The sequence below is a fragment of the Leucoraja erinacea genome, chromosome 46 (genome assembly GCF_028641065.1).
Source record: "Leucoraja erinacea ecotype New England chromosome 46, Leri_hhj_1, whole genome shotgun sequence".
Lineage (NCBI taxonomy): Eukaryota > Metazoa > Chordata > Chondrichthyes > Rajiformes > Rajidae > Leucoraja > Leucoraja erinaceus.
Window position 1 is genome coordinate 43,866 of NC_073422.1, and position 248,635 is coordinate 292,500.

The window sequence follows — 248,635 nt, forward strand, 5'->3', positions numbered from 1 at the left end:
AGACAGCACCCATAATCAGGATTGAACCCAGCTCTCTAGTTCTGTTTAGTTTAGAGACAGGCCCTTCGGCCCACTGAGTGCGTGCCGACCAACGATCCCTGCACATCAACACTAACCTACTAGGGACAATTTTTACATTTACCAAATCAAGTAACCTATAAACATCTACGGATTTATAATAATAATAATACATTTTATTTATGGGCGCCTTTCAAGAGTCTCAAGGACACCTTACAAAAATTTAGCAGGTAGAGGAAAAACATGGAAGGGGAATGCAAATAAATAGTAGAGACATGACTAGTACACAAATTAAAGACAGAATTCAATACAAAACACAATATGAGGCAATTCATGCACAGATGAAAAGGGAGGGGGACGTGGGGCTAAGGATAGGCAGATGTGAAGAGATGGGTCTTGAGGCGGGACTGGAAGATGGTGAGGGACATGGAATTGCGGATCAGTTGGGGGAGGGAGTTCCAGAGCCTGGGAGCTGCCCTGGAGAAGGCTCTGTCCCCAAAACTGCGGAGGTTGGACGTGTGGATGGAGAGGAGACCGGCTGATGTGGATCTGAGGGACCGTGAGGGTTGGTAGGGGGAGAGGAGGTCAGTGAGATATGGGGGGGGGGGGGGGGATGGTGGAGGGCTTTGTAGGCGAGGATCAGGATTTTGTAGGTGATCCGGTGGGAGATGGGAAGCCAGTGAAGTTGTTTGAGGACTGGAGTGATGTGATGCCAGGATTTGGTGTGGGTGATGAGTCGGGCGGCTGCGTTCTGGACCAGTTGGAGTCGGTTGATGTAGGTGGAGCTGATGCCAAGGAGAAGTGAGTTGCAATAGTCCAGTCGGGAGGAGATGAAGGCATGGATGAGTCTTTCAGCAGCGGGGGGTGTGAGAGAGGGTCTGAGTTTGGCGATGTTGCGGAGATGAAAGAAGGAGGTTTTAATGACATGGCGGATTTGAGGCTCAAGGGAGAGGGTGGAATCAAAGATCACGCCAAGGTTGCGGGCCTGGGGAGATGGGGAGACAGTGGTGCCGTCGATGGTGAGAGTGGGATTATTGATTTTGCTGAGTGTGGCTTTGGAGCCTATGAGGATGAATTCTGTCTTATCGCTGTTGAGTTTGAGGAAGTTATGTTGCATCCAGGTTTTTATAGCTGAGAAACAGGAGTTGATATGGGAGAGGGGGGGGGTGGTGGGGGGGATTTGGTGCCGAGGTAGATCTGGGTGTCATCGGCGTAACAGTGGAAGTCCAGGTTGACGTGGCGGAGTATCTGACCAATGGGGAGGATGTAGATGATGAAGATGAGGGGGCCGAGTACGGAGCCTTGGGGAACGTCTTGAGTGACTGTGGCTATAGCAGAGGTGCGGTTATGGAGAGAGATGAAGTGGGATCTGTTGGAAAGGTAGGAACGGAGCCAGCTGAGTGCAGAGCCTTCAATGCCGAGGTCTTTGAGTCCGGTGAGCAGGATGTTATGGTTCAATGTATCGAAGGCTGCGCTCAGGTCGAGGAGGATGAGGATGTTGAGGGAACCAGTGTCAGCAGAGGTGAGGAGGTCGTTGAGGACTTTGAGGAGAGCAGTTTCTGTGCTATGGTGGGGGCGAAAGCCAGATTGGAGGGGTTCAAGTAGGTTCTACGCAAGGAGGTGGGAATGAAGTTGCGACGCAACGATACGCTCCAGGATTTTTGAAAGAAAGGGTTTGTGTAAATATGCTCTTCTCAAGCTTACCCCCCTAGTCTAGTTCAGTAAAAAACACTGACTCAAGCACTGGACCAACTAAACTTTATTTTTAGAATGAACAACAAATTCCCCTATTCGATACCTAAACCACCACGGGTTTGATCCTTGTCTCTACCTGCCCAAGCCACATGCAAGCAGACACACTCCACAAGGTCACGCAGTCCCAAGCATCCCGACAGAAGATCGACACCGATCTAGGATGGGGCTACATTTCATAGGTCCATGAACCTTGAGGGGCCGAACTACATAGGGGTGGTCTCTGTACAGTCCAATCAAGCATATTTATTACATTTATACATTATTGACAGTTCCCGCCAACCAATTACAGAGTCTCCCATACAATGTTTCTTGCAGAAGCTTCGGGAAGGAAGCTAACCATATGAATTACCCTGGAACTCAAAACATTTAATACTCTGGACAATCAACAAACAGCAGGGTAACTGTCTTGCAATATTATTTACATTATTTACAATTCTTTTGCTGCAACCCAATCAAACTCATGCTTTTACAATACTTTGGAGGTTCTCTGCAAGAATCTCATTCATACTAATATAACCATATAACCATATAACAATTACAGCACAGAAACAGGCCATCTCGGCCCTACAAGTCCGTGCCGAACAATTTTTTTTTCCCCTTAGTCCCACTTGCCTGCACTCATACCATAACCCTCCATTCCCTTCTCATCCATATGCCTATCCAATTTATTTTTAAATGATACCAATGAACCTGCCTCCACCACTTCCACTGGAAGCTCATTCCACACCGTTACCACTCTCTGAGTAAAGAAGTTCCCCCTCATATTACCCCTAAACTTCTGTCCCTTAATTCTGAAGTAATGTCCTCTTGTTTGAATCTTCCCTATTCTCAAAGTACTTTGATTGAAAATACTGACAATTGAAGAGATACCTATACATTTCTTATCTGAAACACTGATCTGGGACCTAGACTTCCTGGCACCAGCCAGTAGCTTGTAGCTTTTTCTGCAGAATTGACCATCAGGTCATGTGAATGCATGGATTCTGTGCTTTATTTTGGCCCTCTTTTGGCTCTATTTTGTCCAGGATTAACATTTGGAGTGTGGGAGGAAACCGAAGATCTTGGCGAAAACCCATGCAGGTCACATGGAGAACGTACAAACTCTGTACAGACAGCACCTGTAGTCGGGATGGAACCCGGGTGTCTGGCGCTGCATTCGCTGTAAGGCAGCAACTCTATCACTGTGCCACCACTGTGCCACAGTAACTCTCCCACTGAGCCACTGTGCCATCTCTCGAGACCTCATAAAATCCTTGTGAATCTTTTTTGCATCCTTTTCAGTTTAATGATAGGTCAGACATCATTTATGGAGACAAAAAAGTATTCAAATTTCACATCACTGTTCTTTCCTACTCTGCCTCCATAGGTACTACCTGACCTGCTGGGTATTTCTAGCATTTTGCGATTTTCAGCAACTGTTTCGCTTAGCTTTTTAAAGTGGGCAGATTGTGCTCTTGGCTGTCAATTGGAAATGCTGTCGTTGAGCATTTGCATTTCTCTATCAGGAGAATATTTGGGCTCGACGATTAATCTGCAATTTTGTCATCAATGCCAAAGAATAATTTTCATAAGCAGAACATCTGTGGTTCAAAGTGAGTTACTGCTTCAAATATTTCAAAAGTCTGTGGTCTCTTTCTCTTTGATTGAGAGTTTGGTAGTTCTTATTAACCCATAGAGCTCCTTAGTTCTGCTGATCATAAAGAGTGTAAAAATTAACACATACTTGCCGCATTTGTAAGAAAGCTAATACCATCCAAATAACTAGTACTTTTTGGTCGATACAAAGGTGTTGGTACAACTTCAATAGGGATATGTGTCAAGTGTCTGTGAAACAAATTCATGACATTTAGCTTGAGAGAAGTGTTTCTGTTCTTCCTATCAATACATTTTCTAACATGACCTTCCACTTTTCATTTTTTTGCTCACTTGCCTAAACCTGTCTATAGTCAGTTGTAATTCTGTGTCCTCTTGATTTACTTTCTTACCTATCTTTGTAGCATCATTAAACCTCGCATCCTCAGTCCCTTCATTTAAAACTTAATTCCACCTCATTATCCCTTTAGAACATGTTTTTATTTCAAGTATATACTTAGCTTGTCTTTTCTTGTCATAATGAGGTGTGAACAGAAATTTAGGAGAGATTTGTTAAGCAACCAAGAGATTCAACAGAGACAGGCACAAACAGCTGGACAGACAGCATCTGTGGAAAGTCTAACTAATCTGAAGAAAGGTCTCGACCTAAAACATCACCTATTCCTTCTCTCCAGAGATTCTGTCTGATCTGTTGAGTTACTCAAGCTTTTTGTGTCTATCTTTGGTTTAAACCAGCATCTGCAATTCCTTCCTAAATATAAGAGATTCAACAGAGTGGATATGAAAATGTAGACTCTCCGTGAAAAGTGTATAAAAATGGGTTGGCTACTAACTGATCAAATAAAAAATGTAATACTGAATTCCCCCTATAGAGTGGTGAGAGCATTTAGCTCTGCCACGTGGAATATTTGAGATGGATAAACCGATTTAAGGAGAGGCTAAATTTGCACATTAAGGAGAATATTGGGAGCTGAGAGTGTGGTGGAGGCTGATGTGGAACATAAACACTGCCGCTGGCCAACTGGATCTGAAGGCTGTTTCTGAGCTATGGATTCAATTTATTCTATACACACAGCAAGAATGCTACAGTTCTGACATCCCTGCCAGATTTTTTTTTGAAGAAGGATGTCTTCTGTTCATAACTTAAAGTTGTTGAGGATTATTTGTTGTTTCTTATTGATTTAAAATCAATGTTAGTTTTGTTTTTTTTCATACCTAGATATTCTGTGTGATGGAAAATATCAGCCTAGAAATTGCTATCTTTTTCATGTCATAACTATACCTTGCAATGAAAATAACAGCCAGCGTCATTGGGACTGGAAATCCCATTACAAACGGAATCAATTGCAATGGGTCAAATCCAAGTTCAATTTCCCAGCTAGAATGACAATACATTGAGTTTCTAATATCACTGCAGACGCAACAGGGACGAGATGCCCACTTTCCCCTGCTGTTTCTTGGACTATGCTACACACTCGTCAGGAACCCACCAGACTTATGAATTGGCATCTGTAAATTTTTGAAGCCTTTTTGGCATAAATGAATTAAAGCAGCACGGTGGAGCAGCAGTAAAGTTTCTGCTTTACAACGCTTACTGCGCAGGAGTCCCGGGTTCGATCCCAACTACGGGTGCTGTCTGTACGGAGTTTGTACATTCTCCCTGTGACCTCATGGGTTTTAGAATACAATACAATACAATACAATACAAATTTATTGTCATTTGAGCCCCAGTGAGACTCAAACGAAATTTTGTTTCCACAGCCATACAAACAAAGACAATGTCCTACAGACATACACACAATTAAATTCACACAAACATCCATCACAGTGAACCCAGTGTGATGGAAGGCAAAGTCTTTTCTCTCCCCTGCTCTCAATTTCTCTCCCGATGTCCAAGTCCCAGGCGGGTGATGATAAGTCCCACGGCCATTTTAGGCCGCGCGGGGCGATTTACGGCCCCGCTCCCGGTCTGAAAGTACAAGGTTGGAACCCCCACGGGCGATGGTGAGTCCCACGGCCATGAAGCCGCGCCAGGTGATGTACGGTCCCGGTCCGGGTTGTTCCAACCCCGCGACACGGGCTGGAGAAGTCGCGTTGCGGGAGCTCCGGGAAGCGGTCTCTCTCTCCCCCCGGACCCGCGAGCTCCCGATGTCACAGTTTACCGGACCTGTGGCTGCGTTGCTGGAGCCTCCGAGCCCCAGGAGTAGCGTTGCAGCAGCGAGTCACCACTGCTCCCCACGCTCCGAGGCCGGCCAGCCCCACGATGGTGAGTAGTCCGCAGCTCCGCAGCTCCGCAGTCTCCCGAGCCCCCGGGTCATTCAGGTTGGAGGCTGCTCCACGGTGCTAGGCCCCAACGACAACGGAGACCGACAGGGAAAAGGTCGGGTCTCCCGGACAGGGAAGAGATTTAAACAGTTTCCCCCTCCCCCCCCCGCCCCCCACATGTACACATTTAAAAACACTATTAAAAAACACCAAACACTACATTTAACTAGACAAAAAATAAAAAAAGACAGACAGGCTGTAGGGGCCGCTGCAACGGGTGAGTCGCGCCACCAACGATAGAAACATAGAAACATAGAAAATAGGTGCAGGTGGAGGCCATTGGCCCCTTTGAGCCAGCACCGCCATTCATTGTGATCATGGCTGATCGTCCCCAATCAATAACCCGTGCCTGTCTTTGTCGAGATCTTCAGTTTCCTCCTACACTCCAAAGATGTACAGGTTTGTAAGTTACTGTAATTAGCTTGGTATAAATGTAAATTGCCCCTAGTGTGTGTAGGATAGTGCTAATGTGCGGGCATCGCTGGTTAGTGCGGACTCCGTGGTCCGAAGGGCCTGTTTCTGCGCTGTATATCTGAAGAAAATTCTGGAGTAACTCAGTGGGACAGGCAGCATCTCTGGAGAGACTGAAGAAGGTTCTCGACCTGAAACGTCACCCATTCCTTCTCACCAGAGATGCTACTGTACCTGGCTCGCTGAGTTACTACAGCATTTTGTGTTTATCTTTGGTTTAAATCATCATCCACAGTTTCTCCCTAAACTAAATCTTCAATATCAATACTTACCTTAGGCATTTCTTGTTTTCCTCGTGTGTGGACGGTGTGCTTGAAACATATTTCTGTGCATACTGTATTTTTATCATTGGTTCGCTAACAACACAATCACTCTTGTTAACCTACACTGCAAGTGACTTGCAAATCAATACAACGCTATCTGGTTCATCACGGACAGGATGTGCTGTGGGACATCTGATACAAGAATCATTTAATACAAGGATGTCCTCAGTGTGATCAGATCTCAGGCCTCTTGTTCCTCTGTGGTCACTGCCAGGAAAGCACTTGCTTACATTACAACTCATAACTGACAACATCATTGCTCAGACATCACTGAGGCAAAACGCAACTTTCATCAAGTAATATTTCAACTGAAATGCGATACCTTGATCAGTTATAAAGCTCCCAAATTGATGGATAAATGAGAGAGTTAGTTAAAAAATTATGTTGACAACTTGATTTATAACTCCAGTGAAGATCGCTTCCTTGTCTTTTACTGCTTTGTTTTACTTCCTGTAGAAACAAAGAACTGCCAAATGCTGGATTATACCAAAGATAGACACAAAGTGCTGGAGCAACTGCTAGAGTCAGCAGGTTGAGCAGCATCTCTGGAGAAAAAAGACGGGTGATGTTACTGGTTGGGGAACTTCTTCAGACTGAAAGTAGGGAGTGATGTTGGGGGGGGGGGGGGGGGGGGGGGGGGGGGGGAGAACTAGGGGTGGGAAAAGACCAGGACAAAAACAGGGCAGGGTGGTTCCCTGGCTGACTAATTGTTGGCAAGTGAAGGTGTGATCCCCAAAGGGGATACAATGTGGTGAACTGTGGAACTAGTTAAACAACTAGGGTGGAGGAAGGAACATAGGGGGAGGGGAGTGTTAGTAGAAGTTACTTAAAATGAGAGAATTCAATATTCATACCGCTGGGTTGTACGCTATCCAAACAAAATGTTAGGTGATGTTCCTACAATTTGTATGTGTCCTCACTCTGGCAATGGAGGAGGCCCAGGACAGAAAGATCTGTGTGGGATTAGGAAAGGGAGGTGAAATGGTTAGCAGCTGGTGATCACTTAGGCCTTGACCAACACAGTGTCAGTGTTCAGTGAAGCCAAAGGCCGATGTACAGGAGGCCACATCGGGAATAGCGGATGCAGTAGATGATGTTTTAGGGGGTACATGTGAAGCTCTGTCTCACCTGAAAGGACAGTCGGGGTCTCTGGACAAAGTCGAGGGGGAGGTATCGGGACAGGTGTTGCAGCACCTGGGTTGCAGAGGAAGGTACCTGGGGAGGGGGTTGTTTTGGAGCGAAAGGATGAGGGAACCAAGAGTTGCAGAGGCTAGACACAAAATGCTGGAGTAACTCAGCAGGTGAAGCAGCATCTGTGGAGAAAAGGAATGGGTGATGTTTTGGTCAAGACCCTTCTTCAGACTGATGTCAGATGCAGGACAAAGAAGAGACAGTAAGCGGAGACAGTAAGGCTAGTGGGAGAACTGGGAAGAGGGAGGGGATGGAGATAGAATGCAAGGGCTACCTGAAGTTAGAGAAGTCAATGTTCATACCGCGGAGGTGTAAACTAACCAAGCGAAATATGAGGTGCTGTTCCCCCAATTTGTGCTGGGACTCACTCTGACAATGGAGGAGGCCCAGGACAGAAAGGTCAGATTGGGAATGGGAGGGGGAGTTGAAGTGTTGGGCCACCGGGAGATCAGGTTGGTTAAGACGGACTGAGCGGAGGTGTTCAGCGAAAAGATCAGAGAGCCTGCGCTTGGTCTTGCCGATGTAGAGAAGTTGACACCAGGAACAGCGGATACAGTAGATGAGGTTGGAGGAGGTGCAAGTGAACTTCTGCCTCACCTGGAAAGACTTTGGGTCCTTGGATGGAGTCGAGGGGGGAGGTCAAAGGACAGGTGTTGCATCTCCTGCGTTCCAGAGAGAACATATAACCATATAATAATTACAGCACGGAAACAGGCCATCTCGGCCCTACAAGTCCGTGCCGAACAACTTTTTTCCCTTAGTCCCACCTGCCTGCACTCATGCCATAACCCTCCATTCCCTTCTCATCCATATGACTATCCAATTTATTTTTAAATGATACCAACGAACCTGCCGACACCACTTCCACTGGAAGCTCATTCCACACCACTACCACTCTCTGAGTAAAGAAGTTCCCCCTCATGTTACCCCTAAACCATCTTGCACCATCTTGCACACCTCTCTTCCCTTTCTTGATCTCTCTGTCTCCATTGCAGGAGACAGATTATCTACTGATGTCTATTATAAACCTACCGACTCCCACAGTCATCTGGACCACATTTCGTCCCACCCTGCCTCTTGCAAAGATGCATTCCATGCTCTCAATTCCTTCATCTCCGCTGCTTCTGCTCCCAAGATGAGATGTTCCAGACTAGGATATCCAAGATGTCCTCATTTTTCAGGGAAAGTGGGGTTCCCCCTTCTGTCATAGATGAGACCCTCACTCGAGTGTCCTGTGCTCTCGCTCCCCCTCCCCCAAGACGCAACAAGGACAGAGTTCCCCTGGTCCTCACCTTTCACTCCACCAATGTCTGCATTCCATATAACCATATAACAATTACAGCACGGAAACAGGCCATCTCAGCCCTACAAGTCCGTGCCGAACAACTTATTTCCCTTAGTCCCACCTGCCTGCACTCATACCATAACCCTCCATTCCCTTCTCATCGAATGGTATGTTAGCTTTCATTGCAAAAGGATTTGAGTATAGGAGCAGGGAGGTTCTACTGCAGTTGTACAGGGTCTTGGTGAGACCACACCTGGAGTATTGCGTACAGTTTTGGTCTCCAAATCTGAGGAAGGACATTATTGCCATAGAGGGAGTGCAGAGACGGTTCACCAGACTGATTCCTGGGATGTCAGGACTGTCTTATGAAGAAAGACTGGATAGACTTGGTTTATACTCTCTAGAATTTAGGAGATTGAGAGGGGATCTTATAGAAACTTACAAAATTCTTAAGGGGTTGGACAGGCTAGATACAGGAAGATTGTTCCCGATGTTAGGGAAGTCCAGGACAAGGGGTCACAGCTTAAGGATAAAGGGGAAATCCTTTAAAACCGAGACGAGGAGAACTTTTTTCACACAGAGAGTGGTGAATCTCTGGAACTCTCTGCCACAGAGGGTAGTTGAGGCCAGTTCATTGGCTATATTTAAGAGGGAGTTAGATGTGGCCCTTGTGGCTAAGGGGATCAGGGGGTATGGAGAGAAGGCAGGTACGGGATACTGAGTTGGATGATCAGCCATGATCATATTGAATGGCGGTGCAGGCTCGAAGGGCCGAATGGCCTACTCCTGCACCTAATTTCTATGTTTCTATGTTTCTAACCCTCCATTCCCTTCTCATCCATATGCCTATCCAATTTATTTTTAAATGATACCAATGAACCTGCCAACACCACTTCCACTGGAAGCTCATTCCACACCGCTACCACTCTCTGAGTAAAGAAGTTCCCCCTCATGTTACCCCTAAACCTCTGTCCCTTAATTCTGAAGTCATGTCCTCTTGTTTGAATCTTCCCTATTCTCAAAGGGAAAAGCTTGTCCACATCAACTGTGTCTATCCCTCTCATCATTTTAAAGACCTCTATCAAGTCCCCCCTTAACCTTCTGCGCTCCAGAGAATAAAGACCTAACTTATTCAACCTATCTCTGGAACTTAGTTGTTGAAACCCAGGCAACATTCTAATAACATTCTCCAACCTCTCTGTCCTGGGTCTCCTCCATGGCCACAGTGAGCAGCACCGGAAATTGGAGGAACAGCACCTCATATTCCATTTGGGGAGTCTGCATCCCGGGGGCATGAACATCGAATTCTCCCAATTTTGTTAGTCCTTGCTGTCTCCTCCCCTTCCTCAGCCCCCCTGCTGTCTCCTCCCATCCCCCAGCCTTCGGGCTCCTCCGCCTTTTCCCTTTCTTGTCCCCGTCCACCCCCACCCCCGATCAGTCTGAAGAAGGGTTTCGGCCCGAAACGTTGCCTATTTCCTTCGCTCCATAGATGCTGCTGCACCCGCTGAGTTTCTCCAGCTTTTTTGTGTAACCTTCGATTCTCCAGCATCTGCAGTTCCCTCTTAAACATTCTAATAAATCTCCTCTGTACTCTCTCTATTTTGTTGACATCCTTCCTATAATTGGGCGACCAAAATTGTACACCATACTCCAGATTTGGTCTCACCAATGCCTTGTACAATAGAATAGAACAGTCTCTGCAGCCGACAGAAAGGGGTGGAGATGGGACACTGAGGAAGCTGGGAAATATATCTATCCCTTGACTTTGTCCCCACAGATGAGCAGCAGGAATTATCTCCCAGACTGTTTCTGATATCATCACCTCTGGCGATCTGCCCTCCACAGCCTCCAACTGCATTGATCCCCTGCCCCGCATAGCCCACATCTACCTCCTCCCCAAAATCCACAAGCACGATGGCCCAGGCAAGAACATTATTTCTGCTTGCTCTGGCCCCACTGAACTCATCTCCACATACCTCAATTTTACCCTATTCCCCCTGGTCCAATCCCTTCCCACTTACATCAACGAGACTAACACGCCCTTGAATTCTTTACTAACTTTCCGTTTCCAGACCCTCTCCCGTTCTATCATCTTCTCCATGGCCATTCACTCCCTCTATACCTCCATCCCACCACTAGAAAGGCCTTTAGGCCCTCCATTTCTTCCTCAAACAGACCCAACCAATTTGCCTCTACTAACACTCTCCTCCACACTAGCAGAACTTGTCCTCACCCCACACAACTCTTTTGTAGCCATGGGCACTCACATGGGCTCCAGCCATGCCTGCCTCTTTGTTGGTTATGTCCAACATACCTTACTCCAAGCCTACTGGCCCTATCCTCCAACTCTTTTTCCGCTACATCAACAGCTGCATCGGGGCTACCTCCTGCACCCGTGCAGAACTCATGAACCTCATTAACTTCACCATTAGCTTCCACCCTACTGATAAATTCACCTGCACCATCTTGCACACCTCTCTTCCCTTTCTTGATCTCTCTGTCTCCATTGCAGGAGACAGATTATCTACTGATGTCTATTATAAACCTACCGACTCCCACAGTCATCTGGACCACATTTCGTCCCACCCTGCCTCTTGCAAAGATGCATTCCATGCTCTCAATTCCTTCATCTCCGCTGCTTCTGCTCCCAAGATGAGATGTTCCAGACTAGGATATCCAAGATGTCCTCATTTTTCAGGGAAAGTGGGGTTCCCCCTTCTGTCATAGATGAGACCCTCACTCGAGTGTCCTGTGCTCTCGCTCCCCCTCCCCCAAGACGCAACAAGGACAGAGTTCCCCTGGTCCTCACCTTTCACTCCACCAATGTCTGCATTCCATATAACCATATAACAATTACAGCACGGAAACAGGCCATCTCAGCCCTACAAGTCCGTGCCGAACAACTTATTTCCCTTAGTCCCACCTGCCTGCACTCATACCATAACCCTCCATTCCCTTCTCATCGAATGGTATGTTAGCTTTCATTGCAAAAGGATTTGAGTATAGGAGCAGGGAGGTTCTACTGCAGTTGTACAGGGTCTTGGTGAGACCACACCTGGAGTATTGCGTACAGTTTTGGTCTCCAAATCTGAGGAAGGACATTATTGCCATAGAGGGAGTGCAGAGACGGTTCACCAGACTGATTCCTGGGATGTCAGGACTGTCTTATGAAGAAAGACTGGATAGACTTGGTTTATACTCTCTAGAACTTAGGAGATTGAGAGGGGATCTTATAGAAACTTACAAAATTCTTAAGGGGTTGGACAGGCTAGATACAGGAAGATTGTTCCCGATGTTAGGGAAGTCCAGGACAAGGGGTCACAGCTTAAGGATAAGGGGGAAATCCTTTAAAACCGAGATGAGAAGAACTTTTTTCACACAGAGAGTGGTGAATCTCTGGAACTCTCTGCCACAGAGGGTAGTTGAGGCCAGTTCATTGGCTATATTTAAGAGGGAGTTAGATGTGGCCCTTGTGGCTAAGGGGATCAGGGGGTATGGAGAGAAGGCAGGTACGGGATACTGAGTTGGATGATCAGCCATGATCATATTGAATGGCGGTGCAGGCTCGAAGGGCCGAATGGCCTACTCCTGCACCTAATTTCTATGTTTCTATGTTTTTAACCCCTCCATTCCCTATCCATATGCCTATCCAATTTATTTTTAAATGATACCAATGAACCTGCCAACACCACTTCCACTGGAAGCTCATTCCACACCGCTACCACTCTCTGAGTAAAGAAGTTCCCCCTCATGTTACCCCTAAACCTCTGCCCCTTAATTCTGAAGTCATGTCCTCTTGTTTGAATCTTCCCTATTCTCAAAGGGAAAAGCTTGTCCACATCAACTCTGTCTATCCCTCTCATCATTTTAAAGACCTCTATCAAGTCCCCCCTTAACCTTCTGCGCTCCAGAGAATAAAGAGCTAACTTATTCAACCTATCTCTGTAACTTAGTTGTTGAAACCCAGGCAACATTCTAGTAAATCTCCTCTGTACTCTCTCTATTTTGTTGACATCCTTCCTATAATTGGGCGACCAAAATTGTACACCATACTCCAGATTTGGTCTCACCAATGCCTTGTACAATTTTAACATTACATCCCAGCTTCTATACTCAATGCTCTGATTTATAAAGGCTAGCATACCAAAAGCTTTCTTTACCACCCTATCTATATGAGATTCCACCTTCAAGGAACAATGCATGGTTATTCCCAGATCCCTCTGTTCAACTGTATTCTTCAATTCCCTACCATTTACCATGTACGTCCTATTTTGATTTGTCCTGCCAAGGTGTAGCACCTCACATTTATCAGCTTTAAACTCCATCTGCCATTCAACACATTGTCCTCTGACATTTCGTCAGCTGCTGCGAGATCCAACCACTAGCCCCATCACCCATCTCCACCTCTTTGCACCTTCCGCAGAGACTGCTCCCTCTGCAACTTCTTGGTTCGCTCATCCTTTCCCACCCAAACCAGGGTGAGACCAGCCGGGAGCACATTCCTTCGATGTCGGCCGCGGAGCAGCAGATGAAGGAGTGCGGAGATTGGCTGAGGAATTTAATTAGCAAATTGGTAAATTGGCGAATTAGGCAATATCAGCCAATATAAGCAAGGTTCGCTCTAGGGGAGCAGCCTGTCGAGGGAAATGCTTTGAGAGAAAAGTGCGAGTCTTTGGCTTGAGAGTCTACAGCGAGGAGGCTACACTTGTTGGAAATTTGTGATTTTTGTCCACTGAAGAAATGGCAGGCATGTTGGTGCAGTGTGTTTCCTGCAGGATGTGGGAAGTCAAGGACACGGCTGGTGCTTCTGGAGACCACACCTGCAGAAATTGTGTCCAGGTGCAGCTCCTGAATGAACGTGTTGGGGAACTGGAGAAGCAGTTGGATGACCTTAGGGCCATCCAGGAAAATGAGAGTTTCATGGATAGGACCGTCAGTGAGGTTGTCATGCCAAGGATACAGGAAGGGCAAAGGTGGGCGACTGGGAGAAACCATGGAGTGCAGGCCCCAGTGGCTGTACCAAATAAAACCAGGCACACCCTTTTGGGAGCTGTTGCGACAGACAACACTTCCAGCCCAAGCGGCAGACAGGTCAGTGGCTCCAATCCTAGCGATGAAACTCGACTGGCGAGACCGACGTCGGGCAGAGTTACGCGTTACTGATTGTGGATGATCAGCCATGATCGCTGTGAATGGCAGTGTTGGCTCGAAGGGCCAAATGGCCTACTCCTGCACCTATTGTCTATTGTCTCCATGTACCTTCTTCTGCAACCGCAGGAGGTGCAACATGTACCTCCTCTAATTTCATCTACTTCATCCTTTGCTCACAAAGTGGGCTCCTGTATATTGGCGAGGCCAAATGTAGACTCAGCAACACTTACGCTCAGTCAGCCAAGGCCAACGGGATCTCCCAGTTACAAATAATTTAAACTCTCCTTCCCATTTCCACACTGATCTTTCTATCCTGTGCCCCCTCTATTGCTAGAGTGAGGCCACACGCAACTTAGAGGAACACCATCTCGTATTTTGCATGGGTAGCTCTTGGGAGTTTTTTTCAGTGTTTCTTTTCAATAGCTGTTGGTTTAAAAACTGGGCGGAACCAGCCTAGAACACATACATTCAAGGTCGGAGGTGGGAGCAACTGTTGAACGAGTGCAGGGATTGGCTGATGAATTTAATTCGCAAAATGGTAGATTGGCGAATTAGCCAATATCAGCAAGGTTTACTCTAGGGGAGGGGCCTTGTCGAGGAGCAGCCTTATTGAGGGAAGTGCCTTGAGAGAAAAGTGCGAGTCTTTGGCTCAAGTCTTCAACGAGGAGGCTGAGGAGAGGAGACAGAAGTTGTAGAGGATGAGACATGGTGAAGAGATGATGGATAAGCTGATTCAGTGTGAGGCTTGCAGGATGTGGGAGGTCAGGGACACTGATAGTTACTCTGGCTGCTGCATGTGTCCAGGTTCACCTCCTGAAGGACCGTGTTGGGGAACTGGAGATGGATGACCTCAGAGCCATCTGGGAAACCAAAAGTTTCCTGGACAGGACCTACAGTGAGGTTCTCACGCCAAGTGTACAGGAAGAGTGATGGTGGGTGATGGGACAAAGGGGAGTAACCATGCAGTGCAGGAGACCCCAGTGGCTGTGCCAAATGAAAACAGATACACCTTTTTGGAAGCTGTCTGGGCAGACGACACTTCCAGTCCAAGCGTCGGACAGGTCGATGGCACCAATGCAAGTGACTCGACTGGTCAGACCGACGTCGGGCAGAGCTATAGTTGTGGGTGACTCCATTTCCCGGGTGCGGTCTGGAGATTGTGGCAGGTGAGACTCGAGGATGGTCTGTTGCCTCCCTGGAACCAGGGTTCAAGATACCACAAACTGACTTCAGAACATCCTCGGGAGGGAAGGTGAACAGCCGGCAGTAGTTGTGCACGTGGGCACAAACGGCGTTGGGTAGAAGAGGAAGGAGGTTCTGCAACATGAGTTTAGAGAGCTGGGAAGAAGACTGAAAAACAGGAATTCTAGGGTGGTTATCTCTGGATTGCTTCCAGTACCTCGTGCTGATGAAGGCAGGAACAGGGAGATAGGGGATCTGAATGTGTGGCTGGGGGGCTGGAGCAGGGAGCAAGGATTTAGATTTATAGACCAACTAGACCAAGTGCAGACCCTTGGGTCTGCTCCCCCAATGGTGTGATCCCCCAACCCAATATTCCACCATGCACCCGTCTCCTCCAATGGAACTGAAGCCGTTCCCAAAAGTAAGATTCCAGCATTGCCCTGCCTCCCTCAGCAGTGGATTAAAAAAAAAATCCAATGGCACCTTCCCTGCCTGCTGCAGCAGTGAAAAGTTCAGAATGTTCCTGTCTTGCAACTTTGTTTCGAAGTGTGTTGGAAGCTGGCATGTAAATGGAGAAGCCAGTTTATTTTTGAAATACTTGGGGGTGGGGGGGGGGGGGGGAAGGATTTGATTAAAAACGTGTACTTCAACACGACGAAATGAAATGAGGAGTGGATACTTAGAAAGAAAAGCGAAATCTCTACCGAAATGGAAAATATCTTGGAGATTGAGCGTCTGGATTGGGCGCGGCAATGAATCAAAGGAAGAAATGCAGCCGGCAGCCGTACATGCAAATTAATCCATTCCGATTGGACATCTGCGAGCATCGGCCATTCCGATTGGACATCTGCGAGTATCGGGCACGAATCGAAAGGCAGGAAGGGCGCCGGTCGGCCGTCAGTCGGATGGCCCCAGAGTTTTATAGATATAATAGATAGATGGGATCTCTTCCAGGGGCTTAAACGTGTGCTCGTGTTTCTAGTGGAATCAAGGGATATGGGGAGAAGGCAGGAACGGGTTATTGATTGGGGACGATCAGCTATGATCACAATGAATGGCGGTGCTGGCTCGAAGGGCCGAATGGCCTCCTCCACCTATTTTCTATGTTTCTATGAGGGGCAGTCCCTAATCTGCCAGTTTAGAAGAGTTTGCCCTAGACTCAAACTCGCAGCATGGTCGACACGTGGTCCTATGAGGTCACTGGAACTCTCCTTCATGCTATAGGGAAGTTCCAGAATACTCATGGCCTCAGCTAGGTCGCGAATAATTTTTCAGCATGTTGAAACATTTTCAGCGAGTACAATTTCGTCGTCATGGGTCTTTTTGACTCCTAATGCAGTGGAGTGGGGTCGCTATTTAGTTACAGGCAGTCAAGGGCAGCCGTAGGCAATCTCCTTTGCTGACCGGGCATTTTGATTGGCTCATTGGAGTTTTCATGACCAAGGAAAACCAACCGATAGGTAAAATGCCCGCTACACTTTATTATACTTCTTAAATGTGTCTCCACTCCTTCTCCCCCCAATCTCCCCCTCCCCTTTTCGCCACTTTTCTCCCCTTCTCTCCCCTTCTCTCCCCTTCTCTCTCCCTCTCTCCCTCTCTCCCCTTCACCTTGCACTAAACCTTATTTCCTTATCATGTACCTACACACTATACATCTCAATTGTAATCATGTATTATCTATCTGCTGACTGGTTAGCACGCAACAAAAGCTTTAAATTCCACCTCAGTACACATGACAATAAACTAAACTAAAGTGAAGAAGGGTCCCTACCTGAAACCTCACCTATTCTTTTTCTCCAGAGATGCTGCCTGACCTGTGAGTTAGTTACTCCAGCATTTTGAGTCTGTCTTCCTTTCATTTCCTTCTGCGTTTTCCAACATTTGTTGCTCTTGCTTTGTGAGTGCTAAAGTGTCAATGATATTTAACGGAAGCTGTCGGTTTAACAAAACCTGCAAAACCTTTTGTCTGGTAAAACATTTGTGCTCCATGGAATGCTCCATGGATTGTGGAATGAGCGACATTAAGCTCAAACCTTTGTAGTGATGGTAGTGCTTTACAAGTAACCATAGCAACTCCAGGACTCAGGACTAGGAGGAAACAACAAGCCTGGGTTCCTGAAATGACCTCTGCTAGATAAGCACTCAATGATGAATGGCCTGTGCTAGATCAGGCATGGCCACAGTGCACCTGGTATTGTTGCTTCCCAACATTTATGTCTGTGTTCAGATACAAAGCAGAACTACCTGAGTGAATGAGCAGAGATTGTAGCTCTGGTGCAGATTTATCATTTGGACGACTTCTTGTCAGGAGATAACGGGTATTCTTTAACAAAAGAACTTTGGCAATTCTAATCAGATCCAAGGTCAAAGTGAATGACTTTGGAACTGCAGTGCAAGACTGCCTATTTAAAGTTCAATCTGAAGTATGACCCGAGAAACATTATTTACTCTGTGGAGAGTCTGTGCATTTATAGAATGTTCTGTTTTTATGTTTTAAATTCCTTTCCACAAGTTTGTTTTGCCAGACCAAGGATGTTAGCTTAGTTTTCTGATGTAAAATTGCTTGCATTAGAAAACGGGAACTTTGGATCTGCAAAGTGTGTTTCTCGAGTGTACTGAGAGGCAACTGAACAATCTGTTGTCTGTAGCCCCTCATGGTAGATTAAAGTAAACTCTTTTAAAATATTTCTGGTTTCTCCCTGCAGGACAAGAGCTGAATCACTGGCATCCTGAAATATTCCCGTGTGTCAAAGAAATCCTGTTGGGTATGCAGATAGTTTATTCATCACTGCAGAGCAATTCCAGAGATCAGGCACCCGACCCCCTCCTACAGCGTTCACTAGCCTCCTTTGTAGCATTAGCCATTCTTGGTTTGTCCATTCATTTAACTTAGTTTTAATGCAATTTGCTGGTGATTTCTTAGTCCTAAATATATTTCGTGTTAGTTTTAAGATGAATTCCCTCATAAATATTTTCTGTTTTGAACGATGCTCTAGCAGGCACTTAGTATTGATCAGTGAACTGTCTAACTGGCCTCTGGGTGCTTGTTTCTCGTTTTGACTCCTTCACTGATATAAGACTTAGATCGAAATGTTGATCAGACTAATGTTACACTTTAGGACACCTTCTCAGGAACATAAGCATTGAGCACAATTGTATTACTAATAGTAAACATGTTCCAACAAAATAAGCACTATTGTGCACATAACAATCAAATAACACATTATTACAAACTGTTCCTAGGCATCTGAAGTATCTGGGAAAATCAGCCATATGTTATAAAATATGTTACTTTCATATTATAAAATATATTAAGTATATTTATATAATGTTATATTATATTATCTTTATGCATTATTTTTACTGGGATGGAGCTTGCTGTTTGTCTGAAGGGTCTCGACCCAAAACGTCACCTATTCCTTCTCTCCAGAGATGCTGTTTGACTCGCTGAGTTACTCAAGCATTTTATGCTTATCTTAATTATAGTAACCCAATTGTCCTCAATTTGGGAATCCGACCCTCCTGAAAGAAACATGTTGAATCTCTGTCACAATTCAGTTATGTTGGTTATTCTGTAACTGCTTTGAATCTACTCATTTTAAAGTTATACAGTTCACGACTGGAGATTGGTACATTTCAATCTTCATTTATATTAAACATATTAATTCCTTTATTCCAGCAGAGTGATTACCTTACTTAATGTATTTGATTAGCTGACCACATCAATAGATACATGCTCCACAGCAGTCCATGGGAATCCATTTCGAACAGCAATAACGGGCAATTAGAAACATAGAAACATAGAAAATAGGTGCAGGAGTAGGCCATTCGGCCCTTCGAGCCTGCACCGCCATTCAATATGATCATGGCTGATCATCCAACTCAGTATCCTGTACCTGCCTTCTCTCCATACCCCCTGATCCCTTTAGCCACAAGGGCCACATCTAACTCCCTCTTAAATATAACCAACAAACTGGCCTCAACTACCTTATGTGGCAGAGAATTCCAGAGATTCACCACTCTCTATGTGAAAAATGTTTTCCTCATCTCGGTCCTAAAAGATTTCTCCCTTATCCTTAAACTGTGACCCCTTGTTCTGGACTTCCCCAACATCGGAAACAATCTTCCTGCATCTAGCCTGTCCAACCCCTTAAGAATTTTTGACGATTGCTTTGGGGTCACCTCCTGCACCCACACACAACTGACTGACTTCATCCACTTCACCACCAACTTCCATCCGGCACTCCAATAGACACCTGGACCATTTCCGACACTTCCCTACCATTCCTTGACCTCACCATCTCCATCGCAGGGGACAGACTTCTGACCGACATACACTACAAACCAACTGACTCACATGGATATCTGGACTACATGTCTTCCCACCCTGCCCCCTGTAAAGACTCCATCCCCTACTCCCAATTCCTCCGCCTACGCCGCATCTGTTCCCAGGATGAGACGTTCCTCACCAGGGCATCGGAAATGTCCTCGTTCTTCAGGGAACAGGGATTCCCCTCCGCCACCATAGATGAGGCTTGCACCAGGGTCTCATCCATACCCCGCAACACTGCTCTCTCTCCCCATCCCCGCCCTCGCAACAAGGGCAGAGTCCCCCTAGTCCTCACCTTTCACCCCACCAGCCGTCACATACAACACATAATCCTCCGCCATTTCCACCACCTCCAATGTGACCCCACCACTCGCCACATCTTCCCATCTCCCCCTATGTCTGCCTTCCGCAAAGACCACTCCCTCCGCAACTCCCTTGTCAATTCTTCCCTTCCCTCCCGTACCACCCCCTTCCCGGGTACTTTCCGTTGCAACCGCAAGAAATGCAACACCTGTCCCTTCACCTCCCCCCTTGACTCCATTCAAGGACCCAAGCAGTCGTTCCAGGTGTGACAAAGGTTCACCTGTATCTCCTCCAACCTCATCTACTGCATCCTCTGCTCTAGGTGTCAGCTGATTTACATCGGGGAGACTTAGCGGAGGTTGGGCGATCGTTTCGCCGAACACCTCCGCTCAGTCCGCAATAACCTACCTGAACTCCCGGTGGCTCAGCACTTCAACTCCCCCTCCCATTCCCAATCCGACCTCGCTGTCCTGGGTCTCCTCCATGGCCAGAGTGAGCAACAGCGGAAATTGGAGGAACAGCACCTCATATTCCGCCTGGGTTGCTTGCGTCCGGATGGCATTACCATTGAATTCTCCCAATTTTGCTAGCCCTTACTGTCTCCTCCCCTTCCTTAACTCTCGAGCTGTCTTCTCCCATCCCCCCGCCCTCGGGCTCCTCCTCCTCCCTTTTTCCTTCCTTCTCCCCCCCACCCCCCATCAGTCTGAAGAAGGGTTTAGGCCCGAAACGTCGCCTATTTCCTTCGCTCCATAGATGCTGCTGCACCCGCTGAGTTTCTCCAGCATTTTTGTGTGCCTTCGATCTTCCAGCATCTGCAGTTCCTTCTTGAACCCTTAAGAATTTTGTAAGTTTCTATAAGATCCGCCCTCAATCTTATAAATTCTAGCGAGTACAAACCGAGTCTATCCAGTCTTTCTTCATATGAAAGTCCTGACATCCCAGGAATTAGTCTGGTGAACCTTCTCTGTACTCCCTCTGTGGCAAGAATGTATTTCCTCAGATTAGGAGATCAAAACTGTACGCAATACTCCAGTTGTGGTCTCACCAAGACCCTGTACAATTGCAGTTGAACCTCCCTGCTCTTATACTCAAATCCGTTTGCAATTGTACATCTCCTCTTAAAACAACCCAAGGCATTTTATATTTGCATTGCAAAATAAAGGTTAACACCAAGCCCCAGAAGGGCAGGCACCCAATAGGTATGTCAGAGATGACCGTTTTATGGAGCTACTGAAAGGAGCCATGTGGAATGAAGAGGTGAAGAAATTCAGAAAGAGAATTTGAAGACTTTGGGGGTTGAGTAATTGAGATTGTGAGCGGTGATCTTATGGAGATGTACAACCGCATGAGAGGAATATATTGAATAAATGGACAGAGTCTTTTACACAGTGCATGTGAATCGAGGATCAGGGGACAAAATGTAGGTTAAGGTGATCTGGGGAAAGATTTAATTGGAGCCCGAGGGATAACTTTTTACCACGAAGATCGGTGGGAGTACAGAACGAGTTGCCAGAGGAGGTAGTTGAGGCAGATACTATCGCAATGTTTATGATACGATACAATAAAACTTGGTCTGCCGACAGTCACGACACACAAGGTACACAAAAAATTGAAATTAAAGGTGAAAACAAAAGGAAAAAGACTAGTGACTGTTGGCTGGCTGCCATGTGTACAATGCCTTCACAGACATCCCCTGGGCAGAAGATTCTAAACTAGATTATTATCTAAATGGGGTTAGGTTAGGTAAGAGGGAGGTGCAGCGAGACCTGGATGTCCTTGTACACCAGTCACTGAAAGTTGACATGCAGGTACGGCAGGCAGTGAAGAAAGCTAATGGAATGCTGGCCTTATACAAGATTGATCCCTGGGATGGCGGGACTGTCATATGAGGAAAGATTGAAAAGTCTAGGCTTGTATTCTCTGGAGTTTAGAAGGATGAGGGGGATCTAATAGAAACATATAAAATAGTAAGATTAAACGAGAACTTGCCAGTTTGAAGTTTGATCTGTATTTTATGAGGAGTTACGATGAGGGATTACGTGAAGAACCCGCCTCAGGACGCATGTGCGGCATACTTCAAAGCAGCGGTGTGGAATCACAGATAGACACACGTATTTGAAGTAACATAGTAAAGAAATAGAGACATCAATTTATCAGTTTGATCCATATAATGAGGGTGGGAGCGGAGGGCACGTAATCCCTCATCGTAACTCCTCATAAAATACAGATCAAATTTCAAACTGGCAAGTTCTCGTTTAATCTTACTATTTTACTTCGGAGTCACGTGAGTGACTACGTGAAGATTTCAAAGCTCTGTGATTTCAAACCGTATAACAGCTATTACTACACCACTGCCGAAGTCTTTGAGGGAGGAAGTGTGTTATCGTAATCAACCAATGAATCTGTTTATAGAAAAACACAATGGTATTTTTACAATAACAATGAAGACATTTAAATGTTCCCCTGGGCTAATTTAAATATTTGCAGACTGGAATCTTTCCTGCAAATAAAAAACAGGTTTCGTCAACAGTTTATAATAAATTTTTTCTCTGAACGTTTTACCCCCACCATTCTGCTGTAGCCAGGATGTGGTTTATAGGCACGTCCATTCTTTTGCCGTTGATGTGGAAGCTTGTCCTGTGGAATGAAACTTTGTACATGTTAGTTTTATCCCAGCAGCTTTAGTACCTGCTTGAGCCATCCCAAAATGGCTCGTTACCCGACCACAAGGTTTTTTGTGACTGACCCACAAGGCTTTTCATCTCCCTCGAATATTTAGGTTGTGTCTATGTAGGGTAGTAGGGTCATGGCACATTACCGTGTTTTCTGGCGGGTAAGCCCGGATTCTATGACTGGATAAGGTGTTCCTGGTCTGGTTTGACCATTCCCTGGACAATGATAGAGATCTGGTCTGAAGCTATGAGCATGGTGTCCAGTTGCAATAGTAGTAGTGACCGGACCCTCTGTGCTGCTCCGAGTGCCCTCAACATATGTGTTTAGAGCATAGAAGGTTCAAGTTGAGGGATCTGGCTGGTGGGCATCCCCTGAGGTATGGTTGTACCACTGTGACATCCCATATATGGGTGTACCTGGTCTAGGGGTTTAGAGTTGTAATACCCTTCATAGATTTACCACCAGCCAGTGTGACCCCATGGCTTGTTTTCCTGTAGCTGTTTTGAAAAGACAGGCAGGGCAATTCTAGCTGTGTTGATGGTACTGTAGCCGAATCCTTCATCATGGTGAAGGTTCACCAGGAATTCCAGTTCGTAGTAACTGTATCGGTTGAGTAGGTTATCCCTGTATCCTTGCAGTACTTCTCTTGATGCTGGACAAGTGCTGTAGTCCAGTGGATGTTCAGAGGGATGCTGACATGGTGTCGACGGTTCGGTATAACAATCCCAGTCCCAGATGTGGCTTGTGCAGAATCTGCAACCCAGGAGCTTGAATTTCCCATGGCACAGTTGACTTGTGCCCGGCTCCAAATGTTAATAATTCTGGGTCACTGGGGAATACCATCGAAGTTTCAACAACCATGTCATGGCGTATTGGGAACCATGGCTGCGTAAGTCCATCAGGTACTATCAAAATACCTGAAGCAGAGTCCTTTTGGACTGTGCGTAGTCCCCGACTGATGAGGCAGAAGGGAAGAAATACATAGAAATAATTTCACCAATCCAGCGCGAACGCATTTGCTGCCCCAGGGTCTGGTTCCCACGCGACATACATAGGACATCCCCAAACACCTGGTGATTTAGCGTTGATGCAGATAATCGATATCTGGCGTGTCATATAGCTTGATAGTTTTATTAAAACTTTTTAATAAAAACATCTAATCGATGTTGTCATTAAATTTATGTGACCTGGTGTCTGTCACTGTGTTTAGCTTACCTGGCAGGTAAGTTGCTGATAGTCAAATACATCTTTGGACACACCATTGCCAAATTGTGTTGACCAACTTGTCGCATGATACCGACTTTATGCCGCCCATATGGTTAATGTAGGCTACCACCGTAGTATAGTCTATTTATAACCGTACATGCAAGTGCTTTAATCCATAAAATTCACCCAAACATTTTTAGATAATTAATGCCCAGTATAAGTGGTAACCCCACCACTGTCTTTCTGATATTACTTCAGTGGGTAACTTCATGAGACGCTCAATGACAACCTATATGTCGTTTTTGATACTAAGGTCCCAATTATGTAGACAGAAATGCCACCATTTTTCCAATTACTCTGTTACTTGTCGAGTAGTTGGTAGTTTGTTGACCATTAATTTGTTGCATGTTTGTGCCAATTCAACTATGTTGTCTCTTATAGTCACGTAGACTGAATTAATATGAAACCCAAGATAGTCCAGGAAAGAGCTCTATATGTTGGTAGGAACCAGACCCACCTACCTCCATGGTTATTGGCGGTTTTGTCTTTTCTGTTTTCTGAGTGCTTTGTTCTGACGACGTGCTGGCGATGTTGGGGGGAGGCGCATTTTCCAGGGGGTCCGCGGCGGGCCCTGATCTAAAAGATCTTTGGGGATAATGCGGCCCCAAGCGTTCACCAGTCCCATATTCTAGACGTCGACTGGTGGATGCCGTGGGGTGCTGCCGCTTGAGTATCGGAGGTCGTGGTTTGCTCATCCCGGGGCCTGCCTTCATGATGCCGAAGATTTTTGATGCCTCTTCCATCTCCTTCAGCTTTTTGTTCAGATCTCTCCCAAATAGCAGTGAGTCTGCCTCCGCAGCTGGGGCTTTACTCAAGCCTGCAAATTTGGAATTGAGGGCAGGTCTTATATTTCCCTCCGGAGATTGTTTAGTTCGAATTGTGTGGTACACCTTAATGCCAGCACATCCTGCTGGTATGTATTCATCTCCGTTGTCTCCACAGAACGAGCATAGGCTGTGATAGCTGACGTCAGGAGCCTTAGGATCCGCTGTAGCTTGAGTTTTTGTGCCCGCATAAGGGCCCCCACATTTTCCCAGATTTTGCTGTTGAGGCTTTTTTCCCTTAAGTTCTCTGGTGCTGTATATTCTTGCAGCACCTCGGCGAGCACCTTCTTCAGTAGAGGTTTGTTGGATAGGTGATTAATACTGGCTGCCATTTTTTGGCTCCAGCGGTGCTCCAGCCCGTGGGGTTGCTACGAAGCGGTCCACCACACCTAACAGCTGTTCCTGTTCCTGCACCCCATGCATACTCCCGATTTCGTCCGCCTGCCCCATTTCCCGACCAGCCCTGCCCTGGTCACCAATGCTAGCCTCCTGCTCCAACCCGTGGTATGAGGTAGCAAAGGGCAGTGCCTGACACGACACTATGGAGGAGGTACCTGTCCTGTCTCGCCGGGAGCGCTGCTGTTCCCGGTGGACCTTCTCCTCCAGGAGCTGCTAAATGCAGCTCAGGCGGCTGTCTCTCTTCTGCTTTGGTGGAGACATGTCCCCCTCCGACGAATCGGAGACGACCGGCCGTTTGGCTTCCTGGCCGCTTTCCAAATCCGCCGTGCAGGCTCTGGCGAGACTGGCTTGGCTCGGTCTCAGGGATAGCGAACCGCTCTGAGAGCAACGCTGCCGCCGGTTGCTGCCCCGCTGGTAGAGTTGGAGCGGGGCAGTTTCTCTTTGCGAGTTTTCTGCGTTGTGTTCCTGAAAGCCTGCAAAACACAACTGCAACTCACCTCTCCAATGCCCAAGAGCCGCTCCTGCAGCTTAGGCAGCTGTCTCTCCCCCTCCTGGGTGGAGAGACATCCTCGTCCGATGTCGGAACCACCGGCCGGTTTTGCATGCATCCAGCCCGCTGCTCAGGCGTTAGCGGGGCTGGGCTCGGTCGCGGTGTCGGGGTAGCGGACCGCCCGCTAAGCGGTCCTACCGCCTGTTGCTGTCCCCGCAATGAGACGCTCCTCCGTCGAGCGGGCAGGTGCAGCGTTCTTCCCAGCCCGCTGCTGAAGTGCTGACGGGATGGGCTTGGTGCAGTGTCGGGAGCGGGGCGCTGGTTAGCAGACCTGCCGCGGTGCGCTCTCTCTCTCTCCTGCACTCGGGCTGCAGCGCACTCCACGCCAACACTGCGTAGTGGGTCCCCCTTCATCGGCTCCGATGGTCGGAAGCCTCCGCCCGCCTGCCTGCCTTCACCTGGCCAGCTACTCGAGGGGGAGCGAGGACTGAGGGGAACCTCCAACGCGTGCAAACGCCGTCTTCTCCGTTGTCGCCCCTGTGTGGAGAGTTACCGGCACCGGCACAGCTCCCAGTCCGTGGTCCGCCGTGTGTGCGGTCCTGGTGGCGTCTTTCCCCCCTTCCGCGAATGGAACACTCCTTCCCCGGAGTCCAAGGGGGCCGCTTGCATGCCCTACGGGGAACAAGCAGACGCGAGGGGCTGTTAAAATAAAGGTAAGTACTTACCTAAAGCTTCGTTTTTCAGATTGTAGCGGGAGCCCTGTCTCCCGCCTGCCGCTGTTGCCTGCTGAAACGTAATGCCGCACATGCGTCCTGAGGCGGGTTCTTCACGTAGTCACTCACGTGACTCCGAAGTAAAATTATAAAAGGACTGGACAAGGTAGATGCAGGAAATTTTTGCCCATCTGTGTGGAGTTTTACGTTCCACCCGTCACTGCGTGGGTTTTCTCCGAGATCTTCGGTTTTCTTCCATGCTCCAAAGACAGACAATTGGCTGGGTGTATGTTTAAATTGTCCCTAGTGTTTGTAGGATAGTGTTAACGTGTGGGGATTGCTGGTCCATGCAGACTCGGTGGGCCAAAGGGCCTGTTTCCGTGCTGTATCTCTAAACTAAACTAAACTAAACAAAGCAAATAGTCCTCTGACATTTTGTCACCTCCAACTCCCACCACAAGTCACAACTTCCCATCTCCACCTCTTTCAGCCTTCCGCAGAGACCGTTCCCTCTGCAATTCCCTGGCTAACTCCACAACTCCCTGGTTAACCCATCCAATGTATCCGTTGTTCAAGGTGTGGACTCTTATACGTTGGAGAGACCAAACATCGACTTCACGATTGTTTGGCTGAACATCTCCACCCGGGCCTACATGATCTCCCAGTTGCCAAACACTTTAATTCCCCTTCCCATTCCCACACTAATCTTTCAGTCCTGGGCCTCCTCCATTATCAGAGTGAGGCAAATTTGGCAGTTTACAACCCAGTGGTATGAATATTGATTTCCCTAATCTACCCCTGCATATCCCTCTCTCTCCATCCCTCTACCCAAGTCGTAATATTATTTTCAAAGTCATCTTGTTTAGTCTCATTGTCTGTAACTCATTTTCATCTAGCCCACATCTAACAATGGCCTATTTCCTTTATCATAGTTACTGTTTAGCATTTTTCATTCATTTGTTATCTCTCTACATCACCGTCTATATCTCACATTTCCTTTTCACCAACTCTCAGTCTGACGAAGGGTCTCGACCAGAAACATCATCTATTCCTTTTCTTCATAGAAAAAGGATTTGAGTATAGGAGCAGGGAGGTTCTACTGCAGTTGTACAGGGTCTTGGTGAGACCACAGCTGGAGTATTGCGTACAGTTTTGGTCTCCTAATCTGAGGAAAGACATTCTTGCCATAGAGGGAGTATAGAGAAGGTTCACCAGACTGATTCCTGGGATGTCAGGACTTCCATATGAAGAAAGACTGGATAGACTCGGCTTGTACTCGTTAGAATTTAGAAGATTGAGGGGGGATCTTATAGAAACTTACAAAATTCTTAAGGGGTTGGACAGGCTAGATGCAGGAAGATTGTTCCCGATGTTGGGGAAGTCCAGAGCAAGGGGCCACAGTTTAAGGATAAGGGGGAAAATCTTTTAGGACCAAGATGAGAAAAACATTTTTCACACAGAGAGTGGTGAATCTGTGGAACACTCTGCCACAGAAGGTAGTTGAGGTCAGTTCATTGGCTATATTTAAGAGGGAGTTAGATGTGGCCCTTGTGGTTAAAGGGATCTGGGGGTATGAAGAGAAGGCAGGTACGGGATACTGAGTTGGATGATCAGCCATGATCATATTGAATGGCGGTGCAGGCTCGAAGGGCCGAATGGCCTACTCCTGCACCTAATTTCTATGTTTCTATACTGTCTGATCCGCTGAGTTACTTCAGCTTTTTGTGTCTATTTTCTGCAATTCCTTTCTACAGATTTGCAATCTAACAATCTATTTTGAAGCTTCAGAGATTTGGAAACACAATCATTCCTGTCTAAATAACTTTCATTCATTCTTCCTTGGACTTGTTCAGAATAATTAATGTTAAAAATAGCTGTACACTGCGCCGTTCTGGCATTTGCAAGCTCACATCACAGAAAAATGAGGGTAGCAGGCCAACAATAACACCTAAGGAGTCACATGAGACTGCAGTTGCTTGAATCTTGAGCAAAAAAAACAAGGGCTGGAGGAACTCAGCGGGTCAGGAATTCTGTGCAAGGAGTGGATTGATGACATGTCAGGTTGCGATTAGTTTTGTTTAGTTTCATTTAAAGATACAGCACAGAAACAGGCCCTTCAGCCCACCGAGTCCGCACTTGCCAGCGATCCCAGCACACAAGCACTATCCTACACACACTAAGGGCAATTTACAATTTACCAAGTCAATTAGCCTACAAACCTTTAGTTTAGGGGTAATATGAGGGGGAACTTCTTTACTCAGATAGTGGTAGCGGTGTGGAATGAGCTTCCAGTGGAAGTGATGGAGGCAGTTTCATTGGTATCATTTAAAAATAAATTGGATAGGGATATGGATGAGAAGGGATGGAGGGTTATGGTATGAGTGCAGGCAGGTGGGACTAAGGGGAAAAAAAAGTTGTTCGGCACGGACCTTTAGGGCCGAGATGGCCTGTTTCCGTGCTGTAATTGTTATATGGTTATATGGTTAAACCTGTACGTCTTTGGAGTGTTGGAATAAACTGGAGCACCTGGAGAAAACCCACGCCGGTCACGGGGAGAATGTACAAACTCCGTACAGACAGCACCTGTAGTTAGGATCAAACCTAGGTCTCTGGTGCTGTAAGGCAGCAACTCTATCGCTGCGCCACCGTGCCACATAACTTTCTTCTTCAAGAAGCTGCCTGACCCACGGAGTTCCTCCAACACTTTGTTTTTTGCTCAGAAACATCTAAGGTTTTAACTTGATGAACATCCTAATAGATTCATTGTGTAACCAGGCTGGGTTTTGTTTTCAAGAGGGAACTGCAGATGCTGGAAAATCGAAGGTACACAAAATTGCTGGAGAAACTCAGCGGGTGCAGCAGCATCTATGGAGCGAAGGAAATAGGCGACGTTTCGGGCCGAAACCCTTCAGGCTGGGTTTTGTTTTCTCCTGTTTCTGGAGTTAAGGAAAGGAAATTCATCCTTGGCTTACAGATGCTAAACACATGATACGTAAGCACACATGCCTTGCAATCTGAAATGGAGGCTCGTTGAATTCAGTGCAATGATATTTTTTATATTGTATGCTCCCAGTATAACTACCTGGTCTGACTCTTAAAATCTGTTAATTTTATTTGTGTGTTATACTCATCTGACCATTTCAAAATACATTGGAATATAACACAGAATGTGCTTTTCCACTTTATTAAAGTTTATGATATTTCAACTGCTACTTTAACCATCTCAACTTCAGTTTCTACTTTTACTTTCAGTCTCCCTAGCATCCATATAATGTTCAAAACATTAGTTCAAAAAGATGTTAGGTTTGCAATTTGTGAAAAAATTGTGAAAAACCTTCAATGCTTCAGTCAGCTTCATGACATTATGGTTACTGAGCTCATGGGATTCCTGTGTATTTCAGCCCAATAACATCCTGTAAAAGCTGCCGTTTCTCTGGATAGTGTCCTATCTCAGTCATGTTCAGCAAATTCATCAATGACCTACCTTCCATGGTCGGCAGCGGGGAACATCTCAGTAATTGAAGTGATCTACACTTGCATGCAGCAAGTCCAGCCAACATGATCAAGACGTGGCAAGTATTAAGTCCATCACAAAATGGCCAGTGAATGATAATTTCTATCATTCTGCGCTTGGTCTCATCGATAAAAAAGGAGTCCATACCTGGAACAGTAGATGAGGTTGGTGGAGGTGCAAGTAAACCTCTGCCTCACCTGAAAAGAATGTTAGGGTCCTTAGACAGAGTCGAGGGAGGAGGTAGAGGGACAGGTGTTGCATCTCCTGCATTTGCAGGTACCTGGGGAGGGGGTGGTTTGGGTGGGAAGGGATGAGTTAACCAGGGAGTTGTGGAGGGAACGGTCTGTGGAAAGCGGAAAGGGATGGAGATGGGAAGAAGTGGTGGGATCCCATTGGAGGTGGCCAAAATGTTGGAGGATTATGTGCTGTATGTGAAAGCTGATAGGGTGAAGAGGGCTAAGGGGACTCTGTCCCTCTTGTGATTGGGGGGAGGGGGAGCAAGGGCAGAGCTTCAGGGTCTCCTCGATATCCCGCAGCTCCGCTCTTGCTGATCATTTCTATCATGCAAAATCTAAACACCTACTCTTGATACTCAATGGCATTTCAATTGGCAAGTCACCCACCCTCAATATCCTGGGGGGTCACCACTGACAGAGCTCAAATGCACTTGCTGCCATGAAAAACTCAAGAAGCTTGACATCATCTGGAACAAAAACAATTTACTTGATTCCCATCGTCTCCAACAACGGGTTTATGTGTGGTTCCGCAAGAGATTGCCAAGATCAATAATGACAATTTCTCCTTTGCTTTTACCATGGAGAAAGATGTGAAGCCAGGAATCTTGGAACAGTTGATGGTGATGTCTTGAGGACAGTCTGTATTGACTCTAAGGATGTGCTGGAAATCCTAAGCCATATACAGTTAGATACATCTTCTGGGCTTAATCAGATATATATCCAAGGACACGGAGGGAAGCTGGGCTGACCAGACTCCTGAATCATCGTTAGATAAGGGTGAGGTGCTGGCAGACTGAAGACTATGGATGTTATACATTTACAGTATTTAATAAAGGCTGCAAAGAAAAACCTGGGAACAATTGACCATTAAGCCTAACACCTCCAGTAGGAAAGTTACTGGATTCTGAGGGAAAAGATAATATGCATTTGGAAAAACAAGGGTTGAAGAGGGATAGGCGACATAGTTTTCTGCACGGGAGATCACGGAAGAATTTAATTGAATTTATTTAAGAAGGTTTTGTGAGGCCAGGGCCATAGATGTTGTACTTATAGACTTCAGCAAGGTATTTGATAAGGTTCTGTATGGTGGGCTGCTATGGAAGGTTACACGGGATCACATGGAATTCAGGGAGAGCTAGATATCTGGATACAAAATTTGCTTCATGGCAGGAAGCAGTTTGGTGGAAGGGTGTTTTATGGATTGGAGACATGTGACTCATGGTGTGCCTTAGGGATCAGAGCTGGGCCCTTTGCTATTTGTCATCTCCAGGTAGGACCGCCAACCCGGCGCTCCGCCATCCCCGACGCCGAGCCCAGTTCCACTAGCGCCTGAGCAGCGGACTGGATGTCAACAATCCGGCTGGTGGTATCCGATTCGTTGGATGGGTGCGTCTCACCGCCCGCTTAGGGCAGAGACAGCCGCCTGAGCCACATGGAGCGGCTCGTGGAGCATAAGCTCCAGTGAGACTTGCTTATGGGGAGCAGTTTCGCAGAGGGAGTTCAGGCACTCCCTCCACAGTGCCTCATGCACTAGCCATTGCTTCTTCCTCATATAAGGACAGCCTTGGCGACCAAAGCTGGGCTGGTCAAGAAGAGGGGCACTGGCTGAACAACATCGGGAGTACGCATGAGGTACAGGAACAGGAAGAGCTGCTGGGTGTGGCCGCTATGTGGTTTCACCACGAGCGAAATGGCTTCAGTTTCAACTGATGGCCAGCCTACTACCTGTCTTTTCCAAAAAACCTCTCCAAGACAGGTAGCCATGAGGCGTTGGATTTATCACGCCACCCCTAAATTGCATTTACTCAAAGTGCCCGCCATTATTGGGGGATACATTGAGCAGCGCATTTAACCTAAATATTTTAAAAATGCATTTGATACCTGACGTCGGCTATCATGTCCACCTGCTCATTCCAGAAGGGCAGGGTAGTATGGCAAAACACCCGACCCAAATGTTCAACGGTATACCCCATAACGTCTCTAGTGAAGTCACAAACCTGCCCTCAATCTAAGAAATTAACAGGATTATGAAAATGCCGACCTCACAAGCACAGAACCTGCTACCTGGCATTTACCAAACCAGTCCTAAAAAACTGGACGAAGTGTTCAAACTATTCGGCACAAGAGGGCAGAGTCTGGAATGAGCACCACACAGAATACCAGACAGCAGTACCTCTCCGCGTCCACCAGCGGCGTCTACCCCAAGGTACTGGTGAAAGCTCGGGGCCTGCATGCCAAACCCGTAGGATTTTAGGCCACGGCCCAGAGCAGGCCCCAGGGAAAATGTGCCACCCCCCAACAAACATCAGCCCTACAAGAATAAGGAACCAGAAACCAAAAAAAACAGCAATAAAGACAGATAAGTATGGTTCCTACCACCACATAAAGGTGAAGGGTTGTACTAACAAGGGGTGGGTGAATCACACCTGGTTAGGAAGCTATCACTTTGGTAGTTATGTACAATATCTTGCCACCAATTTAGCAAGCACCCCAAGGGGTCTACCCTCCTGCGATGGTGAATGTCGCACCATCATTGATAAACCACTTGAGTATTCACCAGGTATACCCATTCATGGGATTTGTAACTACTACCATGGGACCAAGGAGACTTTATGGTAGACATCAACCTTGAAGATGCATACTATTCAGTACCTTCTCATATAAGTTTCGGATACCGCAATTACCTGGATGGAGTAACCATGATGAGCATTGCGGCATTTAAGTCAAAGCTATCCAGTATCAACCAGCCCTGACACTTAAGAAACATCCGTCATGGCATGTCTATATATTAACGACACACTATCCTGTGATACAGCATTAGCTGCATTAGATACTAACTTATTTAGCGGGCATTGCCATATATCCAGATATTGCGTGATCATCCACAACTTTGTCATCTGGTATTCATTAAGACTATCAGTTATGGTAACATTAACCACCAATCTACTACGTGGCAAAGTATTGGGATAGTAGCAGCATTACCAGCTACTGAACATTGTATCTTTCCTATGAGCTGAGATACTAGTGTTCAAAACTATATCCATACCTGTGATATGGGGGTAAATGGATTAATCTGGAGTGTTATCATGGTATTATCGGCAGGAAGGATTATGGTTGTACTCTTCCACCTGTTTTGAGTAACATCTTATGTGTCCTGATGTGTTACTGAGCTTGTTATACTTAGTGCCTATGCAAATTGACTTAAACGTGTTATATATTAACTTACTAATTGTAGTGAAGCATTTGCTCAGTAACCCACCAAATTTGCATGTTCATTTATAAGTTAACAACATCACAGTGGTGGCATATACCAAACCACTTGGGCAGGGAACATCGATATTAGGTGACAATTTATTAACAATTGGTAACCGTATGTCGTCAAACATATTTGACCATCGGTAACCTCACCTATCAGGTGAGCTAAATACTGTAAACATACATTTAAACAAAAAATATTTGCTGAAATTACTAAGCAATATGGACACCAGATATCGATTCCTTATATCCAATCAAATCACCACGTATTAACTTACGTCACATGAAACCAATTTCAAGGCAGCGGCAATGGAGACATTCCCACGTATTGAGGGGTGGGGGAAATCTAATCCCTAAATTCTCCTTTCCTTCTACCTCTTCAATAGGTACTACGGCTTCATCAGTCGGGTACTACGCAAATTACAGTGGACCAAGTCCACAGGCATGGTTCCCAGTGATCCTCGATATGGTCATTAAAAGAATTGCAAAATTGTGAAGACCACTGCTGTGTTTGGATCAGCAGCACTATCAACCTGATGACAGCATTCCTTCGCATATCCTAAGGAACATACCTGAGGGGCATCAAGAAATGGGACACTGTTTTTTCCAAAACAGGAATTACACATTCAACTACAACAAAACTGTACTGGAGCGCCTGGCAGGTCTTCACCACAATGAAGGAAATGTTCTGTCAGCCTACTCAACTTGGGTACCGCTCACTGGTGATCAGATACAGGAGAGGTATATTCAATCCATTCCCCAGAAATAGGTACACCCAAATTGGGATGTCAGTGAAACCCTGACGTACCTTAGGGGATGATCACCAGCCAGGTCACTCACCCTGGAACAGCCTACCCTGAAGATGGACATGCTGGTGGCCTTACATCAACACAAAGAGCCAGTTCTCCCATCTACTGCGATGGGACAACATGGTTATGACACCAGATAGTGTCACATTCCCATTCAAGGGTTGGTCAAACAGAACAGACCAGGAACATCAGGTCCAGTCATGAAATTCCGGGCATACCCACCTGAACCACGTTTTATGTGTCATGACCCACTCAGAGATCTACATCGACACAATAAGGAATACCGAGGGAGAGGAAAAAGCCTTATGGGTCAGCCACAATAAACCTCTTGGTCGGGTGACGAGCTGACGAGGGATTACGTGCCCTCCGCTCCCACCCTCATTATATAGATCAAACTAGCAAACTGATGTCTCCTTGTCTTTACTATGTTTACTTCAAATAACTGTGTCTATCTGTGATTCCACACCGCTGCTTTGAAGTATGCCGCGCATGCGTGCTGAGGCGGGTTCTTCACGTAATCCCTCATCGTAACTCCTCATAAAATACAGATCAAACTTCGAACTGGTAAGGTCCTGGTTTAATCTTACTATTAATTAGCGCAGTAGCAATCATGCACAAATGGCCTTGTGACCATGTGTGACCATTTGTGACCCTGTCATTTTCTAGTTCCATATCTTGCTCCACTCCTGTAACCCTTTGGGATTACTCCAGACTTTGCCCAGACCTGGCCACAAGTGGTGAACTAAGTCCCACCCTAAGACTCTTCATCTCTTGCCCCTTTACTGGGGTTGTTGAGTAGTTATTAGGATATTTGTAACATAGGTGTTTGAAGATTTTGTAACATGGTGGTGGGTATGTCATCACGGTTTTGGTTTTAATGGTTCTTAATTCGTGTTGAGATTAAATAAATTATTTTTTGATACAAAAAAAAGACTCTTCATCTCTCCTCCTTTAGGATGTTGCTTGAGATCCAATTCCTTGACCATTTGTTCTCACATTCCCTGAGGTTCCTGAGCGTGACATGGAAAGCATGGTACAACAACATGGTATTGCTGTTGGATGCAAGGACTGACGACCAAACCATTGTTGCCTTTGTCTGAAGAAGGGTTTTGGCCCAAAATGTTGCCTATTTCCTTTGCTCCATAGATGCTGCTGCACCCCCTGAGTTTCTCCAGCTTTTTTGTCTACCTTCCATTGTTGCCTTTAATGTATTTCTTCAATATTACACCCAGGAATAATTGGAAAGCTGAAGTCCAGAGAGGTCCCTCCATTGAGCAGAGTCTTGCTAATTATTATAACATTAGTGTTCAGTTTAGTTTAGTTTATTGTCATGTGTACCGAGGTACAATGAAAAGCTTTTGTTGAGTGCTATCCAGTCAGCAGGAAGGCAATGCATGATTACAATCAAGCCATTTACAGTGTATAGATACATGATAAAGGAATAACGTTTAGTACAAGGTAAAGTGAGCAATATCCAATCAGGGATAATCCGAGGGTCACCAAAAAGGTAGATAGTAGTTTAGCACTGCTCTCTGGTTGTGGTAGAGTGGTTCAGTAGCCTGATAACAACGGGGAGAAACTGTCCCTGAATCTGGAGGTGTGGCCCTTTGCTGATGTTTTCTGCATTCATTATTTCTGTGCTACTTAATTGGTAATTTTACTTAGGAGTCACGTGAGTGACTACGTGAAGACCCCACCAGCACGCATGCGCGTCATATCGTCTAACACATTGCGCAGCGACTGGCGGGGTGAAGCGTTCCCCCGCAGCGAGAAGATTTAAAAACGAGACCTACAGGTAAGTTTGCTAATCTGATAGGCCTTTTACATGGGGCGACTTGACGCAAGATTTAGCCAGAGTGAAGTGGTCGTGGTCTAGCACGATATCACATGATATAACGGGGGGGTAGATAAAGAGTTCCCATGGTACTCGGCATTTCTGTTATTTGTGCGAGTGACTTGTCCGTCTCCCGAGCTTTCCCGTTAAATCTTGAATGACATTGTAAATCATTGTCAAGTGTAATTAAATCATCATGTGGCACAAATTGGTTGAATTGGTATATACACACACAAAGCAGAGTTTTACTGTGTATGTGGGAGACACAGATGGAGTGAGCACAGTTACTGAGGCAGAGTCTCTCAGCCTGTGTGAGAGGGAGGGAAGGAGGGAGAGAGAGAGAGGCACACACAAGGTGGATGTGAAATCTCACCTGCCTGTTTCAGTGACAGACACCCGTGCCAGTAAATGAAGCCACCCCATCTGTCTCCCCCTCCTCTCCCTCGACTCTCCCACCTTTCCTTACCAACTCCAGTCCCGTCCCGACCCCCTGGGAAACTGAAGGGAGCAACAATTAACTGCTGCCTGCCCGCTGAGATAAAGAGTTCCCACGGTAAGACGATGTTAGTTGCGCCCAAGTTTAAATTTCCAACATGTGTTTCAGAGTAAATCAAAAACTGTCTGAATCAGCAAGTTAGACACAAAATGCTGGAGTAACTCAGCGGGCCAAGCAGCATCTCTGGAGAAAAGGAATAGATTCCATTTTTGGTCGGGACCCTTCTTCGGGATGATTGTAGGGGGGAAACTGGAAGCAAGAAAAGACCGGGATAAATCAGGGCCAACAACAGATGACCTCAGCAGGGTATTTTGAAGAAGGGTCCCAACCCGAAATGTCGCCCAACCCTTTCCTCCAGAGATGCTGCCTGACCCACTGAGTCACTCCAGCACTTTATGTCTATATTTGGTGTCCTGATAGGCCAATTGTTGGCTAGGGATAGTGTGATCCCAAGAGGGAACCAGCGTTGCAAACCTTGGACTGGTTAACCAACATTTACTGCATGGGGGGGGGGGGGTGGGCGGGGAAGAGAGAGAGAGAGTGTAAGTTACCTAAAATTAAATAATTCAATGTTCATAGTGAACACGGACACAAAATGTTGGTGTAACTCAGCAGGTAAGTCAGATCTGGGAAGAAAAACATAAAAAGCTGGAGTAAGTCAGCGTGTCAGGCAGCATCTCTGGAGAAAACGTATAGGTGGCGATTCGAATCAGAACCCTTCTTTAGACATCCTAATCGGAATTGAGTCTGAAGATGTGCCTCGTCCCGAAACATCACCTATTTTTCTCCAGAGATGCTGCTTGACTCGCTGAGTTACTCCAGCTTTTTGTGTCCGTCTTCGTTTTAAACCAGCATGTGCAGTTCACTCCTTTACACGGGTCTCTGGAGAACATTGATTGGTAGTGTTCCGGACCCTGCTTCGGAAAGGCATCGATCGCTGGTTGGCGAGGACTCCGAGCTGTATCTCTCAAAGAAGAACATGTGAAAAATTTCTCACGGACTATAAAAATGCGGGACCTTTCAGTAAAGCCCCTTTTAAAGATTATAGTTATTTTCTTGAATCTCTAACATAACTCATGAATAAGTTGATGTCCATATGCGGATACAAATCTTTATTTTTTAAATTCAATCCCACAGAAGACAATTTTTACTCACCTTCTGTCCCCTCTGTCCAGCTTCCGGGTTCACCGTTCGCAGGAGTTCCCACGGTACACGCAAGTGTCAGTACGGATATCGCACTGGCCACTACGTGCATATAATGTTGCAATGTTCAACCACAAGTGTACAAGTCACTCTTGGAGAAATTCAAGCTTGTTTGAATTTTCTCCCGAGTCACCAAGTTACACGAGTACCTGCTGTTAGCGCCACGGTGGTCCACGAATGCCGTACGGTTATCGCAAGAGGTTCCCACGATGTTCAACTCTGGTTAACTCTTGCGTCAAGTCGCTCCGTGAAAAAGGGGTTTGAGGTTATGTGTTGTGTTCTGTTCTCTGTGTTACAGAGGAGAGCTATGGACAAGGGAAAGAAATCCAAACGGGTCGTGTCTAGACTGGCTGCGGGGGACCGCGAAAGCACGGGCAGTCAGCAGCAACCGGCGGCACCTGGATCGTAATCTATGCGATCAACAGTCACCGACATGGCACCTGCACAGTCCGAACCAGCGCCGCGGATTGGGGGAAAAGCCAAGCAAAAGTTGGCCAGGCCGGTGACTCGGATGAGTTGGGCCAGGAAGACTCACTGCCCGCGAGCAGCGGAGGTTACCGCATATCCCGCATGGAGCAGTTGATGGAGCAGATGCTCCAACGTGAATATGAAATATTGTCACCATGGGGGTCCTGGGACACCCATGGCAGCACCTTACCAAGGGCTGCATAATGCATCTCCCTCGACAGAGGGGAGCATTACAGGCCAGGGCTGGGCTGGCCCCGATGACAGGGGATTGGCTGAAGACACCGGGTGTGTGCTAGGGGTGCAGGATCCACAAAAGCTGCTCGGGGTGGTCTCAAAGTTTGCGATGCCAGCGCAAACGAGACAGCTGTTACAGGCAAAGCTGGCAGCAAGCATAGATTACCATACATTCAACCAGCTGCAGGAACAAGTGTTGAATGAAACAACAGCTAAATATATGGCACCAGAGAACTGTGTCTCACTGAATGTTCCTGCAGTAAACAGTTCTAGCTGGGGGTAAATCAGTGCAGGCAAGAGGTGAAGATGCAGAAAATACTATAATTGTTGGCTTCGGGAATAACGGCGTTTGCTCGGTCGGTGGATGGAACAGAGATGACAGAGATACAACAGGATGCACTGGCACTTCTCTGTAACACGCAATTTGAAATTAATTGCCTAAGGAAAAACGCCATTCGACCTGCTTTGAACCCCAAATTTGCAGGATTGTGTAAAACTACCAGTACACAACCACCAATACTGCTATTTGGGGGCAACCTATCTAAGCAGGTTAAAGAGCTCGACGAGGAAGCTAAAGCCGTCGGGCTCATGAAGGCGTCAACTTCGAGCAAGACCTTACATCTCCGGCGGCAGCACCCCTACGCATCCACCAGCACGCAACGACACCAGGACGCTGGGGAACGCATGAAGGTCGCACAACCAACACCGAGGTCTTTTTAGGCCACGGCCCAGAGTGACCTTCGTGGAAGATGCACCAACCCCGCACTCCAGCGCCTCTTCCTCCGAACTAGCAGAAGCAGAAGCAATGAACACTCCACCGGTAACCATGGAGGTAGGTGGGTCAGGTTCCTTCCAGAACATAAGTTCTATACTAACTGGGGGTAGGTTACACCGGTTTTGGGAGGCATGGAGGTCTATAACTACTGACCCTTATATGCTACATAGTATTCAGGGATACGAAATTGAATTTATTCATAAAGACCTTCCCCCAGTTCAACATGCGCCTAGCCGAGTGTTTGTGCTTTCACAACAGGAAAAACTGGAAGGACATGCAGAGCTGGGGAGGCTATATGCCAAAGGAGTAATTGAGAGATCCCAACACGACTCTCTAGAATTTGTGTCCAACATTTTCACAAAAACTAAAAAAGATGGTGAATGCCGCATCATCATTGATTTGACTAAACTGAATACTTTTGTAAAGTGTATTCACTTCAAAATGGAAACCTTTGTTACTGCCAAACAATTGATTTCCGTAGGTTACTTCATGGCTTGCATCGATCTAAAAGATGCATACTATTCGGTACCTATACAGAAGGATCATTGCCGATATCTGTAGTTTAACTGGATGGGGCAGCTCTGACAGAATAAAGCATTGCCTAATGGATTAACATCAGCCCCCAGACTATTTACTAAGATATTAAAACCAGCCTTGACGTTTCTCCGAAAACAGAAACATATTGTCATGGCATATCTCGATGATATATTAATAGTGGGAAAAACCCTGGATTTAGCCAAATCAGCTGTATCAGCTACCAAACTATTGTTTGAAAAACTGGGGTTTATCATTCATCCAGATAAATATACGTTGACGCCTTCTACAACTATGGATTATCTGAGGTTCACTATTGACTCTATCCACATGTCTGTAACATTGCCAAAGAGCAAGGCAGCAGACTTAATGGAGGCCTGCAACAACCTTGTTGTAATCAGTCAACCATCTATTCGACAGCTAGCAAGGGTAATTGGAAAACTTGTAGCTGCATTTCCAGCCGCATAGTTTGGACCTTTGCATTACCAAAATTTACAAAGAGCAAAGGTGCAAGCACTAAAATATTATGCTGGTCATTTCGACCGACCAATGCAATTATCAGCTAAAGCAATTTTGGAGTTACAATGGTGGAGGCAAAACATACGGCATAGCTCCAGCCCCATCATTATCAGTAACCCTTCAGATGTATTACAAACTGATGCCGGCGCTCACGGTTGGGGTGCTACTAATACTATATCCAGTTGTGGTGGTAGATGGGATGCACATGAATCATCTTTATTACAAATCTCTAAATTATTTAGAGATGTTGGGTGCGTTCTATGGGCTAAAAGCATATTGCTCAAAAATGCACCATCTGCATGTCCGCCTACAAATTGATAATACCACAGTGGTGGCATACATTAATCATATGGGTGGAATCAAATCGATATCATGTGACAATCTGGCTAATACAATTTGGCAATGATGCATCAATAGAAATATTTGGATATCAGCTACTTACCTACCAGGTAAACTCAATACAGTGGCAGACACCAGGTCATGAAATTTTAATGACAACACCAAATGGATGTTGGACCACAAAGTATTTGCTGATATTGTAACACAATATGGAACACCAGATATCGATCTATTTGCATCTAGACTGAATCACCAGTTGCCAATATATGTCGCTTGGGAACCAGACCCTGGGGCAGCAGCGATGGACGCTTTCTCGCTGGACTGGGGAAAATTGTTTTTCTATGCTTTTCCCCCCTTCTGCCTCATCAGTCGGATCTTACGCAAAATACAACAAGACTCTGCGTCAGGTATTTTGGTGGTACCCGATTAGCCTACTGTGAGTCACCCATGCCATGACAGGATCAATCTGTTAATTTGCAGAATTTAAAAAGACCACTTCTGGACCTGGGGCTGACGGACAGAACAATGAATATGATCACGGAGGCATACCGAGAATCCACCAAGAAGCAATATCTCATACATCAGGAAATGGGAGATATATTGTACAAGGACTAATATTTCGTACAATACTGCTTCTGTAACCAATGTTCTGGAATTTCTGGCCAGCCTTCATTGTGATGAAGGTCTCAGCTACAGTGCCTTTAACTGTGCCAAGAGTGCCCTATCAGCATACTTATGACAGGGATTAGGACAGGACACTGTGGGATCTCACCCTCTAGTTTCCTAGCTTATGAGGGGGATCTACAACACGAACCCTCCAAGAGCGAGGTATTCCCAGATTTGGGATGTCAGCGTTGGTCTTACGGTGCTCCAGCAACGTCACTGTCCTTGGAGAAACTGACACTAAAAACAGTCATGCTGATGGCACTAGTCTCGGCACAACAGGTCCAGTTCCTACATAAATTAAGACTGGACACTATGGTTATTTCAACCAACAAGACACATTTTCACATCTTGGAATTGGTAAAACAAAACAGGCCAGGGTCATCAGGCCTTAAACTAGAATACCAAGCATACCCAACAGATACCCGCCTATGTATTGTGACACATCTGTTACAATATATAGAGACCACTAAAAACCTTAGAGGCAATGAAACGGGTTATTAATTAGCCATAAACAGCCTCATAATAGGGTATCGATGCAAACCATATCTAGGTGGCTCAGACAGGTTTTGGGAGCTGCAGGGGTGGATACTGACACTTTCAAATCTCATTCCACCAGGTCTGCTGCAACATCGGCAGCGAGGGAAATGGAAGTGCCAATGGACCACATCCTCGCTACAGCAGGATGGTCTAGGGAGAGGATCTTCCAGCAATTTTATAATAAGCCGATCACCAAACCTGCGGTATTTGCAGAATCAATTTTAAGTTCTGTATTATGATTTATCCCGAATGGAAGGGATCATTATTATTCTTCGTTAATAATAAATTCACTATTGTTTTGAATTTCTGATTCATGTTTGAATACGATAACATACTTCCTCCTTTGGTCAACTACGGCAGTGAGTGAAGGCATGACATCACAGATCTTTAAAATCTTCACGTAGTCACTCACGTGACTGAAGTAAAATAGTAGTTTGATCTTTATTTTATGAGGAGTTACGTCGAGGGATTACGTTCCCTCCACGCCCACCCTCTATCATAAAGGTCAACTGGTATCCTAGTGTCTCTTATCTTACTATGTTTATTTCATCTACTGTTGTCTGTGATTTCACACCGCTGCTTTGAAGAATGTCGCGCATGCGTGCTGGCTCACGTAATCCCTCAACGTAACTCCTCATAAAATAAAGATCAAACTTCAAACTGGTAAGTTCTCATTTAATCTTACTATTTAACTCCATTGCAATATTTGAATATTATCCATGCTTGGCTGGCTGAGTGACAAATGATATCAGCGTCAAATTAATTACCAGCAGATGACCTTCTTGAGCAAAAGAGAACCTGGCCATATCTCCTGATCTTCAATGCACACACTCCCTGAGCTGCCACAAATGAGTTACCTGCACATGGTAGCAAGTACAGCGTGGACAAATTAATGAACTCTTTGTGGTGTTATTATTCTTCTGGTATGTTATGACATCCCCCTTTTAAGAATACTGTGAGCATCTCCTCATTATTAGTTCTGATCATGCACAATTGGGCGTAGTGTTTGAAAGGCCACCCAGAATTTAGAGCTGTACAAGTTAAGAAGCATTTGTTTCATAAAGTGTGTGTGTAGGGGCGATCTGGTGGAATGATTTCCCCAAACTCAAATACATTCAGTTCTATATTTTGAGATAAAATGATGGCACGTGACAAATCATTGATAACCCATCAAATGGGACCATGACCGTTTTTGGTGAGTCTTTGTGGTCAAGTCACCGTCTGCAACTGTCCAAGGTTCTATATTTTTGGCCAAACCTCACAGAATGCCTCACGGTCATGTCATAATTGCTCTTGCCAAATGTTGATCAAATGTACATGTTGAGGAATCCCAATCATTATCTATATAAATGCAATGATCAATTTCTAGGCTTCTCATAGTCTTGGTGTGTTACAGTGCGCATACAGGCCCTTCGGCCCAACTTGCCTGTACTGGCCAACATGTCCCAGCTACACTAGTCCCACCTGCCTGCGTTTGGTCTATATTCCTCCAAACTTGTCCTATCCTACTTTCTCACTGTCTAACATGATGTGTGTTGTTCTAATGGGCAGCATCCTTCATGTACAAAGTTGCACTTTGTGATTTCAACATTTATCTGTATCACTACCTACAATAGAAATAGTTTGAAGGCTGGTTCTTGCTTACATGAACAGTTCCTACATTAATTATATGTCTGACAATGGATCTCTTTTTTCCTCACACTGGAACGACAATACGTGGGCTAACATGTTTGGCAGCAATGAATTTTGTCTAATAAATTATTATTATTAAATTAGCACACATTAAGGATTGATCATGTACATTTTACTGCAGTTCCCTTCAGTGCTCTCTCTCCACCATCCCGAGGGCTGGCACGATGGATCAGCGGTAGTGTTGCTGCTTTACAGTGCCAGAGACCCGGGTTTGATCATGACCACAAGTGCTGTCTTTATGGATTTTGTGCCTTCTCCCCGTAACCTGTGTGGGCTTTTTCTGGGACCTCCAGTTTCCACTCATATTACAAAGATGTTAATCGGCTTGAGTAAAAATAGTAAATTGGTCATGGTGTGTAGGATTGTGCTAGTTTAAGGGGATCGTTGCTGGGCACGGATTCAGTCGGCCAAAGGGCCTGTTTCCCCGCTGTATATCTAATCTCTAGTGTGAAGGTTTCAGCAAACATGTGTGTGGATGCTGTTGCAACAATATTCAATCAGCTCAACATCATGGGGAATGTAACGTTCACTTGATCAGCGCCCCACTGCTACATGTAATGTTGACCCAGTCCCATACTACAGCTTATGTACTGTCGAAAAAATGCCCTGCAGCAATTCATGAAACTCAGTTTGAAAGCTCCTGCACCCTCTGTGACATAGATCTTCCTTCATTGGAGCTAGTTGAATGGCTTGGAGTTCCCCAAGATGCTGTAACTATAAAATCAGCACCATAGCAGAATCTGTAGTTGTCAAAGCAGAATGCCAAACACTGGCAGCCTGGCATGTATAATAAATGTAACCTCTTCATCATCAACCACTCGTTGAGAGCAAGATAAAAACATGATTTATTCAAGAAACAGCCTGACAGTTTGTATCATCACCCTTTGTTGGCACAGTTTTATAAAATCAATGCCCAGACTTCACTCATCACCCACCACATCACCCCCATCCCCACCCCCATCCCCATCCCCACCCCCATCCCCACCCCCACCCCCACCCCATCATCCCCATCCCCACCCCCATCCCCATCCCCATCCCCATCCCCATCCCCACCCCCATCCCCATCCCCACCCCCATCCCCACCCCCCACCCCCACCCCCATCCCCATCCCCGATGCGCTCTGATCAAGAGGCTGCTTTGTTCTTGATGGTGTCGAGCTTCTTGAATGCTAATGGAAAAATTGACCATTCTGCAATCATCAGTGGACCATCCCAGGGCATATGACAGAAGAAAAACACATTTTCTCTTGGAATCATAGTATCATATAATGCAGAAACAGGTCTTCTGTCCCACCATGTCTGTGCCAACAATCACACACCTATTTATGCTATTCCCAATCATTGTCTCCGCACATATCCATCACTTTGTTCAGAATCTGCCTGTTGAAGCCGTTATGCTTCTCTGCCGGTGGAATAGCAGTAGTTGAGAGTGTTTGACCCCGTGCTGCTGCATGGGGCATGCTGATGGTATGGGGGTGCTTTGGATGTGTCTTCTTCAAGCTGACCTTGTTGAAGTTCCCGGCACTGATGGAGAGGCTGCCCGCTATGATATATGGTGTTATGATATATGATTTCCACAGTGTGTCGTTCCTAAAGTGCGAGGCAAATGTCGGCCTGGGTGGGATGTAGACTGGCGGTGGAATAGCTTGGGAGACTGAAGGGACAGTTGCTGGATGGTTCAGGTGGGGAGAGCAGGGATTGGACAAGTCCACCACGTTCGAATACCACAAAGAGTTTACCATGAGGCAGATGCTTCCATCTTGCCCAATGATGTTGTCCAGTGCATGCGATGGATTGAGAAACCTTTAGAATGTAGTGTCAAATCTGGAGAGCAGGAGATGGGCTACGTCTCTGTGAAGCAGACCACACAACACTCCCTTGTGTCTCTTTAGTGAAGCAATCTTTCCCTTGTCCTCAATCCTAGTTTCCAGGGACTGTGCATTGCCCAAGAGGGTGGTAGGGAGGGGATCCTAATCCAAGAATCCCTGGGCTGTTTGGCTGCCAGTTAGAGTTATAGTGATAGAGTCATTGAGTGATACAGAATGGAAACAGGCCCTTTGGCCCAACTTTCCCACACCGGCCAACAATACCAGCTACATGAGTCCCACTTGCCTGCACTTGGACCATATCCCGCCAAACCTATCCATCTACCTGTCTAACTGTCTATCAAACGATGGGATAATCCCAGCCTCAACTACCTCCTCTGGCCACTTGTTACATACACCCACGTATCACACTGTCACTGTCGGGTCATGGTCCTCTAGTCGTGGGGGTGCGGGATTGGGAGGTGGGGGGGGCCTCACAAGTGAAATAGCTTAGGGCCTCTCTTCATCTAAATCCGGCCCTGCATACAAGGTCCATAGAGAAGGCTGTAAAGCATACCTGCTTGTAGACTTTGAGTTTAGTTGAGAGCTTGATGTTGTGGTGGTTCAACACTCATGTCCGCAGCCGTCCAAATGCTTGACTGGATTTGCTGATTCTCGTAGAGGTTTCCTTGTCCAGGGAGCCATCAGATGATGTTACACTTCCCAAGTATTTGAGGGAGTCAACAGCTTTCAGCAGTGTGCTGTCAATGTGCACTGTTGGGGCGAATGGAAAGATCCAGCTTCACAAGCTTCGAGGCAATGATCATCAAAGCACAGCGATGGACTGGGCATGTCATCAGGATGGATGAAACTTGCATGCCTCGACAGCTCTTGTACAGCGTGCTCTCCCAGGGACAAAGGAACCGTGGGTAATCCCAGGAAGCGGTACAAAGATTGTGTCAAGGACCATCTCCACTATTGTGTTCTTACAACTGGAAGCCGTCGCCAGCGACAGAACAAGCTGGTGCGCAGCAGTTCGAACACCAGCCAGCAGCTTTTAGGAACGCTGCCTAGAGTGACTTACCAAAGCCAGGGAGGTGAGGAAGGCTGCTACCCAGAACCCGCCAGCGATGACCTTCATCTGCCCCCACTGCCCTCAAATGTGCGCTTCACGAATTGGACTCGTGAGCCATGTGAGAACTCACCAGAATTGAGACTGCACAACCCACCATCGACGTTACTGATGGGCCACCAGTAACACCAACCTTTCCTCATCGCTGACATTTGCTATCTCACCAGTTGGTCCAAATCATCACTTACAGTAGAATCAACTTTTATAATATTAACCTCATTTAAAGGGTCTGAAGCAAATCCCCTGCATTTCCAGGCAGGATGCCTGCCAGCTCTTTGCTAAAGTAGACTTCAATGAACCTGCCCCCAATCGGATTGGTTCCATCACTGCACCACTGATGGTTCCAGCCAGCCACAACTGCTAAAGCAATCCTGCAAATTATAAATGAGTAAAACGTAGAGAAACACAGCTGGCAGAAAAGATGCATTTTTCCATGTGATCCGTAGTTGCAGCAGAAACAAGATCTGTGCAGAATACCCCACTCTCATCTGTGACCCTAAACACCCCTGCTCTCAGGGTCAAAGTCAGGGTCACCTTGCCTGTGTCATACCTGTCCTCTGATTAGGTTCAGGCTCTCTCTGCAGGTAATGTTATGTATGGCACGTTGCTGTTCGCTGGTGCATTGTAGAAGTCAAAACAGCCCCTCTGGCAAAGTAAGGAAACCATGTTTTTTTGTCTTATTTGATTGTGGCATTCAGAGCTGGCAGAGCATTTAGTGTATTCCCCAGACCAGAGAGGGTATTACGACACTTACAGACACCCCACCTGCCCACGTCCTGGCACGAGTGCCTCTTGCAACAAGATGCCTTCAGTAGTCTGTGCAGGATTCTTGCTCTCCCTCAGAAGGACTCATTTCCCATTATTGGAGTTCAGGATATAACTCCAACTATAAACAGCTTCCTAAATGATTTGTGGCTCTTTGAGATGAGGAATGCTGAAGAAAAAGAGGAGCAGAAACGAGCCATATCTGAGTTTGGACAATGTTCAGAGTCATTGAAGCGCACTTAAACAGTGCAGCTTTCTGTGACATGTGGTAATCTCAATGAATTGAATACATAATGTTTTACAGATGTGATTTTTGACTTGAATAAGATAAATTAAATTCATATTTTTTAACTGCTTAGGTACTGACTGCGATTTTTGAACATTTGAAAAAATATTGCTTTTGAATAAAGTTAGGTAAATCTGGAACAAATGAAATTGGCATTACTATTTATAAAGGCAGAGTTAAAAACGGAGTTGCTGATAAAAAGTCCAGGTGCATTCATTTACTGCTTCAGGGTTCTTCAAAAGGTGTGCATGTTTATAGACATGGGAAATTATTTTCTTTCCCCCTCCTGGTGCAATAGCCAAAAGCTATCCAGAAACCCAGCGGAACTACTGAAGTACTTCAGGGATTCACATGGTCCACGATGTTCATTATTTCCGGGAACCAGTGGCAGGGTCTGGAAGGTCTAACCTCCAGCTGTTCCCTGCCAGGCACGTGTTGTTGGAGGTGGAGACACATAGAGGGATTCCATTTCCTGACCGTCCCACTCGACTGACACTGTGGGGACCGACCACGTCACTGGAAACTTGTGTTCGGCCAGTGAGATGAGGAATGCTGAGGGAAAAAGAGGAGCAGAAACGAGCCATCACTGAAATCCAGAAATAGGCAAGTGACCCAAGCCCCAATGATTCATTGTCCAGAAATTCAACCTTCCTTGTAAATCTTTAAACACAGAAAGGCAGCAATGAAATCAGTCTGTCAGCAAAGGTGGACGTGGTTTGCAGCAGGTTGGGACTAGAATAGAGTCCGCCATAGCGTACATGATCTTGCCCATGGTTTGGCTTTGTGGCTTCCAACTGTTGAAGGTGAAATGAGTTTTGAACACACATGCTGTGAAATGGATCCTCCTCGATAACCATCAGCTACAGAGTACCTCCATGCTGAGCTCAGTACAATGCTCTACTCACTCTAGACACATGGCTGTGTAGCCAGTCATACTTCCATTGCTATATTTAAATTTGTCAACAGTACAACCAGTGTTGCACAAATAACAGAGAATGATGCATCAAAGTAAAGGAGGAAGCTTGAATTCTGCCAAATCAACAACGTTTCTCTCGGCATCAGCAAGACTGAGGTGATTGTTGACTTTAGATGGGGTAAGATGAGGATCCACGAAGCTGTCTTCATCTACAGGTTGGCAATAGAGAGAGTCAACAACTTGAAGCTGCTGGCCATGCATATCTCTGTGCAGGACCCAGCACATTAATGCAATCATAAAGAAAGCTTATCAACGCCACCCATTCATTTGCTCCAGAGATGCTGCCTGTCCTTGCTCCAGCATGTTGTGTCTTTTCATTGCATGGTTATGTTGTGAAACTCAACAACATTTCTCCCCTCTTCATAGTTTTACATGTTTGCCTTTTGCAGAACATTGCCTCTAGGCACACGAATGCGAGTGCACATAGCATGAGTATTTACTGTTTGTGATGTTTCAGGTCGAGACCCTTCTTCAGACTGAGGGTAAGAGGAGAGTGCGACTAGATGTGAAAACAACAGATCAAAGCAGACACACAAAAAAGCTGGATAAACTCAGCGGGTGCAGCAGCATCTATGGAGCGAAGGAAATAGGCAACGTTTCAGCCCGAAACGTTGCCTATTTCCTTCGCTCCATAGATGCTGCTGCACCCGCTGAGTTTCTCCAGCTTTTTTGTGTACCTTCGATTCTCCAGCATCTGCAGTTCCTTCTTAAACACAGAGCAAAGCAGACAATGTTCAAGGAAATGTAGAATGGTTGATCAAGGAAATGCAGAGAAGACAGATTTGATGTGAGGTTGGGCTAAGCTGACTAGGCCTATACTCTTGAGCCAGCCCAGTATGTTCAACACTAGAGGGAGCAACAAATTCCAATACAACAAGGCTTTATTTTCACATAGTTCCGCAGGTTGCAGGTACGGGGTCTGGGGATGGTGGGCTATAGCAAACTTCCTAATGTAATCTATCAGCTCTTGAGCTCCTGTCTGCTCAAGTCTGAAGAAGGGTCTTCACCCAAAACTTCTCTGGGGAAAGATGAGGTCTGTCCAGCTGATTTACTCCAGCATTTTGTGTCTATCTTCGGTGTAAACCAGCATCTGCAGTTCCTTCCCACACAAAACAATTGGTTTCCATTAACCGAACAATCTGGTGTTGTCTGATCCTGCAGGAAAGGCACTGGAGGGGCAGGCAGATTTTGTCATAAGGGAGAGAACTGTGAACTGAACAAGATGAGTCCTTGCACCAGAACAGGAGGGCCAGACTCCAAATTAACAGCACTGCTGAGAGTGTCTTCACTTGACATTGCCTTGCGGCTGTGGGGAAAGAATGAATTATAGTTCATGTCTCTTACCAAGATGGCTGAAGGGATAGCTAGCTCCAAAAAGGCCACTGTTCCTCCCAGCTGAGTAGATTCCTGCAGCAAAGTGGTTTGGAAAACAATCACCCGAGTCTGTCCTAGCAGTGGATCCAATCTTGGCAATTTTTGAACTAATTAGGGTAGACTATGTACCCTGGTCTCTCAAGACCATTCAATCAGATCACGGTTGCTTCAATCATAACCTACAACTTTGCATTTCATCATTCTATTGTAACTTTTCATCGCACGTGACTTCAGTGACTTTATTGGAAGAGAATTCCAAAGGATTACAATCCTCTGAGAAAAAAGAATTGCTTCAGCTCTGACCTTCTTAACTAGCATCCCCTAGTTCAAGATTCTACCACAAGAAAAAAAAACATGCTTTCCCCATCTGTCCTCTCAAGCAAACGTATTTTGTCACTCAGTCCTGGGTGGTGTTCCTGACTTTGAGGACCTGTCTTCACATGCATCCTGACACTGTGAAGAATGTGGCAAAAAGGATGGTGCTTCTATAATAAGCCCTCATGTGTTCCTTTCACACCCGATAGGAGGAGAGATGAAAATCAGCCTGAGGTCACGCACGTTTGCCCTTTCAACATTGTTGCCTTATTCATGTAGAAAAATGAGTAGCAACTCTTTGAAAAGAGAGCAAAGGATAACATTAGGTGAGCTGAATCCTATGCATAAATTATTAAAATGATCATAAATAATATTTATACAGTATTATCATGTTTTCTTATGTGCCTAAAATGCTGACCTGCATTTTAGCAGTAACATGTAAATGAGCTTACTTAGGGATGAAGCAGGAAATGGCGTAAATATTCAGCAGATCAGGCAGCATTATGGAAAGAGCGACAGACACCGTTTCAAGGTCAAAGACTGAAGAGATAAACAAATTCTGAGGAACAGATAAATGGAAGAATGGGTTGGAGAGAACTAAAAGGAAGATGCAAGCGACAGCATATGTGGCATCTTATGCAAAAACACAAAGTGCTGGAGTAACTCAACAGATCAGATCAGACTGTTCCAGCCGCTACGGTCAGGCAAACGCCTCCGTTGCCATGCAGTGAGAACGGAGAGGTTGAGAAGGAGTTTCTTCCCAGAGGCAATTCAGACTGTAAACGCCTTTCTCACCAGGGACTAACTGTACAGAACGTTTTTTTTTTTTTTCCTTCTATTATTTATTATGTAAAATAATATGTGTGTTATGATTGTGTTTATAATTTGTTTGGTTGTTTTGTTGTTCCGCGAGCATTGCCACTTTCATTTCACTGCACATCTCGTATGTGTATGTGACAAATAAACTTGACTTGACTTGACTTGACTTGACACGGGTGAGAAGAGAATGGATGGGTGACATTTGTGGTCAGATCCTTCTACGGATTCACATGCGACCTTTCGGGTCAGAACACTTCTCGAGACTCACAGGTGACATTTCTGGTAGGCGCCCTTCTACAGACTCGGAGGTGATGTTTCAGGTTGGGACTCTTCTTTAGATAAAGTCTTTTTGTTAAGAAGGCCTGTAATAGGGTGCAGAGCAGGGAAGACCAAATGGCAAAAGATTTGATGGAGCAGATTGAGAGAGAATGGTAGCGGTATCTGAGAATAACAAAGGGGTGGTGTAAAGAGTTGAAGGTATATTAAATCCTCAGGGGTACATTATCACACCTTGTAGCTCCAGTGTAACATAGGCAAGAAGTACTTGGTTTGGAAAGAAGAGGGAAGAGAAAGAGTTTCCGTTAGTTCTGTCCCTTTAAGAACATTTTAAGCCTTGGCCTAGACTTAAAGAGTACTGGCAAACATTTTTGAGGAATACAGTTTAAATTTATGGTTGGCTTGAGGTGATAAAGTTTACGAAAATGTTGTGTTCTGATTACTACCCTAAATTTCACCCTACAAAGTCTCATAATTCATACAAAGATCTTCATACAAGCCTTCTTGTTGATCATTTCTGTGCAACACGTTGCATTGCATGGTTGCCAGGATGATTGATGAGTAAATTACATTTTCCAAAATGGAGAGACAAGAAACTCCAGATGCTGGAATCATGAGCCAAACACAAAACGCTGCAGCAACAGTGAGTCCCACAACATCTAGGGACGGATTGGACAGACGACATTTTGGGTCAGGGCTCTTCTGCAGCCTTAGATATTTAAACATTTCAATAGAATTACCTCGAGCTTTTAAGCTGTAGAAATTTGATGTTTTTAAAACCTGTGGAAGATCAGGACCACACAGTTGGAATTAAGGGACAAATGTACAACTGATGAGCATCATGAGTACAGATATGACAAATCAAAAGGAATGTGTGTATTATCTGAGAAATACATTGATGGGTGTCAGCAACTGTGATTGCTCTCACATATCTTCACGAGGTTAAACACTCCTAGTTAAACCACACTGACCTCCTCAAAGCCGAGAACAGATGGACATTAAACATCAGCCGAGTCACTGGTGGTGACATACTGGGTGCTGATAGCACGTGCACAAAGATGTCTTTGTGTGTTCAGCAAACGATTGGTTGCTGCAAATGCAGTGGAACAGAACCCCTGTGTGCGGTCACTTAAAGGGAAAGCCCCTTCTGCACACTTGGCTGGTAGGTTTGCACAACCACGGCTGACCACTGGTATGTTCACAAGCACGTCATTGAGGATACACCAGCACAACAGTGGTCTGGTCTGGACAGAAGGACATATCTGTTTTGCCAAACAGAGAAAGCTGCTGTATGAAAGCACATGATGCACAATAGAATCCAAACTATATTCCAAACTATTAAAATGAGACAAGGTATCTGGGCAGGTTGCTTTGCAGCCTGGAATGGCAATTCCAATGCAGAGGGTGGAGAGAGTGGTTGACACAGCTTAGGTCAGTCACCACAGGCACAGTCCTCCTCACCGGTCGGCTGTGGGAGGCGGCCCCCAGATGAACAAGGGCTGAAGAGGGCCAGGCGTATGGAGGGACATCAAATCACAGGACGACTGGAATGGCGGCAACGACTTTGTGACTAACTGCAGATGGGAAAGTAAAATGGCACCAAGTTCTTTAGTAACTTGTCAGTTTCTTTGTTGAACTAAATTAAGGCGCATGTTGCAATCAAAAGCGCTTGAACAATTGGTTGGGAAGAAAGTCAAACTGTAAGAAAGAGGACTGCGCAGATGGGAAAGTAAAATGGCACCTCACATATGGACTCAGCGAGCTGTTCTGTGCACACTGTACTGACTGGCGTGATTGTGCTTATGTACGGGGGTAGTCTTGCTGAGCTTTCTGCAAAACATGGATTTCACTGTACCTGGTACACGTAACAATAAAGAAACAATTGATCATCAAAAGCATCTACATGGACTGTATGATCAAGCAGCCCCACCATCGGACCATGCCCTCTTTTCTCAGTTATCATCAGGCAGGAGGTACACAAGCCTGAAGTCCGGCACACCAGATTCAGGAACAGCTATTTATCTATAACTTGTTTTTTTAACCAATTCATACAACCCTAATTGATCCTCAGCAATGGAACATTAATGACCTTCTATCATGGACTTGCTTTCTCATCTTGGATCATGGGTTCTAAGTCCAAAACTCACTGAAAGTAGCAGCAAAAAATTGATCAAGTGGAAAAGAAGGCACATGGTGTGTTTGCCTTCAATGATCATGGCATTGAGTAGGAGTCAGAAAGTCATGATGCTGCTTTATAGGATTTTGGTTAGGCCACATTTGGAATATTGCATGCAATTCTGGTCATCCCATTACAGGAAGGATGTGGAGGTTTTGGAAATGGTACAGAGGAAGTTTCCTTGAATGATGCCTGAATTAGGGGGCATTACCTACAAGGAAAGGTTGGATTGTTTTCCTTGAAGCACAGGAAGTTGAGGAAAGATCTGATTGAAGTATTATAAGATTATGTGAGGCAGCGATACTGTAGACAGTCAGAACCTTTTTCCCAGGATGGAATTATCAAATACTCTAGGGCATAGCTTTAAGGTGAGAGGGGCAAAGATGAAAGGAGACGTACGGGGTTAATGTTTTACACAGAGGGCAGAGTGTGCCTAGAATGTACTGCCAGGGGTCATGGAGGAAGCAGATATGATTGCGGCATTTAAGAATCTTTTGGATAGGCTCATGGATATGCAGGACATGTAGAGATATGGATTATGTGCAGGCAGATAAGAATTCATCTTGGCATGGTTTTTGGCATAGACCTTGTTGGCTAAAGGGCCTTTTCCTGTGCTGTATTGTTCTATGTTCTATTTCCCAATTTTGTATTTCTGCACTCATATCTTGTTTATTTGCAATGTATTTTCTTTACACTGTCCTAGTGTGTGAACTAAGCCGATGTGTCTGTAATGCTGCTGTCAGGCTTTCATTGAACCTCTACCTCATCGTACTTGTGCATGAGATAATAACCTGACCTGAATTGGCATGAGATGGTGATGTGTATGATGATCTATAAATTGGTGGAATCAATTGGTGGAATTGGTATAACCAGGGCCTAGAACAGTACGCTGCAGCAGAACTCTTCTATATCAGATGTTGTGTGGAATGTGTCACCATCAACAAATGCATCCGTGTCTTTCCGAACAGGAAACCATGGATGACTACGGAGGTCCAGCGTCTTCTGAAGGAGCGGGACTTGGCCCACAAATCTGGCAACAAAGAACTGTACAGCGCTGCCAGACACAACCTTAAGCGGGGCATTAAATCAGCTAAAATGTCCTACAAGGAGAAGATCGAGGACCATTTCACCTCCAGGGATACAGCACACATGTGGCAGGGAATACATCACCTAACAAACCTCAGGGGCAGCAGGGACCCACCGACAGCTGCAAATACATCGCTGGCAGAGGAGCTCAACCACTTTTTTGCCCATTTCGAGAGAGGTCCGAATGAAAGAACCTCTCTCCAACTGGACCCTGCTGACCAGCCACTTACCCTCCAGTTAGAGGAGGTAAAGCGGGCCTATAAAGCGGGCCTGTTAATGCTAGTAAGGCTGCTGGCCCGGATGAGATCCCAGGCAGGGTGCTCCGGGACTCTGCTCACCAGCTCGCTGGGCTATTTACAGACATTTTTAACCTTTCCCTAGCACACTCCTCCGTGCCAACGTGCCTGAAAACCACCACTATCATCCCGGTGCCCAAGCAGACAAACATCAACTCACTCAATGACTACAGGCCCGTTGCTCTTACATCTGTAGTCTCCAAGTGCTGTGAAAGGCTGGTCCTAGGTCACCTTAAATTATCTCTCCCCCCCCTCACTCGACCCACACCAGTATGCATATAGGGCTAATAGATCTACAGAGGATGCCATAAACACTGTCCTCCATGCTGCACTACAACACCTAGAGGAGAAGGGGTCATATGTCAGGATGCTTTTTGTTGATTACAGCTCAGCTTTTAATACAATCATACCCAGCAAGCTGATCACAAAAATGCTAGACCTTGGCCTCAGCAGTCAACTGTGTCGGTGGATATTGGACTTTCTCAGTGAACGCCCACAGACGGTGAGACTTGGACCCTACACCTCGACATCCCTGACCCTCAGCACAGGAGCACCGCAGGACTGTGTGCTCAGTCCGCTCCTCTACGCCCTATACACACATGACTGCTTGCCCCATCACCCCGCAAATAGGATCATAAAATTTGCAGACGATACAACCGTGGTGGGGCTAATCTCAAATGGGAACGAGGTCGCCTATAGAGAGGAGGTGCACAGACTTTCTGAGTGGTGTGCTCACAACAATCTCTCTCTCAACACTAAAAAGACAAAGAAGATCATCACTGATTTCAGGCGACTTAGAGCGGAGCTCAGGCCACTGGAGGTAGGGGGCGAGGAGGAGGAGAGGGTGCCTAGTTTTAAATTTCTGGGGATCAACATCAGTGAGGATCTTAAATGGTCTGTGAACTCTGCTATAGTTGTAAAAAAGGCGCAACAGAGACTTTACTCCTCAGAACACTGAGGAAGGCCCATCTGTCTGCTAAACTGCTGGAGTCTTTCTACTGCTGTTCGGTAGAAAGCATACTGACTTACTGCATAACTGCCTGGTTTAGGAACTGTTCAGCAGCTGACAGAGCAGGTCTCCAGAGGGTGATAAAAACTGCCCAGGGTATCATTGGACTCCCCCTGTCCCCTCTGGGGGATATTTACCACTCCAGATGCCGCAGCAGGACCTGTAATATCGTGAAAGACATCACACATCCTTGTCACCACCTTTTCACACTGCTGCCCTCAGGAAAAAGGTACAGGTCGCTAAAGTAACGCACTGCCAGACTCAGGAACAGCTTTTACCCATCAGCAATCTTGGAAATGAACTCTGTCTCGGGAGCGGGTTATGGGGAAGGAGAGGGGGTGTGAGAGAGTGTTAATTTATGTAAATGTGAATCCATGGGTGGGTTTGGGGAGGGAGGGAGTGTAAAAAGTATGAGTATATGAATGTTTGAAGTTTTTTTAAATGGAGAGACACAGTAATCTCGTTGTATGTGACACATGCAATGACAATAAAGCATTCTGATTCTGATTCTCAATCAACGTTGCCTCGAATTCTGTCTTTACGTGAACTGTGCAAGCACATTTTATTCTAAGTTATATATAAAATCAAAATTAAATAGAAGCTTCAATTAGTGACATGAGAAGATAATTATATGGATGGAGAGCAATAAGGTCGTAAGGTCAAAAGTGATAGGAGAAGAATTAGGCCATTCGACCCTTCAAGTCTACTCTGCCATTCAATCATGGCTGATCTAACTGTTTTCCTCATCCCCATTCTCCTGCCTTCTCCCCATTGCCCCTGACACCTGTACTAATCAAGAATCAATCTATCTCTGCCTGAAAAATATCCATTAACTTGGCATCCACAGCATTTTGTGGCAATGAATTCCACAGATTCACCCCCCTCTGACTAAAGAAATTCCTCCTCTTTCCTAAAGGAATGTCCTTTTATTCTGAGGCTATGACCTTTAGTCCTAGACTCTCCCACTAGTGGAAACATCCTCTCCACATAAACGCTATCCAAGCCTTTCACTATCCGGTGAGTTTCCATCAATAGCCTGATTTTCTGAGGCCTTCAGCAGCATCCTAAACCACGTGTGAACATTGACGGCACATAGTCCCAGCTCACCAGCATCTCTCCTGAATCACTCACTCTGGAAGTTTACACTTCTACTGTGACAACCGGCAAACTATTGACACAAATGTTGCCCACTAAACATTGCAAAAATTGAAGGCATTGTCTTTTGTTTCAGTCCCAGGCTTTACTCCCATGCCATCAACTCGATTCCTTTCCTCCCCTTCTGCATGTTGAACCCTGAGCAAGAAATGTCTTTGGCAATCTTGCAAGAAAATGTTCGACAGTCAGGGGCACGTTTAAGGGAAGGCATTTCATACTATGTAACACTATTGCATGTGTTATAAGAGAGCAATGATTAATTTGAAGTATGTAAAATAATAAGGTATCAAACTGCATTATACGACACATCAGGAATTAGGAAAAATCTGGTAATGTAATAATTTCATATATTTTTATTATTTTAAGAAGAGGTGAGGATTTAATTTTGTTTTTAATATGGAAGCATCCTAATAGTATATCTCGCAAATGCTTTGTGATTACGATTTATTTTCCAGCTTTACTTTGTGGCCCGTCTTCATGTCACAAATGATAATGTCTGTGGCTGTGACCATGTCCCTTCCCTGTCCTCCGAGGTATTTGCACCACTCAACACTCATTGCCTCAGTCCCACTCCCCGTCTCTGTGGGGTAGCTTTTACTGGCTTCTATCTTATACGTTCAACTTCTAGCAACTCCTCCTTCCTCCATTCAATACTCCATCATCCCCATGTTGGCGTCTGTCCTTCTGCAGGAGGTGCTGATGCGGCTTTGACATTGTCCTGCTTGGAGCGGGGACTGTTTCATCTGTGGTTGCATTTCCTGCTGTGGTTGACCAGACAGACCCTCCCACAGCATCCACAGGCGAGGTTGGCTCTGGCTGTTGGATTGGAGTGCGTTGCTGTTGCCATTGACCATTATGTAGTGTTGCCGCCTGCCCTCCAGGGTCTTGAACCTTATGCTGTCGAGGTGATTCATATCTGCCTGGAGGTCCTTTCTCCACCTTCCACCGGTGCAGGTGAAGAAAGGACCTCCCCGCACACATGAATAATCCTGCAACATCCAAAAACACATCCGGCCCCCTCCCCAACCCAAAACCACCCTGCTTCCTCACTCTTTGTAGGAAGGATGTGGAGACCTCCGAGCGATCGCAGGAAAGAATGTCGCCTGGACTGGAGGATAATAGCAAGGTGAGACCAACACCAACTTACATCGTTTTCTCTGAAGTGTTGGAGGCTGAGAGACAATCTAATAAAAGTAAATAGCATTTTAAGAGATATTGATAGGTTAGATGAGTCAGTTTCTATTTCCCAGGGTAAAAGTGCCAAATGCAGGAACAAAGAAGTCTAAGCTGAGGGTTAAAGTTAAAAGGAGATGTGTACTTAGAAGTTCATGATAAAATAGGCCAAAGTCAACATGGGTTTGTGAAGGGGAGGTCTTGCTTGACAAATTTGTTGGAATTCTTTGAAGAAGTAAATAGCAGGACAGACAAAGAAGAGTCAGTGTTTACTTAGTTTAGGATGTTGTTTACTTAGTTTTTCAGAAAGCCTTCGATAAGGTGCCACATTGAGGCTGCTAAGGAAGATGAGAGCCCACGGTATCAAAGGGCAGATGCTAGCATGGATAGCAGGTTGGTTGGATGGTAGAGTACAAAGAGTAACAATAAAGGGGGCTTTTTCTGGTTGGTTGCTAGTGACTAGTTCTGCATGAATTTCACAAGGGTTGGTGTTGGGGTCACTACTCTTCACGGTGTATATTAATGATTTGGGCGAGGGGATTGAAGGCTTTGTTGCCGTTTGTGGATAATACAGAAATAGGTGGAGGAGCAGGTAATGTAGAGAAAGCAGGGACTCTGCTGAAGGACTTGGATAGGTTTGGAGAGTGGGCAGAGAAGTGGCAGATGGCAGTGGAGCAAAGTGCATTATGGTCATAGGAATAAAGGTGTAGACCATTTTCTAAATGGGGCAAGAATCCAGGAATCGGAGGTGCAAAGGGACTTGGGAGTGCTGGTGCAGGATTCCCAAAAAGTTAATCTGCAAGTTGAATCAGTAGTGAAGAAAGCAAACTCAATGCTAGCATTTATTTCAAGAGGGCTTGTATACAAAAACAGCAGTGTAATGTTGAGGCTCTATAAGGTGCTGGTAAGGCCACATTTGGTATACTGTGAGCAATTTTGGGCACCATATCTGAGGAAGGATGTGTTGGCTCTGGAGAGGGTCCAGAGGAGGTTTACAGGAATGATCCCAGGAATGAGTGGGTTAACCTATGATGGGTATTTGTCGGCACTGGGCCTGTACTCACTGGAGTTTAGAAGAATGAGGGGGGACTTAATTGAGACTTACAGAGCAGTGAAAGGCTTGAATAGAGTGGATGTGGAGAGGATGTTTCCATTAGTGCGAGAGTCTAGAACTAGAGGTCATAGCCTCAGAATTAAAGGATGTTCTTTTAGGAAGGAGATGAGGAGACATGTATTTAGTCAGGGGGTGGTGAATCTATGGAATTCTTTGCCACAGAAGGCTGTGGAGGCAAGTCAGTGGATAATTTTAAGGCATAGATAGATAGTTTCTTGATTAGTATGGGAGTCAGGGGTTATGGGGCAAAGGCAGGAGAATGGGGTTTGGAGGGAGAGATGTCCACCACTTGATGGGCCACATGGCCTAATTCTACTCCTATCACTTTTGACCTTATGTGTGATACATTTCTGCACAGAGCTTTGATCCCAAGAACTCGGATCCTCCTGTGAGCTGGTAGAAGCAGCAAATATTTAAGTAGTTAAGTAGTTAAGCGAATGGTATGTTAGCTTTCATAGCAAAAGGATTTGAGTATAGGAGCAGGGAGGTTCTACTGCAGTTGTACAGGGTCTTGGTGAGACCACACCTGGAGTATTGCGGCAAGTTTTGGTCTCCAAATCTGAGGAAGGACATTATTGCCATAGAGGGAGTGCAGAGACGGTTCACCAGACTGATTCCTGGGATGTCAGGACTGCCTTATGAAGAAAGACTGGATAGACTTGGTTTATACTCTCTAGAATTTAGGAGATTGAGAGGGGATCTTATAGAAACTTACAAAATTCTTAAGGGGTTGGACAGGCTAGATGCAGGAAGATTGCTCCCGATGTTGGGGAAGTCCAGGACAAGGGGTCACAGCTTAAGGATAAGGGGGAAATCCTTTAAAACCGAGATGAGAAGAACTTTTTTCACACAGAGAGTGGTGAATCTCTGGAACTCTTTGCCACAGAGGGTAGTCGAGGCCAGTTCATTGGCTATATTTAAGAGGGAGTTAGATGTGGCCCTTGTGGCTAAAGGGATCAGAGGGTATGGAGAGAAGGCAGGTACGGGATACTGAGTTGGATGATCAGCCATGATCATATTGAATGGCGGTGCAGGCTCGAAGGGCCGAATGGCCTCTACTCCTGCACCTAATTTCTATGTTTCTATGTAAGTAATATTTAAGTATTATAGCAATATTTAAGTGGCTTTTGGACAGGCACATGAATCGCCAGGGAAGAGAGGAATTGGGATCTTGTGCAGGCAGATCAAAATAATTTGGAATAACATCATGGTTGACACAAGCAAGGTGGGCCGAAGGGATTATTTCTGTGCAGTACTACACTAGCAGTCTGAAGAAGAATCCCAGCTCGAAATGTTGCCTGTCAATTCCCTCCACAGAAGCTGCCGGACCTACTAAATTCCTTCAGCACATTGTGTTTTGCTCAAGATTCCAGCATCTGCAGGCTATTATGTCTGCAGTACCATCTGATGTTTTATGTTGTATGTAATCATCCAAGAAAATGAATTGAGTGTCGTTGTGTATCAATAACAACTATGCTCCATTCCCTCTCTCCATCCCACCATTGGGGATGACACAGTGGTGCAGCAGCAGAGTTGCTACTCAAATGCGTGAGACCCGGGTTTGAAGTTTTGAAAACAGAGTTTGTACGTTCTCCCTGTGACTGCGTGGGTTTTCTCCAGGAGCTCCGGTTTCCACACACTTCTAAAGATGTGCAGGTTTGTAGGTTATTTGGCTTCTGTAAATTGTCGCTATTGTGGGGATAGAACTAGTGTACGGGTGATTGTTTGTTGGTGTGGACCTGGTGGGCTAAAGTGCGTACTGTATCTCTAACACGGTGTACTGTCCAATAACTCCATAACGTTTTGTCTTGTCCCACGTGAAGAATTGCTCTCAGAAAACCACTGCCTAAAGTCTGTCGCAAATTTAGAATTAAAGGGCACTCTTTTAGAAAGGGTGTGAGGAGGAATTTATTTATCCAGAGGATAGTTAATCTGTGGAACTCATTGCCACAGAAGGCTGTGGAGGCCAAGTCAGTGAATATTTTTAAGGTAGAGATAGACAAATTATTGATTAGTACGGGTGCACGATTGAATGGCCTAATTCTACTCGTATAACTTGTGAACTTGTGAACAAATTCTGCTCCTCTTCTCTGTAGACCAACTGCGAGCTTGGCATCGAGGTTTGACTTCAAACTGAATCCAAGCTTACAGTATGATCCCACATTCCTTCCAACACAAAGAAAGCCTGTAGGAACTGTGGAGAATGAAGAACTGAGTGTACAGTGTGGTATGACTGTTGACACATTGTTGTAGCAACCTCTGCTGTTGACCACCCTTGATAACAGGCTCTCTGTTCACAACCATGCCTTTGCTTTTTGCCCCAGTAAGCAGCACCATTAAGGCAGTAAGCAGCCTGCAGGTACAATATTAGTCATCGGAATGGGAAGTGGGATGCTTGCGAGTGGAAGGACAGTGATCCAGTGTGAAGGGTGGGTTTTACAGGGTAGAAGCATCATCAAGGCAAGCAGTCAAGGAGACGATGTATCCTCAAACTCAAGATTCAAGATTCAAGAAACAGAAAACTCAAGAAACAAAAGTAGCCCCAGCCATTTATCCAGCAAGTGCAGATGTTACTGACAACAAAAGATGTTGTTAAGGTTCAGTGTGGAGGCACAGAACAGCAATGTGGGCTTGTGAAGGAGAGAAGAGTGATATGATTGCTGGTGTGGGAGCAGTGATACATGAGATATGCGAGAGTCTACTCATGACACAACCCACAGGTGAGGTCCTATACAAGAACACTCTTCAAGCTCTACATGGTCATTTTACTCCAGTACCTTCATAGACTGTTAACAAGTGCAACAGATCCGGTGAACTTGTAAATACACCAGCGAAGAGGTGCAACTTCCAAACTTTTCTAAATTGGTCGATGTGGGGCTGCTTAGCGTGTTGTGTGGTGGATCAGAATTCAGGCAACCCTATTTGCTGTCCTTTGTTGAATGTTCCCATGGGTGGGTGGGTGGTGCAGTGCCAGTCTGGACACAGTGCTTCATAAGGAGAGGCAGCTTTGCTCAGGACACAAACATGAGGGTCAGCCTGTGGACGGCTGTGGTCTTCTTCATGGCCGACGCACTTCAATGGGAAAATAGTAGGTTCCGTGAGTACTAAAGGAAGGAAGGTTTCACAAGTTCACAAGTTGTAGGAGTAGAATTAGGCCATTTGGCCCATCTAACCCATTCAGCCCACTCTACCATTCAATCATTGCTGATCTCTGCCTCCTAATCCCATTTTCCTGCCTTCTCCCCATAACCCTTGACACCCGGTCTAATCAAGAATCTGTCTATCTCTGCCTTAAATATATATCCACTGACTTGGCCTCCACAGACCTCTGTAGCAATGAGTTCCACAGAATAATTACCCTCTGACTAAAGAAGATCCTCCTAGAACCTTGAGATCAAACGGGTGTGAAAAGTTGGAGTCCTTACCATGGATATTACAGTATGAGATGAATCTTAAAATGATATATAAAGTGCACCAACCCTCATATTTAATACAATACCAAAAAGGGTGGCCCAGCGGCACAGCTGGTAGAGCTGCTGCCTTATAATGGTAGTGACAAAGGTTTGATCCCAACCTTGTATGCTGTCTGTCTGTGTGGACATTCGCCCTGTGACCGCATGGGTTTCCTCCGGGTTCCTCCCACATCCGAAAAAACGTTCAGGTTTGTAGGTTAATTGGCCCAATGAATTGCCTCTAGTGGGTGAGAGTGGGATAACATAGAACTAGTGTGAATGGATGATCGATGGTTGATGTGGTCTCGATGGGCTGAAGGGCCTATTTCCATGCTGTATCTCTAAAGCTAAAACTAAATTTCAGAACAGGCTTGAAGGGCTCAGGGGTCTACGCTGGCATTTAATGTATATGTTTATGTACATACAGTCGTTTTAAGGTTGCCTTGTAGATTGAGAGAAGCTATAAATCTAAATCCATGCAATGCCAAGTTGAAGAACATGCAATGTATGACATTTTATCAGGTCCTTCGGCCCACAATGTCTGTGTTGAATGGGATGCCAAGCTAAACTAATCTCATCTCTCCATGCATACCCCTCCATTCCATGTATATTGATCTGCCTATCGAAAAGCATCTTAAATGCCATTATCATTACCATAGCATTACAATATCTGCCTCCATCATTGGTGGAGCCTCCATCACTGGCAACATGTCCCAGGCTCCCACCAAACGCAGTGTAAAACAGCTTGCCTAGTACATCGCCTTTATGCTTTGCCACCTTCACATTAAAGACATGCCCTCTCATCTACCCTAACTATGTCTCTTCTAAGTTTATGAACCTCTATCAGTTCTCCCCTCAAGCTCTGGCATTCCAGAAAAAAACAATCCAAGTCTGTCCTACCCCTCCTCAAATTCATACCCATCTAAGTGAGTTTGTTGTAAGTCAGAATGCATCTCCAAAATACCTCATTAGTTTCCACTGAGGCAAAGCAAGTTGGGCAGATATGCGTTGGAAGAAACTGCAGATGCTGGTTTAAACTGAAGATAGACAGAAAAGGCTCAGTGGGACAGACAGCATCTCTGGAGAAAAGGAATAGGTGATGTTTCAGGTAGAGACCCTTCTTCAGACTCAGAGTCAGGGGAAAGGGAAACGAGAGATATATGTAGAGAGATATACAACGCATTAATGAATAGATGCAAAAAAGTAATGATGAGAAAGGAAACAGGCCATTGTTAACTGTGTGTTAAGTGAGAACGAGTTACAGACAATGAGATTCAACAAATGCTGGAGAAACTCAGCGGGTGAGGTAACATCTATGTAGAGAAGGAAATAGGCGACGTTTCAGTCTGAAGAAGGGTTTTGACCTAAAACGTCACCTATTCTTTCTCTCCATAGCTACTGCCTCACCCACTGAGTTTCTCCAGCAGTTTTTGTCTACCTTCAATTGTTCCAGCATCTGCAGTTCTTTTTTAAACATGAGATTTAACAAGATGACTTTGAGGCTGATACGTCTTGGGTGGGAGAGAGATGGAGAGGGAGAGACTGCAGGGGTTACTTGAAGTTAGAGAAATCAATATTCATCCCAATGGGATCTCAGTACAAACATTAATAACACTAGGCAATACCTCACCTATCCTCTTGACCCCACACCATCTCTGAAGAGAGTTCAATAATCGACAGTTAATGAGCAGAACTTTGCTCCATTTTCGCGCCCAGTCACTAACATCAATTGCATGCCGTCAACTCCCACCCATTTCCTTGCCATTTGAACATTCAATTTGCAGTAACACTGTCTCTGGCAACAGCACAAGAAAGTGCTGTACAGTCAGGGGTACGTTACAGGGAGGTTGCCTCATGCTGCCTAATACTATCAGTTAACGGCGATGATGAATTTGAAGTCTACAGTAATAAGATGCCAAGGTACATGAGCCACTTTAATATGTCATTCACTTGGTGATATGTAATCTTTAAGTTGCAATTGTTGTGCCATAAAGTAGATTAGTTTGAAATCTTTAAAAAAAATTCAAAAAAGCTAAATTTTGGATGATCGGCCATCAGCCTCAAAGGGCCAAATGGCCTACGCCAAATGGCCTATGTTTCTATGTTTTTTCTATGTTTCTACCCATCATCCCCAGTGGGTCCCACACCCCCTCTCAGTGAGACTGCTCTCGCTTGGTTCCGATCTTCTACATCCAACCATCTCAAGTCAAGTCAAGTTTATTTGTCACATACACATACGAGATGTGCAGTGAAATGAAAGTGGCAATGCTCGCGGACTTTTGTGCAAAAAGACAAACAAACAAACAACCAAACAAACTATAAACACAATCATAAACACACATATTCTTTTACATAATAAATAATGGAAGGAAAAACGTTCAGTAGAGTTAGTCCCTGGTGAGATAGGCGTTTACAGTCCGAATTGCCTCTGGGAAGAAACTCCTTCTCAACATCTCCGTTCTCACCGCATGGCAACGGAGGCGTTTGCCTGACCGTAGCAGCTGGAACAGTCCGTTGCAGGGGTGGAAGGGGTCTCTCATGATATTGTTGGCTCTGGAGTTGCACCTCCTGATGTATAGTTCCTGCAGGGGGGCAAGTGAAGTTCCCATAGTGCGTTCGGCCGAACGCACTACTCTCTGCAGAGCCTTCTTGTACTTGGCAGAGCAATTCCCAAACCAGATGGTAATGTTCCCGGACAAGATACTTTCCACCGCCACTGTGTAGAAGCACTGGAGGATCCTCGGAGACACTCTGAATTTCCTCAATTGCCTGAGGTGGTAAAGGCGCTGCCTTGCCTTACTCACGAGTGCTGAGGCGTGTGATGCCCATGTCATATCCTCGGAGATGTGGACTCCCAGATATTTAAAAGAGTTCACCCTATCCACAGGATCCCCATTTATCCTCAATGGAGTGTACGTCCTCGGATGATGTGCCCTCCTAAAGTCCATGATCAGCTCCTTCGTTTTTTTGATGTTCAAGAGGAGGCTGTTATCCTGGCACCAGAGTGCTAGATCAGCCACCTACTCCCGGTAGGCCTTCTCGTCGTTGTCTGAGATCAGGCCCACCACCACAGTGTCATCAGCAAACTTAATTATTGAGTTGGAGCTGAACCTAGCCACACAGTCATGTGTGTACAGGGAGTACAATAGGGGGCTGAGGACGCAACCCTGGGGCGATCCTGTGCTCAGGGTGAGGGACTTCGATGTATTCCCTCCCATCTTGACTACCTGGGGCCTGGCGATGAGAAAGTCCAGGACCCAGGCACACAGGGAGGTGTTGAGCCCCAATTCCAGTAGCTTCCCGGCCAGTCTGGTGGGGACTATCGTGTTGAAGGCTGAACTGTAATCTATGAACAGCATCCTCACGTAGCCCCCCTTCTGGCTGTCAAGATGAGAGAGAGCGGTGTGCAAGACCTGGGAGACGGCATCGTCCGTGGACCTGTTCGGACGATATGCAAACTGCAACGGGTCCATGTTCCAAGGGAGGAAGGCGCAGATGTCATTCTTCACCAGCCTCTCAAAGCATTTCATGACTACCGAGGTAAGGGCCACCGGACGGTAGTCATTCAGACAGGCTGGGGAGGCATTTTTTGGTACCGGTACAATGATGGATTTTTTGAAGCAGGCAGGGACCACGGACTTGTCCAGGGAGAGGTTGAATAATGTAGTGAGCACTGGACCTAGCTGCGTAGCACAGGACTTGAGTACTCGCCCCAAAATGCCATTGGGGCCTGCAGCTTTCCTCATGTCCACCCGTGTCAGTGCCCTCCTCACGTCGTGCTCGGACAGCGAGAATGTGTGCACATTCCTCCCTTCAGCGTCGGTAGCCAGCCCGCTGGCGGTATTGTCGATAGTCGGCAGACCTGGGGTGGTGTTGCCCCTCTAGAAACGAGCGTAAAAGAAGTTCAGGTCATCAGCTAGGGAGGTGCCGGCACTTGCGGATGAGGGAGGGGTGCTCCGGTAGTTGGTTACAATCCGTAGCCCCTGCCACAGGCTTCTGGTGTCCTGCTGCTCCATCTGTAACTCCATCTTGTCCCTGTACCTTCTCTTTGCGTCCTTCACCGCCCTTCGCAGTCGGTAGGACTCTGCCTTGTAGACGTCCATGTTTCCTGATGCCAAGCCCGAGTTGTAGGCAGCGGTGCGAGCATTCAGGGCCACACGAACAGACCTGTCTACCCAGGGTTTTTGGTTCGGGAAGGTGCTTACCCTTACCGTGGGGACGATGTTGTCGGTTACTGTTGCGATGAAGTCCGTGACTGCTTCCGCGAACTCACTGACATCACTGGAACTTTCTTCGAACATATTCCAGTCGACATCACTCAGTGCATCTTGCAGCATGGCCTCTGACTGGTCGGACCACCGCTTTACGTCCCTCGTCTCTACCGCTTCCCGAACTATCCTCTATTTATACTCCGGCAACAGGAAAATGGCAGCGTGGTCAGATTTTCTTAGGGGAGGGAGTGAAACGGCCTTGTAGCCTTTCCTGAACGGTGTGTAGCAGTGGTCCAAAGTTCTCTCCCCCCTGGTGGCACACGTGATGTGTTGGTAGAAGTTCGGCATGACCTTCTTGAGATTTGATTATTAAAATCTCCAGCCACCACCATAGCCGCATCCGGGTACTTGTTTTGATGTCGACATAGCACATCGTGTAGGGCCGATAGTGCCACGTCGGTGTCCGCCTGCGATGGAATGTAGACGGCTGTGACGATCACTGAGCCGAACTCCCGGGGAAGGTAGAATGGGCGGCATGAGATCGTCAGGTGCTCCAGGTCCGGTGAGCAGGAACGGGAAAGCATCTTGATATTTCCAGGGTTGCACCAGTTGTTATTGGTCATGAAGCAGACTCCTCCACCCTTGGATTTCCCAGATGCTTCCGTCTGTCAGCACGGTGGACAGTGAAGGACTCGGTTGGGCAGATTACCTGATCCAGATTACCTGATCTCCATCCTCCATCCAACAGCAGCACCATCCTCATGAACACTGATGTTCCTGCAGCCTCCCAAAAACACACTCATCCTCCACACTTTTGTCTTCATGGGGTTGAGAGGGAAAGATAGGACAGCCATGATTGAATGGCAGAGTAGACTTGATGGGTCGAATGGCCTCATTCTGCTCCTAGAAGTTATGAACTTGTGAACTTCATCCACGAAAATGTAATCAACTGAAATGCTGTTCCATTGTTTCACTTGCCACACCCTCATTCATCCCACCCCTGTCTCTGCACTGTTCCAATATCCTGACGGGTGAAGAGTAATTACCTCCAAATCTCTAGTTACAGTCAGCATAAAACTCTGATCCCCTTCTCTGGCCTCTGGTGTCGACTGTTTGCGATCTTGGCATCCTGGCCTGTCTCCAACTCACTGAGTTTGTGATCCCATGCTCCCTTCAGCATAAAGGCAGCCTGTATCCACTGCAGTGAATGCAATGGTTAGTGCATCTTTATGAAGTGGGGGCACTGAGTGGGCCATGACTTTTTTTACATTGTCAAACAACCACTGATGAATATCTTCAATACAGGATGCTTTCTAAAGAATCTACCATTTTAATTTGCTTTGAAAACAGCAGCACTCAAGATGCCATAGATTGTACAGAGGCTGTCAGAACATTGTCCGTCTTCATTCCTCCCGCTGCTGAAATTCTACATGTGGGCCGTTAATATTTGACAGATCAATTACTTAAATGACCATTCATCATTTCCCCACACAGACTTCAGTGCTCATTCAAAACTCTGCCCACCCTGTCTGCTCCAGCCCAGAACCCATATCTGTGCATATTGTCACTTCCTTGTTCAGACGTGGCTTCGAACTTGATGCACCACATCTCCAAGTGCCATCCGTCAATAGAACAGTCATTGGCAAACCCTGCTGCTACTGCTCAACACACTTGCAAGTGCAGTGGCACATGTGGTAGACCTGCAGCCTCACAACTTCAGTTACCCAGGTTCAACCAGTCCCCTGCTATCTGTCAGTTCTCCAAGTTACAATGTGGGCTCTCTCTACGTACCCCTGCTTCCCTCCTGTTTCTCGAAGACAAACAGGTCAAAGATTAAAGTTGAAGGGTCTCGACCCGAACGTCACCCATCCCTTCTCTCCAGAGATGCTGAGTTACTCCAGCAATTTGTGTTTATCTTCAGTGTAAGCCAGCATCTGCAGTTCCTTCCTGCACAATGGGTTGGCATGTTATTTGGCCAGTGTAGCTTGCCCCACTGTGTAGAGGAGTACTGGAAGCTGAGGGATATTGATGGGAATGTGTGGAGAATAGATTTTCAGGAAGAATTAAAGAATGGGATCAACTCTGTGAGCAGGAAATGACTTGGTGGACCGAAACGGCCTCCTTCCATGTCATAAGGAAAAAAGGAATGGTTGTAGAATTAGGCCATTCAGACCATCAAGTCTACTCCAGCATTCAATCATGGCTGACCTATCTCTCCCTCCTAACCCCATTCTCCTGCCTTCACCCCATAACCTCTGACACCTGTACTAATAAAGAATCCATCTACCTCTGCCTTAAAAATATCCACTGACCTGGCCTCTACAGCCTTCTGTGGCAAATAATTCCACAGATTCACCATTCTCTGACTAAATAAATATCACCTCATCTTCTTCCTGAAGAATGTCCTTTAATTCTAAGGTTATGACCTCGAGTTCTGGACCCTCCCACTAATGGAAACATCCTCTCCACATCCACTCTATCCAAGCCTTTCATTATTCTGTATGTTTCAATGAAGTCCCCCCTCATTCTTCCAAACTCCAGCGAGTAACCATATAACATATAACCATATAACAATTACAGCACGGAAACAGGCCATCTTGGCCCTACAAGTCCGTGCCGAACAACTTTTTTCCCTTAGTCCCACCTGCCTGCACTCATACCATAACCCTCCATTCCCTTCTCATCCATATGCCTATCCAATTTATTTTTAAATGATACCAACGAACCTGCCTCCACCACTTCCACTGGAAGCTCATTCCACACCGCTACCACTCTCTGAGTAAAGCGTACAGGCCCAGTGCCAACAAACGCTCATCAAAGGTTAACCCATTCATTCCTGGGATCATTCTTGTAAACCTCCTCTGAACCCTCTCCAGAGCCAACACATCCTTCCTCAGATATTGTGCCCAAAATTGCTCACAATATTCCAAATGTGGCCTTAAAAGCACCTTATAGAGTCTCAGCATTACATCCCTATTTTTGTATACAAGCATTCTTGAAATAAATGCTAGCATTGAGTTTGCTTTATTTACTACTGATTTGACTTGCAGATTAACTTTTTGGGAATCCTGCAACAGCACTCCCAAGTCCATTTACACTTCCGATTTCTGGATTCTCTCCCCATTTAGAAAATAGTCTATGCCTTTATTCCAGCTACCAAAATGCATGACTCCACACTTTGCTACACTATATTCCATCTGCCACTTCTCTGCTCACTCTCCCAACCTGTCCTAGTCCTTCTGCAGAGTCCCTGGTTTCTCTACAGTACCTGCCCCATCACCTATTTTCGTATCATCCTCAAGCTTGGTCATAAAGGTTTTAATCCCTTTGTCCAAATCATTAATATACAACATAGAAACATAGAAACATAGAAATTAGGTGCAGGACTAGGCCATTCGGCCCTTCGAGCCTGCACCGCCATTCAATATGATCATGGCTGATCATCCAACTCAGTATCCCGTACCTACCTTCTCTCCATACCCTCTGATCCCCTAAGCCACAAGGGCCACATCTAACTCCCTCTTAAATATAGCCAATGAACTGGCCTCAACTACCCTCTGTGGCAGAGAGTTCCAGAGATTCACCACTCTCTGTGTGAAAAAAGTTTTTCTCATCTCGGTTTTAAAGGATTTCCCCCTTATCCTTAAGCTGTGACCCCTTGTCCTGGACTTCCCCAACATCGGGAACAATCTTCCTGCATCTAGCCTGTCCAACCTCAACAATTACTATACCTATTTCAGTCTATACCGGTATATATACCAAAATATATATTTTTTTAAATTAGACTCTAACATTACAAATTATATTTGGGACTATAAATCACATAGAATCACAAAAAAAAAAACACTTATGTAAACCAACAGAGGTCGGGGGACTTTCACTTCCGAATTTTATGTATTATTACTGGGCAGTGCATATTAAGAATATGATTTATTGGTTGGATAGTTCTACCCAAAAAGACAGAATGGATAAAAAACCCAATGGAGAAGGAGGGTTTGCCATCCTTGTAATATAGGAACGATCCTCTTCTCCCCCAAAAAACTGAATCAGCCAATGTATAAGAAGAACCCAATTATATATGGTACAATACGAATTTGGAAAAACAAATAACAGTATCTTTAAAGTTACGAAATCTATCTATGTTAATGCCAATGTCGAATAACCATTTATTTCAACCATCTCTTATTGATAAGACATATAACCAATGGGAAAGTCTCGGAATTAGAAGGATCAGGGATATGTACGAAATGGGAAACCTACTATCATTCCAACAACTACAATTAAAATTTAAATTGAAAAACAACCAATATTTTAAATATCTTCAGTTTTGCGACTTTGTGAAAAAATACATACAAGGATATCAAAAAGTAACTCCTGACTTATTGGAAGAAGCAATGAATATTGAAGCTGACTCACAAAATTTAATATCCTATTTATATAATAGTATTCTAAATATAGACCTACCATCGACAGAGGTACTTAGAGAAGAGTGGGAACGGGAATTAATGATAAAAATTACAAAGGTTAAATGGGAAAAATACCTGATATATATTCACAAATGTTCAATTAATGTAAGACATAATCTAATTCAATTTAAAATTGTACATAGATTATATTATTCAAAAACAAGATTGAACAAATTTTATCCAAATATATCCGCCACTTGTGATAAATGTCTAGCCCAAAAGGCAACTATAACACACTCCTTAGTTTCCTGCATAAAACTTTATAGATTTTGGAATGATATTTTTGAAATACTTACAAAATTATTCAAGACAAGAATGGAACCTAATACTGAAATGATTATATTTGGTGTAATGGAAGATGGGAATAAATTGAACACATCTCAAAATCTATTCCTTAACTATGGTTTAATAATAGCAAAAAAAATAATACTTAAATTTTGGAAGGGTACATCAATACCAACGCTTAAAATGTGGATTGCAAGTATGTTGGACACCGCTCATCTTGAGGAAATGCGATTCCTCCTAATGGATAAATCAGACCAATTCATAACGAGTTGGTCTCCATTCGTCGTTTTTTTGGAATCATATGGTGCAACACAATTGTAAAAAATAACTGTTTCAGGACTGGACGAGGGTTGGTCAAGATTATAAATAATGATCTCCTTTTCTTTTCACTATTTTCTCTCTCAACTTTCTTCATTTACTCGTTTTCTTTCTTCACACACTATATATTTCACATCTTTCTATCCTTTACTATCTAACTTCTTTTTCTTATTCTCATCTTTTTTCAATGTAACAAAAAAAAAAGAAGTTGTACATAAAATGTATTATGAAAATATATATTAGGCATTTTGGTGCCATATGACTGTACTTACTTCTAATAAAATAAAATATAAAAAAACATTTAAAAAAAAGAATTTTGTAAGTTTCTATAAGATCCCCTCTCAATCTCCTAAATTCTAGAGAGTATAAACCAAGTCTATCCAATCTTTCTTTATAAGACAGTCCTGACATCCCAGGAATCAGTCTGGTGAACCTTCTCTGCACTCGCTCCATGGCAATAATGCCCTTGCTCAGATTTGGAGACCAAAACTGTACGCAATACTCCATGTGTGGTCTCACCAAGACCCTGTACTGCAGTAGAACCTCCCTGCTCCTATACTCAAATCCTTTTGCTATGAATGCTAACATACCATTCGCTTTCTTTACTGCCTGCTGCACCTGCATGCCTACTTTCAATGACTGGTGTACCGTGACACCCAGGTCTCGCTGCATCTCCCCTTTTCCTAATCGGCCACCATTGAGATAATAGTCTGCTTTCCTGTTTCCGCCACCAAAATGGATAACCTCACATTTATCCACATTATACTGCATCTGCCAAACATTTGCCCACTCACCCAGCCTATCCAAGTCATCTTGCAGTCTCCTAGCATCCTCCCCACAGCTAACACTGTCCCCCAGCTTAGTGTCATCCGCAAACTTGGAGATATTGCCTTCAATTCCCTCATCCAGATCATTAATATATATTGTAAATAGCTGGGGTCCCAGCACTGAGCCTTGCGGTACCCCACTAGTCACTGCCCGCCATTGTGAAAAGGACCCGTTTACTCGTACTCTTTGCTTCCTGTTTGCCAGCCAGTTCTCCATCCACATCAATACTGAACCCCCAATGCCGTGTGCCATATACAACATGGAGTTGCGACTTAAACACTGACCCATGCGGAACTCCGCTAATCACTGTCAGCCAACCATAAAAAGTCCCCTTTATTGCCACTCTTTGTCTTCTGCCGTCCAGCCAACCTTTTGTCCATGCTAGTAGCTTCCACCCCCTGAGCCTCTTGAATTTCAGGCACGTTGCTGGTGTCACAAGGAAGTACATGCTTACCTGTAGGAGGGACAAAGCTACATGGTTGAAATACAGCCCAGAGATTGTGTTCTTAGATTATATAGTTAAGCAGGAGGTCGTCTGCCAATACATTGCAGTCCCAGGACATGCAGTGTTGCTCACTGAGGGGCTATGCAAGCCTGATCCCCATTTCTATCTGTGGCCCTGGTGCCTCACACAGCTGGGCTGCAGGTCATGAACCCTGCCCAGAGACTCACACTGGTACTTGGAGATGCCCGTTAAATTGCCAGGCTTTCTAGGACTACTCTTCCCCATCCTACCTCACAGTAAAAGGATTGTGCACCAATATTTGGCACTGAGTGATCCAATTTCTAAGCAAGATGTTTCCCTAGTTCTGGTCCTTAGTACATCCCTACTTCCACTTGAGAACATTGAGCATAGAACAGGACAGCACAGGAACACGTCCTTCAGCCCACAATGTTTGTGCTGAACATGATGCCAAGTTGAACTGATCTCATCGCCCTGTACATGATCAATTTCCCTCTATTCCCTGCACTGCCATGTGCCTATCTAAAAACCTCTTAAACACCGTTATTTAGTTTGGTTTAGAGATACAGTACAGAAACAGGCCCTTTCGGCCCACCGAGTCTGCACCGACCAATGATTGCTGCACACTAACACTACCCTACACACAGTAGGGACAATTTACAAACTTACCAAGCCAATTAACCTACAAATCTATACGCCTTTGTGACACATGTGACAATGAAGCATTCAATTCAATCCAATCCAATATACGACATGGGGTGTGTCAATACAGTCCTTGGAGCGTGGGAGCAAACTAGAGCTCCTGTAGAAAATCCACGCCAGTCACGGTGAGAATATACTAACTCTGTACAGACAGCACCCATGGTCAGCATCCAACCTTGGTCCATGGCATAAAGCAGCAACTCTACTGTGCACCACCATGCTGCCCTATTGTATCTGCCACCTCCGTCACCCCTAGCGATGTGTTCCAGGCCCCCTCTACTCTTCCTGTGAAAGACTTGCTCCACAGATCTCCATTACACTTCCCCTCTCACATTATAGCTATTCCCTTCCAGTGTTGGACATTTCCATGCTGGGAAAAAGATTCTGACTGTCTACCCTCTCATATTTTTATATACTTCCATCAAGTGTCCCCTCAACATCCGACATTCCAGTGAAACTTTGTTCCATCAATGGCAGTTGAGTCTTGAGCTTGATGATGTCCAGCATTAGAATTGCTTTCTCTAAATCCCACCCATTCCTCACTCATCCTGAAATGTAGCTCCATGCGCTCTTTATGAAGACAAGATCTTTGTTCTTGTGAAGGTCCTTTTCCTGCATTGGCGAGGTAACAGCCTAATCCGATTTCTGAGGGCATCCATCACCAAAGTGGCATTTATTGATATTCACTCACTCTGAAAACCTACTTGAGTGAGATTTGAAGTGTCTTTAGAAACAAGGTCAGTTTTAATTTGAAAATAGAAAGAAAGACTTGTTTGTGTCTCATGCTTTTCATGACCTCAGGACAGCCCAAAGTGTTTTACAGCTGATGCAATGAAAATACTGCTGTTTTACAGCTGAAATGCAACGTCAGAAATGCAAGTAAAATTGCAAACAGCAAGATCCCACAAACAGTTATATATCAATGACCAGATAATCTGTTCCAGTGACCTTGGTTAAGAGATAAATATTGGCCGCAAGAACTCCCTGCTCTTCTTTGAAATCGTGGAGTGCAATCATTTACGGTCAGACTGGTGCTCAGTTTAATTATTAATCTCTTATCTGAAAGACAGGGCTTTTTACACAGCATGTCAGCCTGGATCATCAGGCCTCCAGAGCAGACATGGACCACTTAACCCTCCGACTCTGAGGTTGATCCACAGCCACTGAATCAGCTGACAGGTTTGTGATTCAACATAGAAAGTTACCTGCTTCAGCTTCAGGTTCTCGCAGGGCTGCCAACTCTCACGCATTGAGCATGAGAATCAAGCATTTCGCCAAATTCTCACGCTCTCACGCTGATCACAATTTTCTCACGCTCTGTCGTGAGAAATTCTGTGATCAACGAGAATTTCAAAACTCATATCAACTGCATGAGCCACGGGTGTTGGAGAGCCGGGGCTGAGGGAGGGATGGAAGCAGAAGCAGCGGTGGGGACAGATGGCGAGTGTTTTCTGGGCTGTCGAGTCGCTTGCTACAGCTCCGCCATGGAGCAGCTTCAGTGTAAGAGTCCCGGGCCATCGGAAACGTTGGAAGCGTTGCGCCACTGCCGTGAGAGTCTCGGTGGGGAATTCGCCCAGGTGACCAGCATGGATCAGCTGCAGCTCGGTGCACCCTGGAGGACAATCAGTGGGCGCTGGAAGTAAGTACCAAGCACTGGGTAGAAATAGTAGAAGAAAGTGGTTGGAGAAAGCTAGATTTTCACTTATTGTAAATGCAGGAAAAATGTTCCTGATGTTGGGGGAATTCAGAACCAGGGGTCACAGTTTAAGAATAAAGAGTAGGACAGTTAGACTGAGATGAGGACAAACTTTCTTCACGCAGAGAGTTGTGAATCTGTGGAATTCTCTGCCACAGAAGTCAGTTGAAGCTGGATGTTTTCAAGAGATAGTTACATTTAGCTCTTGGGTCTAGCAAAATCAAGGTATATGGGGGAAAACAGGAAAGAGGTACTGTTTTTCTTTGGTGAACAGCCATGATTATCTTGAATGGCAGTGCTGGCTCGAAGGGCCGAATGACCTATTCCTGCACCTATTTTCTATGTTTCTATGCTTGAGTATATGACAATAAAATTCAACCACTTGATTTTGAACCATTCATGCATGGTGGAGGAATAATGTAGTCATAGAGTGATAATTATAAATATGATTGTAATACATCAAATTTCAAAAAGACCCAACCGTGGGAGGGGGGTGTTCCAAACCTTGACAAAACCTTAATTTATTATTCCGGAATATCCAGGGGGATGGGATAAGTGTAATATTAAAATGACATGCAAGGTGTCACAACATACAGCCCCGATAACCCATTATTTCCTTCTGTTAAATATTGGAAAGGTAGCACTATGGTCATTTTCCACTCAACTATTATGTTTGTTTACCACACTGACTATTTCTAACCCCCCCCTCAAATTCCTTTGACAGGTTGAATAGAAATGTCCCCAATCTCGTTGTTTTATTAATTGAACACGTAGGTGAACATCCTCAAGGAGTGTAATCATATGAAAACTGATTCAGATGCAATGTTTAAGAGCTTGTTCAAAGAAGGGGCATACTTTAAAGGAGTGACAGAGATGCAGGGGAATGTGTAAGGAGGTTATTATTTGTCTTTAGTGTTAGCTTGAACCAGGAAATCTGAAGATTCAACGTTTAATATAGTAATTGTGCTGATACTGACTCCAACCAACCACTTAATGAATATCATCCATTCCGGAGGTTTTCTTTTTCTGATGCCATTTAAACTTCACTTGGATTTCAATCACTTCAATGTAAAAGTAATTGGGAATGGGGAGAATTGGAACAAAAATTTGCCCTCGGTACATATTAACTGTAATATAATAATGCATGCACGTTGATAGGCGCATTCAAAACAAAGATATTTTTATCATTGTTGTGTTAAGAATACCACAGAAAATATTCTGTACTCCCAAGGTCACATTTAATAAAATAATATGGATTAAATATATAGTTATTGGACTTTACATTTCGGAAAAGTCCCAGCTGAGAGGAAGACAGCAAAATATTGAAAATATTGGGGGTGAAAATGACTTCAGGACAGTTTGTTAGGAAAATGAAGGAAATGGGAACAGAATACCTATACAGCTGAGTGAGTATAAGTTTATGGATGAGAAATTGTGTTCAACCAATTGATGACTTCTTTGACAAAGTAACTGATTACTAGGGGCGCTGCATTGGCAGCAGCCTCTACCTACAGCCTGTCTGTTACTTCTATCTTTTTTTAATTTTTAATTAGTCTAAAGTCGTGTGTTGGGGGAAACTTTAACATTTCTATGTGGGGGAGGGGGGCAGGGTAAGGGGGAAACTGTTTCCCAGTCTCTTCCTGGCGGGGACGCGACTATTTCTCCGAGTCGCGTCCTCGTCCCCCACCTCGCGGCCTACCAGCTGGATCGGTGCGGCCTTTCCTGCCGGGAATCGGGAACTGGACCAGGGCTGCTACAGCGGCGGCGCAGCGCTGGAGTCACCGCGGAGCGGGCGATGCCTACCTGGGTCGCCGTTTGGAGCTCCGGAGCGTTGGGCCGCTGCTCCAACATCGTGGAGCTCTGGTGCGGAGAGCTTCCAACACGGGCGGCGCTGAACAACATCGTGGAGTCCTGGGGCGCCTTGCAGAGGGCCTACAGCAGCGGGTATCCACCCGGCGCGGCCTGTGGACTTTGGAAGCCACCGACTCCGGTAGGAGGGGGCCAACTCTGGTGTCCATGCCGCTGAGTCCCGCAGCCCCGACGTCCGACTTACAACACCCCGGCGAGCAGTCCTGAACATCGGGCTGCCCGTAGCGGCAACTGTGGTGGGCTTGGGGAGGCCCTGACCACGGGGAACAATGGAGGAAGAGACTGACTTTGGTGCCTTCCCACACAGTGGGAAACTTTGATTCTGCTGTGTGGGGATGTTTTATGTCAAACCCTATAGTGTGTTGTGTCCCTTTTTTTATTGTATGGCTGTATGGGAATTTCATTTCACTGTGCCATCTGGCACATGTGATGAATACATTTATCTTGTATCTTGTATCTTGTGTGTTAGATAACAAGGAAGCCAATGGATGTAGCAAATTTTGTTATCCAAAATTTGGTCTGTGAAGTGCCCCATAAAAGATTACCAACTGTGGACTTGAACGTAATAGGTTAAGTCCAGGGGGTCAGATATGGGGCTTTATGTGTTGGCCAGATATGTGGGCAGAGGGGCTAGGAGCAGGGGCAACTGTGCATCCAGAGTCAAGGTCTGGAATAGTACTGGGTGCGCAGTCAAAGCTGGGACAATGGGAGTGTTCAGTACTGGGAACCTAAGCAGGTAAGCAGCTATGATCGGGGTAGAATAGGGGGCCAGGTGTAAGGCTGGACTCAGGGTCAGGAATGAGAGAAGGTATGCAACTGGAGTCAGGGTCAGGAGTAGTACCAGGTGTGCCGTGAGACCCAGGTTGGTCAACATGGGCCAAGTGCTTGATTATAATCTGATTTCCATACATGAATATACTAAGATTATTCATGTGCTGCATCCGTTGATCAGAGCCTGCCTCTACTGTGGAATGTAATTAGGAATGAAATTTAGCCTAACCTTATTCATAGCTAATCCAATTTAAAGCGTAAATATTGCATTCAAGTGTAAGTTAAAAGACTCGCTACAGTATGCACCAGATTTCACAATTTCAAGCTGAAAAATGCAAAAGCTCCATACCAAGCTGGAAAGGATGCAGAGAAGATTTATGAGAATTTTGCCAGGACTACAGGGTCTGAGCGATGGGGAAAGGTTGAGTAGGCTGGGAGCGCAGGAGGATGAAGGTGATCTTATAGAGGTGTATAAAATCATGAGAGGACTAGATCGGGGAGATGCAGAGTCACTTGCCCAGACTAGGTGAATCGAGGACCGGAAGACATAGGTTTAAGGCAAAGGGGAAAAAATAGCTATCTGAGGGGTAGTGGAAATATAAACAAGCTGCAAGAGGAGGTAGTCGAGGCTAGGACAGTTAGACAGGTAGATAGATCGGATGGGTTTGGAGGGATATGGGCCAAACATGGGCAGGTGGGACTAGTGAAGTTGGGACATGTTGGCTGGTGTGGGCAAGTTGGGCTGAAGGGCCTGTTTCCACACTGTATCACTCTATGACTAATGTCGATGGGGCATGTTGGCTGGTGTGGGCAGGTTGGGCTGAAGGGCCTGTTTCCACACTGTATCACTCTATGACATACACAAAGTGCCAGGTTGGGTGCTGGATGCCTCTCCTCGCACCTACAATAAAATACACAATACAATTTATTTGTTATCATTTGAACCTCTTGAGGTTGAAACGAAATTTGGTTTCTGCAGTCATACACACAAGAAAAAGAACCAAGACACAACACAATTTACACAAACATCCATCACAGTGAATCTCCTCCTCGATGGTAAGTGGCCCGCGGCCATTAAAAACGCGCCGGGTGATGCACTATAACTACATTTAAACACGACCTGGAGAAGACACTGCATGTTTAATCAGAGGCACAACTCTGCGATGAAGCCAACAGCGCCTCGTGGGTTGTAACTGCCTGCAGCACAGTGGTGATGTCATCTACTTGCAAGTGTAGCCAGGAGAAACAGAAGAGCTTCTCAGCACGAGAAATGATCCATTATCTGCAGTTTGTTTTAGGTTCCCTCAACATCAGAAGTTGTCCCATTCTCAGAACGACTTACTGACCACTGGCTTCCCCATTTCCCCACATCTCAAGTCACCATTCCCCCTCAACCCCCTACCACCCCCTTCCCCCAACACCCGATCCTTGTCACTCTAGGCTCCCAGTTCTACACTTTGTTTGTTTGTTATTGTCTACAGCTACCTTGACTCCACCACTGACTGCTGATCCTAACCCTCATCCCCCATCACCACACTGATTGAGCACCTCAGAGCATGAGATTAAATAAAGCATAAATTAAAGACTTTTATTTCACCATGGAGAACGCTGTAAAATGGTGAAATTAAGTGAGCGCTGGATTTAATGGGCATCAGATTGGAATTTCCACTGGTGTCACCTGATGGGCAAATGGCAGAATTCCAGATTCACCTCAGTGCTTTCAGCTGCCCACAGTTTGTGTTGAATCTGCCTCTGCCTGTTACAGGGGACAACTTCTATCACCACCCATGATGACACACCCCGTGGCTGGGAGAGTGCACAGTGGTATTGCCTACATTTCAGTACACCATGGAGTCTATTGGTTCATCAGGTTGTACAGCACAGAAGCAGGCCCTTCGGCCCACCATGCCCTTCCACATTAGTTTTATCTACCCACATTAGGATTATATCTCTCTATGCCTTGAACGAATTAAGTCAATTGTGGACACATGAATGCCAAAAATTAAGTTGTTGCAACATTGACTGAAAGCAGAAGGCAGCTTCTCCCCCTCCTGGGAGCCCAAGATGGTAATGACGGGATTTGTTGTGGGCATGGCCTCTCAGCTGAAGGGGAGAACAAGCCAAACACTCTGGGTGTGTGGGATAGACACATCTATCTATATAACTAAAAGTCTCATCTTGACCACTTCCTGTCTGCGCTTTATATTGATTTTAGAGAACACGCCCCCATGTAGCGCTATGATTTTTTGTCATCTTACTCACAGTCCTCCTCCGCTGAGGCAGCCCTGAGGATTTTTCCGATCGATTAAAAAAATCTTGAGATCAGTTGATTGGTCCTCTTGCCTGTCAATCACCACGATGAAGGTAACACCCCTTCCTGGGGGGGCAGGACTGTAAAACCTCGGATGCCTGGACGTGAGTCAGTCACTCTGGAAGATCGAGAGGGAGAGTCCAAAATTGTGATTCTAAGCCAGTGGTTCTTAACCTTTTTGGCCCCATGACCTCATCAGACATTCTTGGTCAGCACCGTGACCCCCGAAACAAAAAATTTCAAAAAACAACCCAATTTATTAAAACATGTCTGCTAATGCTCAGTCAATGGGATGGCTGAAATTGCTTTGCAGCCATCAGGCGATCAAAACGAGGACAAATACTCGACAGGCCACACCTCACGTCAGCGTTGATCACAAACCTATTGCGCGCCTTTGTTTTCAGAGTTATCATGGTTGAGAATCCAGCCTAGGTTGAGGGGGACTGGACCAACAGGATCAGGGGCCTCTTCGAAAGAACAGGACAGGCCTTCACTTTCAGCCAAAACGTGGCGAGCTCTTGTTCCATGAAGTCACTCTTGAGCTGCTCATCTTCACGAATTCGGTAAAATTCAACCTTCGCAGTCACTTCAATATCGCTGATGGCACCGTCTTCAACAGAAAGGGTCGATGATCCACTTATCACGAGAGCGGTTGTCCAGTCCGGGGAAGTAACGTTCGATGGCTTCACTAATTGCCAGAAGGTGGGTTGTGATCTCCTTGTGGAAGTGGCATTCAGCATCTGGCGTAGCATCCAGGAGAGTCGTCAGCTCAAGGAAGATAGTCGTGTCACCGTCCTGGACTCTCCTCTGGTAAAGGTGAATCTTCCTCCTGAACGCTGCCACTTTGTCACGAGTCGTGTGTAGCATTGGGAGGTTTCCCTGAAGTGACAGGTTCAAGGAATTCGAATAAGTTAACTAAGTAAGCAACCTTCATCATCAACAGTTCATCCTGCATCTTTTCATGAAGCTGATTCTCCTTCTTGGTACACCCTCTCTCCAAGAACAGAGCTATTTCCTCTCGAAGTTGAATCACACGATTGAGAACTTCACCACGCAAAAGCCAGCGCACCTCTGTGTGGAATATCAGAACAGTAAAATCGGCACCCATTTCTTCATACATTGCTTTGAAGATTCTTGAGTCTGTTGCGCTCCCTCGGATGTGGTTGACAATCTTCACCACATCTGAAAGCACTTGTCGAAGACCAGGAGGGAGAGTCTTCATCGCTAAAGCATGGTGATGTATCATGCAGTGGGTGAAGGACACATGGGGAGCGACATCTTTCACGAAGGCTTTGAAGCTGGATCTGGATCAGACCATGGAAGGTGCCCCATCTGTACACACCCCCAAAGATCTTATAGCAGAGCAAGATGGGTTACTCTCACGCAAACGTGTAGTACGCTCATGGGCGGATTCATGGGTGATTATAGGACTCATTTTAGCAACCAGTCCCCGCCATCTTGTTCCGCCATCTTGCTTCCGGCCAAAGATCGGATCTTTGTTTCCGCAGTGGGGAGAAGGAGTGCGCGGCCCGGGGAGAGGGAGTGTGGGGCCCGGGGCAGCGGGAGAGGGGCATAGGAGGGGGGGAGACATTGTAGTGTGGGGGCAGGCGAGGGAGTGCCGGGGTGGGGGGGGGCGGGAGAGTTGAGGGGTGGAAAAGGCCTAATGTGTGTGTGAAGTTGCGGGGAGGTTTACAATGTTTCTTATTTAATGTCTCTTGTCTAGTCTGAAATAAAGTTCATCATTGGATCAGAAGAAATATAATTGTGTGTGTTATATGATAATATACATTTATATCACATTCATGTATGTGTGTTTATAAACATTTTATTCTTTAACAAGAATTAACAGAATTATGAACTAACAGAATTATGAATCTAACCCTATATCACACACAAAAACTGTTCCCCCGCAATGTCAATTACCCTGCGAGTCGGGTCGGTTCCAGTTACTACAAAATCAACTCAAACACTGCTTGTGAGCCATTTAAAAAGAAATGATTTAAAAAACATTAAAAAAGACAATTACCAGAGTCAAATTTTATTCTTGACAAGAAGTATGAACTGACAGAATTATGAATCTAACCCTATAATCACACACACAAACTGTTACCCCGCAACATTGATTACACTGCGAGTCGGGTCGGGTCAGGTTACTAAAATGGGCAGAGAAAAACGCCCAGGATTCCCTCCGTAGCGTACTACACGTCAGCCCATTGTATTTCGCAGGAGTAGCCTATCTTGCTCCGCTATAAGACTCGTCCAGTTGCAGTGAATACACTGGACTGCTCTTCACTGTGCTCACTACTTGTAGCAGAATATCATTACTCATATCCGAGATTCGACTTTTGACTGTGTCAATCGAAAGGGAAATCTGCCGAAATGAGCTGCCAGCCCAAGAATCCATTGTTTGACAGCTGTTCCCCCAGCACCAACTTCGCTGCTTCCAGAAGGCATGGCTTGATAAGCTCTTCACCGATGGTGTGAGGTTTCTTAGTCTATGCGATTCGATAAGCAATCCAGTATGAAACCTCCAGCGCTGCTTCATTTTAACGAGCACAGTGACCCATCGAATCAATGCAGGAACCCATGAGTGCAGCTTCTTTTCGTTTGAAATAGTCCACGCACTTCTCCACCAGGTCGCTGTGACAAAACTCCAAATGGATCTTCAGTTTGCTGGGCTTCATCCTCTCGTGGCTCAAAACCTTGGCACAGATAAGACATTGCGGCTTGTCCATGGATTTTTGAACAATGCTTGTTAAGCCAAACTTGAGAAATGCTTCACTATGCATGCGCTTCTTGGCAGACAGGGTTCACAACACACACAGTTCGTGTGTGTATACTTAATCACATATGTAAACAAAATACTGTGTGTGGTATGTACCTTTGTTAGGCCCCTAAAAATAGGCTCAACAAATTGATATGTTATTTATGACCCCTTCATGACCCCCTGGAAAAACCCCAAATGGAGGACATGGCACCCAGGTTAGGAACCACTAAGCTGTGAATCAACTGAACTGTGAGTCTGCAATGTACTTGCAATAAATGATTTGTTAGCCCTTAATGACAATGCAATGAGTTGTTTGGCAATTTGGTGGCCTCAACTCTGCCTGAAATCCTATGAGATTCAATTTGGTGTCCTGCACTCTGCCTGAAATGCTATGATTGAATTTGGTGGCCTGCACTCTGCCTAAAATGCTATGAGATTGACTTTGGTGACCTGCACTCTGCTTGAAATGGATGAGATTGAATTTGGTGGCCTGCACTTGCTTGAAGGAATAGCCGTGAGTGAACTGCCAGCCCACCAGCCCTGAGTGATTGAGCTGCCAGCCCACCAGCCCTGAGTGACTGAGCTGCCAGCCCACCAGCCCTGAGTGACTGAGCTGCCGGCCCAAGAATCCATTCGGCCCACAATGTCCATACTAACCCTCTGGACACCAGTCCCTTCGGCCCACAACACCCATACTAGCATTCTAGAAAGCCCCCATCCCCCACTGGCCACCAATATTGGAATTGGTGGAGAGGTGGAATATTGCATTGGGGAACCAGACCTCCCATGTGAACCAATGGGTCCAACAGAGTAGTAAGTGTTAAAGGTGTATTCCTGGAAACACATGCCAATTATATTAAGAGGTGCCCTCCCAGTCAGATCCTTCCTGCACCGTGGGAATCTTACTACCAGTGCACTGTGTCCTTGGGGAGGTTGCTATGGAGGAGACGGTTGCCACCTCTTCACAGAGTGCAAAGAGAGTTGGGGGAAGGATTCAACGGTCCCCATCCCGGTTTATCCCAAACAGCTCTGTAACAGTGGACTCCCTGATTTACGGACTGTTCCTAGGGACACATTCAGTGATGGACATCATCTCGGTGAAAGATGCTCTTTGGTCTGCCCGAACTTTGTTGACGTCCAAACAGAGTGAGATGTCCGTCAGGGTAAAATATGGCCAACTGGCCCATTCCAGATTGCAGGAGTATGTGCTGAGGGACACAATGAAGATCGGTGCAGCCAACACCAAGGCTCTGCGGGGGGAGGACCACAGTCTAAGCTCCTTCCGCTGCTGGACATTGGGGGGCAGGGTGTGATGGAGACACCCCCCAAACAAGGCAAGGGAGTCACATGAGTGGCAAGGGTAGAATGATATTTCTGTGAAAACTACCAAATACAACACTAATTAATGTATGTATAGCTGCTGAGAATGTCGGAAGCATTTTTGCACAGTTCTTTTTTATATAGATTTTTATTTTGAATAAAGTTTATTTTGATTTTTTTAAATTCCCTTCCATGGCATCCTCAAGTCAGCACCATGGCTGGAGGGTAAACATGATGCCACCATCATAATGGCCAGGATCAGTTTTTTGAGGAAAAACTCTCTATAGAATTTGATTAAATGTATTTTTCTCCTCAATATTTTTGCAAAGCATTGAGCTAAACCATATAACCATATAACAATTACAGCACGGAAACAGGCCATCTCGACCCTTCTAGTCCGTGCCGAACACGTATTCTCCCCTAGTCCCATATACCTGCGCTCAGACCATTCCTTTCTCGTCCATATAACTATCCAATTTATTTTTAAATGATAAAAACAAACCTGCCTCCACCACCTACACTGGAAGCTCATTCCATACAGCCACCACTCTCTGAGTAAAGAAGTTCCCCCTCATGTTACCCCTAAACTTCTGTCCCTTAATTCTCAAGTCATGTCCCCTTGTTTGAATCTTCCCTACTCTCAGTGGGAAAAGCTTATCCACGTCAACTCTGTCTATCCCTCTCATCATTTTAAAGACCTCTATCAAGTCCCCCCTTAACCTTCTGCGCTCCAAAGAATAAAGCCCTAACTTGTTCAACCTTTCTCTGTAACTTAGTTGCTGAAACCCAGGCAACATTCTAGTAAATCTCCTCTGTACTCTCTCTATAAAGGCCCCAGTTTATAATTTAATTTTTAATGCTCAGTGTCTTCCCACTACACTGTGCAGTTTTGCAGAACAGCATGCTGAAAATGCTAAGCGCTTTTAAACAGAATTTGTAATTGTGATTCTGAGTCTTCAGTGGCAATGGTTTATTTTTACATTTCCCTTCTTCTCTATGTGCTGCAGTGAATGGAAAGATTGAGCGAGACAGGAAGGACAATATTGGCTGAGCATAGGAAGGGCTGCATTTGGCAGGCAGCCGTGTGCTCTGTTTGCACACACTGATAAATGTAGAGAACTTCTTCCAAGAGGTCAGAGCCAGCACTGTCTCAACTATTTTGCCAGCTGAATTGAAGGCTTCATTCACTACAGCCTTTGGATATTTTAGGCTGTGCACCCTCAGCCTATCCAGTTCATCTTTACTATCTGCCACAACAGAACTACCAAAGACCTTTCCTCAAGGTAAAGTGAGCTTAATTATTGTCATGGAGCCACACTGCCTTTTTCTTTTACAAAATGTGTTTTCAATTGACTTATCCTTATAGTTCAGTTCAGAGAGTAATTGATTTAATTCTGTATCCTTTGGGATAAAATTGTTTTTCACCGATTGTGAATCTGGATTTGCTGAAAGATTTTGCATCTTGATTTTTGTGCACATTCTTTAATTGTGCTCTCTGTGGGAGGTTTGATTTCCTGCAGAGCTGACAGGCAGACCTTGCTTTAGCTTGCTGTGCTGTGTGGATCAGGCTGTAAGCTTAGAAGCAGGAGTTGCTCTGGCAGAGGCTTGTTCGGGGTAGCTGCGACAGGCAGCTTGCTGCAGACTGCAGACAGCTTTTGTTTTAAAGCTGCAGCATCATTTGGTTGTGGACAGTCATCGGATTCCAATGATTCTTCACCTCTGGTGCAGGCAGGCAGGCAGGGAGCTAAGACCCATCGCTCTGCTCGGCTGCTATTTGTCAGAATACTATGCTGTGCACGGTTAGGGAACAATAATAGAATCCTCTCAGTGCATAGTAAGAGGCAAGTGTGTAGGCTAAAGTCCTCTAACCATTTGCCAACTCCAGTCAAAATCCAGACTTCGGATTTACATATGAATGGATGCCTTCTCTTACTGCTACATTCTGTTTTTTATTAAATGTGCTTGGTTTGTGTATAAATACATTGAGATACAAGTTTTTCTCGACCTGCTGTGTTTGTTCTATTTACACAGCTGACAGTCATGGTCCAGACTGAGTCAAGTTGTTCTTCTTTCTCTTAACTTTTCTCTTGTGAACCAAATATTTGGAGCCACTCATTTACTTTACTGAAATTCAACCTCATGCATGAGTTTCTTTGAATCTTTATGATTCGTTCAACATGTAAAATATTGCATATGCTATTTTATGACCATTGTATATGTTTTGTTTTAAATCTTTTTCAAATCATACTGCATGTACAATTTGAAAATAATAGTATGTGTAAAGTGGATGAATTGCTGTTTGACACTACATATCACAATTCGATGTATTGTCAGATAGCAGGGAACAGGAAAGACATGGCGTAGAAAAGCAAATGGCAATTTATGTTAATAACTTCAAAATGATTTCAGATGCTGCATAAATGTTCGGACTGTTGGGTTATTTCCAGATATTCCATTATGTTACACACCAGCTTTTACTGGTCCAGATTACATTGATTTTTACGCCAGATTTTTAACACGGATTACATCTATAACAAAAATATGCAGCTTCATGAGCCAGTAATGTCATTAGTCTAATTCTACTTCAAAAAGAATGTCAAACAATTTTACTGAGATAACATAATATGTGTGTTTTTTTTTGTTTCCTCTGGCTTTGGATATGACATTGGAAACGTATCATTGCTTGCACTCTAATTACGGATTGACTCAAGATGGTAACTAGTAATGTGGTCAGGATGAGAATAGGGATGAACCACATACGCATATCCGAAGGACCTCAAGGATCCACAAACTGAAAAGTGGTCAACCAGTGAATGCCATTTGTGTAAACATGTGCTGTGCATGAAAGATAGAAAGGCTTGTGTTTAAAATTGCATCATTCACAGTGTCAGGACAGTGCATTGCCACTGAAGCACTTTTGAACTGCAGTCTTTGTTGTGCACTCATAGCAAGATCACACAAAGGATATCAATTAATATCTGCTTACAAGAAGATAGCTAACTCATGTGCTTTTACTTGAGAAATGTTTTATTTTCTTCATGCCAGGATGTTGGCACGCTAACGAACAGAGTTAGTACTTGCAGCTTCTCCCTGACTGCCCTTGAGAATACGCTGGTGACCTTAACTGCTCAAGTCTGTGGGATGAGAGTACTCCCAAAGAGCTTTGGGTTGAGATTTCCAAGATCTTTGCCCAACATTAATGAATGTGCAAGGCAGGAAGATGTGTGACTTGCAGGGAAATGGGCACCGTGGTGTTCCATGGTGATGTCCTTTTCGGTGGTAAGATGCCAAGGGGAATGTTAACGATGAAATTGTGTGTCCCTTGGCATCATTTAAGAGGGCAGATGGGACTTACGTGCGTGCGCCAGCTCAGCCTGTAGATGGCACCTCCAGAAGTATGACACTCCCTTACCCTAGTAGCACTGGAGTATCAGAGTACATTTTGCACTATGAGTAAACCTGCCATGGTTCTGTGCCTGTTACTTCCCATGTGTAGTCACTGAACTGTGATAATGTGTTAGGAGAGGTATTAGGTGAGGGAAGGAGGGAAAATGCAGTCACGTTGCCAGTGTCCCAACAGATGGTTATGTTGCTGCATCAGCAGAAGCCCCAAAGCAAAACATCTCTTTCACCACTGGGTGCAGTTAACAAAGTGAAGATTTAAGGATTAAGATGAGGCAAGACTGTGAAAAACAACCAAGTGGGAGGTGAAGCTTTCTCCATCCACTGCTTTTCCACTTGATGTGGCTCCTGCTCATTGATATCTTTGGTGGAATAGGGATGAATGTTTTTTGAGCTTTGTTGTTCTGAGCACATTGAAGTTTTCAAAATGGCCTCTGGCCCATGTGCATATACTTCTGAGCACATTGAGTTAAGGGCCTGTCCCACTTGGGTGTCATTTGCACGCCATTTACGCGACATCCTAAAAATTGGTTGGCGCATCATGATGCGCCCGTGACTCGCCTGGTGAGGCGTGGTGGTGTATGCAGTGACGCGCGGTAACGTGTGTCGCCCCCAGGATTTTGTAATGCTCAAAATCCTCGCGCCGCCACCTGCATGACGTATCCCTTGCGCACGCTGACGTACTGATGGCGTATGTTGACGTACTAACGGCGTACGTGTAGTACGTGGTGACGCATGGTTACGCACAGTGATGCACGAACGTTGCCTATGCTAATTTATTATATGTCACCGTGCAGCAACGTCCGTAAACGTGCGCCGCCCGTACGCCATCGGCGCGCCATTTGCGGGTCATTTGAGTGCCGCACCACGTGACCACACGGGTATAAAGCGCACGTAGGTTTGACATTTTTTCACTGGGGAAACCCTGGCCTCGGAGATCGGACTAAGTACGAACGACATCGCAAATGGCTCCCAAAAGAAGCAGGGCCCTCAAGAGCACTTTGCGTGCGGCTGTCGTACTGCTAGACGATTTTCGCGTGACAGTCATTACCGCCTGCCGCGTAAATGACGCGCAAATTATGTCCAAGTGGGACAGGCCCTTAAGTCCGTATGCGTTTAACATCTGCCAGCAAGTAGGTCGCAATATCAGTCCCTGCTGCTAATTGAAACTCTGTGCTCCAGTCAATGCCCTCTCCTAACCTTATACATGGTGCTGACAGTAAACCACATGATTCCCCACCCCCGCAGCTCAATCACCTGCCAGATCATCATTTACAGCCCGCTTTGTTGCTGGATTATTCAAGTTATTGTGCAAGTTAATAGTTCAAGTCGTTCAGAACAGCGAGCAGTGGTGAAAGTGGACATTTGTCTGACTTCAGGTCTTCTGCAGAAACCAATTGTCTCCCAGATGTAACCATATAACATATAACAATTGCAGCATGGAAACAGGCCATCTCGGCCCTACAAGTCCGTGCCGAACAACTTTTTTTTCCCTTAGTCCCACCTGCCTGCACTCATACCATAACCCTCCATTCCCTTCTCATCCATATGCCTATCCAATTTATTTTTAAATGATACTAACGAACCTGCCTCCACCACTTCTACTGGAAGCTCATTCCACACCGCTACCACTCTCTGAGTAAAGAAGTTCCCCCTCATGTTACCCCTAAACTTCTGTAAGTGCACTGGTTTGGAGTTTCTGACTGGAAGAACAAGCAGAAGCTTCACAGAGAAGGATGGGCTCCAGGCAAAGGAAGGGGGAAACAACATCTTTGAATGGACTTCTGCTTTAAGAAATAGAGGCTACTGTTAAGCAAAGTAATGATGTTGGACACTGTGTCTGCTGTTAATGAGCAACATGGTTGGTGAGGGGCTGCTTCCAGAACTGAGCAAGCAACATTAACTTGAGTCTGCGCATGAGGCAGTGGACCATCGAAGGGTTTCGACCTGAAACGTTGCCTATTTCCTTCGCTCCATAGATGCTGCCTCACCTGCTGAGTTTCTCCAGCTTTTTGTCTACCTTCGATTTTCCAGCATCTGCAGTTCCTTCTTAAACATTAACCTGAGTCCTATGTAGGAAGGAACAGCAGATGCTGGTTTAGAATGGAGTGACTGGGCTTATATTCAATGGAATTTAGAAGGATGAGAGGGTATCTTATAGAAACATATAAAGTTATTAAGGGATTGGACAGGCCAGATGCAGGAAAAATGTTCCCCATGTTGGGGAAGTCCAGAACCAGGGGTCACAGTTTAAGAATAAGGAGTAGGCCATTTAGGACTGAGATGAGGAAAAACTCTTTCACCCAGAACGTTGTGAATCTGTGGAATTCTCTGCAATAGTGAAGGCCAATTCACTGGATAAATTCAAGAGAGAGTTGGATATAGCTCTAAGGGCTAATAGAATCAAGGGATATGAGGAGAAAGCAAGAACCAGTCTGAAGAAGGGTCTTGACCCAAATCCTTCTCTCGAGAGATGCTGCCTGTCCCGCTGAGTTACTCTAGCATTTTGTGTCTAAGCAGGAACGGAGTACTGATTCTGGATGATCAGCCATGATCACATTGAATGGCGGCGCTGGCTCGAAGGGCCGAATGGCCTACCCCTGCACCTATTTTCTATGTTTCTATGTTTCTAAAATGAAGATGGACACAAAAGCTGTAGTGGCCAGCAGAACAGGCAGCATCACTGGAGGGAAGGAATCGGTGATGTTTCGGGTCAAGTCTGATGAAGGGTCTCAGCCCGAAACGTCACCCATAAACGAGTTCAGTCTGTATTATACTGAAGAGGAATCTGAGTCCTTCTTTCAAACAGACTCACCGAGGCACTGTGAGTGGACCGGATAGGAGCTGATGCCACAGGTCAGCAGCTCAATGGTGGAGGTCTTCTCAACCTTGATTTCAAAGTGTGCACATATCATCGTTTACCTATTTATTCATTGAATCATTTGGCTTTACTGTTGATCTTTGATCTTTTCTTATTTATGGAGGTGCGATAGCGTAGCAGGTAGTGCAGCTGCCTCACAGCTGTGATGATTCTGACTTCAGGTGCTGTAGGTGTGATGGTTTCCCCCTGTGACATGAGGGTTTCCCGAGAGTGCTCCAGTTTCTCCCACATCCCAACGATGGGTTAATTGGCGACGGTAAATTATTCCGTGGAGTAGTTCCGTGGCAACATTAATCAAAGGGAGTTGATGGATATGTGAGAGAGGGAGTGTGTAGGAAGGAACTGCAGATGCTGCTTTAAACCGAAGATAGACACAAAAAGCTGGAGTAACTCAGACAGCATCTATGGAGAAAAGGAATGGGTGACGTATTGGGTAGAAACCCTTCTTCAGACACTTTTTCAGTGAGAGAGTAAGTGGTAGGGCTGGAACGAAGTACAGAATGGAATTGCTCTGCTGAGAGCTGGCATGAATGCAATGGGCTGAGCGGTCTCCATCTGTGTTGTAATAAGTAACTACATGAGTAAAATTCATGTATTTTACAAGCTGAAACGTATTTGCTTTTGCACTGGGAATGCTCAAGGTGAGATTATATCTATCCCCTGAGTCACAGATTGATGAATCCCTGGAATGTTTGCATAAGGACTTGCATAAGGACTTCCGCAAGGACCTGTTGGAATGCCCTAGCTCTCAACGGAAATTACATTTAATCGCTTCTAACCCTCGACCCCATGAAAGTGATCACAAATAGATTCTGCATACCTTTTAGTTCAAATGTTCACCTACTTTTCAGTTCCGGAGGGTTTTATTATTAGTTCTTGTAACTATTTTCAACATTAATTACAGCTTTACTGAGGGTTTTCATTCTTGGGATTAATTTTGTGAGGCACTTTTTATCTACACTTTAAAGCCAGTTTTGTTTTCCATGTCCTGAGAAAAGCCCTTGCTGTGTGCAACGCCACTAGTTCACAAATCAATGATGGGACTCCACCAGAATTGGAACCAGATGACAAGAGAGAGGATTGAAAAGACACCCGTGTATATTGAGGTTTTTATAGGCGCCTGAGTCTTCAATGTCTAGTGGTCTACTGAGAAGGGGTTTGTTTTAAATTTCAAAAATAAGCTTCATTCATAATAAAGCATATATATATATATATATATATACTTGAGTATGAAAGGAAAAAAAGAGTTTAGGGCTCTGTAAATTCACTGTGATTATACAGTATCATCGGGTGTTCATATTAGTACACATCTGTAGTGTTATACATCACCATTGCTGCTCGTGTGACCCACTAAGGCAATATAACATTTGATTGTTTGAAGGGCTTCCATTCAGGATCCAGAGCAGGGGTCAAAAACTCTCGACTTGCAGTCCTTCCCTGCAGAGCCTTTATTTTGGTTGCACCAGGATCAGTTCCCCCGTCAGTACATACTCCTGCAGTCTGGAATGTGCTAGTCACTAACCTTATAGACATCTGGAAGAGCAAAGAGTTTCAAGCAGACCAAAGAGCTTTGTTGATGATCTTCACTTTGTGCATTCCTGGGAACAATCCCTAGATCAGAGAGTCCTCGCAGTCTGCAAACAGGTGAACAACTGTCTCATCCTAAGGTGTGCGGTGGGAGCAAGATTCAGAAGGTATAATCTACTCGCACTACCAGCCAAGTAAGGACTTAGTGCTTATTGGTGACTTCTGGCAATGATGCCAGATGATCTGGACATTCTGCTTAGCAATCACCTCAGATTCAGATTCAGATTCAGATTCAATTTTAATTGTCACCTCGCAGTATCCATCGTGGTTAAACTGTGTCCACAGGATTCCGGTTTACATCTCTGCCTGATAAACTATTTCAACATCAGTAGAACTAAGTTAGAGAACTTTCCCAACCTGCTGTAAGAACCCCTGAAACATAGACATCACAGTGGCATGTGAGAGGGTTATTCTTCACACCCTTGCCTTGGACCTAAGGAAGGATTCACCTTAAATTAATGAGACGATCTTGGAAGTGCAGGTTTGCTCAGTGGACAATGCCTGACGTCGTTATGCTGGCACTCTGACAGGAATTATATTTGTTTTTGTTTCTCCAATTGATTTGTTTGTGTGTGATCAGAATGCTATCTTTACCGAAGTAACAACATATCATTACATGGAATTACACCCCAATGGTGATAACTGGCCTCTATGGGTTAAATTGTGAGGAGACATTATACAATACTGGATGCATTCCCTGGAATATAAAAGATTAAGATGCAAATGTATTGGTTTTCGAGACTTTAAGGGGAATTGATGCAGTTAAGAGAGACAAAATTGTCATCCAGTGCTAAGGGGCCAAGTCTAAAAATTAGAGCCAGGCTTTTCATGGGATCATTGCATTTATAGTTATTCATACAGAGGGTAACCAATTATCCCCAAAAATGAGTGGTGAGAGGGCAAATGCTGGCACTTTCTCCATAGCCGTCCATCATATTTAACACCCATCTTGTCGACAGTCAGAACTCAGGATATTGTGACCCCCAGTAGCTGCATGCAACACTCTTGTCATTCAATGGGCTATCTGTCTTTCCTCAATAAAAGTCACTGTCTTGGTGAGATACTGCATGTTATACGTGCAGTCTGCAGAATTCCCTTGGTAACTTTAACTAATGCAGGATGTGAACTCATAAAAGGCACAGTGTGATTTTTTCCATTTTTAGTCTCTGGAACTACGAATGACGTTGTAATGATTAGCCATTTGAGAGTTTCAGACAAGGGTTTTGTTATATATTCAAAATAGCTCAAATTTAAATTTTAAATTTTAAATTTAAATTGAGTGTTTTTAGCCATTTGCATCAGTGGGAATATGCATTCTATGGCTTTGCCAAACAGAGGTAGTTTTAGTGTGTATCCAATCCAATCCAATCCAACTTTATTTGTTAAGCACTTTAAAACAGCCAACGTTGACCAAAGTGCTGTACAGAAGAATAAACAAGACATCATAAACAGACACCATAACAGCTCACATGAGGCGCAAAAATTACATGTGAAATACAACAATAAATTAAAAGACATAAAACATGAGTAAAAATAATAGCCACGGAATAAAAGCAATCAAAAAAAAAGAAATTAAATCAAGTAAATAAATAAAGACGACATCTTACTGGGTATCAAAGGCCACGGAGAAGAGATGGGTTTTAAGAAGTGATTTAAAAACAGACAGAGAAGAGGCCTGTTTAATGTGGCGAGGCAGATCGTTCCATAATGTGTATGGAGGAACTTCAGATGCTAAAACCGAAGACAGACACAAAATGCTGGAGTAGCTCAGCGGGTCAGACAACATCTCTGGAGAAACGGAATAGGTGACCTTTGGGGTCGAGACCCTTCCTCAGGTAGTTTTAGAATGGGGTCGTTTTCTATTATACTACCATTTGATAAAATTCTGAAATAATGTGTAATAATAATCCAGACATGGCAGAGGGACAATTTCTGTGTCTGGTTCAGAAAGAGCCAGTGTTTGCATTGTCGAAAATAAGTCAAAATGTTGCCCTGCCCCAAAGGAATATGGCACAATCTCTTTCAAAGGATCTAGACTCGAATATAGTAACTTTCTGCAGATAGTGTTGGCTGACTGGAAAATCTAAGACAAAACAGATGTTGCTGTGGAAAGACCACCTCAGGATAACTTGGGAATAAAGAGCTTCCTCCAGCAGATTTCATTAATGAATTTATGCCAGTGCTTTAGCTGAAACATCATGCAGAGATCAGCAGGTAGGCTTTCTCTCGAGAATCGGATCTGTGGGGAATATACGTTGGCTGGCATACACCCACTAGGAAGTGGTCAGCAGTTTTGACGATAATGGCCGACGCTGACTCATTAGTGTCAGAGACTGGAGGAAGGCTGCAACCCTAAACCTCACCCCACTGAGGCCTTCATGTAACCCCACTGCTCCCGCGTGTGTGGCTCACACATCGGACTCATGAGCCACACTCGATCCTACAAGACATGAGACTGTGAAACCATGCTATCGTCATCTACAAGGCCACCACCAAATTAAGAGAAATAGATGAATGATCAAAGACCATGCATGGGACAAATACACTTCAAGTACGCAGGAGACCTTCATATAGATCAAGTCGTATATCGGTCTGAATACAGATTGTACTTCAGCTATTTATATACCTGTACTACACTAAATGGGACCCATTGGGTCCCATGATCACAAGGGAGGGCTGGCCCCCAACGCAATATTCCACCCCTCCACCAATTCCAATATTGGTGGCCAGTTGGGGGGGGGGGGGGGTCTTTCTGGAGCGCTAGTATGGGTGTTGTGGGCTGAAGGGACTGGTTTCCAGAGGGCTGGTATGGACATTGTGGGCCGAATGGATTCTTGGGCTGGCAGTGCAGTCACACAAGCCTGGTGTGCTGGCAGCTCACTCACTCATTGCTGGTGGGCTGGCAGTTGACTCACTGCTATTCCTTGAAATTCCATTTCAAGCAGGGTGCAAGGCCACCAAATTCAAGTGCAGTTTCAAGCCATTTCAAGCAGGGTGCAAGGTCACCAAATTCAAGTGCAATTTCATATCATTTCAAGCAGGGTGCAAGGCCACCAAATTCAAGTGCAGTTTCATACCATTTCATGCAGGGTGCAAGGCCACCATATTCAAATGCAGTGTCATACCATTTCAAGCAGGGTGAACACCATAAAACCATCATAAAACCTCATAAAGCACCACAAAACCCCACAAAACCCCACAAAACCACATAAAAACCACACTCATCAAAACCGACGCTAGGGTCGGGTGAGCGGGCATAGGGAAGAGTAGTGGGATATATCTCCGCTTTTTACACTTCTTTGTTAGTTCAGGGGTTTTTCTTTTTTCTCTTTCATGCCTTATTCGAAATTCATTCTTTTCTTTTTCTTTTCCTCTTCCTTTCCCTTCTTCCCTTTTTTCCGATTTAGTCATTAATTGTTATGTCGATTACTTTCTCCTTGTACAATTGCTTCTCGAATGGTATGTTAGCTTTCATGCGAATGGTATGTTAGCTTTCATTGCAAAAGGATTTGAGTATAGGAGCAGGGAGGTTCTACTGCAGTTGTACAGGGTCTTGGTGAGACCACACCTGGAGTATTGCGTACAGATTTGGTCTCCAAATCTGAGGAAGGACATTATTGCCATAGAGGGAGTCCAGGGACGGTTCACCAGACTGATTCCTGGGATGTCAGGACTGTCTTATGAAGAAAGACTGGATAGACTTGGTTTATACTCTCTAGAATATAGGAGATTGTGAGGGGATCTTATAGAAACTTACAAAATTCTTAAGGGGTTGGACAGGCTAGATGCAGGAACATTGTTCCCGATGTTAGTGAAGTCCAGGACAAGGGGTCACAGCTTAAGGATAAGGGGGAAATCCTTTAAAACCGAGATGAGAAGAACTTTTTTCACACAGAGCGTGGTGAATCTCTGGAACTCTCTGCCACAGAGGGTAGTTGAGGCCAGTTCATTGGCTATATTTAAGAGGAAGTTAGATGTGGCCCTTGTGTCTAAGGGGATCAGGGGGTATGGAGAGAAGGCAGGTACGGGATACTGAGTTGGATGATCAGCCATGATCATATTGAATGGCGGTGCAGGCTCGAAGGGCCGAATGGCCTACTCCTGCACCTAATTTCTATGTTTCTATGTTTCTATAAAATAAATATTTAAAAAAAACACACTCACAGTTCAGTAGCCATTCAGTGTGTTCAGTTGATTCACAGCTCAGACACTGAGTTGTGTCCTCTCCCTCCCCATCTTGCAGAGACTGAGCCACGCCCACACTTCCGGGTTTTGTGGCCCTTCCCCCTCCCACTTGAAGGGGCGTGGCCTACATGGTGTGATTGACAGGAGAGAGAATCTCAAACTTTTTAAACACTAATAACTTTTATTTTTCATCGATGGGTAAAGTCCTCTGCACCTGATGAGTGGATGGGGACTGTGAGTAAGTTGGCCAAAAATAGCAGCTGTAAGAGGTAGCGTTTTTTTCTAAAATCAATGTACAGTGCAAACAGGAAGTGGTCAAGTTTAGACTTTTAATTATATAGATAGATATTTTTAATGTTTATTACTTTTCTGGCAAACAACTTATGAAAATTGTTCCAGTTATTTTAAAAATGAACTTGGCCTGAATTAATGAACAATAAACAGTAAACCTTGGCCTGAATTAATGAACAATAAACAATTTCAATGCATCGTAATTTATTGTTATATCTGGATTCTGAGCATAACCATGAATTCTTTATGAATATAATTTTCTTTCAATTTTGGTAGTAACTCTTCCCCCATTAACTCACTGAAAATGAATAGCATAATATTGACCGTAAATGGTATAGTCAAGAGCCAAAGTGTTTTATTGTCATATGGCCTAGATATGACATTCTTACCTGCTGCAGCACAACAGTAAACATAGTACACTGTAAACAATATAATAAATTAGAAAAAAAAGTTCTGTGAGTATTTATACACATACTCACATATACACATACAGATCATATATATATATATACATACACACACACACGCACATGGACACATAAAAATAACGGCGGCGGGCGCAGCGTGGACTCTCGGCGTGGAGCGGGCCAGCCCTCGCTGGGGCTCGTTGGAGGGGAGCGCTCTGGAGTATGAAGTTCCCGCATACTCGCGGCCTCAGTTTGGTCGAGGAAAATTTTCAGCATGTTGAAAAATTTTCCGTGAGTAAAAATTGGTCGGCATGGTTCTTTTGAACTCGTAGTGCAGTGGAGTGGGATCGCTAGGCAGTTCAGGTAGCCGTAGACAATCTCCTTTGCTGACCGGGCATTTTTATTGGCTCATTGGAGTTTTCAGAACCAAGGAAAACCGACCAGTAATGTTAAATACCCGCTAAACTTTATTAAAAGTTGGCTGGCTTCTTAAAAATGTCTCCACTCCTTCTCCCCCCCTTCTCCCCCTTCTCTCCCACTCACACCCACCCCCCTCTCCGTGCTCTCTAAAGGACTTACCGTACAATCTGCAGCCATCTTTTACCTTCCTGTCCAGCGCGGGTGTGAAATTCAGACAGCGCTCCCCCGCTTTCCCTGGCCCCCATCATTGCGATGTGTGTGTGTGTGTGTGTGTGTGTGTCTGTGTGTCTGTGTGTGTGTGTGTGTGTGTGTGTGTGTGTGTGTGTGTGTGTGTGTGTGTGTGTGTGTGTGTGTGTGTGTGTGTGTGTGTGTGTGTGTGTGTGTGTGTGTGTGTGTGTGTGTGTGTGTGTGTGTGTGTGTGTGTGTGGGTGTGTGTGTGTGTGTGTGTGTGTGTGTGTGTGTGTGTGTGTGTGCGGGTGTGTGTGTGTGTGGGGTGTGTGTGTGGGTGTGTGGGTGGGTGGGTGTGCGGGGGTGTGCGTGCGGTGTGTGTGTGTGTGTGTTGTGTGTGTGTGTGTGTGTGTGTGTGTGTGTGTGTGTGTGTGTGTGTGTGTGTGTGTGTGTGTGCGTGTGTGTGTGTGTGTGTGTGTGTGTGTGTGTCTGTGTGTGTGTGCGTGTGCGTGTGTGTGTGCGGTCGGTCGATCCAGCTCGCGGTTTCATCGCTGACGGTCGATCCAGCTGGAGGGTTTTCAGGCGAGTGCCCTCAAGCTTGAAGGTCGAAGACAGTCGCTGAAAAATCGAGTTAGTGGGACAGGCCCTTTAGGCATTTACATAAAGCTATTTAAGTAGAAAAATTTAGAGACAGAATGGAAAATCATTGTTTTTTTCTGGCAAAAGTAGAAAACATTGAATTGGTATAATTGGAAGCATTCAAACTGCAGTGGGAAAAAAAGTCTCATATGTGGAGGAAGGAACTGCAGATGCTCGTTTACACCAAAGATAGACACAAAAATCTGGAGTAACTCAGCAGGAAAGAAATAGTTGATGTTTCGGGTCGAGAACCTTCTTCAGTCTGGGTGTCAGGGAAAGGGAAACGAAATGTAGAAGGTAGAAGGTACATAGAACAAACGAATAACGCCAGAGGCAGGAAACATGTTCCTGATGCTGGGTGAGTCCAGAACCAGGGGCCACAGTTTAAGAATTGAGTAAGCCATTTCGAACGGAGATGATGAAACACTTTTTCACACAGAGAGTTGGGAGTCTGTGGAATTCTCTGCCTGTGGGCGGTGGAGGCTAGAAAATGTACTGTGAACAGGAAAGTAGAGAGGGGCATATGTGACCAGACACCACACCGCTGCTCAAAGCCATAGCTATAGCTTCAACTACTGCCCCTCATTTCCCCTGCCACCCCAACCGGGCGCGTACATATTTCCCCATCATCTCCCACTACCCTCGGCAACCTGTTCCTTTCCCCTCCCTCACAAGCTCATCTTCCCAAGTCGCCTATTTCCCTTTTAACCCCCCTCTATCCCCTTCCCTTGTCTGCTCCCACTTATACTCCTCCCTTCGACTTTAAATTTCAACGCCCCTTTCTTTATCTGACAACATTTTGTCTCCTTTTCACCTCTAGCAATTGCCGTTCACTCCACGAAGCCCTCACTAGTATCCAGCAATTACTTGCCAGGCTTTGATCAGCTTCCATCCCACTGTCCCCAACTGCATCAGTCTGAAGAAGGGGTACCGACCCGAAATGTCATCGGTCCATTTCCTCCACAGATGCAGCCTGATCCATTGGGTTCCTCCAGCACTTTGTGTTACAATAAAGAATGTAAAGTTCATTGAGTTCTGGGCTAATCAGAAATAGCAAATGAACGGTGTGAAAGCTGCCAAAAACGGTTGCGGTCAAAGCATAAGAACAGGACAACCTGACCTGCCGTCACAATGCTCCGTTCCCATGTATAAATCATGAAAACTGCAAAGATACAGAATCATTTTGAATCTAAATTGAAATGAAAGTCCATATGCTCCTTGTTTCGATTTCCAAATCTTTAGCTGCAGTGTATTAAAGCATCGCAGAAGTTTGCTTTCACTTTTGATTTTTAATTCCACGTCACTGCTGGCAAGATCTTAAATTGTATCTTTATGATTAAGAAATCATGAATAGGATTAGTGTAGGAAGGGACTGCAGATGCTGGTTTATACTGAAAATAGACACAAAAAGCTGGAGCAACTCAGCATCTGGAGAGAAGGAATGGGTCTTCATTAACCTGCCTCAAATATATGATGTTTTTAATCTCTAGAGTCTGTAGCAAATTAATAGTATTCAAAGCTAACCTAAAAAGAAACCCCCCTACAAAGGTCCATGTCAGTGGTGAGAACAACCCCTTTCTGATATTAAATTCAAATGTCAGTGCAGCCATTGAAGATAGCGGAGTCAGGGGACATGTGGAGAAGGCAGGAACGGGGGACTGATTGTGGATGATCAACCATAATCACATTGAATGGTGGTGCTGGCTTGAAGGGCCGAATGGCCTACTCCTGCAGCTACTGTCTATTGTCCATTGTCTACATTATAAAAGTATATACAATGGAAAATAAAAATGGAGGAGGGTTTTTGTTTAATTAAATTACTGTTGAAGTATTAAATTACCATGAAATATTCATGTGAGCAATACCATTAGTGGCAGCATGGTGGTGCAGTGGTAGAGTTGCTGCCTTACAGCCCCATGGACCTGGGTTCGATCCCGACTACGGGTGCTGTCTATATGGAGTTGGTTCGTGCTTCCCGTGTCCTGCATGGGTTCGCTCCGAGATCTTCGGTTTCCTCCTGCACTCCAAAGAAGTACTGGATTGTAGGTTCATTGGTTTAGTATAAATGTAAAATAGTCCCTAGAGTGTGCAAGGTAATGTGTGTGGATCGCTGGGTGGTTTGGGCTCAGTTTTCCGAAGGGCCTGTTTCTGCACTGTATCTCTAAACTAAAATAAACTAAACTAAACTAAATTCAGATCCCCAAAACTGGTTCTTAAATAGAGCTGATGGGGACTATACTATAACAAATTCACTTGATCTCTATGTGTTAGATGCTAAAATTCACAGAATATTTTACAATGAGGCTATTGAAAAAAAGCTTAAACTCATGACTGTTGAAGCAATTTCGCCTGGAGCAGAGCCTATAGTGATTGGGGAGAATCGCAACACAACTACCAGCTTTGGTGACTAATGGCCATGAACATTGGTCCTTTTGCCTTCATTGTTCCAGTACACCATTTGTAGATTTATTGACATATCTATACTATTACTAAAAGTCTCACCTTGACCACTTCCTGTCTACGTTGCAAATAAATTTTAGAAAAAAACGCTACCCTATATCCCGATTTTTTTCGACATCTTACTCACCGTCCTCCTCTCCCCCAAGGTTTTTTCCAATTGGTGAAATAATAAAAAAGTTATGAATGTTTAAAAAATTGCGAGATCAGCAGATTGGTCTTCTCGACTGTCAGTCACCATGATGAAGGTAACGCCCCTTCCGGGGGGCCAGGAGAATAAAGCCCCGGAGGCCGAACATGTGTCAGTCACCCCGGAAGACCATGAGTGAGAGTTGAATCCAGAACTGTGAGTCGACGCTGTGAGTGAACTGAACTGCGAGTCTGCACTGTGCTGCTTGAACTGAATTGAATTGTTGGTCTGCAAACTGTGCTGCTTGAACTGAATGTCACGCTCATTTCGGAAGTCCCGCTCACTGCGGAAGTCCCGCTCAGGGGAGAGGACGCGTTCATCCACTTGAGTAGATTCAAGAAAGTTTTACTGTCATGTATATGTTGTGAGTGAAGGTGTGACTGTGTGTGTGTGAGTGATGGTGTGTGTGTGGGATGGTGTGTGTGTGTGAGATGAAGTGTGTGTGTGTGTGTGAGATGGAGTGAGTGGTCTGTGAGATGGAGTGTGTGTGTGTGATGGAGTGTGTTTGTGTGTGATGGAGGGTGTGTGCGTGTGAGCCCACCAGCCGTGAGTGAGTCGCTGTCAGCCCACCTGCCGTGAGTCGGCTGCCAGCCCACCTGCCGTGAGTGAGTCGGCTGCCAGCCCACCGGCCATGAGTGAGTCGCTGCCAGCCCACCAGCCTTGAGTGACTAAGCTGCCAGCCCACCAGGCCTGAGTGATTGAGCTGCCAGCCCAAGAATCCAGTCATCCCACAATAACCATATAACCATATAACAATTACAGCACGGAAACAGGCCATCTCGACCCTTCTAGTCCGTGCCGAACACATAACCTCCCCTAGTCCCATATACCTGCACTCAGACCATAACCCTCCATTCCCTTCCCATCAATATAACTATCCAATTTATTTTTAAATGATGAAAACGAACCTGCCTCCACCACCTTCACTGGAAGCTCATTCCACACAGCTACCACTCTCTCTGAGTAAAGAAGTTCCCCCTCATGTTACCCCTAAACTTCAGTCCCTTAATTCTCAAGTCATGTCCCCTTGTTTGAATCTTCCCTACTCTCAGTGGGAAAAGCTTTTCCACGTCAACTCTGTCTATCCCTCTCATCATTTTAAAAACCTCTATCAAGTCCCCCCTTAACCTTCTGCGCTCCAAAGAATAAAGCCCTAACTTGTTCAACCTTTCTCTGTAACTTAGTTGCTGAAACCCAGGCAACATTCTAGTAAATCTCCTCTGTACTCTCTCTAGCCCTCTGGAAACCAGTCCCTTCGGCCCGCAACACCCATACTAGCGCTCCCAAAACCCCGCACACTGACCACCAATATTGGAATTGGTGGAGAGGAGGACTATTGCGTTGGGGGACCAGCCCTCCCATGTGAACATGGAACCCAACGGGTCCCACTTAGTCTAGTTACATTTAAAACCATTTAAAATTTTAACCAGAACATATCTTGTTTGCAGATGTAAAGGTCCTCGGAATGGAAAGGAGCAATCTCACCTTAGTCAGGTTGTCCTGTACGTCTAGTTTGACCAAAACTTTGCTGGCAGCTTTTTACACAACTTCTGGTATTTCTGCTCAGCCCAGCCCTCAATAAACTTTATGATTCTTCCGATCAGTTATGTGTTCTCAAACTTGAATGATCTTCACTGACTGAGAATTAAGATAGTTCAAATGGATCATGTGTGGGCAGATGAGATTAGTTTGTCTTGGCACCATTGTGGGCCGAAGGGCCTGTTCCTGTTCCTGTTCCTGTTCCGTACTGTTCTATGTTCTATATGCAAATGGCTTCCTTAATGCTATAATTAAAAAGTAAAAGGGTGCAAATTTCAGTCATTTGGAATGAAGTCTTTAACTATACAACCCAATTCAAGATCTCTGTTGGTAAATTATTACCTCGTGAAGTTACTATGTTGCCACGTTTATTGGTACAGTTAGTAACCTTATCTGAACAGTAATACTGAAGCAGGTGCAAATGGCAAGTAGTAATAAACTCGACCAAGTGGGACCCATTGTGTGTCCCGTCCCCTCAACGCCCGGTAGTGGGGGGGGGGGGGGGGGGGGGGGGACTGCGGCGTCACGCACAAATACTAACCACCCCCACACACACACTACCCTCCCCCCTTGATATTAATATTATTATTTTGCTCTTTTTCCCACATCCCCCGCCCATCCTACTCACGCATAGCCCCCAACTACGCAGGCGCTGTTAGAGAGGGAGAGTCAGGGGGTAGAGGTGGAGGGGGTAGAGAGGGAAAGTGTCAGGGGGGTAGAGAGAGAGGTAGGGAGAGGGAGGGAGGTAGATATTGAGGGGTAGGGGAGCGTGGCATCACAGGGGAGGGCTGGTCCCCGAACGCAATACTCCACCACTCACCCATAGGTCCCAATATTCACCATTCCAGCACAGAGGGAGGGGGTGTAGAGAGGAAGAGGGGGGGGCAGAGAGGGAGGGGGGGGGGGGGCAGAGAGGGAGAGGGAAGAGAGGGGGGATAGAGAGGGAAGGGGTAGAGAGGGAGGGATAGAGAGGGACGGGGGTACATAGGGAGGGGTAGAGAGGGAGCAGGTATGAGAGGAGAGGGAGCCAGAGAGGGAGGGGGCAGAGAGGGAGGGGTAGAGAGGGAGGGGGGAGTATAGAGAGGGAGGGGTAGAGAGGGAGGGGGTAGAGAGGGATGAGGGAGGGATAGAGAGGGTGGGGGTAGAGAGATGGTGGGGGGGGGGTAGAGAGGGAGGGGGGTTAGAGAGGGAGGGGGGGTAGAGAGGGAGGGGGGTAGAGAGGGAGGGGGTAGAGAGGGAGGGAGTAGAGATGGTGGGGGTAGAGAGGGGAGGGGGTTGTGGGGAGAGGGGAGGGGGGTAGAGAGAGAGGGAGGGAGTAGAGATGGAGGGGAGTAGAGAGGGAGGGGGTTGGTAGAGAGGGAGGGAGTAGAGATGGAGGGGAGTAGAGAGGGAGGGGATAGAGAGGGAGAGGGGGGGTGAGGAATGGGGGTAGAGAGGGAGGGGGTAGAGAGGGAGGGGATAGAGAGGGAGGGGGTAGAGAGGAATGGGGGTTGGATGAGAGGGAGGGGGTAGAGAGGGAGCGGGAAGAGAGGGAGGGGGTAGAGAGGGAGGGGGTAGAGGTAGAGGGAGGGGGATAGAGAGGGAGGGGTGTAGGGAGGGGAGGGGGATAGAGAGGGAGGGGGGTAGAGAGGGAGGGGGGTGTAGAGAGGAATGGGGTAGAGAGGGAGGGGGGTAGAGAGGAGTCTCTGTGCCTCTGTGTCCCTCTCTGTGCCTCTCTCTGTGTCCCCTCTCTGTGCCCCTCTCTGTGCCTCTGTGTCCCTCTCTATTCCTCTGCATCCCTCTCTCTCTACCCCCTCCCTCCGTAGCCGTGCTTGCAAGTTGGGGGCTATGCGTGAGTGGATAGGGCAGGGGATGGGGTAAAAGGAGTGAATGAATAATATTAATATAATATCAATGGGGTTGGTTAGTGTGTGTGGGGGGGGGTTGGGTTAGTGTGTGTGTGGGGGGGTTTGTTAGGGGTGTTAGTGGGTGTGTGGGGGCGGGGTGGGGGTTTGGTGTGGGTGTGTGGGGGGGTTGGGTTAGTGTGTGTGGGGGGGGGGGGGGGTTTTGTGTGTGTGGGGGGGTCGGGGGTGGGGTGTGGGGTGGGGGGGTGTGTGTGTGTGGGGGGTGGTGGTTAGTGTGTGTGGGGTGGTTGGGGGTTGGGGGGTTTTGGGTGTAGTGGGTGTGGGGGTGTTGGTTGTTGGTGTGTGGGGGGGGGTGGGTTAGGTGTGTGGGGGGGGTGTTGGGGGTTGGTGTGTGTGTAGGGGGGGGTTGGTTGGTGTGGTAGTGTGGTGTGGGTAGGGTGGTAGGGGGGTGTAGGTGGGGGGTGTGGGGGGGTTTGTGTGTGTGGGGGGGTGGTTAGTGGTGTGTGGGGGGGGTTTGGTTAGTGTGTGTGGGGGGGGTTTGGTTAGTGTGTGTGGGGGGGGGTTTGGGTTAGTGTGTTGTTGGGGGGGTTTTGGTTGGTGTGTGTGTGGTGGGGGTTGGTGGTGGGTGTGTGGGGGGGGTTTGGTTGTGGTGTGTGGGGGGGTGTGTTGGGGGTGGTTTGGGTGGTTTGGTGTGTGTGTGGGTGTCAGGGGTGGTTTGGTTAGTGTGTGTGTGGGTGGGGTTGTTAGGTGTGTGTAGGGGGGTTGGTTAGTGTGTGGGTGGTGGGGGGGGGTGTTGTTAGTGTGTGTGTGGGGGGGGGTTGTGTAGTGTGTGTGTGGGGGGGGGGGTTGAAAGATGGCAGATGGAGTTTAATGCTGATAAGTGGGAGGTGCTACATCTGGGTAGGACAAATCAAAATAGGAGGTACATGGTAAATGGTAGCGCATTGAAGAATGTAGGTGAATAGAGGGATCTGGGAATAACTGTGCACAGTTCCCTGAAAGTGGAATCTCATGTAGATAGGGTGGTAAAGAAAGCTTTTGGTGTGCTGGCCTTTATAAATCAGAGAATTGAGTATAGAAGTTGGGATGTAATGTTAAAATTGTACAATGCATTGGTGAGGCCAATTCTGGAGTATGGTGTACAATTTTGGTCGCCTAATTATAGGAAGGATGTCAACAAAAATAGAGAGAGTACAGAGGAGATTTACTAGAATGTTGCCTGGGTTTCAGCAACTAAGTTACAGAGAAAGGTTTAACAAGTTAGGGCTTTATTCTTTGGAGCGCAGAAGGTTAAGGGGGGACTTGATAGAGGTTTTTAAAATGATGAGAGGGATAGACAGAGTTGACGTGGAAAAGCTTTTCCCACTGAGAGTAGGGAAGATTCAAACAAGGAGACATGACATGAGAATTAAGGGACTGAAGTTTAGGGGTAACATGAGGGGAAACTTCTTTACTCAGAGAGTGGTGGCTGTGTGGAATGAGCTTCCAGTGAAGGTGGTGGAGGCAGGTTCGTTTTTATCATTTAAAAATAAATTGGATAGTTATATGGATGGGAAGGGAATGGAGGGTTATGGTCTGAGCGCAGGTATATGGGACTAAGGGAGATTATGTGTTCGGCACGGACTAGAAGGGTCGAGATGGCCTGTTTCCGTGCTGTAATTGTTATATGGTTATATGGTTATATATGGTTTGGTTAGTGTGTGTGTGTGGGGGTGGTGGTGTTGGGGTTGGTTTAGTGTGTGTGTGGGGGGGTGTTGGGGTTAGTGTGTGTGGGGGGGTTGGGTTAGTGTGTGTGGGGGGGTTGGGTTAGTGTGGGGGGGGTTGGGTTCGTGTGTTGTGGGGGGGGGGGTTGGTTAGTGTGTGTGGGGGGGGGGTTGGGTGTGTGTGTGCGTGGGGGGGGGTTGGGGTTAGTGTGTGGGTGTGGGGGGGGTTGGTTTAGTGTGTGTGGGGGGGGGTGTTGGTTAGTGTGTGTGAGGGGGAGGGGGGTTTGGGTGGGTGTGTGTGTGGGGGGGGTTGGGTTAGTTGTGTGTGTGGGGGGGTTGGGTTAGTGTGTGTGTGGGGGTGTTGGTCAGTGTGTGTGGGGGGGGGGGGGGGGTTGGTTAGTGTGTGTGGGGGGGGTGTGGTTAGTGTGTGTGGGGGGGTTGGTAGTGTGTGTGGGGGGGGTGGTTGGTTAGTGTGTGGGGGGGGGTGGGTAGTGTGTGTGTGGGGGGGTTGGTTAGTGTGTGTGGGGGGGGGTTGGGTTAGTGTGGTGTGGGGGGGTGGTTAGGTGTGTGTGGGGGGGGGGGTTGGGTTAGTGTGTGGGGGGGGTTGGTTAGTGTGTGTGTGGGGGGTGTTGGTTAGTGTGTGGGGGGGAGTTGGTTAGTGGTGTGGGGGGGGTGGTTAGTGTGTGTGTGGGGGGGGGGGTAGTGTGTGTGTGGGGGGTTTGGGTTAGTGTGTGTGTGGGGGGGGGGGGTTGGTTAGTGTGTGTGGGGGGGTTTGGTGTGTGTGTGTGTGGGGGGGGGGTTTGGTTAGTGTGTGTGGGGGGGGTGGGTTTGGTTAGTGTGTGTGTGGGGGGGGTTAGTGTGTGTGGGGGGGCTGGTTAGTGTGTGTGGGGGGGGGGGGTTGGTTAGTGTGTGTGTGTGTGTGGAGGGTTTGGTTAGTGTGTGTGTGGGGGGGGGGGTTTGGTTAGTGTGTGGAGGGGGGGGCTGAAAGATGGCAGATGGAGTTTAATGCTGATAAGTGTGAGGTGCTACATCTTGGCAGGACAAATCAAAATAGGACGTACATGGTAAATGGTAGGGAATTGAAGAATGTAGGTGAACAGAGGGATCTGGGAATAACTGTGCACAGTTCCCTGAAAGTGGAATCTCATGTAGATAGGGAGGTAAAGAAAGCTTTTGGTGTGCTGGCCTTTATAAATCAGAGAATTGAGTATAGAAGTTGGGATGTAATGTTAAAATTGTACAAGGCATTGGTGAGGCCAATTCTGGAGTATGGGGTACAATTTTGGTCGCCTAATTATAGGAAGGATGTCAACAAAATAGAGAGAGTACAGAGGAGATTTACTAGAATGTTGCCTGGGTTTCAGCAACTAAGTTACAGAGAAAGGTTGAACAAGTTAGGGCTTTATTCTTTGGAGCGCAGAAGGTTAAGGGGGGACTCGATAAAGGTTTTTAAAATGATGAGAGGGATAGACAGAGTTGACGTGGAAAAGCTTTTCCCACTGAGAGTAGGGAAGATTCAAACAAGGGGACATGACATGAGAATTAAGGGACTGAAGTTTAGGGGTAACATGAGGGGGAACTTCTTTACTCAGAGAGTGGTAGCTGTGTGGAATGAGCTTCCAGTGAAGGTGGTGGAGGCAGGTTTGTTTTTATCATTTAAAAATAAATTGGATAGTTATATGGATGGGAAGGGAATGGAGGGTTATGGTCTGAGCGTAGGTATATGGGACTAAGGGAGATTATGTGTTCGGCACGGACTAGAAGGGTCGAGATGGCCTGTTTCCGTGCTGTAATTGTTATAATTGTTATATGGTTATATATGGTTTGGTTAGTGTGTGTGTGGGGGGGTTCGGTTAGTGTGTATGTGGGGGGGGTTGGTTAGTGTGTGTGGGGGGGGGGGGGGTTGGGTTAGTGTGTGTGTGTGGGGGGGGGGTTGGGTTAGTGTGTGTGGGGGGGGGGGGGGGGGGTTGGTTAGTGTGACGTCACAGGCCGCCCCCTCCCCCCGCAACAGTGCGTTGAGGGAACTGGACGCAACGGGCCCCCCTTGGTCTAGTATAGACTAAAAAAACCTACAACAACAAGTCACATAGTCTGAAGATGGGTCTCGACCCAAAATGTCACCCATTCCATCTCTTCAGAGATGGTGTCTGACCCTCTGAGTTTTTTGTGTCTATCTTCGGTTTAAACCAGCATCTGCAGTTCCTTCCTACCAATTTCTCTTTGTGTTATCTTTAGAGTAAATAATGAGAATTGTTGCGTTCAACAGTTTAAAGGCCATTCATTTTTACTCTACTTGTTACTCATTTGTGTTTTAAAATGAATTACCTCTGGAGTATTAGAATGAACAGACATAAAATCAGACATGAAACATGATCTATATTGAAAAATATGTATATTTAGGCAAATGGACTAATCTAATTAGCTCTGTCGCTACTATCTATTTCATTGATGAGATTTATTACGTATTGGTATTTATATTTGAAAGATCAAATCATTGAGTTTGAATTCATCATTTCAAACTCTTAGCATATTCTGAATGACAAAACAAGCAAATTTAATTTAGTTTATTTAGTTTAGTGATACAGCGTGGACACAGGCCCTTTGGCCCAACGAGTCCGCATCGACCAGCGATCTCCGCACATTAACACCATCCTACACATATTAAGGACAATTTACATTTTTATCAAGCCAATTAACCTATAAACCTGTACATCTTTGGAGTGTGGGTGGAAACCAAAGATCTCAGAGAAAACCTACGCGGGGAGAAGGTACAAATTCCGTTCGCACAGCTCCCATAGTCAGGATTGAACCCGGGTGTCGGGCACTGCAAGTGCTGTAAGGCAGCAACTCTACCACTGCGCCACTGGGTCACGTAATTTGCTGCTAGTTTTCATGGCATCTTTTTGTGTCGCCTAAGAGTAAAAAATATGCGCTAAGAGTAAAAAATATGTACCAGATTCAGATTAGTTTATTGTCATGTACACGAGGGAACAATGGAGTCCCTGTTCACTTGAAACTCACAGTATACATACTGTAATGATAAATACCACAATGAACACACCAATGAGAGCAAAACTGGCCAATGGTGCAAAAATTGTAGTGCAATCTGAGGTAGTACTAAAATACACATAAATGCAATAACGGAATAACTGAATGAGGTAGTGTAAATATGGTGGGCTTCCCACTATTCCAGTTCTCATAAAGTGGCTTTGATCAGGAATGCTGATTCTAGTTCTCCTTAACAATGCTGCTTGCACAGTGCTTCCATCATTTTCTGATTCTGATCTGGATTAGGAGACTATTGTCTCCAAACTACTTATTACAACTCAAGTCAAGTCAAATCAAGTTTATTCGTCACATACACATACGAGATGTGCAGTGAAATGAAAAGTGGCAATGCTCGCGGACTTTGTGCAAAAAGACAAACAAACAAACAACCAAACAAACTATAAACACAATCATAAACACACACATATTCTTTTACATATTAAATATTGGAAGGAAAAACGTTCAGTAAAGTTAGTCCCTGGTGAGATTTACAGTCCGAATGGCCTCTAGGCATAAACTCCTACTCAACCTCTCCGTTCTCACAGCATGGCAACGGAGGCGTTTGCCTGACCGTAACTCAGAATATTGCCTGTGGAAAAAGTCAAAAATGCTCCCATTGCAAAAATGCATCTTCACCCTTGCTGCAACGGTGTGGTACTCTTACGGGCCAGTCCCACTTTGGCGAATTTTCAGGCGACTGCCGGCGACTGTCAAGTGTAGAACACAAACACACATTACTTCCTTCATCAGCCCGTTATGCAGGCGGGGGACAGGGCAAGTGGGGGGAAATTCACACGGTGCAAAGCCAATGTGATACAGACACAGCGCAATGAACAGGAAGGTTGGCGCTGTAATTAAGACGGTGAAAGCACAGTGTACGGGAAGGGTCACGCAAGTCCTTTAAAAGATGGGGGGAGGAGAAGGAGGGAGAGGGGGGAGAAGGGGGGAGACGGGGTGGGGAGAAGGAGTGGAGACAACTTTTACTACTTTCACTACTCTCCATGGCGGATTCATTCTGGTCGCCGCTAATTTTTCAACATGTTGAAAAATTCCCAGCGACCATAATGAGACTGCGAATAGTTCCCAGAATGCGGGAAGTCCTCACGACCATGAAGGCGACTCCCCGACAACCAGCCACGAACATGTGGTGACCATGTAGCGACTGCAGAATCTCCCGCAGTCGCCTAAAAAGTCACCTAAGTGGGACAGGCTCATTATGCACTCCAGTCTTGATGAAGCTTGTTTATAGATGCAATGAACATATTGACAACAGTCAGTTGGCAGTAAATGCAGAGAATACTTATAATGATGACACTCAATATAGCACAACATTCCAGCCAAATCTGGTGAAGGAACAAATGATGCAGAAAAGGAGAGACCATGTTAAAATACGTTCACCAAAAAAACATTACATTAGTGCTGGTTTTAAAGGTTGGCAAAGACAGCGATTTTCTGGCAGTAACACAAATGTGCTTTTTTAAAATTCAGTCGTTGCCTTAAATGAAAATGGTGTTTCCCTAATGAAAACATCCAATGGAATTTTGCACAGCCACTGACACTTAGCCATGCATCTGTGACTCAAGAACCACAGACAACATTCCCACAATTTGGCAAATTGACCAAAAAATGTCCGCGTGGAGGAAGCGAGTTCCTGATTCAATACGGTCAAGATCCAAAAATTGTCATGGAGGAAATCTACTCGAGGTCGTAGTTCCTTCATGCCAGCACAGCAGGCAGTGGTCAGGAGCAACATCCAGGTGTAGCTGGCAGATGACAGAGGATTCTGATGACAGCAGTTGTACAGGGCCCTGGTGAGATCACACCTGGTGTATTGTGTGCAGTTTTGTTCTCCTAATTTGAGGAAGGACATTCTTGCTATTGAGGGAGTGCAGCGTAGGTTCACAAGGTCAATTTCCGGGATGGCGGGACTGTCATATGACGAAAGAATGGAGTGACTGGGCTTGTATTCACTGGAATTTAGAAGGATGAGAGGATATCTTATAGAAACATATACAATTATTAAGGGATTGGACACGCTAGATGCAGGAAACATGTCCCCGATTTTGGGGAAGTCCAGAACCAGGGGCCACAGTTTAAGAATTAGGGGTAGGCCATTTAGAACTGAGATGAGGAAAATAATTTTTCACCCAGAGAATTGTGAATTTGGGGAATTCTCTGCCACAGAAGGCAGTGGAGGCCGATTCACTGGATGCATTTAAAAGAGAGTTAGATAGAGCTCTTTGGGCTAGCGGAATCAAGGCATATGGGGAGAAGGCAGGAACGGGATACTGATTGTGGATGATCAGCCATGATCACAATGAATGGCCATGCTGGCTCGGGGCCTAATGGCCTCTTCCTGCACCTATTATCTATGTATCTATGTATCTCCAGAATGATAGAGCAAGTAGAGGGAGGTTGCACCATATAACCATATAACAATTACAGCACGGAAACAGGCCATCTCAGCCCTTCTAGTCCGTCCCATCTACCTGAACTCAGACCATAACCCTCCATTCCTTTCCCATCCATATACCTATCCAATTTATTTTTAAATGATAAAATCGAGCCAGCCTCCACCACTTCCACTGGAAGGTCATTCCACACAGCTACCACTCTCTGAGTAAAGAAGTTCCCCCTCATGTTACCCCTAAACTTCTGTCCCTTAATTCTTAAATCATGTCCTCTTGTTTGAATCTTTCATCCTCTCAATGGGAAAAGCTTATCCACGTCAATTCTGTCTATCCCTCTCATCATTTTAAAGACCCCTATCAAGTCCCCCCCCCCCCCATTACTTCCCAATGTACTTCCCATTCTGCCAAACTCTGCGCATGTGCAGAAGGAACTGCAGATACTGCTTTAAACTGAAGATAGACACAAAAAGCTGGAGTAACTCAACGGGTCAAGCAGCATCTCTGGAGAAAAGGAAACGGTGACGTTTCAGGTCGAGACCCTTCTTCAGACTGATGAAGTGGCCTTAAATGAATGGAAGATGTGCAAGGGAAAAGGTAAGGGGCCATTGTTAGATATGTGTTATGTGAAAACAAGTACAGCCGATGAGACTCAACAAGACAATAGACAATAGGTGCAGAAGTAGGCCATTCAGCCCTTCGAACCAGCACCGCCATTCAATATGATCATGGCTGATCATCCACAATCAGTACCCCGATCCTGCCTTCTCCCCATATCCCCTGACTCCGCTATTTTTAAGAGCGCCATCTAGCTCTCTCTTGAAAGCATTCAGAGAACCTGCCTCCACCGCCCTCTGAGGAAGAGAATTCCACAGACTCACAACTCTCTGTGAGAAAAAGTGTTTCCTCGTTTCTGATCTAAATGGCTTACTCCTTATTCTTAAACTGTGGCCCCTGGTTCTGGTCTCCCCCAACATTGGGAAAGCCGACTTTGAAGCTGGTGCAACTTGGGTGGGGAGGGATGGGGAGAGAGGGAATGCAAGGGTTACTTGAAGTTAGTGAAATTAATATTCATACTAGGTTGTAAACTGCCCAAGTGAAATATGAGATAATGTTCCTTCAATTTGCTTTTAGCCTCACTCTGACAATGGAGGAGGCCCAGGACAGAAAGGTCAGTGTGGGAATGGGAAGGGGAATTAAAGTGTTTGGCAACCGGGAGATCAGGTCGGTCCAGGCGGGCTGAGTGAAAGTGTTGAGTGAACCAATCCCCCAGTCTACGTTTGGTCTCGCCGATGTAGAGGATCTAAACTCTGAGCATGGACAGTCTGTCTATTCCCCACACTGACTGATAGATGGGTCATCATTCTCTTTCTCTGCACTCATCCACAGCAATGCAACTCCTTTCCCCCTTCCTTCTCCTGACAGCCGGACAGTGAGGCCGCTCACATCCTCCCTTGCTGGCACTCAGAGTGTGGCACGCACTTTAGAGTGAGGCATCCACTCATGGAGCCACCTCACAAACTTGTCTGTTTGTCATTCAGGCAAAGTATGCCTGCAACTATTGTATCACCCCTGTTTAGGGGAACCTTTCAACCTCCAGTACTGACAATTCTAGAGGAGAGCATCTTCCACATCCACCAGGCTTGACAGCACAGAGATCCACTAGTTCCACAGTCTTCGTAGTGTGAAGATATCTCCATCATTGCCTATTGCATGCTGCACTTTTACAAAAGGGCCATGCGTGCCATGTTACCCTAGTCTGGCCCTAACACTCCTTGTTTTGTTCTGAAGCACAGAGGGGTGGGGTGAATTCCGACAGAGCTATCATGATAGGGGGCTCTACATTTAGGGGGACAGACAGGAGATTCTGTGTGTAAATGGGACTTCAGGATGGTGTGCCAGGATCGAGGATGTCTCTGAGTAGAATATCTCTGAGCTGCAGAACATTATCAAGGGGGAGGGTGAGCAGCCAGAAGTCATTGTTCACATTGGTACCAATGACATGGATAAGCAAAGGGGTGAGGTCCTGTGGAGTGAACATAGACAGTTAGGAAACAGGTTAAAAAACAGGACATAGAGAGTGGAAAGCAGACTATTATCTGAATGGTGGCCGATTAGGAAAGGGAGAGATGCAACGAGACCTGAGTATCATGGTACAATAGTCATTAAAAGTAGGCATGCAGGTGCAGCAGGCAGTGAAGAAGGCGAATGGTATGTTGGCATTCATAGCAAAAGGATTTGAGTATAGGAGCAGGGAGGTTTTACTGCAGTAGTACAGGGTCTTGGTGAGACCACACCTGGAGTATTGCGTACAGTTTTGGTCTCCTAATCTGAGGAAAGACATTCTTGCCACAGAGGGAGTACAGAGAAGGTTCACTAGACTGATTCCTGGGATGTCAGGACTTTCCTGTGAAGAAAGACTGGATAGACTCGGTTTGTACTCGCTAGAGTTTCGAAGATTGAGGGGGGATCTTATAGAAACTTACAAAATTCTTAAGGGGTTGGACAGGCTAGATGCAGGAAGATTGTTCCCGATGTTGGGGAAGTCCAGAACAAGGGGTCACAGTTTAAGGATAAGGGGGAAATCTTTTAGGACCGAGATGAGGAAAACTTTTTTCACACAGATAGTTGTGAATCTCTGGAATTCTCTGCTGCAGAAGGTAGTTGAGGCCAGTTCATTGGCTATATTTAAGAGGGAGTTAGATGTGGCCCTTGTGGCTAAAGGGATCAGGGGTATAGAGAGAAGGCAGGTACAGGATACTGAGTTGGATGATCAGCCATGATCATATTGAATGGCGGTGCAGGCTCGAAGGGCCGAATGGCCTACTCCTCCTGCACCTAATTTCTATGTTTCTATTTTTCTAATCTCTGTCTTACTCCCAGTGCCACATGCTGGTGTTGACAGCAATAGAGGAATATGCAAGATGAATATGTGGCTAGTATGGTCATAAGGTCAGATAGTCATAAATGATAAGAGCAGAATTAGGCCATTCAGCCCATCAAGTCTACTCCGTCATTCCATCATGGATGATCTATCTCTCCCTCCTAACCCCATTCTCCTGACTTCTCCCCACAACCCCTGACATCCCGTACTAATCAAGAATCTCTCTGAGTGTAGGAAAGAACTGCAGATGTTGGTTTAAATCAAAGGTAGACACAAAATGCTGGAGTAACTCAGCGGGACAGGCAGCATCTCTCGAGGGAAGGGATGGGTGACATTTTGGGTCGAGACCCTTCTTCATACTGATGTCAGGGGAGTGGGCAGGACAGAGAGAGAATGTAGTCGTTGACAGTAAGGCTAGTGGGGGAACTGGGAAGGGGGAGGGGATGGAGAGGGAAAGCAAGGGCTATCTGAAGTTAGAGAAGTCAATGTTCATACCACTGGGGTGTAAACTACCCAAGAGGAATATGAGGTGCTTTTCCTCCAATTTGGGCTGGGCCTCACTCTGACAATGGAGGAGGCCCATGAGATAAAAGTCAGATTGGGAATGGGAGTTGAAGTTGAAGTTGATGCAGTTGAAGTGCTGAGCAACTGGGAGATCAGGTAGGTTAAGACGGACTGAGTGAAGGTGTTCAGCAAAACGACCGCTGAGCCTGCGCTTGGTCTCACTGAAGTTGACACCTGGAACAGCGGATATAGTAGATGGGGTTGGAGGAGGTACAAGTGAACCTCTGCCTCACCTGAAAACTGTTGGGGCCTTGGATCGTCGATGGGGGGGGGGGGGGGGGGGGTTAAAGGGAAGGTGTTTCAGAAAGCTGGCTGGGTGACCTTGAAACTACTTGGATGGGTACAGGTGATCATCGAGGGGGGGGTTAGAAGGGGGAGTAAAGGGAACAGGTTGTTTCATCTACTGCGGTTGCAGGGGAAAGTACCTGGGGAGGGGGTGGTTTGGGTGGGAAGGGATGAGTTGACCAAGGAGTTGCGGAGGGAACGGTTTCTGCGGAAAGCAGAAAGGAGTGGAGATGGGAAGATGTGGCCAGTAGTGGGATCCCGTTGGACGTGGCATAAGTGTGACGGCTGACGGGGTGGAAGGTGAGGACAAGGGGGATTCTGTCCATGTTGCGAATGGGGGGAGGGGGAGCAACAGCGGAGCCGTGGGATATCAAGTTCATGTTCGTTCAAGTTCACATTTATTGTCACATGCCCCAATTGGTACAGTGAGATTTGAGTTTCCATACAGCCATACAGTAAAAAGAGTCTGCATCATGGAGACTGTGGGCCTGCTACTGAATCTGGAACTCAAGTGGTGGGAGGTGGAGTGGCGAGGCTTGGCAGAGTCGCTGGTGGAGGCTTGCGGGGGACTGGCAAAGTCAGTCGGTCGAAGCGTCATTAAACCCGGTCTGCGGATGGCCGGGGAGGTGGCGAGGATTGGCGGCAGTAGTGGCAGCGGCAGCGGCCCCGGGGAGGCGGTGAAGGTCGACGATGGCGGACGCTTCAGTGGTCTGAGCCAGGGATTGGCCAGCAAGGCGGTGAATGTTGGTGCTGCTCCTCGTGGCAGCGATGGCGTTGCGGGACTGGGCCTCACGGTGTTCGGGCAGGCGGCTCGGCCCGCGGTGGAGCCCTGGGCCTGTGGTTAGTCGAGTCATGGAGTGTCGGTGGAGGGACCGGTCGGAAGGCGAGCAAGTTTGTGATCCTTTGTTGAGTCCAGGCAGGCAATGAAGCGTTTGTTGAGGGCGTGGATCTGGTGTTGAATGAAGTACAGTTGGGGTCCGTTACAGGTGTGGGTGAGTCAGAGCGAGGGCCTACTGGTGACGGTTCATCACGGCCAGTGTAGAACGCAAGGCACGGAATGAGAACTGCTGGGAAAAGTGGCAGATCCACTGTTGGTACCTGTAATCCGGGTTGTGTCCGAACTGGGATGTCTGGAACTGGAGCTGGATTCCACGAGGTACAAGATGGAGGCACAGGCAAGTACTGAGTAAACAAACATGGCTGTGGTAGCGAGTCTGGGTTAAAACATGGTCGTAGAGTTGGAGGGAAGGAGGAATCACAGAGGGGGAGCAGTGAGAGAGGATGTTGCTGAACTCTCGTTGGAGAGAGGAGAAGAACTTCTTCAAAGTTAACATGACATGAGAAGGTTTCCCAGTGGAGCGGACAATGTATGCAAGAAAGAACTGCATTTGCTGGTTTAAATCGAAGGTGGACACAAAATGATAGAGAAACTCAGCAGGACAGGCAGCACCTCTGGAGAATAGGAATGAATGACTTTTCGGATCGAGACCCTTCTTCAAAATATCCATTGACGGCCTCCACAGCCTTCTTTGGCAAATAATTCCACAGATTCACCACCCTCTGACTAAAGAAAATCCTCCTCATCTCCTTCCTAAAGGAATGTCCTTTAATTGTGAGGCTATGACCTTTAGTCCCAGACTCTCCCACTAGTGGAAACATCCTCTTCACATCTTTCACCATTTGGTAAGTTTCAATGAGGTGGGTGGGCAGGGAATCATATTTTTCAAAAATTGGGACCTCTACTGGTGCAAAGGTGACATCTACAAAACGGATGGGTTGCACTTGAACAGGAGGAGGTCCTACATCGATTTGCTGGTGCGCCTTGGCAGGGTTGAAAATAGATTTGGGGAGCAGAAAGGATGCAGATAAAATTCGGGGGAAAATATTGTAGTAAAAAAGAATAAAATTGGCAGAGGGGACAGCAGAGAGAGGGGTGACCGATGGTCCAAATTGCAATTATTTCTATACTAGAGGCTTAAACAGATAAGGCAGAGGATATCAGGGCATGGATTGGCTGGGGGGGATTGGGATATTATTAGTTTATATAGAAACATGGCTAAGAGAAGGGCAGCTCTGTGTTCCAAGGAACAGAGTGTTTTGTGTATTTAGTTTAGAGATACAGGCCCTTCGGCCCACTGGGTCCACATCGACCAGCGATCCCCACACATTAACACTATCCTACACACACTAGTGACAATTTACACTTATACCAAGCCAATTAACTTACAAACCTGTACCTCTTTGGAATGTGGGAGGAAACCGAAAATCTTGGAGAAAACCCACGCAAGTCACATGGAGAACGTACGGACTCCGTACAGACAGCAGCCGTAGTCTGGATGGAACCCAGGTCTCCGGCGCTGTAAGGCAGCAACTCTACCGCTGTGCCACTGTGCCGCCCATGCTGAGTGGTGTCATATCAGGGCAACAAAGCTCTGGATTCAGCAATGAAGGTGATGCTGAAATAGTCTATCCAAAGATGTTGCCGGACCCATTGAGATCCTCCTGCTGTTGGTTCATTTTATTCAGAGTTATGCTGGTCTGTGGCCAGCCCTACCACACAGGACGATCTGTAGGTCATTCATCTTGTTGTCTGTTCATGTCTTCTTGCAAAGCACGGGATTGTCTGCCAGAGCTCTCTGCACAACAGTAGTGTCTTCATTCCAGCAATATTTCACTGGCTGCTACTTCCTATGTACCAATGATAAGAACGTTTATAGATGCAAGTTGTTTTTTGATAATAGATCATATCTTTGTTTTAGGTAGACAAAAATGCTGGAGAAACTCAGCAGGTGACTCTTCAGAGTCTGAAGAAGGGTCTCGACCCGAAACGTCACCTATTTCCTTCGCTCCATAGATGCTGCCTCACCTGTTGAGTTTCTCCAGCATTTTTGTCTACCGTTGATTTTTCCAGCATCTGCAATTCTTTCTTAAACATATCTTTGTTTTATGTGTGTTTTATGGCCCAACCAAAATACAAGAGAATGTTTAAATTGCACCATATTTCAACAAGATTACATATTCTTATGATATGTATTAAATCATTCCAAAGCATAAATTGGATGAACAAAATAAATAAATGAAAAAGTGAAGAATTAAAGCTTTTGTCAGTTATACAATCTGCAATTTAAAGCAATTCTACTCTCTCAGATTTTCATCCTCAAAATTAAGGCTTTCATATTGTAATATTGAATTACCAAATTTTGTGCATGAATTAAGAAGACACCAAAGACTAAAACCTTTAATAAACAGTCCACGAGGCACTAATCCTTGATGGTTATTTTTCATCTTTTCTCCTTGATATCTGGAGCCGAACAGGCATTTCTCATCGACATTGTCCATTTCAATTCAATTCAATTCAACTTTAATGTCATCGCACAAATACAAGTATGAGTACAACGAAATGCAGTTTTGCGTCAGTCCGTAGTAGTTGTGCATAAAGAAATAAAAAAATAGAAAGAGAGAAGATACAGAATAATAAAAAAATACAGAATAATTAAACAATGGGGACGGAGGGACCGGAGAAATCTATCGGTGGGACTCCGAGTTCAGCAATGTGATTGTGTTATTGTAGAAGCTGTTCCTCATCCTACTAGTACGTGACCTGAGGCTCCTGTACCGCCTCCCTGATGGGAGGAGGGCAAACAGTCCATGGTTGGGGTGTGAGGGGTCTTTAATGATCTTCCCAGCCCGTCTCAGACACCGTTTTCGGTGGAGGGCATCCATGGCAGGGAGCGGGGCACAGATGATGTGCTGCGCAGTTTTCACCACCCGTTGTAGTGCCTTCCTGTCCGCAGCAGCACAGCTGCTGTACCATACCGTGAAGCAGGTGGTCAGGATACTCTCTATGGTACAGCAGTAAAAGTTGGTCAGGATCCGGGGGGACAGGTGGGCTTTCTTGAGCCTCCTCAGGAAGTAAAGGCGCTGCTGTGCCTTTTTGATCAGCTTGGAGGTGTTGAGGGACCAGGACATATCCTCCGAGATATGTACTCCAAGGAATTTGTAGCTGGACCTCAGTCCCGTTTATATGGATGGGGGTATGTCTGCCTCCTCTGGTCTGCCTGAAGTCAACAATAATCTCCTTCGTTTTCTTGGAGTTGAGTACGAGGTTATTGTTGGCACACCAGGCTGTCAGGTGCTGGATCTCCTCCCTGTAGGATCTCATCGTTGTCGCTGATCAGTCATACTACCATGGTATCGTCAGCAAACTTAATAATGGCGTTGGATCCGTACTTTGGGATGCAGTCGTGGGTGAAGAGGGAGTAGAGGAGAGGGCTGAGCACACAGCCCTGTGGCACTCTGGTGTTCAGTGTTATAGTGTAGGAGGTGAGGTTATTGACCCTAACAGACTGTGGTCTGTTCATTTGTCCAGTTATAGAAATAGTTTGATGAAATTAATAAAATACCATTACTGCTTCAATGCCATCTTAAATTTGATATAAACTCAAAACATTTTAGTTTTTCTGAATTTCCACTCATTTAAAGAAAAGATGGGTTTTTCCTGTACAAGTTTCTTCAATCAAATTCTTCAATCAATTTTCTTCAATGCTTTGTTTCTCCTAAAACTCTTATTAAACAGTGTTCTTGTTTAGTAAAGTTTAGAATTGCAGCATGGAAATGGACACTTTGGCCCACCAAGTTCACAGCGATCATTGATCACCTGTTCACACTAGTTCTATGTTACTCACTTTCCCACTCCCTACACATTCAGGGCAATTTTCAGAGCCAATGTGCATGTTTTTGGGACGTGAGAGGGAACTGGAGCTCCTGGAGAAAACCCATGGGAGAATGAGCATACTCCGCACAGCACCCGAGTCAGGACCAAACCTGGGTCTCTGACCCTGTGGGGCAGCAACTGCACCACTGTGCTGTCCACTGTTATTAGAAGCACAGACAATGGGCTACTGTGCACAGCACCATTGAAAGGCAGCTCTGGCTATTTCCAGTATCTTCAGTGTCTCTGCAATGCATTTCCAGGAACCTTAGAACAGTAATTTTGAATTAAGTTGATGTACTTGCTTTGCAGGCATCAACTGTAATTGATAACTATTGTCATCACTCTACAAGTCTTCCAATAGCACTAAATCCCTCGCATCAATATCATTGGAATTTACTGTTTGTACAAAATATCTGGTGGTAATCTCGGCTTTTATGCAACTGATTTCTAAAAGGGTTCATTGTAACAAACCTCCCTATGTCTATATAAACACCTTAAATGATGAAATGCACTGCTTTGTGCAATACATTTGAAAAGTGTTAAAACGACGAGGATTAGTTGGAATTTTCAAACCCAGTCAGCCTTCTAATTCCAATTCCAAAAACATTTGGAACATTTCCTAGAATGAAGCAGTAAATGGACTGAGATTAGAAATTTAGATGGAGATTCTTGGTTTTACAGTTCCAGACAGCAAGGGAATGTTTAAAGTGCCTCTAGCCACCCAGGCAGTGCCAAGGACCCTTTGGCTCATCGGGTAACAGGCTGAGTTCGACAAAGTTGAATGTAGACACAAAATGATGGGGTAACTCAGCAGGACTGGACAGGCAGCATCTCTGGAGTCTCTGGAGAAAAGGAATGGGTGATGTTTCGGGTCGAAACCCTTCTTCGGACTCAGACAAAATTGAAGTTGCTTTCAAGTCCAGGCATCCCTAGATCTGCAGGGAATACAGTCTGATGAACAAAATGGCATGGATTAGATTGGTACAGTTACTAAACCAAGGGCTAAAGCACCATCAACAATCTGCAGGTGGACAAAAAAGCTGGAGAAACTCAGCAGGTGAGGCAGCATCTATGGAGTGAAGGAATAGGCAACGTATCGGGTCGAGACCCTTCTTCAGACTGATGTCAGGGGGGGGAGACAGGAAAAATAAAGCAAGAGGCAGAGACAGTAGGCTGTGGGAGAGCTGGGACTGGGAGGGGAAGGAGGGAGAAAGGGACTACCTGAAATTGGAGAAGCCAATGTTCATACCGCTGGGGTGTAAACTACCCAGGCGAAATATGAGGTGCTGTTCCTCCAATTTACGGTGGGCCTCACTCTGGCCATGGAGGAGGCCCAGGACAGAAAGGTTGGATTGGGAATGGGAGGGGGAGTTGAAGTGCTGAGCCACCGGGAGATCAGGTTGGTTATTGCAAACTGAGTGGAGGTGTTGGGCGAAAGGATCGCCAAGCCTGTGCTTGGTCTCACCAATGTAGAGCAGTTGATACCTGGACCAGTGGATACAGTAGATGAGGTTGGAGGAGGTGCAGGTGAACCTCTGCCTCACCGGGAAAGACTGCTTGGGTCCTTGGATGGAGTCGAGGGGGGAGATAAAGCGACAAGTGTAGCATTTCCTGTGGTTGCAAGAGAATGTACCAGGGGAGGGGGTGGTTTGGGTGGGAAAGGGACAAATTGACCAGGGAGTTATGGAGGGATCGGTCTCTGCGGAAAGCTGAAAGGGGAGAAGATGGGAAGATGTGGCCAGTGGTGGGATCCCATTTGAGGTGAATAATCAACAATCTGCAAATACTTTTAAAATATTGATTTGTATTTGATAAATATCAATAGTTTTGGAAAACTGGATTTATTTGCTATGAGATTGCTGCCTCTTTGTATATGTCTTATCATGCTAATATTGTCCTATGCTCTTCAGGGTGACACAGTGGCACAGTTGGTGGAACTAATAATAATAATATATTTTATTGTCATTGCACATAAGTGCAACGAGATCTGGGTATGCAGCTTCCATCCGACATCATAACATAAGTAACTACTAAAATTTAGGTTTAGATACCCCGAGAAAATGGTTTGTACAAAGAACATTACAACAGTAAAACAGTTCAAACAGACTAAAGGTCAGATGTGTCTGTGCGACGTGACCATCCGAAGGAGACAGTCCAGGGGGGGTGGGGGGCACTCAGCAGGGCCGGTTCAGAGCCGCTATAGCTCTGGGAATGAAGCTGTTCCTGAGTCTGGAGGTTCGGGCGTAGAAGGCCTTGTAACGTCTGCCGGAGGGAAGTTGTTCGAACAGTCCATTACAAGGGTGTGAGGAGTCTTTATGGATGCTGACGACCTTCCTGAGGCACCGCGTGTGGTAGATGCCCTCCAAGTCTGGTAGCTTTGTCCCAATAATCCTCTGTGCTCTGTGGACGACGTGCTGAAGAGCTCTCCTCTCCGCCTCCGTGCAGCTGAGATACCACACAGAGATGCCATACGTTAATATGCTCTCTGTGGTGCAGCGGTAGAACGTTGTCAGCAGCTGTTGGGACAGACCAGTCTTTTTCAATGTTCTCAGGAAGAACAGTCATTGCTGTGCCTTCTTGACCAGCGCAGCGGTGTTGGTTGACCATGTGAGGTCCTCTGAAATGTGAGTGCACAGAAACTTAAAGCTGGACACTCTCTCCACACTGTCCCCGTAGATGGAGGTTGGGGCGTATTCCTCCTTCTGTGACCTCCTGAAGTTGATAATCAGCTCCTTATAATTAGTCTAGGAGGTGTTTAGTGACAAGTTGTTATGTGAGAACCAGTCTGCCAGGTTCTGCACCTCCGCCCTGTAGTTTGTTTCATCACCGTTGGTGATCAGCATGATCACCGTTGTGTCATCTACAAGCTACTGACTCACATCGGTAGAAACTCAGGTTCGACCCTGGCCTGGTCTGTGTGGAGTTTGCACGTTCTTACTGTGGTTGCATAGGTTTCCTCCGCGTGCTCCAGTTTCCTCCTACATACCTAAGACATTCAAGTTGATAGGTTAATTGACCTCCGTCAAATTGTAGAGATTGGATGAGAAAGTAGGCTGATGTAGAACTCGTGTGAACAGGTGATTAATGGCCAGCATGGACTCAGTGGGCTAAAGGGCTTGTTTCGTTGCTCTATCTCTGAACTAAATAAACTAAACCTTACTGTCAACCAGCCACATTTGAAGTGCAGTTACTGTTTTAACTGGAAATCCTGCATCCAATATATACACCATATAACCATATAACCATATAACAATTACAGCACGGAAACAGGCCATCTCGGCCCTACAAGTCCGTGCCGAACAATTATTTTCCCTTAGTCCCACCTGCCTGCACTCATACCATAACCCTCCATTCCCTTCTCATCCATATGCCTATCCAATTTATTTTTAAATGATACCATCGAACCTGCCTCCACCACTTCCACTGGAAGCTCATTCCACACCGCTACCACTCTCTGAGTAAATAAGTTCCCCCTCATATTACCCCTAAACTTCTGTCCCTTAATTAGGGGACTAAGGGGAAAAAAATTGTTCGGCATGGACTTGTAGGGCCGAGATGGCCTGTTTCCGTGCTGTAATTGTTATATGTTATATGTTATACGTTAATTCTGAAGTCATGTCCCCTTGTTTGAATCTTCCCTATTGTCAAAGGGAAAAGCTTGTCCACATCAACTCTGTCTATCCCTCTCATCATTTTAAAGACCTCTATCAGGTCCCCCCTTAACCTTCTGCGCTCCAGAGAATAAAGACCTAACTTATTCAACCTTTCTCTGTAACTTAGTTGTTGAAACCCAGGCAACATTCTAGTAAATCTCCTCTGTACTCTCTCTATTTTGTTGACATCCTTTCTATAATTGGGCGACCAAAATTGTACACCGCACTCCAGATGTGGTCTCACCAATGCCTTGTACAATTTTAACATTACATCCCAGCTTCTATACACAATGCTCTGATTTATAAAGGCTAGCATACCAAAAGATTTCTTTACCACCCTATCTATATGAGATTCCACCTTCAAGGAACTATGCACGGTTATTCCCAGATCCCTCTGTTCAACTGTATTCTTCAATTCCCTACCATTTACCATGTACGTCCTATTTTGATTTGTCCTGCCAAAGTGTAGCAACTCACATTTATCAACATTAAACGCCATCTGCCATCTTTCAGCCCATTCTTCCAAATGGCCTAAATCACTCTGTAGACTTTGGAAATCCTCTTCATTCTAATTCTAAAGACATTTGACAGTTTCTAATGACATTTGAAATATTTCTGTCATAGCCCCGGCTATTTCTACACAAACTTCCCTCAATGCCCTAGGGAATATCCTGTCAAACCTGGAGACTTATCCACTTTTATATTTTTCAAAAGTGTTAGTACTTCTTTTACTTTGAAACTCATAGTAACCATAGCTACTCTACTAGTTTCCCTTACCTCACATAATTCAGTATCCTTCTCCTTGGTGAATAGTGAAGAAAATAAATTGTTCAATATCTCCCCCATCTCTTTTGGCTCTGCATATAGCTGTCCACTCTGTCTCTCCAATGGACCAATTTTATCCCTCGTTATCCCTTTGCTATTAATATAGCTGTAGAAACCATTTGGATTTACTTTCACCTTACTTGCCAAAGCAACCTCATATCTTCTTTTAGCTTTTCTAATTTCTTTCTTAAGATTCTTTTTACATTCCTTATACTCCTCAAGCACCTCATTTACTTCATGCTGCCTATAATTATTGTAATCTCCCTCTTTTTCCGAACAAGTTGTCCAATTTCCCTTGAAAACCAGGCTCTTTCCAATTTTTACTGTCTCCTTTCAACCGAACAGGAACATAAAGATTCCGTACTCTTAAAATTTCCCCTTTAAATGTCCTCCATTTCTCTTCTACATCTTTCCCATAAAACAAAATGTCCCAGTTCACTCCTTTTAAATCATTTCGCATCTCATCAAAGTTAGCCTTTCTCCAATCAAAAATCTCAACCCTAGGTCCAGTTCTGACCCTCTCCATAATTATATTGAAACTAATGGTATTCTGATCACTGGACCCAAAGTGCTCCCCAACGCATACCTCCGCCACCTGTCCTGTCTCATTTCCTAACAGGAGGTCCAACACTGCCCCTCCTCTAGTAGGTACCTCTATGTATTGCTGCAAAAAACTATCCTGCACACATTTTACAAACTCCAAACCGTCCCGCCCATTTACAGAATGTGTTTCCCAGTCTATGTGTGGAAAGTTGAAATCTCCCACAATCACTACCTTGTGCTTACTACTAATATCTGCTATCTCCTTACATATTTGCTCTTCCAATTCTCGCTCCCCATTTGGCGGTCTATAATACACCCCTATAAGTGTTGCTACACCTTTCCCACTTCTCAGTTCCACCCAAATAGCCTCCCTAGATGAGCCCTCCAATCTATCCTGCCAAAGCACTGCTGTAATATCTTCCCTGACAAGCAATGCAACACCTCCATCTCTTGCCCCTCCAATTCTACACAATATGGAGCTGCAAATAGCAATAATCTCATCAATCAGATAATCGGTTTTGTTTCGGGAATCATGGATTCATGTTGTCTGGGAAGTCGACAGAATTCTCCTGCTTTCCTGCCTCCCCTTGCAGTGTCTATAATTTGCCTTTAAAAGTTTTGATCCCTGCTGCACAGTCTATTTCCTAGACGTTGGCTTCTAGATTCCCTTGACACATGACCAATCTGAAACAGATCTTTTGCAGCCTTGGAGATCTATTTGACCCAATTTGAGATTTGGATTGAAATTTCCTTCTCTGCCAATAAACGATATCTTTCCCAGCATAACCTAAATCTGTCCAAACTCAGCCCAACTCCCATGGGAGCCCTCTTCCATTACCCTGTTATTGCTCTACTTCATCCACCTGAATTATCTGTCAGCCATGAATAACCATAAGCATAAATGAGAATGGTAGCACCATATTGTCTGCTTTATTTTCCCCTCTTAATCATTCAACTGTTTTTTTTCCTTTCCAATCTGAACCCACAGTCTGGAATTTTGTTAGTTTTAGTCACTCTAAACAAATGGACTTTCCACACGTATACAACTCGGCAGCATGCAATGCCAATCCCCTTGCTCATAATACATCTAGTCCTTACTAAATTTTATTAGAGAATACTTTTACCAGGTACCCAGTTACTTTTATAGTAACATTTAACAGTAACAGCAGTAATTCAACTGTACATTTCCTCCACAGATGCTGTCTGACCCGCTGAGTTACTCTAGATTTTTGTATATATCAGCGGGTCAATTGTCCCATTGAGTTACTCCAACATTTTGTGTGTTTTTTTGTAAACCAACATCTGTAGTCCCGTGTTTCTTCAAAATGTTAACAGTACCAGCTTGCGTTCGGTTACTCACCTAACATCGCAAAAATAGTCAAAAGTGCATCAAATCAGAGGGCAATGTCATCAGGTAGTTGTTGAATAGATACTGATAGGAATATTGGTAGAGGGGGAGATTGTGTTGTCTGGGGATCCATCAAAGGGGGACATATTCAGGAGAGGGATGGAGAGTGGAAGGTTTTTGAGTGGGTGTTCCAGCATGGAGCAAGAAAGGAAGCAAATATAACTCAGGGCTTTGTGAATAGCGGAAGTAAGTGGGCATGAGCAGGGTTAGGGTGCAGTGCCCTGCGGATCAGAGCCAGAAGTGCAGGTATGGACCCGGATGTTGTCGAATTAAATTGGAGGCTGGCCATGGGAATTGGTGAAAAAGGCAAGGGCGTTCAGAGTTAGAGCAGCAAGAGTTCCTGAATCTTTCTTTCCCCTTTCCCCAATATCTATCCCAATCTGCTGGGACCAACAGTACTACTCCCACCTCTGATGTTTCACAGCCCTGTAACATTCCTGGTGTGTTCCTGGTGCATTCAGAAACTGAGCTAGCATTCAACTACCTGACGACATTGAACCAGAATGAGTTGGTGTAATGGACCTTCGTAGGGAATCTCCTGGTCTATAATCTGGGGTAAATGTGATTGCATATACATATACATTCCAAGATCTCCATACGCGGCTTTTGGTGACAGAGAGGGATATGAAAGGATTACACTGCTCCCTCAGTGTAACCAGTTCCCCCGTCATTAAGCTAATCCCTGCAGCTGAACACACAAGGTGATCTCAGAGCATCCTGCAGCTTCTCATTATGCAAACTGTGCCGTGAACTATGGAACTACTCTTACTAGTACACGGTGCTGCAGGCTTTATATACCTGCAGAAATCAATGCTGATCAATATAGGACAGTGGTTTTTAATATTTAAGAAAGAACTGCAGATGCTGGAAAAATCGAAGGTAGATAAAAATGCTTGAGAAACTCAGCGGGTGAGGCAGCATCTATGGAGCGAAGGTATAGGTGACGTTTCGGGTCGAGACCCTTCTTCAGACTGATTTCGGGGGGGGAGGGAGCGGGAAAAAGAAAGGAAGAGGCGGAGACAGTTGGCTGTGGAAGAGCTGGGAAGGGGAGGGGAAGGAGGGAGAAAGTAAGGACTACCTGAAATTGGAGAAGTCAATTTTCATACTGCTGGGGTGTAAACTACCCAAGTGAAATATGAGGTACTGTTCCTCCAATTTGTGGTGGGACTCACTCTGGCCATGGAGGAGGTCCAGGACAGAAAGGTCGGATTCAGAATGGGAGGGGGAGTTGAAGTGCTGGGCCACTGGGAGATCAGGTTGGTTATTGCGAACTGAGCGTTGGGCGAAGCGATCGCCAAGCCTGCACTTGGTCTCACCGATGTAGAGCAGCTTCATATTGTGGTTTTGAGATTGAGAATTGTGTGTATTCAGATATCACTCATTCAATGATGCTGAAGCAGATCTTCCTACAATCTAATTGGGATTGGGAGGAGCAGGGTGCAACTACACAAGTAGTGCTACATTACACATGAATTTTAATAATATCTCAATGTCACATGTATCTAGGTACAGTGAAGTACATTTTTTTCAGTAAAAATCTTAATATACATAGGCACAATCATACTTAAGTATAAGTGTAAGAATAGTAGGTGACATTGAGGCAAGGCACAAGAGTGGCTATGATTCCGTGACATCTTATAACCATATAACCATATAACAATTACAGCACGGAAACAGGCCATCTCGGCCCCACAAGTCCGTGCCGAACACATTTTTTTCCCCTTAGTCCCACCTGCCTGCACTCATACCATAACCCTCCATTCCCGTCTCATCCATATGCCTATCCAATTTATTTTTAAATGATACCAATGAACCTGCCTCCACCACTTCCACTGGAAGCTCATTCCACACCGCTACCACTCTCTGAGTAAAGAAGTTCCCCCTCATATTACCCCTAAACTTCTGTCCCTTAATTCTGAAGTCATGTCCTCTTGTTTGAATCTTCCCTATTCTCAAAGGGAAAAGCTTGTCCACATCAACTCTGTCTATCCCTCTCATCATTTTAAAGACCTCTATCAGGTCCCCCCTTAACCTTCTGCGCTCCAGAGAATAAAGACCTAACTTATTCAACCTATCTCTGTAACTTATTCTTCAGGTTTCAAAGCTCTTGAAAATGTAGTCTTAACTTGGCCATAAAGGCCCGTTGCCCTGGCGGTGGAAGTGGGTTGGAGTTCCTGGTGTCAGCCAGACCCGTCGATGTCCACCGCCGCCTCGTGTGCTGCAGGCCGCCTCCGATCAATGGGCTTTTGGGAGTGTGTCTTTCTAAAGCACATGTGATAATGCTGACATTTCCCCACTGACGGGCAGTTTCTCTCGGCAAGTCTTTGGAGCTGATGTGGAAAACTAGCAACTTGTTGCCTTAGTGTAGTTGGAAGTTATGGCAATGGGTAGGGAGAGACTGAGTCTAGATTAACATCATATACACTGGTCCTTGGAGGATGAAATGCTAATATTAAGGGTCCAGTTTGTGCAGGTCTGAGAAACAGGCACTAAAATCACAATGCTTGATTAGCCATCAACATTTTGACAGCAAAAGTATTGTATTCAATCTTGAAGTCAACACATACTATCACTTCCTTCCATGAAGCATTCAACATAAAATGCAAGATTCTGTGAGATCTGGGAAATGGTTGATCTGTAAGTTACTTCAGCCAGTAATCAATCAACCAATCAGCAGAAACATTGTTCTCTTTAAATAACTCGACTGTATTACGATGGAGATGGGCAAAGTGGTTTTCCCTGCTGTTAAATGCTTATTCCTGCACTAAGTTGGACAAATGGCACTAGCTGCATTATTGAGGCCTGAATATGACAGCATGACCTTGCACACTCATGGGCAATACGGTTTTCCTTTTCCAAACCCATAAGAATGTTTCACTGCCTTTCCTAAAATGGCAGAGGGTGGAAACCATAGCTTCACGCATTGCATCGGCAGAAAGTGCTGGAGTAACTCAGCGGGTCAGGCAGCATCTCTGGAGAAAATGGAGAGGTGATGTTTGGGTCGTCATCCATCCATGTGGTGAAACGTCACCTATCCGTGTTCTCCAGAAATGCCTGACCTGCTGAGTTACTCCAACACTTTGTGTCATTTTGTGTAAAACAGCATCTGCAGTTCCGTGTTTCTCCATGTGTTGTGCGGAAGATTGGAGACAGATTGTTGTTCATTGCACTTAAATAATGGTGAAGACAGAAGCAAATTCCACAGTCTACTTTTCCAAATGACAGTAAATCTCATTTTTGGTCATTATGCCTAATGTTTCAACGCACTCACAGGTAAACGTATAAATAGAAAAACTAGGTTAGGCAGGAAATGTGAATGTTGCAGGCCAATGACTCTTTGATGCAATTCATCTTTCTAAATAAAAATAATATTTTAGTATCTTCAAAATGTTTTAGTTTAGTTTAGAGATACAACGTGGAAACAGGCCCTTCAGGCCACCGTGTCCATGCCGACCAGTGATTCCCGCAAATTAACACTATCCTACACCCACTTGGGACAATTATTTTTTACACTTACCTACCGAATTAACCTACAAACCTGTGCGTCTTTGGAGTGAGTGAGGAAGCCGAAGATCTCGGAGAAAACCCATGCAGGTCACGGGGAGAACGTACAAACTCCGTTCAGACAGCACCTGTAGTCAGATCGAACCAGGGTCTCAGGCGCTGCATTCACTGTAAGACAGCACCTCCACCGCTGCACCACCGTGAACGCATCTTTTATGTTTAACTTAGTGGGGCTAAGAGGAATAGAGAAGTGAATTATTGCAGTGGATCTTACATGTTTGCCTTCTTCTGTCATTTGTCATTGTAATTAATTTATTAATTTATTGTAATTATCATTTAAATTAATTTATGAGCCAAGTATATGAAAACATACATAGAATACTTTAGAGAACAGGCATTTTACAGAGTTGTTGAATATAATTACCGGTAACTTTCCTGCGCGGGTTCTTTGTGGGATAGGAAAGGATAACATTAGATTCATGTTATTAAATGTCAGTAAGCTTGCTGGCTCAAAGTGGGGGGCAGCAGCCCCCACACTGCGCATTTCAGCACTAGCCCTTGCATTTTCTTCAGCCGAATATTGTGCCCCTGTTTGGTCCAGGTCATCCCACACAAAGGATGCTCCAAAAGACCAAAAACTCCCCTCACCTGCCAATTCACATGGACATCTTCAACCCACCCACTGCTCGACTTCCATCTAGATGACCAATTTGGAAGAACCCACCACCAGCTGATTTCACCATCCAATCAGCTTGGAAAAAGGAATGGGAGTCCAAGGACGACCCAGATGTTTATTTGGGTCGTCCTTGGACTCCCATTCCATTTTCCAGACCTCACCCTACCGGTCCCTGGCACCAATCTCCCAAGGAAGCAGTGGACGACGCTGAATAGATTCAGGACTGGACATGGCCCCTGCTTGGCCAGCCTTCACAAATGGGGCAGCAGTCCAACCCCACGGTGTGCTTGTGGAGAGCAGCAAACAATGCAACACATCATTGAAGCATGCCCTCAACAAAGACTCAAAGGAGGACTTGTCACCCTTCATACAGCAGATCAAGAGGCAACTGCTTGGCTAAAGGACTTTGCATTCGCTAAATAAAATTAAATGCAATTAGGCTATTAAACATAATAACGTCAAATAAGCTCTGAACTACATAGACGATTATTGTTATTATTGCACTATTATTGTTTGTTTTTTATGTGTACATATGTATACATATATATATATACACATACATATACATACATATATGTATATGTATATATATGTGTATATGTATATATATATGTGTGTGTGTATATGTATATATATATATATATGTATATATATATATGTGTATATGTATGTATATGTATATGTATATGTATACGTATATATATGAAGGTAGACACAAAATGTTGGAGTACCTCAGCGAAACAGGCAGCATCTCTGGAGAAAAGGAATGGATGATGTTTTGGGTCGAGACCCTTCTTCAGGGCAGTGGGCGGGACAAAGATCTGTATGTGTATATGTGAGTATGTGTGTACCTACACACACCAGTCTGAAGAAGAGTCGCGACCCAAAATGTCATCCACCCCTTCTCTCCAGAGATGCTGTCTGACTCGCTGAGTTACGCCAGCATTTTGTGTCTATCTTCGGTTTAAACTAGCATTGCAGTTCTTTCCTATACACACACACTGAACTTATTTTCTAGTTTATTATATTGTTTACAGTGCACCATGTTTACATAGTATGTTGTGCTGCTGCAAGCAAGAATCTCATTGTTCTATCTGAAACATATGACAATAAAAAACTATTGACTACCAGTCGGATTTAGGGTAGAATCCAGAAAGAACATTTCAAGCCAATTACTCTATAATAAAACTTAAAATACCAGAGTCAATTCAGTTATTTTACCTAAAGGGCTGAGTAGCCTTGGTGATGATGCTAGGTTTATGTGTTCCACACTGTGGTTCTCAGGAAAATCTTGCTTTGAGAGATTACATTTAATATGAAGATTCTGGCAAGATATAAATCCAGATGCATCCATTGAAATAAAGGTCCAGGCATTGCCTCTCATTGCATGGGCTAGGTTTTGTGAGCTATTAAAGGTTGCTAACATTCAATGTGAAAAGTAGATTTAGCACCATGGAACACGGAAACAAAAAGATACTTAAAATGTAAAAAGGAGAAAAATAATGGGTCATTTGTGCAATTGTCATGAAATGTATTTAATCTACTATTGTTTTCCATTAAACATATATGTATGTGATTCCTAAACTGGTGATATTATTGCTAACACTAATGTAATATTTGTTGATTTAATACTAGTGACATTATTGCTACCATCATGTATCATCTTACCTTGAACAGTAATTTCTTCCAATTGATATTCCACTATCATGAAAGCAATTGTAATTAATAAAGATACTCACATAGAAATATAGAAAAACAGGAAGCTATGGAGAACATTGCTGGGACAAGGGCAATATGACACCAAAGTGGGTGGTATTGTAGATAATGAAGATGGTTGTCAAAAATTGCAGCAGGATCTTGATCAATTGGGCAGGTGGGCTGAGGAATGGTTGATGAAATTTAATACTGAGAAAAATGTGAGGTGTTACATTTTGGACCATTTCTAACAAGGGCAGGACCAACACAGTGAATGGTTGGGGTCTGGGGAGTGTTGTGGAGCAGAGGGATCTAGGAGTGCAGGTACATAGTTCCTTGAAAGTGGTGTCACAGGTAGATAAGGTGGTCATAAAGACTTTTGGCACATTGGCCTTCATCAGTTTGAGTATTGAGTGTAGAAGTTGGGAGGTCATGTTGCAGTTGTATAATACATTAGTGAGGCCACATTTAGAGTGTTGGGTTCAGCTTTTTTCACCGTGTTATCGGAAAGATGTTGTCAAGCTGGAAAGGATGCAAAGATGATTTACTTGGATGTTGCCAGGACACGAGGGCCTGAGATAGATGGAGAGTTTGAGCAGGCTAGGACTTGAGGATGAGGGGTGATCTTATAGATGTTTACGAAATCATGTGAGGAATAGATTGGTTAAATGTATAGAGTCACTTGCCCAGAGTAAGGGAACCATAGGTTTAAGGTGAGGTGGGGAAGATTTAATAGGATCCTGAAGGATAACTTTTTTACACAAAGGGTGGCGGCTGTTCGGAACAAACTGTTGGAGGAGGTAGTTGAGGCAGGTACTATTGCAACGTTTAAGAAATGCTTAGGTACATGGATGGATAGGATAGGTTTAGAGGGATATGGGCCAAATGCAGGCAAGTGGGACTAGTGTAGATGGAACGTTGATCAGTGTGGGAAGTTGCCCTGAAGGGCCTTCTTTCTATCCATGCTGTATGACTGTGACTATGACTTTATATTATCTGTTGCTACTGTGTGAAGAATATCTAACAATAATGCGAGGATAATGTCAATTATCCCAGAACTGCTCAGTGCATTGATATGTTTTTTTTTTTATAGTTGAGTTCCTGCTTTTGCTTTCAAGATTCTTCAGCTGGCCAAGGTTTCAGTCCAATGTAAAGGCTGGAGAAACTTTAATCATGTCATGTAAAGATTTATTGTTAATCAATTAAGTCTTAGCAGCTTTCATGTTAATCTGTGTCAGGTATATTGTATTCTGGGGAGCACAGTGACTCATAGTTATGAGTACAGGAATCAATGCATTTTGTAAATTCAGTCAGATTCTTGACATTTTGTTGAAGCCACAGTTACTACAAAGGAACCACAATAATGAAAGGCATGGAAAGCATATATGATCTGCATTTTGCACTGAAAATGGATCTCTGCAGAAAATTCACGTTATTTAAAAAAACAAGGTTAATTCAAATGAGCAACACATTATATTCCACAGTAGGGTCACGAGCAAAACCATCATCTGTCCATGTTCTCCTGAAATACTGCCTGACCCACTGAGTTGCTCCATCACTTTGTGCCTTTTTTTGGTAAACCAGCATCTGTCGTTTCTTGTTCCTGCATTTATCCTCTTGTAATTTCACAAATAAAGGTTACACATAGAAACACAGAAACATAGAAAATAGGCGCAGGAGGAGGCTATTTGGCCCTTCGAGCCAGCACCGCCATTCATTGTGATCATGGCTGATCATCCCCAATCAATAACCTGTGCCTGCCTTCTCCACATAACCCTTGACATAATAAACGGTTAACAGACACCTTCGGAACTATCTACAGGCCATGTGAAGGAGCAAATGAAATTTGTAATCTTGATTACAGATTAAGTATATTTGAGGAATACAGAAGTAAAAATACAGATTAAGTATGTTTGAGAAAGTGCAGTCAAATGTTTGATATGGCAAAAATAAGCATTCTATGTCTATTCATTTAAAAAGATAAATTCTAGAACTGAAAGACTACATACAAATATCTATTTTTATTCTTCTCCACATGCAAAGTTTCTTGTGATTGTAAGCATTTGCTTTTACTTCGCCTTAAGTGGATGGTACCTTTAACAAGTCGTTCACTGGTAATGAGATGGAGGTGGACCATAATCCCTATGCAAATGCCAGTAATGGTGCCTTCCCTCAGTTCCTCAGAGTTTGTGTGGGTCTTCCTCATGTTATGGAACCATGGCAGATCTGTGGCACCAACCCAACCAGAATATGCAATGGAAGACAAAAATGCTGGAGAAACTCAGCGGGTGCGGCATCATCTATGGAGCGAAGGAAATAGGCAACGTTTCGTGTTGAAACCCTTCTTCACACTGATGCAGGGTGGGGGTGTGGGAAGAAGAAAGGGAGAGGAGGAGCCAGAGGGGTGAGGGAGAGCTGAGAAGGGGGGGGGGGGGGGGGGGGGGAGACAGCAAGGTCTACCGGAAATTGGAGAAGTCGATGTTCATGCCGCTAGGGTGCAGACTGCCCAAGCGGAATACGAGGTGCTGCTCCTCCAATTTCTGGTGGTACTCACTCTGTCCATGGAGGAGACCCAGGACAGAGAGATTAGATATGGAATGGGAGGTGGAGCTGAAGTGATGAGCAACCGGGAGATCAGGTTGGTTAATGCGGACCGAGCGGAGGTGTTCGGCGAAACAATCGGCAAGCCAACGCTTGGTCTCACCGATGCAGATCAGATGACATCTAGAGCAGCGGATGCAATAGATGAGGTTGGAGGAGCTGCAGGTGAACCTCTGTCGCACCTGGAACGACTGCTTGGGTCCTTGAATGGAGTCGAGGGGGAAGGTGAAGCGACATGTGTAGCATCTCTTGCGGTTGCAAGGGAAAGTGCCCGGGGAGGGGGTGGTGCAGGTGGGAAGGGAAGGATTGACCAGGGAGTTATGGAGGGAACGGTCTTTGTGGAAAGCAGACAGGGGGAGATGGGAAGATGTGGCGAGTGGTGGGGATCACGTGGCAAAAATGACGGAGGGCTGTTTGTTGTAAGTGACGGCTAGTGGGGTGAAAGGTGAGGACTAGGGGGACTCTGCCCTTGTTCCGAGTGGGGGGGGATGGGGAGAGAGAGCAGTGTTGCGGGGTATTGTTGCCTGGGTTTCAGCAACTAAGTTACAGAGAAAGGTTGAACAAGTTAGGACTTTATTCTTTGGAGCGCAGAAGGTTAAGGGGGGACTTGATAGAGGTTTTTAAAATGATGAGAGGGATAGACAGAGTTGACGTGGAAAAGCTTTTCACACTGAGAGTAGGGAAGATTCAAACAAGGGGACATGACTTGAGAATTAAGGGACTGAAGTTTAGGGGTGACATGAGGGGGAACTTCTTTACTCAGAGAGTGGTGGCTGTGTGGAATGAGCTTCCAGTGAAGGTGGTGGAGGCAGGTTCGTTTTTATCATTTAAAAATAAATTGGATAGTTATATGGACGGGAAGGGAATGGAAGGTTATGGTCTGAGCGCAGGTATATGGGACTAGGGGAGAATATGTGTTTGGCACGGACTAGAAGTGTTGAGATGGCCTGTTTCCGTGCTGTAATTGTTATATGGTTTATATGGTTATATGGTATTGGTGAGGGTTCCCTGAAGAATGAGGACAATACAATATGCAATGATTTGGTGTGCCTCACCTTCCTTCACGTGCTGGCTTCTGATCGAATACTGGATCACTTCTGAACCAGGGTGGGGAACTCCCAGTCATGAAGTCCCTTATCTCAGTCAGTCTGTCCCTGTGGGTTCCTCCTCAGTGTTGCTTGCTGAGAGCTTACTATAACCTTTATCATAAATTTGCTTCTTTCTGGATTTGTAAATTGCTCATTCCAAGCTTCCCCCCCAGTCTAGTTTCAGCCATAAATCACTGAATCAAGCACTTGAACAACTAATCCCACCGCGGGTTTGATCATCGTATCTGCCTGATCAAGCCCTCTTGGCCTCGCTCAAACAGAGACACTCCAGAAGGCCATGCAATCCTAAGCGCTCCCCCAGAAGGGAGCGCTTAGGACTGGAGTCCGCTGGACCTCGTGGTAGCGGACTTTTATAGGTCCCAGGGCCTCGAGGGGCAGAAACACATGGCTGTGGCCTCTGAACAATCCAATCACAGATATCGATTAACCCGATACATAACAGACAATTTCCTAACCCAATAATGCAGCAGACAATTGACAATAGACAATAGACAATAGGTGCAGGAGTGGGCCATTTGGCCCCGAGCCAGCACCGCCATTCAATGTGATCATGGCTGATCATCCCCAACAAGGAAGCCAACTTAGAAGCATTTACCCTGATCGGCAAGAAACCCAGACAAGGCTCAATACCTCATCCAATCAACACTCATCCAAAGTAGAACTCTGCAACATTATTTACAATTATATACAAGGTGTATGTCTGGTTTGCAGTCATCCAATCCATCCTATGCATTTTGCACCTAATTGACAGGGTCTGCAGATGTTCATATTCTTTTCTTGCAACTTGTATCTAGGCTCTAGACAAACTGGCACATCTCCGCCGCTTGTCCCAGTTCAGCAGAGAGCATTTCCAACTTGACCAAATCTCCCAGCAGCCCTGAAGCTTTTACCCAATTTTAAAGTCCTAGCCTCTCCAATTTGGCCAGGATTAACAGCTTTATTGGCTCTTTCATTATTATTAGCGAACAAAATACCTTTCCATTGAAGCGACTGGATAAGATAATGTGCGGTGTGTGGAGACTGGAGAAGGGGTTGTACGCAGTGAGGTGGTGCCTATCTGCTGCTGGCTGTGCTCTGCTCCCTGCTGATGTTACTCCTCGTTACTCTCCTGTGTTATCTGCTGAAAGAAACACAGAGGAATCCATTACATGAATATGGTGGCCAAAAGCCCTTCCACTAGAAACACCACACCGTACTTGATCACACTGTCGAGGGAAGCAGCCACCGATTCCGGTCCTGTTTCTGAAGACTTGAGGAGCCACGTGCGGCAACAGACACTGGGCTGTGGGGTAGTTGCTGAACACCAACAGCCAGCTGGCCATGGAAGCTGGAGTGTGTCTGAGGCTCGTCTCCTGCTCGCTTCCAAAACCCGGTTCCAAAGTCAGTGACACCGACAAACGTGGGATCTACCCCTCGCACCTTTCCAGCCAGATGTGGCAGGTACGAAGGCTGAAGACCCAGAGAGGACTGAAGGACGGCTCGCTGCTGATCTGAATGAGGTGACAGCTGTAATGGCCCTCTGTGGCCAGCTGCAACATGGACCGTGTAAAATGGCACCAACATCTGGCACCAACACCAACAACTCAGTGGGCTGTCTCCATGCATGGGGTACATAATTGGCAATTGTCTTTATGTGTGGCAATAATCTGATCTATGTGCAAAAAATGTATTTCACTGGTACACGTGACAATAAAAGAACCATAATTGAACCAACATAAAATCAAGGCAAATAAGGTCCTTTTGGCAAAGCAATGGGCAAAAACCATTCATGGTTATTTTGGGTCAAAGATTGGGTCACCACAATAGACAGAAGCATTGGACGGGTAGTAAGGAACCAAAACACAAAATGGCAACGTCTCGTCAGTTTCTTATCAGCAGATAGGCACCACATCTGTTTCCCACCCAATGTGACGTAGAACACGCAGGTATTACTGTGCAGGCGCAGCTGACAGGCACAGCAAGTGGAAAAGGGATTTATTAAAACTTAAAATGTGAATAACAAAATATAATACAATTTAAACGTTAAAGATGAGATTTTATTCAGTCCATTATTTCTTGTTGTGTGTCTTGTTGCATGCTGCAGTGGGGGAGGGGCACGGTTTCAGGCGGGGGATTTTGGTGGCCGTTGGGGGAGGGAGAAGTGTCCTGCAACCGGGGAGGGGTCCTGTGGGGAGCATCATGCAGCTGGGGATGGGACGGCTTCAGCCGGGGCCGGGCATGGGGGAGAAAGCTTCCTACAGCCAGGGGAGGGGGACAGCTTCAGGTGGGGCAGGTGGGGGGGGGGGGGGGGGGGGGGAGGGTGGACAGTCCTACAGCTAGGGGAGTGGGACCCCTTCAGGCTGGAACTGGTGGTGGGGGGGGGGGTGGGGGGGAGCGTCCAGCAGCTGGGGATAGAACTGCTTCAGGCAGGGGCTTTCGAGGGCCAAAAGAGGGGGGGGGACATGTCCTGCAACCGGGGAGGGGGATGGCTTCAGGTGGGGGCTGTCAGGTGCCGATTTGGGTCAAAGATTGGGGGGGGGGGGGCGTCCTGCAGCTGGGGGAGGGGGACAGTTTCAAGTGGGGGCTGGAGGGCTAGGAGGACATTGTAGGCCGACTGGACTTTTCTTGGGCAAGTATGGGTGTTGTGGGCCGAATGGACTGCAGCTGGGGGAAGGGGAAGGCTTTAGGCGCGGGATGTGGCAGGAGTGTTCTGTAGCCAGGGGACTGGGACGGCTTCGGGCGGAGACCATTCTGTATTCGGGGAGGGGGGGGGGGCTTTAGGCGGGGGCTGGCGGGGGCTGGCGGGAGCTGGCGGGGGAACCGGGGAGGGGGACTGGCGGGTGCGGAGCATCCTGCCGGGGGGACATGGATGACTTCAGCCGGGGCAGGGAGCGTGCTGTAGCCAGGAGAGGGGGACGGCTTCAGGTGGGGCTGTCGAGGGCCGGTGGGTGGGAGGGGTGTGTGGGCAGCAGGCATGTGGTGGGGGAAGGGTGAGTGGGGGTGGGGTTGTTTGTGGGAGGGGAAGGGGAGTGTGTGTGTGGCTTCAGGGGGAGGGGCTGTATGTGGGGAGGGGGAGGGGGTTGTTTGGGAGGGGAGGGTGTGGGAGGGGTTTGTGAGAGGGGGGAGGAGGGAGGAGGGGGAGGGAGTGGGAGGGGGAGAGGTGTGTGCGGGAGGGCGGTGAGATGTGTGTGTGGGAGGGGGAGGGGGTGTGTGTGGGAGGGGGGAGGGGTATGTGGGAGGGGGGGAGGGGGATGTGTGGGGAGGGGGAGGGGTTTGTGCGGGAGGGGGGAGAGGGGGAGGGGGGGAGGGGGAGGGGGAGAGGGAGGGGGTGTGTGGGGAGGGGAGGGCGGGTGGGGAGATTTGTGTGTGGGAGGGGAGGGGTGTCCATTGTGGGGGTGTATGGCCTCACTCAGTGGCTCCGGCGTCACTCATGGCTCCCGGCCCCGGGCCACAATCATTCATCCGCTCCTGGCCGCACTCACTCACTCACTCAGCGGCTGCTGTCAGTCGCATTCACTCAGCGGCTCCTGGCTCGTCGTGATGGCCGATGCCGCTCACTCTCCACACTCTGCTCACTCCGCTCCTTCAGCTTTATTATCCTCGCTGCCTGTGATTGACAGCGTTTGTGGGAAGGAGTGGTTTTAATGATATTTAAGCCTTCATAACTTTTGTAATATTCCACCGATCGGAACATAACTTGCTGCACTTGCAGCACAGCAGAATGGCAAGTAAGGTGGCGAAAAATTGTAGCGCATACTGTTTTTGCACAAATTTAAAAACAAAGCAAACTGGAAGAGGACAAGATGAGAGTTTTAGTTGAGATAGAGATAGAGATAGATTCTAGGTTTTTCATGATGTTTAATGAAATTGTGTGAGCAGCAAATGTTGTGAGTGGCTTTGGTATGTGCTCGAAGATGATTACTTGGACATTGTGGGGTGATTGTAACAGAGGCTATAATGACAAACTCTGCAGTGGTAGCACTTGGACTTTTCCACAAACAGTGGGTACAAACAGCTTGGAAAATAAAGTCAATGAAACAACACTGTCTAAATTGCCAAGGAAAAATTGACCATTAATGCTATGTAATGTTATATCACCTTAATGACATTCCTTAATAATCTTACAAATTAACAGACTATGAATAATTGTTATTGTATTTAGTTTTTTGCACTATTTGAATTGCACCACAATCTTGAATGATTCCACTGGTTTGCAGGCGCATTGTATTTATTCTGATTCTATGTACACTGTTTACTCCAGAACTTCACGTGAACAAGGAATTTCATTGTCCCCTGGTGTATATGATGATAAACTAATCTGATCTCTCATGTCATCTGTGGTAGTTGGTACAGTTATTTTTTAATCATTAATATTGGTAAGCTAAAGACTGATCATGTTCAGGAATGATTACACTTATCAGGTAAAGTGAAGTGGCATTCAGGCAAATACAATTAATAACATGGTTCCGGGAACTTACAAGGTCAGTTAATTAAGCAAAAAAATTAGAATATTGATCTTTTTTTCTTTGTTTTTTTCCCTCCAGGTCTGATGAGATAGTATTTGATGTCAGATCATCACCAAGGCAGCAATGTCTGAAGCCAATATTCAGGAGAAAGTCAAGGAAAAGGTGAGGGCTCCAGACAAATACTCTGGGTTGAATCACGAGTGGATTTATTTTAAAGGATCACATTACCCTAATGCCGTAAGCAAGGGAGGAAATGTACATTTCAAATCCAACATTTTGATGTTACAAGAGGAAGCCAAAAACTGCAGAAGTTTGTAATCCAAGATAAACTCAGCCAATGTTCAGCAGTGGGGAGAGAAAATGAGTCAACGTCAAAGACACTTCACCAGAATGAGAAAGTGAGAAGAAGAGAGTATGCAGTGAGAGAGGGAAGGGGGAAAGGACCAGAGGGATATTTTGTGATTGGCTGCAGATCAAAGTTAGCAAAGTAACAACTACTTTGAAAACAACAGCAGTTGAATACAGAAAGGAAAAATTGAAGCAAATTAAAACTGAAATTTACAGTCACATCTGCAGAACAAGAAGAGAAGAGCGGGAGAGAAAGTGAAAGATAGAAAGATCTGAAACAGTTAAATATTAAGCCGCAAGGACTTTAACAATGGACAAGCTACTGTACATCCAGCTTATATTGGGCAATATTGGAGCAGCACAGGGAATTAAAGTGAGAAGAGACTAGAAGTTCAGGGCTGTCCTTGCGAACTGAACAGAGTTGACCCACAGCCAATCTATCATTGGTTTCTCCAATAACTTCCACCATTTGCAATGAGATTGCACCATCAGCCACACCTTCCCCTGGCCTCCCCTTTCACATTCTGAAGGGATTGTTGCCTCTGTGATTCCGATAAGTTGCATGCACATATAATGAGATCATAGTGTTGGATGGCACTGTTTCCATATTATGCACAAATCCATCACTGCTTTGAAACTAAGTCCCTGTACACCTGCCACCATTACACAGCCACTATTGATTCACTGTATTACTGTTGACAATTCAAAACCTATTTCACAGAATGGCTATTAATGTCCATTTGGACCGTTGTCCAGACTGAAGAAGGGACTCGACGTGAAACGTCACCCATTCCTTCTCCCCAGAGATGTTGCCTGTCCCGCTGAGTTACTCCAGCATTTAATGTCTCTCTTCTGTTGTCCAGACTGGTCCATATTATCAGAGTTCTCTTGGAGATCCCCCTTGGGACTGTACCTTTTTGAGTTATCTGATCAATTGCTGCAGTGGAGGCCAGAAAGACACAACTCAAGCCTGTTGTGCTGGCAGCTCACTCACTCGCGGCTGGTGGGCTGGCAGTTGACTCACGGCTATTCCTTGAACTTCAATTTCAAGCGGGGTGCAAGGCCACCAAATTCAAGTGCCGTTTTTTACCACTTCAAGCAGGGTGCAAGGCGTCCAAATTCAAGTGCAGTTTCATACCATTTCAAGCAGTGTGCAAGGCCACTAAAGACAGCTAGTCATGACCTCCCCCCTGCTCCATCTTGCAGAGATTGATCCACGCACACACTTCTGTGTTTTATAGTCCCTCCCCCCTCATGAAGGGGTGTGGCCTTCATGGCATGATTGATAGGAGAGAAAATCTCAACATCTTTTAAACACTAATAACTCTTTTATTTTTCATTGATGGGAAAAATCCTCAGCGTCTGATGAGCGGAGGGGGACTCTGAGTAAGACGGCCAAAAATCACAGCCATACGTGTAGCATTTTTTCTATAATCAATATAAAGCACAAACAGGAAGTGGTCAAGATTATACTTTTAATTATATAGAAGGCAAGGCAACTTTAATTGGGCAAGGCAACTTTAATTAACAACTAAGTTACAGAGATAGGTTGAATAAGTTAGGTCTTTATTCTCTGGAGCGCAGAAGGTTAAGGGGGGACCTGATAGAGGTCTTTAAAATGATGAGAGGGATAGACAGAGTTGATGTAGACAAGCTTTTCCCTTTGAGAATAGGGAAGATTCAAACAAGAGGACATGACTTCAGAATTAAGGGACAGACGTTTAGGGGTAATATGAGGGGGAACTTCTTTACGCAGAGAGTGGTGGCTGTGTGGAATGAGCTCCCAGTGGAAGTGGTGGAGGCAGGTTCGTTGGTATCATTTAAAAATAAATTGGATAGGCATATGGGGGAAGGGACACAGGGTTTATGGTACAGTTCCAAACCAAGGGGAGGGCATGGACTTGTAGGGCCGAGATGGCCTGTTTCCGTGCTGTAAATATGTTATATGTTATAAATTGGGTAAGGCAACATTAATTAGGCAAGGCAACTTTAAATAGGCAAGGCAACGTTAATTAGGCAACGGAACTTTAATTAGGCAACGGAACTTTAATTAGGCAACACAGCTTTAGCATTTCCAAACCAAGGGCAACACAGCTCTAGCATTTCCAAACCAAAGGCAACACAGCTTTAGCATTTCCAAACCATAGGCAACGCAGCTTTAGCATTTCCAAACCAAAGGCAACACAGCTTTAGCATTTCCAAACTATATTTTCAAACCACATTAAGCGCACTGACAGGTCAGTAAAAACCAGTCACCATTTAGTAGACATGTGTTCAGTGTTATTTACAGCTCAGACTGAGAGACGTGACCCTCTCGCTCCCCCATCTTGCAGAGACTGATTGAGGCACTCAACACTTTCAGGTTTTATATTTCCTCCGGAAGGGGCGTGGCCTTCAGGAGAGAGAATGTCAACATTTTTAAACACTAATAACTCTTTTATTTTTCATCGATGGGAAAAATCCTCTTGTCCTGCTAAGCGGAGGGGGATTCCGAGTAAGGTGGCCAATAATGACAGCTGTAAGTGGCAGCAATATACAGAACAGCAGGAAGTGGTCAAGATCAGACTTTTAGCAATATAGATATGATATGATATGATTATATGATGATGTAGCTAAATCAACGATTCATATAGTGTGCAGGGATGTTAGTTGAGTTTCCAGTGGGTTATCCTTTGTCATTTTCAATGCTCAACAGTAAGACGTTCCTTACGTGTATTTCTGTCAATAAAAGAAAGTGGTCTGAAGAAAGAGAGCATTTCTCACCAATAAAGTAGAGAGTTATTCTATTTATTGAAGTTTTTGTTCTCTATTCCAGATCACTGCTGTTCGAACTGTGGTTCCAAACAGAAGTAACACTGAAATTGTCCTGGTGCTCCAACACTTTGACAACAAAGTAGACAAAGCAGTGCAGGCCTTTGTGGATGGTAAGAAAAGTATAATTGCCCACGAATAGAAGGACTCGCTGACTTCAAAGCAATTGCATTGCTGTGAGTCTAGCAGGACATATGGGTCAGTTAAGATATGGATGATTGGTTTTCTTTTACGAGTTTTTTTTTTGGGCAAACTGAAACAGATTTAGTTAAATAAAGTAAAGAAATTCCGGGCCTCAGCCTGAAATATTGACAGTTATATCCCTTGCCCTCCCCCCCTCCCCTCCCCCCTCCCCCATCCACCCCCATAAATCCTACTCAACCTGCTGTGTTCTTCCTGCAGTTTGTTCTTTGTTCCAGGTTTCAGCATCTGCAATGTCTTGTGTATCTTTTTATTTTCTTAACTAATTGTTAATCCCCCTGCTGCCTTGGTGGGATATAATCTTAGGCCACTGACGCATTAAATCAGATGTACACGTTTCACATGGGTATGAAAGTAAGTATGCCTATGAAAGAATACTTATATGTACAAGTGTAGGTATAGGTTTATCTAAACAAACCACACTGCTTGCTGACACTCATACTGAATATATTAAATACGTTGGTCTGCTAACAAGATGTTGTAGGTTATTTCTCAGCTGCCCAATGCTACAAAGTGGGAAACATGAGAATGGTTTGTTCCGTCTGCAGTTAAATGCCAGAATGTTTTAAATATCAGCAATTTTTGCCATTTTACTGTCATTCAAATCTTTAAACATTCTATTTTTGGACCACTTTGGTCCCATTATGAGTGAATGATGGAAATTGAAAGGCGTAAAGGGTTTTACTCATAAAGTTTGCAATAGTAACAATAGATAAATCACCGGGTGGTGCCGTTAGCGATGGCAGCCTCGCCAACGGTCTGTCTGTCTTTTCGTCTTTTTGTTATTTTTAGTGGTTATTTTAAGTTTGTGTTAATGTTCTCTGGTTTGTTTTATGTGGGGTGTGGTGGGGGGGGGGTGTGGTGGGGACATTTTATTTCAATATCTTACCTTGCCGGAGGTGCGATTGTTTTCCGGATCGTATCTCTGATCGCTCTGCAGCCTAACATCATGGAGCTGGAGGCCTTGTTCGAGACTGACTTTGTGCCCCATCACGGGGCCGTGGACTTACCTTCGGAGCATGCGACCTCTTGCCTGGGATCGACGCTCCAACTACGGCTTGCCGATTTCAACATCAAGGAGCTCGCAGTCTCTGTCGGGAGACTGATGTCGGGAAGCTCCAAAGTCACAGGAGGTTCGACTAACCTCGACCCGGGCTTCGATTGCCCAGTGCAAGGAGCTGAGTTTCCCCCCCCCGATGCACGAGCTTAATCGCCCCGACGGGGAGGGCCTGACCGCCAGCTATGGGATCCAAGATCGTCCCGACAACGGGAGGCTTGAGAACAAAGAAGGGAAGAGATTGAACTTTTTTATCGCCTTCCATCACAGTGAGGAATGTGGAGGAGTCACTGTGGTGGATGTTTATATTAAAATGTATTTTGTGTGTCTTGTTGCTTTTTATTGGTGTGACTATGGCAAATCAAATCCCTCGTATGTTGCAAAACATACTTGGCTAATAAATATGATTATGATTATGATGATTCCATAAGCATGGCTTTGGTTTCAAATGTACATCGGAAGCCCCATTCCCATTCAAAATGGTTGCAATGCCTGTTGACCATGTGTATGGAGCACATGATGTGGATTACGACAAACGTCATCAAAACTTCCAGGAAGTCATCCTCTACCTCATGCCACTGTTGGGAATCTTCCATGCAGCTGTAGATTTTAGGTCAAATGCAGATAGGAAAAGTTTAGAGGAAAACACAAGAAAACCCAATTACTGGAATCTTGAGCAATAAACAAACTGGTGGAGGAACTCAGCGGGTCAAGCAGCATCTGTGGAAGGAAATGGACAGACGACATTTTGGGACAGGATCCGTCTTCAGGCTGTTGTTTAGAGGGATGTGGGTCAAATGTGGGAGTTAACATCAAATAAAAAAAAATACATTGTGTACCTGGCAATCATTGTCAACAAAGTAGTGGCTTATTTACAAAGGCTGAGCACTCAGATGTTGTGTATATGGAGCTTGCTCTGGTTCTTCACATCCAGCCGCAATGCAGGGACATCATACGAGGGACATCATACGTCTATTCGACAGCCTAAGGCCACACGTGGAGTAGACAATATATACCATTGCTAACTGTACCTAAACATTGGCTTACAAAGTTTCATTTACTTCTACCTCATGTTCCTGTAACAATCATCCAAGCCACTTCTCCATTTAACCTCGGCGTTGGCTTTCCAAGTCCACAAATGCAAACTCTTCTAAAATGCCAGGGCCTATATCCTTCGTCAATGAAAATGGCCTTTTATCCATTCCCACTGATTCCCTTATTCCTCGATATATGAATATGAAAATTCACAATGACGTCTGCAAATCTAGCCATGCTCCTGCACCTCTCTACATCTGCACCCAGCTGCAGCATCACTCCACTGTTCGCCTGCTCACCTACAACTGCAGCTCAAATGCAGCTTGACAACATCAGTGATAGGATCTTCCATCATCTTTTCCCCCAAACCTGGACACTCATAACTACCAGACTTTGAAAGGTTTCCTCATTATCGATTTATTGGTTACCTCTGCTATCCCTTCTATTCATGGGTTAGCCCTTCTATTCCTGCTGAGCTCTGCAATCAAACTGAGAAATACCTTGGCATCTTTCACTTTGTCAAATATACTCTCTCTATTCATGTTCCTCTGCTATATACTAATATTTAAATCACTGAGAATTGTCTTGCAAACATCCTGCTAAAGCATTTGGTTGCAGTAGCTGATTATTATGGTTGATACTCAGGAGAAAGGAAATATGCTTATTTTTGTGTAGGAAGGAACTGCAGATGCTGGTTCAACCAAAGATAGACACAAAAAGCTGGAGTAACTCCGCGAGACAGGCAGCATCTCTGCAGAGAAGGAATGGGTGATGATTTGAGTCGAGACCCTTCTTCAGACTGAAGGGTCTTGACTCGAAACGTCACCCATTCCTTCTCTCCAGGGATGCTGCCTGGCTCGCGGAGTTACTCCAGCTTTTTGTGTCTATCTTGCTTCTTTTTGCAATGGTTTTGGAACAGCTAAATCAGAGTTATGTGCAAATCATTTAATCAGAATAGCCCTCAGAGATCTAATAATGTGAGGAACATCTTTGTGAAAGGATGTGAGCCATATGGAGGAAACCTGGTCTGGGACAAATGCTTGACTCCATTTGTTAAGCTCCTGATGAAACACAAAATAAATGCTTTGGAGTTTCCTCAGAGCCACTCCTGTTCCAATGCTATGGCAATGAACTGAGATGAACCTTGGTTGACGTGTAAATTAGATTTCAACTGTAATTCCAGCAACATGCATGATAGACCATCTCCAAGGAAATTCTCTGCCATTAGACTGGAATAAATAAAAAACGAGATAAGGATTCAGCAAAATAAATGTAATTTCATTCATACTCTGTTCCATAAACAGAACATTAGTAATTTTGATTCAGTGTTCCTGATAGGTATATTTTTAATGATGTTGTATAGTTAAATTGAAGATTCACATACTGTGTCCAAAGATTCAAATTGAGATTAATTTATTTTCATATGCACCACATGCAATGTTCACATGAGGATCATGAGCATTAAACATGATAATGATAAATAGAACAATAAAATCATCGGTGAGTGTAAAGCAGTAGAGTGGTGTTGAAGAATGAAGATTGAAGTTGTGCAAAAATAGCAGAATAACCAAATTAGGTTGAGCAAAGAATAAGAGCACTTGGCAACACTTGTGGGAAGGTGTGTAGAAGTGATGTTTGGTTCATGAGTAATACACAATGTGCTGGAGGTACCCAGTATCCCAGGCAGCATCTGTGGAGGGAACTGGACAGCCAATGTTTTGGACCTTCTTTAGACTTGACCCAAAACATTGTCTGTCCATTCTCTCCACAGAAGCTGCCTGACCCACTGAGTTCCTTCTGCAGATTGATTGTTACCCAAGTGGCACAGTGTCACAGCGGTAAAGTCGCTGCCTTACAGTGCCAGAGACCTGCGTTCGATCCTGATTATGTGTTGTCTGCACAGAGTTTGTACGTTCTCCCTGTGAGCACATGGGATTTCCCCCGGTGCCCTGGTTTCATGCTACATACAAAAGATGTGTAGGAAGGAACTGCAGATGTTGGTTTAAACTGAAGATAGACACAAAATGCTGGAGTGACTCAGTGGGACAGGCAGAATCTCCAGAGAAGGAATTGTGATGTTTCGGGTTGAGAAATCTTCAAAGATGTACAAGTTTGTAGGTTAATTTGCTTCTGTAAATTGTCCCTAGTGTTCCTAGCATGTAGGTAGAGCAGGCAGTGAAGAAAGCCATTTCTTTCTCCCGTCGCCGGGTGGGAGTGGCTGAATCTGAACCCAGCAGCTGTAACCCCAACACCAGACGCCGCTGCCTCCCCCCGCCGCCGGGGCCCAAGCCATCTTCCGCCCACGCCACCCTCGCTGACCCCCGCTGGGCCCACGCCACCCCCGCTGGGCCCACGCCACCCCCGCTGGGCCCACGCCACCCCCGCTGGGCCCACGCCACCCCCGCTGGGCCTACACCACCCCGGCTGGGCCCACGCCACCCCAGCTGGGCCCACCCCACTCCTGCTGGGCCCACACGACTCCCACTGGGCCCACACCACCCCCGCTGGGCCCACGCCACCCCCGCTGGGCCCACCACGCCCACCCCCGCTGGGCCCACGCCACCCCCACTGGGCCCACGCCACACCCCGCTGGGCCCACACCACGCCCCGCTGGGCCTACCACACCACCCCCGCTGGGCCCACGCCACCCCCCTGACTCACCCCCCGCTGGGCCCAGGCCACCCCGGCTGGGCCGACGCCACCCCCGCTGATCCCCGCTGGGCCCAGGCCGCCCCCTCCCCGCTGGGCCCACGTCCCCTCCGCTGGGCCCATTCCACCCCCGCTGACCGCCACTGTGCCCACACCACCCTCGCTGACCTCACGCCACCTTCATTGCCCCCCCGCCCGCTGGGCCCGCGCCACCTTCATCTTCGCCCCCTGCCCAACCAGAAAGGGGGGGATATGAGAGGGGGGAGGGGGAGAGAGAAAGGGGAAGGGAAGGGAGAGAGAGAGATGAGGAGGGGAGAGGGAAAGTGGGATTATCTTTAGTGAGATTGCAAAATTAAGTTAGGTTTTAGAGCTATTATATATTCTCCTCCATATGAATAATATTAAACAATATCAAATAATATCAAACAATTGGAACTGCATTCTTTTCCTTGATAACAATACTGAAAATATGAATTCCATAGTTTGTGACATAAATATACATTTTAATGGGATCATTATATACAGATGGAACATTTCCATTTCGAGAACGGGAGGGTGGGGGCAAATATGCGTCAAGCCGATAGCCTAATCGTTAAAGAGTTAAAAGATAGCCTAATCGATAAAGAGCTGAGAAGAGGAATCAGAGCTGCCAAGGAAAGATACTCTGAGAAGTTGAGGAGCAAGTTCTCAGCTAGTGACTCTTCTTCAGTTTGGAAGGGCATGCAAGAAATCACCAGCTATAAGAGGAAACTCCCCCCGCTCTTTGGACAATCGTCAGCTGACAAACGACCTGAATGAGTTTTACTGCAGGTTTGAAAATCAGAAACGTAACCCTGGTACCCCTTCCCCAACAAACACAGCCAGACCCCAGTCTGCAAAGAATGGACACTGCACCCTCTCCTTCCCATTCACCACTTCACACCTACTTAAGGCAAGACTCCAGTATGAAAAGAGTGGACCCTTTCCCACCCCAACCAACATTTCACACCCACCCACAGCCTGACCTCAGTCTGCAAAGATGGGGCCCTTCTACACCCATCCCACCCTAATCACCACTTCACACCCAATTACTCATTTTTAACCAGTCTCTGCAAAGATGTACTGGCCCTGCCTGCTTCAAAGTCTCCACTATTGTCCCTGTACCCAAAAAGGTAAGGATTACTGGTCCTAACGACTACAGGCTTGTTGCATTGACCTCTGTAGTCATGAAGACCGTTGAAAGGCTTGTGCTGGCCAAGCTGAAAAATATCACAATCCCTCTGCTGGACCCTGTGCATTTTGCATATTGGGCCAATAGATCTGTGGATGACGCAGTCAATCTGGGCCTGCACTTCATTCTCCAGCACCTAGACCGCCAGGGGACCTATGCGAGGATTTTGTTTGTTGATTTTAGCTCTGCATTCAACACCATTGTGCCAGAGCTACTACACTCCAAACTTTCTGAGTTGACTGTGCCTGAACCCCTCTGTCGGTGGATCATCATCTTTCTGACAGACAGGAAGGAAGGAAGCAGCATGTGAGACATGAAAGCACACCTCGGACCCGCAAACGCTCAGCATAGAGCACCGCAAGATGCGTACTCTCCCTTCTCCACTACTCTCCCCACACCAATGACTGCACCTCCACTGACTCCTCTGTCAAGCTTCTCAAGTTTGCGGACGACACAACCCTGATTGGACTGATCCAGGATGGGGATCTCTGTACTCTTTTCAGTTTGACATCTTTCCTATAACATGGTGCCCAGAACTGAACACAATATTCTAAATGCGGTCTCACCAACGTCTTATACAACTGCTACATGACCTCCCAACTTCTATACTCAATACTCTGACTGATGAAGGCCAAAGTGCCGAAATACGTTTTGACCACCTGATATACCTGCGACACGACCTTCAAGGAACCATGCAACTATCAACCATTCCTCTGCCCACCTGGCTAATTGATCCAGTTCCTGCTGCAATCTTTCACAACCATCTTCACTATATGCAAAACCACTCACTCTGTATCATCAGCAAACTTGCTAATCTTGCCCTGTTCTGTGACGTCTCACAGAGTGCTGGAGTAACTCAGCGGGTCAGGCTAAGTATAGAAGTTGGGAGGCCATGTTGCAGTTGCATAAGAAGGTGGTGAGGCCGCATTCAGAGTATTGTATTCAGTTCTGGGCACCATGTTATAGGAAAGATGTCATCAAACTGGAAAGGGTACAGTGAAGATTTACGAGGATGTTGCCAGGACTAGAGGGCCAGAGCTATAGGGAGAGGTTGAGTAGGCTGGGACTCTATTTCATGGAGCACAGGAGGATGAGGGATGATCTAATAGAGGTGTATAAAATCATGATTTGAATAGATATGGTTGAGTCTTTTGCCCAGAGTAAGTGAATCGAGGAGCAGAGGACATAAGTTTAAGGTGAAGGGCAAAAGATTTAATAGGAATCTGTGGGGTATGTTTTTCACACAAAGGGTGGTAGGTGTATGGAACAAGCTGCCAGAGGAGGTAGTTGAGGCAGGGACTATCGCAACATTTTAAGAAACAGTTAGACAGGTACATGGATAGGACAGGTTCGGAGGGATATGGATCAAACGTGGGCAGGTGGGACTAGTGCAGATGGGACATGCTGGGCCGAAGGGCCTGTTTCCACACTGTATCACTCTATGACTCTATCTATCTTTCCCTCTCAAACCCATTCTCCTGCCTTCTCCCCATTACCTCTGACACCCGTATCAATCAAGAATCTATCAATCTCCTCCTGAAAAATGTCCATTGACTTGGCCTCCACAGCTGTCTGTGGCAATGAATTCCACAGTTCACCACCCTCTGACTTAAGAAACTCCTGCTCATCTCCTTCCTAAAGGAATGTCTTTTAATTCTGAGGCTGTGGCCACTGGTCCTAGACTCTCCCACTAGTGGAAACATCCTCTCCAAATCCACTCCATCAGGTTTTTTACCAGGCTGGGACAGACGGCAACAGCTTCACACCGTGTCCCAAAGCTTGTGTCCTGTCCTGCATCACCCAAGGCAGCAGAGATTTTATAGGATAGGGCAAGCACCGTAACAAATTAGCTCACGATGGTTTGGGTAACATTCAGGAATGTCTATACATGTCATATCATGAATATTACTGAAGAACGGTCTTGACCCGAAATATAATCTATACCTTTTCTCCAGAGATGCTGCCTGGCTCACTGACTTACTCCAGCACTCTGTGACATGTCACCTATCCATGTTCCCCAGAGATGCTGCCTGATCCACTGAGTTACTGCAGCACTCTGTGAAATGTTGCCTATTCATATTCTCCACAGATGCTGCCTGACCCGCTGAGTTACTCCAGCACTTTGTGACTATTTTCCCTTCACCCATCTACCCAAGCCCACTCTCCCCCCTCCTTTCCTATGTTCCTTTCCACCCATAAACCTCTCTCTGCCTTTACATTTCACTCCTCTTTCAAATCTGCTCTACTTATCTACATGCATTTTTCTTCTTCACTTTTCAGTCATAGAATAATGCAGTGTGGAAACAGGCCCTTCAGCCCAACTTGCCCACACCGATCAAAATGTCCCATCTACACTAGTCCCACTCACACGCGTTTGGCCCATATCCATCTAAACCTATCCTATCCATGTACGTGTCCAAATGTCTCTTAAACATTAGGATAGTCCCAGCCTTAACTACCTCCTCTGGCAGCTCGTTACATACATACATTCAGCACCCTTTGTGTGAAAAAGCTACCTCAGATTCCTGTTAATTTCTGAAATAATGGTCATAAATTTGGTGCAAAAATGCTCCAAAATAAGACACAGAATGCATCAGAGAGCATCTAAAACCCCTGAGCATCCAGGGCCCGCTTAAGGGCCCTGGACCCTGGCATCGAGGCACTTCACGCTTTGCGCTCGTGATGTGCGCAGTGCGCACATTTTTTCACTTTAAGTTTTTTGTAATCCTGTCATGCCACCCCCCTTTTTGAAAAGCTCCGCACGGGCCTGTGTCATATGTTAAAAGAATGGAGCGACTGGGCTTGTTTGCAATGGAATTTAGAAGGATGAGAGGGAATCTTATTGAAACATATAAGATTATTAAGGGTTTGGACATGTTTGAGGCAGGAAATATGTTCCCGATGTTGGGGGAGTCCAGAACCAGGGGCCACTGTTTAAGAATAAGGGGTAAGCCATTTAGAACAGAGATGAGGAAACACTTTTTCACCCAGAGAGTTGTGAATCTGTGGAATTCTCTGTCTCAGAAGGCAATGGAAGCCAATTCTCTGGATGCTTTCAAGAAAGTTAGATAGGGCTCTTAAAGATAGCGGGGTCAAGGGATATGAGGAGAAGGCAGGAACGGGGTACTGATTGTAAATGATCAGCCATGATCACAGTGAATGGCGGTGCTGGCTCGAAGAAACAAATGGCCTACTCGTGCACCTATTGTCTATTGTCTATTATACTGGTGATTGTTGGTTGGTGCAGACTCGATGGGCTGAAGGGCCTGTTTCAAGTGCGATGAAGTAGCCTTGAACATGTTCCAGTCTAAAGAATCAAGGCCATCGTTATTTAGACCCTCAGCCTTCAAGATTGAGGGTTACATTGGTGCCTTATGCTTGAATCTCTGTGTGTAAGCTGGCAGGAACAGCACCTGTATTGGTATAGGAAGTTATAACTAGATATCGTAAGGCTGAAGTTCCCTTTTGTTTCTTTCTGTTTTTGGTCAGGCAGTGCACTGGAGGTATTGAAAGAATGGAACGTTCCAGGTAAAAAGAAGGTAAGACTGGGAATCCTTATTTTTTAATACATGTTTTTTAAATTGCATAATTTGGTACAACAATGGGGGAAAAAAAACCCAAATGATTATTTTACCCAGCACAATAAGAAAAGGAAAAGGAAACCAAAACAGGTAAATAGCCAAGTGAAGGATGAGAAGGAGATGCCCCAAAGACTGGGGGAGAACGCAGATCTCCCCCTATCGAAAGATGGACTGAATGGGTATCACGGCAACAGCTCTGCAAACGATGATTCCTCAGTGGACTCCCTCAGCGAGAAGATGGAAACTCTCCCCAGCAACGAGAAGGCAGCAACAAGCGCAGAGTTACATGTGTTGATGACTCAAGAGAAAACAGGTCAGCTCCTGACATTTACTCCCTCCATTACACCTAACATGGTCCAAATAAAAATAAAAATAGAAATGGACAAAACAGAAGAAAAGGTCGTTCATTTAGATGAGGGGGGATTTCTTTAGCTAGAGGGTGGATTTGGAGAGGATGTTTTTACTATTGGGAGAGTCTAGGATACAGAGGTCACAGCTTCAGAATTAAAGGATGTTGATTTAGGAAAGAGATGAGGAATTTCTTGAGTCAGAGGGTGGTGAATCTGTGGAATTCTTTGCCACAGAAGGCTGTGGAGGCCAAGTCAATGGATATATTTAAGGCAGAGAAAGAGATTCGCGATTAGTACGGGTGTCAGAGGTTATGGGGAGGAGCAGAATGGGGTTTGGTGGGAGAGATAGATCAGCCATGATTGAATGGCGGAGTAGACTTGATGGGCCAAATGGCCTAATTCAGCTCCTAGCACATATGAAGAATTTATGAAAATGTAAGATAACATTCTGAATAAAAGACTTGGCAACATTTCAGGCAGGAGTGTCCCAATCAAAAGACATTCGGACAACTACTTAGATAGGGAAGGCCGAGAGGGACATGAGCCAAATGCTAGCAGATGGGATGAGCATAGGTGTGGAATCTTGGTCGGTATGGTCAAGTTGGGCCATGTTTCTGTGCTGTCTGCCTCTCTGATATTATGAATGTTGGTCTATTTCCTTACTGTTTACATATTATTCTGAACGGAAAACTGGGATGAATTTAGCTGTGCAGCAGAATAGTGTGGGCTCGTTTTAGTCTTGCCTTTTTCAATTCCGTCCAGGTCAATTTACTGTTCCATTCACTCACAATACAGCTTTCCAAAAGTATTCACACTCACGTCACTCTGCATTGCTTGTGTTCTCTAGCTTCTCCATGGCACCAATCACAGATTTGATTGACTCTTCCCTCTAATTGCCCAGTTCATTAACCACATCTACATGCCCTCAACTCTGAATGCTCTGCTTCTGAGCTTTACCTCTGAAGCTTTGAAACAGTGCTGTGTGCAAAAGCTAAATGGGATGTGTAATTATAAAAATAAACTATTTATTCACAATTGATGCATTGAGTGGAGAAATAATAAGGACATAATGTCATGTGATAGGAGCATAATTACACAATTCAGCCCATCAGGTCTACTCTGCCATTCATTCATGGCTGATCTATCTCTCCCTCCTAACCTCATTCTCCTGCCTTCTCCCCATAATCCCTGCCACCCCACTAATCAAGAATCTGCCTTAAAAATATCAACTGATTTGGCCTCTTCAGCTTTCTGTGGCAGAATTCCACAGATTCACCACCCTCTGACTAAAGACATTCTTCCTCATCTCCTTCCTAAAGGAACATCCTTTAATTCTGAGGCTAGTCCTAGACTCTCCCACGAGTCCTACACACTTCCAAATCTCCCATAACGTGGAAGCAGAGTGCTGGCAGGTGGAGTTGTCAAATATAAGACTAAAACAAGGGGACAAGAATCTCCCAGGGGTAATATGGGGGGAACTACTTCTTTACGCAGAGAGCTGGCGGTGTGGAATGAGCTCCCAGGGAAGTGGTGGAGGCAGGTCATTGGTATCATTTAAAAATAAATTGGATAGGCATAATGAGAAGGGAAGTGGGACTAAGGGGGAAAAAATTTGTTCGGCATGGACTTGTAGGGCCGAGATGGCCTGTTTCCGTGCTGTAATTGTTATATGGTTATATGGTTATATGGTGGGATACTGCAAAATGGCTTGGGCACTTATTTTTACCAGACCACAGGCCCAGTGTGTCGGTGTACATGCCAGAGTTGTACTGTAAGGGATTTGGATCTTTGTAAACAAGGATTAAAGTATTGTTTTTACTATAAATATTCATGTAGAATACATATGCATAAATTGCCAATGTTTGGGTGCATAATGTACACGGATGCTAATATCTAGAGCTGAATACATGTGAATCTACCCTGGTTTTGGGAATCAGTATTGATGTTGTTAACTTGCAACCCTCGTTCAGTTGTCCTCACTCAGAAAAAGGAGAAGGTGCCATTGCAGCCAATACCTCAGCCAGTGCAGGATGCACAAAGAAGTCAGCCCAACAGACCTGCAGCGAACAAGGCAAAGCCAAAAGCATTGGCTGGTTCCCATCCCACTGTTCCTGGGTCTTCATCACTGCCAGGAGACCTGGGGTCAAATAAGAAAAGAGGTAAGCGAGTAAAATCTTTCTAACCAGAAACACTGTGAACAGCTTTAAAATGCCAATTGCAAGCCCCAACCAACCCCCATTCCACCCACCATCACGTCCTCTTTTAACACCGAGAAACATATTTGCCATCAGTTTACAACATACAGAGGTTAAAACGTCATCATCAGTTAATGAAAACCCTTTTCGTGCCAATACTGAAACTTATTGAATTTACTTAAGGGCCTGTCCCACCAGCATGCGATTACATGCATCTAGCGCGACCATACGTGGTGGCTTGAGGTGTACGGCCTCGCGGGGCCGGTCCCACCTCCAACCACGGAGCCGTATGGAGTTGTGCGGGGCTAGTCCCGACATCATACTCACCAATCAGCTGGGCAGGAAGCGGGCCGACTGAATTTGGACGTCGCACGGCGTTGGGCAGTTACGTCATCACGCAACGGCATGCCGGGCGGTGACGTCATCGTGCAACGCCACCCGCTGCGTACGGCGTCGAGACGGTGCGTATGCCCATCGAGGCGCTGCGTACGGCCTCAATGCGGCTGCGGGCCAACGCGGAATTTTTGGACAGTGTCAATTTTTCGGAGCCCCACGCGATATCGGGACCAGCTCCGCACAACCCCATACGCCTCCAGTGGGACCAGACCCACGAGGCCGTATGGCTCAAGCGACCACGTTAGGTCGTGCTAGCCGCATACAGTCGCACACTGGTGGGTCAGGTCCTTTAGGGAGTCACTTTTGCACTACCTGATGTAGTTATGTATGGTATAATTTGCCGGAATAGCAATATGAATAGCAATAATCTCGGCACATGTAAAAATGATAAACCCTCCAATAACAACAGATCACCTCTTTCCACTTACTTCCACTTCAGTTAAACAGCTGTTTCCATGTTTTATTCTCTATCAATTTCTACCTAATTGAAATCCAGAGCCCTCATGTGATAAAATACATATTGTTGTGTACATATCTTTATCCCATACAGATTGACATATTTTCGAATATTTTCTCTTTTCAAAATCGCAATTTTGCAGAGAGCTGTGAATGTAGCTCAGTTCATCACACAAACCAGCCTCCCAGCCCAACAGCTCCACATACACTTCACACTGCCTCGAGAAAACTGTCAACATAATCAAGGATCAATCAGATCCTGCTCATTCCCTTGTCTTCCCTCGTCCGTCAGGCAGAAGGTACAAAAACTTACCACTGATTCAAGAACAGCTTCTTCCCTCTCGTATTAGACTATTGACTCTCAAATGCCAGCGATGAATTCCCAATCTTCCAATCTTCCCCATTGCAGACATTGCACTTGTTCCATCTGCACTTTCTTCTGCACTTTTTAACACTATATTCTGAACTCTTTTTATTTTCACTTTTGCGGTACCTGGTGTACTTATGTAAGGTATGATTTGCCTGAAGAGCATGCAGAACAATGTTTTTCACTGTAATGTATGAAAATGATAAACCCTCATCAATATCAACAGATCACTTATTTCCATATTGAATGCGGAGAGCAGCTGTCCATGTTGCTATTGGTTGTTCCAACACTACATCGAGCACATGGATCTCAGAAACCAAAGTCCTGTTAACACATTGTGCATATATGCCACGTTGCAAGTTGCAGGAATTTCAGGACAGAATGAATAGGTGACGTTAGTGCTGAGATCCTTCTTCAGACTGAGCCTCCATCCGAAGAAGGATATCGACCCGAAACGTCACCCTTTCCTTCTCTCCAGAGATGCTGCCCGACTCACAGAGCTACCCCAGCATGTTGTGTCTATATTTGTTCAAAATTACTTTACACTGAGGGGATCATCACTTATATGTGGAACACCTATGGGTGGCACTATGGCACAGCGGAAGAATTGCTGCTTCACAGCGCCAGAGACCTGGGTTCAATCCTGACTATGGGTGCTGTCTGTATGGAGTTTGGTCCTTCTCCCTGTGACCGTGTGAGTTTTCTCCTGGTGCTCCAGTTTCCTCCCACATTCCAAACATGTACAGGATTGTAGGTTAATTGGCTTCGGTAAAATTGTAAAATTGTCCCTAGTGTGTGTAGGATAGTGTTAGTGTTTGGGGTGAATGCTGGTCGGTGCAGACCTGTTGGGCCAAGGGGCTTGTTTCCACTCTGAATCTCCAAACTAAACTAAACGAAACTTGTTGAACTCACCTATAATGTAATCAAATGCCACATAATGAGTATAAGGAATGCCTCCATCCTGAGTTGCAAGCAGGAGGGAACTAATGAGGAGCATAAACCCCATCATGGGATGGTCGGGTCAAATGACCAGTTTCAGCGCAGTTCATTCTGCATAAAATGGTTGCACGGTGCAGAAGAGGAAAAAAATTGAGCTGACAAGTGGAATAAAAGTTGAGTTTGTGGGAAATACTGGTGTCGTCCCATCTATGAGGCCTGGTCTGTCCCTATCACTGACTGCAGGAAAGTGAACCGAATGACCTGGATGCAGCTTGTGCTGTAAAACTTTGTTGACTACTTCCAGATGTGACCACACAACCATCAGTTTCAGTGGGCTCTTTGAGCAAAGCTACTCAGAAGGCCCGCAAAGAAATAGTTGTTGCTAAATTATGCCAAAACCCGGAGAACAGCTGCAATTTATGGAGCCAAGAATTTTATGAAACACTGAGGGGAAAACAAAACTAAGAGATTAGCTGCTAACTTTCTATCTCAGCGTGCAGCCAAGATAACATACTTGTGAGCCATTTACAAGTTTTATTCCTGTTCTTGTCCTGACAAATGTCTAAGCTTACAAGTTGGACGTCTATTCAGAGAGAGACACAACCTGTACAGTTCTGACGAGTCATTCACATCATCTTGACTTGGCACGTACATGGAGGATCATAAACCTGCAATAGACACAATAAGCTAGAGTCACTCAGCGGGTCAGACAGCATCTCTGGGAAAAAGGAACAGGTGATGCTTTGGGTCGAGACCCTTCTTCAGACTGAGAGTCAGGGCAAAAGCAAAAGAGAGATATGGGCGGTGATGTTGAGGTACCGTATGGAACAAATGAATGAGATATGCAAAAAAGAACAAGGTATGCAAAAAAGTAACGATGATAAAGGCCATTGTTAGCTGTGTGTAAGGTGAGAACATGTTATAGACAATGAGACCCAACAAGGTGGCTTTCAATAATTAAGTTTGCTGATGACATTGTGGTGGTGAGCCTGATCTCAGACAATGACGAGAAGGTGGCTGATTTAGCACTCTGGTGCCAGTAATCCACTAGCCTCCTCTTGAACATCAAAAAAAAAGAAAGAATAGAAAGGGGAGTGATCATGGACTTTAGGAGGGAACATCGTCCGAGGACGTACAAAAAAAAATCCATTGAGGAGAAAGAGGAAAGTAAAATAGGGTTCCTGTGGATAGGGTGAACTATCCGCGTCATGAAAAATATCTGGGAGTCCATCACATCTTCCGAGGTCGATGATGACATGGCAATCACACGCCTCAGCAGTCTCATGAGTTCAAGGCAAGGCAGCGCCTTTCCAACGGAGAGGTTGAGAAGGAGTTTCTTCCCAGAGGCAATTCGGACTGTAAACGCCTATCTGACCAGGGACTAACTCTACTGAACGTTTTTCCTTCCATTATTTATTATGTAAAAGAATATGTGTGTTATGATTGTGTTTATAATTTGTTTGGTTGTTTTGTTGTTTGTCTTTTGCACAAAAGTCCGCGAGCATTGCCACTTTCATTTCACTGCACATCTCGTATGTGTATGTGACAAATAAACTTGACTTGACTTGACTTGAAGCTGATACGACGTGGGTGGGGGAGGGATGGAGAGAGAGGGAATGCAGGGGTTACTTGAAGTCAGAGAAGTCAATATTCATCCACTGGGCTGTAAGTTGCCCAAGCAAAATATGCGATGCTGTTCCTCCGATTTGTGTTTGGCCTCTCTCTGACAATGGAGGAGTCCGAGGACAGAAAGGTCAGTGTGGGAATGGGGAGATCAGGTAGGTCCAGGCGGACTGAGTGAAGGTGTTCAACGAAACGATCGTCCAGTCTGCGTTTGGTCTCGCCGATATATGAGTCCACATCTTGAACAATGGATACAGTTGATAAGGTTGGAGGAGGTGAAAGGGAACCTCTACCCAACATGAAAGGACTGTCAGGGGGTCACTTGACAGAGTCGAAGGAGGAGGTATAGCGACAGGTGTTGCATCTTCTGCCATACCTGGGGAGGGGGTGGTTTAGGTGGGAAGGGATGTGTTAACCAGGTAGTTGTGGAGGGAACGGTCTCTGTGGAAAGCACAAAGGGGTGGTTAGGGGAAGATGTGGCGAGTAGTGGGATCCCATTGGAGGTGGCGAAAATGTCAGAAGATTATGTGTTGTATGCGACGGCTGATGGGGTGAAAGGTGAGGACTAGGGGGACTCTAGTCTCTGTTACGACTAGAGGGAGGGGAGCAAGAGCGGAGCTGCGGGGTACTGAGGAGACACACGTGTGGATGCCCAGGTGTGGAACACCTCATCTTGGGCGCAGATAGGCATTGACAGAGGAATTGGGAATCGGGGATAGAGTCTTTGCAGGAAGCAGGGTGGGAAGAAGTGTAGACTAGATGGCTGTGGTAGTCAGTCACCTATACATAACTAAACCACGGATCTTGTTATCTTCCAGTTTGCGGGGCCTTTCTATTTGCGCAAAAATGATATGAGATAGCTGTACGATTTTTCGCCAGCGTACTCGCCCTTCTCCTCTGTTGCGAATGCACCGAGTTTTGTTCTGATCGAGGGTCTAATGTAAAAGTTAGGGATGTGTTAACCAGGTTTAAAAATCGGTCTCGTGTGGAAAGCAGATCGATCTCCTCTATGTGCCGACGTGGATTGGTCTTTTCAGAAGATCCTGTCACTCCGCGGGATGGTCCACCCCTTCCTGCACCATCTCTGCGACTCTTTACTGGAGCTGAGGGACACTCTGGGATGGCCAGTGGAGGTCTCTTGGGCGCAGACAAGACACAATGTTCAGAGGAACCGCAGGAACGGCCTGGCCTTACTCAATGGCGTGGTAGTCAGCCCTAGCCCAGCCCAGCCCTTGTTATCTTCCAGCCCGGGGCCCAATCCAACCCAGCCCAGCCCAGTACCAACCCAGCCCAACCCAGCCCGTTGCCAGCCCAGTTTTGTTCCGGGCCAATCCAACTCAGCCCGCAGATTCCCAGCCCAGCCACACCCAGGTCAATCCCACCCAGCCCAGTCCGCCCCCAGCCTGCACCCAGCCCAGCCCAACTCAGGGACCAGCCCGGCCCAATCACAAACAAGCCCAGACTTGCCCAATCCAAACCCATACCGGCCCAACCCATCCCGGCCCAGCCCTGCCCGACCCAGCCCAGCCCGGCCCAGCCCGGCCTAAGCCCGGGCCAATCCAACCCAGCCCATTCCCACCCAGCCCAGCCCAACCCAGCCCACACCAGCCCATACCCAACCCCTGCCCCAGCCCAGCCCAGCCCAACCCAGCCAAGCCCAGCCCAGCCCTGCTCAGCCCAGCCCGGCCCTGCCCTGCCAGCCCAGACCCAGCCCAACCCAGCCCATTCCCAGCCCATCCCAATTGCCCAACCCAGCCATTCCCAGCCCAGTCCAATCCAACCCAGCCCAGCCCAACCCAGCCCAGCCCAGCCCGGCCCAATCCAACCCAGCCCAATTCCCAGCCCAGCCCGGCCAACCCGGCCCAGCCCGGCCCAATCCCAGCCCACACCGCCCAGCCCAGCCCAGCCCAACCCAGCCCAGCCCAGCCCAGCCCGGCCCAGCCCAAACCAGCCCAGACTCCCAATTCAACCCAGCCCATTCCCAGCCCAGCCCCGCCCCTTCACAGCCCAGCCCAATTCAACCCAGCCCATTCCCAGCCCAACCCAGCCCAGCCCGGCCCAACCCAATTCAATCCCAGCCCACACCGGCCCAGCCCAGCCCAGCACAGCCCAGCCCAACCCAGCCCAACCCAGCCCAACCCAGCCCAGCCCAGCCCAGCACTGTGCAGAGTCAGAGATGCTGCCGATATCGCCAGATGGAAAACATAGAAACATAGAAATTAGGTGCAGGAGTAGGCCATTCTGCCCTTCGAGCCTGCACCGCCATTCAATATGATCATGGCTGATCATCCAACTCAGTATCAAATACCTGCCTTCTCTCCATACCCCCCTGATCCCTTTAGCCACAAGGGCCACATCTAACTCCCTCTTAAATATAGACAATGAACTGTGCCTCAACTACCTTCTGCGGCAGAGAATTCCAGAGATTCACCACTCTGTATGAAAAATGTTTTTCTCATCTCGGTCCTAATAGATTTCCCCCTTATCCTTAAACTGTGAACCCTTGTCCTGGACTTCCCCAACATCGGGACCAATCTTCCTGCATCTAGCCTGTCCAACCCCTTAAGAATTTTGTAAGTTTCTATAAGATCCTCCCTGCTCCTATACTCAAATCCTTTTGCGATGAATGCTAACATACCATTCACTTTCTTCACTGCCTGCTGCACCTGCATGCCTACTTTCAATGACTGGTGTACCATGGCACCCAGGTCTCGTTGCATCTCCCCCTTTCCTAATCGGCCACCATTCAGATAATAGTCTACTTTCCTGTTTTTGCCACCAAAGTGGATAACCTCACATTTATCCACATTATACTGCATCTGCCATGCATTTGCCCACTCACCCAGCCTATCCAAGTCACCTTGCAGCCTCCTAGCATCCTCCTCACAGCTAACACTGCCCCCCCAGCTTTGTGTCATCCGCAAACTTGGAGATGTTGCATTCAATTCCCTCGTCCAAATCATTAATATATATTGTAAATAGCTGGGGTCCCAGCACTGAGCCTTGCGGAACCCCACTAGTCACTGCCTGCCATTGTGAAAAGGACCCGTTTACTCCCACTCTTTGCTTCCTGTTTGCCAGCCAGTTCTCTATCCACATCAATACTGAACCCCCAATGCCATGTGCTTTATGTTTGTATACTAACCTCTTATGTGGGACCTTGTCAAAAGCCTCTGAAAGTCCAGATATAACACATCCACTGGTTCTCCCCTATCCACGCTACTAGTTACATCCTCGAAAAATTCTATAAGATTCGTCAGACATGACTTACCTTTCATAAATCCATGCTGACTTTGTCCAATGATTTCACCAATTTCCAAATGTGCTGCTATCCCATCTTTAATAACTGACCCTAGCAGTTTCCCCACTACCGATGTTAGACTAACTGGACTAAACGGTGACTCTGATCCTGGCCGAGGAGAACGTCCAGTTACCAGCGCCCGCTGTGAGTCCCCAGCCCCCGTCAGCTACAGCCCCTTCATCACTGGTCCCCTCGCTGGCTCCTGCCCTCCTTCCCCGTGATACCCTCCACGGCCCCGTCTTTTATCCAAATGCTCTCCCCCCCACCATGCCCACACACCCCTCCCTTATGCTCCCCCCTCTCTGGCTCAACAACGTCGCTGCTTCTCCCCCCCCCCCTCCACCTACCCCTCCACCTACACAACCCCCCTCCCCCCCACAACTCCCCCCCGCGCGCACACTCCCCCCCACCCACACCTCCACAACTCTGCTCCGCCCAACAACCCCGCACACACTCCCCTCCCACCCACACAGCTCCACAACTCTGCTCCGCCCACACCCCCCCCCCCGCCGCCCACAACCCCCCCCCCCCCCCCCCCACCCCCCCTCCCCCTCCCACATTCCTCCTCCCCCCCCTCCTGCCCACACACACCCTCCCCTCCACCTCACACACCTGCCCTACACAAGAAGAGAAGGGGTAGGGATTGCCTGGGGATGAGGGGAAATGAGCCACACCTGCATGGTTAGGGGATTTGGGTGAGTGGTGGAATATTGCATTGGGGAATGGGTTGCGTTGGGGGAACGGGTGAGTGGTGGAATATTGCGTTGGGGAATGGGTTGAGTTGGAGTCGAGGCCTCTCGTGTGACCCAGTTAGACTAGTCACTCATAAACCTGCAACAGACATGCATGGCTTTATTTGTCCTTCATCTTTAAATTTGATGAACAAACAATCTGTTGCAGATCAATTAAAAAAAATTGACATATTAACATTCTGAAAATGTATTCAAAAGAATTTATAAGAATAAGATGACTTTAATTTCACGGAGAGAAAGCTGGTTCCAAAGCAGAAATGTGCAGATGCCTGCTGTTTTAAGATGATGGAGCTGGTCCATTAAGTTGCTAGGATAGAGTAATGTGCTCGTTATCCCCTGGAATGTAACTTTGTTTTTCTTTGCAAGGCAACAAACTACTCTTACAAATTCTGTAATGCAATTTCAGCTTAATTGCCTGAGAGAAAAGTGTTTTTGCATTGCTATCCAGTTTCTGAGATAACTGCTTTTTAATTGTCCTGTTTTATGACATTAATTGAACTAAAGAGATGGCTTGTTACTGATTAGTAAATGCCCAACTAGTCAAGCATAGGATATGAATAGTCACATGGCTCAGTTAACAAAAACTTATGGGAAGCTCCAGGCTGGATTTACATTAAAGTAATTTCCCAAGTTATGAGCAGTATATTATGTTCATTGTGGAATCTTGAGATTTGGGTTATCAGTGCTCTGTGGTGGATATATGTCATGGTTTATGTAAGATGAAGTAGGGTGGTTCAAAGCCCAATGTAACCAGCTTTGGAAAGCAGGCTGGTGTCTGTGGAAATGCAAAGTATATAACAAGGCATTTCATTTTGATCTTCAACTTTCACTTCAGGAAAAATCGTCCAGAGGCGAAAAGTTCTTTATCCTTTGCCCTCCAGTAGTGTCACCTGACCCGCTGAATTCCTCCAGCAGTTTGACTTTTGCTTAACTTCAGGAGGCCCACCAGTGAGAATTCAAACAAATCCATTTGCAAAGGGTGGTGGAACATGGGGAAAAAAATCACCCTTCTAAATATATTCCTGCATTAGAATATTAGGCACTTGTTTGTAATATTTATACAATTGTGAAAATTATCTGGACCTTTGGTCAATGAAAATGGACTTTGTGGTAGTTGGAGGGCTTTCTTGGAAAGTCAAATGCTCTGATAATGAAATGGTCACAATGGCTGGTATTGGATATAATGTTCTTTGCAATTACCCTGCAATCAAGGCAACTCATGATGATACCAGAATTTGTTTGTCTCGAAGCAGGTACGAGCATTGAAAAATCTGTGAAGGACTTGCAACGATGCACAGTCTCATTGTCTAGATACCAACTCCTGATCAAAGAGGAAATGGATGTTTCAGTCAAGAAGATCAAAGCTACCTTTGCAGAGTTGCAGGCTTGGTAAGTGATTCCTATTCGAATTTGCACCTGGGAAAAGATATCATTAAAAAAAAAACAAATGATGGTCAAGAATTTGCTTCATAAAAGATGTTCAGTACCATATATGGAAACTTGGTGTTCATTTTTGTTGCTGCTTTCATTGTTGTTTCGGTTCCTAAATGACATTCCAGGAGTATATGATATGATAAGATATGATATGATATCACTTTATTTATCCCGCAGAGAAATTGGTGTGTCACCAGTCAAAAGATACCGTTACGAATCATTGTAAGCGTCATGTGCAGTACAATAATAAGGACATTTAAGTGACCAGTTATTGCACAGCACATGAAGTCCAGGATGAGTAATGTGCAAAGATGGGGGAGGGAGGGGAGTCAGCCTACCCCCACGACAGAAGGGAGAGGAGTTGTACAGTTTGATAGCCACAGGGAAAAAGGATCTCCTGTGGCATTCTGTGTTGCACCTTGGTGGGACTAGTCTGTTGCTGAAGGTGCTCCTGTTGTGGTTTCCAATACTCAAAATTTACTCAGGCAACGCAGAGAATTCTTCAAGAATTTTAAGCTTTTATTTGCAAATAAAAGTGGATCAATCCACGTGGAGCTCTCTGAGCCACAAACAAAGGATCATCTCTTTTTATAGCATGATCAACTCTGCATGCCCCACCCTGTTACATTTCCATATCCAATCATTTGCCGACATTCCCTCATCATCAGCCAATCATTTGCTCCCACTTATCTCCTCCTTCCCAGTACATTTCCATATTTGCAACTGATGTAGTCACATGACTCCCCTTTTATGGCCTCTGCCAGCCATATTCTTTTGTATTGTATTGTATTGTATATCTTTATTGTCATTTTCATGAGTACTCACATACCCAGAGGAACCAAAAAAATGTTGCTCAACCAGTGTCCATTCAGTGTGCAGTAAAAAATAAATAGAAATAAAAATACATATATCATGAACAAATTAACACTACTCTCTAGATTCAGATTCAGATTCAGATTCAATTTTAATTGTCATTGTCAGTGTACAGAACAGAGACAACAAAATGCATTTAGCATCTCCCTGGAAGAGCGACATAGCAAATGATTTGAATAAATAATAATAAGTGTCCGGGGGGGGGGGGTGGTGATTGGCAGTCACCGAGGTACGTTGTTGAGTAGAGTGACAGCCGCCGGGAAGAAGCTGTTCCTCGACCTGCTGGTTCGGCAACGGAGAGACCTGTAGAGCCTCCCGGATGGTAGGGTAAACAGTCCATGGTTGGGGTGAGAGCAGTCCTTGGCGATGCTGAGCGCCCCCCGCAGACAGCGCTTGCTTTGGACCTACTAAACATCAACAGGCGTTCCAATCGGCAGCGGCACGACAGTGGCTCTGCTGCAGTGTGTCCAGGTTGGTGCGCGATGCTTTGGCAGGGGGCAAAGTCCATTTATCAGCCTTATAGCCTGCGGGAAGAAGCTGAGGAGCATCCTGCTGGTTTTGCAGCTAATGCTCCTGTACCTCTTCCCAGATGGCAGGATGGAGAATATGTGATGCGATGGGTGGTAGGGGTCTTTGATGATGGAGATGGCTCTGCTGATACATCTCTTCCTGTATATGTCCAGCAGGAAAGGGAGTGGAGCACCAATAATCCTTGACTTCTTTGTTAAGAGTTGTTTCATTTTAACAAATTGAAATCAAAGAAAAGTGAACTCAAATCCCAGAACCCACTTCTCAAAATATAAGAGATACAGTGGTCACTCAATTTATATAAACAAAACACATTGTTCCCATTAAACTCTGCACATCTCGGGGAAGAATGTCACCTCTTAAACTAGAGATCTAAACACAGGGCTCTAATGTGTATAATCCTAACTAAAACACAACATATTTCACAGATGGTTTCACTACAAATTACATAGTTAGAATAACATTACCTATATATTATAAACATTAAAATAATGAATTCGCTTTATCTTTACTAAGTCAACAAAGATTTTTAAGCTGATTCCAATCTCACACACCCTATCTCCAAGCACACAGGGGTCGTATAAATGTCACACTTGATAAATGATAATTGCTTCTTGGCTATCTCACACACCCTCCCCCTCTCTTGTTATCTCTGGGGGTTGGAATTCCAAGCTCATCTTTGGGTCTCTTTACGACTCCTCACTAATAGCATTACAGATCAAATGAAATGTTACAGCTGCAGACACCATTCACTTATCTCAGGTCAAAACAAAGTTACTTTCTTAGATACATATATATAAAAATAAAAGATACAATCTGCACAAATGTATCATCTCTTATCTCAACATATGTGTAATTAAACATAGCAAAGTTAATACAGAATCCATTATTATTCCAGCCTTGTTGTCTTGGATGTATAAACAGTCATAAATCCTGAGCCATGTCATTACAACACTTCACAAGAATGTGACACAGAGAAAGAGCAAATGGCCTGTGGCCTCGAGAGGCCCACTGCCTAATCAGACTTTTTAAGATATAACTTATTTTCAATATAAGATTGTACAAGATACATTTAATATAAAACTAGACCCCATACCCCAGTGCAGACCCCAACATGTGGTTGTGGGGGGAGGTGGCATGCAGCGTCACACACACTAACTATCCCCCCGCACTAACGCTAATTACCCCCCTTGATATTATATTAATATTATTAATTTACTCCTTTTACCCCATAACCACCCTATCTACTGACGCATAGCCCCCAACTTGCGGACACACCTAGAGAAGGGGGGGGGGGGGGGGGTTGGCAGGGAGAGGGAGACAGACGGAGGGGAGAGTGAGAGACGGTGGGACAGAGAGAGAGAGCGAGTGGGAGACAGAGAGAGAGAGAGACAGAGAGAGGGGCAAGAGGAGAGGGGGGGGGAGAGGAGGAGAAAAAGGGAGGGTGGGTGAGGGGGGAAAGGTGGGGGAGGGGAGGAGAGAGAGAGAGGGGTGAGAGTGAGGGGGGAGAGAGAGGGGGTGCTGAGAGGGGGGTGAGCGGGAGAGGAGGGGAGTAGGGAGGGGGAGGGTGGAGGGAAGAAGGTAGGGGGTGTGGTGGGGAGGGGGTTGAGGGGGAAGGTGGGGGGGGGATGGAGGGGAGAGAGAGAGGGGGGAGAGAGGGGGAGAGGGGAGGAGAGAGGGGGAGGGGAGAGTGGGAGGGGCAGAGGGAAGCGGGTAGGGGTGTGTGGAGGGGAGGGGGGTTTAGGGGAGGGACGGTGGAGGGGATGGAGGGGAGGAGGGGGAGAAAAAGAAGGGAGAGAGAGAGAGAGAGGGGGGTAGGGGGGTGAGTAGAGGGGAGGGGGGAGAGGAGAGGGGTGGAGACGAGAGGGGTATAGGAGAGGGGGAGAGCAGAGGGGGGGGGGTGAGAGGGGGGGTGAATGAGGGGGGAGAGGAGAGGGGGGAGGAGAGAGAGGGGGGAGAGGAGAGGGTGGGAGACGAGGGGGGGGGGGTAGGGAGGAGAGGAGGAGAGGGGGAGAGGAGATGGGGGAGGTGGAGAGGGGGAGAGGAGAGGGGGGGGGGGGGAGAGACAACGAGGAGAGACACCCTGTGTGTGTGGAGTGTCTCGCGCCCCCCCCCCTCTCTCTCTCTCCCCCTCTCTCCCCCTCTCTCTCTCTCTCGGGGGGAGAGGAGAGAGGGCGGGAGGAGAGCCCCCCCCCTCTGTCTCTCTCTCTGTACAGAGAGAGAGAGAGAGAGAGAGAGAGAGTGCCTTTTTACTTCAACCCAAACCCCCCAAACAACCAATTTGCAGGCAGTGCTTTTTTACTTCAAACTAACCATATTTTCATTTTCAAACCACATTAAGGGTACTCACAGTTGTGTAGACATTTGTTCACTGTTATTCAAAGCTCAGAGAGACATGACCACCATCTTACAGAGAGTAAGTGAGTGAGTCCCTTCCCCTCCCTCCAGCAGGGGCAGCAGAGAGAATGGTGAATTTGTTTTAAACATTAATATCTCTCTGATTTATTATCGATGGGAAACATCCTCCACACCTGTAAGGTGGAGCGAGGCTCTGAGTGAGGTGGCCAAAAATGACAGCCGTAGGTGGCGGCGTTCTGTTGGAAATCGCAGCACAGTAGGCCAAAAGCGGTCAAGATCAGACTTTTAGTAATATAGATATACTGTACTCCTCAAGTTGACCAGTGTGTCATGGAGAGGATGAGCAGTATTGTCCCAGACCCTCCACAGTTTGAGGAGCATCCTCCCTTCCAAGACCGTCTCCAGTAACTCCCCATGATGGAGCCAGCGTTCCTGATGGGCTTGTTGATTCTGTAGGTGTCTACGGCCATAGCCCTGCTACCCCAGCACACGACAGCGGAGACAATGGCGTAGGCCACCACCGATTGATAAAACATCTGCAGCATCTTACTGCAGACATTGAAGGAGCGGAGCCTTCTCAGAATGTGCCCATTTGTAGGATGATTCACATCGGATGCCATTTTGGCCGGGTTGTTGGTGAGTGCATGGCCAACCACAACTATAACTGTAGAGCTGGCGGATGGTGACATCAGTCAGTGTGCAGTGATAACAACACCGGCACCACAACCATTAAAAGCCCAGCATTCCAATTAACACATACACTTAAGCACACAGTTAAACACACAAATAGCAGCATGGAACACATTTGAGAGAATCATCAGCTAGCTGCTTGTTTGCTAGTTATTCCTTCTTGCTAATGCTATGTTTCTGCACTGTCTGAAGCTTTCTAGGGTTGGGGCAAATGATAGATCTCCACATGGCAGTCTTGACTTCAAGGGTTTTGCAGTTGTTTCCAGACATGGTGCACAAATAAATATTCTCATTGGACAACGAGCAAAGAACAGCAAAACCAAATGCTGCAATGAGAAAGAGCAACATTTAAGAGTCACACCCATTTGCCTCCTCAACACATACATGTTTATACCACAGTGAGGATAATCCTTCCTAGTTACAGTGCACCGCTCCTTTACAAGATACAACCTGGTTTTAACTGCTGCAAGTTAGTTCTTAGTGTTGTTGGTGGTGAATCTTTGGAACTCTCTGCCACAGGGGGTAGTTGAGGCCAGTTCATTGGCTATATTTAAGAGGGAGTTAGATGTGGCCCTTGTGGCTAAGGGGATCAGGGGGTATGGAGAGAAGGCAGGTACGGGATACTGAGTTGGATGATCAGCTATGATCATATTGAATGGCGGTGCAGGCTCGAAGGGCCGAATGGCCTACTCCTGCACCTAATTTCTATGTTTCCTGTTGATATATTCAATGTGGTTAACATCGTATTTACAATGTTAGGCAGCATGAAGCCGGGGGCTTACCTAGATCAGAAACAATGGGTCCAGAATATTTAGTATGGTGGTGGGGGGTGGGGGGGGGGGGGGGGGGGGGGGGGGGGGGGAGTGGATATTTTAGATAGGAAATTTCACTGGACAATGAGCCATGATATGTGTTCCGATCAGAACAGAGCTGGTGTGTAGTCAAAGAGCAGAACGTTTTGCGATTGCCTGGTAACACCTTGCTTTTTTTTAAACCAAGAATATTTTTAATGTGTATCAAGTAGATTTTTTTTAGGATACAGAGTTTTTAAGTGCAGAATGACCAGGATTTGCCGAGTAATTTTTCCTACAATAAAGAAATAGCTTCATGAAAGAAGAGATAGCACATGATTTGAAAATGCTGTAACCTCTAATAATTTGCAATAGTTTTGTTCTGAAAATGGATGGAATTGCCGAAAATCACAAAAATTACAAAAGTCTCCAGTCAGCCCATTATCTTGAACGTACATTTTCTCTGTATCAGTACATGTATAAGATATCTTTGCACATGTAATGTTAAAGAACCAATAATCATCAGTGAAAATAGGGTGATTAGTTTCCCAACGATATAACGTGCTGGAGTAACTCAGCATCTCTGGAAGACATGGATATGTTACATTTTGAGTAGAGACCCTTCTACCAACCTGAATCATCACCTAACCATGTCCTCTAGAGATGCTGCCTGACCCATTAATTTACTCCTTCACTTTACGTTTTCTTTGTAAACCAGCATCTGTAATTCCTTGTGTCTCCCAAGATAATCAACATTGATTCATCTGCTATTTCTGATCATTTACTTGTATTGCATTGGCCCTTCAAATTTCTGGGGCCGAGCTCGGGTCAGGTTTGACCTAAGTGGCTGGATACAGTTTGCATTTGGCCCCTCAGTTTTACACCAGCCATGTCTAGACACATGTCTAGCTCAGTCCATTCCTTTAAATGGAGTCAATGACCTTCATCAAAAAGGCAAGGTTCAGTGCTTGTTTGGATCATTTTTCTCGCTATCATTGCATATTTATGTTTTCATTAAAAGCAATTTGAAGCCTTCTAAATTCATTACGTTAATTTTTATCAAATAAATGTTAAATTTATATCCATGAAGGGTTTACTATGGATTCTAAAAGCAGGAAAAAGTAAGAGTTTGCTGTATTAATAACGTGAGCAGTTGTTGAAGGCAGCTGAAAGTGAAAAATAAGAATAAGTCATCTTTTTGCATTTTGTTCATTCATTTGTTCTATATCTCTCTACATTACCATCTATATCTCTCATTTCCCTTTCCCCTGACTCTCAGTCTGAAGAAGGGTCTCGACCCAAAACGTCACCTATTCCTTTTCTCCAGACATGCTGCCTGACACGCTGAGTGTGTCCGAGCTGTGTGACCAGCTTTTTGTGTCTATCTTAAGAATAATAGCTTGTTGAATATGTAAGAAGGCGATGAAGCAAAGTGATGCTGTTCTGCTGCATTTATGTAAGTGAAGTACAAAAAATAATCAAAAAGCTGCATAAATCATGAACAATGTGAAGAGGGGCTGGAGCCCTGTTGCTACTCATGTGGCCGATTTGCCCTGTATTCAATCCAGTCCCTACTTCCCCTGACTCACTGAGAATCCAATATCAAGCCTCAATCTTGAATAACCATTGAGTTGGGAGGTCATGTTCAAGAGTCAAGAATGTTTTATTGTCATGTCCCAGATAATGACAGTCTTACTTGCTACAGCACAGCACAATATGTAACACTGTCAACAATATGATAAACGAGAAAAAAAAGTTCAGTATGTACACTTACTCCCAAATACACACACATATATAAACACACTCAAAAAACAAACAATAATAGTGCAATAATAATAATAATAATAATAATAATAATAATAATAATAACAATAATAGTTAGTCTATTGAAGTTCAGAGGTTATTTGTGGTTGTAGTGTTTAATAGCCTGATGGCTGTAGGGAAGAAGCTGTTCCTGAACCTGGATGTTACAGTTTTCAGGCTCCTGTACCTTCTTCCCGAGTGTGTGGCCAGGGTGATGTGGGTCTCTGATGATGCCGGCTGCCTTTTTGAGGCAGCGATTCCTGTAAATCTCTTCTATGGTGGGGAGGTCGGAACCGGTGATGGTCTGGGCAGTGTTCACAACATTTTACAGTCTTTTCCGCACCTGGGCATTCAAGTTGCCGAAACAGGCCACGATGCAACCAATCAATATGCGCTCTACTGTACACCTGTAGAAGTTCAAGAGAATCCTCTTTAACATTTTGAATCTCCGTAATCGTCTCAGAAGTAGAGGCGTTGATGTGATTTCTTTATAATTATGTCAGTGTGCTGGGACCAGGAAAGATCTTCAGAAATATGCACACTCAGGAATTTGAAGTTATTAACTCTTCCCACCCTTGTTCCATCGATATAAACAGGACTGTGGGCCCTCATCTTTCCTCTTCCAAAGTCTACAATCAGTTCATTGGTCTTAGTGATATTGAGAGCCAGGTTGTTGTGCTGGCACCATTTGGTCAATCGGTCGATCTCACTTCTATACTCTGACTCATCACCATCAGTAATCCGTCCAACAACGGTGGTGGCTTCGGCGAACTTGAAGATGGAGTTCACACTATGTCTGGCTACAGGCTTGAGGTAGGAGTTGATTTGCCCCATAACCAACCTCTCAAAGCACTTCATCACCACAGGCGTTAGTGCCACTGATCGATAGTCATTGAGGCACGCCACCTTACTCTTCTTGGGCACTGGTATAATTGATGCCCTTTTAAAGCAGGTGGGTACCTCAGTCCTCAGGTTGAAAATGTCCGTAAAAACTCCAGCGTGTTGGCCTGCACAGGTCTTGAGAACTCGACCGGGTATACCATCAGGCCCAGGCGCTTCCCAAGGGTTCACCCCCCTGAAGGACCTTCTGACGTTGACCTCTGTGACTGTGACTATAATACCATCAGGGCGAACGAGGGCTCGGGAAGGCACATCAGTGTTCTCCCTATCAAAGCGTGTGTTGAATGTATTGAGCTCGTCAGGGAGTGATGCTGCGCTGTCGTTTGAGCTGCCTCCTGATTTTGCCTTGTAAGAGGTGATGGCATTCAAACCCTGCCACAGATGCCGGACATCCGTTTCATCCTCCAACTTAGAGCAGAAGTCCCTTTTGGCCTTTTTGATGGCCTTGTTCTTATAGACCTCTGCATCACCAGACCTGAATGCCCGAGATCTGGTCTTCAGAAGAATGCGGATCTCATGGTTCATCCAAGACTTCTGGTTAGGAAACATTCGGAAGGTTTTTGGTGCAACGCATTCCTCCACACATTTCCTTATGAGGTCTGTAACGACTGTGGCAAATTCATTCAGGTCCATTGCCGAGTCCTTGAACATTGCCCAGTGTATGGCAGTCATGTAGTTGTTCCTCTGCCTCCCCCCAGACCAGCCCTGTACAGTCCTTACCTCTGGGGATGCGCTCTTCAGTTGCCAGGAAGAAGCAGCACCACTGAATGGTCAGGTTTCCCGAAGTGAGGGCGAGGGATAGAGCGATAGGCATCCTTGATGGTCGTGTAGCAGTGGTCAAGGGTGTTTCATTCTCTGGTGCAGCAGGAGACATGTTGGTGGTAGTTTGGGAGTGATTTTTGTACAAGATGTTGGCGAGGCCACATTAAAAGTATTGTAGGTACACAAAATTGCTGGAGAAACTCAGCGGGTGCAGCAGCATCTATGGAGCGAAGGAAATAGGCGACGTTTCGGGCCGAAACCCTTCTTCAGACTGATGGGGGGTGGGGGGGAAGAAGGAAGGAAAGGGGGAGGAGGAGGAGCCCGAGGGAAGACGGATGGGAGGGTGGGAGGAGACAGCTAGAGGGTTAAGGAAGGGGAGGAGACAGTAAGGGCTAGCAAAATTGGGAGAATTCAACGTTCATGCCATCCGGACGCAAGCAACCCAGGCGGAATATGAGGTGCTGTTCCTCCAATTTCCGCTGTTACTCACCCAGGACAGAGAGGTCGGATTGGGAATGGGAGGGGGAGTTGAAGTGCTGAGCCACCGGGAGGTCAGGTTGGTTATTGCGGACTGAGCGGAGGTGTTCGGCGAAACGATCACCCAACCTACGCTTAGTCTCCCCGATGTAAATCAGCTGACACCTAGAGCAACGGATGCAGTAGATGAGGTTGGAGGAGATGCAGATTAACCTTTGTCGCACCTGGAACGAATGCTTGGGTCCTTGAATGGAGTCGAGGGGGGAGGTAAAGGGACAGGTGCTGCATTTCTTGCGGTTGCAAAGGAAAGTGCCCGGGCAGGGGGTGGTGCAGGAGGGAAGGGAAGAATTGACAAGGGAGTTGCGGAGGGAGCGGTCTTTGCGGAAGGCAGACATAGGAGGAGATGGGAAGATGTGATGAGTGGTGGGGTCACGTTGGAGGTGGCGGAAATGGCGGAGGATTATGTGTTGTATTTGCCGGCTGGTGGGGTGAAAGGTGAGGACCAGAGGGACTCTGCCCTTGTTGCGAGTGCGGGGATGGGGAGAGAGAGAGCAGTGTTACGGGGTATGGATGAGATCCTGGTGAGAGCTTCATCTATGGTGGCGGAGGGGAATCCCCGTTCCCTGAAGAACGAGGACATTTCCGATGCCCTGGTATGGAATGTATTGTGTTCTGTTCCGGGCACTGTGTTTTAGAAAAGATATTGTCAAGCTGGAAAGGGTACAGAGAAGATTTACGAGGATGTACCTATTTACAAGGGTTTGACCTATAGGCAGAGGTTAAGTAGGCTGGGACTATATTCCTTGGAGCGCCGGAGGATGAGTAGTGATCTTATGGAGGTGTATAAGATCATGAGTGGAATACATCGGGTGGATGCACAGTCTCTTGCCCAGAGTAGAGGAATCGAGAACCAGAGGACATAGGTTCAAGGTGAAGGGGAAAAGATTTAATAGGATTCTGAGGGGTAACTTTTTCACACAAAGGGGTGATGGGTGTATGGAACAAGCTGCCAGAGGAGGTGGTTGAGGCTGGAACTACCCCAACATTAAAGAAACAGTTAGACAGGTACATGGATAGGACAGGTTTGGAGGGATATGGACCAAGCGCAGGCAGGTGGGACTAGTGTAGCTGGGACATGTTGGCCGGTGTGGGCAAGTTGGGCCGAAGTGCCTGTTTCCAAGCTGTATCACTCTATAACTCTATCACTCTATGACTCTAACCAAACAGCCATACTCTTCATTGCACAAAGAAACCCATAGATTTACAGCTTTCTGTGTAGTTGGAATAATGTGTGCACTTCTGACCACATAGGATGGATGCGATTATAGAAAACAGAAACATAGAAATTAGGTGCAGGAGTAGGCCATTCAGCCCTTCGAGCCTGCACCACCATTCAATATGATCATGGCTGATCATCCAACTCAGTATCCTGTACCTGCCTTCTCTCCATACCCCCTGATCCCTTTAGCCACAAGGGCCACATCTAACTCCCTCTTAAATATAGCCAATGAACTGGCCTCAACTACCTTCTGTGGCAGAGGATTCCACAGATTCAACACTGTGTGAATTTTTTTTTCTCATCTCGGTCCTAGAAGATTTTCCCCTTATCATTTAAAAATAAATTGGATAGTTATATGGATGGGAAGGGAATGGAGGGTTATGGTCTGAGCGCAGGTATATGGGACTAGGGGAGATTATCTGTTCGGCACGGTCTAGAAGGGTCGAGATGGCCTGTTTCCGTGCTGTAATTGTTATATGGTTATATGGTTATATGGTTATCCTTAAACTGTGACCCCTTGTTCTGGACTTCCCCAACATCGGGAACAATCTTCCTGCATCTAGCCTGTCCAACCCCTTAAGAATTTTATAAGTTTCTATAAGATCCCCCCTCAATCTTGAAGAGAGTACAGTAAAGATTAGCAGCAATGGTGCCTGGACCTGGGACTTTGAGTTGTAATAGAGAGTGGATAGGCCGGGACTGTTTCTCCTACAGTGAACGGGGCTGAGGGGTGACCATCTCGAGGTGTATAAAATCATGAGATGCATTGATAAGGGGATGGTTACATATTATCTTGCAAGGTAGTGGAGTCCTGGACTATAGGACGTAGGTTTAAGGTGACAGTGAAAAGATTAAAGAGGACTGGAGGGTCAACTTTTTCCCACAGAGGGTGGTGAGTATATGGAATAAGCTGCAGAGGAGTTAAACAGACATTTAGGAAGGTAAATGTATGGGAATGATTCAGAGGGATAAGAGCCAAATGCAGGCAATTGGGACTAGATCAGGTAGACACCTCGGTCGGCATGGACTAGTGGGAAGAAGGGCCTGTTTCCATAAGGTCTAACGCCATGACTCTCAATAAATTTCTTTTCACTTCAGTGCAAAATGACTGACCTTCTCAGTAATTTCCAGTCCGTACTTTTGCTTTGGGTCGGCAGGTCTGAGCAGACTTGCTTGGTGAAGCATCAAATCTCTGACCTCCTGCCCGGCTTAAAATCGGCCGGCGGGGGTTTCAACATTGGGAGCCTCGATCACCTCGATCACCTTGATCACCTCGATGCAGCAGTTTGATTTTAAGCCGCACCGGGTGATGAAAGGCCCCCTGAAAGGGCTGATTCCGCCCTTAGAAAGCGTCTGATACCCGCTTGAATCTTTCAAAAGCTACAATGTGATGAATAACACTTAAACAAATAAAACTGAATCAAATAAAGGCAAATAGAAGAACTAACCTTGGAGGGGGGAGAGAGAGAGAGAGAGAGAGAGAGAGAGAGACAGACTAAATAACATGAGTGTCCATGAATGAGAGACTTACCTGCAAGCCAGCCAGGAAACCCGTTCGACCGGAGCCCTTAACGACTTGAACGTTTGAATCCGATACCCGTTTATATCTTTCCCATCCACCAATACATCCAATTAGTTCAAAAGGTCAGACAGCTTTAAGAAATTCTCTCTGAATACCTTCAGTAATACTTGAAGGTCAAAACACAATTGGTGACATATCGTGTTAATACGATGTTAATAGATACATTTAACAAACTTTTAACAGTGACACCCCCACTGTCTCGCGGAAAACGGAGATTTAAATAGATTTTTTTCACTAAATTTCAAAATGCAGATTACAAAACATGGGGGGCGGGCGGATTATCCAGCACCTCTCACAACATGGGGGGATGTTTCCCACCCCCCCCCCCCAAACCCCTTCCCCAATGGGTTTTCCGCCCATGCTTCAAACCAACATCTCTCCAACTCACTGCAGTTGTTCAATAGCCTATCCATAGTCTATCAGCTCATCCCAATCTCTTCCTGATTTGCACTTTTGTAGATGAAGCCACTATCTTCCCCAAGCCCTCCGATTCCCTACAATGCCCTGTGTCGTGAGCCTGCCTTTTCTTGAAATTATTCCATCCCAGGCTGATCACAGCCAAGGTATATTCAGCAATGGCTTCTTTACCCACTTCTGCATTATTGCTTTCAGAGATTCCAGAGGTCCATCAAGTTGTTCTCTTCCTGCTCTAGGGGCAGTTAAAGCCAAAGGATTCAGAGACAAATAAATGACTCTCAGTTCTAACTGCTTAACTGTTTTCAAATGAGATCTTGAATCATCATCTAATCATCTCATTAAAAGGAGGTAAATGATGCGTTGGTGCTGTTTGGTGGAAAAACAAAGAAGTTACTCCAGGCACAGGACTAATATTGGCTTGGTTGAAATGTACCCAAAGTATAAAAATGTACTAAGTAGTCTCCAGTCATATTTTCATTGGCCTTCCTTGCAGATATTCCAGAAACCCGCACTAAATGTGTTCAGGTTCTGTACTTCTTGGCTGCAGTAATTATCTGTGATTCACCTCGTGAGAGTTTAAAAACTCATGTATAAATGTGTTGGTAGATGTATGAATTTAGCAAAGGATCTAGTTTGGTTTGGATTATGACATTGAATCTCTCAATACAGATTATCTGACCATCATCATGTTGCAATCTGTGGGAACTCATGAAGTGTGAATTAGCAGCTGTGTTTCCAACATAACAGCTGTAACTGTAACTTAGTTTAGTTTAAATAAGAGATACAGCTCGGAAACAGGCCCTTCGGCCCACCGAGTCCAGCGATCCCCGCGCCTCAACACCATCCCAAACATACTAGGGAAAATTTATCATTTTACCAAAGCCAATTAACTTAGAAACCCATACGTCGTTGGAGTGCGAAAGGAAATCAGAGCAGGTCACGGGGAGAACGTACAAACTCTGTACAGTTAGCTTCTGTAGTTGGGATCGAACCCAGGTCTGTGGTGCTGTAAGCACTGTAAGGTAGCAAATCTACTGCTGCGCCACTGTACCGCCAGTGTAAAAGGGGGAGAAAATGATCGTTGATGGTTTGTGGGAATTGAGTCAGGAGGATTGGCTGCCTGCAGCATTACCCTCCAACATTAGGCTCCGTGCATGCAGGGAAATTCTGTGCACTAACATTTACCATTGACATAATGCAGAGGTCAATTTAATGATGTTTTCAGGGGAAAGCGAAAAGGCATCTGGCAAGTATGGGCCTCCAAGATCAGTCTGAAGAAGGGACCTGACCTGAAATGTCACCTATCCTTTCCCTCCAGGGATGCTGCCAGACCTGCTGAGTTAATACAGCACTCAAGATAGACACAAAATGCTGGAGTAACTTAGCGGGACAGGCAGCATCTCTGGAGAGAAGGAATGGGTGAAGTTGCAGGTCCTTCTTCAGACCATCTCGACCCGAAACGTCACTTCTACCCAGAGATGCTGCCTGTCCCGCTGAGTTACTGCAGTATTTTGTGTCTATCTTCGTTGTAAACCAGATCCTTCCTACACATTAATGCAGCACTCCCTCATTTCATAAAACTGTCATTTACATTACAATGAATTTACCATTGCAAATATTTTCTATGATAAATTCATTGTAATGCAAATAACAGTTTTCTGACTGATGGCATATGATGTTACCGAGAAGATTGATGGGATCATTTAAGTAGGTTGCTTGAACATGCACCAAGATTCACTATGATTCCAACAAAAGCACTCACTGTTTCTCAAACAAAAACAACGAGCAAAGTATTCTAATGCACAGGTAGACAAAAATGCTGGAGAAACTCAGCGGGTGCGGCAGCATCTATGAAGCGAAGGAAATAGGCAACGTTTCAGTCCGAAACCCTTCTTCAGACGCATGTTTGTATTGGCCTTTATTGCAGACATTTCAGAGACAGACAACTGAATGTTTCAGATTCTATGCTTTTTGGCTGCTGTTATCATCTGTGATTCACCTGGCATGAGTAGCAAAGTGTTGGCAGGGACGTGTGTAGGAAGGGACTGCAGATGCTGTTTTAAAACCAGTTTAAAACTGGTGTATTAGATGAAACCACAAACCAGTCTGAAGAAGGGTCTTGACCCAAAACGTCACCCATTCCTTCTCTCCAGAGTGTCCCGCTGAGTCACTCCGGCATTTTGTGTCTATCTTTGGTAGAGACTTGCGTGAGTTTAACCAGGGATCAAGCTTTACTCTGCATGCGGTGTTGAGCATGAGTCAACATTCCTCTAAGACACTGACATTGTACAAGGATGGAATCGATAGACACCATGTGGGAAATATCTTAGAATAGGAGTGAGCTGTGCTGTTTGTGGCTGGGAAACAAATTACCAAAGCACAATCCTGTGGTAAATACTGCATAATTAATAATGAATAACTATGACCATCCACTGACCATCCTCAGCTACTCGACACCACACAAATTTTAGTGGTTTATAAAGTATGGAGTAAATCAGAGCTAAATTAATAATGGTGAGTTTATTTGAATAAAGCCTTAATGCCAAATTAATTAATTCGCATCCCCTTTGATGTCTCGTTCGCACACCTTACCCTTCATTAGCTCTTTAAGAACTCTATCAAGTTAGCTACTCCTCTCAAGGTCTTTTTATGAGGTTGGAAGCTGAAATTGCTTTGCTTTCATCCAATGCCTTGTTCATACAGCCTCAATAACACTGGATCAATGTGATTTGCCATTAATCTATCCATATTGTTCTACTCGTATCAATATAAATTTTCACCTGTGCCTGCTAATTCTGAGCTTCTTACAGGAAGCCAGTGAACCGATCCCCGACAGTAACCAAAGCCAGAGAGTGTAAGTCCACGGCACAGAGATCAGACCGCTTTCATCAACGTCAGTATGTTCCTTATGACCTCATGACCTTAAGATTGTGGTTTCTTGTTGACTAAAATATCCAAGTCGATGAGGAAGATAGCAAGCATAACTGCGAGCATCTCAGGCTCGAAAACACTCGGACATAGAAACAATGTTTTACAACATTTAGAGGCATAAGCAGCTGCAGATGCTGGAGTCTTGAGCAAAACACAAAGTATGTGTAGTAAACTCAGTGGGTCAGGCGACATTTCAGGTTGGGACCCTTCTTCAGATTGATCATAGTCAAGAATCAGTTTGAAGAACCAAAATCACATTACAACATTTAGTTTAGTTTAGTTTGGAGATACAGAGCGGAAACAGGGTTTTTGGCACACCAAGACCACGCTGACCAGTGATCACTTTGTACGCTAGCATTATCCTACACACTAGGTACAATTTACAATTTATAGACGCCACTTAACTTACACACCTGTACATCTTTGGAGTGTGGGAGGAAGCCGGAGCTCCCGGAGAAAACCCACATGGTCACGGGGAGAACGTACAAACTCTGTACAGACAGCACCCATAGTCAGGATCGAATTCGGGTCTCTGGTGCTATAAAGCAGCAACTCTTCCACTGCGCGACCATGCATCAGATGTTTGGCACCAAATTGTATGAAAATGAAGTGGTGTCATATCAGGACAATAAAGCTGTAGATTCAGCAATGAAGGTGATGCTGAAAGAAGAGAAACATAGACACATAGAAAATACGTGCAGGATGAGGCAATTCGGCCCTTTGAGCCAGCACCGCCATTCATTGTGATCATGGCTGATCGTCCCCTATCAATAACCCGTGCCTGCCTTCTCCCCATATCCCTTGACTCCACTAGCCCCTAGAGCTCTATCTAACTCTCTCTTAAATCCATCCAGTGACTTGCCCTCCTCTGCCCTCTGTGGCAGGGAATTCCATAAATTCACAACTGTTTGGGTGAAAAAGTTTTTTCTCACCTCAGTCTTAAATGACCACCCCTTTATTCTAAGACTGTGGCCCCTGGTTCTGGACTCGCCCAACATTGGGAACATTTTTCCTGCATCCAGTCCTTTTATAATTTTATATGTTTCTATAAGAATCCCTCTCATCCTTCTAAACTCCAGTGAATGAAAGCCTAGTCTTTTCAATCTTTCCTCATATGACAGTCCCACCATCCCAGGGATCAATCTCGTGAACCTACGCTGCACTGCCTCAATCACAAGGATGTCCTTCCTCAAACTAGGAGACCAATACTGTACACAATACAGAGGTGGATGACCTATTTCCCTTTGGGGAACGTCAACACAGGTGGCAGGCCTGTGAGGAGATAATGCTCACCTAGAGCGTGTCTCTCTGAATATAGAAAGGCTTTGTTAACCTGATAAAGTTCAACCATCACTAATATTATGGTTCACCAGCACATTGTATTCTGTATCCAAAATGCATTCTGACCTATATGACCATATTGTGCCGATTCAGGTCTCCTGACCTTTGTTGAGTTCTGAGGCTGTTATCACTACTGCATCACTTTGTATCAGAAACACACCCATATTGATGGATTAATGTAACCTTAAAATGTTTGGAATGAATAACTCACCATGTTAACATTCAAAACAAAAATGTGTAATCTTTAACGCAGTCATTTCTGTCAATCCACTTATTATTAAACAATCTGTATATTAGATTGATTATAGGCACAAAATGCTGCAAGCAGAACGTGCAGCATCTCTGGGTAGAAAGAATGGGTGCCGTTTCGGGTCGAGACCCTTCTTCAGACTGAGAGTCAGGAGAGAGGGAGACATAGAGATAAGGAAGGGTAAGCTAATGAAGGCCATCAATCCGGGAAACACTGTTGGTGCGAAATATATTAATTTACATAACTTATTTGATAAAGTGTCACATTATAGACAATAGACACAAGGCTTGGATAGAGTGGATGTGGAGAGGATGTTTCCACTGCTGGGAAAGTCTAGGACTGGAGGTCATAGCCTCCGAATTAAAGGACATTCCTTTAGGAAGGAGATGAGGAGGAATATGTTTATGGCAGAGATAGATTAATTCATGATTAGTACGGGCATCAGGGGTTATGGGGAGAAGACAGGAGAATGGGGTTGAGAGAGAAAGATGAATCAGTCATGATTGAATGGCGGACTAGACTTGATGGGCCGAATGGCCTAATCCTGCTCCTTTCACTTATGAACATGAATTTAACACTTGGAATGTGTTATTGCTAGTTATCAGAATTTATAAATTATCAGGATTATATAGATTATCGTTATCAGAATTTGTCCAGCTACCTCCAAAACTACAAATACATACCGGTTTGTAGGTTAATTGGCCCAATCAATTGTCTCCTAAGTTCTACTTATTCATATTGAACATATGCTCGTTTTGTGAAAGTTAAATTGAGAATAAAATTAGCATGCAGGTACAGCAGGCAGCGAAGAAAGCAAATGGCATGTTGGCTTTCATAACAAGAGGAGCAAAGAGGTCCTTCTGCAGTTGTACAGGGCCCTAGTGAGACCACACCTGGGGTATTATGTGCAGTATTGGTCTCCAGATTTGAGGAAGGACATTCTTGCTATTGAGGGAGTGCAGCTATTAAGGGAGTTCACAAAGTTTATTCTTGCTATTGAGGGAGTTTACAAGGTTAATTCCCGGGATTGCGGGACTGTCATACGCTGAGAAAATGGAGCGGCTGGGCTTGTGTACTCTGGAATTTAGAAGGTTGAGAGGGGATCTTATTGAAACATATAAGATTATTAAGGGTTTGGACACGCTAGAGGCCGGAAACATGTTCCCGATGTTGGGGGAGTCTAGAACCAGGGGCCACAGTTTAAGAATAAGGGGTAAACCATTTAGGACAGTGACGAGGATACACATTTTCACACATTATGTGAGTCTGTGGGATTCTCTGCCTCAGAGGGCGATGGAGGCCGGTTCTCTGGATACTTTTAAGATAGAGCTAGATAGGGCTCTTAAAGATAGCGGAGTCAGGGGATATGGGGAGAAGGCAGGAACCGGTTACTGATTGTGGATGATCAGCCATGATCACATTGAATGGCGGTGCTGGCACGAAGGGCCGAATGGCCTACTCCTGCACCTATTGTCTATTGTCTATTGTCTATATATCCTCAAGTTTAGTTTAGATCTTTATTCCTTCATTTTTATTATATTTATTAATATTCATTTTCTGAGATTTGGGTGTTGAGGGCAGGCGCTGTATTAATGGCCCATGTGAAGGGAATGGAGGACTACCACCTTGACCAGCTGAGGTTCTTCTGATGAAGGCATTCTCACATCCAGGATTTAGACCCAGCAATGGGGTGTGATTGCAAAGAGAACCTGGCAATGATGTTCTTCCCATGTGCCTCCTGCCTTTCTTGATGGTAGATTCTGTGGTTTTGAAAGGTGCTGTTGGAATCTGTACCCCAGGCAGGAACTGCAGTATATTTAGTACTAGTAGATCCAGCGGCCTCAGTGTGTGCCTGTGATGCAGGATACAGATGATAGACACAATGTGCTGGAGTAACTCAGCAGTTCATGCAGTTTCTCTGGAGCAAAATGCTAGGTGACGTTTCAGAACGGGAGCCTTCTTCAGACTGAAAGTAATGGGTGGATGGGGTGTGAAGTGCTGGAGGCGAGAAAAAACCAGGACCAAATTGGGCTGCTCCTGTTCTTGTCCCACCTCCTGCTCTTTACACACCCCGCAACCTTAGTTTCAGTCTACAGAAGGGCCCCGATCCAAACATAACCTACCCTTTTTCTCCAGAGATGCTGCATGACCCGCTGAGTTACTCCAGCACTTTGTGTCCATCTTTGGTATAAACTGGCATCTACAGTTTTTTGTTTTCTACATGGAGGAAAACGAAGTCTGAGGAAGGGTCTTGACCCCAAACGTCACCAATTCCTTCTCTCCAGAGATGCTGCCTGTCCCGCAGACTCTGCACTCATTGAAATGCAGGGCATTCATGGAGTTTTCAACTCCCATAAAAGGCCTGTCTAACTTGGTGATTTTTTTCGGTGACTGCCAGCATCAGTGGCTGATGTATCAGGTCACCGAAACATTTGTGGGGTGATGCGGCGTGACACGGCGTGATGACGTATTGACGTGTGGTGTTTTTTCAAGTGTCGCAACATTTTTTTTGTTGCCGCTGGATTTTGAAATGTTCAAAATCGTTCGGCGACACCGAAAAATTCGCCAAGTGCAACAGGCTCTTAACCCGTTCCATTGTTCACTACTATTCAAACTTCACCTTGTCAGGCCAGTCAGCATCTCTAATTAGCAGTGGGTGGAATTGACATCATCAGTTCATTCCCTCCACAGGCTAATTAGATTAGATTTAGATTAACCAGATAACAATTACAGCACAGAAACAGGCCATCTCAGCCCTACAAGACCGTGTCGAACAACTTTTTCCCTTAGTCCCACCTGCCTGCACTCATACCATAACCCTCCATTCCCTTCTCATCCATATGCCTATCCAATTTATTTTTAAATGATACCAACGAACCTGCCGCCACCACTTCCACTGGAAGCTCATTCCACACCGCTACCACTCTCTCAGTAAAGAAGTTCCCCCTCATGTTACCCCTAAACGTCTGTCCCTTAATTCTGAAGTCATGTCCTCTTGTTTGAATCTTCCCTATTCTCAAAGGGAAAAGCTTGTCCACATCAACTCTGTCTATTCCTCTCATCATTTTAAAGACCTCTATCAAGTCCCCCCTTAACCTTCTGCGCTCCAGAGAATAAAGACCTAACTTATTCAACCTATCTCTGTAACTTAGTTGTTGAAACCCAGGCAACATTCTAGTAAATCTCCTCTGTACTCTCTCTATTTTGTTGACATCCTTCCTATAATTGGGCGACCAAAATTGTACACCATACTCCAGGTTTGGTCTCACCAATGCCTTGTACAATTTTAACATTACATTCCAGCTTCTATACTCAATGCTCTGATTTATAAAGGCTAGCATACCAAAAGCTTTCTTTATCACCCTATCTATATGAGATTCCACCTTCAAGGAACTATGCACGGTTATTCCCAGATCCCTCTGTTCAACTGTATTCTTCAATTCCCTACCATTTACCATGTACGTCCTATTTTGATTTGTCCTGCCAAGGTGTAGCACCTCACATTCATCAGCATTAAACTCCATCTGCCATCTTTCAGCCCATTCTTCCAAATGGCCTAAATTACTCTGTAGACTTTGGAAATCCTCTTCATTATCCACAACACCCCATATCTTCCTCCTCCATAAATGAGGCTCGCACCAGGGTCTCTTCCATACCCCGCAACACTGCTCTCTCTCCCCATCCCCGCACTCGCAACAAGGGCCGAGTCCCCCTAGTCCTCACCTTTCACCCCACCAGCCATCACATACAAAAAATAATCCTCCGTCAGTTTCGCCACCTCCAACGTGACCCCACTACTGGCCACATCTTCCCATCTCCCCCCATATCTGCCTTCCGCAAAGACCGCTCCCTCCATAACTCCCTTGTCAATTCTTCCCTTCCCTCTCGCACCACCCCCTCCCCGGGCACTTTCCCTTGCAACCGCAAGAGATGCAACACTTGTCCCTTTACCTCCCCCCTCAACTCCTTTCAGGGACCCAAGCAATCGTTCCAGGTGCGACAGAGGTTTACCTGCATCTCTTCCAACCTCATCTATTGCGTCCGCTGCTCTAGATGTCAGCAGATCTATATCGGTGAGACCAAGCGGAGGTTGGGCGATCGTTTCGCCGAACACCTCCGCTCGGTCCGCAATAACCAAGCTGACCTCCCGGTGGCTCAGCACTTCAACTCCCCCTCCCACTCCATCTCCGACCTCTCTGTCCTGGGTCTCCTCCATGGCCACAGCGAGCAGCACCGGAAATTGGAGGAACAGCACCTCATATTCCGTTTGGGGAGTCTGCATCCCGGGGGCATGAACATCGACTTCTCCCAATTCTGTTAGTCCTTGCTGTCTCCTCCCCTTCCTCAGCTCCCCTGCTGTCTCCTCCCACCCTCCAGCCTTCCGGCTACTCCTCCTTTTCCCTTTCTTGTCCCCACCCACCCCCACCCCTGATCAGTCTGAAGAAGGGTTTCGGCCCGAAACGTTGCCTATTTCCTTCGCTCCATAGATGCTGCTGCACCCGCTGAGTTTCTCCAGCTTTTCTGTGTAACCTTCGATTCTCCAGCATCTGCAGTTCCCTCTTTAACACTGTGTACACTCTACTGCGTTATCTCTTCAAGATATGCCTACCTTGAAGAAGTTCTCCTCTTCTCTCCGGAGACAGTTTCACAACCTCCTCTCTAACTGTCCCCCATCTGTGATCCCTCCTGCCCTCCAACTGTACGACCACATTCTTACCCAGACTCGATACCACAGCCACATCTGCTTCCTCGGGGCCTGCCTGCGCCTCCATCTCATACCCCATGGCTTCCAGCTACAGTTCCCTACCTCCCAGTTCGGACCCCAACCGGACCATCGGTACCGACTGGCCATCCACCGGCATACCCAGCAATTCTCCAACCGGGCACTGAGATCCACCCTGGCCGCGATGCGTCGGCACCAGCAGGAACTCACATCTACCCTACCTGAACTTCAGGCCTCACTTACCCAGACCTGCAACGGACCCCAATTATATTTTATCCGCCGGAAGATCCACCGCTTCAATCAACAAGTCCTGGCCCATCTGAACTACACCAAGGACCTCAAATTATCCCGCCTCCAGGCCTCTCCCGACGGCCCGCAACACCCGCAGACTCCGGGCCCCAACTCTACCCTGCATCGCCTGCCCGAGTCCCGCGACGCCACGAGGAGCGCCTTCAACACTCACCAGGATGCCGCCTCCACCGACCTCCGCGCTGATGATGCCGCCGCCGACCCTCACCTGCCCACCGATAACGCCCAGCCTCGCCGCTACGGTAACTCCGACTTTCTTCTCCCCGCCGATTCCTCCGACCCTCGCCGCTCTCTGGGACAACCTAGCCTCATCGCCGCACCGGGCCTACCCTACGCCGCCGTCTCACCGGGCCTCCCCAATAACGCCGCCGGACCCGGCCTACCGGGCATCGCCGCCGGACCCGACCCCGACCCACCGGGCATCGCCGCCGGACCCGACCCCGACCCACCGGGCATCGCCGCGGGACCGGGGCCTTCCCAGCATGGCCGCTGCACCGCACCCCGCTCATCTCGTCGCCTTCCCGGGCTGGCCGAGCCTTGCCGCCGCGCCGACCATCCGCCCACCGGGACCTCCCACACATCGCCCGCGGACCCCGACTCAACCGACCATCGACGCCGAACATCGGGTCCGCTGACCCGCGCCACCGGACTCTTACCATCGGGTCCGTTGGCCCACGCCTCTGGACTACCACCATCGGGTCCGCTGATCCCCGCCACTCCACCTCCCCCCTACAACCCACAGCCGTCGCCTTACCTGGAGCCTGGACTCTCCACTGGGCCTGAAGCCCTCACGCTGCTCACTCCCTCTCTCCTGGGTTTGACTCCACTGGGTCCTAGTGCCAGTCGACCCAGCCTGGTCTAGCTCAGTGGCAGTTCGACTGAGTCTCCTCCCCCCACCCCCTCTAACTGTGTGGCCCTGCTCTTCCCCACCCACACCACAGCCCTCTCACCCCCCCCACCCCCTGACCACCCACCACCCCCCCACACCCCACACACATCGCCTCATCCCCACCTGCCTTCCTCCGGACCCAACCCCCATCCCTGTCGAGTGTTCACCACCCCCCCCGACCTCCCCCTCTCCAACCCGAACGGTCCGTCCTCAACAGAGGTCTTACCTTTGTCCCCCTCCGTCCCCACCTCAATGAATTCCGCGCACACCACGACTTGGAGCGCTTCTACCGTCGCCTCCGCCTCACAGCTTTCTTCCATGGGAAGGAGTCCTCGCCCCCCACTGATGACCCCTTTTCCCGTCTCCAACGCACCCCCTCCTCGTGGAACCCCCCTCGTGGCCAATTTCCGGCTTTAGAACTTTTTATCAATAACTGCCGTTGCGACATCAACCGCCTCAACTTCTCCACTCCCCTGTCTCACTCCAATCTCTCACCACAGGAACGTTCTGCCATCGACTCACTCCGCAACAACCCAGATTTGGTTATCAAACCCGCTGACAAGGGAGGTGCCGTGGTAGTCTGGCGCGCCGATCTCTACAAAGCTGAGGCCACGCGCCAACTATCGGACACCTCCTCCTACTTACCCCTGGACCATGACCCCACTGACGAGCACCAGGCCACCATCTCCAGCACCATCACCAACTTCATCCACTCCAATGCCCTACCCGACCGAGCCTCCAACCTCATCGTTCCCCAGCCCCGCACAGCCCGATTTTACCTTCTCCCTAAAATCCACAAACCAGATTGTCCCGGAAGACCCATTGTCTCCGCCTGTTCGTGCCCCACCGAACTCATTTCCAAATACCTTGACTCCATCCTATCACCCTTGGTTAAATCCCTCCCTACCTATGTCCAAGACACCTCAGACACTCTCCGTCGTCTCCGCGCATTCAATTCTCTAGGCCCTCACCCCCTCATCTTCACCATGGACGTCCAATCACTATACACCTCCATCCCCCACCACGATGGTCTCACAGCCCTCCGGTTCTTCCTCGACCAGAGAAGCAATCCATACCCAGCCACTGACACTCTCCTCCGCCTAGCGGAGCTGGTCCTTACCCTCAATAACTTCGAGTTCGACTCCTCCCACTTCCTCCAAATACAAGGCGTAGCTATGGGCACACGCATGGGCCCCAGCTATGCCTGCCTATTTGTAGGTTACGTCGAACAATCCTTGTTCAATACATACCAGGGCCCCATCCCCAACCTCTACCTCCGCTACATCGACGACTGCTTTGGTGCCACCTCCTGCACCCGCACACAACTGACTGACTTCATCCACTTCACCACTAATTTCCACCCGGCACTGAAATACACCTGGACCATCTCCGACACTTCCCTACCATTCCTTGACCTCACTATCTCCATTGCAGGTGATAGACTTCTAACCGACATACACTATAAACCCACTGACTCCCATGGCTATCTGGACTACACTTCTTCCCACCCTGCTTCCTGTAAGGACTCCATCCCCTACTCCCAATTCCTCCGTCTACGCCGTATCTGCTCCACGGATGAGGCGTTCCACACCAGGACATCTGAAATGTCCTCACTATTCAGGGAACGGGGGTTCCCCTCCTCCACCATAAATGAGGCTCGCACCAGGGTCTCTTCCATACCCCGCAACACTGCTCTCTCTCCCCATCCCCGCACTCGCAACAAGGGCCGAGTCCCCCTAGTCCTCACCTTTCACCCCACCAGCCATCACATACAAAAAATAATCCTCCGTCAGTTTCGCCACCTCCAACGTGACCCCACTACTGGCCACATCTTCCCATCTCCCCCCATATCTGCCTTCCGCAAAGACCGCTCCCTCCATAACTCCCTTGTCAATTCTTCCCTTCCCTCTCGGTCCACCCCCTCCCCGGGCACTTTCCCTTGCGGCCGCAGCAGGTGCAACACTTGTCCCTTTACCTCCCCCCTCAACTCCTTTCAGGGACCCAAGCAATCGTTCCAGGTGCGACAGAGGTTTACCTGCATCTCTTCCAACCTCATCTATTGCGTCCGCTGCTCTAGATGTCAGCAGATCTATATCGGTGAGACCAAGCGGAGGTTGGGCGATCGTTTCGCCGAACACCTCCGCTCGGTCCGCAATAACCAAGCTGACCTCCCGGTGGCTCAGCACTTCAACTCCCCCTCCCACTCCATCTCCGACCTCTCTGTCCTGGGTCTCCTCCATGGCCACAGCGAGCAGCACCGGAAATTGGAGGAACAGCACCTCATATTCCGTTTGGGGAGTCTGCATCCCGGGGGCATGAACATCGACTTCTCCCAATTCTGTTAGTCCTTGCTGTCTCCTCCCCTTCCTCAGCTCCCCTGCTGTCTCCTCCCACCCTCCAGCCTTCCGGCTACTCCTCCTTTTCCCTTTCTTGTCCCCACCCACCCCCACCCCTGATCAGTCTGAAGAAGGGTTTCGGCCCGAAACGTTGCCTATTTCCTTCGCTCCATAGATGCTGCTGCACCCGCTGAGTTTCTCCAGCTTTTCTGTGTAACCTTCGATTCTCCAGCATCTGCAGTTCCCTCTTTAACCCCATATCTTGGTATCATCTGCATACTTACTAACCCAAGTTACCACACCTTCATCCTTCATAAACTTCATTAGTTTAGAGATACAATGTAGAAACAGGCCCTTCGGCCCACCGAGTCCGCACCGACCAGCGATCAATTAACACTACCCTACAAACACCAGAAGCAATGTACAGTTATACTAAGCCAATTAACCTACAAACTTGTACTTCTTTGGAGTGTGGGAGGAAACTGAAGATCACCGAGAAAACCCACGCAGGTCACAGGGAGAACGCACAAACTCCGTAGAGACAGCAGCCATAGTGAGGATGGAACTTGGGTCTCTGGCGCTGTAATGCAGCAACTCTACCGCTGCGCAGCCAATCCGTAAATCAGAGCCCGTCCACTTGTATCCAACAAGGTTTGTCCTGACCCCACCTCATTCCCAGCTTTCTCCCGCTACTACGATGACTCTGAAAGAAGGATCCCAATCCAAAACATTGCATTCCTTCCATAGATGTCGCCTGACTTGCTGAGTTACTCCAACACTCTGTAGGCTCGGCGATCGTTTCGCTGAACACCTTCATTCAGTCCATCATAACCTACCTGATCTCCCGGTTGCTCAGCACTTGAACTCCCCCTCCCATTCCGAATCTGTCCTGGGCCTCCTCCATTTTCGGAGTGAACCATATGTCGCTTGGGTAGTTTGAATGTTAACTTCTCTAACTTCAGATAGCCCTTGATTTCTCTCTCCCCCTTCCCAGTTCTCCTCCAGGTCCTACTGTCTCTGCCTACTTTCTATTTTTGTCCCACCCCATCCCCCCCCCGACATCAGTCTGAAGAAGGGTCACAACCAGAAACGTCACCCAATCATTCTCTCCATTGATGCTGCATCACCCGCTGATTTATCCAGCATCAGTAGTTCTTTCTTACTGCATTTAATTCTGACAGGTTTATCCATGATTCATACTGCACATGAGAAGAATACCACTACACTCTGCTTTGACCCAATGATCTGTTTCTATGTGACAGTTTGCATATAAAAGTTTTTTTTCCACATATCTGGAGTTTAATTAAGGATTCTCCCGCCTGCGTGAAAGCTAGTTTTTCAGTTAATGTGCTTAAATTGAGCTGATCGTTTTTTGAATGCTGGGTTTTGTAAAACCCTGTGACAGGAATCTCTGCAATCTGCAGAATGCAAATGGCTCGTTCAGACTTGCGAGCTTGAAGCAACGTCAACAGTAAAGATGGCAGAGCGGAGGTGCCGGACCTGGAGAGTACGCAGGAAATATTGCATTCATGGTTTCACAACATTCCTGGATCTTGATTGATGGCTGTTTTCCCTGTTTCCTTCCTCTCATTTACTCTCTGCAATCATTCTTTTCTCTGGCTTCCTGTGTTCAGAATTTACTTGAACTGAAGAGGAGACTAGAGTGAGTTTGAAATCCTGACTTGGAATAGTACAAGTTCTCAGACAGAGACATCAGTTAATTAGATCGCAGAATGCAATGCATCAGGGGAGTGGTGGTGGAAAGTCAATAACCTGAGTGAACAGAATGTGCCACAAAGCCTTCTGTCTTTTGACCTTGCTCATAGGCATTAAATCAATGCCAATGAGGACATAACACCTTGCTGACTCAGTGCTCCCTTCCTGACTGACTGACCACAGCACCTCCAGGCCTGTGCTTCCTGTAAAGGGACTCATGTTCATTTTAAAGGGCCTATTTCCCTGCCCGTGGTTTCCCGAATGGAATGAAATGAGCAAGTTTCACCGGCTGCTGAAGCTGTGAGGGATTTTAGTTTAGTTTAGTTTAGTTTAATTTAGAGATACAGCGTGGAAGCAGGCCCTTCATTCCACCGAGTCCGTATCGAACAGCGATCCCCCGCACATTAACACTACCCTACACACTAGGGGCAATTTGAAGTTATACTAAGCCAATTAACCTACAAACATGTACTTCTTTGGAGTGTGGGAAGAAACTGAAGATCCTGGAGAAAACCCAAGCAGATCACGGGGAGAACGTACAAACTCCGTACAGACAGCAGCAGATGGAACCCGGGTCTCTGGCGCTGTAATGCAGCAACTCTACCGCTGCACCCCCGTGATGCCCATTTGTCTCCTTTCCATCTCTAGACTTCATCCGCCAATCAGAGCCCGTCCACTTGTATCCAACAAGCTTTGTCCTGCCCCCACCTCATTCCCAGCTTTCGCCCGCTACTACAATGACTCTGAAAGAAGGATCCCGATCCAAAACATTGCATTCCTTCCATAGATGTCACCTGACTTGCTGAGTTACTCCAACACTTTGCATTTTACATGAGATTCCAGCATCTGCAGTTCCTTGTGTCAACATCTACAAGACATTTGGGCAGTGTAAGGTATGATGGCAGCAGCATGGCGATAGAAACAAAGACAGGTTTACAGTCAAGCTGTTGCCAGTGTGGGTCTTCTTTATATTACAGAAGAACACTGTGTATACACAAACACATATTCTCCAGACTGATAACATAATTAATACATCACATGACACAAATCGCACCATTCTGTTACTGAAGAAGGGTCTTGACTTGAAACATCTTCCATTCCTTCTATCCAGAGATGTTTCCTGTCCCGTTAAGTGACTCCAGCATTTTGTGTCTATCTCAGTTGTTAATGGTATAATGACCATTGTATACACTACAGACAGCTGCATGAATAAGAAAGGTTCAGAGAGGTGTAGGCCACAGACGGGCAAGTGGGACCAGCTTGGTTTGGGCATCTTGATACGCATGAACAAGTTGTCTAGAAGCCCTGTCCCTGTGTTGTATGGCTCCACGACACTGCACAGATAAACACGGCTCCTCTCTGCAGGCTGCACTAAATTAAATCACCAGGGGGGCGAGGAGAAAGAATACAAAAACTAATAGGAGCAGGAGTACCCAGGGTCTGTCCTCCCATTCAATACCACCATTACATACCTGCCTCTGGTCTCAACTCCTCTGGGTCATGTTCCTATGGCCCTCAATCTTTCAAACAATAGGTTAATGTTATCTTTAAATGCCTCTTGTGTTCTCATCTTCACGACCATCTGGGCTAGAAAATATCAAGGATTAGCCACCCTCGTGAGAGGTTCCAGCACTCGTGAGTTTTAAATGACAAACTCTTACCTGTTACGTATACAATGGCTAGAATGCAACCATTGGCCTGGGCCAGTGTGGGTGAATATGTGAATGGTGGCTCAGACTACATCAAGTGTGTGGACAACCTACTAGATTCAAATATCAAAAACAACCTCTTCAATGAGTTACACAGGTCACCTGCCATTACGTTTTCATTTGCTGCAGCAGCAAAGCCCTATTTGTGTCAGGCCACTGTTTCTCATTTTTAAATGAAGGCTCAGGAAGTTCAGCATGTCCCCAACAACTCTCAGAAACTTTTACAGATGTACCATAGAAAGCATTTTATCAGGATGCATCACAGCTTGGTTTGGGAACAGCTCCATCCAAGACAACAAGAAATTGCAGCAAATTGTGGACGCAGCCCAGACCATCACACAAACCATCCTCACTCCCTTCTATTGACTCCATTTACACCTCACACTGCCTCGGCAAGGCCAGCAGCATAATCAAAAATGAGTCACACCCTGGTCACTCCCTCTTCTCCCCTCTCCCATCAGGCAAAAGGTATAGAAGTGTGAAAACACACACCACCAGATTCAGGGACACTTTCTTCCCAGCTGTTATCAGGCAACGGAATCATCCTACCACAACCAGAGAGCAGTGTTGAACTACTATCTACCTCTTTGGTAACCCTTGGATTATCCTTGATTGGACTTTGCTGGCTTTACCTTGCACTAAACGTTATTGTCTTATCATGTATCTGTACATTGTAAATGGCTCGATTGTAATCATGCATTGTCTTTCTGCTGACTGGATAGCACGCAACAAAAACAAACGCAAAAAAACAAAAGCACAATCTGAAGAAGGGTCCCGACCTGAAACATCACCCATTACCTCTCTCCAGAGATGCTGCCTGTCCCTCTGAGTTATTTCAGCTTTTTGTGTCTATCTTTGGATTAACCCAGCATCTGCAGTTCCTTCCTACACAAAAGCTTTTCACTGTACCTCGGTACACGTGACAATAAACTAAACTCAAACTAAACTTCAACTGGCAAACACAGTGACTGATTTTTACAGTTGTCTGTCCTGTAAAATGCTCCAAGCGACCAATAGATCTTCGAATTGTTACTGCACGGGAGTCGCAGCTTTGTCCCTTCAGTTCCACCTCCTCCCTGATTGCACTGCCATCCGATTGGTTCCCATCACAACCTGTACCTCCTCAGCACAAAAGTCTTCATTAAATATGTAGTTCAGGCCACCCTGACATCATTGAGCTTGATTGCCAGTTTATCCAGATGTCTCTCGCCGAAGCCAACGTGCATTGAAGCCATCATTGAGCTTCCTCACCAGATCAGCTGGATGGATAGGAGCAGCAATTGGGGCCAGAAGAGGCCCCAAGAAGGTAATCATGTTTATTTGTATTATACTTTCCTTGAGGCATGAGGAGGGTCAGGTTTACACTGCAATGTAAACATCACAAGCAATGGCTAATCCTGAACAGAATCCCCACTCTCCATACAAGAACAGCCCATCACCTGCACAAGTGGGGGATGACAGACAGCCCTGCTTGCGACTGTGGACATCCAGACCAGGCCATCCCACACATCGTGAATGACTGCCCATTGAGGCTTTTCCCTGGTGCCATCAAAGCCTTCCACCCAGTAAAGGGCCTGTCCCACCAGCATGCAATAGCATGCATCTAGCGCGTCCAAACGTGGTCGCTTGAGGCGTACGGCCTCGCGGGGCCGATCCCACTTCGATCGGCGGAGGCGTACGGAGTTGTGCGGGGCTGGTCCCTACTTCGCGCGGGGCTCCAAAAATCTTGCACTGTCCGAAAATCCCGTGCGACAATGGCCTGTCGGCCCGCAGTCACATTGAGGCCGTACGCAGCGCCTCGAAGGGCGTACGCAGCGTCTTGACAGCGTACGCCTAGCAGGTGGCATTGGGCAATTACGTCACCGCCCGACGTGCCGTTACGTGATGACGTCACCGCCCAACGCCGTGTGATGTCTAAATTCAGTCAGCCCGCCTCCTGCCCAGCTGATTGGTGAGTATGATATAAATTACGTCACGCGCAAACTTTGAGCGAACTTTGCACGTACTTACCGCGTAATTAACGCAAATTTAGTGCGAACTCCGCTTCCGTTTGGTTGGGCTAGATGCATGCAATCGCATGCTGGTTGGACAGGCCCTTAACTGTTGCTATCCTGGCGTGGACGTCTACCCTTGATCTACAACTCTAGGCTATGCAAGCCATACGCAAGAAGAAGTATGTGAAAAGGCCACTCAGAGAGTTTAAAATATTCAGGTGGTATTTGGTGCCTGGAGTAAAACTGTGCCAGATTTTTGGAAGCAACAGGAGGTGAAATAAGGTCCTGAAGCTTTGAAAATAAATTAGCATTGTTGGACAATATATTGAATTGTACTCTCAATAAATATTTGCCTGCTGAAAATGGTGCATCCTGCTGCCAGATTTTGAAATAATGAATTCATTCTTTTTTGGATCCATTGTTGGAAGGGATTTTGGTTTCAGTCCAGTACGAGATTCGCCAGCCTTGAAATCCATTATCACTTGGAGATCTGTGTTGAAATGTTTCCGCTGGGGCCAAAGCTGCATCCGTTGATTCTGGACGGTACCAGTGGGGGATGATTTACATTTGTGCACATCGTAACTTCATAATGAGAGGAGTTGAGTATAGGAGTAAAGTGGTCCTTCCACAGTTGTACAGGGCACTGGTGAGACCACATCTGCAGTAATGTGTGCAGTTTTGGTCTCCTAATTTGAGGAAGGACATCCTTGCAATTGAGGGTGTGCAGCGTAGGTTCATTAGGTTAATTCCCGGGATGGCTGGACTGTCATATGAGGAAAGAGTGGAAAGACTGGACTTGTATTCACTGGAATTTAGAAGGATGAGGGGCGATCTTATAGAAACATACAATATTATAAAAGGACTAGATAAGCTAGATGCAGGAAAAATGTTCCCAATGTTTTGGGAGTCCAGAACCAGGGGCCACAGTCTTACAATAAAGAGGAGGCCATTTAAAATTGAGATGAGAAAAAACGTTTTCACCCAGAGAGTTGTGAATTTGTGGAAAGGCAATAAGGCCAATTCACTGGATGAATTTAAAAGAGAGTTAGTTAGAGCTCTTGGGGCTAGAGGAATCAAGGGATATGGGGAGAATGCAGGCATGGGTTACTGATTGTGGATGATCAGTCATGATCACAATGAATGGCGGTGCTGGCTCGAAGAACCAAATGGCCTCCTCCTGCACCTATTTTCTATGTTTCTATGTGCTTGGCTTGGTGCAAGTATGCTACTTCTGGTCGTTACACCACTGTGGGGACTGTCATGAATAAAGCCATGCTGTTGGATATCAAGGCTGGAGCCCTTGGTAATTGTGCTTGCTACCTGCTGGAAATGGCGAGATAATATAATAATAATAATAATACATTTTATTTATGGGCGCCTTTCAAGAGTCTCAAGAATACCTTACAAACATTTAGCAGGTAGAGGAAAAACATGTAAGAGGAATGAAATAAATAGTAGAGACATGACTAGTACACAAATTAAAGACAGAATTCAATTCAAAACACAATATGAGGCAATTCATGCACAGATGAAAAGGGAGGGGGTCGTGGGGCTAAGGATAGGCAGAGGTGAAGAGATGGGTCTTGAGGCGGGACTGGAAGATGGTGAGGGACACGGAATTGTGGATCAGTTGGGGGAGGGAGTTCCAGAGCCTGGGAGCTGCCCTGGAGAAGGCTCTGTCCCCAAAACTGCGGAGGTTGGACTTGTGGATGGAGAGGAGACCGGCTGATGTGGATCTGAGGGACCGTGAGGGTTGGTAGGGGGAGAGGAGGTCAGTGAGATATGGAGGTCCAGATGGTGGAGGGCTTTGTAGGTGAGGACCAGGATTTTGTAGGTGATCCGGTGGGAGATGGGAAGCCAGTGAAGTTGTTTGAGGACTGGAATGATGTGATGCCAGGATTTGGTGTGGGTGATGAGTCGGGCGGCTGCGTTCTGGACCAGTTGGGGTCGGTTGATGTAGGTGGAGCTGATGCCAAGGAGAAGTGAGTTGCAATAGTCCAGTCGGGAGGAGATGAAGGCATGGATGAGTCTTTCAGCAGCGGGCGGTGTGAGAGAGGGTCTGAATTTGGCGATGTTGCGGAGATGAAAGAAGGAGGTTTTAATGACATGGCGGATGTGAGGCTCAAGGGAGAGGGTGGAATCAAAGATCACACCAAGGTTGCGGGCCTGGGAGATGGGGAGACAGTGGTGCCGTCGATGGTGAGAGTGGGGTTATTGATTTTGCTGAGTGTAGATTTGGAGCCTATGAGGAGGAATTCTGTCTTATCGCTGTTGAGTTTGGGGAAGTTATGTTGCATCCAGGTTTTTATAGCTGACAAACAGGAGTTGATATGGGAGAGGGGGGGGTTGTGGGGGGATTTGGTGCCGAGGTAGATCTGGGTGTCATCGGCGTAACAGTGGAAGTCCAGGTTGAAGTGGCGGAGTATCTGACCAAGGGGGAGGATGTAGATGATGAAGAGGAGGGGGCCGAGTACGGAGCCTTGGGGAACGCCTTGAGTGACTGTGGCTGTAGCAGAGGTGTGGTTGTGGAGAGAGATGAAGTGGGATCTGTTGGAAAGGTAGGAACGGAGCCAGCTGAGTGCAGAGTCTTCAATGCCGAGGTCTTTGGGTCTGGTGAGCAGGATGTTATGGTTCACTGTCTCGAAGGCTGCGCTCAGGTTGAGGAGGATGAGGATGTTGAGGGAACCAGTGTCAGCAGAGGTGAGGAGGTCGTTGAGGACTTTGAGGAGAGCAGTTTCTGGGCTATGGAGGGGGCGAAAGCCAGATTGGAGGGGTTCAAGTAGGTTATACGCAAGGAGGTGGGAATGAAGTTGCGACGCAACGATACGCTACAGGGTTTTTGAATGAAAGGGGAGGTTTGAGATTGGGCGGTAGTTAATGAGAGAGGAGGGATCAAGACCAGGTTTCTTTAAGATTGGTGTGACAGCAGCAGTTTTGAAAGCGGAGGGGACAATTCCTTGGGACAATGAGGAGTTGAAGAGATTAGTGAGGTAGGGGCAGAGAACGGGGAGGCAGGACTTCAGCAGGGGAGTGGGGAGAGGGTCGAGGGAGCAGGTAGTGGGTTTGGAAGAGCTGATGAGTTTGGAGATTTCAATAGGGGTGACCAGGTCAAACTGGGAGAGGAAGCAGTGTGGAGGAGGGGTAAGGAGGTCAGTGGAGATGTTGAAAGGAGGGGCCTTGGTAGGTGGTGGAGTAGATGCTGGGGAGTCGGGTACAGGGGATAAAGATTGATAGATGGTGCTGATTTTATCAGCGAAAAAGATTGCTTAGTGAAGGGGACTGAGGTACAATTACCCAACTTTGTGGAAGCCATGAAGGTAAAGTGCACAGTATTAGAGTTCAGTTCAGTTTGGATTATTGTCACGTGTACCGAGGTAGAGCAAAACCAGTCAGCAGGAAGTTAACCAGTCAGCAGAAAGGCACTACATGAAGGTTGTGAAGGTTAATCGCCTGCCTTCAAACTATTAGAAGTTGCCTTGAATAACAATTCATCCAACGTTGGACCTGAGCTCATATCAGATGAGAAGATACAGGGCCAAATTTGCAAGTTTGCTGATGATACAAACGTTAGTGGTTTTGCAGATAGTGAAGATGGTTATGAAAGATTGCAGCAGGATCGATTGGCCAGGTTTGCGGAGGAATGGTTGATGGAATTTAACACAGAAAAGCGTGTGGTCTTGCATTTTGGGACGTCGACCAAGATCAGGATCTACACAGTAAATGGTAGCCTCTGGGGAGTGTTGTAGAGTAGAGGGATCTAGGAGTACAGGTGCATGGTTCCTTGAAGATCGAGACGCAGGTAGATAAGCTGGTCAACAAGGCTTTTGGCACTTTAGCCTTCATCAGACTATTTAGTATAGAGGTTGGGAGATCATGTTGCAGTTGTATAAGACGTTGATGAGACCGCATTTAGAATATTGTGTTCAGTTCTGGGCACCATGTTATAGGAAATATATTGCCAAACTTGAAAGGGTTCAGAAAAGATTTACAAGGATGTTGCCAGGACTAGAGGGTGTGAACTGTGGGGAAAAGCTGAGTAGGCTGGGTCTCTATACCATGGAGAGCAGGAAAATGGGGGTAGATCTTATAGAGGTATACAAAATCATGAGATGAATAGATTGGGTAGATGCACAGAGTCTTTTGCCCAGAGTAGGGGAATCAAGTACCAGAGGACATAGGTTCAAGGTGAAGGGGAAAAGATTTAATAGGAATCTGAGGGTAACTTTTACACAAAGGGTGGTGGGTGTATGGAACAAACTGCCAGAGGAGGTAGTTGAGGCTGGGACTATCCAATTGTTTAAGAAACAGTTGGACAGGTTTGGAGGGATATGGACCAAGCACAGGCAAGTGGGACTAGTGTAGCTGGGACATTGTTGACCGATATAGGCAAGTTGGGCCGAAGGGCCTGTTTCCACACTGTATTACTCTATGACTCTATGACGCTAAGTGTAAGAAGGAACTGCAGATGCTGGTTTAAATCGAAGATAGACACAAAATGCTGGAGTAACTCAGCGGGACAGGCAGCATCTCTGGAGAGAAGAAATGGATGATGTTTCGTGTTGAGATCCTTCTTCAGACTGATGTCAGTTAAGGTTGATGTAATTGATGACCCAACAAAGTTGCAAGTGAGGTTGCCATGATGGGGGAAGCAGGAGAGAAAAGAGAACATATGTGATAGGGCGCACACCAAAGTTGACAAGATAACAATTACTTGTACAAATTAATACAGAAACAATTTTAAAGATAACAAAATTGAAATCAAATCGTACAGCCAATTCTGTACAGCAAAAATGATTTTTATATGAAAAGAAATAAATGTGTTACTTGCATAGAAGAATATGATCCAAAGATTCAATATGCGCAGTGGGTGTGTGCTAAGAACTTGATTGTATTGTGCTACGACTCAATCCAGTTACACACTCAAAAATATGGGCAATACCATTGAAGTTCCATGTTAGTCTCTCCCTGTGTTTTGAATCCCTTTTGTTTGAACATAAACCAGAACCTTTTATTTATCTATTGCTTAATAATCTGCCACTACATTTATCCACCTTACTAATTATTTGACAGAATAACATTTAGAAGATTCTTGGTCCAGTAGATATTTGTTGTTGAACAGATCAAATAGGAAAGCTTTCAATTAATATTATCCATCTTACCCTGTAACTGTAAATCAGACCATTGTACCTATGTGAGAAGCTAAAACGTGAACTTGGATAGAGTAGATGTGGAGAGGATGTTTCCACTATTGGGAGAGTCTAGGACTAGAGGCCATAGCTTCTGAATTAAAGCACATTATTTTCGGAAAGGTGATGAGGTGGAATTTATTTTATCAGGGTGGTTAATCTGTCGAATTCTTTGCCACAGAAGGCTGTGGAGGCCAAGTCACTACAGCGTTGAGTTAGGTAACACAATAAGTTATGTAACTGGAGACAAAATATAGAAAGGAATAGAGGCGAACAGTGCGTGTGAGCAAAACTGAAATAGTTGGTGTTCAGCATGGAGTCTTCTATCTTGGAAACCCATATTAAGATATGTCCTTAATGTCGAGAGACCAGGGGCAATGGAGGAGCATTCAAGTTCAGGTTAGTTGCAAGAGATTACAAGGGATGTGGGACACACAGGCTGGGCCAGCATTTAATCACTCATCCCGACTTCCCTCAAGAAAATGTTGGTGAGCTGCCTTCATGAACCTTGAGGTTCAGTTCACCCGCTATAATGTCGGAGAGAGAGAGTTCTAGGACTTTGACTCAACAACAGGAGTACACTCCAGATGCAGAAGAAAACGCGGATAATTTTTACGTCCCCATGAATAATTTTCATGTCGGAGAGAACAAGTTGTGGAGAAGTAAGAGAGGAAATGGTACTGATTAGATTGCCATGAGAGTCAGCATTGACATGACAAGCCATGTATCCCCCTTCAGTGTGAAAAGTAATAAATAAGAACTGGAAGCAAAAGTAATGAAGGTATAGACCTCGGGGCAGAAGAGGCTCTTCACTGAATGATCCACCCTTGTTGCAATGTTCCTTTGGTCCAGGAATACAGTTAAATCATTGTACTTAGCTCCAGCAAAGCAAATGACAATCTACTGCACTGCTGAAAATGATCATCAGTTGACGGCTCAAATCATTGAGAAGTGAGTTCGCAAAATGCACCCATTTACAAATCCAAGTTCCTTTGATAGTACAGACGGCATATTTATAAATGCTGGTCTACGTTTCATACTTTGCTGAATCCTACACTAACACTGCCTCGTCTCCATGGTTGTTTGGACCCATGCCTAATATCTAAGGTGACTGCAGAGTGCCAAGAACATTTTGTGCTGAAATGTCAGATTGTAAATTGGCAAAGGGATTTCCAGATTTTCTGCCTGTGTAAATTAGAGGCAGAGTTTATCACTATCTGGGACAGTCTTCCAATTTTAACATCAAATTCAGGATCATTTAAGGTCAATTGTCTTTCCAATGTGCTTTTATATTTTATTTCTCTCAATGAGGGCAGCTAGCAATCTTTATGAAGTATGTTTTCACTACACTATCTATAGACAATGCACTCTGAGGATTTATGGAGAATGAAATTGAAGATATTGCTGAAAAGACAAAGAGAAGGGTTAAAAGAATACTTTTTCAGGTGCTGGATCGTGATGTGGAATGATCAATGGTATACAGTAATGAAATGGAATCTACACAGCTTTAAAAATTCTAATAGAGAAATATTCAAAATCACAGTTTTTCCTCATAAAGGAGTATAATCTTGTCAGAGCAGTAATGAATGGTGAGCTCTGTTGAAAACTCGCATTTGTGGAGGTCATTATTAACTTTATTGATGAAATCAGTTGTTTAGTTTATAAATAGAATGAAAATTATAAGAAAAGCAAGCTAGGTACTCCTAGAAACATAGAAGCATAGAAATTAGGTGCAGGAGTAGGACATTCGGCCCTTCGAGCCTGCACCGCCATTCAATATGATCATGGCTGATCATCCAAATCAGTATCCTGTACCTGCCTTCTCTCCCTACCCCCTGATCCCTTTAGCCACAAGGGCCACATCTAACTCCCTCTTAAATATAGCCAATGAACTGGCCTCAACTACCTTCTGTGGCAGAGAATTCCAGAGATTCACCACTCTCTGTGTGAAAAATGTTTTTCTCATCTCGGTCCTAATAGATTTCCCCCTTATCCTTAAACTGTGACCGTCTTATTCTGGACTTCCCCAACATTGGGAACAATCTTCCTGCATCTAGCCTGTCCAACCCCTTAAGAATTTTGTACGTTTCTATAAGATCCCTCAATCTTCTAAATTCTAGCGAGTACAAGCCGAGTCTATGCAGTCTTTCTTCATATGAAAGTCCTGACATCCTAGTAATCGGTCTGGTGAACCTTCTCTGTTCTTCCTCTATGGCAAGAATGTCTTTCCTCAGATTAGGAGACCAAAACTGTACACAATACTCCAGGTGTGGTCTCACCAAGACCCTGTACAACTGCAGTAGCAGTAGCAGTGGCTACATGAAAAACTTTGGTCAGGCAGTGTTTACCAATTCAGATAACACGCTTTTTCAGTCGTGGGCAGAAGTAACTCCAAGAGACTGCTTGAGATACAGGCCCATATGAAGCTTTCCAAAAAGGGGGGTGGCATGATAGGATTACAAAAATGTTTATGTGAAATAATGTGTGTGCTGCGCACATCATGAGCACGAAGCGTGAAATCCCTCGATGTCGGGGTCCAGGGCCCTTAAGCGGGCCCTGGAAGCTCTGGGGTTTTAGATGCTCTCTGATGCAATCTGTGTCTTATTTTCTAGCATTTTTGCACCAGATTTATGACCAATATTTCAGAAATTAACAGGAATCTGAGAGGTAGCTTTTTCAAACAAAGGGTGCTGGGTGTATGGAACGAGCTGCTAGAGGAAGTAGTTAAGGCTGGGACTATCCTAAAGTTTAAGAGACATTTGGACACGTACATGGATAGGACAGGTTTTGATGGATATTGGCCAAACGCGTGTGAGTGGGACTAGTGTAGATGGGACATTTTGGTTGGTGTGGGCAAGTTGGGCTGAAGGGCCTGTTTCCGCACTGCATCATTCTATGACTCTAAAAAGTTAAGAAGAGAAATGCATGTAGATAAGTAGAGCAGATTTGAAAGAGGAGTGGAATGTAAAGGTAGAAAGGAACATAGGAAAGGAGGGGGAAGGGTGGGCTTGGGCAGATGGGTGAAGGGAAAATAATGCTGGAGTAACTCAGCGGGTCAGGCAGCAACTGTGGAGAACATGGATAGGTGACATGTCACAGATTGCTGGAGTAATTCAGCGGGCCAGGCAGCATCTCTGGAGAACATGGATGGATGACATGTCACAGAGTGCTGGGGTAACTCAGTGGGTCAGGCAGCATCTGTGGAGAACATGGATGGATGACATGTCACAGAGTGCTGGAGTAACTCAGTGGGTCAGGCAGCATCTCTATAGAAAAGGTATAGATTATATTTCGGGTCAAGACCCTTCTTCAGTAATATTCATGTATAGACAATCCTGAATATTACACAAACCATCGTGAGCTACTTTGTTACGGTGCTTGCCCTGTCCTATAACGTCTCTGCTGCCTTGGGTGATGCAGGACAGGACACAAGCTTTGGGACATGATGTGAAGCTGTTGCAATCTTTCACAGCCTGGTAAAAACCTGGATGGAGTGGATGTGAATGTGGAGAGGATGTTTCCACTAGTGGGAGAGTCTAGGGCCAGTGGCCACAGCCTCAGAATTAAAAGACATTCCTTTAGGAAGGAGATGAGTAGGAATTTCTTAATTCAGTGGGAGGTGAACTGTGGAATTTATTGCCACAGACAGCTGTGGCAATAAAGTCAATGGACATGTTTCAGGAGGGGATTGATAGATTCTTGATTGATACGGATTACAGAAGTAATGGGGACAAGGCAGGAGAATGGGTTTGAGAGGAAAAGATAGATAGTCATAGAGTGATACAGAGTGGAAACAGGCCCTTCGGCCCAGCATGTCCCATCTGCACTAGTCCCACCTGCCCACGTTTGATCCATATCTCTCCAAACCTGTTTTATACATGTACCTGTCTAACTGTTTCTTAAACGTTGCGATAATCCCTGCCTCAACTATCTCCTCTGGCAGCTTGTTCCATACACCCACCACCCTTTGTGTGAAAAAGATACTCCTCAGATTCTTATTAAATCTTTTCCCCTTCACCCTAAACCTATGTCCTCTGCTCCTCGATTCACTTACTCTGGGCAAAAGACTCAACCTGATGTATTCAAATCATGATTTTATACACCTCTATTAGATCATCCCTCATCCTCACGCGCTCCATGGAATAGAGTCCCAGCCTACTCCATCTCTCCCTACAGCTCAGGCCCTCAAGTCCTGGCAACATCCTCGTAAATCTTCAGTACCCTTTCCAGTTTGATGACATCTTTCTTATAACATGGTGTGCAGAACTGAACATAATACTCTAAATGCAGCCTCATCAAAGTCTTATACAACTGCAACATGACCTTATAACCTTTATTCTCAGCCTGACCCGCTGAATTACCCTAGCACTCTGTGAAACGTCACAGAACAGGGCAAGATTCGCAAGTTTGCTGATGATACAGAAGTGAGTGGTTTTGCAGATTGTGAAGATGGTTGTGAAATATTGCAGCAGGATCTGGATCGATTGGCCAGGTGGGCGGAGAGGAATGATTGATGGAATTGAATACAGAGAAGTGTGAGGTGTTGCATTTTGTGACATCGAACAAGGGCAGGACCTATACAGTAAATGGTAGGCCGCTGGGTAGTGTTGTAGAGCAGACAGATCTAGGAGTACAGGTGCATGGTTCCTTGAAGGTCGAGTCACAGGTGGTCAAAAAGGCTTTTGGCACTTTGGTCCTTCATCATTCAGAGTATTGAGTATAGAAGTTGGGAGGTCATGTTGCAGTTGTATAAGACGTTGGTGAGACCACATTTAGAGTATTGTGTTCAGTTCTGGGTACCATGTTATAGGAAAGATGTCAAACTGGAAAGGCTACAGAGAAGATTTATGGGGATGTTGCCAGGACTAGAGGCTGTGAGCTATAGGGAGAGATTGAGTAGGCTGCGACTCAATTCCATGGAGCGCAGGAGGATGAGGGGAGATCTTATAGAGGTGTACAAAATCATTAGAGGAATAGATCGAGTAGATGCACAGAGTCTTTTGCCCAGAGTAGGGAAATCGAGGACCAGTGGACATGGGTTCAAGGTGAAGGGGAAATGATTTAATAGGAATCTAAGGGGTAACTTTTTCACACAAAGGGTGGTGGGTGTATGGAACAAGCTGCCAGAGGAGGTAGTTGAGGTTGGGACTATCCAATAATTTAGGGAACAGTTAGACAGGTACATGGATAGGACAGGACAGGAGGGATGTGGACCAATCACAGGTAATTGGGACTAGTGTAGCTGGGACATCGTTAGATGGTGTGGGCAAGTTGGGCCGAAGGGCCTGTTTCTCCACTGTCACTGTGAATCTATGACTGTATCCATGTTCACCAGAGATGCTGCCTGACCTGCTGAGATACTCTGACACACTGTTGGCGCGGTGTTTGAGGCTGGAGCAGATGGGAACACCAGGGAGGCAATGGTGTTTAGAGAATGGGTCTGATTTTCAACTAAAGCAGGGTCGTGTGCTAACCCAAAGGCTCTGGTCGAGTTGATGAAGAGTGTGTAGAGTTGGCGTTGCTTATAGTTGTGCGGGATAGGGACCTGCAGGGCGGTGAGCTCTGCCTTCAGCTGGGTGGCAGTCCAGTGCTTGGGTGCCGGGGGCTGTATGTGGGGCTGGGGCGGAGTGGCCGGGCGGGTGTAGGGGTGGCCGCTGTGTGAAGCTCGGTCTCTGGCGCCTTGCAGCCAGCTCTCCACTCTCTGCCTTCTCAGCGGCTCTTCATGGACGGGCTCCTCGGGTCAATCTGTCAAAAAGTGAACAACATCAGGAGTAAAAACTAATTAATTGAGACCTGGAGTGAAAGTCCTCTGGACCTGACAAGCTACTTAATACAATAACTAGCCGCTAGAGGGTGGGACATGGGAGACAATTGAGACCATGGTGACGTCTGGCAGCAGCGGCAATAATAAATGATTTCAATTGCCGCTGATGAGCTCAAGGGAACGGTGCGGGAGGTGACATTTCCAGCTCAGCCACATGTCATCAATCAGTAAACGTGACATCGTCACATCACGCACCATGACTCATTTCACCTTTCTGTGGCTGGCTGTGAGCTGTGGTGGAGGCCAGTGCTGTGGTGGAGGCCGGGGCTGTGGTCGAGTCCTACCCAAGCCCAAACGCTAACCACACTCGATATTCCGTTATTCACCTCACTGCAACCGAGGTAGAGACACACCTCAAACATCCCAGCGTACAAAACCTACAAAACGGTTTCCCTAAACACCAATTTGTGTTTTACTCTGGAAATAAAAGGGGGGGGGGGGGGGGGGGGGGGGGGGGGGGACCCCACCCATTGCAGCCCCCTACGGACGGCCATGAGTAATTTGCAAATTGCTGCAGTTTGCTGCCCATTGCATTAGGGAAGTCATTGGCATTCTTCATTCAAAGAGAGCAAACAAGAGCTAACCCTCTTTCGGCAAAGTGAATACGTCCCAGCGTCCTTGGGTACGACTAGCCAGGTGCACATCACATTACGGGTCTGACGTAAGGTGTACCCACTTCCTCAGTGGGCAAAGAATCACCAGGTCAGTGCCATCTGCTGGCTGGCGTTGAGATGGCTTCACCCTACATGCTACTCTGCCAGCTTAGCTTGAACCATGAATGTAAGGCGTAGTGTGGCATTTATGCCAGTCCACCCCAGGTCGACAATGAAAGCTTTGATGCCACACAGAATGTGATCAAACAGATGACTGATGTGCTGAACCAACACTTGGCTGCCTGGCTGCCCGAGAGTGCACTATTGTGATCAGCAGAGCAAGATCAGTTTCAAGGTTGTCTGTTACTACCTTGGCAAGAGGACAAAGTACTTTCTGGCAGACTGATGGAGCAATCCTGGGTAGTGAGCAAGTAGTTTAGTTTAGTTTGGAGATAAAGCATGGAAACAGGCCCTTCGGCCCACCAAGTCCGCGCTGACCAGCGATCACCCGTACACCAGTTCTACCCTACACACTAGGGAAAGTTTACACAAGCCAATTAACGCACAAACTGCACGTCTTTGGAATGTGGGAGGAAACCGGAGCACCCAGGAAAAGCCCACGCAGTCACAGGGAGAACATACAAACTCCACACAGACAGCACCTGTTGTCAGGATCAAACCCAGATCTTTGGGGTTGTTAGGCAGAAACTCTACCGCTGTACCGCTGTACCGCCCATGACACAATGCTTGGCACATTGCACAGTGCACACATTCAGTACTTTCTCCTGCTTGCCTACATTTGTTTCAGGCTGCAATTGAACAACCCCTGTATGTGCAAGAGATTGGGACAGGGATAAAATAAAGGGCAAGACACCAGACATTCTTCTTCTATGATAATTCAACTTTCCTTGAGTTTGGGAATGACAGTAACATCAGTGTTATAGCTGTACATACCCTCTATGTTCTTGTCCAAGTTCTGACCTGCACCCTTTGTAATCTTGCATCTGCCTTGGGCTTCAAACCAGTGGATGGAGCATCACTTTGGTGACTCGCTCTATCCTCTTTCCCAATTGCAGTTTCTGTGCCGGAGGCCAATCCATCAACGCCTGTTGGTCACCTCCCAGGTGAATCTTCCCTAAATGCAATGTAGCTGAAAAGTTGCACTTCATTGCCAAATTGCTTGCTCTCTCCAGCATCCCCTTTGATTTTCAACTAATTTGCTATACCCTCATTTTGGGATTGAGGAATGCAGCCTGATTTACTTCCACGGACACCCCACCCTTTGTCTAGTTTATCATATTAGCATTGCATGTTGTCCTCATACAATGGCAATACAGCACACATTTACAATTGAGTTATGTTTCAGTGTTGATTCTGCCGTGCCCCACCTCCCTTTGATTGAACTGCGCCCATTCTATTTATTCATTGCCAATTGCCTGAATTAACTAGATGCTGGTTTTCGTGAAGAAAGATACGAAATGCTGGAGGAAAGAGCCTGTCCCACTTCGCCATCATTTGCGCGTCATTTACGCGACCTCGTCGTTGCGTTGAGACGCATGGGTAACGTGTGGGCCACGTGGGATGGTCGCATGGAGAAGCGCGGAAGGGTATGGAGTTGCGCACGGTATCGCGCGGCGTTCCGGGATTTTGTAGGGCACAAGATCTTCGCACACCTCCTTCGTGACATATTGCGTACGCACACAGGCATATTGTGGTCGCACGCAGGTATCCTGACCTCGTACATGTAGCGCGTGGTGGCGCATGGTTACGTCACCGTACGCCGCTGCGCACCGCCCATAGGCAGTCGGCCACAATGAGAAAATAATTACGCCAAAAATATCAATCAATTTAAGGGTAATGCCTGCAGAGTAACACCTTAATAAGTATTGTTGAAACCTCCTTCGTTAAGGATGTTTCAAAAGTTAACATCCAGGTAAGGAGTGTAGATTTTATATTACAAAAGAACACTAGTAACCAAATTATTTTTTTTTTTAAATAACCACCAACAATTTTACTAACACCATTTAAAAAAAAAATTGGAAACTAATTCTTAAGCTGGGTTCAAACCCTCACACTGCTATAATGAATACAATTTTGTGTTTGTTGGGAGTAATTCAGAAAGTTTAAAATAAATGAATTTTTCCAGCAAACAATAATTTTATCAATGTTTTACGTAACAAATGATGTCAATACACTGACTAATTGTACTTGTAGAGCAGATAAAATATTTGAAGGCGCTTGATGAGGGGTGATGACGCCCGCGACTGTCGTGCGTAAGTCACTACCGGCCTGGCGTGTAAATGACGGCCAAGTGGGACAGGCCCTTAACTCAGCGGGACAGGCAGCATCTCTGGAGAGAAGGAATGGGTGACGTTTCAGGTCGAGACCCTTCTTCCAATTTGGTGTCACATAGTAAAAGCCAATCTGTTTACAAGCTCATCTTTGTCATGCAATGGTGATATGATAAAAATTAATCAGGGGTTGTCTCCAAATTTGTAAAAGTAATTAATGGGTTTCATTCCTATAACATCTGATCATTCACACTGCTAAAGACTTTGCAGAATTTGGAGCTGAGGTGCTATGAATTACAGAGCCTTATCGCCAGTCAAAACGACAAGAGTTATAGGGAGATGGTTACATTTTAGCAAATTCACACTGCTCAAATTCACTTTTGTCCAAATTATGCTTGTTACTAGAATGCTGAATATAATGCGAATTGCCCCTATTGTAGGAGGGTGGTAGAGGAATTTTGGATGAAGCACTGTATGAAATTGCTGCCAGATTCCTCCTTGACTTTGCATGCAGGCCTTGTGGATGTTTTCCAACATGCCAAGCATGTTATTGGACATCACCCTCAGAAGGTCACTCAGTCAGAGCCCTGGTCTGACTCCTCTGCAGCAGGACTGATGTATGACCTTGCATGATCATTGTACCTTAGCCTGCTGAGCTCCACATTAAAGAATTAGTGACACAAACACATGCCTGCCTCAAGAAGTGAGAGTTGGAAAATATATAATTTTGGACTTTTTTCGCATAAATTTCATTGGAGTAAATTTCTATTTCATACTCCGATTTTTTTGGTGGCAGTTTGCAAATTCCGTAAGAGCAATTTTATCTGCTCTGCAAGTACAACTAACCAGCAAGCAAGAATGTCATTGTCCTATCTGGGACACATGACAATAAACTCTCTTGACTTGACTTGACTTGGCTTGGCAATTTGTCTTTTGGTGAAAAGGTGTAGAGAGGGTAGAAGGCCACCCCTGAGAGTCCATGCGGAGGAGGGTTGGCGGAGATGGTAGGAAGGGTCATCACAAGGACTCCTTCCCAGAGAAAAAGGCACAGAGTCAGAGGCGATGGAAGAAAGGTTGAATGTCATGGCGGGCCTGGAACCCGTTGAGATGGGGACAGAGGGATACAAAGGTGAGGCCTCTATTGAAGGCAGATCGTTAATTATCGGAAGAGTCTGTATGGTTGCAACCATGTCAAGGTTGAGGAGGGGCAGGAGCGTGGACAGAGGTTGAGGTGAGATTGTGGGGGGATGATGGGGGTTCAGAGAGGAGGATGATGAGGAGTAGTGTAGGGGTTTGGGGAAGTCGGGGAAACCTGGCTAAAAGAGGGGGGTAGCCCAATGGAATGATTACCAAGGTTCCCTCAGGAGAAGGGAAGCAGCAGGACTCAGGAGAGTCGGACTCAGTCTGTAGAAGGGTTCCAACCCGAAACATCAACCATGCTTATTGTCCGGATATGCTGCCTGACCAACTGAGTTACTCCAGCACTTTGTGACTATCTGCTGAGAGAACACTTGGTTCCAATTCCACAACATATAGAATGAATACCATTTGAAGAGAGTTCTAACATTGTTCTCTTTAACATTACAGCATCATGGATCGGGAGGTAGCTTTGATGACAGAAATGGATAAAGTCAAAAAGGAAGCTAGTAAGTAAAAGAATAAGTTTCCTTTATCACAGCTGGTCGCAAGAAAACTGTAATACTTGCTTCAGGCTTGTGTTTATTAGTGGCCCACACAGTTTGCTGCAGCAACAATGTTAATCCTGCTTTGTACAGTTGTTGATGTTTCTGCTTCATGTCTAGTTGTCTTTCAATGTTGTACATATGTGTATTCTGTGGATGCAGGTCTGCGACATCATCTCATGGTGCAAGCAAAAGCTGATGGCATTTAATGATGGCATTTTCAACTGTAAACCTAATGGGTGATATATTTTAAAAAATGTTCTGTGACTGAATACTGATATCAATGATGCAATTCCCAGCTATTGGGTGAATGGGGATGGGAATCCAGTCCAGAGGAAGTCAGGGGTTATGGAGCAAAGGCAGGAGGATGTGGTTGAGAGGGAAAGGCAGATCAGCCATGATAGAGTGGCAGAGTAGACAATGGGCCAAATGGCCTAATTCTTCTCCTAGAAGTTATGAACTAATGAACTTGCAGTGCAGCAGCACAGCCTTCAGCTGATTGTGGAAAGAGTGTTTGAAGATGAAGACTTTGGACGTGGCACTAGATTAATTGTCTACCAGGCGATTGTGATCTCATCTTCCTATCCGCTTCGGAGATTGGTCTACCTACAGCAGATGTCGGGAAGAACTCGAGAGATATCACTCATGCTGTCTCCACAAAATTATCCAGAATCACGGGCAGGATTGTACTGCCTGTGGTGGTGGTGAAGGCAGATACAATAGTGGCATTTAAGAGACTTTTGGATGTGCATGGATATGCAGGGAATGGAGTGATATGGATTATGTGCAAGCAGAGAAGCAACATATAACATATAACAATTACAGCACGGAAACAGGCCATCTCGGCCCTACAAGTCCGTGCCGAACAACTTTTTTCCCTTAGTCCCACCTGCCTGCACTCATACCATAACCCTCCATTCTCTTCTCATCCATATGCCTATCCAATTTATTTTTAAATGATACCAACGAACCTGCCGCCACCACTTCCACTGGAAGCTCATTCCACACCAAGTAGTAGGTGTTGGCATCATGTTTAGCATGTTTGACATTGTGGGCTGGAAGGCCTGTTCCTGTGTTGTACTGTTTTAGGTTAGAAAATGAACCAGCATCAGTGTCCTCTCCCAGACCAATGTCCCCAGCAATGAGATCATATTACTCTTTGTCACTCTGCTAGAAATATCACACTGGTCACATGCCTGACACCAAATTCCTGAAACTAATACTCTAGTTTAAGTTCCTTCATGTGAAAGGATTATCAGGTGGAAACAGGCAAAGCTTCAAAAATGTTCTGAAACTGTGTTTGGAAATGCCATGTCCCATAGAACATCTGGGCATCCCTGAGTCACGCATCTTCAATGGCGCTGCGAACCTTGAGTCCACACGTCAGGATTACACATCCACCCAACGTAAATGAAGGAAGAAGAACAACGTCCAAAACTACACACCTTCAACTTGCCAAATGTGAATCCGGTGGGGAATAGGTGGAACCAAATGGGGTGAAGATGATGGCAGATGGAGCCACGTGGGAAGGGTAGGGACAGCAATTTGAAATGACATGCTCAAAATGGCCGGTGCAGACAGTGTCCATATGATCTAGTCTCCACTATATTTGTGAAACCATGCATGGACAAGGCGCTTGGATAAATAACATCCCGTGGTCTGAATATTGACCTCTAATTTCCCTCTCTCTCCATCCCTCCCCCACCCAAGTGGTGCCAGCTTCAGTCGTCTCCTTTAGTCTCTTTTCCTGTAGCTCGTTCTCACCTAACACACAGCTAACAATGGCCTGTTTCCTTTATCACTATTCATTTGTTGTATATCTTTAGATATCTCAGATTCAGATTCAGATTCAGATTCAATTTTAATTGTCATTGTCAGTGTACAGTACAGAGACAACGAAATGCATTTAGCATCTCCCTGGAAGAGCGACATGGCAAATGATTTGAATAAATAATAATAAGTGTCCGGTGGGGGGGTGGTGATTGGCAGTCACCGAGGTACGTTGTTGAGTAGAGTGACAGCCGCCGGAAAGAAGCTGTTCCTCGACCTGCTGGTTCGGCAACGGAGAGACCTGTAGCGCCTCCCGGATGGTAGGAGGGTAAACAGTCCATGGTTGGGGTGAGATCAGTCCTTGGCGATGCTGAGCGCCCTCCGCAGACAGCGCTTGCTTTGGACAGACTCAATGGAGGGGAGCGAGGAACCGGTGATGCGTTGGGCAATTTTCACCACCCTCTGCAATGCCTTCCGGTTGGAGACAGAGCAGTTGCCATACCATACTGTGATACAGTTGGTAAGGATGCCCTCGATGGTGCAGCGGTAGAAGTTCACCAGGATCTGAGGAGACAGATGGACCTTCTTCAGTCTCCTCAGGAAGAAGAGACGCTGATGAGCCTTCTTGATCAGAGTAGAGGTATTGTGGGTCCAAGAGAGGTCATCGGAGATGTTGACTCCCAGGAACCTGAAGCTAGAAACACGTTCCACCTCTGTCCCTTTAATGTGGATGGGGGTGTGCGTGCCGCCTCTGGACTTCCTGAAGTCTACAATGAGCTCCTTGGTCTTCTTGGAGTTAAGGGCCAGGTTGTTGTCAGTGCACCATGCTGCTAAGTGCTGGACCTCCTCCCTGTAGGCCAGCTCATCGTTGTTGCTGATGAGGCCAATCACCGTTGTATCATCTGCATACTTGATGATGGTGTTAGTACCATGTACAGGTGTGCAGTCATAGGTGAAGAGGGAGTAGAGGAGGGGGCTCAGCACACAGCCCTGTGGAACGCCGGTGTTCAGGGTGAGGGTTGAAGAGGTGTGCTTGTCTAACCTCACAGACTGGGGTCCGTTGGTTAGAAAGTCCAGTATCCAGTTGCAGAGGGAGGGGTCGATGCCCAGGTTACCGAGTTTGGTGATCAGTTTTGAAGGTATAATGGTGTTGAATGCTGAGCTGTAATCGATGAACAGCAATCTTACATAAGTGTCTCTGTTGTTGAGGTGAGAGAGGGCGGAGTGAAGTGCCGTTGAGATGGCATCCTCCGTACTCCTGTTCTTGCGGTAGGCAAACTGATAGGGATCCAGTGTGGGGGGTAGGCAGCTTTTGAGGTGTGCCAGGACCAGCCTCTCGAAGCACTTGGTGATGATGGGGGTAAGTGCAACTGGGCGGAAGTCGTTGAGGCTTGCCGCAGTGGAGTGTTTTGGCACTGGCACGATGGAGGTGGTTTTAAGACAAGTGGCGACAACTGCTTGGGCAAGTGACAGGTTGAAGATGTCAGTCCAGATGTCTGTCAGCTGCGCAGCACTGGTCCTGAGCACGTGCCCGGGGATGCCGTCAGGGCCAGCAGCCTTACGTGCATTAGTCCTACTCAGTGCCACGTACACGTCGTAGGGGGTGAGTGTGAGGGGTTGGTGATCGGCAGGTAGCACAGCCTTGATGGCTGTCTCTAGATTGTCCCTGTCGAAGCGGCCATAGAAGTGATTAAGCTCCTCAAGGAAGGAGGCGTCGCTGGATGTGGGGGTGGTGTTGGAGGGTCTGTAGTCCGTGATGGCCTGGATGCCTTGCCACATGCATCGGGGGTCGGAGTTGTTATTGAAGTGCTCCTCAATCCTGAGCTTATGGCAGTGCTTGGCCTTCCTGATGCCCCTCTTCAGGTTAGCCCTGGATGAACTGCAGGCTCGAGCATCGCCTGACCTGAAAGCGGTGTCCCGTGCTTTCAGCAGTACACTACATCACCAGCGATACCTCTCGTTTCCCTTTGCCCTGACTCTCAGACTGAAGAAGGGTCTCTCCCCGAAACATCATCTATTTATTTTCTCCAGAGATGCCTGTCCCGCTGAACTACTTCAGCTTTATGCATCGATCTTCGTTATAGACATGATAGACTAATATCATTGCCATCTCATGGCTTCTGGTTGAAAGTCATTTTAACTATCAAGCCCACTCCCACTCGCACTCCCACTCCCACTCCCACACCGCTGTGTATGTCCTCAACACTGTTATGGAAAGGACAAACACAAATTGGAAGAACAACATCTCATAGCCCATTTGTGAAACATTCAACCCAATGGTATGAACTCTGAATTTTTTGATTCCAGGTAATCCATTTCCTAGATGCCGAGGCGCTAATAAAGAATAATAATATTTCTGGCAGCAGGGTCAGAAATAGAATCAGAAAATTTGTAAGATTGTGTCGTGGGCATTGGTGTCAATCTGAACATTGAGAGGGTATGTTTAAAGGTGATGTGGCAGATGGCTGGAGTTCAAGAAAGAAGAGGTCAGGGGAAGGAAAGAGATGACAAAGTCTCCTGCCTTCTCCCCATAACCTCTGACACATGTACTAATCAAAAATCTATCACTCTCTGCCTTAAAAATATCCACGGACTTGGTCTCCACAGCCTTCTGTGGCAAAGAATTCCACAGATTCACCACCCTCTGACTACAGAAATGTCTCCTTCCTAAAAGAACATCCTTTAATGCTGGGCAAAGACCTCTAGTCCTAGACTCTCCCACTCGTGGAAACATCCTCTCCATATCCACTCTATCCAAGCCTTTCACTATTCAGTAAATTTCAATGATGTGTCCCCTCATTCTTCGAAACTCCAGCGAGTACAGACCCAGTGGTGTCAATGCTCATCATAGGTTAACCCACTCATTCCTGGAGAGCGAGGAAGACAGAGTAGAACGTTAGAATGTGATTTTTATGGTTTCTAGTATGATCTTGGAGTGACAAATAGTTCCAGTGGGGGATAGTGTGGAACAATAAAGCACCAGGTTCAATTATATCCAGGTCAGAGATAAAATCGCTATGGATATTTGTGCCCTGATCTTGAGATTGGCTATGTGACTGAACAAGGCCAGTAGACTGAAAGTTTAGCTGAGGACAAGGACATCAAAATTCTCCGAAAGCCCAAAGCCGTCATGCATTTAAAATCATTTTGATTACACATGTATTTAATCAGTGACCACAATACAGCAGTTATACTTGACTTTTGCAGACTCGTCAGTCAGTAGTAGTTTACATAATCAGATATACCTGAGTACATTCAAGGGAATTTGTTCTGGATGAACGGATGGTCTGCCGTAATGTTAAAGGATGAAGCACATTCCTTCGAATGAATGAACAAAGTGTTTGTGCAACCCTCCACGGTTCCTAGAAGTACAGGATCTTTCAAAGACGATTATGACATCCAAGAATATCCTGACCATATGAAAGAACAAAGGGTGGGTTGAATGTGATGTTATGATGAGAAATGATCTTGAGTACACAGAAGAAATAGATTTGTCTTCTGTGTACACCACGTACTCCACTAATCCACGTTCAATTAAGGCTACTATATTACAGCATGTAATGCTTTCCTTCATTTGAACTGCAAATAAGATATTTTTTTAATAAAACACAAGGAATTTGTACATTCAAAGGAAGATTAACTAAACTTGGCATGAGACAATGCCAGCTAGTAAGGATCGTGAAAGGTTTGTTTCAAGAAAACATAATTGTGTGCCAGAAGGCATGGAAGAGCGTAAAACGGAGCCAGGTCAACTAAGGACACAGCTCGCTGGCTCCAGCATGTTTCTATAGCATCAAATCAAGTAACTGGAATGATTACTTGTTCATTTGTCCAAGAAAGCAAAACTAATGAAAGAGGGATTCAGCTGCGCTAAATAAGCAACTCTTTCATGCACCTGACAAGCCAATGGGTGCAACACTGCTCAGGTATAAAATGTCTCAGTCATTCCATTTCTGTGCTGAATAATTTAAGGTCATGGTGATACAGTAGTCCCTCTCTCTTCAAATTTCCGATAAACCAGATTATGCCGAAATTCCAATTCCAAATCCATGCAGAAAACGTTAAATGGTATGAACTAAGGCCAGCAGTTGTTTTACCTCAAGATTATAGATGCGGAGCAGATGCGATGGCAATGTTTAAGAGCCATTTAGACATGAGTGGGCAGGGAATGAAGGGATTTTGACCACATGTAAGCAGATGTGCAGTTTAAATTAGCATGACGGTTGGCACAGATATTGTGTTTCCCCGTTCTAAGTTGGTTCCCATTCAATGTTTCTGCTTACCAGCCGCAAGGCAGGACACTAATTAAAAGCTTTTATGGAACTGAAAATCTCACTGACATAACTGGGAAAGAATTCAAGGCAGGGTAACATTCCCACGCCAGTAAACTCTGAATCATTCACTTCCCACACAGAAGCTCACTCATTTGCTGAAGCTGATGAGGAAGGCTGATGCTAAGTTTCAAGAGACAGGCACAGAAGGGACAGAGCTTGAGTCCTTCATTACAGCTTGTGCTTCAGCAGAACTTCACTGGTTGAGGAGTGCTAGGGATGCCCTCATGTAGTGAATATATATGCACAAAACTTTCGTCAAAGAGTCGAATTTACAACAATAGAAGCACTGGGAAAACATAGAAACATAGAAAATAGGTGCAGGAGGAGGCCATTCGGCCCTTCGAGCCAGCACTGCCATTCACTGTGATCATGGCTGATCGTCTCCTATCAATAACCCGTGCCTGCCTTCTCCCCATATCCCATGACTCCACTAGCCCCTAGAGCTCTATCTAACTCTCTCTTAAATCCATCCAGTGATTTGGCCTCCACTGTCCTCTGTGGCAGGGAATTTCATAAATTCACAACTCTCTGGGAGAAAAAGTTTTTTCTCACAGTCTTAAATGACCTCCCCTTTATTCTAAGACTGTGGCCTCTGGTTCTGGACTCGCCCAACATTGGGAACATTGTTCCTGCATCTAGCTTGTCCAGCCCTTTTATAATTTTATATGTTTCTATAAGATAACCCCTCATCCTTCTAAACTCCAGTGAATACAAGCCTAGTCTTTTTAATCTTTCCTCATATGACAGTCCCGCCATCCCAGGGATCAATCTGGTGAACCTACGCTGCACTGCTTCAATCACAAGGATGTCCTTCCTCAAATTAGGAGACCAAAACTGTACACAATACTCCAGATGTGGTCTCACCAGAGCCCTATACAACTGCAGAAGAACCTCTCTACTCCTATACTGAAATCCTCTTTTTATGAAGGCCAACATTCCATTAGCTTTCTTCACTGCCTGCTGTACCTGCACGCCAACTTTCAGTGACCGGTGTACAAGGACACCCAGGTCTCGCTGTAGCTCCCCCTTACCTAACCTAACCCCATTGAGATAATAATCTGCCCCCTTGTTTTTATGCACAAAACTTTCGTCAAAGAGTCTAATATACAAGAATAGAAGCACTGGGAAAAGTGGATAACCTCACATTTATCTATATTATACTGCATCTGCCACGCATCTGCCCACTCACTCAACCTGTCCAGGTCACCCTGCAATCTCCTAACATCCTCCTCACAGTTCACACTGCCACCCAGCTTTGTGTCATCTGCAAACTTGGTAGTGTTGCTCCTAATTCCCTCTTCCAAATCATTAATATATATGGTAAATATATATGCCCCAACACCGAGCCTTGCGGCACTCCACTCGCCACTGCCTGCCATTCTGAAAAGGACCCGTTCACTCCTACTCTTTGCTTCCGGTCTGCCAACCAATTTTCTATCCATGTCAACACCCTACCCCCAATATCATGTGCTCTAATTTTAGACACCAGTCTCCCATGCAGGACCTTATCAAAGGCTTTCTGAAAGTCTAGATACACTACATCCACTGGCTCCCCTTCATCCATGTTACTTGTCACATCCTCAAAAAATTCCAGAAGATTAGTCAAGCACGATTTCCCTTTCATAAATCCATGTTGACTGCGACTAACCAGCTAGTTTTTCATACAAAGGATGGTGGGTGTATAGAACAAGCTGCCAGAGGAGGTAGTTCAGGCTGGGACTATCCCAACATTTTAGAAACAGTTAGATAGGTACATGGATGGGACAGGTTTGGAGGGATATGGGCCAAACACAGGCAGGTGGGACTAGTGTAGCTGGAACATGTTGGCCGGTGTGGACAAGTTGGGCCAAAGGGCCTTTTTCCACACTCTCACTCTATTAATCTGTCACCACGCAGCAAATTTAAATTACATATTTTTTAACTAAGATTTTAATGCAATGTAGCATTTTGTTGGAATGAGTGGTTTTTAAAAAGATAGTGCTGCACTCAGTAGTGATGAGGAGATTGTTCAACAGATTAATACTGGCATTTGGGTGATGGAGAAAACACTTCTGTGTAGTCAAAGACCGCACATGTTCAATAATGCCTGATCTATAGATACTAAGTACAAATTCTGCCTCTTACTGCTTCTACATCTATTGTTCGAGTGTGTAGTTCTTTAGCATTTTGCTCGATGGAACCTTTAGGAGTGGCCAAACAACAAAGGAAGATACGTAGGCTACCAGAAGGTAGGAGGTTAACTAACTAACGTGTTTAAGAATGCTGCAGCAAAGGACACCATGGGGAAAATTGGTTCTGTCTATGGCTCCACAAAAAACATGTTACATAAAATAAACAACAGATAGAATATCTACAACAGGGCTGAAGACATAAAACCAGAGTGATGAAATGTGCTGTGCATTTGTGCAACAAACGTGTGAAAATAAAATCTAGTGTAAGCAACAGAGAAAGAAGGTTAGTTAAAGGGGGTATTGGGGGTTCAGTGTTGATGTGGATAGAGAACTGGCTGGCACACAGTAAGCAAACGTAGGAGTAAACGGGTCCTTTTCACAATGGCAGGCAGTGACTAGTGGGGTACCGCAAGGCTCAGTGCTGGGACCCCAGCTATTTACAATATCTATTAATGATTTGGACGAGGGAATTGAATGCAACATCTTTTTGCGGACATTTGCGGATGACACGAAGCTGGGGGGCAGTGCTAGCTGTGAGGAGGATGCTAGGAGGCTGCAAGGTGACTTGGATAGGCTGGGTGAGTGGGCAAATGCATGGCAGATGCAGTATAATGTGGATAAATGTGAGGTTATCCACTTTGGTGGCAAAAACAGGAAAGTAGACTATTATCTGAATGGTGGCCGATTAGGAAAAGGGGAGATGCAACGAGACCTGGGTGTCATGGTACACCAGTCATTGAAAGTAGGCATGCAGGTGCAGCAGGCAGTGAAGAAAGCGAATGGTATGTTAGCATTCATAGCAAAAGGATTTGAGTGTAAGAGCAGGGAGGTTTTACTGCAGTTGTGCAGGGTCTTGGTGAGACCACACCTGGAGTATTGCGTACAGTTTTGGTCTCCAAATCTGAGGTAAGACATTATTGCCATAGTCATACAGAGATGGTTTACCAGACTGATTCCTGGGTTGGCAGGACATTCCTATGAAGAAAGACTGGATAGTCTCGGCTTGTACTCGCTAGAATTTAGAATTGATTGAATTTAGAAGATCTTATAGAAACATAGAAACATAGAAACATAGAAATTAGGTGCAGGAGTAGGCCATTCGGCCCTTCGAGCCTGCACCACCATTTAATATGATCATGGCTGATCATCCAACTCAGTATCCCGTACCTGCCTTTTCTCCATACCCTCTGATCCCCTTGGCCACAAGGGCCACATCTAACTCCCTCTTAAATATAGCCAATGAACTGGCCTCAACTACCCTCTGTGGCAGAGAGTTCCAGAGATTCACCACTCTCTGTGTGAAAAAAGTTCTCCTCATCTCGGTTTTAAAGGATTTCCCCCTTATCCTTAAGCTGTGACCCCTTGTCCTGGACTTCCCCAACATCGGAAACAATCTTCCTGCATCTAGCCTGTCCAACCCCTTAAGAATTTTGTAAGTTTCTATAAGATCCCCTCTCAATCTCCTAAACTCTAGAGAGTATAAACCAAGTCTATCCAGTCTTTCTTCATAAGACAGTCCTGACATCCCAGGAATCAGTCTGGTGAACCTTCTCTGCACTCCCTCTATGGCAATAATGTCCTTCCTCAGATTTGGAGACCAAAACTGCACGCAATACTCCAGGTGTGGTCTCACCAAGACCCAATATAACTGCAGTAGAACCTCCCTGCTCCTATACTCAAATCCTCTTGCTATGAAAGCCAACATGCCATTCGCTTTCTTTACTGCCTGCTGCACCTGCATGCCTACCTTCAATGACTGGTGTACCATGACACCCAGGTCTCGCTGCATCTCCCCCTTTCCCAATCGGCCACCGTTTAGATAATAATCTGCTTTCCCGTTTTTGCCACCAAAGTGGATAACCTCACATTTATCCACATTAAACTGCATCTGCCAAACATTTGCCCACTCACCCAGCCTATCCAAGTCACCTTGCAGTCTCCTAGCATCCTCCTCACACCTAACACTGCCCCCCAGCTTAGTGTCATCCGCAAACTTGGAGATATTGCCTTCAATTCCCTCATCCAGATCATTAATATATATTGTAAATAGCTGGGGTCCCAGTACTGAGCCTTGCGGTACCCCACTAGTCACTGCCTGCCATTGTGAAAAGGACCCGTTTACTCCTACTCTTTGCTTCCTGTTTGCCAGCCAGTTCTCTATCCACATCAATACTGAACCCCCAATGCCATGTGCTTTAAGTTTGTATACTAATCTCTTATGTGGGACCTTGTCGAAAGCCTTCTGGAAGTCCAGATACACCACATCCACTGGTTCTCCCCTATCCACGCTACTAGTTACATCCTCGAAAAATTCTATAAGATTCGTCAGACATGATTTACCTTTCGTAAATCCATGCTGACTTTGTCCAATGATTTCACCACTTTCTAAATGTGCTGCTATCCCATCTTTAATAACTGACTCTAGCAGTTTCCCCACTACCGATGTTAGGCTAACTGGTCTGTAATTCCCCGTTTTCTCTCTCCCTCCCTTCTTAAAAAGTGGGGTTACGTTTGCTACCCGCCAGTCCTCTGGAACTACTCCAGAATCTAAGGAGTTTTGAAAGATTATTACTAATGCATCCACTATTTCTGGAGCTACTTCCTTAAGTACTCTGGGATGCAGCCTATCTGGCCCTGGGGATTTATCGGCATTTAATCCATTCAATTTACCCAACACCACTTCCCGACTAACCTGGATTTCACTCAATTCCTCCACCTCCTTTGACCCGCGGGCCCCTGCTATTTCCGGCAGATCATTTATGTCTTCCTTAGTGAAGACGGAACCAAAGTAGTTATTCAATTGGTCCGCCATATCCTGGTTCCCCATGATCAACTCACCTGTTTCTGACTGCAAGGGACCTACATTTGTTTTAACTAATCTCTTTCTTTTCACATATCTATAAAAACTTTTGCAGTCAGATTTTATGTTCACTGCCAGTTTTCTTTCATAATCCATTTTTCCTTTTCTAATTAAGCCCTTCGTCCTCCTCTGCTGGTCTCTGAATTTCTCCCAGTCCTCCGGTATGCTGCTTTTTCTGGCTAGTTTGTACGCATCATCCTTTGCTTTGATACTATCCCTGATTTCCCTTGTTATCCATGGATGCACTACCTTCCCTGATTTATTCTTTTGCCAAACTGGGAAACTTACAAAATTCTTAAGGGGATGGACAGGCTAGATGCAGGAAAATTATTCCCGATGTTGGGGAAGTCCAGAACAAGGGGTCACAGCTTAAGGTTAAGGGGGAAGTCTTTTAGGACTGAGATAAAATCATTTTTTACCCAGAGAGTGGTGGAATTCTCTTCCGCAGAAGGTAGTTGAGGCCAGTTCATTGGCTATATTTAAGAGGGAGTTAGATGTGGCCCTTGTGGCTAAAGGGATCGGGGGGTATGGAGAGAAGGCATACTGGAAACTGAGTTGGATGATCAGCCATGATCATATTGAATGGCGGTGCAGGCTTGAAGGGCCGAATGCCCTACTCCTGCACCTATTTTCTATGTTTCTATGTTTCTATGTAAAGATGTCTGAACTGCCTGCCATTTGTAACCATCCATCACTGTTATAAATTATTGTCCTGGTTAGAACAAAGGACACTTTATAATCACCCAGAGAGCATGACATCTCATTACCTTGCTAATGAGGTGTCATGGCATGTGACACCATCAGCCTCTTAGGAACGTTTTAAGTTGTGGTGGGGATGTAGTTATAATGATGTGCTAAGAACTATGTGATGAGCGGTTGGGACAACTCTGATGACATTTTAGTTATATTCTGTTTTTCATTTCCCTCTCAGTATTACAGATTTCAATCAACATCCTACTCTCCCATAATCTTTCATGAGGATTTCCCTTAAGGCGGGAGAGTGTGAGATTTACTGTGCAGATACATGTTGCCTAATAAGCAACTGCCTAAACTTTGTTTTCAAAATGCCCCGGAAGACACACATGAAAATTTGTAGAATATTGAACAGATAAAAGGAGAAAAAAAGGGACCACTAGAAATCTGCAATAGTCCACTAAACAAGATAATAAATAAATAATAATAATAATAATCTTTATTTATATAGCACTTTTCAACAAAACCAGTATTTGAACCAAAGTTAAAGACAATGAAATCTTCAAAATGCCATTAGACGTGACAATGGCGAGTTAAAGGATTGGGGTGGGGTGACGTTGAAAACAGTGGTTACTTCTAGCACTTTTTACATTCTCATACTGACCCAAGAACACTAAATTGGATGATTCATGGATGTGTCTGCCAATGAGGCCCAACTGTATTACTAAATTGCTGCCACATGTTTGAACTCTTTCCATCATTATTTCTGCTACAAGTTCGAGCATAGCAAGGACGAATGCATCTTAAGCATGATGTCAGTTGACAATTAGAGTTAACAGGTATTCTAGAGCACAACAGTTGCTAGAGCAATGCTCATTGTTTGTATTCGTAGGAACCTACACATCAATTTTGCAAAATTATTTTATTCTCCCTTTCCCTATTTATTAAATATTTTCACAACAATCAAGAGATCTTGGGCATTAATTTATCTTTGGAAAAACATTTTAAAAGTCTTATTACTGTGGATTGCACTAATAAAACCTTATATAATTACAAATGTAATTAATAATAACATTTATAAAATAATACTAAGATAGGTGGTGGTGTGGATAATGAAGTAGATTTTCAAAGTCTACAGAGAGATTTAGGCCATTTGGAAGAGTGGGCTGAAAGATGGCAGATGGAGTTTAATGCTGATAAGTGTGAGGTGCTACATCTTGGCAGGACAAATCAAAATAGGACATTCATGGTAAATGGTAGGGAATTGAGGAATGCAGTTGAACAGAGGGATCTAGGTATAATTGAATTGAATTGAATCCTTTATATGTCATCCAAAATGGGAACGGAAGCCCGAAAATGTTTTCTTCATCAACTAGCAGCCCGAGGAAATCTTTCTCCGACAACCAATACAAACCTGCATTTTAACCGCCCCCCCCCACCAAAGAAAAAGTCTCCAGAATAACATGCACAGGCAGCAGGCAGATCTGGAGCGCCACTGATGGTAGGTTTTGTAACAACACTACTTTAAGCTAGCTCAGATTTTGTGGTTAATAAATGAGGCCAAAGAAAATATTAAATCCAAAATGAGAGCATACAAAATGACTAATGGTTGACCAGGGGATTGAGAATTTTGGAGGTGCCAGCCACACAGAACTAATAAGAATAGAGAAAATTGACAGGTGTATTAAACTGACAAGTATCATAAAAAAAGCGAGAGCTGCTATGAAAAAAAATGAAGGGTAATAGTAGCATCCCTGGAGTCTCTGGAGATCCTGCTGTAAAACTAAATGAAAGTGAAACAAGGAAATGGCAGTGAATTCAAGCCTACAATTTATATCAGTCTTCACTGTGGCCGGCTCTGCAAGTAACCTTATGGATAAAGGGTCATTTCATTTTGCTGGTAGAACTGGGAAAAATCATTTTGGCAAAAAATTAAATATTTGAAAATAAATTGGATGAATGGTATATATGGTAAATCCTGACAACCTGTATCTAAGGGTTTATATTCATGGTAAATGGTAGGGAATTGAAGAATGCAGGTGAACAGAGGGATCTGGGAATAACTGTGCACAGTTCCCTGAAAGTGGAATCTCATGTAGATAGGGTGGTAAAGAAAGCTTTTGGTGTGCTGGCCTTTATAAATCAGAGCATTGAGTATAGAAGTTGGGATGTAATGTTAAAATTGTACAAGGCATTGGTGAGGCCAATTCTGGAGTATGGTGTACAATTTTGGTCGCCTAATTATAGGAAGGATGTCAACAAAATAGAGAGAGTACAGAGGAGATTTTCTAGAATGTTACCTGGGTTTCAGCAACTAAGTTACAGAGAAAGGTTGAACAAGTTAGGGCTTTATTCTTTGGAGCGCAGAATGTTAAGGGGGGGACTTGATAGAGGTTTTTAAAATGATGAGAGGGATAGACAGAGTTGACGTGGAAAAGCTTTTCCCACTGAGAGTAGGGAAGATTCAAACAAGGGGACATGACTTGAGAATTAAGGGACTGAAGTTTAGGGGTAACATGAGGGAGAACTTCTTTACTCAGAGAGTGGTGGCGGTGTGGAATGAGCTTCCAGTGAAGGTGGTGGAGGCAGGTTCGTTTTTATCATTTAAAAATAAATTGGATAGTTATATAGATGGGAAGGGAATGGAGGGTTATGGTCTGAGCGCAGGTATATGGGACTAGGGGATGTGTTCGGCACGGACTAGAAGGGTCGAGATGGCCTGTTTCCGTGCTGTAATTGTTATATGGTTATATGGTTATATGAAGTGACTGCAGAAAAGGTGGAGCGATTGGCTGAAGTTTCTCAAAACTTATTGTGTTCCGGGAGGATAAAGCTGGGATGAGAAAGTGCGAATGTGATGTCCTTGTGCAAGAAGGGAGGGGGAAAACATGTTTAAAACAGTATCTGCACGTCCTTCCTACACTCTTTGCTAAGCTTTTCATTTATGGGAGGGAAGATACTACTGAAGTCTAAAATCAAGGAGGAATTAGCCAGTCATTTGGAAACATGTAATTCAATCAAACTCAGGTAATGTGGGTTTATGAAAAATACATTTTCTTTGACAAATTTCTTCCCGTATGCAACAGAGATGATGGCGAGGAATCTGTAAATGTGGTGTTCTTGAATTTCCAAAAAGCATTCAATAAGATGCCACTTCAAAGGCTAGGGCTTAAGATAAGTATTTATGGTGTCGGGAAGCTGTGTTAACATGAATTAAAGACTGGTTAACACATGGAAGATCCAAGGTTAAAATAGATAGGTCTTTTTCAGACTGGAAAAATGTCATTTGTGGAGTGCCTCAAGGATCAATCCTTGGCCCTCCATTATTTATTATCTAAATGATTGGCTTAAAAGAGGGGCAAAGTGTAAAATATCCAAGGTCTGCTGATGACATTATATTGGTGGGAGGATGCCCAAGCCCTGTCGTAAGAGGGATATTTGGATTATTTTTAGGTTGAGTAAGTAGGTAAATGTAGTCTATTGTAAGACAGTGTGAGATTGTGGTTTGATAGGATAAATCAAAAGGCAGACTATTATCTGACAAAAGAGAGACCACAAATGTGATAAGTACAAAGGAATCAAGGTGTTCTTGTGTGTGAAATATGTTAAGTGGGCATGCAGGTGCAGCAAGTGATTAAGAAAGCAAATGGCATTTTGGCTTTCAAAGGTCAATGGTTTCAAAGGTATTTTATTGTGACGTGCACCAATGAGTAGGCCCTCCTTGGTCATGACTGACCATGGGTGATGCATCCTGGTCAGATGCAAGCCTGGGTGATGTGGAGGACAGGCTGTTGCCCATGCAGCACGTCCCCCCTCTCCACGTCGCTGATTGATCCAAAGCAACAGCAGGGCCATTACAGTTTGGCACCAGCAACATTGCAGGAGCTGCCAGAGCGAAGTTTGTAGACAACGACAAACTGCCTTAGCGGCTCTGACTGGATTTTCTTGAGGTTTACTCCCGGAGCCTTTTCCATGACTGGATACGGCCACAAGGCAGTGGAGGTTTTAAATCAGAGTTTTCCCTCTCCTAGATGGACTGCCTTCCCAGGCTGATGAGCCCAATCTGCCCATCTTTTATTATCATGTGTACCAGTTAAGATACAGCGATGTGTTAATTACCATAGAGCCATACCAAAAAAGCACCAAGACACACAACTTCATAAAAGTTAACCTAAACATCCGCCACAGCAGATTCCCACATTCCTCACTGTGATGGAAGGGAAAAAAGTCCAATCTTCCTCCTCTTTATTCGCCCGTGGTCGGCGCAGTCGAACCATCTTCGGGGCGATCGATGCTCCCACAGCCGGCGATCGAAGCCCCCGCGTCAGGGCAGTTGACGCTCCTGTGGCTTGCAGTTCCCAAAATCGGTCTATGACCAGAGACCGCTAGCTCCGTGTTGTTAAAGTCCACAAGCTCCCACGGTTGGAGCTCCCAGATGGATCCCTGGCTCCGCGATGTTAAAATCCAGTAGGATCCCCGAGAGGGAGCTCCCAAAAGTCGGTCTCCAGCAAAGGCTGGCAACTCCTCGATGTTAGGCAGCAGTGCGGATGGAGATACGATACAGGAAAAATTGCATCTCCGTCGAGGTAAAAGATTAGAAAATGTTTCCCCCAATCGCCCCTCTCCCACCCCTCACATAAAACAAGCTAAAGAACACTAAAAACATCCATTTAACACATACTATTAAAACGCAAAGGAGGAAAGGACCAACAGACTGTTGGCGAGGCAGCTATTGCTAAGATTTGGAGTTTAACGGCAGAAGAGCATTGTTACAATTTTAGAGTGTCGGTGGGGTTTTAACAAAATTATTACACATAGTTTTGGTCCCTTTTTATGTAAGAGTATTCTAGCAATGGAGAGATACATTAGACTGATTCCTGAGATGAGCAGATTGTCCTAACATGAATGGCTAAAATAGTTTAAATTGTTTTCTCTTTGGAATGTGGAAGAATGAAGGGTAATCTTATTAAAACACAGGAAATGTTCAGGAGTTATCTATCACAAGGTGAGAGGTTTCGACATGGGGCTGTCTTAAGTAAAGGAACGTGGCTGCGTAATAATGAGGTGTAGGGATGTAATACTGATGTGCCTTTCATTTCTTCAAAGTAGAATTCTTCAAAGAAGATAATTTTTTGTCTCCTTATCTAGCTTGAAATGATCTCGCCCGGAGGTTTGTGGCGGCTAAAACATCAGAGATATGTAAAGTGGAGGTAGATCATTTTTTGTAAGATCAGAGAATAGTATGGAAAAGTAGCATGGATAAGAAATTAAGACTTGGGATGATTCAGCCATGATCATATCTAGTGTCTGGGCAGACCTAAGCGTACTGACTTCTATTTTCTTGTGAAGGAGAATTTTTTTTTTAATCCAAAGATTGAATTAAAAGGAAGCAAGGAAAGCATTTTGGATGGGCAGTAAATTCTTCCAAAAAATTAAAACGAATGAATTTCATAACTTCCTAGCCCACTAATAAAAAAAGAAGAGGGGGGTGGAGGGGTGAAATGAGGAAGAAGACTTTCATTTAAAATTTGATAGTTTTAAATCTCTCCAATAATTCAAAAGCTGATGAATTGATCTCCACATAAGTCTCGACCCAAAACGCCACCCATTCCATCTCTCCAGAGATGCTGCCTGGCCCGCTGAGTTACTAGAGCACTTTGTGTCTATCTTTGATGTAAAGCAGCATCTGCAGTTCCTTCCGCCATATAATCTCTATTGCCACAGAGGTTGCATCAATATCACGTCGCTTCAAAGGTGCATGTATCATGAGATTATCTCTAAATAACTGTGTTGTGACAGCCTCTACAATGTCTCAAGGGTTTAGCCCTCAATAGTCACTTGATGACCGTGAATCAGAAGGTAATCTACACGCGCGCACAAGCCCCTCCACAACACATTCAATGCTGTAGAAAGATGAATATTCCAGAAACAGTCTCTTAATTAAATGTTTCTTTATTGAAGTACAAAGCAGTTAAATAATTCATCAAAGCTTCTTCTTGTACTAGTACGTTTCAATCATACTCGTGGTCATGCTCCTGCATGGTCGAAAACTATGTCTCTCACCCGATCTTCATCACACCAAACTAAACTCCTTGGGTGATGTTTCGGGTCGAGACCCTTCTTCAGACTCACGTGAGGGTGGGGGTGGTGGGAAGAAGAAAAGAAGAGGCAGGAAACAGTGGACTGAGGGAGATCTGGGGCGGGGAGGAGAAAGCAGGGACTACCTGAAATTGGAGGTCAATGTTCATACTGCTGGGGCGCAAACTGCCCAAGCGAAATATGAGGTGCTGCTTCACCAATTTACGGTGGGCCTCACTCTGGCCATGGAGGAGACCCAGGATAGTAAGGTCGGATTCGGAATGGGAGGGGGAGTTGAAGTGCTGAGCCACCGGGAGATCAGGTTGGTTATTGCGAACCGAGCGGAGGTATTGGGAGAAGGAGAATTTAAAAAAAAAAAAGACTATAGATAAGGTGTTCTATAGGCGAGGTTTTCCCCTCATCTATAGTAGAAGAAGAATGAGGACATCTCCGATGTCTGGGTGTGGAACACCTCATCCCGGGTGCAGATGCGGCGTAGACGGAGGAATTGGGAGTAGGGGATGGAGTCCTTACAGGAAGCAGGGTGGGAAGAAGTGTAGTCCAGATAGCCATGGGAGTCAATGGGTTTATAGTGGATGTCGGTCAGTAGTCTATCACCTGCGATGGAGATAGTGAGGTCAAGAAATGGTAGGGAAGTGTTGGAAATGGTCCAGGTGTATTTGAGTGCTGGATGGAGGTTAGTGGTGAAGTGGATGAAGTCAGTGAGTTGTGTGTGAGTGCAGGAGGTAGCACCAATGCAGTCATCAATGTAGCGGTGGTAGAGTTTGGGGATAGGGCCCTGGTATGCCTCGAACAAAGATTGTTTGACGTACCCTACAAAGAGGCAGGCATAGCTAGGGCCCATGTGCGTGCCCATAGCTACACCTTGTATTTGGAGGAAATGGGAGGGGTCAAACGAAAAGTTGTTAAGGGAGTAAATGCTTGATGTGTCACTGTTAAACCATCCACCAATTTTAATTTGCTGTTAATAGATACTGGTATGCTAGATCTAATAAATTCCTGCATGTTCCAGATGGCTTGTTCCAGATGGCTTGTTCCAGATGGCTTGTTCCATGGCCCACAAACCATTCAGGATCAAAAGATGCTGATGAATTCATATTATTACTGTATTTTATTTCACAGTGGACATCCTGGAAGCAAGGCAGAGGAGGGCTGAGGAACTCAAGAGATTAACGGATAAGGCCATCCAGATGTCTGAATCCCAGCTTTCTGAACTCAGAGCCGAGATTAAGGTCAGTTATTACATGAAGCCCATCAAAGATAGTGCATCAAAGCAGCATGGTGACGCAGCGATAGTTGATGCCTTAATGCACCAGAGACACGGGATCGATCCTGACTCCGGGTGCTTATCTGTATGGAATTTGTATATTTTTCCTGTGACCTACGTGAGTTTTCTCTGGGTGCTCCGGTTTCCTCCCACACTCCAAAGACGCCAGGTTGGTTGGTTAATTCACTTCGATAGGTTGTAAAATTGACCCTAGTGTGTGTAGGTTAGCGGTCAGCATGATTGCTGGCCAGCGCGGACTCAATGGACCAATGGGCCTCTTTCTGCTCAGTATCTCTAAAGTCTAAAGTCAAAAATAAAGGGTAACCAAGATTTGCCTTACAGACCTAAAACCAAATGCATTGTTCTGATGAGGGAGAACTTAATTCTGCTGACAGATTTCTCCGGCACCAACAATTCCTCACCCTTATTTATATGGGAGAATGTGATTGATCAGAGTGCTATGGAAGCTAGAACAGTTTGTGGGCTGAATGGCCTCCTTTTATGTTGCAAGGAAATATGAAGATATGATATTTCCAACCCCAACTTACTGTTAATGTGTCACAGGATATGCAGCTCTGGAAAAGGTGATTCAATACTGTACACCTCAGTCTGTATCTCCTTTAATCAATTAGAATAGCTGCCATCTGTTCACATTCATTCTTGACAATGTTGAATTTTGACAACCTTAAGAGAGGTTTAGTTTTGTTTTTAGTTCAGGGATACAGAAATCGGCCCTCCATCCCACCGAGTCCATGCCGATCAGCGATCCCCGCACATTAACACTAACCTACACATCCTAGGGATCATTTACATTTACACCAAGTCAATTAACCTACGTACCAGTACATCTTCGGAGTGTGGGGGGAAACCAAAGATCTCGTAGAAAACCCACATAAGGCACGGGGAGAATGTAAATCTCCTTACAGACAGCACCCGTAGTCAGGATCAAACCAAAGTCTCTGGCGCTGTAAGACCACCCTTCCACCCTAGAGGTGGAGATGAACATTCTACTGATCAGTATATGATGGGATGGAGTGGAGACGGAAAAGGTAGATGAAATTATATAATTCAGTGAAATATATATCTTTACCCAGTTGCAGAGCTGTGACAAGGATGGGGCAGTTTACAATGTGGCCAAGGTTAAAGAACAAATGAATTATTTCAGATTATATGTTATTTTATAAATAAGGTGCCTAGAAATAATGTAGCAAACACTAGTGAAATCAGCCCATGGCTGTTTGCAGGCATTGGAATAAAAGATCAGGAAATATTTCCTCCATTAAATTTGTTGTTGTATCTGGTCTTTCAAATGGTACCGACTCCGACTGTGCAAAGGGCGGAGCAGTGGTGCAGCAGTAGTGTTGCTGCCTTGCAGCGCCAGTGACCCGGGTTTGATCCTGACTACCTCTCTGTATTGAGATGTACGTTCTGCGTGGGGTTTCTCTGACATCTTTGGGTTTCTTCCCACACTACAAAGATGTACAGGTTTGTAGGTTAATTGGCTGTGTAAATGTAAATTGCCCCAAGTGTGTAGGATAGTGTTAATGTGCAGGGATCGCTGGTCAGCGCGGGTTCGGTGGGCCGTAGGGCCTGTTTCTGTGCTGTATCTCTAAACTAACTAAACAAATTTGATGAATGCAGGGACCTGACCAGCTTACCAAATGCTGCTACTCTTGATAAATGTAAACAGTAAAGTAATGAGGGTAAGTTTCAATTACTCATCTTCTCTTGATTTCATGAGAAATGCACGAGCCGCAGGTGAACAGGGCATGAGTGCCTTGGACATTCTTCTTGCAAGCAAGGGTGGGCATTTAAACCTGTGTCAAGTGCTCATGCACAAAGCAAACAAGAGCCTGTTTTTATTTCATATGAAAACCTGTAGACTACACTGGCTCCAGGATCTTGATGTATTAAATGGGCCGAGCATGCACTGCTCACACCTGGACTCACTGATCCACTGACTGAGCCATCTTTAGTGATGGACAAGCAGGTTGTCGAAGGCCACTTTGGAAAAGGACAGCGTTGAATAAGATACATAGAGTAGCTTTCTTTACACCACCTGCTTCATTGAAACTGCCAATGAAACAGGCCATCTCCTTCAAACTGCGGCAGTGGAGCACCAACTTATCAATATCACCTTGGTCACCTGAATTCTTGGAAGCTCTGAAGCTAAAGTCGTGGCCCAGAAATTCATCCACTTTGTATCCATTATGGAAAGGTTGAAAATTCCATACTGATGCTGCAATATGACTTTGATACTTTTTAAAACCATGGTTTGAACATGGCATGTATCTTTGAAGCATTCATGCATGTGTTGTTTAATGGCTGTCAGAGTTCTGGCCCCATCACATTTCTTGTGAATATTTTTGCTGGTGCACAGTCAGAGAAAGAAAACGTTTTTTTTGAGGGAACATATATGCTGCCAAATGAGAATACGTGGAAACGTAAAAAGATGAGTATATAGAACTATCTGATTCTACATTTCCAAGTGTGATTTGACCCTCTTTATTTACGGAATGCTTCCTTCATTATTCTTCTATTCTTCTTTCTTCATTATGCTTTATTCATTCTGCTTTTCTGCATGTTAAATGATAATATCAGTGAGAAAGTTCTCACCAAGAACTTGGTGATTAACCAAGAAATTAATCATCAAGATTAAATTAAATCTTGGTGATTTACCAAGACATCAATCATCAATAACATTCTTGCTATTGAGGAAGTGCAGCGTAGGTTCACAAGGTTAATTCCCGGAATGGCGGGACTGTCATATATTGATAGAATGGAGCGGCTGGGCTTCTACACTCTGGAATTTAGGATGAGAGGAGATCTTATTGAAATATATGTTTATTAAGGGTTTGGACATTCTAGAGGCAGGAAACATGTTCCCGATGTTGGGGGAGTCCAGGGGCCACAGTTTAAGAATAAGAGGTAAGCCATTTCACACAGAGAGTTGTGAATCTGTGGAATTCGCTGCCTCAGGTGGAGGCTGGTTCTCTGGACATTTTTGAGAGAAAGCTAAACAGAGCTCTTAAAGATAGCGGAGTCAAGGAATTTGGGGAGAAGGCAGGAATGGGGTACTGATTGAGGATGATCAGCCATGATCACATTGAATGGCGGTGCTGGCACGAGGAGCTGAATGACCTACTCCTGCACCTGTTGTCTATTGTCTATAAGGCTTATGGTGCAAACTTTGAACAATTGGTTGATTAGCATAAAGGAGCTATGAACTAGCAAGGAGATTGTACAGTCCTGTCTAATAAGAGCGTCCAGGGCAATATAATGTCATGCAGTAATATCTATCTATACATAACTAAAACACTGATCTTGTGCTCTTCTGGTTTGCGTGGTTTTTCTATTTGCGCAAAAATGATACAGGATTGCACTATGATTTTTCGCCACCTTACTCACCATTCTCCTGTGCTCAACTGCTATAGACATTGTGGGCCGAATGGATTATTGGGCTGGCAGCCAACTGTTGCAACGATTTTAAAAGCCAAGCCATGGCAAACAATTGGGCAGCAGCCACCCGACAACCAAAATTCATTTTGTGAACACAAACTTGTTAAAAAGGCGAGGCAAACAATTGGGCAGCAGCCACCTTACAGCCGCATCGAGGGGACTCACCATGGAGTAGGCGTGCGTTCAGTGTTATTTGCAGCTCAGAGAGCCGTGACCCTCTCACTTCCTGAGTCTGACAGAGACTGAGTGAGGGACTACAATTCCGGGTTTTAGAGTCCCTCCCCCCTGAAGCCAGCGGGGGCAGCAGAGAGAATGGGGAATGTTTTTAAAACATTAATATCTCTCTGATTTTTCATCGATGGGAAAAATCCTCCGGCCCCAGAAGGCGGAGGGGGGCTCTCAGCGAGCAGGCCAAAAATGACACTCATATATATGTGTGTGCGTGTGTGTATTTGTGAGTAAGTATATATACACACACTGAACTCTTTTTTCTCACTTGTTTATTATATTGTTTACAACGCACTATGTTTACATATTCTGTTCTGCTACTGCAAGTAAGAATGCAATTGTTCTATCTGAGACATCTATCCTTATTATAACTATAAAACTCTGTTCTTGAATGTGTGTATGTGTGTGTGTGTGTATTTATGTATTTATTTGTTTGTGTGTTGTCACATCTTGTCGGAAAAAACAATGCATTAAAATGTTTACATATTCGGGTAGAGATTTACCCCCTGGAGTCCAAAATAGCCTTATCTGAAAATGTTGTGATTTACTTCTTATTTATGAAAATGTTCACAAATCCAATAAAAGTTAGAAAATAAACCGGCTCTTTCGCTGATGACATCACAATGGATAGAAACATAGAAACATAGAAAATAGGTGCAGGAGTAGGCCATTCGGCCCTTCAAGCCTGCACCACCATTCAATATGATCATGGCTGATCATCCAACTCAGTATCATGTACCTGCCTTCTCTCCATACCCCCTGACCCCTTTAGCCACAAGGGCCACATCTAACTCCCTCTTAAATATAGCCAATGAACTGGCCTCAACTACCTTCTGTGGCAGAGAATTCCAGAGATTCACCACTTTCTGTGTAAAAAACATTTTTCCTCATCTCGGTCCTAAAAGATTTTGCCCTTATCCTTAAACTGTGACCCCTTGTTCTGGACTTCCCCAACATCGGGAACAATCTTCCTGCATCTAGCCTGTCCAACCCCTTAAGAATTTTGTAAGTTTCTATAAGATCCCCCCTCAATCTTCTAAATTCTAGCGAGTACAAACCGAGTCTATCCAGTCTTTCTTCATATGAAAGTCCTGACATCCCAGGAATCAGTCTGGTGAACCTTCTCCGTACTCCCTCTATGGCAAGAATGTCTTTCCTCAGATTAGGAGACCAAAACTGTACGCAATACTCCAGGTGTGGTCTCACCAAGACCCTGTACAACTGCAGTAGAACCTCCCTGCTCCTATACTCAAATCCTTTTGCTATGAATGCTAACATACCATTCGCCTTCTTCACTGCCTGCTGCACCTGCATGCCTACTTTTAATGACTGGTGTACCATGACACCCAGGTCTCGTTGCATCTCCCCCTTTCCTAATCGGCCATCATTCAGATAAAAGTCTGCTTTCCTGTTTTTCCACCAAAATGGATAACCTCACAATTATCCACATTATACTGCATCTGCCATGCATTTGCCCACTCACCCAGCCTATGCAAGTCACCTTGCAGCCTCCTAGCATCCCCCTCACAGCTAACACTGACCCCCAGCTTAGTGTCATCCGCAAACTTGGAGATGTTGCATTATATATCGTAAATAGCTGGGGTCCCAGAACTGAGCCTTGCGGTACCCCACTAGTCACTGCCTGCCATTGTGAAAAGGACCCGTTTACTCCTACTCTTTGCTTCCTGTCTGCCAACCAGTTCTCTATCCACATCAATACTGAACCCCCAATACTGTGTGCTTTGATCTACCTACCTGCCGTCGGCTCGTACTGCAAGTGACGTCACCCCCGTTATGTCTTCTGTACTTCTTGGCTTCTTAACTTTCACTTCTTTAAATTTGTCACTTAGCGTTTTGAAACTGCTGCTCAGGTCATGCAGCGCACTTCGCTGGGCTCCTTGAAGTTCTAGAACATGGCGGCAGCGGTAGATATCGCCGCGCTGGCAAGGCTGAGTGTGTAGGGCAGCGCGGTGGGAAGGTGGCTGTTGTGACCATTACTCCCTCTGGGAGAGGCCGTCTATGGAGGCCTGCGATTCTTCCGTCGATCACAGGGACTCGGGGAATCTTGACGCCTTTTCCTCGAAATGGGGGGGCAACCTCCTCTCCGTCTCTCCCATCCGATCGTCTGTCACGTGGGTGCATGGGCTTCCTCTCGCGGAAGCCATGATCGGCTGGCCCTCTGCGAGGGGAACGACCAGTCTTCAGATCGTTCTGAGCTTTCTTCTTCTTTGTCGTCTTTTTCAGCGAGCAGTCACTCATACTACTTCTTCTTGTTGCATGGAGAGTGGTCCCGGTGGATTGAGTCAATTTATTACTCTGACACCATGTTATGTTTTCCATATGCTCTACCCCAGTCTCTCTCCCCCCCCCCCCCCCTCTCTCCCCCTCTCTCCACCCCTCTCTCCCCCCTCTCTCCCCCCCTCTCTCCCCCTCCCTCTCTCTCCCTCTCTCTCTCTCTCTCTCCCTCTCTCTCCCCTCTCTCTCTCCCTCCCTCTCTCTCCCTCTCTCCCCCTCTCTCCCCCTCTCTCCCTCTCTCTCCCCCCTCTCTCTCTCTCTCTCTCTCTCTCTCCTCTCCTCTCTCTCACTCCCTCTCTCTCTCCTTCTCCCCCCCCCTCTCTCTCCCCTCTCTCCCCCTCTCTCCCCCCCTTCTCTCCCCATCTGTCTCCCCCTCTCTCTCCCCGGTCTCCCCCTCTCTCTCTCTACTTGGTGTAGTATATTACTAAAACTCTCATCTTGTTTGTTTGTGAGTCTGCCTGTCTGTCTGTGATTATTCATGCCCTGAACTACACCAAAGCAGTGCACGATAGCGCTGCAATTTTTGAACCACCATACTCACAATTATTCTGCTGTGTGTTTTTTTAAATCAAGTTTTGTTCTGATGGATGTTATATTTTACAAGTATTTCACATTTATAAAATCCCACTTTGAGAAAAATCTTTCATCTGCACTGGCAGTTACAGCTATGACGTCACAATGGGATTGTAGCCCTGCTTGCTACAATATTGCAAATCCCAGGACACTGAGTCCTGGTCTTTTTCCCCCCCCCCGGCAGCAAGTGAATTGCAACAAATGAAATTGAATTTTTTTTAAGTTTAAAAAGAGGGAGGGAGGATAAGGGAAAATGAGCCGCCCCTGCACAGTTGGGGGCTATGGGTGGGTGGTGGAATATTGCGTTGGGGGAACATATTGCATTGGGGAACCGGGCTTCTATACAATTGAGAAGCTTGTGAGGCTGCTTCTGAATGCCATAATGAATCAAGAATTTTGGTATGTAAGTGATCGAAAAAGGCCGGGTTGGGTTGGATTGGAATAACACCACATTCTGGAGCAGTAACATAATGCTCAGGTGCAGAAATACATATTGTGGGGCAGAAGTTAGGGCGGTGGATGGGAGTAATCAGTGCTGTGGCACTTATTGAATGGACACAATGTAGATATTTTAAATGTGAAACATGCGTGCTGCCAATGTTATGTCTTTCATTCTCCTTTTGAACTTTTTCTCGCAGCAATTTGTAAGTGAACGGAAATATGATGAGGATCTGGGCAAGTCAGCTCGCTTCACTGGAAACATCAGTAGCCTGGAGTCCCAAATCCAGCTGCTTGGAGAAAGTGAGCATTGTCATAGCCAGAAAATGAGAACAGGTAGACACTAAATGCTGGAGTAACTCAGCGCGACAGGTAGCAACTCTGAATAGAAGGAATGGGTGATGTTTCGGGTTGAGACCCTTCTTCAGACTGGTCTCACCCAGAAATGACACCCATTCCTTCTGTTCAGAGATGCTGCCTGTCACGCTGAGTTACTCCAGCATTTTGTGTCTATCTTTGGTGTAAACCAGCATTTGCAGTTTCTTCCTACACAACTTAGAACAGATGATGACTTGAATGTTGTATAGACTTAGACTCATGGCTGGAGGCATGGACAGACTTATTTCTGTAAAATGTTCTAAGCACTGTTGTGGAATCACAGAGAAATGGCGGATGAAGTTGACAGAAGATAAGGTCAAGTGTTGGTTAGGCAGCAAAAATAAACCCTAAAATAAAAGAAAGATTGCTATTGCCCTCTCTTTGTATAGGAGCCTCGAAAGTGCACCGGGAGCCAGTGGAGGAGGCCAGAATTGGCGATATGTGCTCCCTCTTTCGAGTCCCTGGGAACAGGCGAGCAGCAGCATTCTGAACCAACTGGAATCCCCCCCCCCCCTCCCATTGAAGTTGAAGATAAGGTCAATCCCCCCCCCCCCCCCCCCCCCCCCCCCCCCCCCCCCCCCCCCCCCCTCTGCCAACCCTCTCCCTTGCCCTTAATTTGGGATCATTGGCAGATTTTTTTTTTCCTGTATTCCCAAACTGGAAGATGATAGCAATCCCTTCAAATGCCTCCATTCCATTCCCACTTCCCTTAGCAACCTCCAACAAAAGCCATCCTATGTGATACTTCATTAAACTGTGTAAATGTTGAGTAGAATGAGTTTATGGGGGGGTGGGGGTGGGTGGAATATTATTGTAAATTAATTAAACCAGGAGTTCATTTTCAACATTATCTATGAGATTTAAATCTCTATCTCAAAACTGAAGCATTACTGGATATTGTGTTTAAAATATCTTTTTCTTTGCAGTTTCACATCCGAAGAATAACTACTCCACAAGATCCTCGTTGACTCCCTCGCATCTGAATCCTCAAAGTGATTCCAGTAAAGTTCATCCACTGTCAGGCTCTGTTAGTGCATTGTCATCCACTAGTCATAAAGTAATGGGCTCCAAGGACAATTCGAACATTCAGAAGGTGCCTGTACTCAGACAGGTAAGAAGAGCACTTTGTGGTTGTATCTCATCAATGCAAGAATATCATTAGTAGTGCCTAGAAAGGACAACTCGTACAAGAGCCCACTCAGTACAGCTATCAGTCTGGTAAACTTTCTCTGAAAGCCTCAAATCCACACATTCTTCTTAAATAATAAGATAAATACTGTACACAGAACTCCAGATTTGTTCCAACCAATACCTTAATACCTGTGTACAGTATTTATCTTATTATTTAAGAAGCATATAAGTGGATTTGAGGCTTTCAGAGAAAGTTTACCAGACAGGTAGTTCTGTTTGTGTTCCAAATTACTTATTTATCTCCACATTTTCTTGATGTGGAACATACACAAGAACAACAAGATCCATCTGCATTTCAGAGTTCTGCAACCTTGCATTATTTAGATAATATGCTTTTTCAATTATCGCAGTCACCATGGAAAAATCACATTCACATCCATTATACTCAATTTTCCATATCTTTGTGCACTCAGATAACTTACAGTCATATTCTTTGCAGCTTCCATATGTCCTCTTTACAACCTATGTTCCTACCTGTCTTCAAATCATCAGTACATTTAGCTTCTGTACATTTGGTAACTTCCTCCAAGTCTATAATGTAAATTGCAAACAATTGTGGCCTCAGCACTAATCATCATTCATTACATATTACCAACAAAATGTAGATCTATAAATGGCTGCTCCCTGTTAGGCAACCAATCTTTTATTCACACCAATATGCTACTTCCTACACTATGAGCTTATATTTTCCATAATAATTTTTGATATGGCACCTTCTGAAAATCTAAGTAAAGTACAACCTTCAGTTCTCCTTTCACCACAGCACTTTACTTACAATTTTAGACTCATAAAGAACGGAAACAGGCCCTTCGGCCCAACTCGTCCATGCCAACCAAGATGGCCCATCAAAGTTACTCATATTTCCCCTCGTTGGATTTCTATCCATGTACCTGCCCAAATATATTTTAAATCTTACAGTGCTCCTCAATTAGCTCCTTTGGTAGCATATTCCATGTACCCACCCCCGTCAACCTTTTTGGTTACTCCTTCAAAAAATTACTTCAAATCTAAAAGACCTGAACTCCTATGTAGAAAACTATGCTGACTATCCCTAATCAGTCCCCTGACCATCTAAACATATAGATATCTTATCCTTCAGAATCCTTTCCAGTAATTTACCTTCACAGTTGCTCGGTTCACTAGCCTACATTTACTAACCTTTTAAAATAATGGCACAACATTAGCCACCCTCTAGTTATCGCCAGCTCACCTGTGCATAATGATGATTCATATCTCAGCCAGGTTTTCTGCAAGATCTTTTAAATCTTCCTCTATATCCACAGATATAACTGATCAGGTTCAGGAAATGTATATACCTTCATACGCCTTAGGATGTCTTGCACATCCTCCACCATAATATGCGTAGATTGTCCTCATTAACTGCCCCAAAATACTCTAATAAATTGGTCAAACAAGACCTCCCTTTCACAAAACCATATAGATTATCTTGAAGTATCCTGCTGTAATATCCTTAAAAACAGCTTTGGGCATTTTCCTCATGACATATGTTAAGCTGTTGACATGTATTATTTTGTTTTTTGTGTAGCTATTGCATAAAATAGTTACAATTAAACAAACCCTCTCTAAATCTGGAGAATTTGGGAAAATTAACACCAAAAACATGAACGATCCCATCCAACTACAAGGACTTGTCGACCTGCCACCCCAGCAATTTGTGGAGGAAGGAACTGCAGATGCTGGTTTACACCGAAGATAAATGCAAAGTGCCACAGTAACTCAGTGGGACAGGCAGCATCTCAGGAGAGAAGGAATGTCCCGCTGAGTTACTCCAGCATTTTGTGTCTAACTCCAACAATTTGCTCAGTTTGGCTTTCTTGATAAATCTGATATAATCATTGCAGCTTACGTGACTGAATTTGACATACATAGTAACACATTTCTTTAGAATGTTTGAAAGGAATTAAATCAGCAGTGTGGGTCAATGCTGTCTGTTAATGTTCCATAAAGATTAAAATCTTCACTTGTCAATGTGAAAGAACAGTGACATTGAAATTCCCTGCTTAGCCATGTCAGCTTAATTCCAGCAGACTCTATCAATCCATTCCAAAATAAACAGTCACAATTGCCTGTATTAAGCCCAGCGGCAGCAAGTTGTTAAAGAGATACATGGACAGCAGTTGTTGCCTTCCACTCGGAGGAATGTTTCCCATTATTTACTGAATGCTGTAATGATGATGAATAGAGATTAGTGGAGGAATGCTGCCATGAGTTTAGAGATATCTGCACAGGCTGCTGAGTAGGCCCTTGATTCAAGGGAGTCTGCCACCCTCCATAGCTACAACCATTCACAATTCGCAGAAGGCTGCCAAGCTGTTTTACAAACACTACCTAGAAGAGTTCAGTCTATAAATGCCTGTACATTTTAGCTACCCTGCCTGCTCCTGTGAAGTGACAGAATAATCAATGATGTCTCCTCTTGTTGAGTTTGGAATATGGGAGGGATGGGAGATTGCAACCTTCACGTGGTCCACCCTGTTTCGATGAATGCAATCAACCTGGCGAGTACAATCAAGTAAGATCAAATAGAACAAGTTGTCCTACAACTTTAGACTGTGCACGCCATACGTAAGAAAAAGAATATGTGAGATCTCCTCAATGTGGAAGTGGGATGTGGCTGACCATGTGCTCCAGGATACTGACACGATAGTTTCAAATATGAATGCCCACTTTATATCTTAGCAAAGGCAAGGCTTAATAGTTTCACGTTCATATGAGAAAACGCACCTAAAACATTTTGAACTTTATACCTTATGATGAGCCATAAGTACCAATTGTTGCAGTTTTGCCAAGTAAATTAGAAGCCTGTTGGTATTTATAATTGTTCAATGATTTCTAAACCTGCTTTGCATTTTTTCCTTCAGAATAATCAACGCAATGGCCCATCGAATCAAAGACGAGGTTTCTATCCTCGAGCACATGGTCAAAGGCTCAGCGAAGGCGGTTTTCCTGGAAGATCTGAGGATGGTAGGAATAGGAGCAGAAAGGGGCCTCTGCAGGAGGGTTATAAAAGCCAACATCAAAACAGCAAGTCTGGACATCAGGGACCAACTCGCGATACAAGCAAGCTGCTAGCAACAGATTCCAATGCTACTGTTCCACCAACTAAAATCAACATGCAATCACGACCTCCTGAACTAAGTACCACTGTGTCTGCAGTCCTAAGCAGCAGAGTTTCTCACTATAGGTCATGCCCTATAAAACAAGAGACTTCTGGTGAAACCAAAGTTTTGTCAATGCCTAATAGAATGACTGTGGTAGCCTAACTTAACTGAATTCCATTATTTCTAGCCTCAGTTTGTTTGTAATCTAAATTCATCTTATTCTTGTCACGCTCAATTGGAAAAAAAAGATTGTTTTTAATTTTATATATTCTTATCTTAGATAAAGAAACTTGTGAAAATGAGCATTTTTGGCTGAAATTGTTCATATTTTGCATTTATAAAACAAACTGTTTTAAAACTGTCTGAAATTGCAGTATTAAATCAATGAAGGTAAACAGCAATGATTTTGGTGATAAGAGTAATGATCGTACTAAAAGGTTTCATTTGGGATGAATTATGTTGGTGTTGGGGGTGGAGGGAAGGTGTGTGTCGGAAGAGATAAATGGGACTGTATATCAATAAATAAAATTATAAAACTTCAAAGATATAATGTCCAGGCTGTACCTGAAGAAGATGTGATGCCATGTTACCTGTTCGAAAATTGTGCTGATTGTGAAGCAACAAATAAAGTTTTCAAGCATCTACTTTGATGAATATTGTCCATTTAATAACATAATCACATCACCAGATTCATTTTAATAATATCTAACAGGCCATTTTGGAATCAACACTACATACTGAATGTGTAGGAAGGAACTGCAGAGGCCGGTTTAAACCGAAGATAGACACAAAAAGCTGGAGTAGCTCAGTGGGGCAGGCAACATCTCTGGAGAAAATGAATAGGTGACATATCGGGTTGAGACCCTTCTTCAGACTACTTCGTCAGTCTAAAGAAGAGTCTCGACCAAAAACGTCGCCTATTCCTTTTCTCCAGAGATGCTGCCTGGCCCTTTGAATTACTCCAGCTTTTTGTGTCTATCCACAAGCACTCATTGTGTGGTTGGTCAAATATTCCATCAGCCAGTAATCCTTTAAAACTTGGTAGAAAATATAAAGACCAAACATTCTGGTAATTACATTGTTGAAATAAATGTATGTAGCACCATTTATTAATATACATATCCTTTGGCTAATCACATTTACCCGGACAAGATTTCAGAGACCATTAGAATAGAGAAGTTTCACACGTGGAGATTGTTAGATTATTCGGGGTACCATTGTTAGATTGTGGAGATTGTTAGTTATTCGGAAATCAACAGCGAGTGCCTTTACCTCACCAAGACTCTGATTATGATTACCTGGAATATACACCTTCCTCCCTCCATCATATTTTAGTTAAATCTCACAATTGAATAAATCTTTTAAAAGAAATATATCGAAGATCAAACAAAATCCATGTGTCTAATCTGTATTACTCATATGAAAAAAATACACAGAAATTCTGGTGGAAAGATTGATAGATTGATTGGAAGATACTTGGGAATTATTGCAAGAAAATTGATTGAAAGATATTTTGGGATTAAATGAAAAGTGGCTTAGTTGCTGATTCCCATTTTAAGTACATCAAAAACATCCGGCCTTGAGTTAGCAAAAACAAGATGTGGACATACTTTGAATTCTACATTACCAAATATCTGGAACACAATCAAAACTGTTTTCGGATTGATCTATTTTTGTGCATGATACATGTGGAATTGTTTTTCCTCTAAAGAAATGTTCTTATCAGAAGTCCAGAGTCAATAAGTGAATGTTCAAAACACGGTGGCGCAGAGGTAGAGCTACTGCCATACTGTGCCAGAGACCTAGTTTCGATCCTGACTACAGGTGCTGTCTGTACAGAGTTTGTACATTCTTCCCATATAACCATATAACCATATAACCATATAACCATATAACAATTACAGCACGGAAACAGGCCATCTCAACACTTCTAGTCCGTGCCGAACACGTATTCGCCCCTAGTCCCATATACCTGGGCTCAGACCATAACCCTCCATTTCTTTCCCGTCCATATAACTATCCAATTTATTTTTAAATGATAAAAACGAACCTGCCTCCACCACCTTCACTGGAAGCTCATTCCACACAGCCACCACTCTCTGAGTAAAGAAGTTCCCCCTCATGTTACCCCTAAACTTCTGTCCCTTAATTCTCAAGTCATGTCCCCTTGTTTGAATCTTCCCTACTCTCAGTGGGAAAAGCTTATCCACATCAACTCTGTCTATCCCTCTCATCATTTTAAATACCTCTATCGTCCCCCCTTAACCTTCCGCGCTCCAAAGAATAAAGCCCTAACTTGTTCAACCTTTCTCTGTAACTTAGTTGCTGAAACCCAGGCAACATTCTGGTAAATCTCCTCTGTACTCTCTCTATTTTGTTGACATCCTTCCTATAATTAGGTGATCAAAATTGTACACCATACTCCAGAATTGGCCTCACCAATGCCTTGTACAATTTTAACATTACATCCCAACTTCTACACTCAATGCTCTGATTTATAAAGGCCAGCACACCAAAAGCTTTCTTTACCACCCTATCTACATGAGATTCCACTTTCAGGGAACTGTGCACAGTTATTCCCAGATCCCTCTGTTCAACTGTATTCTTCAATTCCCTACTATTTACCATGTACGTCATATTTTGATTTGTCCTGCCAAGATGTAGCACCTCACACTTATCAGCATTAAACTCCATCTGCCATCTTTCAGCCCACTCTTCCAACTGGCATAAATCTCTCTGTAGACTTTGAAAATCTGCTTCATTATCCCCAACCCCACCTATCTTAGTATAATCTGCATACTTACTAATCCAATTTACCACACCATCATCCAGATCATTGATGTGCATGACAAAAAACAGTGGACCCAACACAGATCCCTGTGGCACCCCACTAGTCACTGGCCTCCAACCTGACAAACAACCATCCACCATTACTCTCTGGCATCTCCCATTCAGCCACTGTTGAATCCATCTTGCTACTCCACCATTAATACCCAACAATTGAACCTTCTTAACCAACCTCCAGTGAGGAACCTTGTCAAAGGCCTTACTGAAGTCCATATATACAACATCCACTGCTTTACCCTCATCAATTTCCCGAGTAACCTCTTCAAAAAATTCAAGAAGATTAGTCAAACATGACCTTCCAGGCACAAATCCATGTTGACTGTTCCTAATCAGACCCTGTTTATCCAGATGCTTATATATATTATCTCTAAGTATCCTATCCATTAATTTGCCCACCACTGATGTCAAACTAACAGGTCTATAATTGCTAGGTTTACTCTTAGACCCCTTTTTAAACAATGGAACAACATGCGCAGTACACCAATCCTCCGGCACTATTCCCGTTTCTAATGACATTTGAAATATTTCTGTCATAGCCCCTGCTATTTCTACACTAACTTCCCTCAATGTCTTAGGAGGTATCTTGTCCGGACCTGGAGACTTATCCACTTTTATATTTCTCAAAAGTGTCAGTACTTCCTCTTCTTTGAATCTCGTAATTTCCATAGCTACTCTACTTGTTTCCCTTACCTCACATAATTCAATATCCTTCTCCTTGGTGAATACCGAAGAAAATAAATTGTTCAATATCTCCCCCATCTCTTTTGGCTCTGCAGATAGCTGTCTACTCTGACTCTCTAATGGACTAATTTTATCCCTCGTTATCCTTTTGCTGTTAATATATCTGTAGAAACCCTTTGGATTTACTTTCACCTTACTTGCCAAAGCAACCTCATATCTTCTTTTAGCTTTTTCTAATTTCTTTCTTAAGATTCATTTTACATTCTTTATACTCCTCAAGCACCTCATTTACTCCATGCTGCCTATAATTATTGTTGATCTCTCTCTTTTTCCGAACCAAGTGTCCAATTTCCCTTGAAAATCATGGCTCTTTCCAATTTTTACTATTTCCTTTCAACCGAACAGGGACATAAAGATTCTGTACTCTTAAAATTTCACCTTTAAATGTACTCCATTTCTCTTCCACATCTTTCCCATAAAACAAACTGTCCCAATTTACTCATTTTAAATCTTTTCGCATCTCCTCAAAGTTAGCCTTTCTCCAATCAAAAATCTCAACCCTAGGTCCAGTTCTGACCCTCTCCATAATTATATTGAAACTAATGGTATTGTGATCACTGGTCCCGAACTGTTCCCCAACGCATTCCTCTGCCACCTGTCCCGTCTCATTTCCTCTGAGACCTCTCTGGAATCTCCGGTTTGCTCCCACACTCCAAATACGTACTATACAGGTTTGTAGGTTAATGTGCTTGGTATGAAAGTATCAATGTAAAAAATGTCCCTAGTGTGTGTAGGGATCATTGGTCAGTGCAGACTCGGTGGGGTGAAGGGTGTATTTCTGTGCTGTATCTCTAAATTAAACTAAATATAGGTTGAAGGTTGTACAGGAGCCCCATGTTAACTGGGTGTCAACTGAAGCATTTTCACTAAGGGCTGAATCTACTTCCCTGGTGGCCTATATTGTTAGTAACACATCAATGGCAGAAAGTGGGTCACAATACACAGTTCCTCAGGAAGGTGGCATTGCTACCCGAAGGTTGATGGCCGATATTTACATAGCCCCTATTTATTTGATCTAGAATCTAGTTGCCCAGCAGAAAACCATATCAATCCAACAGGCTTGGATAGAGTGGATATGGAGAGGATGTTTCCACTAGTGGGAGAGTAAGACCAGAGGTTTGTTGTACTTCATGTTGTTACACCATTGTTATGAATCTGGAATGACCACAAGTACATGTATTTAGGGGTTTTAATCTGAGCATAGTGTAAATCAAGGCTCTGTTTATTTCACGGCCATCTAGAACCAGAGTTCCCCGCCTATATTACGTCATTCCCACATATACATGTTGCTACGCGGGCAAACAAAGTAGTCCTTGTGATATAACAAAGTAGTCCTTGCAATATCACAACAAGGTCAGCCTCAGAATTAAAAGATGTTCTTTCAGGATGGTGAGGAGGACTTTCTTCACAGAGGGTGGTGAATCTGTGGAATTCTTTGCCACAGAAGGCTGCGGAGGCCAAGTTAATGGATTCTTTATTAGTACGGGTGTCAGGGGTTATGGGAACAAGGCAGGAGAATGGGGTTAGGAGGGAGAGATAGATCAGCCATCATTGAATGGTGGGGTAAACTTGATGGGCTGAATGACCTAATTCTGCTCCAATCACTTATGTCTTAAACATGTTACAGTGGATATACAATAATTGGAATATAACAACTGAGCTAAAGAACAGGTTCAGTCCAATCAATATTCGGTGCTTTGCTAGTTTTTAAGTTGAAAATTAACCCAGGTAAATAATATGTAACCAATCACCCAAATCTGAAACTGAAACTACTTGCTTTCCGGATTCAGGATTCAGTGGAAAGAGGCAATATGATCTTTCATCAATTTCATTGGATCTGCCTATTATTAGGCCTACAATTATTAAAATCCCTTTCAGAAACCCAAAACTGACAATGTTTCATATTCAAGCAGCCATTTAGTTGTATTGTGAGTTTGTGCATTTTAGCTAAGCTATTTCTATTGTACAATGCAAAATGAATGTGCACTACATGCTAAGCAGAGGCAATAGTCAGCTCGACATACCGAACAATACTGTCCCTCTGATTTTATCTCAGTATGATTGTCACCTTCTCTTAGCCAACAATGATCTATTCTACATTTGCCTTTATTATCTCCTTTGATGTCTCGTTTTCATACCTTACCCTTCCTTATCTCTGTGTCTCCCTCTCCCCTGACCCTCAATCTGAAGAAGGGTTTGACCCGAAACACCACCCATTCATTCTATTCAGAGATGCTGCCTGCCCAGCTCTGTGTAAAGCAGCATCTACAGTTCCTTACTACACATACCAAACTAATTCTCCTGCTATCCTTGCTCTGGATATATTACAGCAGATGAAGGTGTAGTCAGTCTGGAAGTCAGGTGTGCCCATCACATCCCAAATGTTGAGCCATCCTTGGGCAGTGGCTGCATTTGTTCTGCTTGCATGTGGAGAGCCAGCTTGCAGTAACAGTTATGCAACAGTAGAGGGGGTCGGTCCTCCGTCTGCTTTTAGTGCTCAGCCTCAGAACTGGACTGCCATGGAATTTAATTTCTTT

The 248,635-nt window shown here is 45.5% G+C and overlaps 1 protein-coding gene across 2 annotated transcripts; it reads left to right on the forward strand.

The window, feature by feature from the left end:
- The first annotated feature begins 85,495 nt into the window (after window positions 1–85,495).
- On the forward strand, window positions 85,496–243,154 carry LOC129715012 (SPATS2-like protein). Of its 2 annotated transcripts, none has more exons than XM_055664830.1 (12): window positions 85,496–85,901; window positions 140,772–140,855; window positions 143,857–143,965; window positions 153,494–153,543; window positions 153,643–153,898; window positions 155,906–156,094; window positions 165,218–165,353; window positions 211,538–211,596; window positions 230,682–230,791; window positions 238,020–238,122; window positions 239,124–239,308; window positions 242,271–243,154. In XM_055664830.1, the coding sequence occupies exons 2-12, from the start codon at window positions 140,817–140,819 to the stop codon at window positions 242,670–242,672; spliced, it is 1,638 nt and encodes a 545-aa protein (XP_055520805.1). In that variant the 5' UTR covers window positions 85,496–85,901; window positions 140,772–140,816; the 3' UTR covers window positions 242,673–243,154. The 2 variants fall into 2 exon arrangements, with proteins under 2 accessions (XP_055520805.1, XP_055520804.1); XM_055664829.1 differs by having other exon boundaries at window positions 85,503–85,901; window positions 165,215–165,353.
- Window positions 243,155–248,635: the final 5,481 nt, after the last annotated feature.

Coding starts and splice junctions, on each gene's coding strand:
- LOC129715012 (XM_055664829.1), top strand. CDS start 140,817: ATGTCTGAAGCCAATATTCAGGAGAAAGTCAAGGAAAAG. Junction 211,597..230,681: donor TAAAGTCAAAAAGGAAGCTA/GTAAGTAAAAGA, acceptor TTTATTTCACAG/TGGACATCCTGGAAGCAAGG. Junction 239,309..242,270: donor AGGTGCCTGTACTCAGACAG/GTAAGAAGAGCA, acceptor TTTTTCCTTCAG/AATAATCAACGCAATGGCCC.